Source organism: Buteo buteo, chromosome 20 (assembly GCF_964188355.1).
Source record: "Buteo buteo chromosome 20, bButBut1.hap1.1, whole genome shotgun sequence".
NCBI lineage: Eukaryota > Metazoa > Chordata > Aves > Accipitriformes > Accipitridae > Buteo > Buteo buteo.
This window is the reverse complement of record NC_134190.1, coordinates 11,056,848-11,345,205: the sequence shown is the minus strand read 5'-3', so window position 1 is coordinate 11,345,205 and position 288,358 is coordinate 11,056,848.

Below are 288,358 nucleotides of genomic sequence, written 5' to 3'. Positions count from 1 at the left end.
TATCTGATTATATAATTGCTTCATCTTTTGTACCATAGTTGCATAGGGCCAAAACCTGAGATCTCTAGTCATTTTGAGTCAGTCTTTTTTAAAACAAGCCTCAGCTGTCTTCTAGGTTTGTTAATGCAATGGCATTGAAAACAGGCAAATCTGCCTAATAAATAAGGGTGGTTTAAATGGAGAGATGTAAATGTGCTAGTTGAGCTCAGCTGGTAGATTTGTACCCAGGTAATTAAAACCAGAGGCTGACCATGACCAGAAGCAGGTTTCAGCCATTTGGCTCAACATTAAGCTTTTCCAAGGATTTCTGTGTAACCTTAGTCAAGGTATGTTGTTATTTTGTGCCAATTTTTCCACATAAATCTCTTCTTTGCTTTCCAATCTTTGCTGTAACTTTTTTTTGTGGGGGAAAAAAACCCCAAACAAAACCCAAACTGTTCTTTACTCCCATTAGGAAGTGCTCAATAGAACAGGAACATAGTCTTAGGGAATAGCATGGGATTTGACCTCTGTTCAACTGCAATAGCTTAATAGTAGCGTATGGCAAATCAGTGTTTTCAGTGTATGTATGTACGTACTGGTACTTTAGGGGAAAAAGTCCTACTGTGGCTTCTATACCTCTATTTCATTAATGGAATGTAAGTACATTGCCTTGGTAGATGAGGTTTATATGACCTTTAGATGGTATAAAACAGTTTGTTAAAGTCAAAATAGTCTCCTTGTACTAAAAGCTGAGTGTTTGACTCAGTTGCCAATTTTCTAAGACTTTCTGAAATTGTTCTTGTGGACTAGCTCCTTTCTTATTGGTTCATAAAATAACTACAGTCACCACAGATGCTATTGTGCATATTACTTGAGAAAATGTCTTTCATTCTTCATTTGTTCTGGAAAAAAGTGACAGCACTAGAGAGCCCTCATCCCTGTTTGTAATAATCACATTGTTTCACTCATTCGTAGCTGGTGACTTTTCTAAATATTTTTGATCAATAGAAAGAAATGTAAAAAATCAGTAGATTGCAGCTTGTAGCTGGAATTGATAGATAGTTTAGGTGGCAGGCTTTGAACTCCCTTGGCAATCAGTAGTTGAAAGAAATTACCTTACTTCCATAGCTAGGATCTTCTGCCAAATTTACCCTGTTCATGTCTAAATCTCTTACATATTTTAAAGGATTAAAGTTAAAGATGAGATTAAAAACTTTCCTCTTGGCTTCAAAAAGAGAACAGAATTCTCTATACAAGCATAACTGACAACCTCCCATGAGAAAAAAAAAAAAAGAAAAGCACTAAAGATGTTTCCCCATCTCCTTAACCATTTATTTTCCTTTTTTTTTCTTTTTTTCAACTAGATGTCTCACTGAGATGGCTTTTTACAATATGGTGTTGTTAGACCTTATACAAAGGTTATACTTTATGATTTGACATATAGTATTTTTCTTCCTTTGAACTCTTCTTTGAATCCTTAATTCTTAACAGTGTAGTTAATTCTACATGTTGCGGCAGAATTAATTGTATTGCCATAACGTCACTTTCCCCTAATAAATTTTCCACTGTGGGGATTTCAGCACTTCAAAGACGATACAACATACCTTTTGCTAACCAGATGATAAGGTTTCATCTATGCAATGGAGCCAATGATTATTTTTGAACCAACATATAATTATGAAGACACAGTGAGAGAACTTTCAACATGCTCACAAGTGGCAGAACTAAACGCAAGTAGAAATGTCATGTTGGGGTGGAGGTTCAAAGTTAGCATCCAGTCTTCAGCTCTGCAGCTGCTATAATTACACAACTCTGTAAATTGGAATCATTTATCCTCTGCCAACTGCAGTAATTAATTTTCTCTTCAGTCAGTGGAGGGGGGATTGATCTTTCCTTTATGAAAATCTTTCTCACGCAAATACCACTTTGCTCTTCTGTGTTTCCAGTTCTGGAAATTTGTCCTTCTATACAACAGGTATTAAAGAGCGGGGCTGCAGCTTCCTTGCATGTGTGTTCTTGTCTATGTGGCAGTAATGAAACTGAAGATCTGAACTGTGGGGTTTTGTCATGGTACTTAATTACTACCTGATTGTGGAATTAGGGTGGCTTGTCTAGTAGCAAACAGTGACTGGTGTTGCTTGCATGCCGACCTTTGGCTGGGTATATTAGTCACTAGAAGGCAGATATTTCTTCTGTCTGAAGGCCTCTTGAAAAATCTATGAAAATGATTCTTGATTTGCATCTCACTCATAGTGTGTGTCTCCATTCTCACACTGGCCTTGTTCTCTAAATAAGTGACACTTTAGGAAGAAGTCTTAGGGAAAAAAGCCATACTCTGAGAGTCAGGGACTTTATTCTTAGGGGTCAATTTTCTTTTGGACTGTAGCCTCCAGCTGCCACAGATTGCCCACCTGAGATGAAAGGTGAAAAGCCAAGGGAAAGATTTTATGCATTCCTGGTATGTAAAGTTGTATTTCATATAGGCTAGTGATCCCTCAGTTCTCTAGGACCTGATTTGATTTTGTTGTTTAGTGTGATTCTGAGTGAAGATATAGTGCAGGAAGGATCAGAGGCAAGGCATAATTCTCCATTGTATATCAGTATGAGGAGGGGTCATTTAAAAGACTTGTCTGTCTTCCTTTGCCAGTGCCTGGTTGAACCTTTTCTATAATCTTCTGCAAATGATCCAGTGCTTCTGAAAGACTGTTTCCTGGCAAGTAAGAGTAAATAAAACTATAGGAATTAGAACACTTGTAAGAAGTAAAAGAAATATCCCTTTTGCTTTCTCTCCTTCAGCCTATATATATGAGATATGTATATGTTAGTATGTTAGTAGAGCTACTGTATATACAGTAAAAATGATGGCCATTTGAGTGGAAATACAATTTTGTTTACCTTCTGATCATGGAGAAGTAGTGGGGGATTTCTTTCCAAAAAGAAACTCACTATATTCCGGTTAGAGATATTTGATAATTCTTCTTTGCATCAGTTTAACACAGTGAAAACACATCAAACATGATCAAGCTACATTTATCAGCAGAAAACAGCTCAAGTAAAATTATTAACAATCCTTTGAATTTCAAAGGTAGGAATACAGCATGCCTCTTTGGTGTTTAACTTCATATGGTGATTCAGAATGATCTGCTTCCAGGCCTTGATCTTTGCATATTTATACTTGCTTTATTGGTGTTGGAGGCTTTGTTTACATTTAATAATTATGCAGCTCAGAGTGGTTGTTGAATGCATTTCTGGAAGTTTTGTAAAAATCACTGTTGTTTTGGACAGGCAAAGCCTGCATATTGACAGTAGACATGCATTTGAAATCAATACATTACTTGTATTTGGGAAGCCTGGAGCAAAATCCTCAGGTGGGGTAAATCACCATAACTCCTTTGACTTCCATGAGATAAAGTTGATTTTCACCAGCTGGGAATCTAGACTTTGTTTTGGTTTCCTGTTTGACTAAACTGAGGCAAAAGCAAAGGAAATGTTTTATAGATACATATTTTTCCTGAAAAAGAAATTAAAACAGGGGAAAAAAAAAATTTGAGTGGGGATCGTAGTAAATGAGCATCTCTGAGTGGAACAAAGGAATAGAAGAGAGGGGCTAATTGTTTAATTAGTAAATGTCTGCTTGGTTAATGACATATTAATGAGTTTTTAAGACAGTCATATCATTTACCATAAAAGACCCATGTGCGTATCCCTGGATGTACTGTATAATTAAGTAATGTGACCCATAGGAGTTCATCATTTAAAAACCTGTCAGCTGTCTCATGTTTGGTAGCAGATGAGTAAGCTCAGGAGGGGCTCCCCAGGAGGACTTAGTTAGGCATTTAGGTCCAAAATATCTCCCTGTATAAAATCTGTTAATCTGTCAGCAGTGTCGTATCTGTGCATAAAGACAACATGGATTAGGATTTGTCCAGCGGTCCATCTAGTTCTTTGTTAACCGAAAAGTTGTTTCTGTGAGGTGGTGGATCCCACAGGCTTCTCCCTCTCAGTTCAACTCCATCATCTGTTGGAATTGAACAAGTGAGGTGCTTGTTCAAGGTGTTGGCCCTGGTCTGAGACATGAGATTTACCCAGTACTGATGGAGTTCATGCTATTCTTTAGATACTTTATCTCTGCCAGTAAGAACTTATCCCTGGTCGTAGATGTACTAATGAAGTGTACTGTCTCCTTCTAAAGAATTCTGGCTATGCCATCAATGTATATAAATTTAAAAATTTTCCTCCCTCCTTCTCCCCCACCCCACTTTAGGTCTAGGGATTTTTTTAATCACAAAATGTGTTCTTCACCCTTTTCATACTTGAATACTGCTTTGTGGAGTGTTGCAGCAAGCTCCTTGATGCTCATATGCCTTTAGCTTTTAAAAAGATTGTGTGCATTAGGAAAGGTGTGGATACTGGAAACTGCTTGCCTTCACCTTCGAAGAGGGGTGCAAATGTCAGGATCGCTCATCCTTTCTGTCTCAGTGTGTTTGTATCTATATAGAGGGATGTGTAATCTCATACATAAATACATTTCATAGCTGGGATCAAGATTTGAAGGTTATCAAAATTTGGGGTGAGCATGTCTAAAGTTTATGCTCTCTCTCAGAGCTGTCTTAAGCCATTGAAAGACCACAGACCAAGTACCTGCATGATATGCAGAGAACTCTTAATTGCACACCTAGTTGATCTGAATGTGCAGATCCAATCTGGATCAATTATGCAGCATGTGCAGTAAATCTGATGCATCTAGTGTTACACTTCTAGGTGCAGGTGATGAAGACCCTCTTAAATCTTGGATTTCAGGACTTGGCCTTTGGGGGTGCATGATATAGTGACAGAGCACTCTCATCATTTCTGCTTCCTTTCCTCAGCAGTTTTTGGAGGGATTACAGGAGCAGGTCTCAAGACTTCCAGACTTTTAACGCAGAGAATCCAAATACAGCATGCAGAGAGTTGGATAGGTCTAAATCTACTGTGCTGTTGTATTAGTTATTTGGAGTCCGGCCCTAAAGACAATGTAGGCATGCTGAGAAAGGTCTTTGGGTACCATAATATATGCTTAGAAAGTAACAAAAACATCTGTGTGGGGAAAAACATTTAGAAAGATTGAAACCATTTTTCATTTTCTTGTGTTAAATTTTCATGATTTTTTTTCAGTTCATTTTTTCCAACAATTTTGGTTCACAGGACACTTGTGGCAAAATATTGCAGATATAGTCTAAGAAAATATTCGAGTTCTAGAAGTAGGTTTTGGTCAAAAAGCTTTTTTCTAGTTTCCATAACAGTAAATACACTCACATGACAGAAAAGTAATTCCAGGAGTTATAAAATGAGAACTGTGGCTTGTCGTGAGTCTGCAGGTAATTGGGAACTGTATGTGTTTTGAGGTTCCCCTTTCTACAGGACGCCTTCTAGTCTCTTCAGGTTTGGTAATGAAATTGAAATAGATAAAAGAGCTAAGCTGTATGGATCAGATGTAAGCAGGCTAAGTAAGGGATTATGCCTTCTTCATAATACAAACCAACAACAACAAAAAAATGGTGCTAGCTTAGCAGTAGGATTGACTGACAAGACAACAGAAGCAGCTAAATGGATCATTTATCTGAGTCACTGCTGACTCAGGGTCATTCTTATATTCTAGTATTGCCTTCTGGATTGCACTTTTAGAAAAGCATTGCTTTGTCTTATTTTTTTTAATTATTTTTTTTTTTAAATCTTTTGCAAGCAGATAAGCAGGCTGTTTGAGAAAGAGTACTATTCAAAATATGGGTGGGCCCTTCCCCAAAGATGGACATTGAGCACCACATATAACTCCTGGGTTCAATCTATGCACAAGGAGAAATAGGAGAGCACTCGGTATAATACCTGTCCCAAGTACGTGGTGTAGAGGCCACAGAAAGAAATCATGTAGACCTTATAAATTTTTAATTTTTTTTTTCCAATTTGTTTTTTGGCAATGGTAAGCAAAGTACCATTGCTCCTGATAGATGAAGTTTGAGAGCAAATATTACACACTGACTAAGGGCTTAATTCTGATCTCCCCTCTGCGGGTGTGTATCATTAATGATTCATTGCATATTTTGAATAATAAGCTGTCTGCATAGTGGAGGGCAGAACATAGTCCTAAGAGACTATTGCATGTGTGATGCATTAAGAATTATATTGAGAATGTGTAACTTATTAAAGTAGCTGTCTTGGGTTAAGTCAGTGTTGGGGTGTATGTGTGTATATATATATGTTTGAAAATTAGGGGAAATTAAAAAGTGATCTTAGAGAAGGGAAAGAGACTGTAGAAATAGGAATTTAAGGGAAAGCTATTTTTTAAAAGGACATGAAGCATGACCTTGAACTCCTGAGTTAATAACATTCGAGCAAAACTGACAAAATGTATTTGCCTATTCTAGTTAGTTTAGATCCTTTTATGTGTTTAAAGTGTAATCTCCACCTTGTAAAATGAATGTGAAAATTAAGTGACTTTGGCAACAATCTGCTTTCCTGAAATGATAAGTATAATGAAAAATGAATACTATTTTATTTGCCTATAAAATGTACTCTTTTATAAGAGAGCAAGCAGAACTTTGGAAAGTTGCTACACATATGATCTGTATACAAGCATGTACGTACTCAGTATTCCATATATATATATGTATGTATAATTTGCATACACATCAGCCTGTCAAAATGTGTTTGTCCTCTTATTCTCCAGTAGGTATATTTATAGTAAAGTAAAACTAAAACAAAGTCTCCCAAACACTCTTTCCTTTGTTTTCCCCTCCCTCTTAAGCTATGTAAGTATAGGTGGCTTCTTAGTTTTGGGTTGAGTTACATCAGTCTGCCCCAGCTGAGGATCTGCCTCATTGTATGTACTGTGTAGCCTGTTAAAAGAGAATGCTAATGCAATGTTATTCTACATTCTATTTTACTTTTAAAGTCTTCCATCATACTATGATTATGCATATTATGATGATATGACTATGATACCTATTATAATTATGCAATACAAAGCTTCAGACTGAAATCCTAGCATGACTGAGGCCAATTCACGCTGTCAGGAAATTAAAAAATTACGGCTCTAACAACAGTATTAATTTCCTATATTCTACACATTCATAAAAATCTATACTTACAAGAAAATGTTATTTTTAAGAAGTATCTTCCATTTTTCAACAATTCCCATAGGAAAATCTTGTCAGCCTACTTTAGGAATGTAGCAGGATTGCCACATCCAGATTGGAAGGTGAAGTTTTTTTCTGCTTTCTCCATGCTGATGACTGAGAATGAAGGAAAACAGAGGTAGAAGTACAAAATACAATGACAGTTGGGCTTTTACCCAAAAATCCCTCCCTCCCGTTCTCTAACCTCTTTTTAAGCACTAGCAGGAATATGTTTTTTATTTATAAAACTTGGGCATATGGGAAATTGGGTTTGGTCCAACAGTGCACATGTACCTTGAAGAGTGTGGCTGGCCAGGGGTAGTGGTATTGTAGTTACATTGTACTATTCCAGTAATTGCTTGAAAAATACATGTGAGGAAGTGCTTTGGTTGAAGAAGGACATGGAGCCAGGCTTTGGCATTCTTATTGACAGGATGAAACCCTGAAAGAAGTAGTTTGTCTGTAGTAAAGCAGGGATATTTTGTCGCTCTATTGATGCACCCCTTTTCTAGTTCAGTTTCTGTATTAGTAATACTGAGAGTAAATAGTAGCTACACACTGGTATGTGTGGATGTATTATATTTACTTCTAGTGTATCTTATTGTCTGTTATATGTACAATATACATGGATAATAATAGAAGAGTAAAATGGAAATACAATTGTGTACACTGTAGTAGATGCAGTGTTTTCTGTGCTGGGAGGAAGGAAAGGAGGGTTATTTGATCTATGTTTTAAGAGAAAGTGATACTGTGAAGTTGTCTAACTTTGTAAGCTTTTCCTTTGAGGGAGATATGTGTGCAATCTGCATGCCTGGCTAGCTCTTTGATGATAAATTTGGACTCAGTTTTTAGTCAACTACAAGAAGGTGCCAAAAGCATTGGCATCTGTTTTAGAAAATTGGCAGAGTTTCCTTGGCTGCAAATTTCTTTCTCTGGTCTCATTACTTTACTCCTATCAGCTTTTACCTGCATGAAGAAAGACCAAAAGAAAAAGAAAGACCAAGAAAACCCTTTAAAACTTAAGTAGCTATTACAACAACAGAGCCTAAACCACTCAGGGTGAAGATTCTATAATTTCCCCTCTTTACACATACTAGGTGCAATCAAACAACTTGAAGCAATAACACAGGGGGAAATATGTTTTACATAACTTGACTTCCAAATAGCGATTATCCCTTCAAGGCTATTTGTTTTCCCAAGAATCCTGCTGATTATAGGCTCTATGTTAAACCTGTTTCAGATGATAACCTAGCTAAACCCTGGCTTCCGTTACATTAACCAAATTATGGGTGCTATGAATGAGCAGGAATTATGGGTTTCTTCTGCATGCAGAAATGTCTTAAACAGACCAGTGCTGTGATACCAGGTGCTAGTTCTACAAGATCACAAAAAGATGAGGTGAAACCTCAGTAGCTTAAGATCAGTAGCAGAAATCTTGTTGACTTCAGTGCAGCCAAGCTGTCACCTCTGGTATTTATAAGTGATTCTGTTAGACTGTGTGTGACCTAAGATCCTAAGAACAGCACTGGTTTTGTTTTATGGTGAACAGGTTCATGGTGGTTGTGGTTTTGTTTTTTTCCCCCAAAATTCCAATTGATTGTTTTGAAATATGAGGTACAGTCATGTTGTGTTCTGAATTACATGACAAAATAAATGGGAGATACTGTTCTTAGTCTATAATTCATCATCTAAGGAGATCTGAAACAATGTAAGCAGATCTGAAGTCATGAGATCCTAGAAAGCTGTCAAAAATCTAGCCTTTGTATTTTGTAATAATGTGTAGTCCCAAGGGAAATCACATTCACATTTCATGCTCATTGCTGCTGTCTTTGGGCTGGCAGAGACTAGATGTTTCTAGGTGAAGAAAGATCTCGGTTTTACTTGCAAACTGTTCATTGTGCTTGTAGGGCTGTCACTGCAAAGCAGCTTGGGTTCTTAGTGCAAATATCAACAACCCTTACTGAGCCTAAATCAAAGAGGTTCTTTGACTGGCTCTCCTTTTGTTGAGAGCCCAAATCCCTCTTTAACAGTGTTTCCTAAGCCTGTCTTGCATTGAATTTGTGATGTTTGAAGGAAATTGTTTGGAAAGAAACTTACAGTGCTTATTAGCTCCTGGAAGCTGCAAAACTCTCCAGCAGCTCTGTCTTAGGTATGAGGTTTTTTTCCTAGTCACTCTTCATTCTGCCTTCTCCCTCTTGCTGTTCCTACAAAGGAAACCAGTTCCACCCTCTTTCCAGCTCATACTGTCTCTGTAAAATAGATGAATCCACAGATGGATAATGTTAAATCTGTGGCAGAGATAGAGCAAGCTTGGTTTACTAGATTGCCATATATAGAAAACTTTTTTGGTGTGCATGATTCTGACCGTATTTTAACATGAAGAAATAGCCATACTTTTTTAAACTCATAGTAGATGCATGGTGAGAGTGTAAATCTTGCTTCTGTGAGGCATCTAGTTATGATGATTCTTTTTTTTTTTTTTTTTTTTTTCCTTTCTTTCTCCTTATCCCTGGTGTGATAAGATTTTATCAGCTGGCTATTCTCTTGTGTGACAAGTTATAGAAACAACATGGAGGGAGGAACAAAAAAATTACCAATCTGTTAGTATTTGAGACAGCAGAATGGTAAAGAAATGTTTTACAAATGTTGTCAGGAAAAAGGTCCAAATGAGAACCTGTTAATTGCTAGATTTCAATATTTAGGCATTGTGTGAGGATCTAAAATGGTCATGGATTTATTTTATAAATTTTGTGGGGTTTTATATGTTTATGTGATCGGAGAAGAGAAATAAATGGCATGTGAATGAACACAACACAAACAACAAATACTACAACCTTCTACTGCAGACATTTCAAGAAATATGTTATTTGAAAATTGTTTGTGCAAATTATTTGAGTATTTACAAGGGGCACAACTATATATAAAGAAAAATCATGAAAGTTTTGTAAGTATATTGTTAATATAAACAAGGGCTTTGTTTATATTAACATGCTGTGTCAGTACTAAGGTATCTCTGTAGTTTTCACTTTTGATATTGACAATTTATGCCCTTTTATTAAAATAGTTTTGTGTTTCATAATAGGGAATGCTGGAAAAATCAAAAGTTTTTTAAAGAGTCATGTTACTTGTTTTCTTCCTCATGCTTTAAAACGCAAAAGGTGTTTCTTGCAATCATTTAAGAATCACTGCTAGATTCACTTCCCACTGCAAATGCTGTAGAACATCCATCTTGTGGTAGTGTCCTAGATATAACTCATTAGAGCAGCACTGCAGTAAAGAAGAAACCTTAAGGAGTCAAAGAATCATAATTCATGCCTTCTGCAGTACAAATGGCCTTCCAGGTGATTTAAGTACTTGGAACTGTATAGTTCAACTCGGTCAGGGTAATAAGGTAAAACCCACAGTTCTGCACATTTGCTGTCACTAACTTCCTAAGTGGTATTGGATATGCTTAATATTTTGTGACAACTTGTGTATACACCTTTGTTGCACCGAAATATCATTGGCTTCCCCAACAGTTTGGCTTGATAAAGGATTGAATAAATCGGTCTCCTATGCCACTTTGCCTGTTAGTAAATCTGATAATGTATTTGTCTCCTTCACGGTGACTTTATGAATGTGTAAGTCAAGCGCTTAATCATTTTGAAATACACATGTGGGAAATACTAGTGCCTAAATGTAAGCGCTAGTCACTTTAGTGACTTTACCTCTCATCCAGCTTCTATGAGAGGTAGAGCCAAAGGACTAGAATGAGAAGTAAAAGCTGTTTGTGGCCAGATATATGTATAGTGGTTAAAAGGTCCATTCTACTTTATTGAATTTTATTTCTTGGTTGAAACTTTTTTATGCTTGGATTGTGTAATAATTAGTAATAGCTTGATGCTAGGTAGTTATTGGGACTGTACTCATGAAATGGATAAAATCAAGAAGAGGGTGTTTCCTGTTGTGCATACAGACATCCACTTGTGAGTGGAGTGTTGAGATGGATGCCCCTTAGATGGGCATAAGAATCCTTGACTTGCATATTTTTATAAGTATCTAGAATAGTGGGGAGGAAAATATTCTGATACCCCAGTTTGTGGGCCATTGCCAGTATGTCAATCTATTTTATATTTTTTTGGTTTCTTACTCTGTTTTCTGCAAATATAATATGTATTTCCATATCCCTTTGAACTATTACTGTAAGTTTCTCAATGTGTTGAATGATCTGCAGAGGTGTTCAGAGAGATTTTTATACAACCTTTTTAAAGCCACAAAAACATGCACAACTCTGGATTGTAGAATGAAGTCATAATAGTTTTTAGTTGTTTGGGGTTTGGGTTTTTTTTGTGTGTGTGTGTTTTTTGGTTTTTGTTTTGTGTTGTTTTTTTAAGGGAAGTATACCTAAGTAGATTGAGTACTGCCTTTCTAGACAGTATTGGCATGCAGCATCCAAGTATCAGCTGCTTAAGAATGTGGTGGGTCTTCATCTTTGTTCATTCCAGCTACAATGCAGACTTGAGGAAAGAGGTGGAAACTTTACACTCTTTCCCCAGATTCCATAAAGTGATATTTGATGCTAGTGCACAATTCCCTCCCCCCTCTTTTTTTTTTTTTCTTGATCTCTTTCATCTGTCTGTTTCTTAAGACAGAATTACTAATAAGAGAGTTTTGTGTCAGGAAGGTCAAGGTATTGAACTTTAAGGCGTATCAGTTGCAACTGGATGGCAGCCCAGTAGGAGGATCTCTTAATGGGGTGGAATAAGAAACTTACGTTTTAGTCTGCTTAAAGGTAATACTTTAAAATGTGTGCTCTAAGGAATCAGTCTTTGATTTAGAATATTTTGTCTCTTGCTTTTCTGAACATGCAAGCCTTAGATCTTTCTATGATTAAACTATTTTTAGCAGATGAGAATTCCTCTGAATTTGATTACAATTTCTTTTGCATTTAACCCTACCTCAGCTGAAGAGGGGTACAACTGGGGATTTTTCTTCTAATAACTTTTTGGTGTGTTTGCTGGATCTGTGTCACTTTCTCCTTTGTTCATCTTTATTTCATACTTATTGATAGCTAGAAATTATCTCTGAAAGTCAGAACCATGGAAATGGTCCTCATTCACTTGGTTAGCCAGGCTGGGTAGCTGTTGAAGCAGGAACTCCTCAGTCAAAGCAGAACTGACCGACAAAACAAAAAGTGGAACAGTTGATCTCTTGAAAGGAAAAAAGCAAGTTTTCTTATGAAAACTTTCTCCATTGTTTTCTTCTCATAGATGTTCATGGTCCATATTTTAGTTGCATCTTTGTTCTATGATTGTATGGAGACTCACTGAAAGGAATTGAATTCATAGAATTTCAGGTGTGGATAAAAATTACTCAGAAACAACTAAAATTATCTGAAGGCTAATATTATCTTATCGAAGTTCATCTGTTGTTGCCCCTAAAAACCACCAAAGCTCCCAAATAAAAAGAAGCTTAGATGAAGTGAAGCTATGAAATTTTAAAGGAATAAAGTCAATATAAAATGCAACATCTTTAGACAAGGACGGATTTGTATTTTGTATATAACCAAGTAGGTTAATTGAAACTGGCAACCCACCATCACAAGGAAAGATGGACACCTCAGTAGTGGATGTGTCTTCTGCTCCTCAGCTCTAGAATTTACTGTACAGTCACCCTTTTAAGCCTAAAGCACTGGGGGGAGATATCATTGCTGTCTTTTTATGTCAGGAAATAAAAACCAGGAAGAAAAAAAGAGCAACATTGGCATAAGAATAAATGGGTATAAACCAGCCATAAATTCATTAGGATGGAAACTAGAAGGAAGTTTCTGTTCTGTTTGAGAAATGAGGTTCTGGAATGTCTCTCTAATGGGAAGAGTGGGAGTCAAAAAAACCCCCCAAAACACCCCCCTTTAACTCCTTTAATGATTGAGCATCAAAAATTTATGATAGCATTAATGTAATGCCCATGCCTGGGCTTCAGTTGTCTGGCTTAGCAGCTAGGGTTGGCCTTGGTGGCCTAGAAGATGCTATCCAGTCCAGTGGTCCTACAACTCACTCCAGTGAAATCACTGAAAATATTGGCATTCACTGGATCTCCATGTTGTTGGTGAGAGGTAAGCAATGTACAGCATCTAGAAGGTGCTCTATTTAAAATAATTATATAGCTTGAATGATAAAAATAAATGAAAGAAATTTTCCAGTTTCAAGCCTTACAAATCACAGGGTGTTTTTTCGCTTTTCTCTCCAGAACTTAGAATATTATGGGGGGGAGGGAAGGGGGGGAACCCAAACCCTGAAGCTGTGACCTGCATATGTGTGTGAGTGTTAATACAATACTAAGATATCAGACATGAAATGGTGATTATCTTCTTAACATCTATTCATTTAAAGGAATACAAAATGCTGTAATTTGAATGGCAGCTCTTATCCATGAAGCATTATTCTCTCTCTCAAGCTTTGATTAGATACATCATATGCCATTAGATTCCACTACATTACATTTAATTTCTCTTCCACAAAGTAATAATGCCATACATTAAAGTTAAACCTTTAAAAACATTAAAGAGAAGATACTTTAACCTGCATTAAGAGTGTATTTAGCTAGCCATAAAGCTTTTCTCTCCCCTTAAGATAAATACTCAGACACTTAAACAGGCACAATAGTTATACTAAAACAAATAGATTCCTATAATGAACTACATCTTCCTTTTTTTTGATTGAATGCCAGGCTTGATACGATTATACTGTAAAGAAAGTCTCTTGCTATAGGAAAACAGAGAAAATTTAAGCACATCCCTGTTATCTGCCAATCCCCAGGAACCCCTCTGCTGCTCTTAAATCTTTTTCTCTTTGGCCAACTGCCAAAATCTACCTTAATCTGAAATAGTTTACAGACTTAGGGTTTGATCCTAAGTCCATTGAAGTCAGTGGAGATTTTCAGTGCCTTCAATGGGTTGAACAGGCTGTTGAAACAAGCTGAAGGCTGACATCTCATTTACTTTGGGGATACTGTTATTTATGTAGGTTAAGAGTAATTATAGGTAACATAGAGGGACAAACCCTGCAATACTTAGATAATTCTTGTTTAGACTGAACTCCTGTTCAAGTCATGGATAAAGATGGAAATATTCTACTTTGTACTTTAATTAGCAATGATAACCAAAGGCATAGATCTTTAATTTCTCATTAGCTATTGGCATGCTAGGCCAGGTAAGAATCAGATATGGGGGAAATGTGTTTTGGTTTTAAATGTTTGTCCCCAAGAAGCGGTGTTCAGAGGATTATAGCATTCATTTCCTTGCCTAATAAGGTTTTATGCCACACCCTTAAGCACATTTCTGAAGTATCTTTAGGAACAGTTCATAACAACAACAACAACAGCCAATAACCTAATTTTCCTTTCTTCCCCCCCGAGGAAGTTGGTACTCTTTGGTTTTTTATAATATTTGTTTTCTTGCTTGCCCAGTTTTCTCTTCTGCCAGTGGGTTAGCACACTGAAGCTGGTGTTGAGCCTGTTGTTGCCCTCACTGCACTTTTGACAGCAGAGAAGGTAAAAGGATGCCCAGTGGTCCTGGGCCAGGATAGACAGGAAGGGCTGCCCTTTATTTCCACTCCAGTGCCCTGTTCCCAAGTCACTCCAGTGCTCCACCCCTTTTGGTCACTGACTGGAAAATTCACAGAATTCTTTATTAAAAAAAAAGAAAGAAAGAAAAAAAAAAAAGGTCTGTAAAGGAAATGTTCTGAAAACCTTTTCTTCCCTTCAAACAAGCTTGTGTTTTGACAATTTTCCTTTCTGCAGAGGTTAAAAAAACCAAACCAAAACCCACAACAATTTTGTACTGGAAAACTTCTGATCAGATTCTAATTGAAATCCTAATCTCTCCTAAATCATTCTTTTACCTGCTCTACTCATGACAGCGTCCACCTTAACAGCTTTGGATTGATAGTCCGACTAAACTACGCTATCTGCTGTAGCTTGTCAGCAAGTGAAATCAGGTTTATGTGATTTTGTTATTTTTTTTTAGAAATACATATTTGAACCTGTCCTACCAGCAGCTCTGTACCTTTCCAAAACCCCTCAGAGACTTGTCTACTACTGACTGATTGTATTGCTCCATTTAGAAACATCATCCTTTAGTTGTGCAGAAGTATCTGAAATGAGAATTGCTCAATTTGATGCTGACTTTCTGACTGTGGCATACAAGAAAGAGTCTTCAACAGTTTCTCATAATTTAAAATATAACCTTTTAGTCTTTCATGTTTATTCATTCTCTGCTGTAGATGGTAACAGCAATACCACTGTTCTTGTCACTAAAATCTATATCAAAGACATAAATTGTGAGGTTACAACTAAAGGCAGCTTTCCTGGGGGAATCCTAATTGTCTTTGCTTCTAAAACCGAGATGTAACGATGTTGATATATGGATATGTACAATAAGAAAAAAAATATGAAAAGACTGATATTTTTGAAACTGTAGCTTTTCATATTCAGTGGCCGTGGTTATAAAATGACATTTTCTGATACTTATCAGCCAGGGTTATTTACAGCATAGCCAGGCTAAAAAGAGCAAAAAAAAGGACAATCATTACTGTCATGAGCACAACTATTTTTCAAATAAGGCCCTCAGAAAAAAGGGTACGGGTTCTTGATGGATAAAAGTATTTAATGTTTTGTGAATTACTTTGGTATTGTGTCTTCCGGTAGCTTTGTGGTATTTTTAGGCAAGTGTTAACTCTTTTATTGTTGCCACTGTTGTAGTAATGTCCATAGGAAAGAATGACTTTAACAAAGCTGGTGTCAGTAGCAGCTGGAAAAATGTTACTTAGATAATGCATTGTATCACCTCTGCTGCATCATGACTGCTCACAGTACTGTACAATGTAGTGCTAGGGGTGGTTTGTGACTTGATGACTTCAGTGTGGATGATTGCCATAGCTGTAACTGTGGAAAGATACTCTGACCAAAAAACGGTATCTATCTTCCTCAGCAGGAGTCGTCCCCAAGAATTAGCCACCCTTAATACTGGCTTTGTGGACATTCCAGATCAAATATGGAGTCTTGATCCTAATTTTTGAGGGCTACAAAATTCCCTGAGAAAAAGCCTCCACAGAACGTCGTTCTATATAGTTCCACAGGCAGCTGTACTCTGAAGAGAATTATTGGCTAAAAGTTAAAGCTTACCAAGGTGTTTTAGAAGTTACTCTTTAAGTTCATATGGATTAACCAAACTCTTAACACTGGTGTGATGAAGGAACTCAACATATCTGTATTATTTATTAGTTTACTGTAAGTTTTAACCACATTAAGCATGTGTTCAGTGATATGCATTGTTGGTGGCTCTATAGAAATACTTTACCAGTTGTAGAAATGCTGGTCTCTGAATGTACCCACTGCCTTTTATGGATAATATTTCAGTGGAAAAAAAGATGTAGGATTTTGGCCAATTGTAGACCTTTCCCTGAGCAACATAAACCAAGCCATAAAAGGTGATATTTATTGTGCTCAGAGTAAGTGTGTTAGACCAATATGGTGAGAAACCTATATATTTATTTTGTTTTAAATTCATGCTTTGGCTTTTTATGTGGAGGAGGTATCAGGAGCAAGTACAGCCAAGATTTACCAGAGTAGACTTGTCAGTATCAGCCAGTTGATGCAGCATTGAATTGGAGTGGTGAATGGAGAAATTGTGTTTTCCCTGTCTTCTAGCATACTAAAGGAATACTATTTGGTGATGTTTGTTCAGCATATGTTCCCGAAGAGGATGTATGTCTTCAGAGAGCTTATTAGGGTACTTTATTATAGTATGTGTAACAAAACTAAAAACTTTAAAGAAAAAAAAACCACCACCCAAAACAAACAGAAAAAACTTAAAGAATTATTGACGCTAGTTTATTTCTACAGTGTCCATCAATGTGTGGCTGCTACAGTTTTAGGAAATTTTCCTTTATTGAACAATTAGCAAGATGACTCCTCTTATTTTTCAGAGTGGAAGTATAGTGAGGAAGCTGCCATTATGTAGTCTAACCTTACTCATAGAAGTTTCTATGATACTGGGGTAAAACTTGAGAGTACATGCTGCTCACACAACTGTGCTGGTGGATACCGGAATGAGGAGCATTTTATCCAAAACAGCAAACTCCACAGAACACTTTTTAGAGTAGGAAGACTTGATTCTGGCGGAGACAAAAATGAAAAAAAAAAAACAAAACCAAACAAAAAAACCCAAAACAAACAAACAAAAAAACCAAACCCAAACTACCCTACTCTAATATAAACTCTTTCCTTTGGCTGGTACCATTTTATCTTGAAGAATGACAAAGACAATTGTAAACTGAACCACAAAGTATACAGAGATTACTTCACATATCATTGAGCTATATCCTGTCTCTGGGGCAAAAACTAGCAGTGGTTTAAGAGCATACAGTGAAGCTGTACAGGAATTTCTTTTTGATACAATTCCAGCTTCTAGATGTAATTTCCCACTATCAAGCTCAGTGATGATGATGAAGCTATGTTGCTGTTTTTATTTTAAATGTACCAGAAGGCTCTTTGATAATCCAAAATATTCTGGGGATCTTGACTATATCTTAAATTGTAGGAATCTCTCTTCAATAAGAGTAATTTCTGTAGAGTTCAGTAAGGCTAGGTGGATATAGATAAACCATATTGGCCTATGACATCTGTGCCAGTATTGTAGGAGATTACTTTGCCTCTCTGTAGCTGCCCAGATAATTCAAATCAATAAGTGCTTAATTGGTGGTTTTTTCTTTGCAGCAAGATGGTGTTCCTAAGGTGGCTAAGTACTGATTCACTTCAGTTGTGAGAGAAAAAAATTAGCACAAAGTAATATAGCTGTGGTTTTGGTGGGATTATAGAAGTTGAACTGGGGAAGGTTGTGGTGTTTGATGGGTTGTGGGTTAGAATGAGGGGTTAGAGTTCTCCAGGACCAGCCTGCACTTGGTGTACAGTGATATGTGTAGTAAAAGACAAAAAGCTGTAAAAGAGAAAATAAAAAAACCTGTCATGACCTGTAATAAAAAATGAATCCCACAAGAATTTTGGAGTATTCACTTAATACATTCCATGTGTTGTAACTATGGCAAAACTTTTTGAGCCATGAGCTAGCATTCCTAAATAATTCCCCAAATTGGACTAACTGGCAGGGATAATTTTTTTAAGTCAACATAACTGTATTTATAATGTTTGACAAACTAACTGTAGTTTACTTCAGGCTGTTGTATCTGGTTTCTTATGGTATGTTTCACTAGTTCACTTGATAGCTCTGTTGCGCAGAACTAGCCAAATCTAATTTACATACTGGAGGCTCTGTGGTCAACTGGAATTATGTCTTTGCCTTGTAATTCTGCGAACCTGGATTCACGTGTGATGGGAGTTCAATAGAATAATGTGTTTGGTGGTCTCAATTACCAGCATGTCACCAGAAGAAATTTGTCCGTGTTAGACAAACTACCCAGATTTGATGGAGGCCAGGCCAATTCACATCCTCTGATCCAGAGAAGTCAAGTAGTGGAAGAAAATGGCACGAGTTCAAACTAGATTAGCTCTGCTCCAGGTATCCAATGTTCACAATTCGTACTCTTATAGTAGACACTGCAAGCTTCAGTGACCTTGACAATACTGTGAGGGTAATATTTTCATAAAGACGGACAGTTGTTAAAACGGTTTAATATGCACATCACATAGATTCTTTCTCCATCTTCTAGATTTACTGAATGTCGATCTCTGCTTTGATTGTGTTTTCTAAGGTATTTACAGAGCAATATCCTGTCCAAGGCCAATGTAGATTTCTCATAGTTCTGCATCAAGACATAATTGTTGTAGAATTAATTTACAGTAGAAATAATTTACTTTCTTTAAGGTCAGTCATTTGGTCTTTTTGGCTGATTTTCTTTAGTTTTCTCAGTAACAATAGAACTTGTACTCTGTACCAGTGACAATACCTAGTGACCTTTGTACCAGTGACTGTAGAGCCTGTAACCATGTACCCCTACTATCACCCTTCCTCTGAGACTGTATAGACATGGAATAGAAGAATCATAGAAAAAATCAGATTGGAGGGAATCTCTGGAGGTTATCTAGTGTTGCTTCCTGCTCAAGATTGCTCAGCTTGCCCTGTTCAAAGTTGGATAAGGATGCTCAGGCACTTACACAAGGATCTGGAAATCCCCAAAGGCATAAAGTTGTCTGCCTCTCTGGGCAACTGTTCCAGTGCTTACCCATGCTTACTGTGAGGAAATTTTTTCTTATGCCCAGTTGGAATTTCCCTTGTTGCTATTTGTAACTCTCGCTTTTTGTCCTTCCATTGTGCTTTCATTGAAGGAGTTTGCTTCTGTCCATCAGCACACTTCTGGAAAGTCACAACTAGATAGTCTCTGCTCCTTGTCTTTATCTCCTTACTCCTCCTATTTTTGTGTGAACCAGTGCTACAAGGATGCTTAGCAAGTCTTTTAGTTTAGCCTGAGAGTTTGCTACTGTCAAATTTTCTTCTGGAGGTGAAAAAATAGCAGACTCAAAATTGTCTTGGTTTTTTTTCACTCTTTTCAGGGGATTTATTTAGATAAAGGATGCCATATTCTGTATCTTGTGCCTGTCCCTCATCAAAATTATTCAAGAGATGAAGGAGTACACTACACAAGTGCTTTTAGGAAGTCTTCAAAGGCAAGTGAAACTGTGAACCAAATCCCATCTGCTGGACAGCTCAAGGTAAGGGAGGCAGTTGCACTTTGTTGGGGTGACAGGGAATGTGGAGCCAATATCTCTTTGGTACCAGTGCAAATCTTATGCTAAATTTTGTGAAAGTCTTCCACTTAATTTCTAAGTAACACAGAGACTGCTTGGATGTTCTTTTATATATTCGGGGTAAATCTTGATTTGTCATGCAATTAAAATACTTTTGTATGTAAGTGTAATCATAAAAAATTATAGAAAGTTATGTTTTTGCATACTCCTCTGTAAGCTGAAAGAGAATCTTTTCATCTATGTGATTGTTAATATACTCAGACACAGAATCATATTATGAGATCAACAGCAGATTATCATGTGCAGAGATTCCGTTAAACGCCCTGGAAGGAGTGCTCTCTTCTGCCAAAGTGTCATGGTTTAAGACCAAATGACAGTGTAGAGGCTAAGTGGATTTGGATACTAAGACACTTTGATCACAGATGCATGCAATTTTACAATTTACAGAATTTCCCTGGCTTTTTGCGGGAGAGATGCTGTAATCCAGGAGAGAAACTGGGTGTGTCAGCGTAGAGGCTCTTTACAGAACCTCCCTGTCCTGAGGGAGAGAGGCCATGGCCTGGGGCAAGGTTGGGCAGTTTGGTGTAGTGGTTCCAGCCATGCTATTTGTAGTCCTCCTGCAGGGCTGTGGGGACTCCTGGGTTCTCCCCCCTTCCCAGAGGCTGGCAGGATGGTCCTGGCGCAAGGCTGTAGGGTACCCTCCCCAGAGGCATTCTGGGGAGTACTGCGGAGCTCTGGGTTACAGCGGTACTGCTAGGTGTCCTTAATTAGAGGATTGCATAGAGAATACCTCACTGCTGAGTAGTCTGTGTAAACTGTGCTCTCATTTTCTGAGTTACTGTCACCATTGGTGGCACTTGCAGTCTGCTTGTTCCAGGCGCTTCTGGATGCTTTTGCACTTCTTGTTGATCAACAGGCTGTTTGCATAGTTTGGCTATCTATTTCCTTGAGCACACCAAAACTGTTCAGCTGTTTGGGACAGGTGGGTGGTCATATTTCATCTACTTCTTTTACAGCAAAAAGTAGGTTAAAATTCACAGACTTATGCTAAGAGCCATGCTAGCTGTGCCTAATTCATGCTAGCTACTACATCAAGTCGCCGCGTTCATTAGCTGACATGGTCCCTGTGCAGTCTCAGAACTCTGACATGGCTATCCTTTTCTATAGAATGATGAGGGTACTTGTGCTAGTAATAATTCTCATATTAGTATTTCTACATGCAATAGAGTTGGCAAATGTTTCTGACTTGTGTTGGACAAAACCAATTCCTGTTTTTGATGAAAATGAGTGGGCATCACCTGTTCACAAAATGCATATTATCTGGACCAGCTCTCATCTTAAGAATATAACAAGAGGGCAAAGAATGCAAGTAATAACTGAAGTTATAGTTAAAAGGAAGCAAAGCAAAACAAAAAAACACAGAAAACAAAAAACAAACCCCGCAAACCCACAACCAGCAAACACCCTGAAAAACAAACCCACTCCCAGGCAGAACTGGGAACACTGAAAATTACAGAAGAGTCCCCAAACAGAGACTGGAGCCCTGCAGTAGTGGCCTCACTATGGTAAACTAAATCATCTGTACAAGCTGGTTCCAATAAACCATTCAATGTGATAAAGGGGTGCTATTATATTACAAAGCCCAGAAGGCTCTGGTACTTCCACTATCATGAACTGAATAGGTTAAAAGTATTTTAATGCAACTGGCGTAACTTTCTACAGTGAAAACAGAGCTACAGGCAGAAAAAAATATCCCTTTATTAATGTATACAGTAGGTCACCAGGACAAATTAGAAGGTAGTAATCTGGTTTGTTCTGATCATTCAATAGTGTGGAAACAGTTTAAGAAACTATGTAAAAGCAGCTGGAAAGCAAATAAGTTTTATAAGAAGTCTTGTAATAAAAAGATTCTCTTGAAAAATGAATTACATGTTGTAGTTGAAGGGGGCCTCTCAAGATGCAGTCCTGTTTTCTACTGGCGGGAAAGTTAGCGCAGAATCAGCCTCTGAAGGGAAGACTCCTTGCCACCTTGCAGTTATTGTTTTATTCTTTCCTTCCTGGCTTCAGTATTAGTAGTGTGACAGAAGACAGAGACAGTTGCCTGCGAACAATAAATCGCATTTTGAAACATCCGCTGTTCTTGGAGTTCTGTATTGCCTCTGTGGTCATCTGACATTCAGTAAAATAGGATAAAGACAAAACAAAGTCTGTGAGCCAAATGCCAGAATCCTTGCTCAAGCTCCATTCCCTGCTTGTTGATGAGAAACGTGCAGGAATGGGCTGCAAGGGAGAGGAAATCACTGTGAATTTCAATTCCTCACAGTTTTCTCTTGAATTCTATGGTCAGAATGTTTTTAAATCCCAGGAACCTCAGGCTTTAAAATTTGAAATGCATATTTTAGGGGATCTGAAGGCATCAAACAATCAAATATGCATTATGTAGTATTTCATGATAGCTCTGTGGCAGCATAGTTCTACTGAATTTGCCCAATAGTGTTTGTGTATGCTGTACACACAGGGAGACTGCTGGGCTGGGCAAGTTTTGTGGGAGTGTGGCTCCAGTGGATGAGGTGACATTGGTACTTTGAATAAGGATCAGCAGGGCATGATTTGTCCCCCACTCTACATGGGCAAAAATCCCAGTGGGCCAAAACCCTTGAACCCTTTATTGTTTTCTATTGACAGTTATTTGTGCAAACCAGATGGACTGGGAGAAGGAAGGAGTTGCATAGACAGGGTGTCTTAGTCATATCAGGTGACCTGGGGGGTCAAGCTCCCCTTGCCAGTAAAGCCTTCTGAATTTTTGATGTGTTGGCTGTTGAAGTCACAGGATGCTTGGAAGGAAAGACTGAAGACAACAGAGGGAAACACTCTGCAGAGTCAATACTTTCAGTGCAAAGGGGAGCCCTGAGTTTCTGCAGCTCTGCTGTCAGTGCAGCCTTTCTTGCGTGGTGGTCTAGATCCTCAGCAGGTGTAAACAGGCACAACTCCTCCAAAAGCCCACTCAGCCTTGCCTGGCTACCTTGGTTGAGGATCTAGCCTTTAAACACCACGAGACTTCGTGGGGTACCTGTGGTTTCCATCAGGTCTTGAGGAGACTAAAATCAGTATAGCTCAGCACATCTCTAGGGAGTTGCTCTGACAGACATAGGCTGCATATTTAGCTCTCAGATTTTACTCTGATTCACAGTATCAGAGCCACAAATAGAGCCCTAAGTGCATCATTGTGTCAGTTATATATGCCTACATTCAGACATCACCAGCCTCCACCACAAATGTCCCAATGCAATCATGGCAATTAGTTATTTCATGATTAACATGAGAAAATATGACATACTGAGAGCTATCTCCCCCACCCCTCCTTCCCACAAACCCTTGATCCTGCAGTATTTGAGAAAGAAAAACGAATTCAAATATTAAGCAAAACTTCTTGTCACAACAAATATGGAATAAAAAAATGATTTGAAATACTCAGTATCATTTATGATGTAATCTCCTGGCAATAGAAAGCTGGCAATGTGCTACAGTCATGCTTTCAATTACATTACTAAGTAATCACACATTAAAGTCTAATGGCAAATGATTCTTTATTCCCAGGGTGCCCTGTCCAATTGTTTTCTAAATTGGTTTCAGGAATAAGGATGCAAGCATGACTGCAGAAATATTATTTATGGTTTGGAAGTCATCTTTTGTATCCTTTTTTTCCCTGTGTGCTTTCTGGCAGATATTTCAGAATGTAGTTTATTATTTCTAGGTTCATGTTTTAGTTTGACAGTTAAGAAATGCTTAAACCTCATGATAAACTTGGTTGAACTGATAGATAGAGTTGTCAGATTTCCACTGCCACCAAATATGTTGCTTGTCCCATAGGAAATTAATATTCTCTGAGGAAAGACTTGTGCTGGAATTCAGTATTTTTGCCTTTCTCATGCACTTGCATCTCCCCTTCTCTGTGCCTGCAGCAACTGGTATACAGTAAAAAGAATGTACAGGCTTTGTGTCTTGACAATACTAGAGTCTTCAAATATGACAAAATGTAGGACTTATGGTCCTTCTCTTTATAAAACAAAAAAAGAATATAAAGAAATTAAATGAACTCCCTGAAGAACAGAGAACCTTGAAGTGCAAGATAATTCCTGAAGCTTTAGGAAGGTAAGAATTCAAATTGTGGGGGAAATTCATGATAAATGTTAGAAGGTTGCCTTTATATTGCACTTCGCATGTTGGAAAAGTACATTTATACAGCTGGCAATTTCCTTTTTCCAGTATCGTTGTGTTTAAACACCTTGGATGTCTTTCATCTCATGTTAGTGTTTAATGAACAGGGTTTATACATTCAACTGCATTTTTGCATAGTACAGAAAAATAAAACACTTCATAAAGTCTAATTAATTAAACCATCACACATTAAGTTCATCAAAAGCATACTGTACCTCTGGTGGTTACTTGAATACTACTTGGGTGCCACTCAGGTACAAAGAAGGAAGAAATGCAAAGCAGGCTTGTGTGAAGAGTATGTGCTATGAAAAGATAATGAAAAAAGAGAGAGAGTATAGTTGCATAGGTCTGCCCCAGACCCAGCTGAAGCAGCCAACACCATGAGCAGCAGCTGTCTGTCAATTGGAGCATTCTATGCTCTGTTCTTGAGCACAGAGCTTAGGTTCTGAAAAATCTACATACTTTGGATGGCCCAAATCTAAGTCTCTCTGTTTCCCTATTGACACCACTCCTAATTATGGGAAACTTTTCCATTGTCTGTGGTACTTTTAGAGAAACAAAGCTTTATGCTGCTATTAATATTATTATTAATATTAATGTGTGTGTATATAGAGAGAAAGAAAAATACGTTCAGAACTTACTTGAATTACACAGAAAGGTATTTAACAAAGACACAACTATTGTTGGGCTAGAATTTATGGAGCAAACTTACAAGGGCAATGTATGTTTCTGTTGGCTCCTGCTGCTCCCAGGATTTCTGCATCCTGCCCTTCTTGTTACCCCCCTGTGCTGTGTGGTTTGTTGCATGATGCAGAGATATTGTGAAATTGATTTTTTTAGTTTCATTCTTCCCTTGCTTTCACACCAAGTGTGTCATCTGGTGGAATAACACTGCTACCGGATACATAGACCCAGCAGGAGCCCAATGTGAGCACCGCCAAGCTGCCCCAGAGCCCAGTATGAGCCCTGCAAGGTTTGATGAATTCTAAATGTTAATTAAGTCAGATGGCTAGTTTTAGTTAAGACCATAAGTGGGTCTGATCCCTGTGAGATTTTGCTATAGTGAAAACGCAAGTACTAGAAATTACATTGCCGTAATGACTTTTACAGGGTCTATATGCTGAGACTGGTAACTGAGCTAGTGAAAGACGCTGCTTGCTGGGTAGGAGGTGTATTGTGAAGACAGCACTAGACCATAGCAAAGATAATGTTTAACATAGAAGCGGAATTCAAATTAGTGGTGTTGTGGTAGATGGATCTGGTTGTTTGATTTGACAGCCTCGATCTCTGCTTTGTACTGCAGCATTTGATGTTGTTGTGGTTGTCAATGCAGGCCACATTCGAGTTTTATGAAGGAAGACACCACAACTGATACTGGGAGAAGGGTTTGACTTGGTGGTGTTTTTCTTAATGATATTGCCTGAAGATTAGATCAGGTCATTTTTCAGAAGGGGCCTGGCACTGTACCTTAGCTCTCAAATCTGCAAATAGTATGGGTCATTTGAAAAAACTGTCATGTTTGGGACCCACACCAGGACATCACTGCCCTTATTCCCTGCGGCGCTGTGCAAAGAGATGTCTTGCCTCCATGTTGTGAGCTGTATAGTGTCAACTTTGAATAAGACTCTTACCTAGACCTTTGACCTAAGACCTGAATTAAACTTCACAGACCTAAGTAGGATTGTGACTCAGCATGAGTAGATATTCTAGAGTAGTCCTGCATTATTGATTTGTTTGGTTTGCTTTCAGTGTAAAATTGTATAGGTACCATGGATTTTTTTCATGTGGTAAAGTGCTCATTTTAAGGGTAATGCTGTAAATACTAAAGTAAACAAGTATATGAATAATTTCTTTAAGTGTTCCTCTCTCCCTATCTCATAAGTGCTCTTGAGAGACTTCAGCATTAAAGTGCCTTCTATTCAACTTTTCTTAGGAAGGAAGTCTAGAGTATCTGCTTTTGCATTTATTGCGTCACTTCTTGACCTGAAACAAGATCAGCTGAGGACAAACCCTAAGCATGAAACAATAAGGTTTATAAAAATATCAATTGCTGCAACTGTTCTTTAAAGAAATATTTTTGTTGTGAGATTTTAACTGTGTCTGCCTCTTCTAGTAAAAGAAGAGGGAGCAGAGAAGAGAATGAGGTTGGAAGTGTTCCAAATACTCTAAGCATGATTTGCTGATGTTTGGTTTGTGTTACGAATGTTCAGAAATTAATTGGAAAACTGTCCAAATTCCCTGAGAGTACACAGACATGTTGTCTTTACCAAAGGTTGTTGCTAACAGTAAGAAATGGTTCTGGTATGGAGTGTACGCAGTGTGTGCCAAGTACTCACTGCTATATCACTTTATTTAAAGGTCTCCAGGCCTTATGATAATCTAGCCTTTTTTGTGCTAGGTGATGTACAAATAAGGTGGGGGACAAGGGAATAAGGAAGGGCCCTTGCTCTGAAATGTGGGCAATCCAAAGAGGAAAAAGTGTATACAGGATGCCTTTATTCCCATTTTATGCTGTAGGACTGGAGACAGAGTAAGTTCTGCCCTGACTGAGCAAGGTGCTTTAAGCACCTGCCTAACAAAGCATCTAATTCATCTCTTGCGAATATATACGTTAGTATATAATTGAACTAAGGTTTTAGTGGCTCATCTAAAATCACATTTCATGTCTACGACACAGGCAGCAATGAAACCCAAATCTCCTGAATCCTAATCCTATGGTTGAGCAGCAGTGTCAGCCTAACTTTAAATATGAATCCACTACCATTTATTGAAGTTTATAAAGCATCTGTATCTCCCTCCCTCTCTCCCTTCCTTGTCTCTCCTCTTCCCTCCCTCTCTTCCTCCCCACCCCTACTTTCTCTGCTTATTCCTCCTCTCGGTATTTATTGGAAGCATCAAGATTTCATTTTGGATTGCATTCAGAGATGTTAAGAGTTTGATTAGGCTTCATTATATGTGTTTTTTCTTCTATTGATTTTATGCTATTATGACTTCTAAAATCATGTAAAGAACTATCAATACAACACATTAAGATGGAATATGTTTGAGATTTTAAATTATTTTTGCTGTTATTATGGAATAGATTTTTTTTTTTTCTTTCCAACAATGAATTTTGAGAGGAAAGTCATAGCAAATGAATGAACTTGTGATTTTGGAACAATATAACTTTATGATGGGTCTTGACCTCAGTAGACCATGGACTAGCCTCTATATGCATCTTGTATTTTGGATTATAGGATTCTTCTTGTGATTATTGTGTACTGTACTTGAAGTGAGTGAGATACTCTATGTTCAGTAATTTTGGATTTCAGCTCCATAAAGATTAACATCTATGACATTGAGAAATGGTAAAACCCTCCAGGGATATTTCAGATATAAGAAAGTGCAGTGAGCCTGTCTATATAACTAATCACACCTTGACTTAGAAGCTTATTCTGAAATCAATGCCACACAACTACACACACAACATCAGGGGAAGTCTTCAGGTGAGAATATAAAGTATAAGCAATGCTCAAAATCATAAATGCATGATCCTTTCTTCAACTGAAAACCCAGTTATGGAATAATAAATTTTTTTGTCTCTTTTAATTTAAGGAACATGACCAAAGATAACTAGAAATTGATTCAGTTTAATTGTTTCTAAGGAATCAAATAACTTATTTCCATGGACTTGCAATTTAAGCCTGTGGATAGGGGAGCTAGCTGGTGAACACACACTTTCACATGAAGCATAAGCTGTTATTAGACTTGAGGGGTTTGTTGATTCAAAATTCTCATTAACATTTCTAAATTCAGATCAATGTATCTTCTTTTGTATTCCCATTCTCCAGATTGTAAATTGAAGCATAAAAAAAAAAAAAAGTTAAGAAAAAAGACAGACTATTTCATTCTGGTTTAGATAGAGGAAATTCTGAAGCCTTGAAAGGAGACTGATGTTTATAGATGTCTACTCCAGTTTTGGAGCTCAGACAGTGAGGATATGCATTCAGACTTCTGAGCTGAACTGAATGTTCTTGAAGTTTACCTTTTACAGCTGCAGACAACAATAAGTTTCTTCATATAATGTGCATAAATATATATATATATACATGTACAAACATTCTGATGAAGCCATAACCAAGAATTGTGTACTGGAAATTCAAAGCATGGCAAGGAATAGAAACACATGAAATGGTTCATCAGAGGGTCTAAAAGTGCTTTCCTAGTAGTAGTTAAGTTAATTATTCCTTAAAATGCCCTTTATAATAAAGCTTTTCATTAAAAAAGTATTAAAAGCTAAAAAGTGTTTGTGACCATTTTAACTTATTCCTAAATTCAGCAGAATTTGCTACTTTTTCCGAAATGCATTCAAGCTAATGGTTAGTTGTAAACATGTGCTAAAGTTATATGGGCATGAATACATAATTAATTTTTAAGGGCCCTTGCTGAATAGGTTTGCTTTTCTGATGCAGGCTCTGACTGTGGAAAGCCATGATGCATTTTTATTCCACAATGAATATCAAAGTCTCTTAAGTTCACCTGAAACCATTGCCTTTTTTTCATTAATGTGGACTAGCTCTTTCATTTAGGTTCTGATTCTACTGTCTGCTTAGGTATTGCTGTAAATCTGGAGTAACTTGAGTGAGTAACAACATTAGATCATTCATAAAACTATAAAAAAGGATTATGTTGACTTCATCACATATACTGTGTCTTTTCCTTGATGTATGTGAGCTACATTAATTGATTAATTACTGTATGTTTATACCTAGGGATTGAAGTAGTTACCATGCTTTTGTAGTAACCAGTTCCTCTTTTTGATGATTCTCTTTCTCTATGCAATAAAAAAAATTCAAAGTAAAAGCCAATGATTGTATATCCTGTGCATTAAGGTTGCCATTTGGAGCTCTAATTAAAAAATTCTGCCAATTAGTTACATACTTTCAACCAAAGTTTGTATGGAGACCACTAAAAAGGCATTGTCCTAAAGCCTGAAGGCAGAGATCGTGTTCAGAAACAATCCCTTTTGTCCATGAATGAGTATATTGTTCATTCTTTGGAAAGCTGACAAAGATACTTGTTGCTGACGTTTACATTTCTATCAAGCAGTATGAAAATATTCAGCATAATTGCATGCCACAGGCAGACCTCTCAGCATCCTGGAGTCTCAGTGTGTGCAATGGCCTGTCTTGGATCACATGAAGGAGGAAAGGGGTGCAGGTAACTGATCACACAGCACAGACATGCATGATGGTGTGACGAAGGGAGACCCTCCCCTTGGATGTACCCAAGTGATATGACAGAGGAGGAGCTGTGCTGGTGCTGGTTGGGAATCTTTGGATGCAGGAGTGTTCTCGAGGGCAAGTCTCTGCTATAAGGCACGGACGACCTAGCTGCTGTGTGGCACCTCTATGTCTCTTGCAGACGGGACTCTGGGCAGCTAGTGAAGGTGACTGGCAGATGGCCGATCATCAATGTCTGGTGCATGGTATCTGGGGAGAGGCACAGATGCTGTTCTACCAACATGTAAAATCCTGTTGTTGTGGTGAGGCCAAATGAATAAGGGTAGTACTTGAAATGTGATGCTCCGTGTACCTGGTTTTTAAGCCTGGGAGCATCCTTCATTCAAGTGTTTCTTCAAAAGCATGACAATTCTGTCCTTCTGCAAAAAAGTAGCCTAGGACCCATTTATACTGTGTCAAGGCCCTTAGTGCACTAGTAGGTCTTAATGGCCCTGACCGACCTCGTCTCGGGTTTCAAGCCATACCTTCTACCCATGGGCTCTGGAGGTCTACTTAAACTCAGCCCTGGATCTTCAGTTTCTGCCTGAGCCATGTTGTAGGTATGCCTGTTCCTAGCTTAGCTACAGCTGTGCCTGTGCCTGGCCAAGGGCCCCACTGGTCTGGACTGTGACCCATGGACTGACTTCTTGGCTTGAGCTTGGGCCTGCCTTGTCACCATGGACCTTCCCAGTGACTGCTGGGCTGTGTCTAGCCTTGGCTACTGCCACTGGACCTGATTCTGACCTGTGGATTGACTTCCTGGCTTGACCTTGGACCTGTCTCATCACCTCAAACTTGCCTGATCATCTCTTCATTGAACCTGGTCACCAACCCTGGACCTGCCCTGCTTGCCTTGCTTGAGGACAATGGGACATGTCACCTGTCTGGGGAAGCCCTGCCCTGCTGGCTGTGTTATCACCTTCAGCTACCCGCCCTTCGTGCCTCAGGGCCAGGAGCTTGCAGCTTCCTGACACGGTTTGCTTCTGCTCTTCATCAAGTCTCCCTTGTGTGGATGCAACGATCTGGAAAAGTGCTATGTAACACCAAGCTGAAGTTTACTTGCCTTCTTGCAATGTTTTTGTCAGGTTGTGGGATTTGAACTGAGAAAAGTAGGAAAAGACATGCTACCAGGGTGGGGAAGAAACAGGCAAATCCTTACTGTGCATTCATACCTCTTCTTGAAGTACAATTGTGTCTTTTATTGAATGCAACATATGCATCTATTACTCATTTCTACCACAGCAACAGCTTCTGCCGTTTTATTTTTATACTAGTCTCTAAATTGGCATGTGGAGGTGCATGAGTCCCTTCAGTGACCTTTGAGAAAGTGGAGGTGCCTCAGCTAAGTGCTCCAAGTTAGACAAGATGAGTCTGGGCTTGAGCACTTTGTGTCATCACCCATGACATGTTTGAAACGTCACATGAAACGGACAGGCAGATTTTAAAAATCCATTTTTTTAATCACTTCAGTTCTGTCCACACGTTTTTGTGCACAAGACGCCCCAGCTGTATTTAAGAGTTGGCTGAAAACCTGGCATAAATGGGTTGGCTTACAGTGACTGCTGCTCCCGTTTTGTATTTTAAGATAATGTTTGCAACACAGGAAAATCAGGCTACGGATGTCTGAGTTCCTGTGAGTCCTCCTGACGGAGGAAACTGGATGTTTAAAGTGTTTCCAGTGGACTAAAAAGTCACTGCAAGATGTAGACACAACAGAGTTTTTAAACCACTCGTTAAAAGCCTTGCCTAGAGTTGTCCATAGTTGTGAAATAGTGACAAATTGCTATTAATAGCTTTTCATCTGTGCATCCTGTAAAATACTGTAATGCCACTTTACATAATTGAACTGGAAGGTTATCTAGAATTCATCTTCACACTGTTCTTACTAAACAATATAGATATAAATTTTGTATCCTCACAGTGTTTAGATTGCATAGGGCATGTTTGGAATTTCTCTCTTAAATCATATTTTTTTTCTGTTTATACTGTAACTTATCTGCACATTTCTTTCAAAATAAAGTCTTCTTCCAAAATAGCATATCAAAATCATAGCTTTAGGTGTTCAGTCCATGGCGAAACTCTGTGTTAGAACCTGAAAGCACTGTATAAGAAGTAACCGTACTCATGATAGTGGCTTTTTCATTAGAAGTCTACAGAAGTAGAACAATGTATTGGACATTGGACATTGTACAATTTAACAGAGTTAATTAGTGTACAATGGTTGTTTAATATGTTAATCAAGTTTTAATAGTGATAAAATAGACTAATCTTGCCATTAATCTGCCATTATAAAAGTGTAATTGAAATAGATTGGAAAAAAATACAGTACATTCTTGTCAGTGTCTTAAAAACTCTGAGCTCAGAAGCACTGCAGTGCTCAGATGCACATTTCAAAATAAGTTGTATTTTATCAAAGTATATTTAATTCAGTTGGTGTTTTATGTTAAAACCAAGAGCCACCCACTTGACAGAAACAAGTTCAAGACATAGTTCTGCAAACATGTTATTTCTTTTAGCTTGTTTTTCCTAGGGAAGAGCCTAATGCAGTCACGGTGTCTGTCTCTGACCATGTTTATCTGTCTTTCTGGACATCCTCATGAAGTCCAAACTCTTGGAAAACTTCAGCCAAATTTCTCAGAGGAGTAGCAGTTCTGAAGGAATGAAGGGTTCATAGGCTTCAGAAAAGAATGGAAGAGGACAAAGTTGGTACTAGTAGCTATGCTGACAAAGTGCCTCCAAGCAGAGCTCGCACATTAGACTTTTGGGAATCTGTGCAAGAGAGAGGCATCATGAATGCACGACAGAGGTCTTTAAGATTTCATTAAACGTTAGAGAATCCAACCACAAGTACAAGTTCATAGGAATCCAGGCCCCATTAGTTTTACTCAGTTCCTTACAGAAAAAGTTGTCTAAACTCTGCAGCAGAGACAGGTGGTAGTGTGGCTTTAGTCTTGGTATCTTGATTATGCAGACCAGCAGATTTACCACAGCTAGCAATGATCTGTCTTCAGCTACAGCTTGAGTTATCTTCTAAAGGAAATCTATGCAGGGATGTCTCACGCTTGAGGTCCAGTTAGAGTACACCACGGAGGCATACCTGGGAACCAGGCATGGGGAAGAAAGGGAGACGATCTGCAGTTTAGGCACGGCCACAGGGCATCGTATTATATTAGGGAGGGAAAGGATGCCTTCTCACTTAGGTGTGTGGTAGCTCAATTGTACCAGCAGCCACAGTCCACAAGTAACAGTAACAATTTTAAATTTGTGATTGAAATCAATTATTTTAATTTCCCTCTAACTTTTTGGGGCAGTCTTCAGAGTTCATGGTTTTGGTTTATCCTCTGCAACCAAGGGGTTATCAATATTTTAACTATCTTTTAAAATAATTAAATCTGATGCATTCAGGACTTCAGGGTTGAATCTCTAAGAAATCTGTAAAAAAAGTTCCTGGTCTTGTGATGCTCCAGATAACATTGTAAGATTTGCAAGCACAGATAACTGTATTGATTTCAGATATTTCACTAGTGTAAATGAGCAAATCAGATTGGTTACAACCACTTGGAGGCCTGACTTTGTTTTTTGTGCGTAAGCTAAAATCTTGTTGAGTATGATGTAGGGAAGTTTACAGTGCTGTATCTCTTAGCAAAGGGATATCAGGTTCAGTGAGGCAGTATACACTGTCTGCCCGTTTCCTGACTGATCACTTTTGATACGACTTGTGGTTTGGATTATTTTCTATATTCAATTTTGTTAATAATCAGTTAAACAGAATCATTCATAGTGATGAGATTAAAATAATTGCTGCTAACTTTTACAATGCCCTTTTCATAGGAGAATCAACAAAGAGCAATCAAAGTTTTCTGATGTGGGGTCCAATTTGACCTAATAGTGACCAAAACAAATGACGTGAACACCTTTCTTTTAGTAGTCAGGAGCCTTTCCTTCGAACGCGTAGCCCTAACACTGGAGAGCCCCATACTCTTGTTTCCTTCATCTCTGCAGTTCTGGCAGCTGGGGGAGGTAAGCTGAAAGAACAGAAATCTCAGGATGACCTCCCTTCCCCTGCAGTGGTGCTGAGCAGCCGGAGCAGGGGCTCTGCCCCAAACAGCCTGCATCACCCACCCGTCAGGCGTGTATTGCAGCGATGTTGTCTGGGTAAGTTACGGCAAGTTTTGGCCTTGAAAAGTAACTGACATGCAATGTTCTCTTTATCCCAATCATTTTAGGCCTGTTGTCTACAGGTATTAAGGGTTACTTCTGAAGACCCCTCTTTCCCATGCAAGAATGGGCGCTGCCGATGTAATGCTTTAGTATTCTGCAACTTGAAAATATTCGTTTGCTGATTTCTGCAGTGCAAAGTATTTGGTGAAATTCTAAGTGAACAGTGTAGGAATGTATATTGCCCAAATGTTTTCTGGAACCTTAAGTACAAAGTTTTTGTTCAATGAACTGAAATATGGGGTCATTTCGGATGATCAGGGAAAGTAACTGGATATAAGGGTATCTAGTTAAATGTTGGCAAAATAGTACTCAAATTTTCTGATTCATAATTTTTCCTCTAAGCTGTCAGAAGAAAAAAAACTAATTGGTAAATTTAGTTGATAAACTCATTTTTCCCCCTTTTTTTGATAAAGTAATTTTTGCTCTCCACGTTTCAAAAATGACCTGTATTAATTTTTATTTAAAATGTTCACTTTTAATTTTTACTTAAAATTTAATTAAGTAGGGATGTAGATCAGTTGCTAAATAGTCCATTTTCCGAAACATTACAGTCTTGGAAGGGGCAGTATAGCTCTGGTAAATTTAAAATGTTGCTAACATTTTCTTCCCCTAAAACATATAGCATGGAAGTGAAATTTTTGGTTTCAAATACTCTAGACAGTTTTGTAGAAAAGAAAAAAAATTGTAATGCTAGAAACAGTTTGTGAAAATCTCATATGGAAAAAAAAAATCCATGGAGTTTTATTGTTGTTAAGCTAGCTCAAGAAAGGAGTAATTTGTAATATTGTGTAACCAAAATGGATTTGACATTCAGAGCATGCACATGACTGAGAGCAAAGTATTTGTCTACCATTTATTAGGGACTTTCTTATACAGTGCTCTTCAAAAGACCTCTGTATTTATTACACTCTGTTTGCACACCCACTCACTTTCAAGATGGTGAACTCCCAGAGTGTTGTTGTTATAAATATAAGAGATTACTTATGTTCTCTACCCTAGTTATTTCTTTTCCTATCAGTGGTTCAAAATCACAGGTGATAGCCCCTGAAATTGAAGAGTAGCACGTTAAAAGCTAGTAAGGAATATTGATTACCCCCTAGGGATTTAACCAATGGAACTCTTGGTGATAATTTTTGAAGTGGGAATTTAGGTTCGGACACTTATGGTGGTGGTGATAACTTTGAGTTGTATTTTAGCATTTTTTTAGTGACTTTGAAGGGACATAAGTTTACATGATCACAGTGAGGAGATACTTTGTCTGGTCTGCTTGCTTGGCTCTAGAGGATGTGCAATGGCTGTGAGGGCTGTAAATGCTACCTTAATAGCTGTGTTCCCTCTAGTCTGCATGTGACCAGTTGTAGGAGCTGCCGTGGCTGGGGCTGCTGCTTTGATGTGACCATACAGGAGTTCCAAAACTTGTGAGCATGCAGAGAGGACCACTGCGGATAAATACGTCACCACTCAATAAGCAGGACAAGTGAAAAACTACTGAGTTCTTTTATACCTTGTTGAGCTGCTGGGCTGACCTCACTCAGAAACAGGATAGAACCAGGCTAAGTGTACCACAGTAGTGAGTCTAATAGAATAACAGGGATTTCCAGACTGGGTTGGAGCTGAAATTCCTCTGGCTTAATATCCTCGGAGTACAGTTCTGGAGGTGCTGAGTTCAGGGGACAGCATATAGAAATCTGGAGTTGATCAGGACAGAGCAGTGTGTCACTGTGCATGGGTAGTTCCAGTGTCCCTCTGACTAGGATGGTAGGCTGATGTCAGTGAGTGTTTTACCAATGGAGGTGTTTTGGCTTAATAGAAATTAGTTGAAGAACTACTAGCATTGCTTTCTGTCATAGGAACAGCCACAGAGATCATAGTTAAGGCTGGTTGAAGAATGTTTTCCCTGCAATTTTTTTTTTCTTCTTTTTTTCTGCTGCTTAAAGTCTACATAGGACACATTTTAGCCTATGAATCATCGTGTGATTCTTCCCTGTTGTTATTCTATTAAATGCTAAGATACACAGACTGCATGATTGGTCACCTAAATTACAGGGTATTGGTGCTATTTTTGTATCTGACAGCTTAAATTTCATGAGTTATATATTCCGTGAGCCTTGAAGTTCTACTGGACCTGTCAGAGTAATCTGATGTGTAGGGTTTTTGGGGCGTTTGGTTTGTTGTGTTTTTTTTGGTTTTTTGTTTGTTTGTTTTTTACCAGAAACATAGTATTAATCTATGGTATTCACCCCAAAAGGAAGGCAAAATATTAAAACTTCCTTTTCCCTACAAAACTCTAATTCACTGTGGAATACATTTCTATTTTGTGATCAGCCAGATAGAGTAGTGGGCCCCAAATTTATTTTCTGTAGACACTTGCATGAGGGAAACTTTCCTCACACAAATGCTCACAAAAAGCAAGGTCAGTTAACATGTCTAAAACCAAATTTTATTCAAAAGTCATAGCTATTTCTTCAGTGCTAATTTGAATGATCTGTTTAAATTATGGTTCTTCAATTCTGTGCAAAAGTCTCAAATATGACTGCAGCAATGATGCAGTGAAAGACATTCTGATTTTTCTGTTATGCCTTATGGCTTGATTTGTGTACTACTGTTCTGAGATCAGGAGCTAAGGTACATTTACCTCTGAACTTCTGGTGTCTGAGAACGCACCGCTGACTTTAGAAGAGCGCTAGGATCAAGCAGGTTTTGCAGAGGTATTAGTAAGTCATAGTGAGGGATGGGCAATGCGGCAGCAGACGAGTTGAGGTAACTCGTGGGACTGGCAATTGCCCAAATGATCTAATTCCATTAAACTGGGAACTTGTGACACTGCTCTTAGGGGCATAGGGGATAAATGCAATGGATGGCCACTGTGCAACAGCAGATCAATAATTGTCTTTAAAAAGTAAATACGGTCTCCAACCATGTTTGACAATAACTGGAAATGATTCTTTGGCAACCATCTATTTACTAAACCCAATGTGAACTGTCAGAGCTTATTAGGGCTAGATAGAAGGCAGGGTGCTCTGCTCTCTCCAGTGGATACAGCGAGCGAGTTCTTGCTGTAGGTTCCACGATTAACACCATCCCACAAAACCTCCTGGCCAGCCGTGCGGAGCGAGTTGTCCCTTTGCTGCGTACAGCTACGAGACCTTCCTCCTTTCCCCGCCTTTGCGTTTTCCCTTTTATTTCTCACGGGAGGTCAAACGCCAGGGTTGCGTTCTTTAGGAACGGCGTGCCAGGTGGCGGAGAAAGCGAGCGTATTCCGCTTGGGCCGAAGCCCTCGGTTCTCACGAAGGAGGAGAGGCGCGGCGTGGGGTTCCCGTGGCCGTGGCCGTGGCCGTGGCGCTCCGTTCCCCGCCCCGCCGGGGCCGGTAGGTGGCAGTGCCGGCGCGTAGATTCAGCCCTCGGCCCCGCCGCGCCGGGAAGGAGCCGGGTAAAAATGGCTTTTTCGAGTTGGGAAGGGGGATGAAGGGAGCCCTCGGCCGTGGGACCGCCGGGTTTCTCCAAAGCCGCAGGTGCGCTGCTCCGCAAGGGCGTGCTGCGAAACGGGACCGAAACCCTCTCGGAGGAGAGGGGGGGAAAAAAGGAAAAGAGAGCATATGTGCGCTATGCATTTATTCGGAGCCACGCAGCCTGCCAATCATCCTCCACATCAGTCGGTGCCTGGGGAGACGCTGCTCAGAAACAATCTTTGTTACTCGAGAGAACCGGGCTTGTGCTTTTGTGCCACTTGGAGAAAGCATGAAATGGTTTTTCCCTTACGAACCTCAGCGTGCGTAAATCAATTAGGAGAAGAACTGAAACCTCTGACCCTTGCAGATTCAGACCAATCCAGGCTAAACCCTCCCCTTACTTCCACTCAGAAATAAATTAAAATAAGATAAAATCGAGAGGAGGGAAAGGAAAGAAGTCTGAAATGACAGCCCAGGCACTGGAGAAGGGTTGTTTGTCTCAGCTGTATAGTTATACTGTCTGGCAGTAGAGATGCTGCATTGGTAACATGCCTTGAACAAAATCAGAACAGGAGATACACTTTTGGGTTTGGTTTGGGTTTTTTTTGTTTGTTTGTTTGTTTTCCTAACTAACAAAAGCTTGGCTTTAACAGAAATCACACTGTCAGCAGTAACAACAGACAGGGATGCAAGATCTTCCTTCCCACTCTCCCAGAAGAGACTAAGAGCCCTGTGTCGTGGGACACCAGTGGGCATTTGGATTTGTAGCAAGATCCACACCTTGGGAGGACAGTGTACGGAATGCCTCTTCGGCATAGTGAATCAAGAACACCAGTCAATTCAGATTTCTTCTTAGTGGGGGGGCTGGGTGAAGGTTGTTAAAGGATGATATAGAGACCCATACAAAGGAAGCAATTTAGAACGCCACTGGAAGAAGGAGATGTATTGATCCTACAAAATCCAAGAGCTATGCTACATATTTTTGATTATCATATATTGACATCTTGTATGTTAGTTTACTTAAAAAATGCCATTGCTTATAACTAGGGTGGGGTATATTTTCATCCAATTACTCAAGTAATTAGATTCATAGCTACTCTTATGTTATACCTTTCATGCTTCAGCAATCTTTATTCTCCAGTTCAATACATATTGAGCTGGGACAGCTGCCTTTCAACTTGGTTTGCCTAAAAGCCACACTAGCCCTTATCTCCAGATTATCTAATCTTGGGATAAAACATAGGTCTTATTTAATTAGTTGTGATACAAGATTTTCTCCTTGTATGTTTCTGAGAGACCAAACCTTACACCTTTGCTAACAGGCATCCATATGACACTTTGCACTGCCACTAACTCCAATCTATTGCTGTCTTATCTTTCCACAGGGAAAGAGTTTGTGGAGGTATAAAAACATGAACGGACCTTCAGAGATCATCTAGACCTTTCCTCTGGCTCAGCCCAGGATCATATACCAAAATTGCTTGCAGCACAAAACTGTGTTTCTTGGGCCTCTTGACACTTCTATCAGCCCCTGCCCAGAGGAAGGAATTTTCCCCTCGAGGGAGAATTCTCTCTGCCATGTCAGTGTTGTGGCTTTGCTTTTTTGTGAAGCCTGTCAGTGAAGTTCACCTGTCAGGGAGCTCATGATGAGGTAGGGTGGCCCAGAATTTATCCTGTGGTACTTTGCAGACAGATCCATAATAAACTTTTTCTCACTTTTTAATTTTTTTAAATTTTTCTTTTTAATTGAATCTTTTATAGGTCTTCCCAGCTTATAGTTTTTGAAAAGTCAGGTTTTCATTGAGCAGCTCTCGCAGAAATCAGAATTTAAAAGTGTCTTTAGCTAGATTCAGTGTCACATGTATGATCTGGGAGTCATTGAGAGTAGCCCAGAAAGGCTAGTGGATTGTGGAAAAATAATACTAGGCTTGAGTCTTAGCATCATTCTCCACTTAAGGATTTTAGGGATGGGGAGGAGTGCTACAGGGGAAAAAAAAACCCCCAACTTTTAAATGCTGGATATCCTTAAAATCAATAGCCTTCACTATCCACGTGTACTTTAGAGAATCAGAGTCAGTTAATAAGTTTTGCATGTATGCTTCTGAAACTAACTTTTTTTTTTTTTTTTTTTTGGAGTATCTTACTTCTGCCTTTGACAGGAATAGACTGCACAGGAGGTTCTTAACCAGCAGCCAAAATATGGGCTCACATGTTTTTGTAAGGTTAGTTATACATCTGTTTTGGGTAAAATTGTTGCAGGAATGGAATTTGACCTATAGTGTTAGGCTCTTTGTGTGATTTGTTTGGGCTGCGCTTATAAATTGTTTGGTTTTGTTTATGTTCATCTGTGTAAATTCTAAAAGGAAAAGTCACCTGAATCAAACAGTGTACTTGTCTGCTTTTCTGTCTGCTGGATGAAATCTGAAAATAAGGGAGGAAAAAAAAGCTATTTGATCAAGGCCGTGAAGGAGACAAAAGCTCTCCAATTCCGGGTATGGAAAGTTTTTCTTATTCCTTGTAGTGATGGGCTAGTCTCCAAAAACCTGTGAAGTGTTCAGTTTGAATAAACAATCAAAGATCTGGATGTTTATCTGAGGCTTTTCTATTGCCCTTTGGGGTGGAAATGGGTTTGGGAGGCTTGAGAGAATGAGCTCTTTGTACTCCTTGCATTTGGTGTGGTCAGGAGTACCACAAGCATAGCCTTTCTTCCAGTCTTTTGGCATTTCAGCTTCCTGTTGTGGTCCCACATCAAGGTGTATGATACTGAAACAAAAGAAAGGGTCTTAAAGGGACACTGTGAAGAGAGAAACTAGAAATATATATTAAATTTCTGGTTCCACTCTCCTTAAATCACAAGGTCTATTCTCAAAATCAGGTCTATGAAGGGACTGTTTATGCACAAGTGGATTTTCCCTATCTTGGAATAAGTGGGTAGTCACTCTGGCACAGGGGACAAGCTAGCCAGGTCAGGACTTTAGTGGTAGATGCATGCATGATTTTAATCTCTCCTTTTTTTCTTTTTTTTTTTTCTTCCTGTTAGTGCAATGTGGTTACATTCCAACTTTTACTTGGTTCTACCTCTATTGATATCTTTAAAGATAAAGGGGGTTTTGAGTCTTTAAAAAAATATTGGGATGTCTGTTTCAAGCTGGATGGGGTATTTGGGAAGTTTCTTGTTTTACCCCAGATGGTTTGCTAACTCCTGCTTCTGTTTGCTCATGTTAAACTAAAATAAAAATTCTGTCAAAAAATCCCTTGTAAATCCCCCTGTTTCCTCCTGGGTTGGATCATCTAAGCTGCAGAACATTGTAGGGGATCTTCATACCACCTGACTTCTGGTTTGACTACTCAAAAGTTGTGCTGCTGCTCTGAATGTCCGAGCTCTAGCTCTGAGCCGAGGTGTTTGATTCAGAGAGCTTGGCTGGGCGGCTGTGAAAAGCTGGGTGATGTAAGCTGTCTTTCGCTCACAAGTGGGAAGCACCTTTCCCAGGTGTACAGGAAAGACTGTTGGCTAAAGCACTACTGAAGGATTGAGGAGCTCGCTTAAGCAGAGTGAGCACCTTACAGGGGAGGTCAGAAGTCCCTAGCTGCAGAAAGCTTTGGAAGAGTTCTGTAAACCACCCCAGTGCATAAAAGCCTCACTGAATTGCTTCTCATTAAAGCAGCCTGTGCTGGCATAGATGTTTTTCCCATGAAAGGCAGCTTGTAGGTATTAGGAGATGGTCCATAATTTAAATTTACAGCAGCAAACACCAGTCTACCAGTACAGGTCAAAGTACAGCCAGCCTGTTTCAAATCAGTTTGCAATATCAGCGAAAATCTATTTGGCACTTGTTCATTACCCTTTTTAAGCCAAAGGAGATTATTCATTGTTTCCTTTAATGTCGTATGTTTGGTTTATGAGGAATGACTCAAGGAAGTTTTTCTCTAATTCAAAACAAACAGTCTGCTTACATGCTGATTGTCTGAGCTTCAGCTGTCCTGGGGAGTCTGCACACATCAGGTGTTACAAGAGTGGAAATGATTTTCAGGGTCAAGCAGAAAAAGAAAGAGAGAGAAACATTTTCTAGGAAGTCATGGCTATTGGTAGCTCTTCATCTCTAACCTGTTGTAAAGATCTGACTGCAAATTAGACCCACTGTGCAGTATACTGAAAGTAGTACAATATTAGTTACTTACACCTGGCTTCCTCTCTAATTGGTAGAAAAAGATACATTGCCCTAGAGGACAGTTCAGAGCACCTTGGTCAGGATCCTGCTCCATGGTCCTATGGAGGGAATGATTTCTCTCTGCTGACACCTGGCCTCTCTGTCCAAAGTCAGACTGTGCGTACCCCTTTCTTGTCTCCCTGTTGTATGCAGTAAACAACAGCTTGGTTGTACTGAATTGACTCTTCATCACAAATTTCAGTTTTGGCTAGACCATATTTACAAAATGCAACATAAGAGTTTTCCAACTCTTATTGTCATGTTAAAATTACAAATAAATGCATAATTGGTAAGACAATGTGTATCTTAGGGATGGGGAGGGTAGCGACAGCCATTATAATAATGATGTTCAATAACAGTTCAAATTCAGTTTGGCTCGGTCACACCTGTAAGGTGCTGTCTTCCAGCGGGTGTTTGTTGGCCCACATGAAAAGGATTGAATATAACTGGTAAAGATTGTTTTTTAAGTGTTGATATTATAGTTGATGCTCCATCAGATACAAAATTTACCTAATCCCTGTAAAATTTACAGAAGGAGACACCATGCTCCAGGAAACCTAGGGAAAAAACCCCAAAACATTACAGAGTATTATAAATAGTTATTGACAAACCCTGGGCATTTTCAGAAGCACAGACAACCTAACTGCACTGTAATAAATTCCCATGGGACCTAGATAAAAGTTTATCAGGATACTTGTTAAAATAAGAGGTCTTTGCAACGTGGGAATAATGAGGACACATCTAGTTTGAAGTGAACATCTGTACATAATATCCTTAAGGACATTACCTCACATGGATCAATATTTAAAGCATATTTAAAAAATAAAATAGTAGACAAATGAACAACGAATACGTGCATACTTACATGCTGAATGCAGCATGGTGGATTGGAAGAATCAAGAAAATCAACATCACATCTGAGGCAAGCTTTTGTATGGACTGGACAGGTCAGGGAGACGACAGGGTTCCTGCTCTTAGGAGTATTACAAGTGGGGAGAGGGGAGTGCATAAGAGTTTCTACAGTCCTATTACAGTGTGTTTCTGCATGTCTGTATAATGCAGAGAGATACATCTATGTGTGCACTGTATAGCTCACATGTGCTTCTAAAATCTTATATCAGTGACAAGATCACGCTCCCAGTAAACTCAAACTGTTACAGATTGGAGGCTGGTTGACAGGCTTAAAACATGTAGCAACATATTTTATTGTGTGTGTTAATGTATGCTTCTGTCTATGCCCAACAAGAGGTCTGTGACACCGCTAGCATTGAAGGAGTGATTTCTCGCTCTGTGTGATGTTCTCTTGTGCATCTCCATTCAGCTTCCGAGAATCTTCTTTTTCATGTGCCTTTTCTCTGTTTCTCTGTTGTGTCATTCCTCCGCACTTTGTGAGAGGAAAATGTTACTGTGTAGTTGTGATCTTTGTTTTAACCAGAACTCCAACTAAGACTAGTGGATTAGATTCTCTTCTGTTGTAATGTTTTAACTCCTATCAGTGGAGCTATTCTAGATTTTGGCAGTTGTAACTAATCAGATCATTAAAAGATAGATATAGATATATATAGATATATATATATAGTCAAATTTATCAATGGTTCTGGAGTGATATATGTGAGATAATACCATGTCTGAAGGCACTATAAAAGGTATTTCCTGAGAAGCAGTGCCTGTCTGGCCCTCTTAATAAAAATATTTGGTCTTTGTATCATCCCTGTGGTATTAAGATACCATAAACTACCTGTTCCACAACTCACAGATTAAAGTCTTCTGCACACGAGGGTTATGTAGTATAATCAATAACATGACCACTTCTAGGCTTCTGAATTGCCTGGGTTTAGAGGCTGTTAAAAATGAATAAAAGGAAATTTGTGAAATCCAAATTGTTTTCGTTCTGCAGCATTAAAGTTTTCATAAGTTATTTGTAAATATAAAATAGAATTCTAATGATGATTTTGAAAAGCAGTTCATGGATATTTCATAGAATAATGGGAAATAAGGCTAAGAAGAAGTATTAAGAAGTAAAATCAACTTTATCTGTATTGTTCTTGACAGATATTTGTCTAATATCCCAATGAAAACCTCCAACTGGAGATTCTGCAATCTCTCTAGGCAATCTATTTTAAGGCTTAACTGTTCCTACTGTTAGAAAGTTTTCATTGTTGTGTAAATCTCACTTGCTGAAATGTAAGTATCTTACTACTTACCCTGCCAAAGTGCATGAGTAGAATAGATTATTCCTCTTCTCTTTGCAAAAGTCTTTCTTTCTTTCTTTCTTCCTTAAGAGTATAAAATACTTTTTTTAAAATAAATTCTAGGTGCTTGATGTGCATGTTCCTGTTGAATATGTTTGTTACAAGAACTGCAGTGCATTCAGTTCAGTTATGTTATCCCAAATGCTTAGTTATGTCCCCCTTATATATTTTTTTTGTGTTGCTGCTTTTTTCTCTTTATGCGCAGACCGATCCACAGTCAGTTTCTGCAGTGATTTTGTTCACAGTTCCACTCTAAACTGCCATAATACCATATTCCCAGGACATCAATAAATCTGATGTATTTTGACTATTTATCTTGCAGGCAATAAATATCTGTTTACAAAGTGCGTTTCGTGAATGCGCTCAAATTACATTTGGGCTGCTGCAATCCTGGAAAAAAGAGGTGCTAAAGGTTTGATGCAGGAGAACATTGCATTTAACTTCAGGGGAGAACTAAACTTGTGATTCTGTCATCAAAGGTGAAACAGCAAAGCCCTATTTCTTGCTAACGTTAAACCATTTATTCTTATTTAGCTGTCATTTTTATTACAGGCATTCAGTCTGATGCTCATGACAAAAAAGTTCAGACATGCTTCAAAATGAATTTGTTGCATACCTAGTGTAGAAAACTATACTTTATGGATGGTAGCTGGAGGTGGCTTGTGGTTTACCACTGATTATAAATTATTAAAAAAAAAATACATAATTGATATTCAGAGCTGATAGTGTCAATTTTTATTGGAACTTACTCTCATCTCTGTTTTATTTGTGGTTATAGGCATGTAGACAGACCCAGGCATATGGCACTTATTATCTTGGTGGGCCCAACAGCTCTTCATTTACACTTGATCTGTCAAACTGCTATTTATGCAAGTATTTTTTGAAAAACCATTAAGTTATAATTGAGAGTATACTTTTGTGAAGATGGCATAATGAAGAACAAGTTCTTACTGTCTGATAATGTAGTATTTTCTCTATGGAAAAGGGTAGTTCCTTAAACAATTAGTGTAAATGGGACTTACTCAAGTGAATGACACACGTATATGAGAAGCCAAATTTCTGAACCTTTCTGAAGTCTCAGCATAAATTCCACCCTCTTTTGCATTCATCTACAGTAGCAAAGATCATTGCTATTCACAGCTATTCCTAAACCTAACCTGCTTTCATCCTTCTGAATCTAATCCCCAAGCTTCTTTCAGCAGATACCACACTTAGCTTTTTTACTAGTCTGCCAACCACAGTCCTTCCATTTCCTCAGCTGAGCAAGTGCAGCAACTTGCAATTGTGTACCTTGCCAAAGCTGTGAATAGAAAAGACAATACTTGCAATGTGGACTTGAGCTGTGGCCCTTGTTCTCACTCCGGGAGGCCACTGCAGAAGGTCCCATCTTCCTGTTTTCCTCTGGTTTCTGCGGTCATGAGGAGAGAGTTGGGTTTTTCCACTGTACAAGTTAACATTAATGATAAATGTTAGATGTCTGGCTTCCCTTAGACTTCATGGCAATAAATGAATAAAATAAAAGTAACTAATTTTACTGCATAGCAACAAAATGAGTGTCCAGTGGGCTTTTGAACGCTGTACGCCTATGCAGCTCTACCAACCATCAGGCCTATGATGTTCAGCTACTAAGGTCAGATAATATTTAAACTAGAGACTTACACTTTGAGCACCCAGTGGCACTTTATTATTTCAAACTTTGAGTTTATAGGCAAAATCATTGGGATCAAAGTGGGAAGATATGCTTTAGCCACAGTTCAAAATGCTCAGAAATGAGAGAGGAGTTGATATTTGTAGCCTGCAAAGTTTTTATATTTAACAGCTAAAGTGAATGGTGTGTGATCAAAGACTGCATAGTGTTGAGGTTATAGAAATGTGTGTTTAATATATAAATCAACATTTGTTGTGTTTAAACGTGAAATCTGAACTTCAAGCAGAAACTAAAGCAAACCTCTGAGGAGGTGCTGAATAGTTCATGCAGTGTGGTGCATGGTCCAGCTCGTGAACTCCTCTTCTGAGGATATGGGGAATGGCTGTTTAGGCAGCACATAATATCTGAATAGGCAAATGCTTCCTTCTCTGCTTGGTGTTTAAGGTCCATGCTGCTGCCTATAGGTCTGCAAGATAAGACAACATGGGTCTGGAGGGCTTGGTCCGCTACATTTAGGGTTGCCCAGGCTGGATTTGGAAGAGAAGAGAAGATTTTGCTCTGATGATTAAGACTTGTGTGTCTGTCATAGAATAAACATATTTCTTTTTTCTTTTTTACTTTTCCTTGCATATTCCCCTTCTTTTAAATTATACATTTCCTGAAAATAATGGCTGAAAATATGGACTACAGAGTTGATAGTGGAAGATGGATGCTCAAGTGCAGAGGAGGAGAGTTGTGTGTGGGGGGAACTTTTCCCTTCTGTTTTTGGCTCACATACTGGTTTTCTCTCTGATCAGGTTTCCTGTCAGATTCACAAGAGCAGCAGCTGAGGATGCACCTCATCCAAAACCCTCTGGAGCAAGTGAGAGGTTTACCAGTGATTGCAGTGGAAGATCAGTCGTGCCCTACAGGTTATTACCAATTTGCAATGCCAGTGGTGGGCATCAGCTGAGCATGTGGCTTCTCTCTGGATGCACATGGAAAGTGGTGGATCCAGCGCACCCAGCTCGTTACCCAAGTAGGTGAGGCTGACACAGATCAAACAATGAAGCCAAGAGGTGAAATGGCACACCTCAAGTTACAAAGAAGAACTGTAGTGCTGAGAAAAGTAGGATGCCCAACTCATACTCAAGATACTGCTTAAGAGATAATATCCTTATGACTCATCACTGTTCCCCTGTTTCTGCCAGAAAACATGCATGATACTTTTTCTGGCAACCTGGTTGATTTATGTATGTAGCTAATGTACTAACAAAAAAAGTGAAACATTCAGTGTAGTGGTCCTCTTGCTTATAGTGCTGATTTTAAGTGCTTTAGGTTTTGGCACACCAGTGTGACATGCTTATAAATCACCTGGCTTTTTATAACCTGATTATCAGGGTCACTGAAAGTGATTTTAATGAGCCACTGAGTGTCACTAGACACTATGGAAATTTTGTGAACATATGCACAAAACAGGGATCTGGACAAATCATTTTGGAACAAATTACTTGTAACCTCTAAATCCACTTAAGTGTCCAAACTGAATAAGCAACTGCTAGATTGGTTGTTGCAGTTCTGGCACTGACTTTGGGCAGTTTAGCATGCAAGTACATCTAAACTATGTAGGGTATAAATTAGTCTGCTCTGTGTTTTCCAAGTTCCAGCACAATAATGGGATCCCATTACTTCAGAAGTTCTAATGTAATAGCAATAAAAGTAATCAACAGCATAAGGATATCTGCTAAATAAATAAAATGTAGAACATCTGTGAATATCCAGATAACTTTTTGGCCACATATATTCTCAAAAATTAATTAAAACTATTAGAGAAAATATCTGCCAAGAAAAAAGAAAAGAAAAAGGCGGGGGGGGAGTAGTTTACAGAAAATAGATATATGCTGAAAGTTGTTCTGAGTTCTGTAATAAGTTAGGTTCAAAACATGTCTGGTGAGCCATGGTATTTCCCAGTTAGGTATTCAGCAGTCATAGGCCACACAATGTCTTCTTGGCCATGTTTTTAGAAAAGCAAATGGACCCTTCTTAACAATTGCTTCAAGTATTCAGAAATGAGATTTTGGCACTTTTTCTCCAACATTAGACTTTCCTACTTTGTAAGGGCTAGGTGCCTTCCCACAAGATGCAGATGTAACCAGGTAGAGATTCTCACTCATAACTTAGTGGATTATAGCTTACCCAGATCGCCTGATATGTCACTGAGAATGCTGTGATATGTCGTGCCCAGATGTACACGTGCTAATAGCAGCAGTAACAGCTGATAATATGGTCACTTGCCACATATCATGATGCAGATGGAAACTTAGCAATCAGTCAATATAATGTCAATATTGCTGTGCCTCATAGTATGCTTTTATTTAAATTTTTGGAGCAACAGGAAGAAGAGTGAAAGTAATACAAAATTTGAACAGTCTCATGTTATTTGGGTGAAGGAGAAATAAGACAGTGTCTGAGGGTCTCCGAGCTGCCTCTGTTTGGGGGCCTTTCACTGAGGGCATATTCAGGAAAAACTGCCTCATAAAACTCTTAGGCAAATCATAGCTATAAATCATAGGCAGCAAAACAATTTCCCCCAAGCCAATGGCAAATCGTTGCTATATCTTGAGTGTAAATTACTAACAATCAGCAACACACCTAGGAAATGGAGCAAGTCTACAGTATATTTACGATTTATCAGAGGTGAATATACTTTTGACAGAATTTAAGAGCTCCAGAAAAACATAAAGAAATAGGTTTGTTCCTCAGGTTGTACTTACCTCGCTTTCCTGGGGACCTTACAGCTGGTGCAGAAGCTGCTCAGTGCTACTTTTTTTATTGCCCATTCCCAAGTCTGAGGTAGTTTGGGGGTTGGTTTTTTTTCTTTCATCAAGGGACATAATCTGTTAGACAAGATAATTAAATGCATATGGGCTAGATTCTGATCTTATTTACAGAGTCTGCAGTAAATCTGAACTCACTCCAGTGACTGCAAGGGAGTCATTCTAGATTTATGTTATTATAAATGGGATCAGAATTTGACTTGTATAAATGAATACTAAAGAGGGAAAAGAACTGTTCATGTTCACATTCCTAGCCCCTGGCAAAGGCTAACTTAACTCCCTTAGCCTTCTTTATTGAGCATGGAGGGGTTCAGTCACCATTGATCTTTAGGAAGGATTGAGCCTGGATTTAGAGCTTTCAGAGAACCAATCATAATTATTAATTAATAGTAGTATTAATTATAAATGCTGGATGTGTTACTGCCAAAGGAAGTCTGAAGTCATTCTGATTATATATCTGTTTGCTTCTGTATTCACCTTTGGTAAAACTGGGGATCACTTCTGTGCTTCAAACACCTTTTCTCCTTCTTAAATTATACTTTCTTTTCATGCCAATATTCTTGTGAGAGGGGCACACTACCAACCAGGTGATGCGGGTACATCTTATTATGCAAGAAGTCTGTATTTTTTAACAAGTGATGAGCCAAGTATGCTGCTCCTGGTTTCATACTACTCTGTTGCCTCGGTGTCTCCAAAAATGTCCTGACTTGACTCTTGAACATAAAGCTTCCACTGGGATTGGCCAATGGCTGGATATCCAACGTGGAAGAGTGCTGAACTGTTTCATACTTAAGGTTACATCTTCCCCATAGAGAGCTATATTTTTGTTTTCTTTCCTCTATTATGGTGGAGAGCTGGAAGAATGAGTTTAACATGCATTTTTGGTAAACATTTTTCTGAAAAGTAGTTTTCAGTGGTAAGTCAGTCTCCACAACCACTCAAGTATGACCAGCAAATGATTAATTCTGAAGACTGGGAATTGTGGTTGAAGACTTTTTTCCCCATCCTGTGATTGCAGGAACATAAATCAACAACGTTCCTTTTTTTTTTTTTCCCCTCCCAGTAAATAAAGCCTAGCTGTTAGAAAGCAGGGAAGCCAGATTTATCTCAGCTAACACTGAGTTTTGGAGAAAGATGGGTGTTTTTATAGAACTCGGATCTAAGTGGCTTCATTATTTTTGAAGACAATTCTTTTTCTCCCCTGACAAAAAAGGGATCCTGCAGTAGATACAGTCGGTACCTCATTTAAGTGTCAGTTATGTGCAATGACTCCAGAGTCAAATATTCCACCCCTTTCTAATTTGTAAATATAAAATAACAGGAGTATGTAATATTGGATTTATTTTTTTTCTTACTGTTTCCCTTTTTTTTTTTTTTTCTCAGAAGACTGCAGTATGTCTGTTTTGTGATAGTATGTGAAGATACAGATTAGGTGCCTGTCAAGTAACATCCTATTCTAAACAGTGAATTGGTACCTGGTTTGTTCAGAGGAAGACCTAAGGTCCTGCACTGGCATAGAGGATGTTCAGGCATTTGATTCTGGCATTGTCTCAGGTAGGGAAGGGTAAGGACTTACTTTTGTAAGTGGTACTCTCTCCCTTGGGTTTTCATCCTGGGACTTCCCCGCTGTGTGACTTAATGTAACCATGATCCCCTTCTAGCACCTGCCCGCCTGTGGGTTTTTTTCTTTAGCTATAGACTTCACCATTTTACTGTAGCTCTAGACTTGTATCATTTAGCTGTGAGCAGCCTAAAAATGAAACGCTTTATCTGAACTTCCACAAACTTCATTTGATCTTGCATAAAATGGACTTGTGTCAGTAGAAAGCCTGGTTAGCTTTTTTTAAAAAAAAACAAAAACAAACAAACAAGGATGATCCCCCTCTTCATTTTTCTCTCTTGAAATAGTTTGATTAGTGCATTTATAACATGGAAGTTGCTGAGCATGACACAAGCCAAACCATAAAAAAACCCTGCAGATTGACAGAATAACTTCTTTTTGTACAAAACAACTACTAGCTAATTGCAAGTGGTCACTGAATTTCCCCCCTTCCTTCCTGGTATGGTGTCCTCAGTCCATTCCCATACCAGAAGTGCAGTTACCTCATGTACATCTCCAAGATGGTTTAAAAGGCTCCTCTTCATCTGCCTCTAGGACTTTTATCAAGGATTCCAAAACAATCTGAGACATGATAAGCTGTTTAATACTTTCAATTTTGCAATTTTCTTTAAGTGTGGAGAAAAATGTCCCTCCTATGTTGGAGGTGTCTTTAGTTACAGTCAAACAAATACTTTTTCCTATTCTCGCGTTAAGAGTAAGAAAGAAGTCAATTTTTAAATTAAACCAGCAACAGGAAGACTGGCACTTTGTTGAAAGCTGTTAAGTGATTTAGGAAATAAATTCACCAATCCAAAAAACCTTTTTAGAGTTCAAATTGCAATGTTTATTCTACTTGTCACTATCCCTTAATGTATTTCCTTACAGAGGCAGGACAATCAACCTCTGATGCCAGGTAAGACAGTAATATGGCCGGTAGCCATTCTGTAGCTTTAATGTACTGTGTGAACATTGGAGGAGTTTTCCTGTATTTCTTTTTTAAACCACTTAATAATTTTCTAGACAAGTAATAAATATGGTGTATTTTACATGAGCAAATAAATTGAGTAATTGACGGGGAAAAGAATCAGCTGTCAGGTCCAATGTACTTCTGAAATGTAACTTTTAATTTAATTCTTATCTTTACTAGATTCTTCAAACTCTCTTTGGTGTCAATATGATTTTTGAGTAACTGACACTGAAGGGTCATTTTCAGTATACCAATGCACACAAAAAGATGATATTAGATATATGGCTTTAGTTCTGACTTGGTGGTTTGAGTGAATCCGGTGCTATACTTGGGTACCTCTGGGTTTGTTCATTCTTTATTGGTCTTGCTTTCAAATTGATATACAGCTTTATGGTGTTTCACATATGTGTTTTCAAGGTAGCTGGTATTTCTTTTAAAGCTCCTTTTACATAAAGGACAACTAATGCTAGTTTTCTTCAGAGAAAAACTTCATGGAGTCCTGTAAGTGTGATTCTCTGTCATCTCAGAGACCATGAAATCAGTGCATCTTTTTGTGTCAGTGATTTTAACTCTTGGATATTTCTCATACATGATGTTTACAGAAATTCTATTCACATAAATATGGAACACCAGCAAATCTAAGTAGTGATGTACTAAACGTTCACATGACAGCTTATATTTGGAGATGCCGGAAGATTTTTCAAGATAAATACTAAAATCACGTAGCACTCCTCAGAAGTCCAGTTAGTTGCAAAACCCATTACACATCTGGTTCAGTGATACTATACTTGTTAAGAAAAATATATAGTGTTAAGTTGTTTCTTGGACTTTGCTCATAGCTATCTTTGGGGTGTTAGCATATAATTTCTTCCCTTTCCCTTCCTCCTCTCAGGCAGCAAGGCTGCCATCCTTGAAGACAGCAGATCCTAGGAGAGAGACAAGAGTTGCCTGTCATAACTGCAGTTCAAGAGGCACTCTGAACAAAATAGCATCTTTGGAAGTTGCTTTCACAATACAAACCGTTTATCTGTGAAAAGTCAGACAGGTTACAAAATCAAACTGCTACACAGTGTCCCAGAAATTCCCCGGTATCTAAATCCTGAACATCTGTTGCTGAAGTGAGAGGTTGGACAATTTCCTTCAGGTGGAAGAGCAGGGGCAACAACCATTACTCTCAAAGGAAAGTTTATCTGGGGAAGATCTTGGGAAGGACGCACACTGGTGTCTAACAAAGATTTTGCTATTAGAAGTTCTTATGCGTTCTCTTGGATGATCAGATGCAGACAGAAGGAATATTATGCTGAATCAAATGATTTGTGTTATCCATCAACTCTAACATATTTACTTCAAGGCTATGTAGTTAGTTAGCACAGCCATGTACCATGGACCTTTACAAGAGTTTTTCTACCTTCTTTTATATGAGGTACTGGTAATCAAGGATGAAAGGTGATGATTCCAGATGACAGTTTGAATTGCCAACTTTTGGAAAGAAATCAAATGCAAGACAACGTTCCCCACTTGCCCCTGCCCACCCCCCAGCCCCTGCCCCCCTATTTTAATTAGCTTACTTGTTTTTTCCTTGGCTTTTTTGGATTTGTGAGGGTTTTGTGGTTGGGGTTTTTTTTGTTGTTGTTGTGAGTGTTATTTGGAGTTGCCAGTGGGGTTAATTTCTTGGCTGTTCTGTCAAATGCTAGGTTCTAGTACAGATATTTGTGTATATATGAACAACTGTTTTTTAATAACCTGCCAAGAAGCTATAATCTTCCATTGCAATCCCCCGGGATTTAATTAGAATGGTTTTCCACAGCCTGACATGTTTATGGGGCATAGGTAAAGAGACAGTTCATAAAGCTGTCAATTTTCTGAGAAATTAAAGAAAAATTGGGCTGCTTAGTGCCTTGGCAATTCCATGCTGCTGATAGTAGCATTGCAAACAATGAAATCAAAGGCAATGTAACAAGATACTGATGCATTAGAGATGGGGAGGGTTTAAAATTATATACAAAGGCATTTGTCAATTTGAATTTGAATGCATAAGAGGAGAAATATGGAAAACAAAATATGAACTCCAGTAGCTGCACATTAAACTGCTCAGGTTTAAACAGTGCAAAGCTGAACAATAGTCTCTTCATTGCTTTAACGGTAGCTGTAACTTTCTCTCCTAGGGCAAGCGGGAAGGGATGAAAACTGTGGAAGGAAATAAGGCAGGACTATGAAAGCACTTGCTACTGCTAAGGCTAGCAGGTCGAGGGAGGCGATTCCCCCCCTCTACTCCACTCTCGTGAGACCCCACCTGGAGTACTGTGTTCAGCTCTGGGGCCCCCAGCATAAGACAGACATGGATCTGCTCGAGTGGGTCCAGAGGAGGGCCACGGGGATGATCAGGGGGTTGGACCACCTCTCCTATGAAGACAAGCTGAGAGAGTTGGGGTTGTTCAGGCTGGAGAAGAGAAGGCTCTGGGGAGATCTTATAGTGGCCTTCCAGTATTTAAAGTGGGCTTACAGGAAAGATGGGGAGGCACTCTTTAATGGGGAGTGTAGCGGTAGGATAAGGAGTAATGGCTTTAAACTGAAAGAAGGAAGATTTAGATTAGATATATGGAAGAAGTTCTTCACTGTGAGGGTGATGAGACACTAGAAGAGGTTGCCCAGAGAGGTTGTGGATGTCCCATCCCTGGAAGCGTTCAAGGCCGGGTCGGATGGAGCTTTGAGCAACCTGGTCTAGTGGAAGGTGTCCTTGCGTATGGCAGTGGGTTGGGACTACATGATCTTTAAGGTCTGTTCCAACTCAAACCATTCTATGATTCTATGATTTCTGTCTTCCTTGCTTACTAGACTCTCAGGATGCTTGGTCATGTAACGAAGGGTATGGGTAATTCTTAGAAGTACAGTTCACAGTATTTCCTCATAGCTGATACAGACCAGGTCTCTTGGAGACTTTGTTACACAGCAGTGGGTGAAAACAATCCAACAATCCAAATTCTGTCCATTTTCTTTTTAGTTACTTTTCAGTGGAGCTATTTAGGTGTATCTGAGTTTGGCTACCTTCTTTAATGTAAAATAGCAGGTATTTCCCCTTCTTTATGGCTCTCATGTATGATTTTTTTAAAGAAAGGAATTAGAGTTGCCATCTTTGTCTCTCGTGCGTATTATCTGTAACTTCACAGTAGAGTTAAATTGGTATTAGGAACAGTGAGCAATGGGAATCTGGGACATGGTTTCTATAGCAGGGTCAACTGTTGTTGAGGAAGCTCTGTAGTGGGTTTGGCATTTAATCAGAATTTGATAGGAATGGTTCATGCCTGTGTTCAGTATCAAGCGTACACTTTGGTAACACATTTTACATTAATGTTACTGAATATAAAATCAGAGATCTGTATCATCTCTGTCATTCAGTTTGAGTGGCTTTTGTCCAATTCTAGGAATTACATTTTAGGAATAAATATGGACAGGCTGGAGAGCATTCAAGAAAAGGTTAACAGATAACACAAATAGAAAATGTTTGTGAAGCACAGCTCACCAAGCAAAACCTGAAAAAAAAATTGTGTTTCTCTTGTCTTCCAGAAGAAAGAAGTTTGCAGAGGCACAAAGGAGTTTTCTGATGTATCAAGGGCTCATCTCCAGATCCAGTAAACTCATGCCAGGAAGCAGTTTGCTTCATTATTAACAAAAATGGCTGACATTAGGAGGAACTTTCTAGCTATAAATGTTGATCCTTGGAAAAGTGGGTTATGGAGTCTTTGCCAGGGGAGACTTTTTAAGAAAGTTAGACAAATTCTTGCTTGTATTTTCTACCTGTTGTAGTACAAAACAGAAGACCATTCTAGTTCTGATGTTTTGCATTGTACTATTCTGAGAATTAAAGAAATAAAAGGACACATCCCAAGCAAATAAATTGTCATAGCTTCAGTTAATCAAGGGAAAACCTTATCAGGGTGTATACTGCATAGCAGTGACTGTGCTCTGCTACCACAGGTGAGGTAATTGAAAACACAAGTGTTACAGAAGCGTGGTTAGGACCTGATAAGGGAAATACATTTGCTTTATCCAGATCTCGGGCTTCACATTAAGCTGCTCGGGTGTACAGAGTGCAAAGCTGAATAGCAGTCTGTTCAGAGCGTATGGACTAGACTCCATATTTCACCTCAAAGTAAACAGAAGAGTGTGACATTTCAGGCTGATGGTGTCATGGCCTATGGACAAGTCTATCTTCTGTGTTACCTTGTGTTCTCTCTTTATCTCTATTTGTCCACATATTCATCTACTACACACTGTCAAGATAGTTGAATGTCTTCCATGTCTGGCACTTGTTCATACAATGCAATGCAGTGCATAATGCAATGAGACCCTGCACTGGGGTGCCTAGGCACTATTCCAGTAGCAATCAAAATTAATACTGTCAGCATTTATTGTGGATCCATTTCTTTATTTTCACTATGCCTTTTCTTAATCCACATCATTTCCTTTTCCTTTTGTCTTACTCTGTAGCTGTATCGTCTCCTCTTTCACTCTCATTTATTTATCTTCATTAATATTTTTATTCTTTTTTTTCTTTTGCTGCTGAAGTCTCCACTCTGCCCAGCTTTTTAAGTTATAGTCATTACTCCTATAAAATATATTGTAGAAGCTATCAGATACAGAGTTTGTGTGATGTGTCTCTTATAACCATAAAACACCTTAGGGAGAATACTTTCTCAGCCCAAAACATCATATTTTTGCTTCTTGCAGGATTATTTAACTTCCTGTCTTTTTCTCATTTCTTTTTAGGTTCCTACCACACTTACCAGGTTGGTGGGGTTTTTTTCAAGCAACTATAAAATAAAAGTCACCAAGCCATTGGATCTAGGGTTTTTTTTATATTCCTACACGTACATGATAAAAAAGGGAAAATAAAAGTTTATAAGCAGAGAGACTGAAAAAGAAAGGAGTGGAAGTCAAGGAGAGTCTGTGCTATAGGTCAGCAAAGAACACAGAGATTGAGTGCAGATCAAAGAAAGTTAAAAATTATTTGACAGCATTTGATTTAGAGCAGCCATGCTGAGAAGTCTCCTGTAATAATTTATCCTACCTTTCACTCGTAGATTGCTGAGCTGTCTTGAAAGAATTCAGAGACTGTGGAATGCAGCCACTCTTTTCATTTATGATTTGAGAAGATGGGATGCAATGTAATGTGTCAATATGTGATCAAGATGTCACTCTCTATCAGAACAGCTCTAGATGATTTTCTACAAAAGGCTGTAAACTGAATATTCATGGAAAAGTTTCAGTTTCTCCTATGCTTTATGAGGCTGATGGAAGAAAGCTTAGAGTAGAAGAACACCATGTAGAATTGTGCTTCCTCTTGAGATTGTTTCATTTTGTAGATGCTCTCTTCCATTATGAATACTTCTGCTGTGGTGGGAAGGTATAATAAAAATTAAATGCAATAGGCTGTGCTTAAGGTTAGTGTGATTCAGTTTCTAGTATATCCTGTGTCTTAGAGATTTGCTTCTTATCTCTAATGTATGTTAGAACAGTGATATTCCATTGAATGCAATCACGTTCTTCCTGAATTGGACCCCAGGATTCACTGTAGAGGCAAAGAATAGAAATCCTTAATTAATGCATAGAAGACGACGAGCTAAAATGGCACTCATCATGACTGAACTGTACTATCTCAACTACAAAAATGTTTTAGGAGAATTTTATTAGGGTCCTATAAACTCCTTACATGGACTGCTCCCGCTATTAGTGTTCAGTTCATCATCCCTGTCAGTGCTACACATTCTGAATTCACATGTCAGCCCATATCCTCTAAAACCATGAGATTGGCTTAAAAGTAAGAAAAGTTCATACAGTGCTCCAAGATTTGGGGCTCTTAGAATTATACCAAATGGTACATGACTATGTGGCAAAACAATGTAAAGGTGTGTCATCAAAAAGAATAGAATAGAATGCCCAAACATGCCCAGACTATTCATGCTCTCACCATCCTTGGTAATGGCCATCTGCTGAATGACAGTAAACATACATAGAATGCACTGGGGAGTGTATTTTGGTTGTAGTAAATACCTAACAATAATAAATGCTCTGAAGTATTCTGCGACAGCTCCGTTTTGATTTAGGCAACAGTAGAAATAGTGCTGCTCTTTTCACAGATGGAGGTGGTCTGATTGGCAGTGGAAAACCATTCAACTATAGAAGGTTTCTACTGCTTATCACAAGAAATCATATCAAATATGCCACAGCAGATCTTTAACATTTTTCATTAAACAGTATAGGAAACATTTCTATAATGTTCCTTTTTAAGGAAAATGACCTGTAGGAATTAAATTCATGAGTGTAAATTAGATGCCAACAATATGGTTTAAGGGATGTGATTTATTTTTTAGCTAGAACTCACTGAAACTTCATCTAGAAAAAAGAATATTTAAAAACAACCAACCAACCAACCAAACAAAATGGTTGTGAGTACTCATGTCCGACCAACAGATTTCATATGGGAGAAATAAGTCTGAGTAAGAAATTCTGGTCTTACATTTTATTCAGTGTAGATGGTGTTTAGCCTGTCCTGAAGAAGCTAAGTAAAGGTATGATAGCAACTTTTGAACACAGTTATTTTGTCATAACTGTATGCTGGGCACTTCTTTTCTACTGTATTGTGTAGAGAGCAGAAATTACAGTAAGAACCATGGCAAGATGTGTTTTTCTGGAATTGTGTTGCTACTTCATGGCTGGATGCCCACTGCCTATAAGAGGATCCTTGGATGATGAGCTCAGATGTACAGGTCTACATCATCCACTTATTCAGATGTATCTGATCCTTAATCTCTGGTTTGCCTTTTAAGTTTTTGAATGACTTCACCAGCAAGTCTCTTGCACTCTTCTACACTTCCATTTAGAGTCTGTACATGATTTATTAATACCACACATTGCTGCTAAATCTGCCTTGCTTTTTATTAGAGTGTTTTGTCTATTTGCCTCCGTACCACATCCTGTATCTTACTTTTGGGGCTTCCTCTGTTGCAAGTGTCCATCTGTGTGTAGTGGTTTCAATGGCCTTCCACTTTGAAGCTTTACTAAATTTTGTGAATTTTAAGTTATAAATACATCTGAGCTGCTCACTGTTTTACTATGTATATGATCCAATCCCACTTACTCTAATGAGGTATCTACTTCACAGGTGAGATTCTTCTCTACTTTAACAAGAAATCTGAAATTACCGGCTAGCCTAACCAGTCATGGTGGTTATCACTGGGGCCAGTTGATAAAGACCTTATCAGGGTAACCAATACCAAGTGTCTAAAACACGTGGTCTTAGTCATTCTTTGGAGGGAGTAGAAATCTTTAATGATGTTAGGCCATGAAAACTGAGATACCTGTCAGAAAAATGTAAAATCTAAAACTTAGGTTTTTAATCTAAGTGCTCCAGATTTCAATGGAACTTGTCAAAGTATGTTAATTTAAGCAGAGATGGAAGCTTTTTTGTAGGCTTGTATAAGCCTGTCTGACCAATCCTCACTTTTGCTGCTTTGAATTAAGACTACTTTGATTAAAAAGTTCATATTAAATTCAGGAACCCCATTGAATTTTTCCGAGCTTTGTGGAAAAGTATTTTGTGGCTTTTAATATCAGATGTTCCTACTATTTCTAATTGAAATCAGAGTATATGCAAAGCATGTATTTCCAAGATTATTAGAGTAAATGCTGTAACACTACAGCACTAGATCAAAGGATTCACCAGTTACAATGCAGATTTTACCATCCTTACTTTAAATGTGACTTCAAATGCAATATCCGTTGGTAATATTTTTGTTTTCCGATTTCTAAATTGCAATCTTGAAAGATCTACTTAACATCCTACTTACTAATTATTTGCATAAAGGTTTGTAACACAGAAAGAAGGCCTACCTTTTGGCCTTGCTTTAGCCTGTTAATGCAGAGTTCGTTTCAATTCATTGACTTCTGTATACCTGGTGTTAGATGATGTTCCTTTGACCACCTTTTGTTGTACAGTGAAAAATGTGGATGCATCTTTCCATTCTTCAGAGCAACATTTGAGCAGCACTTCAGGGAAGTTGTTCAAGTTGCTTATTGATATGTGTGAGCCAGACTAGTGATTAAGTATTTTGGTATGGGTTCAGGCCATGCACTAAAGACAGAGTCCCATGGTTCCATGTATTTAGTGCAATTTTCCAAACACTCTATTTTGGTGTGTCACTTATGATTCCTGGTTTATGTATTTTTTTTTTGTTGACATAGATCACTATCTATTTCACAGGCAGTTAGTGAAGTGGGAATTCCAGTTTCCCAGATAAGCAGAAATCTTATTAGGATATGTCTGTATCTGTCTTTATAGCCATATTTAGACACCTATGTCTAAAGTCAGAATAAAGTTATCCTCTTGAATGATACATATAATGGACCCTACTCCTTATAATCTATATTCCTCAGCCTTCTAGAGTTGCTGCAACTATAAGTGGCTCTCCATGTATTAGTCATCTAGTTTATCTGAGCTGGGAACTGCTGTGCTTTTTAGAGGTTTTTTTTTCCTAACTGAAGGATTTTGATTTAGTGGTGGCATTATTTATTATTGTTGGTTTTATTTTTCCAAACCATGGTTACCCTGACTTTCATAGGCAGTATTTCTCTATAATGTTGCCTTCCACGAAACTCTGGTGATAATCTAACTAAAGCGATCTGCAAGTGTGTTTTCTTGTGTCAGGCACTACATGTAAAGTCCTGTAGACATGAAATTCGGAAGTCTACTACAGTCATGGGCACTGTGATGTACTGCCTTGCACAGAATGTTTGCTTGTTGATCTGCTCCCATAAATCCCAGTAAGAAGGAGAACCTGAAGGACAAGCCGCAGTCACAGTGACGGCTATGTACAATGAGCGAGCCATAGGAAGCCAGCCCTGGCTGTCACCCTTCTCTTCCTTTGCCATCTTTTTTCAGCTGGGGGCTTATACTATGACTTTCCACAGCACAGGTGCTCACCTTTGCTGTGTGCTTTCTAATTCCACCGTTGTATGTTTGAATCATTTTAGTCATAAACTCTTTCTAATGATGTAATTGCTTCAAGTAAGCTACAAATCACCTGAAGATCGTAGGTCATGTTTTGGCTTGCATTGTCACTGTGGAGCCTCTGGACTCTCAGGTTCTGACCCTATATGTCCTCCTAAAGTCATCTTTTAGTACCTTTAGGTGAATCCATCTGGCAGTCTCGAATGCACAAATATTTCTGTATCACTTTTTTCCCCATGGTCCCCTGCACAACACCTTGCTTACACATTCAGCACTTGAGGGAAAAGTTGGTGGCTAAGCAAACCCAGAAACGAGAGTTGCTGTTTTGCTAAAAACTGGATCATATTCCCTGTCTTCTGTGCAGGAGGATGTGCAGGCAGTGTTCAGTGTAAGCAGTCACCCTGTCTTTGATTAAGGCTTAGATGTTGAGATAATTGTGTGACTTTTAAATGTACTGTTCTGCTAAATGCAGCAGGGAAGTGTGTTATTTCATCTGCTGTACATAAATGTAGCTATCGCTGGCTTAAATGAATGAGATCAATTTTATGCTCGACACTTGACTGTGGCTGGAATGGTGGTGGCATGTCAACAACTACAACAGGTCACGTGACTCTCAGATGAGGAAAGGATTTTAAGATCTAAAGCTGAAGGTTAGGTGTATTTGTGAAGGGGAATGCAATAAAAGAATACATTTTTTCAGTGCATCAGAGGAAGGGGCTCTAAACACCCTCTCCTGAGGAATTCAGCTGCATATCAGTGAAGGTAAAGTGGATATAAGAAAAATGCCATGTGTATGGAGAGCATTAGGAAAGGTCATATATTTCAAGAAAGAATATTGTTTACAAGGAGTGTTAATAGGTTTCAAGGGAAATGTTAATTTTTTTTTTTCCTGGCTGAAATAGCTACTGTAAGTTTTTAATGGTTAATCATTCATTCTTGAATTTTTATATTAAGCATTTCATATTACTTTATTGACTTAACTTTTATGCTCTTCTTCATTTTGACAGTAAAGAATGACCAGGCAATACTCTTTGAAAATTGGAGACCATTTGCAGCTGCTCTCTGCTGAGGAAAGTGAATAATAGGGTGCCCTCAAGGAATTTCAAAGGTATCACTCAACAGAAACTTTTGTGTCTGAAGAAAACTAGATCATTTTATCATGGTAGGCATACTGATATGTTTGCTTTAATAAAATGCCATATTTCTGCCTTTAATCTCTTGTCAACCAGCTATTAAAACCCCAAAGTGTATGCGTGCAGCACATGTAAACACTTGTGGTTTCAAGTTTGCCACACAACATACAAACAAAGCATGTAATTTTTGTTTTGTGAACAATCTGTAATAAACTTACTCAGTAATGGCAATAAGGTTCTTTTTCTCCCCCCCCCCCCCTGCCCAAGCCAACAACTCAATTTCATTTAATTCAATAATCCATGCAATTTTTTAAAAGTAGTATCTAAATCCTACAGAGTTCTCTGAAGTGGCCAGATGAGGAAATAATGACAACTGTTTTCCATGTAAATAGTGATGAGCACCTGAAATAATAGCAGTGTTGGAAGATGATTACTTACGAGAATTGACATTATGTGCCTCAAGCCCCCAGAATTTTGCACCTGCACTGAACAGTTCCTCTTGTCTTTCAGCGTGGCAATTCTGTGCTGTTAACTCACTCATCATTTCTTGCCTGTTAAGGCAAGGCTTGAATCGGTGCCCGCAGTAATAGAAGCTTGCTTTGAAAGCAAAAGACATTTCTTGTGACCCAGCTCTTGTGGTCCTTGCATCATATTGATTCAGAAATTCCTCAATCTTTGGGTGGATAAGGATACCTTAATGACTTTGGAATTGTTTCAAATAATAATACAAGACTAAAAGATAATAATATATTCTGAACAACAGTCAATAAGTATGTCCTGAATAACAGTTATGCCGTTTATGAAATAGATAATAAAATAATGACATTAACAGATAAAATCTGTACTCTTTCTATCAAACCCCATGTGCTCAGGTATTTTACAAGATGGTATAAATGAAAGAAGCCTGTTTGCTCATAAACCACTGCTCCAGAACTGCAATGTTAAAGAGCCAAAACTATACGTTTGTCAGCAGTCACACAGCACATCAGTGAACCACAAGTGTTTGGAAGTATGGGTGGTTAAGAGGGAAGAACAAAGCTTCACACACTACGGCCTGCTGCAGGATAGACACAACCACTTCTGGGACATGAACAAGTTGGGAGCGAAGATTGCATTTCCCCCGAGTCCAGTGAAAAGGGAGCCATAGCTACACTGAGCCAATCGCTATACTGTCAATTGCCTGTCTTTTGTCATTCTTTTCCCTATTATATTAACTCTTTGTCTCTCAATGGAATAGTGTTAAACTTTCTCATTTCTACTTTCGGGGAAGTTTTTCAGTACCACTACTAATTTCTGTGCTCTTTCTATATCTGCTATGTTTTCTTTGAGATGGAGTTTATCCATCTAATGAAGTTAGTGTTAGAAGTAAAGAAACATAATAAATTTAAATAATTACTATTTAATTGTTGATATTCCATAAATGGAACGTGTTTGCAGTTTTCATGTATGCAGGTGCTCAATAATAAGGTATCTGCATACAGCTGTCCAAATTGTTTTCCTTATATTGTTACAGCGCTCTAGGTTTTCTTTTATTTTTCACTGAATTGGAGTAGCTACTTACATGTGTGGCACTAACTTTGTCTGAAAGAAAAAAAAAAATTAATGTTCCTTTTCTGTGCTGAATTCCAAATATATGGTGCCCTATGTTTGCTGTGTCCTTTTGAATCTCCTATTAATCTTCTTTAGTTTTGGTTAGCTTACATAATTTAGCACGTTTTTACACCCCACTGTCACCTTACTTTCCTCTATCATATATTTTCTTTAATTAGTTTGTTGGACCCACATTCTGTTTCTTCCTAAACTGAAAACTGGTAACTAATTTCTAAATAGTGGGAAGACATTCCTGTAATCTCTTACTTTGTTTGCCTCTTGAGTTTTATTAGAACTTTTTCTTTAGATATGTTGTTTATCCAAATGTCCTTTTTTCCTTTTTTCTTTTTTCTCTTTTTCTTTTCTTTTCTCTTTTCTCTATGAATTTTGACCCTGCTGAGCAATCCTAATGCATTGAAAACTCATAAGTTTACATCATAGAATTTACGTTCAACTGCCTGTTTTATAGATCTTCCTTGGATTTTTGTGTCAGCCTGTTAGCTGAGTTATTCTCATATCCAGGATTGCCACTAGCACTTTATTTCACATTTCATATAAAAATTATATTGATAAAATGATTAGTATAAGTTAGCCATTGCCCAGTAAGGACTAATAAATTATTGACTAGGTCGATACTCTTCTATATACCACGTATAATCATAGCTTGTTACCATGTGAGTACACTCAACTGATTTCCTACTTATTGTCTATGAACAGGCTGCTTATTTTTACTATGCTATCTACTAAGTATTTGTTAATCTTTTACAAGGTATTGGTATCATCTGCCACATTTTTAGTAATAACTTGGGCAGTTGTGGTACTTTTTTCAAGAACTTTTAAGTCACTTAAGAGCCTTTGGTTTGATTTAGAGCTGGCTGTGTGGACACCTTGGGTCCTTCTAAACCTTCAGTTGAAGCATGTATCTAAACTTTTGCTTAAATGTTGGCTGCTTCTGAGTTCTGATTTAAATGGTTTCTTTTTTTTCAGTGTTTCCTGTTGCGACACAATCTTTGACAACTTTTCCATACTGCTAAATTGTGGATCGCCCGCTGTTACTGTCCTTTGATACAGGACATGGCTCTGGAAGCCTAGCAGACCTCTTAAGTCCCTGACTTCTGTGGTCTCCAACATTAAACGTTCTTGCCGGAGGCTGCAGGCCTTGCGTGGGCAGAACTCTGATGGGAACTTTCCCCAGACTGCGGCTGTAAGGTTTGCGGTGTTCTGCAGGTCCCGCATGGAAGTTAAGGGATTTTTTTTCTTCCCACTAACATGATTGCTGGAAAAGGCTTGTTTATAGTAAAAGAAGGTTGCTCTTGCATTTTTAAAATGGAAGAACACTTCTAATCAAATATTGGAGCAGGATGGGTTGGTGGCTTCTTGTTTTCCTGTGTTATCTTATGCTTAGTCTTCATGGCTATCTCCCAACCAGTAGACCTGGAGGTGTTTCTGGGTCCTGAGACAAGATGTGTATCTCAGACAATGTTCTCACCCCATATCTTTCCAGACTCTGGCACATGACAGCTTCCTTCTTGCACCCCTGGTCAGCCTGCTGACTTCCATGATAAGGAAACTGAGGGATGCAGGCCAAAAGGAGTTCCTATTGAGCGGTCCTGCCAGATCTTCTGGTATGTTCTGGATGATTGAAGTATGCCCGCTGCTAGAGAGGGCTTTTGTTCATGCTCATTCACATTAAGTATTATTCAGTATGTAGTATTAGGTTTCTTTCACTGATGTACAATGTGTGTGGATAGGGTTACTGCTTAATATTGAAACGTAAAAAAGGAAATATGTGGTATACAATTATGAATTAATTAGAAAATTATTATTCTATTATAACATTTTACCACCACAACTGTAATCTATTACAACCATTAGGTGTCTCTATTGAATTTATTGCTAACAATTTGCTTTGTGTAGTCTGGATTTAATACTTACAAAATGTGATTGCAGGAAGAAACTCCATTTCTTTTCTGCATCTTGTAATGGGATTTTTTGTCAATTCATTTCAATGTGACAGGAGGTCTGACAGACAGCTGATGAAGCATAGCAGTTCTCAGAAAAGAGTGCAGGATTCTGCCTTTAAAAACTGACTTTGATACACATGAACATAATTTTTCAACATTCTCAAAACATGCATCAAATATGTCTTGAATTACATATTCTTTGCTCCATAGAGTCAGACAACAAGAAGGCAGACAATGATTAGGATGGAGCTACAACAAAAACTGACCCAGGAGACAATCTTGTTTCATGGCTATTCTTAGGGTTAGACATTCTTTTTCGTTACTGGTAATGTAAAGTAAACTGTTTAAAGCCGCCTTAAGTGCATATGTCTGGTTTAGAGTAGCTCAGGCCAGATCAGGCGAAACAGAAAACTGAAACGTGACTTTGTGAGGACTTTTGGCCATGATAACAGTGTGCGTTTTGCAAAGTATTTTGAGCAGCTCCACTCACCTCATGCATTTCACTCGTGGTGTTCCACACCCGCTGCAGCTCTGTGCAGAGGGGCTGACTCCCCCAGTGCTGCTCAGCCTGTCGCTGACTGCTGGCTGCTGCTCCTGAAGTAGCTTCATTAGCAGAAGTTTGGGTCTTGATCTTCACCATGGTCCTCCACAGTATGTAGGGATACACAATTTCATCTTCCTGACATGTGAGTTTTCTTTGGGATACAGAACTAAGACAGGTATCATGCACATTTGCTTCCTGGGACATGTGAAAGGCCAGTCTCTTGTTTCCGCACAAGAGAGCTCTTGCTAAAGAGGAGATTCTGACACAAATGCAGGGGAGTATCTGTAGTACAAGAGTTGTGTGGGAGGCTTTTCATTTGTGTTTGGTTTTTGTTGGGGTTTTTTTATGGTAATCTTTGGCAGTGCAAATGTTGGTATTTTCTCAAGAGATGCTTTTCCACTGAAAAGAGTGCATTTTGTAGCATTTACTCATTTTGAGTCACTTCAACAGGGCAGGCAAAATATTTATGCAAATAAAAATGAACTAAATATTCTGTGCTAATCTGTATGGCATGCTGGCAGAATAGGATCAGCTCCTCAGTCTGCCATCATCTTTTCATGCTTATTTAGGCAAATTGCATGTCTGCTTCCTCTGCAGTATGTAAACACTTTAGAACAGAGGCTATCTCTACCAATCTTTATCTGCAAGACAAAGGGCGGTGAAGCCCAGATTTTAGCTTTGTCCTCTGGAAACTATTTTCAAAATGTCTTTGTGGTATCTCTATAGACCTGCATTTCAGTGCCAAAAGTCAAAGATAAAAATGAATGTTGTGGTCTCATTTTAGTCCTGTTTCTGTCCAGGCTTTGCTAACACACGCCTGTAGTTGGAAAGCAGGGGGTTCTGTGGTCGGGATAGAACTGGAATGTTTCTGGGAAGTATGTACAGAATTACAAAAGCTGAACTTATTATTTTCCTCTTGCTCAAACTAAGAACTTAAAAATAAAGGACTCAAACTATTTGTGAGGCATCATGGGCATGCTTTTTTGCTGGAGAATAAAAGTTGTCCTCTTTCTTTTTGATGAGGTAAGATAGTCTTCGTTCCTCCTTACTGAAATTGTAGTGGAACGCAGGAGTCCAGGAAGGGACTAAAATCTTGGGGTGGTAGATGGTGCACAAATGTGGAATTAAGATGGGGTTTGTGCATCTCGTGTGCCTACGTTCCTAGTGCACAAGGGGTAACAACAAAGCTGTGCTGTTTAGCAGCAAAAGCAGCAACTGTGGCAAATCAGCTGTATAAGCATTGTTTTACCCAATAGTGTGGTTTCCATTTTTCCGTAGATAGAGGATGAAATAGTTCAAAGGCCTCCTTCTGTGAATATCCTTCTGGTATTCCTGCAGGGCAGAGACTTAACATGCAGGGTGAACGAGAGCAGAGAGACAGAGCTGTGTGTCACCAATCCACTGAAACTCCTCTCTCTGTGCATGTGTAATCATCCCAAGGAGTTCTTCATCAATACCCTGGTCTTCCTGCTCTGCTGAGAAATGTTTTTACAGGATCCGTTGGCAGCTGCCATAGAAAAGTAGAGTCATTTTCTTTCATATTGGGGGTTTGCATGTCAAGTAAACAAGTGTAAAATCTCGTGTAGGTGGAAGCATTTATTTTAGGCAGAATACGGCTTTGGAAATCTCAGAAGGAAAAATCATAGCCTGGGTAAAAAGGAGGCTTTCATCTGACGTGAAGTATTGCTGAATGTTCTTATATTAGGTCTATGCTCAATGCTTTCATAGATATAAGAAATTAACAGCAACAAAACATCCCCATTCTCAGAATGAAAAATTGTAAACGTGTTGCATGCAAGATGGCTCTGATAGGATCTACCTCCAATTCTTGTTTCATTTGGGCTTTTTCTTTTTGTTTGCAGATACTGGCAGGATGAGATGACAGCTTTTTCTGAGGGCCCTGTTAATAGTTTTCACTAACAAGGAAAGGGGAAGGGAATAACTCTCTGCAATAATATTGACTTCTTATGTGATCTTTGGTAAATCACTGCGCTATTGTGTTCTCAGCTTCCTCAAGAAGAGAACAATACTATTTCTGTGCCTTGCACAGGTGTTATGACTGTTGGTGTGAATAAAGGGTATTTTGTTTTTCATGGGTTGAACAAGCACAGAAAGTTTTTAGTTTTCTGTTGTTGGGGTTTTTTTTAAAAAAGAGAAGAATGTTTCCAATCAATCAGTGTGCTTTGACCAGCATATATTGAGTTGTCTCATTATGCTTTTCAGGTTATCTTTTAAAAAAAAAAAAAAAAAAAAGAAAAAAAAATCTTTTCTTTTTGGAAATTTTATATCAATTTTTAAATGAAAGCTGCCCTTCTGGGAAGAACAGTTTTCTTTAGAAAATGTTGAAACAAAATGTTTTTTTACATTTCAGACAGTGAAACTCATAGCATTTCTGAAATACCTCTGTCAGAAAAAAACCCAACTACTGTTTGACATGTTCAATTACCTCCTGCTCCACCCCCCATATTTTTTTTCAGCTGAGCCTCTGTGCGTGAGTTTATTATAACAGTAAAATTCTTTGAAAGATGTAGTGTCCAACTTACAGACCAAGGTGCATAAAAGAAAGCTAAGGTGACTTTAAAGTACCTTTGCAGCCTTTGGACTCCAGTCTGATTTATAGATTTTTGTATTTATGTGTCTCCTCTCCTGGGGCTTCCCAAGGAGTCACAGGAGTGACCAAATTTCTTCTGTGTTAAGTGCCAGTGCTGAAGCTTTTCTAGAGTCCTGGCCTAGGTGCGTATTATTATCCCAATGTGTATATAGGGCACCTCGGAAAGCAACTGTTGAGCCTTTACTGTAATGTTTGGCTGTGGCCTTGCAGAGACTGCCTGTGCTGTCCCTTAGCGCCAACCACTGCCTGCCACAGCCCCGTCCCCTCTTTTCTAAAAGCCTGTGAATGCCTTGATTCAGAGTTATGGTTAGGCTGCAGTCAGCTATTTGGACAAAAATACCTATCTTCTTGATCAAGGCATGAATGCTAATAAAGGCTGGTGGTTTGCCTGATAAGAATTACTTAGTGCTTGCATGATTTTTTGAATGCCTTGAAAACAGCTTTTCCAAATTCCAGATGCAAATTTTTATGGAGTAATAAGTGCACTTAGTTCACCAGGTCTTTAAGAAAGCCAAACCCAAAACCTCATTCGAGATTCATCACTTGTCTACCCTCTTTCTTTCTGAAAAGGGACTGAAGAAATATTTTTTTATGTTAATTAGCTACCTGCTGAAACTTGTTATAACAGGACCAAAAGCAAACTTCTCTTATGGTGAGCAATTTTGTGATTGCACATTTAATGCTGAACTCCAGTTTATAAATACGTAAAAAAAAAAAACCCAACAAACCCAGACTGCTTAAAACATAATTATTAATGTAACAAAGCAAGGCAAGAACAGCATCCAAAGAATTCATGTTTGAAGTAACAGATAATCCTGTAATTGCTACTTCTTGGTAAAATTCTGAGTATGTGAGAAGGAGCCTTTATTTTAAAATGGCACATACACATCAAAGATGCTTTCCTTGTCTTTTGTACAGTAGCTTTCTTTCAAGTAAAGAAACACCCACACAGAAAGGGAAAAAACGGTTCTATTGTGCTCTAAAGTCAGTTCCTTTCTGCTCAAAAGTAAATGCTGGTTTTTGGCAGCCCACAGATGGAAATGTGTTTAACACTGTGAAGGTGAATTGCCGCTACAGCAAGGACTGGAAGTGGATGTCAGCACGAGGGAATTATTGTCTGGTTTTTGTGAGTGGTTCTTTGCTGAAGGATTTTAGACTAGCCATTGCCAAAGCTTAGAGCAACATTTGTTTCCTTCAGTTGCTGATCTTCATAAAAGCATCACACAAAGAAAATTTGCCTTAGTGCGGATGTGAGCATGTTGCAGGTTTCAGCATTCAGACTGGAATCCTGACTCCCACGTGCACAGAGGCTGTTAGCAGAGCAGTCCGATTAGCTTTCCTGAGGGTAGGGACTTCACTATCTTGAGCTAATCAGAGAGGTAGAAGATGTCAAGAAGAAGAAGAAGCTGCTGTGAGGACTTTTCTCCCCCTGTGATTAGCCAGAACTTGAACATCACTTGTACTGCAAATAATGTCTTAGAAATTAAGCAACCATGTTTTAATAGAAATCAATCTGCCATCACATGCTATATAATAGAAGATAGCCTATCTATATAATTTTGAATTCTCCTATATAATTCCACTGCAGGGTATGCAACTGCCTTTTCATCTCTTCAAAATTTTACAAAACGTATATAAGTGTTCTGTGTACCTGAATTTCCCTAGGACTTTTCTTTAAGTGATTGGCAGGAGCTGGTGAAGATTTGGTGTACCCCGATTCAGAACCGTGCTTGCTTTTAACCTAAGTTTCATTGCTGTGTCTGCTAAAGAGCCTTTTCTGAATTCCTGAGAAAGGTCTGGCAGAACTGTGGCAGTGATCTCCCTTCTTGCGGTTGATGTTGAATACATATCTCTTGTATAGCAACGTTTGTTTCTTCTACTGCCTGCCTTCTTTTGTCTTGCAAATTTAAGATTGTCATGGCATGGATTGCCTCTTGTTTAACGTGTATCACCACACGACTAGGTTGATGTGCCTGCCTGCTACTACAGTACAGATGGCAGTAAATGACATGTTTAAATCCCAAAGATAGGGCCTATTTCGCTTTAAAAGGCAGCTGGTTTGCTTGTGCTGTGCGTGGGTCCCAGCACTTCAAGGCCTTGAAGGAGTTACCCTCTTGCTTTCCAACAGGTGCTAAAACCGATGGAGCTGGTATGGAGCACTGGGGTACGACTAAAGTGTTTGGTCAGTTGTCTCCCTGACTGGCTAAAACATATTTCCAGACTATCTTTTTCATCAGTCGTTTCCTGAAAAGAGGGGGAACACCAAGCTCTCTCCCCATGGCCAGTCCGGGAGGGACCCCTTCGGCTTCTCCCGCAGCACCACCGAGTGCTTGGCAGCAGGAGCTGCTCAGAGGTGATGGAGGCACCGGAGTGGAGCACGAGGCTCTTCTAGCAAATCACAGGCCACAGTAAGCTGCAAAACCTTCAAGGAAAGTAAGTAACTGAATAAACCCAATTGATTGTGTATATCTGATCTGGATATAAGGACACTCCAGGAGGGGGTTTAAAAGCAAGCGGTGTAACTGGCATAACTCATCCTGTTAAAATCAAGAGGAGTTTTATCATCGGTTTGTAATGGCAGTGGAGCTCAGCCAGAGCTGGGGGCTATAGAACAGGATCCTACTAATCAGTGAATCATAAGACCAGTATTTCTTAGTGATGGTTTTCTTGTGGTTATAAACCTTGTTACCAACAAGTGAGGCTCTTTCCAAACTGGAGTTTGTTCTTGGAACCAGATTTCTGCAACTTTTTCTTCCCAAGCTGTTCACGCTGTCGTGTGCCATCAGAGTGCACTGCTGGGTAGATAGCAAGAACTTTTTTCAGGGAAAGGTGTGTACTTGTGAAAATTTGAGTGTGACCCTGTGCTTCAAACACACAGTCCTGTTATCATAGATATCAGAATGAGGGAAACACAGGGATTTACAAAGGCAATAGAGAGAAATATTTATTTTGCTGTAAAAATTGACCTTGGAAATGTGCATATCAATTAACCAGCATCTGCCAAGAAGTTATTCTACAAACACAAGACTAAAGAGCTTGCAGAAAAGTGCTTTTTTCTTTCTGAAAGGGATGGCTGGTTGCCCACACGAATACTATATCTCCACCAAAAATGTGTATTTTTTTAAATCTCCTATCAGATATATCAAGATGAAATTAGTCTTGAGTAAAAACGCTGTTGAGAGCCAAGGAGAATTGGGAATAAGAAACTCCACAGTTGCAAATGTTAGTTTAGTTCATTTCATGTGAGCCTGCTGAGAAAGAGCAGAACCCTTGTCCCTCTGAAATGTTTTCATAACCCTTCCAATATCCAGCTCTGAGTGAGAGGGGGCTGTGGACATCCACTGCGTGTCAAGTGCAAGAGGGACGCAGAAGGTCTGAAGCATCAGAGCTCATCCTGGAGCAACTAACCTAGAGCTTTGGGTGATAATAGCACTGCCACTAGACAGAATGAACCTATATGCACTGAATAATTAGGTGTGCTTATCTTCAGTGGTTTGGTTCTGTATGTCTTTTTGTTGCAGCTTAGTTGAGCTTTCTGAGAGAAATAAATCTCAGGAATTTGGTACACTAGAGGAAAAAAAAAAGGGGGTGGGGGTGGGAAAGGGGACAGTGCTGAGAGTGATGGCTGCCCCCAGGAAGCGGAAAAAAGAGGGAGAGACATTAAAGTGAGTCATGGCGTTTCAGTTGGCTTATGTGATTTTTGGTCTATCCATTTTAAGCAAAGCCAGGGATACCTAAAGGCCAAACTATACTGTTACTTACACAACCAAAAGGACTTAGTTTATCTACATAGCTTACTCTTTTCCCTTCAAACATTATACATGGTCCTTAATCTGTTTCTCGGGAAAGGGAGGAGGAAATCTTCAGCATTTACTAAAATGCTAAATGAGATAACATTGTCTCCATTCTGAGGGATGCTAACTACTTATCCTTGTTTGCTGAGCAAGGGTTGATGGCTTGTGACCACAGGACACAATTTACTAGATTGAACTGTGTCAGTCACCACGGTAACTAGGCCAAGCACAACTTTCACCTTATTTTCACACACAGAGTTTTGCCTTAATTTCTTTTTGTGTGAAGGAACCACAAAAACTGGAAAACATGTCGGACTCTGTTGATTTTACTTATATTTCTCTTCTAGCCTCAATATCCTACAAAATGGCTGTATGTCACCAACTTCAGTCCATTCACATTTTTAACCCTGAAGCATCCTTTGCCAAACAGAATTGCTCATAACCTGGTTTGTGCTTGTAGTTGGTAACTGATTTTGTAACTTTCTCCTAATATTTGCCCAATCAAGTTAAAGATTTGACAAAAAAAAAAAATTGTCTGATCAATTTAAAGGGAAAAAACCCAAATAGCACTCTTAAATAAATCAAAGTATTGCCTGAATCCTCAGCTATAAACCCCATGTATTATTAGGTAGGTGCAATATGCAGTATGTACCTATTTATGCATTTGGGGGCTTAGTGTAAGTTAGATTGAGCTGGAAATGTGAAGGTTAAACCAGCTGTGGAAATTGCAGCAGGAAAGTGGTAGAAAGTAAGAACTTATCATAGGCAGAAAGTAAGAACTTATCATAGGCATGACATTTTACATGGGCTATTTTCATTATTTCAAATCAAACTGCACATCATATTGCAATTGTTAATGTCTTCTGTTTACGTAGCCCCTCAGTTAGACTTAAAAAATTGTTATCTGTACTGTGCTGGCAAAGGCACTGAGACATAGGGAGATGTAGGAAAATTGTCCACAGTCTTGCAGGAGGTATTCGGCAAGAACTTCGCGGGGTATGATGCTGCCCCTTCTTTTTTCCCTGTGAAGAGGGAAACCATGAGGGCTTGGGTCCATACTCCTCGATGCAGAGCTGTTTCACTTCTAAGGTGAATGATTACCTTGGGATCAGAGTGTAACACTGGTAACCTTATTTATGCTGGTTAGTACCTAATTTCATATGCCATCACACTGAATATAGAGGGATAGCCTACAAACCATGGGGTGTCCAACAGATGGTGAGATTCTGGTCTGTACCCTTTCCCAGCCTGTAGTCCTCATATAAGGAAGTGTATGCTTGTACTTGAGACCTGAATGTGAACACAGAAAGCAAGTTATGGACTGCTTACATACAGATTTTGCTTTTGGTCCATCCAAAATTGCTAACAGGGTGATCTTAGAGTCCTGATTACTGATATGGTGGATGCCAGTTTGATTCACTCTGAGCATACGCTACTAAGAGCCACAGATAATTCCCAGGTTCCATGTAATGCAGTTTGCATTTGCAAACTGTGGTCTCTTTTGCTATGGCCTGTGGGAGTCTTTGCTGGTGTGAGGAGCTCTCTGTTGGAGCTGACAGAAATATGGTAGCATTATAAACCAATGATCAGCAAAGAAAACCTTTATTTGCCTCATTCCCCAAAAGGGAAAACCACAGTGAAAGGCTAAAAACCTGCAGTTACTTTATGACGCCAACATCTGCATCATTTTACAAAGAACTTACTACAGATGGAACAAATTTATCTTTGCCATAAAAGAGGAGTGGAATGAGATGAAGATTTCCTCGAAGACTTGTGGGCCATGAAAGTTAGAGCCATTCTATTGGAATGGCTCACGCACAGTGCAAGTGCTGTTCTGCTGCAGAGATTAATGCCAGTTGGCTTCATCTGCCAAGTTCAGCAACTTCCTGGCCTGCAAATTACACCTATTGAATTGCTGCGGGTTTTTTTCTCCTTGCTTAATTTTTCAAGTGGATCTCTGAGTTTGCAAACAAACAAACAAACACTCCTTTGCTTTTTTGCTCTTTTTTTCATGCTGGACAGCTTTCTGTCTGGTGTCCTAGCTGGGTGATAAGAAAGGCAGTAAGAATACTACGTATTTAACTGCATACTAGCCGGGCATGAGAAAGCATGTAGGAAGAGTGATTTTTGTATATGGTACACAGTTAAATATGGATATTACCTTCTCAAAAACAAAGAAAACAACCAGACGAAAATATTTCTGGCCTTGACTCCTAGTCATTAGCATAAAACACAAGAATTTGGCTGTGAAAACTAAGATGAACTTCATGTACACTTTTGATGGAAGTCAATAGTCTTTGTAAGGAGTGGGAAGGCTCTTTGTGACCTTGTAATTCTTTCCTAACTCACATGCCTTGTTAGGATTAGGGAGTTCATTTGAATTCAAGTTAGTTGTGGAATGGTTAATGGTGTTCTAAGATATGGAGTAAACTTGACTTGAGATCCTAAATCCATTGTAAAGCTGGTAGCATGAAATACTTTTCTAACCTTGTGCTCTCATTTTTAAACAAATTCTGTCTGTTCAATTAATTTATTTAGAGATATGTAATAAAACTAGGAAGATGCTTGGATCTTGGTCCTGTAAACAGAACTTGGTTTGTGCCTGCACAACTGCTTCATTTATTTCAAAATCCATGTTCTTACAGGCTTCACTTCCTCATTAATCAGTTTAGAATTGGATGGAAATGTCTGCATATGTAACACTGTGGAGTGTGTTTGCCGGAAAACTTGATGGATAAATTCTTGGCCATTTTGTCTGTTCATCTTCCAAGACAGAGTGAATTCTTACCACAGAACGCTGCTGTGTCATCTTGTGTTTTAGAAAATGACCTATACGATAACACAAATATATGTGCTCAAACATATATAGCTCATATATATATAAGCTCAATACACATAGCTCAACCAACTGGTTGCAGTACTAGTAAAAATTTGATTACACCAACATAGACTACATGTTCTGAGCAATGCATGTTTACCACTTCCCTGGGATATTTTTCCACTGGCACTGCCATACCACGATCCCTCCATGGACATTTAGGTATGTTTCCCTCATGGTGCTGCAGTCAAACCAGTAACCACAATTTAGATCTGTGCTTGAATCTGTCTCTATCTCTTATCTGTCTCCCTATTTCCATTTCTGCATGTTTTTATATGTGAGGTTAAAATAAAAATCTTTGTAGAATAGATGGCAAATAATTGGCTTCAGCTTCTTTCCTCTTTCCTTTCCCCACTCAACCCACCTGGGCCTATGTTTATTGAACTCCATACATTGTCAAGACACTATTTGTAAATGGAATTTAACTGTAGGTGAGCAGTACAAATGTAATAATATTACACAACTCTTGTTTAATTTTGAAGGCTCCATCCTCAGCAACACTGCTTATAATGGACGGTTCAAGCTGAATTATCCATTATTGCTCCCAAAGTTTACAATTAAACTATCGATCAAAGCTGGCAGAAAATTCTCAAGCAGGCTGGGTGTGCACCAGGCTTGTTTTAGATGCAGGCTGAGGGAGAGAAACCCAGAAGCAGCCTTCAGCTAATCCTCTTAGTGCTAACTGTCCTGGATGCAGCAGTGATTATGTATCGTGCTTATACAGTTTTAATAGTGCAGGTCCTATGCAATTTGCGACCTCTATTTCTGCCCAGAAAGATTGGAGCTTAACAGGTTTGGATCCACAGGGAACCAGCTTCGGCTTTTAGGCTTCTTCAGACACTGCAGAATGCATCTTTTCTGGGGAATTCCACAATAAAATGACTGTTATTTATCATTACAAACCTCTTTATCATTTAGTCAATAAAAGGCCTCTCTCTCTCACTTTTTTTTTTTCCATGGTGTGCTCAGAGTCAGAAATCTGTATTAGTCTCCCCTGGCCTGAAGGCAAGAGATGTCAAATGCTAAATCATGATCTGCCCTGGCTTTCTGGCTAAATTGTGTATGAAGGCCTGAGGCAAAAAGGTGCACATGCTCATTATTTGAAACAGAATGATTTTTTCCCCTTTCTTTCCTTTTTTTTAAAATACATATTGGGACATATATGGTAACACACATACAGTAAGCTTCTGAAAAGTATCAAACCTGAAACAAACCAGCCAGAGCTAAATATGTCAAATATATATGCTTGCAGATTGGGAAATAGAAAAGGCATTGTCAAGAAAAATCAGATGATCTTCCCCTTTTGAACTTTTTGTTAGCAGTGGGGAAAAAAGTGTTAGGAGTTGACAGCAAGGTGACAGATGTGGTAAATAATGCATCTGGTGAATTCACCCCAGGTTTTTTTTGGAGGGGGAGGAGATGTTTGAAATGAATCTTAGTTTGAAATTGGTCAGGAAACCTGCATGGAAACATATTTTAAAGCCTGTGATTGTTTTGCAAACTGTTTTGAGTGTGTCTTCATCTACTTATTTGTTTGCAGTTTGTGATAGATCACCTTCCTCACAGGGCATTGTTACTACCCCAGGTTGGCTAAGAGACTTTTGCAAAGAGGTTTTGGGACAGTCATCCCTTGGGCAAATTTTTGTGTGAACGTATTTGCATATATATGTCAAAGTCTTTCAGTTTTGTAAGTATTCATGTGAGGGAGGTATGCATACCAAAATATTGGTGGGAAACTTATTTAAAGGGTCATGCTTGCCTTTGAAGCAAATTTACATTTATTTTTTATTTATTTTGACACTAGGGAAATATTCAAGAATGTTGTTTTACGGTATTTGTTCAGCAAAAGGTGACAAGGAGCTTCTATAAAAGCATATTAAACTTCACTATTTCCACACTGAGGACTAGAGTTTCAAAAGCTGCAGTGAAACCTGGGGAGCTACTCTGGAGAATCTAAGCAATGTATGTATTATTTTTAGTGGCCAATATTTTCTTTGTTTAACAACAAAACATTCTACATATTTATGCTGACTGTCTGCTATCTTAATGTAAGCAAGAAAGGGACCACAGCTTGGAGAAGAAAAAGGACTCGTGTAACGGGCATTACGTTCAGTCAGCCAAATTTTTGACATTGCAATTTTGATGTCGACTCTATAAAACTGGATGTATTCAAATGCTTCGTTGCTGGCTACAAATGTTGGGAATGTGCTGAGGCTGCTTGAATTCTGATATTCTATTTCTGAAGCTTTCAGGGAAATGATCTGATTGGATCAAAGTTCTCAGAGAAGACCCCTCAATGGAATGACAGGTCACTGGCTAATACCTTCGCCTAAAAAGCAAACTCCATGAGCTCAACATCTTTTGAGCAGTTACATTTCCAGTTCTTAATGGAGGGCTTTATTTTTAGATATATGTTAAATACAGATTTGTTTGGTTTAAAATGTCACTGATTTATTAGACCTGTGCTAATATGTAATTTTCAGCTATGACTGAAATAGTCTGCATTGTCAGTGTGATTCTTCCAAATTTAAAATAATGCACTTTGAGAATCCTTATATCCTCATCTTTGTAGTCAGATAAAAAATGAGGCTGCTCTGTACACATCACTGGTTCTGTATTTCTCTCACAGAAAATGATGTCCTGTTGAAATTACTTGAGCTCTTTCCCCAGCTGTCACAAATATGAGAGTGAAATTAAGAGAAGGACTACGATTTTCAAAACCTAACGTGGTCCCTGCTAGTTTGTAAAGTTCAACTAAAACCATCTTTTTTTTTTTACTATAACATGCAAAAATAGTGCGTGAGATTGATTGGACCAATAGTGAGTGAAATAAGTTGATGTTTTCATGTTTGTCATATAAAAAAACCCCAACAGACTAAGATAAAACAGAAATGCCACATGTGAACTTTTCTGCAATTTCAATTTTCCCTTCACATTATGGTAGAGCTTAATAGAAAAGCAAAGTCTTTGTCTTCCTACTGCTTATGGTTAAATTAAATTCTCCTCAGCAAAGAAGCCGACTTTCCAGGGATGCAGCTTGATCTATTGCAGTGCTATGGTTTCTCCATAAATGCAGAGGCCGGTGCGATGTCCTGTCTCATTCATCTGTGGATTTTGTCCTGAGTTCGAGTCCGTGTGAATGTCCAGCCATTCCCAAATAAACGTATAGATGGACTGGTGAGCCTTGCTGTGCTCTGTTTCTGTGTGGTCTCCTCTGATGCGTGGAAGCAAAACCTCTAGCATGGCTGAGGGTAATGGTAGCCGTATTCTGTGAAGCTTCAAGGTACAATATTCCTGCATTTCCCTTGACAGCCTGACATCATTTAGGGCTGGAGAGTATGTGGCTCGTGGAAGAGAGAAGGATCACATGTACCATGTGTTGAGCACCTCACTGATTTGGTCAGGTTTTTGGCATCCCATTGTTGGCAATGAATTTGGAGAACTGAAGTCCCAAGGCGGAGATCCTTCCCTCAGCTGAGTTCAGCAGTCACATGCACTCTCAGCAGCGGTGGTGTAAATCTTGAGCTGTTCCTCTGAAAACAAAGGAGTTGCACAAGGGTAACTTGAAGCGAGTAAAGCTTTGCTTGTGTTAGGACTTGTACACGGGACTCCTTGCCTTGAAAAGCAATAGTCCTACTGAGCCAAAGCAATAGAAAATAATAAGCCTAATAAGCCCCTGTAGTAACATGCATTCTTCTGAGGTCTGTGCAATACTGGTGCTTGGTGTAACAAAAGAGTGCCAACATTAAGACAGTTGCAATTTAAAAGCAGTTTGATGTCACTGTTACTACTCCTGCTAAGGGAAAGGAGTCCCATGAAACCTGTTCTTAGTAAGCACAAAATTTCGGATGCGTTAAGTGGAATCATATAACCTTTAACAGAAGCTGCTTGCTTCTACTCTTTAAGCATGAGCTGTTTCTATGTTCGTTCTTTCATTCTGTATACAGTCTTCCGTATTATTTTGCGAAGTTTGACTTCTCTGCTGCCTTTGTGCTTCTAAGATAGCACATGCCCTTTTTCTGTGTACACTCTGAGTTCAGCAGAGTTCTTCCTGAATGTCAAGGAAATGCAGAATTTCAGATCAATATTTGTTTGCTAAATGTTATTGAAGAACTCTCTTGGCTGTTCGTTTTGTTTCTTTTTTTTTTTGTTTCTTTTTTTTTCTTTTCTTTTTTTTTCTTTTGTGTTATTTTTCTTGAAAACTGAATCCAGTGGGACTGTATATTGTGTATTAAGTTTATTTAGTGCAATACGTCCTGATTCTCCTTTCACTGTGGTTGTAACTCAACTCCACTGAACCATTGCAGTTTCACTAACATAAAACTGAGAATCAGACCCATAAATTCTTTATTCGTTACACAAGAGCAGAAAGCACTTGGGACTGATAGACTTTTAATTGTTGCCTCCCTTCCACTTAATCATGGCCTAACTTGTTTAAAAGCATTTTAAAATTTAAAAACAGAGGAAAAAAAATCTAGTAGTGTACTTCCAAGATGAGACCTTATATTGACAGCCTTTGTCATACTGTGAAATTTTTGCCTAGTTAGAAAACATAAAAATAAGATTTGTAATGGAAAAGCTAACCAACATATAAGTGTAGCTGTAAGAAGTGAGTCACATTCATATAGTCTGACCTCCCTACCTGATTCTGAAATCATATATTTCATTAGAAAATGCAACTATAGCTGTTTTCTCTTTTTTTTTTTTTTTTTTTTTGGTTTGTTTGTTTGTTTGTTTGAGCTTAGCAAAGTACAGGAAGCTAATATTACTGTCTGTGTCCTCCAAACCGAAGCTGCCTTCAAGAAAAGTGGTACTTCAATGGAATAGACTGTTTTCATACTTTTAATGATGTGTTTGTTTTAATTTAGTTGTAAGTTCATGCTTCTTTAGGATTCATCTGAATCTTATCCCCCAGCTATATGTGTAATTCAGGCTTCCTGTTTTAAGGTCATTCTTAACTTAGAAAATTGTCATCATATTGCATATAAATATAAAGAGGGATTTTAAAATGTTCATGAGCTTAGTATAGTTCTTATTTAAAAAAACAGCTTCTGTGTACTTCCCATGTGGGAAGTCTGAATAAAATTTGTGTTAATATCGTTATACAACTCATAGCAATAGCTTGAGTGAAGCACAATATACCAACCATTCCTTGGGTTTGCTCATGAATTTTCTTTGTTCATCTGAATAATATATTTATTTTAACTTCTTAATTTATAGTTCCTATAGCATGTGCACATTAAAGTACAATCTATGAAACTGATAACTAACTTTTAGCTCAGCAAAACTCCATCAGTTGTAAATAGAAGCAGTTTGGGGTGGGAATATTTTGAGATTTTATTGTTTAACTGTAATCTCCACAGCATTTGAAACCACCCACTCAATTCCATAGGTGGGCTCCTCAGGACCCGAACCGGGTGCCAAATGTCCTTCACTGCTGTCGTGCAAGATGTTGGTTGCATTTACATGGCTAATCACACTCCAGTCACATCTACCATTTGCATTCTTGACCTGTAGGAGCATGCTGGGGTCTAGATTTAAGCTGAGCTTTAAAGCAGTGAGGATGGGAAATGGGACAGGCCAGCCACAAAGCTTGTGGTGCTTAGAGTCACTTTTAAACCTGCTTTTCACTTTGCAGGATAGACATGGCCTGGGTATTCAGCATGCTGTATAACATGCACAGATGACAGCCTGAGGACTGCGTGCATCACCTGGCATAAAGTCAATAGTCAGTCTGTGGTAAGTTACTAAGTCATAACTATAATTTAAGGCCACATGCTCTGGTGGACTTGTGGTTGTCTTCACTTGTGCCATCTACTCTAAAGCTGTAATCAAGATGACAAAGGCTCAGCTTGTTGTAAGGACAGCAGCTGGCTTTGAGGGTGGGCACCCATCTCAGTTCTCCTTGCAAAGGGCTGTGGAAACTTCTTGGTCTCGGCCTGAGAAGAGGGCAGGCAGGTGGGAAGAAAGGGGAGGGCAAAGCTGGTTTGGGTACGAGGACAGGAGGCAGCAGGGAGGCATTTTTTAAAAGCTGATCCATTGGCACTGTTGAAACCATCTCTGGCATGTTTTATTTGCAGTGGAGGAGCACTTTGTACTCTTAACTCTTCACCTGCTGTCTTTTCCTTCCATAATCCTAGATTATGTGTTGTCTGAGATTGGGACTCTCTTTCCTTTCTTTGTAAAGCACACAGCTGATGTGGCTATTCTGCCTGTTGTAGCCTGCCAGGTACTGCTGGATTACAAATAGTGAGCAGCAGAAAGAAGAACGGACAGTTATCGACATGATGCTTATAGGGCCACTGGCAGATTTGCTTCCTGCCATTTGAGTAACGGAATTGCAATTTTGAAATCAAGTATTATTTTCTGTAAGGAAGCATTGCTTTTCAAAATCCCCAGCACACCATTACCCGAATTCTGGCAAAACTCCAACAGACATCAAAGTTACTTTTTCCTTGATTCAGGTCTGCAGGATTGTGCTTTTAAGTATAAACATGTCATATTTACGTGGCCTAATTCCCAGAAGTGCTGAGCAGACCCATACTACATTGCCAACAAAGGGAGTGGAGAGAACTAGACAGCTTGAAATACAGTAGTTAATGAAATTATTCATGTTGCTTTTATAATTACATTTATAACTGCATCATCGTGATGTGATGTGTTGATTAGTATCCAGAGCAGTTCATATAATTAAACAGAGCATAGGGATTTAGCAGATTTACAGCAATACCATGCTACTGTTTCTGGCACATTTCTGTTCGCATCTGTTTGATGAATTGGGAGGTGACCACAGTGCGAGAACTGATGAAGAGGCAATGGCTTCCTTCCTTTGCAAGCTGGTGTGATCCTGTGTCTGCAAAGTGAATTTGCCACTGGAGCATAAGTGCGGTGGGTGGCTGGGTCTGGCACTTACTACTGAGCATTACCAAAAGGGTGCCTGTCGTCTTGGTGTAAATGCATCCGTGCATCTGTTTCTTTTTGCCGTAGATGTCTGCAAAGTTTGTAATGAGTCACTGCCACGCATTTGTATTCAGCAGCAGACTGCATCTGGAATGCACTGTAACACTTGGTCTGTCAAAGTATTAGATACGAGCAAATGCTCCGCATCGCTCAAAAGGGGGAACTTGTGCCTTGTCTCTGGTCCAGACTTCAGCTGTCCAATCATGAGCAAATGGCTTACCTTCTCTTTTGCCACATGCCAAATTACAATTGTATTGGGAAATATTGGCAGGACTATGTAGCATATGTAAAGTGCTTTGAATGTAGAGCTTAAATATTACAGTCATTAGAGAGTATTGACAAATGTTGTCTTTGGGCAACATGCATTTTCAATGAAGTTCTATGACAAAGACAGACAACAGCCACAGAAGTCTCTGCTAGTTCAGCCTAAATCCAGTTTCTGCTAGGGAAAAGGAGTGGCAACATCTTTTTAGGCTGAAGATTAGAAGAAGAGATCTGGTTTTCGAGATGGTCTGGCATATACAAACAAGACAATCTCATGAGCAGGTCAGACCTTAAGACCATCAACTTGGTAGCCTGTCTTTATTAATGGCTAGTACTAGATGATTCAGAGGTGTAAGAACAGATCTAATGGCGAGTAGTTTAGCAAACAAAAAAAAAAAATTACATGATCCAAAGGTGTAGTTTTACCTTTGTAATACTTTCCCTCCTGCTGTATTACTTATAATCTCCTTTCAGCTGTGTCATAAGGTGTATGCCTTTGTTAGGGATTCACGACTGACCAAATCCCACAGGTGTTGCCTGCTGGCAGGATGGAGAAGGGGGGAATGTACTGCCACAGCCATCTACAAGATGTTCTTAGGGTTTTGGAGAGAGTTCAAAGAATTGTGGCAAACTAATCAAGTGTCTAATCTGCATTTTATGTGAGCTCTTAAAAAAATTGTTCACAAATATAACTGTCTTGTAATAAACCTTACAGGTTTTGATAAAAACATATGCTTTAAGGCACTTCATATATGCATGTTACATGTTTTCGGACTGTATTCTTCTGAACCACATAGAAATATAAATTTTTGACACCTCCTTGATTTAGGTTCTACTTTTTACACTCACGGGTATTTGAACTCATGGATGTTTCAATTTTCTGATGTTTTCCTTCATGGTAAATTTGCATTCCTTTTCTGGAATATTCCTTCACATTCCCACTCATGAAATGTCTGCTATGTAATATTTATAACACAAGCACAGACACTTGTGCTAGTCTGCCAGCTTTATTGAGATGACTTGACCCTCTCATTGCTAGGTGTCAGTGTAAAAGTACACTTATTATTACACTTTATTGCACCAACAAAGACAAAGGTAATAAATTAATATTTTAGACTGAATTGTCTCTCTTTATAGGAAGATCTACTCTACAGTCTGTATACTTCACCTCAATATATATATATATTAATCTGTGGTAATGGTACAGAATAAAATTTATTCTGTGATTTTGAGAAATTATGGTTTAATTAAATTGATCTACTGAATGCTTTGAAGGTAGCTTGTATGAAATTTAAATATAGAATACGCTGTAGGATTCAGTTATTAAAAGAATATTATTGCATAGGATAAACATGATCCACCAATTTCTTTGATTTCTTCTAGCGTTATTATTATTTCAAAAAAAATTAAATCTGTTATTTTGAGGGAATCTTTCCTACTGTTTAGCAGATTAATGATCTTTATCATTTATGACATTATCAGTTCTGCATGCAATAGATAACATTTGCATAGATTCCTATACTAATATTGTACATCACTGCTGACTGACAGTACACCTCTTGCACATAATTTTTTGCAGCCTGACTCACAGATATCTTACCTGACAGCTTTCTAATTTCTAAGTGCTCATTTTTCATCTAAAGTCCTTTTTTCCCATACTGTTCTTTGCAAAAGAATACCAACAGCGCAATCCCTGTCTCTTACAGCATATAAGCTCTGGTATTTTTCCCAGTTTTTTTCCTGTACTACATGTGACAGAGGCAGTTTTTCACATTTAGCTGAGATAGTTTCACAGAGGATAGTATACAGCTAAGAAAAAACACTATGCTAATCTGAACTTCAGCAACAAGCCCAAGTGAAGGTTCTTTTTGTTTGTCTGTTCTTTGGGGTGGTTTTGGGGTGGTTTTGGGGTGTGTGTGTGTGTGAAGCTGGGTCAGAAGTTTCTTAAAAAGTTTAAAAATAAGGTTATGATGTAAAGACTCGCTAGGCGAGTTCACTATAGCTTTTTTTTTAAAGGAATGAAGTTTAGTATTACATAAAGCACACAGTGGTCTGTATGCAAGTGTAGTTATATCACCTTAAACTGTTGTTAGGAAATTAAATAGTTGAACTTGTATGAGAGACCTCCAGAGTGAAAACAAGTCTTGCAGAGAATGCTCCCACTGGCTGAAGACCTCTCACGTTTCCTTCTGGTGGGTAAAATAGTAGGTCTGTAGTGGCCCTGCTCATTGAAGTAAATGGGAAGTTCATTTAAAAGCCTCCCTGGCCTTCAGAAGATTCTCAGTGTTTCATTAGGCCAGTTTTTGCTGAGAGTGAAGACAGCAACTCTCATCTAGGACCATGGTCCAACAGGGTGGGCTGTGCCTGTCTCCCCAGTCATACTGGCAATAAAACTGTTGTAAAAACTGTGTGTTCGGATGGAGGTCAAACAGGCTGCATTCCAAGTAACTGGTTATTAGAAAACATTAAGAAGATTCTGAGGGCTGAATCAATTAAATTGTTTTTTTGGCTTTTTTCTTCAACGTGGAATCATAAAAAAACATTTTCAAATGGTTTGTTTTATGGTGTGTCTGATTCTCTGTGGTACTGTCTCTGGATATTCAGATTTTCTCTAACCATACTTTATTTATTTTGTTTCTAACATCCACTCATCATGCACTTCATTAACATGTTGAATCTCTGCCTGTTTTTAAAGTCCTTTTACTTCCTTTCTTAATTTGTCTATTTGTTCCTGTGCCTTCTGGAGTTATTTCCCTCCTCCTAGATCAGTCCCTTTTTTATGATGCTGTTGCCTCAAGTCTTGATTCTGCTTTGTTACAGTCTTCCAGCTTCAGTTTAGCTTCCATTTTTTCCTTCACTATGTTATTGTTTTGCATGTGTAAAAGTTGGCACATATTCCAGATTTCATTGCTAGTAAATTCTTAGATATCTTTCTCTTCTCTGATTTAAGTCGTAAGATCAATCAGCTTTCTACTGTTTGTCTTGTTTTCCTGCATGACTGTTGCTCATGAGTGGTTCTAACTGAGGTTTTCCTCATGTCTTGCCTGCAAATCTGTTTTGTCCATGGGAATGACCTCTCTTTCCTGATTCTAGGCTACTTTAGATAAACGTTGTACTTTATAGTAACAAATGAAGAAAGAAAAAGGGAAAAAAGATAGTCTTTATACTCTTCATATCACCAGAGATAAATAGAGCCCAATTTTAAATCTTAAGGCTTGTCCTGTTCAGCCTGGTTTTGTGCATACTCTTAGCATGCACACACTTTCTACATTTTTTCCATGCCTAGGAAACTCTTAAACGTGCAATTTCTGTAATTTGCCCGGTGTCCAATATACCTGAGAGCTATATTGAAAAGCTTTCTTTGTGACTACTACTGCAGAATTTAAATTTGGATCCTATAACTGTAGGGGTAATTTGTGGCTTTGCCATTAGCTTTTCCTTTTTATAGACAGTGAATCCTAAATGCCATGTGCCTCCCTAACTTTGTGATGCAATGAAGTGTGATTTGCCATTGTAGTTCTAGGCTTAAACCCATTCAGCTTCTGAGTCTTTGTGAACAACTTCATGGAGGTAAATATTGGGATTATGAGTCATAAAAATGCCATTTTATTTTCTGCATATATTGTGGTCAAGGAAGAATCAAAGTAATGTTTATAAAAGAACACCCTGGGAAAAGTTATACTGATTTTATCTAGCCTTTTTCATTTTTAATCTTAGTACTTTCTCTGCTAGACATAGATTTTTTTCCTCTTTTACTGTTTTCAGTAGCTTAAATTTACTCACCTTTGGTCACATCAAAGGTGGTTGCCATAACTGCTCTCTTAGGTTCCTGAACCTCCATGAAGATACTTGCTGTCATTCCTATAAAGGGGAAGAATAGAGAAATCAATTTTACCTTGATGGAAAATGGAAAAAAATACATTTTTCTCCTTCATCCTACTTTCAGGATGTTTTATTCAGCTTGCTTTTTTAGAGGTAGCGCTGTCTGACTTCTGAGTTTTGTGATTCTCTTTAGAACTTACTTCATGCTTGCAGTGCTCTTAATTTCTTTTCCTTAAGGTTTTGTTCATGTTTTCTCAGAAAAGAACTAAAAGCAATGATGAGTGTGTGCCATGGCAGTAAATGTTTGCTGAGGTATGGATATCAATCATATTTATTTCAACGGCTTCATTACAAATTTCACTTCAACTTCTGCATGATTAACCAGTACGCTTGATCATGATGATCCTGGATTTTCATGGTTTCATGTTTTAAGATAGTTTAAGACTGAAGTGTGAAATGGAGTTAACCCATTCCCAACATTCAAGAGCCACCTCTTGTTTTCCTCTCCCGGTGTGTTGACAGAATGGATAAAGCATATGTAGTCCATCAGTTTCCCCAGTGAGGGGCTGTGCTGCTGTTACCAGTGAGGCTTCAAGAGGGCTTCTGTAGCTGGGATAACAGAATCTCATTCTTCTTTTTTCCCCTATAACCTCCTTTCTTTACCTATGCGCAATGTGTGAATGAAAGAAAGAGGAAGGGAGAAGAAAGATTTTTCTAAATGTCAGCTATTAGGAAAGGAAATGGAACATAAGTCATCTATGTGATTTTGGGAAAAGGAATCTTTCAGTATATAATGTATATATATATTTATAGAATTATATAAATAAAGCTAGGTGTTAGCAATAATCAATGTCCACATACAAGTTCTTTTTTTTTTTAACATGGATCAGTCATGATTGAAACTATCCTGTTGCTTTTTCTACAAACATAAAAATCTGGAATATGGAAAAGATGACCTTTTTAGAATACACTGGCTGTATTCAAAGTTATTTTGATTTCTGACCACAATTTTTCTAAATCCTTTTTTATAGTTTTCAGGGCTGCATGTGTGTCTAAGGAAAGCATAAGCTGCTTCTAAGTTTTTAATCTGAGTCTGAAACGCATTTTTTGCACTAACATGTAGATGGGTATTTTTCAATTACCTTTCTCATGCAAAGTGAGTGCTACTCTAATGCACTGGGATTCCCCCTGTAGCAACTCTCCACTTTCAAGTTCCAGCTAGGGCGTCCTCCAAAAATGTACATGTGGCAATGTGTGTATGAGAAAATGCCAGGGTGTTATGGTTATAGCTGAACATACTGTATAAAATCACTACGTTACCCCACTATTCAGACAGGTTCTGGTCCACTAGCAGCTTGGGAATATTTAGGCGTAGGGTTGAAGGTTAGGTCTCTAAACAGTAGAAAGAGGCTTTTGCATGAGATATTTTGTAACTTAAATGCTGGCTCTCAACCTTTTTTGGCTGTTGCAAGATTCCAGCCCATCAGTGTTGTGTGGTGTTACCCTGGAACATAAAACAAAAGCTGGAGCTAACTAGCACAGCTCCTCAATCTATTGATGTTGTTTTGCTGTTTACACAGAACACCAGGTCTCTGGATAATGAGGATGATGGAGAGATGATAGCTTGATTATCCCGCTGCTGTGCTTTTGCTAGGAACTGATGAATCCTTCACACTTTTTACTATCTCAGGCCAGTGTTGCTGGGGAGGATGAGAAAAAGTCGTAAAGATGACATGTTTGCTGTCCTGTTCCCTGATGGGGCTCCAATGTATTACCTGGATCTAATTATCTCATCTCCAGTTGACAGAGAGGCTTCCATGGCATGCTTTCCATCACTGGGAGCCTCCGCCAAGCTTCCAGTGGGCTGTCTAATAGCTTGATATATTTTTGGACCTCCTGCTCATTGGATGAACAAGCTGAAGTAAATCATGTGTTGACCTCAAAGCATTTATAAACTGTAGAACATTATATTCTCATCAGAGCCATAGGGGCAGTAAACTACAGTTTCTCTGCTGTGAAACATGGTTTTGGTTATGCACTGTGTTACTAGGGTTGTACTTAAACAATAATATATCATTTGTGGCACATGTCGCCTTCTTTATTGAAAGGCAAAACAAAGAGTTGAGGACAAAAATCATTACTACTTTAGCAATTTTTCACAAAATGCTTTTGTTTTGTGCTTGACACACAGATGGGACATTGTACTGCAGTGCAAATGATGTATAGCAGCATGACAAATCTCATTTCCTTTATAAAACAAGAATCAGAATAGTGGATGAATTTGGGGAAATGGCGTTAACTTTTTTTTTTTTGTTAGTGTTAAAATTAAAATAAATAGGGGAATAAATACAAAATAAAATAAAAAAAGAGAGATCAACTCTGAGGGAAAAATTCCTCTCGGAAACTGTTTGAGCCCTTTAATTGTCTTGGCAGATATTGATTAAAGTGCTTAAATGAAAATATTGAAAACAATAAACTCACTTGTGTTAGAGCTTTTGTATCACCTTGATAGTGATAATCCATGACTGAGGAAGAAATTAACACAAGGCGTTACACAGAAACTGGACTGAGGAAACAGTAGAAGACCATTTCTGAGGAAAGCAAACTGTATTCTTAGCACTGCTTTTAATCACAGACTCTTTGGTGCTTCAACTGTGTTAAAGAATTATAAATGCTACTTCTCAGCCGTCTTGTTTCAGTTTAAGTCTGTATCACTGTGGTATATTACTGTCTGTTATGTCACACTGTGAAAGATGTCCAGTTCTTGGAGAAGTATTTTGGACTTGGTTTTGTTAGTGTGGCATAGCTTTGTCTTTTTCTTTTACTGTGGATTTGAAGGAAACATGCCCAAAATCTTTACTCTGCATCCAACCACTGAATTTTACATAATGTTTCCCTGTTTTTTCTTACTAAAGATTAATAAGAATTGAACGGCTGTAACATGAGAGAATCCAGCCCATGCACAAGGACCCCATATTGTGAAGTGTTGTACATACATGAAACAGAGCATAAATGAATGAGAAAATTTTCACTGTTTTCCCAAAACTTTGTATGAAAAGGTTTCACCTTAGTCTTCTTTCAGGTGCAGCTGAAATTTAGTCCTGTGGTCCTACAATACGTTAAAATTATTTTTGTTTAAGCAGGCACCGAGTTTTGCCATTTTCACAGTAGCAAAAGCTAAGGAACTGTTTAACTATTTGGCTTTGTTAATACAGAAATCCTCAGTCTGGACTGCTGTATCTAGATTTTAAACAATTAAAAGTTTGAGGTTGTTCACACCTCCCAGTCTGCGGATGGTGCATTAGAAAGATAAGGTCTGTCTGCAAAGTATGAGTCTGAACTTGAGCTGGGCTTTGAAGTCCTCTTTCCTCTCTGCTACCAAAATTTTGAAATATTACAAATTTCTGTGAAGCAGGTGAGGAAAAGATATCCATGCTAGATAAGAGGACAAAACCTAGGAAATTGTTCTATGAGCAATGAACTTGTGAAATCTGTTGTTAGCTCCTGTGTGGACTCTAGTATCTAACAGTGCAGTTGCTAACACTGCTGTCTTTGCCTTAGTCAAGGCACTTATTTGGTCTCTTTCCTCTATCCATTTACCCGTTTCCATGAAGTTTATTTGAATTCATTATATGTGGTTCTCTAATACATTCAAGTCTCTATTCTTTCTGGCAAATTCGGTTGGAATTAGCCTGCAGTACCTAAAGTTTTACAGACTCAGACATACACACACAAAAGAAGAATTGTATATGTGTGATTTCCCCAATCTAAAAGAATGCACTGTGTTTAGACAAGTAGAACCACGGGCTGCAGAGAGACGTGTTGTAATAACTTAGGAGCAATTTGTGAAGAAATATTAATTACATAAACCTTAGGTTCCATCAGTGTCTTGCTCCATCTTTTCCCCAATGTTGCTGTATTATAAACTGTGGGCACAAAGCTGGAGTAAAATGCTGGTGCCTGCTTTCCCTGCAAATTCGCATCACAAATCAAATAGTATGATGCTATTTAATTTGGCTACAAGCTTAGATATGAACTGTAATGATTTGCAGTATTTTTATTGTTTTGTGGTTAAGGGTATTTCCTTCTTTTATCTCCTCCTGTCTGTCTCTACTTATGTCACACAGAACTTGAATTTTCTTTTCAGCTGGTCTAAGTTGACAGACACAGCTTGGCTGACATCAACAGAGCTACAGTCACTTACATAAACTAAGGATATGGCCATGGATATGGAATCAGGGTGAGCCTAGGAAATGACAGCCTACTTGCAAGGAAATATCCAGGCCAGAGGACTTGTCTTGAAGTTAATAATTTCTGCTTGGCTCTGTAGCCCTGATAATATAATTTTTTTTGCTCCAAATGGTCTCCTTGTGAGCACGTTGGATAAAGCTGCTGAATTCATATTTACCAAGGTCTATTGAGTTCTTTTACTCAATATTTTACTCTCTCCAGGTTCTCCCAGGGTAGCAAGGTGCACACTACCCCTGCAGCCTGGCCTTGTACTGTATTTGGTCCCTGAAAGTCTCGAGATGTGAGATATATGAAAGAGGAACGCAGGGGTCATCACACATCTGGGACTTAGGCACACTCTGGACAGACTGTATTCACAACCCAGATCTTACCTGGATCTGATATTTAAATAGCCCTTGTGTAGGATACACAGTTAGAAATCTTTCTTTATGTACTAGGCAATAATAGCTTGAATATAAAAGATTTACTCCCCTGGATTGTAGGAAATATGCTTTTTCAGCATTTGTCTAACTGAATACTGCTTAACCTTTTCTTTGTCAAAACCAGCTTCCTGGATGTCTTCTGTGCCTATCTGTGGCACCTTCCCCTCCAGCAAGATGGAAGGCGTCTGACAAAAAGAAATCCCAGATGGAGAAACTCTGGTCCCTCTGCTGTTGCAGGTAGAAGCTATGAAAATGTTGTGCCATTAGGACATCCTACAAATCTAGAAAGACTCCTGGGATATTGCTGCTTCTGTCTTCTGCTAGCTTTCTGTGGGTAGTGGCTTTTGTTCTCCTTATGTAAACATCTAAACTAAATGAGATCAGCCTTCTCATGGACTGGGCTGCAGGATTTGTCCCCAAAACTGTTATTATCACCTTGGTTATAAAATTTTACTTCCTTAGATACTTGATTTTTTTTGTTTGTTTATTTGTTTTTTTTTTTTTTTGTATTTTAGTATTCAAAACTCTGACTATTACATTGAAGTATCTTGTTAAGGTGCTGTGTGGTTTTGGTTTTTGGTGGTGCTAATCCGTTCCTGTCAGGGAACTTCAGATAACGGAAACCTCAGACAAAGAAAAATTAGATTACCTATAATTGTATATTTGACAGCAGTTGGAGTGGTTGTAATCACATACATTAGCTGCTAAAATGCCTATCGGGGGTTTCAATTAGAAGGAGAATTCTGACAATAGTGTTGAGAAGGTGAGATCCCTAGGAGCCCAAAGCACAGAGAAGAAGCCAGTAGTAATTATATTTTGGACCCAGAGAAAGAGAAGGTGTCAGGCAAACAAATATGCTCCACAGAAGCTGTATCTGCTTTCTGTAGGAGGATGGAACAAGTTGAGACCAAGCCCTGTGATAACCATAAACTGCCAGCTGTGGCAAAAACTATACGAATTACAACTTGCTATGGCTCGTTGTACGTTGATGCATGGATAATAATTTCATGAGAACCAGTCTTCATTTGTTTTCCTTTTGATATACAGCTGCAAGTCTAAGCCAGGCTTGACTGCATAGGACATGCTAATATCCAACTATGCTCTAGGAATGGCTACAGAGCACTGAACCCCGAGCTGGCCCAGCTTCAAAATGAGCAGTATGTCAAGAGTGAGGTATATCTTTCTTTTCAATGACATGAAAACATGACTGGAAATTTCATTCTCTGGGCATCTGTGCCATGCCCTCCCCCTCTCCCTCATCGATCAGTCACAATGCATGTTTATTTGTGCGACAGCAAAGCAATCTGAAAGCAGACAACTAGGAAACGTGCTTAACGCATCAAATCTGAGAGTCTTTCAGAGCTGCTTCACCCATCTGTATTGATTCCTGTGTAATACTTGGATTCACTGTGTGAAGGACATGTAAAACGCTACAGGAAGGAGGTTTCTGAAAGCTGTTAAGATTTTATGTGTGCTGGCTACCTTGAGCCAGATGCCGAGTGAGTTGTCCGTAGCAGGGAATCCTTAGCGTAGCACTGTCATTGTTTTCACAGAACCTAAGGTGCGGGTGATACAGACATTGCCGAGTTTACGTGCCATCTCTTTCAAATGTCTGTCTGTCTGTCTGCCCTGCAGTACTATGGCTGCAGTTCCCCTAGGGAAGGTCCTTGAGGAAGATGAGCAGCACCTACAGTTACTGTGCTGGAGAGGCTGGAAGGCTGGCACTCTGCGGGAATAAGTTGAGGAGGGAGGATCCTGAGGGACGGCGGAAAGACAGCTTATCTGAGTCTTCAAGGCCGTCTCCTTTCTGGACAAGGGATGCTGGTGTCAGGCCCTGGGCCCCACTGTTGCGTGTGTGCTGTCTGCTTGAGTTTTACCTTAAAGAGAAAGGAACGCAAGGGGAAATTGCAAATGTCCTCGCACAAGCGCGCAAGGGAGGCCTTATGAGCCTGATTCTAGCACCTTTTGTCCCTCCACTCCACAACAGACCGGGTGGTTAGATCTTTATGTGAGCTTCTACTACCTGGCCCGCTTAACCTTCCAGCCCTTGTGGGCATTTTGTGTAATGTATGGCCCCTTCAGCCTCCTTCTGAATTGCTTTCTCTATCCCAATACTTGTTTCACATAATTTTCCTGCTGCTGCTTGAGGTTTTCCTTTGGAAATGAGTTGGTGTGTTATAGAGGGCAGGGTGAAAGGGAGATGAAAAATTAGTATCTTGGCATTTTTATTTTTTTTTTTTTAAGTCAAGTAACAATTACTTTCCACTAATAAGCTCTGCCAGACAGTGAATTCTCAAACCAATTACCTAATATGATAGCCCGATACTAATTTGTAGCCAACAGTTATTTATTGTATGCTCATTGTTGACAGTATCTTGCATACTCATTCACCAAAATGCTTCCATCCCCCCATGTCTCTGACATCCTGATCTGAAGTGCAATGACGAAAATCAGGTATGAGTTACTACCATTGTGCAATGAAAAGATGGTTTAACTAGAGAAATAATTTGAAGGTCAGGTGAAGTGAGATTTGGATTTTACAGTTCAAAAGGATTTTGAATGTCTTTTTATTATTCTGTGTGCAGTATTGCAAATGCTCTTAACTGGAGATGCAAATAATATGTAAAGTTTGGCTTGTGCTTCCTGGTTTTCCAACAAAAGCAATGGGTACACACAGAAATTCAGTAATTTAGCCTCTGGATTACTTCATCTGTGTTTGCTCATTACTTTATGAATGCAGATGTTAGAGATACGGTGCTAAGAAAAGAGCCCTTTGTCACCACCTGCTGTACACAGTACAATTTAAATGACATAGCGGGAAAAGCATATCAGGTTTCACTATAGAAAGGTGGGACAGTGCCACTCCTTTTCATGTGGAAGAATCAGATCATGGTCATCTTAAAGTCAGTAGCAGTTTTACTGAGTTAAGTCGTTCCAGGATTGGGCCTGAAGTGACCTGTTCCTCTAGCTCCTTTGAAGTTTGTAACAACGAACAGTCTGCCCAACATTGTGCTATTATGGGAGCTTATTCCAAAAAATTAACGCATAATGAAACGTACCCTTATATCTTCCACCTGCACCTCAGGTAAAACTAATTTGGATTTCAAGCCAAAGTAAACAGACATGTTTCACAATGTCATAAAAATCATCATGCATTAACATCTTTTTTTTACTGCTATTAAGTTTTATCTCACATGCAAGTTCTCTCCCTGCTCCTTGACTTTCATTCGCAATGTCTGTTTAGGCTACCAGCATTTGGGGCAATTTATGTCTTCTGTATATATAAAAGGCATAACATGATCTACAGGCACATGGTACCTACAACAGTATCTATTAGGGTTCTTTTACGTTAAACTAAGTATAGCCAGCCTCTGCCCTATGGAGCTAGTATTAAATGAAGGCTTTTGCTGAAGCCAGGAGGGAGGGAAGGGGAGGCGATTCAGGGAACAAGGGAGCAGTAACAGGGAGAGTGTCAGCACGTGCCAGGAAGCGAAGCAGTCGCTCTGGTCCAGCCACACGGATGCATGGGAGTGAATGGCCATGTGTGCCCACACCTTATATTTCAACCCTCAGGGTAGACAGCAGGAGTATTCTGGTCAATCTTAACTGCCTAGTCACAGTCCATCAAGTTAGCTGTAAAAACTTCTGTTTCAATTAAATATAAGCTCATTGTATTTTCACACAACAGTTAATAAAATAAAACTCATTAGGAATATAGCATTTAGACTAGAGCAAGTGATATTTTTTTAAATGTCACACTGAAAACCACATTTCCTTTAATCAGCATCTGCTCTGTGTTAGACTGCCTATAAAATCCGGTGCACTGTTGACAATAGGGGAAGATGAAAACAAACAAACAGGAAAACTACAAAAGACATGGTATTAACATCAAAGTGCAATAATCCTTCTCTTTCCTTGGCATTTGAAAAATGTTTTTATTTTTGACCCTAAACAATTTAACTTTCTTTCCGTCAATTTTGAATTTGGACAACAAGAGTGGAGGGATGATGGAAAGGAAGTAAAGCATTGCATGCGAATTGAAACACAAGATTAGGAGACAAAAAAAGGAGAGGATAATAAACCAGTTTGAATAAATTAAAGATTTTTTTGAAAGCAAATCATCTCTATCCTTTTGGAACACTAATTGTACAGAAAAGCTTGCAGGGACGGAAGTAGTGACATCTCCATGTAGTTTGTACTTTTACAAATAACATCAGTGTTTCTGTAGGAACTTAAAGATAAGTATTTAATATCAAGAAATGTATGAGAAAATTGTGAGAGTACACTGTGAAAAAAGGAAAGAATAGGCTCTGTGTGGCTTTTTTTCTTATCTAAGTATATAACTGTAGTTTATTGTTTGGTAAATATTAAATGTTGAGATAAAACTTGTATAGGTGACTGAGCATTACAATGGGCTAAATGCAAATGTTCATGAGTCTATTGTATTTAAGCAGTAAACTGCTAAATACCTGGGGTGAAAGAAGGGAGGGGACTTCCTTAAACATTAAACTAGTCCTTGAATATGGAGGATAATCACATCATCTCTAATCCCATTCATAAACACATCATGGTCCAGAGTTATAATCATTGTGGTTTTGTTCCCCCCTATTCCTATTAGCAAATATTTCACTGCTCTGATGGTCAGAAATCCTCTTGTAATTTCCAGCGTAATTGTGGCTGGTTTATACCTATTTGTTTTGTGTCAGTGCTGTCCTTCAACGTGAATAGCTTTCTTCCTCCCTGCTGCTTACCCCCCATACATTTATAGACAGCAATCATGGCGCCTCGTACCCTTTGTTCTGCTCCGTTAAACATGCAATGCTCCGTTGGTCTCCTCTAATAAAATAGGTGCTCCTTTCCTTCAATTGTTTCTGTTCAGTACCTACTCTTTAAACTAATCGATCTTAAACATGTTTGACCAAATGGGGCTTTGTGGCCCGTACGAGTCCCCCTGCACAAATGCTTAAACAAGGGCTGGGTTTTTTTTTTTCTACTTCTGGAAATACTGAACTTGATGCACCCTGGGATAATACTTACTGCTTTCAAGGACTCAGTGGTGACTAGGAGTCATCCCGAAATTGGGTGCTGCAACAGTTTCTTTCTCCTCCTTCATCTCCTCCGCCTGATGATCCCATAGTTTATGGGAAGAATCATCATCAGTATTTCCCAAAGGAGAGCAAACACATTTCTTCTGTTCAGAAGGTCAGCATCTAAGCAGCAGGCTGCCTGGTGTCCAGGCCCCTATTTCAGGATGGGATGACTTGTCCTCTGGAGATGCCCGTTGCATTGCTTTCTCTGTTGGCTGAGGTACTAAACTTTTAGATGTCCATCAGTAAGGTGGGACGAATGCTGCCAAGGTGCACACCACTGCCGTTTGAGCTGGCATCACATTTGTGTTGGTCATCAGTATCAAACAGTCTTCTTTTGTGTGACCACCTCTTCTGTGACAGCCGCTGCCTCCTGACTGTGTTATCAGCAGATTCATTAACATTTTCCTAATTACCGATCACTAGAGTTATTTCAACTGCTGAAGGCCCTGCATGAAATACAGGTCCTATATAATAAGATGTACAATTTCAACCCTGAGCTAAAGCCTATGGAATTGAGAAAAAGCTCCCACTGGCAAAAGATGCCAGTTTTGGTTTTGCAGGCAGCACTGCAAAATAGCAGACTTAACTGAAAAGAGGCTTTCTATTGTTAGTTTTTGATTTTGATGATGTGCCTGTTAGTGTTTTAACAAGAAATTCCCACAAAAAACTCATATGTACTATGGGTGAAAAGCCTTTCTCAGAGCAGGAATTAAGGACTAGTGCAGCTATGTATTTGTTTTCTATTTTAAACCCAAATGGACTATATTGGACTTTTCAGATTATGCCTATGGGAATAGCAGAAGCCACATGACTTGGCAAACAAATCTATATATATTAAATACATTTGTTGGGAATGTTTATGCTAGTTTTCTCTAAATGTTGTCTATTGATATTAGGATGTTCAAACTGTATAATGTGAAGTAGGAGATAAGAACAAACCCTTTCTAGCAGGCCATAGGAGGAAAAAAATCTTTAATTACCCATTATTTGATTCTACTGTATTCGTTACAAACTGTTAAAATGCTGTTCTAAGGGAGAAGTCATTGCTAGCTAGTACATATTCAAAATGGATACAAATCAGGTAGCCGAGCATGTCGCTGCTTTTCTGACAACCACTTGTGGCAGCGGGTACCAGAGGATTGTGTCTGTGTTAGTACCTTGCTAACGCCTGCTACAATCGCTGTTCAGGTGGTAACGCTTTGATCGGACATGTTATTTTATTTACTGTAAGAAATATAGAAGGATGCATGAGAGCTCTTAGGATCGGTCTCAGAAGTGGTTGCAAATGCTGTATGAACGCTCACCTGCGTAGTTCACACATCTTTGTGTGTATGAGTATGAATGCTTGCAGACCTACACACACCACTTGGTATGCCTGGTGGCATGCTGAACTGGACACACGAATACCAGAGAGTGAGGACTTGTCCCCCCATCACATCTCGGGCCCTACTTGCATGTTCTCTGTCCAAACAGCAAATCTGACCTGAAAAAGGGTGTTGCTTTGAGTAGGGTTTGGGCCAGATGCCCTCCAAAAGTCCCTTCCAACCTGAATTATAGTTCTATACGTCTATTTATTGCTGGATTTCTTTTACCTTTCTCTGAAGCACCTTGATGCTGTTTACTAAGGCAGAATATTGGACTAAATAGGTTTGAAATATCATCCATCCTGGCAAGTCCTGTATTTCCATGTGCAAACAGGATTTATTAGAAACTCAATACATATTGAATGTAGGTCTTTAGGGATCTCTTATTTACTTTGGGCAGGTAAATATTGAATTGTCATGAAAGGTATTTGACTCTATTTTGGAACATAAAACAGAGGAGGTTAATAGAACAAAGAGAAGAAATCAACACCAATGGTAAATGGTAACACACGTTACTGTATATCCCGTTCTGACTTCGCAAGCGGTGCATGTTTTGCATAGTTATACAAAGCAAACTTTGTAGTATCACAAGCCTCAAAGGGGTGAACAGGAGTTGGGAGGGTGCTTTTGTAATCTTGTCAAACTTGTGATTTCTTTTCCCTGCCAGTTATTTCAGTTATTTTTCTTTTCCTTTTGGAAAAATCTGCTAGTTTGGCCTCCTTTTTTCTCAGTCACACTCCAGATGAAATCCTGACTGTTGCAACTTTCATTGCTGATGTAAAATAACATTGGGAAGCTGATGCACTCTGCAGGGTTTCCCACAAGCTACTCCTATATAAGTAACAAGAGGAATGAGACTGGAAGGGGTGTCATAGTGTACAGCTGTCCCACACCACAGCTGGAGCCAATGGAACCAAGGTTTCATCCTGGTGCTGCAGTGAGTCATCTTTTTCACCCACTGGAGACACGTTAATGACATGCTCGTGGGAATATCAATGATTGTATATGTGAATGGTTGGCTGAAGTAGCATCTGTAAGATAGCTGTTGCCAAAATTGGATGATTTCTTGGTGATAGTTTTTCTTAAAACCTTATCCATGAGTTTTGGGGCTTTTTTGAGGAAGAAGAAAAGGTGACATTTCACTCTCTCACACAAGTTTTAATAAGTATCCTAGTGTCCTATGTCATATAAATATCTTTCTGAGAACACCTATCCTTGCTGGTAATATCATTAGAAGGACTAGAACAGCCTCTCACAAACTTTTTTGCAATGGATACTTCCATTCTATTTCAAGATAATGCATGCTGCAATTGCTGAAGATTTTAAATTTTTATTACATCTAAAGTAGATAAAGAGAATATGGAAAGTTTTGGATACAGTAAGAAATGTTATTTCTACAAGTCTGCAAGTCAGCAGAAATTGGTGTAGGAAGAATTCCATTGCACACTTTTCTTTCAGACCTTGAGATGTGCAAGCAAGTTTATACAATTATTACTGTCTCATGCAATATGTAATGTTACTTTTTAAGGTAGAAACTAATGGTGCTATTGTTGACAATATAACACTCCATATGAAACTGCACATATCTGTTGACCTGTGGTCTTTGTTTTTTATCTAAACTTTTCTTTTTTTTTTTTTTTTCAGTGAACTCTGCTCATTTAAAAATGTGCACAGGAAGGAAATGCTTGTTTTTACTGATTAAAATGTGTAGACTGTCTAAAAAGAAAAAACCTCCCTGACAGTGCCATTCTTTGCTCTCTCATCACAGCACAAAGAAACACTGTTATTTACCCTGGGAAACAGGTGACTGAACTTATAAAAATCACTACAGGACAAGATGTATTGAGGCCTGGCACAGAATGACAAATTCTGGCGGGGTTTGCCAAGAAGAGACATATTGATTTTTAAATGATTAATAAGGAGAATATAATTGTATTTCATTAAGATGGATGGGATTTCATTTAGTCTGTCTTCTCCTTTTCCACTTCAGATGCGAAAGGAAATCAAGTCATCATCAATGGCACCTTGTGTTAGCCTGCCATGGAAACGAGGTCATTGATTGAGTAAAAGAAGTTTCTGAGAGGCTTGCCTAGTCTTTAATGGAGTTACTAACATAGATATCATGGCAAAGATAACAGCACTAACTTTCTCTCATTATTTTAAGAACAACCAGGACTACGAAGACATTGATAACATCTTTGTTCTGGACTTCGATGCTTTTCAAGTTGCATATTATCCCAAATAAATTGAGTCGGGCATACAAATACGCAGGATTTCTCATTTGTTTTTATAAAGTCACTTGAAGCCATTCCACTGTCTAAGCCTGAGGGACCGATAGGCTGAAAAAGGGAGGAGTTCAAAATCCTATAATCGGGATGTGTTCTTGGAATCCTTATCAAGAAAATGAATGTATTCTCAATCATAAGTATGTAATTAACTTTTCTGTGGATTTCTATGGGTTTTAGGATTGTGGTTAAATTAAACCTATGCTTCCACCACCACCTGAAATTGAGGGCTTTGTGAAGGAAGATGTTCCATTTTAGACCATCTTTTCAAGCAATAACTTAACAAATAGAAGATGAGGGACTTTTTATCTCTTGTTTTCCAGTGTGTACCCAGGATGCTAACTCACATTATTCTGACTGGCTGTTGCCTTTACTTTTCCTGTATACATCCAGCTTCTTTCCAGAAGTTTTTACTCTAGTTGTAGGGATTATTCAACTGCTCACGTCAGTGGCTAAACTGCCTGAGTATGGCATGTTAAGTAAACTGATTTTCATTACATTGCCAGTTTCTGTTTCCCAGCATTTTATAAGCTCTTGTGTCATCAATTGCATTGTTCCTGCAGTTGAGGAGTTTTCAGTCAGAGCCTCCAGATAAAATATCGAAGAGATTTTAGCAATGGGTAAGCCTAAATGAGAGATATTGGGTATTAATTAGCAAAAGGTGAAAGAATATATTTTTTAAGGAATTAATAGGGAATGGAAGGAAGATAGAATGAAAGATTAAGAACACTTAAAGATGATAATCACATTCATACAAGGAATACATGTTCCTACTAAATTAACAAACATATTACAGTGCAGTGCTGAATTTTCGTATTATTTTGGATTCAGTTAAAGACAGGAAGGACATCACTCTATTTCCGCAGACAGAGGAAGTTGGGTTTTTCAGTTCAACCACCATGATGGTGGATGGAGATGGAGGGGTACAGCCATGGATGATTAATTAAAAACTGATAAAACAAAAAATCAGTTTTGGATTGAACAGGTGGAGAACAGATTTTCAAGTATCATAGATGAGTTAATTATATTATCTCAGAGCATGCATTCAGGCACTGTAAACTGCAGTTTAAAACTACAGTTGAAAACATGCAGCATGTTATCAAGACCATTCTTCTGGGAAGAAAACTGAGACAATGAAGTGGAGTGAATTATGTTCTGAGGCAGGTCAGGAAGGATCCGTGAGTTTGTTCCTTGAGCTAGACATTCATTTACTGTCAGACTTTGAACAAATCACTTAGGAGTCATACTAGAATGGAGATGTTGGTATTTAAGTGTTTCCTGTGAGAATTCAACAAGTTTTTTTGTATAGTTTCCTGTAAGAGTCAGTTACTCTATCCATCCTGGAAAGTGGAGACACAAAAGTATGCACATGTGCGTTAGCTGATAACGGAGAATGGGGGGAACTTCTGTTTTGCATATGCTAGGCTTTTTGCTTCTACAGAGGCTGAGGAGAACAAGATGCTCTCAGGATGTGCAAATAAGGGGGAGCTGGAGGAATATGGGGTGTGAAATGCAGTCCACAAGCTTTTTCTTTATCTATGGAGATACTGGTTTTGAAAGAAAGTGAGAAAACTGTTTTAATGAAGCTCTCAGCCTCTGCTGGTGGAGATTGCATAGTGATCTCATCCTCCCAGTTGAAATATTTACTGTCCCTGAAACTGCAGTTTCAAAGGTAGGCAAAGTTACTTTATCTCTCCCAGCTTGTGACGAGCTCAGCTTCTTCCAGATTGCTAACTAGAGCTGACAGCCCAGGCCTGTAGAACTGAAACAATCTTCAATGTGCGCAGCTGTAAAATGACTTCTATTGCATTTTGTAACACAAGCAGTTTCAGCCTCGCATCCCTGCACTGCTATGTCCATCTGCTTGTGTTAAGTACCCAGGAGATGACTCTGCTGGTATAGAATGTGGTACGATTCTCTGATGGGGGCATTTGTTAACTGATGTTCTGCTGGATAAAAGGAGATATATGCATTTCAAATGTTATTACGGAATATGCTGATTCACTAAGACATGACTTATCCTGACAGGTTTCTAATGAAACATCAGAAAAGGAACAAATCATGGCAACTAGAGAAAGGAATGGTAATGTGGTTTTGATCCTGGAGTTGACTACAGCAGATAAGAAATTTTCTAACAAAAATGTCTTTCAAAAGAAAAATGTGGGCTAACAAACCCCCTAAATTTGGGGTAATAAATACACTGTTTTCTTTGGAAGTGTCTCATTTTAAGCAGAAATTCTACTAACAGAGAGACACATTCATTCTAAAATAATGCATACATTGTCTGTTAAATGCAGTCTAGGATGCGATGAGGTTTTGTATCTGTCTACTGAATCAAGCAGGAAAGGTCCTGGAATCTGGGTCTCCTGTCTCCCAAGTTAGTGGCTGTTCTGGGGCAGTGAAGGTAGTTTCTCACTTGTCTTGCATGAAAGGATGGAATAATTTTTAAGACTCAAAAAACTTTTGTGGTATGGGAAAAACATCTAAGACCTCACTTTGCTAAAGATATAATCTCTGGTTTTGCCTCAAATTCTTTGTGATGGTCAGCAAGTCATCTCTCACTGTATTAATTCTTTTTCTAAGAAAGATCCGGTACTGTTCTCTTACTTCATCTTATCTGTATGGACACTATTCCTATAAAAATTTATGACAGTATGTTGAATCCAGACCAGTGGTAAAGATAATCATCACCTAATTTTTTTTTGTTCTGTTAAATCCTTTATTCTTGCTTTTCCCCCTTTTCCTTTCTTTCCTTATGAAGTCTATGAATATGCATTCCGGTCTTCTCTGTTTTGTTTAGAGATGCCTTGGCAATGTCTGAGATGATTTCTCATGGGTTCTAACATCAAAACTGAAGGGATGAAGAAATTAGATATTTAACAAAGTCTTCATTTGTTCTGTAAAGTTAATTAGTCACTCTTGACCGTCAGACTAGATTAAAATTAAATATGGGTCAATTAACACTTGTAACTTTTGTTAGCTTCATTTCTGATCAATCACGCTGAAATTATCACTGAAAGTCACAGGTTTATTTCAGTGGAAACTAAGATGCAGAATTAGCCTTCTCATTTTTACTAAAATCACTTTTTTTTTTCAGAGTTTAAATCTGTTAATCCTTTTTTACTTTGGTAGGGTAACATAGGGGGCAGAAATGTAGTAATTATCACAGAAGAATCATACCTTTTTATCTTATAGTATGTATTAATAGCTTTGTTTTCTAAGCATTTCTTAAACTTAGCGGTTAATACACTACCCTGCCCAAACTTTATTGTCTGCACAAATCACATACATTAGCATTTAGTATTGTACTGCTACAGTTATCAAATTTTGGAATTAAATCTTGCACTTGGTTCTTAACATTGAGTAATGGGCTGTACTTTAACAAAAAAGATCATATCCTTGTGCTTTGCTTGTAACCAACAAGTTTGATCCTTACCTTCTTTCTGGGTGACCAGATGCCTTCTATTTATTGGTTCACTCAGAGTACAGTGCCTTTACACCAAGCAAACTTCTCAGGTCTAACGTTTTCCTTCCTCCTATTTATGCCAAGCTGAAAGTCAGGATGAGGTCTCATTTCACTTTATTAGGAAAACACAGTGCAACATCTGACATTCGCCAACTCATCACTTTCTGTTTTCACCTTCAGAGCTTGTGGGATGTTACCGTTATTGCACTGGTTATCATGGAGCCCGCTAATTAAGGAAAGCTTTCAAGTTGTGAATGTAATGTAAAACCAAACAAACAGACAGAAGACAAACCAAACCAACCCACTGTTTCAGGTTAGAAATTATTTTCAATGTTTATATTACATATTACATTTTTTCTTTGAATGCTGCTCTGGTTTCCCCACCATTTTTTCCATCCTCCCTTTCAGTCCATAATTTATTTTTATTGGTTACAGTAAGACTGCAGGCTTTTCTACAGCTGAGCACAGCTGCTAATGTTTTGCTATTGATTCCACATGTTAGCTCAAAAGTGTATAATAATCTGTTTTAATCGTTGCCTTTGGCTTTTCCTCTTCCCACTCTGAGAAGTGCCCTCTGCCTCTGGCCTGGCACGGCCATAACCAGAAACTGATCCTAATTACATCAAACCACTCTCTGCCAAAATGCCCAAATATCCGTAACGTGTTTGAATAACAACTGTTGGGAGACATAACTCCATCCAGCTCCCTGGAAAATGCTTCAAATTATCAACTGTAGATGTGCTGACAGGAAGAAAATCTTGTGGGCATGGTAGGAGGCTAAGCTACCTCTGGCCCGAAAGGGAATACCTCAGCACTACAAATGTAATGCTATTTAAGTCCCCCCCTTCAAATCCCTGCAGCTCTGAGGAAGCTCCAAATTATAACAGGACTCCTAAGGGAACAGCACATAATCAGCCCTGCTGAAAACATGTTGAATAGCGCTAAATAAATCCCAGGTCTAATTATGTTACTGAGACTGCATGGGGACTGCACATCTGGAAGTCCCCCCAAAAAAGTCCTATGGTAGTCGCAGCGAAGCGCAGTCAGCTACACCGGCGTCCGTGGTAGCTCAGCAGCCATCTCCAGGAAGGAGCTGTGAGAGTCCCCTCACAGCGCAGGAGTAGCCCACATTAAATCACTGCTTATTTAATCTGTCAGACTCCTCTCCTTCGGTCTAGGGGCCATCTGCCCAGGCTGGCGTGAGGACCAGAGCCGTGGCATCGGTTGGGAATGACTCCCGCCCTGCTGCTGGGGCGCAGAGCCTTCAGCCGCTCCCCCAAACAAAGCCAATCCTTGCCCAAGCATTCCGTATATAGGAGTGATAGAAGCAACTTGGGGTTTTGTTGAAGTAAATGAGAGCTTTGCCACTGGCTTCTCCGGGGCTGTGTTTTGACCACAGTGCCTCATGACACCAGCAAGCATTGGGAGAATTTGCACAAAATCCTCAGGAACCTCCAAAATCCTTTCTAGGGAAAATGACAGCTTTTTTCCTCAGGAGGTATAGTTCCTTATCCTGACGTGAGCGGCACCTTTCTGAGAAGCCCTTGCTGCTACTGTTGTGATTTTCAGGTGCAAACATGTACTACCTGGTACAGACCTCGCTACTGGGAGCTGACTTAGACTATATGGCAGGTCTGAAAATAAAGCCTCTGGTTTAGGCTCCCGAATTTTCTTACGCTTCTTTGGTTTTCATCAATGATCCTGAAGAAAAATACCAGTGGACACGTATCACCCATAACTAGAAAAAGCTATTTAAAGCTATTTGCATTCCTCTCTATTTTTGTTATGTTCTGCTTCTGTTATTTGATTAGTTGGCTGTCAGAGAAGAAGATGACATACTAATTACTTTTGTAATTGTTATACCGGTATAGTGCTGATAGTCAATATTACTGTGGTCTGCAGTCAGATTTCTGTATTGTTACATATTACTATGCATCAGTGATTCTTGATGATATATGAAGTGAATATTACTGGTTTTTTTTTTAACTTCCTAAGGAGTCCTGGAAGCACCCTGAGAATGTGAGTGCTAATTATGCAGACCACGGAGACAAGTTCTTTCCTCTTTGCTGAAATATATCCATTAGAAAACAGTAGAAACTAGAAAATTTTGGATGGTCAATAGTAGCTCTGTTTAGTGTTTAGAAGAGCTTGTGGAGAGTATTAAGTATTGCTAAAACTTATGGGAGAAAAGACATTTAAATTCCTCTGTTCTGTGGGATACATATAGCTATTCTTTGATAAAATGCCCCTTTAATGTTGTGCATAAGAAATCAAGTCTTTCCTTTGAAGTCAGAAGGAAAAAGTAAGGACTTAAATTTTCTCTTCTCTGATTGCCCCCAAATTTAGATTAGAACTTAGAACTTTATTAAAAAGAGGATTTTAGTTTCTCAGGTTTTCTTTTTCCATGTGCATGTGTTTGTGGCTCATTGAATCTAAATATATTTCTGTTCCCTTTCTTTAATCTGTAATTCTACGCCCAGTATTAAGACTAATTTAACTTTTGTTTCAAAACATCGGATTTTAGCAAGACTGTACAAGTAAATTTCTATGAAAAAATGACCTGGATGTCTTCCCTACTTCTGTCACCACTTTCAGTGATGTTATATTGGTATGCATTTGATAACAAAGAGATGTAAATTCTATTTGTTAAGTTGTGCTCAGTAAACACTCTAATGATCGACACCATTCTTCATTAATTCTGTCTAATTGCATGTTCCATAGCATTAGTACAAACCACAGGTCTCACAGAACACTAAAAGCTTCTTGATTTGTATTCTGTACTCTCCAAAAAAATTGCGCTACACAAAATGCATCTCTTCTTTCACCTGTGGAGTGCTGATACCATGTCATGCTCTTCTCCTTGAAGCAGTTCTTGGGCAACAAGTGAAAAAAGCAAGCTGGACCTTTTGAGTCTCCTTTCTCCTGAAAGTCCAGTGATGCCTGCAATGCCTTTGCTGTTGATATTTTCTCCATTTCTGTCTGCATTGTGTGTCTGACTGAGCAACGAAACCGCTGAGTCCTTCTCAGAAATGAAATTTCCAAGTGGAAACCTCTGAGGCCTTCACAATTTCTCTCATGGCTAGTTTTACTGATGAAAGCCATGGATATAACTGTGGTGCAGCAGCGCACTAAGGCCCCCAAGAAATTCAGAGTTGCTCAGTGATAGTCACTGCTCAAATACCCAGTGAGAAGGAGAGTGGCTCGGGTGAAACTAGATGTGCACAGTAATGTCCAAATCTTTCACAGCGCTGCTGACCAGCAAGAGTTACAGTACAAGCAGGTATTGCAATGCTCTTAAACCTTTTAAGCAAGGGACGGGGTAGTGTTTGGGGCTGTAACTGTGGGTATGTCTTTCCTTCTCCTTGCTGATGCTCTGTATCACAGCCAAACTGGACCAAGGGAAAGCCACAGCACTGCCCTTGCAGGTTGTCTCCTCGGAGACCTGGACAGAGGCACGGAAACTCTCCTCCTCCTTCAGCGTGATGGGGCACAGGCTCCTCATCCCCCTGGGCTTCTGCAGAACTGGTGTTTTTGGCGTCATGTGCCGTTTCTCTCCTGGCATCTAAAACGAGTTAGGGGATGGTGACAAGGGTACAGAGCTGCTTCTGCCCGAGGAACTCCGAGGTAAGCCAGGGCACTTCAATCCAGGTTGGAGAGGCGAGTGGGGAGAGACATGGGTGAATACAGATCTGCCTAACTCGTGGAAAATTTAGGAGGTATTAGATGAAGCCAGAGTGGCTGGTTCAGAAAAAAACAAAAATCAGTGTTTCTTCACAAAAGGCACAGCAATGCACTGAAACTGCCTGTTGCAGGGTGCTGCGAATGCTAATGTTAGCATGTGTTCAGGAACGGAGCAAGTTTGTAGATGAAAAGCATGATGATTGCGGCAGACACAGAAACCTGTTGAACTGCAGATTGATAAAAGCTGGGAGAGCATTTGGGGAAAGTACCTTTATATACAGCTTTTCCTATTACAGTCTTCCCTCAGCATCCACTTTTGGCCATTGTCAGGTACAGGATGCTGGGCTAAACAGACCTGTGGTCTGACCCAGTCCGGCTGCTCTTAGGCTCTTGTGTTACCATGCTTTCATACAAATATCTTAAATCACAGAAGGTCCACAGGATATCTGTGGACTTGCTCAGAGAAGAAACCAACAGTGTTTCTTTTCAAAACTGATCTGCTCACCAGTGTGGCTTGTGCCACAAACCAGTTGCTTTCCCAGGCTGACAACTTCTCACCATTTCCAACGCTCTTGCCAGGGTCCAGGCTATCAGAAAGGGCCTCATGCTGCTATCCACTTTGTTAAAGAGAAGTTGGTTTTATATTTAGTGGTGCATGCAGTATACAGATGAAACAAATCACTCCTATAAACTCAGCAAGATGAATAGATCCTGTTGAAAACTAGCAAAGGCGGCTGAATGCAAGATTAATATGCAGTCCCAAGTTATGCTTCCCACAACTTTTATTGATCATTTGGAAAGTAAAAAACCCCTCATGATTCCTTATATAAGTCAGCCTGAAAATCTTGTGCTAGCGTTCTTAAAAGAAGAAAATAATTTGTCTGAGAGGAGAGCTCTTTGACTTGTTTCTGTTTGAGGGGCGAGAGGTTTGAAAGCTTCCTGTCATCACTTTAGTGTTGTTTACCAATGAATTCTCAAAATAAGTAAAGAATTCACAAATAAAAGAGGTGTGCTGTTTAGAGGCTTCTCCATGCTAGAAGGTCAGCCTGGGCAATAGGAAAGGACCTGCGATCTTTTGGTTTCTCCTACTTTTGGCTGCGAGGCTGACTTGTAACTACAAACAGGTGACTCTCGCTGTGCCTATTGTAAAGGTGGGACAGTAAATGTCTCTGTTCTGACGATTTGATAGGGAATTGACATCAAGAAGTGCTTCAGAGTTCAGGGGCTGGGTGAGGGATAGACTGTAAGCATGCGGTATGTTATGTGATGCTCAGTCCCTCTGTTTCCCCTCTTTTGTACTTAGAGGAAAAGTGACCATCTAATCCTACATCATTTCCCCAGCTGCTTTGTAGATGACCTTGTTGAAGAGATGTGCTTTCTGGGTTAGGGGGGGCTTCTTATCTGTCAGAAATCTTACAACAGGATGTAAATTTTCTAATTTACCCAGAACAGAGAACCACAATGTCTTCTCTCCTTTCTCAACCAATAGGTGCAGTTATCATTAATTTGCTAGTCTTAATTATGTTTTTTTCTTTTATTATTATGAATGCCTTCAAAATCATTACTGCCTGGCTGCAAAGGGAAAGTTCTGACCAAAATATGAATCTATAGCACGTCATCTAAAGGATGTGAAAAATTATATCCTATAAGGTCCAATGCTTTGTATTGATCTTACAGAAGAGACAAATCTCATGGGTCAAAGTTGAAGTGGTATGGACAAGCAAAATCAATAATAATTTTAAAAATAGGCATTTTTTTCCTTTTCTTTTACTAATTCATGAAAAAAATACAAGAGCACCATAAGACTTGCACATTATTGATGTTTTACAGATTGCTACAGGTTTTTTTTTAATTAATTATGTTTTGGAAAATATTTTTTGCCAACATCCAGGTGGCAAAAAGGTATTTTCAGAGCTGAAATCAAGCATTTCTATCAGAATAGAGCTATCAGAACAGATGTGGCATAGCTAGTACAAGGTTTTTTGATACCTCGAACACATAAAATATTATAGCCTGCCTTCTTTCTTCAGTAACAGTCAGAATTGCCTGTGACAGGATAGAAGGACCTCTGACACCCTGTGGTGAACGTCACTGGGTAGTTTCTGACTTCAGTTGTTCCTGTCTCCCCGTGCCCTTCCCTGTGTCCTCCAAAGGCAAAAGCAGAAGGTAACAAGTATCTGTGCCCTAGCTGACCCGTTTTCAATCTGGTATAGTAATACAGTCCCATCTTCATCACCATGTTAAGTAAAATTAGCTGAACGAATATATTCTTTTGTGCTCATGCTCCTGGGACAGTAAGTCCTAGTGGGGAAGGAGTCTTCCTAGCCAGGTAGGCTGCTGGAGGTGGTAACCTTTTAAGCAGTAACTGCCAGAAGTTTTCGGAGATGATGTCTATGAAAAATGATTTTGGCTGCCACAGACCTGCCCATATTTTCTGGCTACCTGCACTGACTCTTATTTACTGAACCTTAGTCTTTTTAGACATGGAAAGATCTAGATTTTTCTTTGTTTTATGCAAATAAAAACAGATCCTCTGAGCTGGAATTTTTTGAAAGCTTTCCCTCACTGAATTAATGGTAGCAGATTTAGAGTAAAGCTGATTGCTTGGGAAATCTTGCAATCACTGAGGCTCTTGATCAGGTGTTTGGCCACTGGGTATGGGATAGGAGGCATGCTGTCCTATCTGCCCTTAAACAGAGTCAAAATCTAGGAGAAATCTCCTTGGTTGAAATTATTCCAGAGCTTCACTGACTCTTGGAGGCTGGTTTCCATTTGATCTAGCATTATTTCAGGTTTCAGCAGGAAAATTTCATGCAGCTTTACCCTGTTACCCCCTCTTTGCCAGCACACAGAAATTTAGTTTAGAGCTGCTTAGCTTTTTTGTTTTTTCTCTTAGGAAAATCAGGCTGTTGTGGATTTCTGCCATGTACAAATAAACCTTCTCTACAAATTAAAGAGGCCCCTCAGTAGTGATTTCCATGACACCCACTCATCAGTGTCCACCTTCTTTAATACCTATGTGCTGGCATGATCATATTAGTGTCTTTGTTGATGACTAAAACGGAGGCTATCATTCTACTACATATGCCAGAAATAAATTTCTGTTGGCGGGCACCCTGGAGACTGAGATCATTCATTTAAAAAAAATAAAATACAATTATAAACCAGATTTGAATTATTTTGTTAAAGAGCTCAGGAAAATGCTTCTTTTTAATCTTCCTTCTTTCCGTAAGTACTTCTAGTATTTTGCTTCTTCCTGTGTCTTGTGTTGTGGCCTCTTGCTTGAAGAGAATAAAAATGGACGTAGACCAAGATGGCTTTTTCATTGGCAAAATTTCAGCATTCTGTTAAATATTGTTATTATTTAAAGGCCTCAAAATGTGCTCTGTACGGAATAGACCAGTGGGGAAAATGTCACCCCTAACTGTTTTTGGCTGCTGCTAAGAACCTATTGCAAAGAGCATGCCTTGTGTGCCTTTGTATAGGATAACTTGCTAACCAGAGACCACGTGCGTGGGGCTGGGGACAGGGGAGGAGAATCCCACACGCCTAATTATAGCCTTTAGTATTACACAGCATTTAGCAACCATTAAACAAACAATTGTTTAATTTCAAAGCTCTTCTAATTGAACATTAGTCACACACTCTCCCTTGCCCTCTATTTGCTGTGTTAAAAATCACAACCCTAAAAGAGCTTACTTGAAAGATTCCATAATTAAGCAGCCACTTAGTCCAGGAACATCAACATCCTTCTTTCCCAGGGACAGCAGACGTGCCTTTGGGTGAAGGGTTACACCAATGCAGCTAGTGGCAGAATCCAACAGAAAGTATATACAAAACTCCATCTACAAGCATTTAAAAAGTGCGGTGGGAAGTGGATGGAAGGAGTGTAAGAGAGCAGATTGAAGTGGAGAAAGAAAAACAATAGGTACAAATTTCTACCAGTTTCCTCAGGCATCCATAGCAGCTGCTTAATGATACATGTATCATTATATCTTGGAGTAGTTGGAGGGCAGAAGCAGACTTGATTACACTACAGACAATTGTTTCACAATAATTCTGGGCCATTTTTCATTAGCTGTCTTCCCTCACAGCAAAACAAGGGATAATTTTTAAAAAAAAAAAATCTTATACCTCTAGAAGGTTGTCCAACAGTTAAAGATTTTTAATAATTCATCATGCGAAACATCTTGAGCTAAATACTATATTTCCCAGCAATAACAACAAAAGATAAATGAAAGGAGCTGAGGTTAACTTGCTCTGATAGAAACAAAAGGGTAAATAAAAAGAATGATGCTATCACTTTTCCATGATTTATCAGTACATTTTTATTACACCCTCCGCTTTGACATGTTTTGTCACTCAGTCTGTTGAGCCAAACCAGTTCATTCCAAGCAAGCTGATTAAGTAACTGATTAAAACAAAGCAGCAGATTTGTCTGCCTATAATCATTTACCATCACACAAGCAATAGGTGGCAGGCCTTATTGGTGAGTGCAGCTGCTGACATTACCTTTTAGGAAAGATAAGGACTTTTGGTTTTGATGACCTGGCCTAGCTCATCAGGTCACAAGGTGATATGACCGTAGTGGTGCAAGCAATGACTTTTATGGCCGTTGCTATCTTTTCTTGCTTTTGAAACAACTTTAACAAGAGATGACTCATTCATAGTAACATTTAAATGTGGGGCTCCTGACTTCGTTAGGTGGACTTAATGTGTTCAGCTATGAGCAAGGAGCAATTTATAGGAGGAGAAGCCTTGTTACTTATTTTAGGTCTGCTTCCCAAGACACACAGTGATTGCTCCTCAGGGCGAGTAAAGGTGACTAAGGCCTAAGTCCAGGCTCTGAAGGTCCTGAAAATTATATGGCCTAAAATTGTGAGTGCTGTTCAATGGCAGCTTGTTTAGAGGACTTCTTCAGGTAGAAATGAGGAGGTCATGGGAGCTGAAGTGCAAGGAGCCATTTCAACTGGTAACAACAGTTGCTTGCTACCCTAAGGATGGGCAGCACCTTCTACAGGAGTCAGAGCTGGGGTACAAAGTTGAAGTGAAAGACCTGCTGCTACAGACTTGCTGTTCATGCTGCCGAGAGGAAGGCAAAGTTGTTAGTGACTGCAGGTTCCCTGCAGAAATAGCTTCTGTCTTCTGACCTCTCTCTCAGGCGTGAGAGCCAGCTTGGCTTTCCAGCACCCGGTGATGGTCTGCGTCATTTGGCATTTGTTCCTAAAGCCTGTTTTGCGTGCCTGAGGATGCAGCTGGATCCCTAGGATTTACCAAAGCGTATTACAGAAGTGAAATGAATGGGAGAGTAAAGAGATTTAAACCAACATCTATGGTTTTGAATACACTATGAGGGGTCTATCTGCCTGCCTGCCGTGGCATGGGCTTAGCCACAACAGGCTCTTCCTGCAAGATGTTTTGAATACAGCTGTGATGACTTAATGCACTAGCTCTCTGCCTTTTTGAAATGCCTAGACTTGGGAAGTTAAAACAAGAGGCCACTGCTGTTCAGCATCCCAGTGTGGGACATCCTTATAGGCAATAATGTGTCCCAGGAGCTCTGTTTCCAAGACCTGGTTTTGTGAGCAAAATAACATGAAGCAGCTGCCTCAAATGGCATAAATACTAAATTCTGATTCTTCATCTGCAGGTAGAAAGTACGTTTTTTGTTTCTTAAGAGCACCACAAATTTTCTAATTACACAAAAAAATCTTGTAATGCTTAGGTATTGAGTCCTTAATATTGAAATGAGATGTTATACAATAAATGCACCCACATTCCCTACTTCAACTTGTTTATTGATAAAATTAAAAGCACTTCCAAATATAAGGCCACTGGAAGTTAGACACGCTTCTGAAAATTGCTGGTTTAGCAAGTGATTCTGCAACCAAATGTGTTTTGAAATGCTGGGTCCTGCACTGGTCATTGCATTGCAACCCAGACACTTCTTTAATCTTACTCCACTCATCATTGTCTTGTTTGAAGATTGTATTTTCAGTAGGTTTTCAGAGAAAAGGAAGATAGCAGCTAACTACAGAACACAGCAAACTGTAAAACATCTTGCCATGTTCACTTTTCCATTGCCCTAGCAATTGATGCTGTTGCTTCTCTTGCCCTGTGAGTTATAGCTTTAGTAAAGCATTGCCAGATTCAAGTCAGCAGTCCTCTGCTGGCACTGCGGAATGACAATTCTTATCTGTTTTCTATAGCCTGACATTTTCAGTAAGGCCTGGAAGGTTTGGTTAATAGGGTTTGTCAAAAGGGAGCTACAATATAAAACGTTGAAATATGGAATGAGAGCAGAGAACCCATGTCACGTTAAATGTTACCAAAGCAATTTCTAGGAGACTAATTATTCACAATAGATAACTAAATTGTAAATCTCTATTACAAGTGGGGGATTGAATGTGAGTTTCCTTGGAAAGCAGTTCTGAAGTCTGCTACTTTAATAGCTAATACATAAGGAAAATGGTAGATGTGCCAGAGGCTTTGGAAGATGAGAGGTCAAAGGATGAAGGAACAATAACTCCTGGATTCATTCACTCTGCAAGTCCTGAAAAGACATATTTGCATTATGAAATGCCTGATAGACTTTTTTTTTTTGTAGTCTGATATTGAAAGCATTTTGATATAATAATTCCTTATGTCTATTGCTAACCAGAGAAAGGATGAAGGGGCAGATATCAGAAGAGGGACATCTAGACGTGCTTCAGGGTGCTTAGCTGGATTTTCCAAGAACAGTGATAAGCAGGTACTTCCTAAAATTCCATAGCTTGCCTTTTGGGTGCAAAGTCTGTTCTAGGATGGTAATTGTGCTTGCTAAGTGCCCCTGTGAAATCCTGCATCCTAATACCTGAAATAGCACATAGTGGGTAATCTGTGCCCTGAGGAGATATTTGTCCCTGTCCTTTCTATTCTGAGGCATTTTGTGAGAAGAGGAAAGGTAGCGGACAGTGCCTATGAGAAGGCTCTCTGAAATATCCTTTTGGGATAGCTCATGCAATGTTTCTTGCTTCTGTTCTAGATTGCTGCTTAGCCTTATGGATGCCTTTGGACGTTCTTATTTATTACTATGTAGTTTTTAATAAGTAGACAATGCATTATGGCACAAACTGTATGTCTGACTATAGTTTTCCTGTTATTACCTCTGCTCTCCTTCTTTGTTATTGCTTCTGTTAGCATTTGCTGTGTAAATATATGGAGACTTACCAACCCAAGACAAAGTGCTACGCAACTGGAAGCGTATTCCTAAGAAACAGGGATGTAACTATACTCCAGGGTGGCTGAACTCTTCTGTCTGGACTGAAGGGTATCATCCAGCTCATTAGCAAAACCTCCTTAAAGAAGCTCTTGCTTCTTTATTAAAGTACTAAAGGGAAAAACTGTTTAGAGTATACCAGGAAGGTATCATAATTTCCTTCCTGGTGTCTGTCTGTGCAGCTGTGAGAGCAAATAAATGCAGTAAAGTTATCTCTGGTAAAGCGTATACTTATAAATGAGGCTCCAACTCTTGGAGTTATTGGGGATTAATGAGGAATGTTTATGTCCAGAGTAATTGCATTAGACATGACATAAATGTAGGTAGGGTGGAGGAGAGATGGATTTTTTTTCTTCTGCTTCCAAAGGAATATGTGAACTTTCAAGAGTTCACCGTATTGGAGCAAACTATTCTTTGCCATAAACATTAAAATGTTCTTTTTGCTTTTTCTATCAGTAGCCAACAGTGATCTGTAAAACTGCCAAAGAACAAAACCCATACCTTTGGCTAGGTAGTGGCCATGATGACTCTCTAGCACTTCTGTATTGTGATGGTGGAGGGAGGGTCTTGTTACCTGCATTTGTGTAGTTGATGAATTGCATGGGCTTTAAGCAATAGACCACAATTTCCTGTTGTCTGGATTTGGGATTAAACTGAGCCTAGGATGGAGAAGCTGAATTGGTCTGGTTGAAGCTGATGGTCTCAGCAGAATTTCAGAAATTTGTAGGTTTGATGAATTTTCAAGTAGTCTGCTCTAACAAGCAGGATGATTATGTCTGTGCTACTCTTTATGTGAGTATCTTGGATATGACTGTAGCAGGTTAGTTATAGCTAATGTGCATGAACTCTCTGCAGAACAACCTTGTACAATAAGTCTTAGAAAGCACAGGGCTAACTGCGTGCATCACACAGGCACTGTGCCTTGCACAGCAGAGTTGATGTTTCTGGAGCTGACTTGTTAAGTATGCACCTCTCGTTAAGACTGATGAACCCTAACATATCAAATTTATTTTGCTTCACTGTGCATCTAAACCAGAACTATTTATGTCCACGAAGTCATGAACAGCAATACAGCAACTCTTGTCCAGAGGAAATATTTCTTGTCTGTCTTATATCTGTATCTAGGGCACAACCAGTGGATTGTTACATCAAGGAATGAACTATCAAGAAACTACAGGAAGGAAATGTGGACTGTTTTAGTAGTGAAGTTATTCTGTACACAGAAATGTTGCTAATTATTAAGCTGTTGGCACTATCATACTGTAGATGATTGTTGAGATTATTCTAGGAAATCACTGTTTTGGGGAGTCTGTGGATCAGCAAGGTGAATATGGTGATTCTCTCACCTCACAATTTCAGTATATATTTTCAGAGAGCTTGCTTAGACTTTATCTGCAGTAAAGCTACTATTGATATCTGTCATATATGAGCAGTAATTACTGGTCACCATGCATTTAATTCTTTCTGTGCACTTAATTTGTATTCATTTTCATTTTAAAAAAGTGGCAATAAAATAGTAAAGGACATTATGGTACCAAAGAGTACAGTAAAATAAGTACAAAAGCAGAAACAACATTTCCTGAATTTGAGTATGACGTGATTTGCCATACAATGTAGCAGTTCTTCCATTTCATAGTCCATCGGAGTTGCAGGACAAAGCAGTGTTTCATAGCCTACAATATGCGATTGCTACAGAAATAAAATACAAAGAGAGGCATGTAATAGGGAAAAGAAGAGTCTAGAGTCTGGGAGATGGGCAATGAAAAGGGAGATTAAAGTTCTGAACTTCTCAGAATAGCCTCCAGCGTTTTCATCTAAGTAAGGTGTAGAGGTTCTCTTCCATCCTGGTGTAGCAGGTATTTCTGAAGTTTCCAGTAACCCTGGGACTTCTGTCAGTCCAAGGCTAGTGGCACAAGATGGCATTTTGTAAAGGTTTCAGTTGTAAGAACTGTCTTTCCTGTAGAGGACACAGAGAAGAGACAAGGACCTCACCCCTGACCAGCTGGGAAATCTGTCTGATGCTCTTATTCAACCACTTGTTCATATCGTGATCTGTGTTAGTTCTCAGATCTGGGTTGCTCTATTTGGGAGTCAAATTCAATTTCATAATTAAAGGATTCATATATATTATTATACAGTGAGGAACTAGTGCTTGATGGGGAGGATGAAAGTGGGGGTTCTTAGCTAACCCCTTTGCTAATATTTTATAGCTATTGGGGCCAGACAAAAATCATGGTTTGGATGCCCTAATATACACTGGGGTTTAGCCCATAGAGGTGAATGCAGTAAGAATTCTGGACACAATTGAGGACTATGATACCTGAAAATCATAAAAAAATTTTGTAAATGTGAAAGCTTAACTTTTCCTGGACTATATGGGAGTAGGGGCTTTTTTTGTTGGCTTTATTTTTATCACACCTTTGAATTTATAGTCGAGTTTAAGCAGTGCTCTTGCACAGGTGGTTTTCAAATGAAAACGGTTTTGCTTGAGATCTTTGTACTGGCTCAACTTTTAAACTTTGATAAAGAGCTGGTTTCTTTTTACTCACTTACCTAACTGGATTCTTTAAGAACTGCTGCAGTTTGATTATCATGTCTTTTCTCAAACTCTTCTCCAACTTCAAGAAAACAGTGCATCTTCTGTTTAACGAAGTGTATTTTTTGGAAGATTTTGCAAAAGCAAAGGTGCCTGGTGGTGCCACATTTATATTTTTTATTTCTATTTGTGGCAATCTTTGTATTGACTAATGCTTGTATGAAACCCATCTGTGCTATCTTTCTTTCTGGTGAGGAGCCCTTAGTCAAACACAAAGTCCTAGCAGTGAGAAGGTATAAAATGGGCTGTGGATGAAAAAAAAAAAACATTTCCAGTGGTTTTTCTTCCCTTCCTTCTAGGCACTCATTCAAGAGCCTGTTAGTAATTTGTTCAACAGTCCACACATATGTGAGGATAGAAAAATGAAATCTTAGAGCCCTTTGCATTAACAATTATTTACTTCCCTGTAAAAAGTGTCACAGAGCAGTGAAATAAACTTTCTGAGAAAGGTGTCCTCTAGTCATACAGTTGTGGTGGAGCCAACTCACTCCAGAAATGTGATGGAACGTGCACCAGGGAGGTGGAGCCACTGGGGTGCTGCTGAGTGACTTCCTTCTGGTATTAAATACTGAAATTAATATGAGATTTTCCTAAATAGGGGCTGCCAGAACAGGTTGTAAGTGATGCTGATGTCTTTTGAGACCAGCACATAATAACGTGTTCTGGTCATGTCCTTATATTATATGGAGTTGATAAAATCTAGGATTATAAATTGTTCTGCTAGCTGTTATTATCCATACTAAATGATTTCTTGATACTTCAAAAAAGAAAATTAATGCACAATTAAGAAAATGCCATTGCTATCTCTTGCGCAAACCACCTTGTAATATCATCAGCTACAGCAAATAAGTCTATTTTACTACAGAATTACATATTTTAATGGATGGTTAAAGTTCATTCATTTTAATATATTTATTATATAAGCATACAGAATGGCTGAAGTAGAGGGAATAGCATTCTGGGTTGCATGTTCTTTTTCTTTATTTATGTTCATATTCTATTTTTTTAATATATTTAGTTGCAGAAACAGTAACATACTTTTTAAATAAACTTTGCCTGGCACTAGGAGAAAAGGGAAGAAGGTTTTGAAGAGGTATTTACATTTTTTCCAAGAAATGACTCAGCAATTTGCATTTGCAAGGAAGCAATCAGGTTTTTTCTAAATAAGCCATCGCATTCAAAGTTGATTTGTTCCAAGGAAAGGAGCTGAAATTAGTTACTGACATGCAATAATTCATTTCTTATTTTACCAACAGTAATTAAATTGCCCGGAACTGTTGTCATTTAACAGTCTATTAATTGACTAATGTGCATTACTTGCATGCAGGCTATAGGTAAAATCCCAGGATTAAGAAAGGAAGAAAGAAGGAGAAGCAAAACCTCACTGATTTTCATGACCATCATAGATGAATGATTAATTTATTTCATAATGGAATGTAGTTTTTGCAAACAGGAATAGGTTAGATTTTAAATATGCAATTTAATCAGCAGTAGCCTTAAAGAAGGAAATGATAGTCAACTATTAATTCCTTGGAGAGGAGCAAAATGGCTAATTGGTTGTGCTTTCTTTCAGCCATATGAAGATTATATAGCTCTTCCTTCCTTAAAAATCAATGATTTCTGCTTGGATCAGTATTTTCATTATAAAACTCCTTCCTCTAATCATATCTTTGGCCAAACATTCTGATATTTTCCTCCGTTTGTTCCACCAACATCAAAACAAACTTTGTCATGTGCATCAGATAGTCTCAGCCTAATAGCAACTATGCACAAAAGTGGATATAGGCAAGTTCAGCAGCTTTGATTTTCTCCAGTCAAATATGATACATTCCAGTGCTGTATTAGTAGCCTATGTGGGAAAAAAAATCAATGAGGTCAACATCTAGGTCCCAGCTGAGAATAATCCACTTCATAAAAATAAACCAAAAAGTTCTCCATCATCACAGTAAACTCTAATTTATAGTGTTATGGGCTCCTAACGGAGTCTACGACTATATGAATAGATAGGGAAACAAAGGTCAAGTTTTAGAGGGAGAGATGTGAGATGGGATTTTCTAAATTGCCTAACCATCGAGAGACTAATAACAAGAATGTCTTTCTATGAAATTGGGAATCATCGGTTAGAAGACGTGAGGGAGGGAAATGAATTGGCCGTATTAGCTGCCTAAATCTGAGACAAGCATGGAAATCCAGTCAATGAAGTAGCAGTTAAGACTGATGAAAAAAAAAAGAAAATATTAAAGTCATTATATGGGACTTCTAGGAGGATCAAGGGGAATGGAATAGCTCCAGGACACAAGACTGAAGAGACCATTCATATTACTCCATTTATACACCATGACTGGGAGTTGTTTGGCCAAACGCAGGAGTCAACAGTGCCCATGTCTCCACCTACTTGGCTTTCTTTGCAAGTTTGTGATGAAAAACAGGCACTTCTTCGTACTGTTTTTCCTCATTTAAGACACAGCAGGTGAATTGTGCTCTGCAAGTACTTATTTTTCTCCATTGACTAGAAGGGCAGCCTGCATCAATAGATGGGATATAGACACCTCCCCTGAAGATCTGTGAAATTAGAAAAGATGAATCCCATCACTGAAAGGGTTACCTATCATATCTGGGAACTTGACGAAGTACTCATTTCTTAAACGTCACTGAACCTGCACCAGGCCCTAAATATGGCTGTGTTTTTGGGTCACCATCATTCCTGTTGTTCAAAAGCAGACCACAGGTTTTTCGGACTCCTGTGGTCATGGTGCCTAGTGAAGGAGGAACACTGAGTGTGCAGGCAGACTCCCTGGCATTCGCTAGGCTGTCTTTTGAAGCGCAACTTCATGTAAGCCCATAAGATGCTTGTTTTTATTTCAATAAAACAGTAATTTAGACAATAACTAAGTATGTCTGGAAGAATATATGGGAAGGCTATGAAACTATTAATAACATTTGGACACCTTCTGCACTGTTTTAATGCATCACAAGTTAGCACAGTATTGATTCAGTATCAAAGTTCTGAGAAACAAGCCTCTTACCAATATCTAGGATCCGATGTTGTAATTGAACTAGAAAATGTTAGATTTCCAGCATTACTGCTGAGAATTCTTCTCAATAAATGTGTGTTTTCCACTGGGACTGAAATCACTGCAAGTGCTAGTTTTAATTTTTTTCCTTTTTATATTTTTCCTATCATACAGGTTCCTTTTCTCCCCTCTGTGTGTAAAATAAACATAATGGGGCCAACTCTTGCATTTTACTATCTTGGCTTGTGGGAGGATCATTTGAGTTACTTGGTTTAGATAATTAAATCTTTTGTGGAAGGATTAAACTTTGGAGGAAAGAAAATGGGTGGACTTGGAAAATATTGTGTAGAAAAACAGAGCCAGTAGGAATCATGGGCAATAGAAGCCTTTGTTAGTGTGCGAGGAAAAAGAAAGAATGGAACAGAAAAGGGAGCCACAGTTATAACACTGAAGCACAAGGAAGAAAAAAGAGTTGATGCTTAAAGGAGAAATTAAATGGTGTGAAGGAAGGAAGTAACAAGAAGAATGGCTGTGTATTTGGCCTCTTAATTTTGAGTGGGTGCTGGCATACCCCAAACCAGATGGCACAGCAGTTTCCATTATATGTGCCTCCTCGTTTCAGGATCTTTCTCAGATTTCCATATTCCTTTTATCCACCATCTTCCATCTACAGCTATTAGGCTCCACAGTTTGTCAGTAAACACTGAAGAAATGCAGAATATGCCTTTTTTTTTTTTTCCCAGAGCTCATTTTGATTTTCCTTCTTAGGTCTAGGATCACGTAAGCCTAGTTTCTTTCAGAAAACTTGATCATAAAGGGAAGCCAAAAGGTTTGGGTTTTTTTTTTAATATCTTTGACTTTGTTAAATGCTAGTGGTTGTTACTTTATGCAGTGCACCTGCCTTTTCTCCCAATAATATCATTCTTTCTCATAGCAACAGATCCTGATAAGTGGCCTCAGCTACAACATCCTGCAAGGTAAAAGCATGCTGTCATTAGACAGCAGAAGATACAGCTATGTAGAAGGGACAACAGGAGTGAACTAGAGAGTTTGGAATGTCACTGCCATTGTAGTAGCACCTTTTGTAAAGTTACATTGGAAGATTTATGCAAAGATTGTCAAAATTGCATCTTTTCAGCTGGTTCTAGTCTGTGCAGTTACAGTTGCTCCCATGCTAGACATGGAATGGATGCATATGCCTCCCTACTGGCTTTCCAAAGCGCCTGGATTTTCTTTATCCGAAGCAATGCTGCTGTTTCGGTTAGAGTGTGTTCTATGTGAGAAGCTACACGGAGTGCAGAAAAGCTTGTTTCTGGTAGGAAGCCAGCAGTTCTTCCTTATCTATAAATGGTTCATCACATACGTAGTTAATGCCAAGTAGCTGAATAGCCACAACTATAAATAACTTGCTAGTTACATGTATTTTGTTCTTTGATTGTTTTTCCATAGCTAATTACATATAACAAATATAACATGTCAAATGTAGATAACCTAGAAGTTATTTATTCTCTTTCTTATTCATCCTAGATGGCTTTTAACCAAGAACATACATTCACAAAATATGCCTGGAAACCACAAGTGGCAAAATCTGAACCTGTAAGTACACGTGATCTACTTTAGAATAGGCATTTAGCAAGTAACAAGGAAGAAATGACACTGACTTTTCATAGCTCTGTTGCACAATTATCAAAACGTCAAAATCTGAAGAACTTCAGAGCCTCTCATAATTTCTAAACGAGTACAATCCAAAATACATTTTAATCTTTCTGATTGATTGGGCCGCAGAAGAAAAAGGAATTTCAGTGGTTGAAGTCCAGTAACGTTTTGTCCTGGACCAAATGTAGCAAGAAGATACAGAAATTATTAATTTTCTGGATCAGAAGTGGTTCCAAAAACCATCTGACATACCATCAGGCTCTGTGGTTCTTCATAAAGCTGTAGAGTTAATCTACTGTCTCACTAGGCTAGCTAAGTCTGACTAACCTCATCGAAAGGTACTACAGATCTATATGCCTCTTAGATGTAGAAGCACAATGGCAAGTACACACAAATCTTCCAGGAAGATACCTTAGAAAGGATGCCAAACTCATGAAAAAATTATTAAAATAAGATTTATGTTTTGGTGGCTATGGCTACTGTCACAGAAATTTAAGTTTTAAAACTACCTTCTCATATTGGTGTATGCACTTTTGCACTGTTGCACTTTTGCACCAGGGGGCATTCCCATTCCAGATTGAAACAGAAGGTTTTAGATAAATTGGGAAACATGACCTGAAATTTTCTATTGATGGATCGGAATGTTTTGCTCTTTAAATTGTAGAAAATCTATTCTAAAATAATTTTGGAAGTTTACATTACATTTGGCCAAATAGTAATTAATCAACACTCCCAGTGTTTACATCTAGTTTCTCCTCTACAAGACGTAATACCAATACAGTTGTTTTCTGGTGGAAGTACCTCTGCATGAGAATTTATGCTTGTAGCTGTTTTTCCTGTGGGGAAATTTTTCCTCGAGCCCGTAACACCATCATCCTGGCCCATACCAGACATGAGTTTACACGTGCTGTTGGTGCTCGGACAGGATTCCTGTCATTGCGGGCACGGTCCGAGGTGTTGCTGTTTCCCTCCAAACTGGGTGTGTGCGTGCATTATTTAGCGCAGAAGTTTCTAGTTGCCAGTGTCTGAAACTCACATGGTCATAAACCAACAAAGGGAAAAAAGAGAACACATAACATGGGATTCAGAAATAATTCATGATGATTTAGTTTAATTTGAGTTACTATAACCCTAAAGCTCCATTAAAACCTAAAATGAATGCTATTTCCTCCTGAGAGCAGAGAACAATCTGCTAACTTTTGCCAAGATGAGAGCTATTATGGTGTACAACATGAATGCATATAAATTACAAGGTTTATATTTGCTGTTTTCCCTAATGTTAACTTTGACTGGCATGTCAAATTAAAAGCAAGAGGGGAAAAAAAAGAAAAACCTGCATCAGATTAAGAAACATGTAAGAAAGTGTATTTTCTAACTACAAAACACAAGACCTTCACACTTCAAACAATCCAAACAGGTTTTCTTTTAATGATTAGGTTTCACTTTTTTCCCCTTTATGCTGGAGGTGCATAGAGAACTACAGTAGTGTTTGGAAATAATTCAGTAAGCCGGGTATCTCCTTTTTTCACAACTCTAGCAACACTGGGGATGTTTCAGCTTTCCTACTGTTAATGTTTGGTGCAAGGGATACAGGAAAATTAAAGTAGGTTGAAAATTCCTGATGGAAACCAATGTAGAAAATCAAAGGAAATTTTATATCTCAGGACTTGACACTGAAATTGGCCGGAGCACTCTTGTAATGGCACTTGCAGCCTTTTGCAGGTAAACAAATAGGAAGTTGCTTTCCATTAAGGAAGACAGATGCTGCAGAGAGCCTGGGTCTCCCCAGAGCAGCTGCTCTATCTAAGATCCAAATAGGTCATTTAAGCCCTGATCCCGCAATGGAACTATTGGGTCAGAATGTGCCTATCCAGGGATTAAGTCATGACCTGATAAAAGTGAAAAACTGGGATTTTTATATATACTTAAAGCGTGTTTTCAGAACATGAATATTTCAGAGGGAATTTTTTTTCCTGCCTCACTCTTTATATTTGATACAAAGAGCTCCAAGTTTTGCTTATTTCAATTCAGCTGATTTTTGCTCCCATTCTTCAGCTCTTTTTTCATTCAGATAGTTTAATTTACCTACTCTTTTATACACACAGCTACTGTGTTTATGGATAGTGAAATGTTTTTCTATATGTCAAATGAGCTTTTTAAAAGTATTATACTCTGCAGGCACGCAGGGGATGATGTTTAAACATAGATTTCTCCTGCCTAGGCTTCCAGTCGATTGCATTTTGAATCTCCTATGAGGTAAAAAAATTGATTATAGAACATTTTGGATAGGGATTGGAACATAACTGTATAGCTATCTATTGATGTGCATTACCAGAAGCATCATAAAGCAACTGGGTCCGGGATGTCCTTTTAAGGTTATTATTGAGTAGGGAATGGCTTAACGTTTCTAGCTTCCAGTTGAATATTTTGAGCAGGGAAGAATATTGCTGTAGAAGTCTACGTTACTGGAATATGATCTTTTCCCTCTCACAGAAGCTGAAAAAGTCATCAAACGTGTACTTGGGAAGGCAATGACTGCTCAACAGCAAAGGAGCAGTCGGGGACGGATGGGCAGAGACGGACTCCAGGCTCACTGTCTCAGCAGCGAGCTGGGGCAGCTGATGCTGGTGGGGAGGAAGGTGGGGAGCCTGCTTTTCCCACTGCTCTGCATTGCCTCACCCCACACGCCTTCTCTGTCAGTGGCAGAAGCAGCTGGCTTAGCGTCTCAATCCTCTTGTAGAGTTTATAGGGTCACCGCTGTGTTTTGTTATCCCATCCCTGGCTGCTTGCTGCTCTAGGAAGGACAGGGGTAGAAACGGCAGTTCCCTTCACTATAGCTTTTGGCAACAGTGGCCGATCCACAGTTAATGGCAACTCAGATGCCAACAGGAGTGAAAAAATACTTTATCCATATGGTGAGCTTTATAAGATGGCTCAGAGTTGTGCAGTGTTGGAGTTAATAAAAGGCTGGATCAAAGGTTTTTTACCTGTTTTCCTTCTCCTGCACTGTCACTTATACTTTAGCCCTTTTCCTGCTGAAGAAAATGTGAATTTATATTCCTTGCAGCTTTGATCCTTCCCTATTCATACTCGGAATAAGAACCAACTTTTAATGTTCTCAGCGAGTCTAAAACATTTTCCAAGTCTGTTAATTTCATAACTGTATTATTTCCAATTGCAAAGTCATCAGTCTCAATTCTATGACTGCTTTTGGCTCGCTCTCTCTTTTTTTTTTTTCCTTTGTAGCTTCAAGTTCACTCTTTTATTGCTGAAAAATCCTAGTATTTTTATTCCTGTTCTAAATCTGGCTGCTTCCAAATCCCTGGGGTTCCAAGTCAATATGCTTGGTAATGACTTCATACAAAGGAAAAGGAAAAGAAGCCAATTTGTGTTTTCCATTGTTGTGATAAATGCATATCTGAACTTTCAGCTGGTCTTGGCTTAAAAAAATGAAGTAACCAGCTTTGCTGGGTGACACTATGGTCTGAGGAGCAAACCATATCATGAGGAATACTGTGATACCCCATTTTTTTGTTTATTTTTCAGTGCTCAAGTGACTTATCCTCCACATCTGAAAGCAAAAGTAAGAGATGCAGGCATAAAACTGAAACAGGGGATTGCTTTAAACCTGAAATTAGGTAAGGCCCAGGCATTTGAACAAAGATTAATGTCATCTTATAAAAGACACTGCATAAAATCCCACAAAGAAAGGCCATGCCCCTAAAGAAAGCACAGAGGTACAGATGATTAAAAAGCATTTGAAATTAACCACCGGAAATTCAGGTTTTAAGGAAATCAACATTTTCTGTGAAAGGCACCAAATTTTACCAGGATTTTCTGTCAAAAGACATTTTCTTCACACGCAGTGTGTGGTAAACCCTCAGTCAGAGCTACCAGTACCCATGAATCTTGGTGTGATGCTCTTTTTTTACGTTGTTTCTTGATGTGACTGTATTGTCCTTAAGGGAGGTGATTGGAAAGCCTTTCTCATCCTCCCCTTTCTCTTTATCTTACCTTGTAGTTTAAAAAATGGGATCAGGTTTTTCTTTCTTAAGAATTCTTGTAGATTTATACCTGTGCAAATGAGAACTGAACAGAACACATATGCAGCCATAATATTGAAAAAAAAACCCCAACAAAAACCCAAGCAAAACTCCTAAACTTCAGCACCAGCACCACCTTTCCTGCCGGTGACTTGAGTTTTCTGTACTGGGAGCCTCCCAGTCCGTTGTGTGTAAAACTGCGTATCTGGACCCACTGGTTTGGGGCCAAAGCTCCCAGTGACTCCTTTAAACTCAGATCAAATTTTGTATTCAGTGCTTGCGGCCGTAGCCCGATCAGCAGTAGTTTGACCTGAGGTGGCCGGCGTACAGCAAGCTCGTGTATCTCTGCGTTGTGATGCAGTCACACAAAAGTGACATTAATGTAGATGTACTTAAGTAATAATATAATTCTGAGTAGTGTCCTCAGAGGATGAATTGTACTGAGAACCAGTATACTGATGCTAAATTGAGCACTAAATTGAAGGCTTAAAAATGAGGAAGCTAGTAAAAAAGATGTTAAGGTGAAAAGTGAGGAAATTAAAGTGTTGCAGCTCAGCATGGGGGCTACTTAAACATCCCATAAAATGAGTAATAAATGACTACCCCTAGGAAAAAAAAGAGCAACTCAAAGAGCAGGATTGCAAATTAATAGGTATAGGTAAAGGCAAAATTCTGGAAAAGCTGAACATGTCTTTGTACAGGAAGGGAAGAACTCGGCTTATGAAGAGGATTATAATTAATGGCAGGTAAATATGAGGCAGAAAAGTGGGGACAGTAAAAGGCATTTTGTAAAGCAAACAGCCAAAAGCATATAAACAAATAACAAAGAATTGTTTAAATCTACAAAGAGCAGGAAGCCTGCTAAAGCAGACAGAGCCAGAGTCAGCTAAAGGACAAAGCACTATGAGAGAAGGCAGGATCGGAAACAGCTGTGTGGTAGCTCTCCTGGCTGCTTCTCCTGGCCATGCTCTTTCCTGGCCTGGTGTCCCCTGCTCTGAATATTTCTCTTTCTTGCCACAGGCCTTCTCATGTGATTTGGGTTTTTTTTTGTTTTCCTATTTTTCTTTAGTCTGTGGACTTTCCTCCATCGCTGGGCACAGTGTATGGCTTGTGTTTCCAACTGTCCCCTGGAGAAAGGGATATTTCCCCAGGATTATTTAAGTCTAGCAGCATTTTGAAAATGGAATGCCTGTAAAATCCCAGACCCAAAAGATCCTTAGGGAATTTAATCTCTATAAATGTTTTGTCAACATTTTCTTTTACCTCTTTTGTGGCTTATATTGCAATGATTGAAATGTGGGAGCATATGGTATAACATAAGATATTAAAATGATAAAGAATACACAAAGCATCCTTGCAACAGCTTTGTGCATCTGCTTCAGCATCTTGGCTAAATTCCAATATGGGTTATTAGATTCCTAAATTCCCTACTCTTTAATTGTCTCTGTGATAGGGTCGAATTGCATCTATTCTAGTGTCCTGTGCATCTGTGCCTCAGTTTCCCAGCTGTACCGTCCTCTGATTAAAGAGCTGATTTAAGATTAACCCTTGAGCCCAACTGCTAAATCTTGCTGTACCAAAACAGTCCTTGAGAACAAATGAGCCTTTTCAGCCCTGCTTCTGGGTTGCTGGTACTGGTGTCTTTGGAGGGCAAAAGTGGGTATTTCTCTCACCTTTTTGAAGTGTCCTGAACCCTAGACAGTGGTATCCCTGCAAAGCTAGAGCCTAGACACTTGAAGAGTAAGACACTCTGACACAGTCTGCCATCTTAAACAATGTGTTGCTAGCAGCTCATTCCTCTGTAAGCACCATTTTATATGGTGGATGTTCACCAAATTTTAGTATTGCAAAATAATTTGTGAAATTTGGAGGGGAAAAAATTGTAAAAGAATGTAAGTTTATGGTATGTAGCCTAATATTTTTCTAGTTTGTTCTCTGAATACTTTGGGAGTGTTTGGTATTTAATAAGTAAAATGCTGCCTTTAAGTACTTTCTTTTGCCTTAAGCCCTTAAGATATTATTCAGGCACTGAAAGTAGTGGAAAATCACTAGTTAACAGAGAAAACTGATTTTTAGATGAGGTAACCACTCTATTGTATAGGGTTTTATTCTATATTACACTATATTTAACAACAGGGGTAGATTTGGGGATGAATGAAGGGAAGTAGGTGCTTAGAAAAAATGATGATAGATCTCCTTGTGTAGTTGTGAAAATGACATATAGAATCTTTTCTCTTGTACAGGAGGAAAAATAAGCTGTGGTTTTGAAATGTAGCTTAAGGGAATGGCTGGTAAAAAAACTGCTGAAAAAAGTTAAGGATGTGTGCCAACGGTAACTGCCTGTGTTTGTTTTGCTTTTGGTTAAAAGTAATTTTAAATTGGAAAAGTAAAAATTTACGTAACTGGGGATTTTGATAGTATATGAAGCTAAACCTTTAGAATTTCCACAGGACTTGAGAAAAGTGTAGGTTTTTTTATTATAAAGCATGTGGTTTAATGGTTTGAAATAATAACTCTAATAATGTATATGTGTGTATATATATGCGCGTGTGTGTATAAGCAATATCCAGGGAAAGGGAGGGTAGGAGGAAGAGAACTTCCAATAACTTGGCAGTCATGTAAAAACAAACAATAATCAGAGTAAGTTAAAATTTCACAACAGGAAATGTAGGGAGCCAAATCATATTCCCTGTGCACCACTCGAGTAACCACACTGTGCTCCGGGGAGTCCTGGGGGCAAAGGATCTTCCCACCCAGATGTTCCACAGCTGCAGCAGGCTAGGCAGAATGGGCTGCTTCATTGAGGAAAGCACGGTCATGTGGGGAAAGTGTTCGGCTGAGATTTGTAAAGCCACAGAAGGGAAACGCTCAGGTCCATTAACTGGCATTCAAACCAAGGTGACCCGTAAAGTCCCAGGCTTATCTGCTATTTTTTAGCTCTTTCACGGGGAAAAGAAATCGGTGCTGTAATGTGGCCAAGTGTGGTCAGGAGGTAATGTGCCTAGCCTGTCTTTCAGCCCATTCCTTTACCAGACTTGGTAATATTATCCCAAACATTGTTTTTTCCTAAACAAATGCAGCTTACCATAAAACTAGAGGCCCGATATCACATTTTTATTTGCATCTGACCTTCCCCTGAATCAGGAATGTTTGAAAATAGGTCACTGTTCCTTCTTCAGTCATACCAGAGAAAATATTTTGTTGTGCATGTGGCATGTACTTTTAATGGAAATGTTTACCTAATTCATATGGTGCTATAGGACAGTTATGCCTTTCCTCTTCCTCCTCTTATCTCCTGTGTTACCACTAATGTAGACCAGACAACACTGAACACCCATGATGGAAATGTATCTTTTTAGTTTATACAAACCACGTTAGTGTGACAAAGCTTAAAATAACTGCTGTTAAAAGAAAGAAGCATTTATGGGAAGCACTTTATTTCCTTGGCTCCTGTTTCTCATGCATTGATGATTATAGCTGTTAACAAATCACCGCAGTATTTCTTCTGTGTATCAAATTTATGGCCTTGAAATTTCTCATAGGGCTGATCAGTTCTGAGCTCTAGCAAATCTTGATGGAGGGGAGAAAAAAATTATGGTGAAAATAAGGGTCACAAAGGAAATAGGTAGCAGAAGAGTATCCTAGGGAAGAAAGCACAGCATCAAGAGGCAGGCCATGGGAATTATCTTTCTAGCTTGGGCATGGAGCTCATGTTTCATCTCTTGTGCTGCTTCTTGGCATGTCTGTCTTGTTCACATAGATGCAAATTTGTTGTCTCCTACTCTGTGTGGACCATGTGCTTACTCTGATGGGAGCAGCTCAGCCAGCAATACTTGGTTCTACTCCAACAGAAGTTGTCAAGTCACGCCTGTGCGTTCGCAGCCTGAAGACTGCCTACGCTCCGGGTGCTGGGAAAACACTGATAGTTCTAGGGCTTGTCCCAGGCAGCCTACAAGTTTCTGGTGAATCAGTGCTTGCTTTTCACACTAAACTTGCAACAGAGCAGTTCAGAGACTTTTTAAACCCAAATGTGTAAGGTGAGGCTCCAGATGCCTTCAGGCATCTAAATTCGGGTTGGACTGTCTAAGATGCAAAGCACCTGCAGGTCGTCTTCCCGTGGCTGCCTTTCGTCCTCACTCCTCCCAGGCCACAAGTGCTCGGTATCTCAGAAATTCACACTACTTCTACTCAAGTAAAAATCACCGGCTGCAAAGCAAATGAAACACTTCTAAGCGTTTTGCATGCTTCGTGTTACCTGCTCACTCTGTTCACTAGCTCTTTCACATCATGGGAGCCGATGAACTTTTCCATCTTGAGATTTTCCTCCCCCTTTCCTGCCCTCTTCCCCCACTTCACTTTCCATGAGATACTACGGCTAGGAGCAGCCAGAGCTTTGTGAGGAAGAAGAACCTGGATCAAACCTTGCAGAACGAGATCCAGGAGACTGCACACAATGTGAGAAACAGTATTGGCTTTTGATGCTTTCTGGCATACTAGGTGATCCATCTGGAACCCACGGAAAATTGAATGTTGGTGAGATTTGGCTGCTGCCTGCCTTCCTGCTGTTTCCTAGGTCACATGCTATGGGCACTGTAGCTATGAACATGAGGATACTTGTGGGATCCCAGAGTCATATGGTCAAATGTTCAGGAATAATCATGTTTTTATCAATGTTGCTAATGCTTTTCTGTAGATTTCAAAACCATTTTTCAGTCTTATACTGGAAAAAATTTCAGATAATTTATGTTACCCAGATGTTTTAAAATTCAACAGCTTTCACTACCCATAAATTTAATAGCATTAAACACCTGCTGGCTCAGAGTAGCAGTTCTTGCCAAAAAGAAAAGCAGGAGCAGAGAGATACACTACTAATGTACTCTATTCCTTACCATCAGAGCTAAGACTCTGAGCTGAAGCCCAGCACAGCATTACCCCATGCAGAGCAAATTGTTCTGCCTCTGTGCTTCAGAGTAGAGGACTCACAACAATTCTAGCCTGCCAAATACTAAAAAATGAGGAAAAATTTTTTTTTTTTGAAAAGTTAAGATGACTTTTCTTAGGCCCTTACTGAAACTCAAAAAAGTCTGACTATTGAAAACTGAAGAATTCTATAATAAAACATCAAAGCTTGGGGCTCTTGGCAGGAGTGAAGGAGCACAGGTCTGTGACATTCAGTGCCACTCTGAGAGCTGGACCTGGGATGTCAGAGGAGCGTGAAGGATCTGACTGCAACAAACAGGTATCATGGCGGTGATGATCTTCCAACGGACAGGCTTTAAAATCTGTGGAGAAACTTATGAAGGGAAGGCTGAAGGGAAAAAAGAAATGCTTAAACAATCAAATGAGATTAGAAGTCATTTAAGAGTACAGTTTTGGAAGCAATACCAATGCACAAAAAAGAGAGAAAATAATGAGCGAAGAGTTTTAACAGGTTTGGCTGAATGGAGCACATAAAAGTTTTCAGTAACGTCCTTGCAAACGAAATCTTCGGCATGGTGTCACCAGGTTTACAAGCCCTTTATTTTCTTATTAGTGAGAATTTGAATGGATTTTTATTTATAACATAGTTGCTGGAAAGGAAAAGCATAAACAGTGATTCCGAGAGAGGTGAGTGTCGCCAGCTTGCTGTGGGTGAGTTGCTGATGAAGAAATGGAAGAGGAGGACTCCGATGCTGTGTGAGGGAAGGGCAGCAGCTGCTGCCTTCTCCCTGACGGACTTTGGGGGCTGGCAGCAGGGAAATGAAGCATGTTTTTGGAACAATTTTTGTAGGTGTTGCAGTCGTATTTTGGAGGAATGGCCTAGCAGTCGGGCTGTGTTCGCAAGATGGCATTAATAAATAAAAGGAATAGAAGTATTTAAAGTTGGAGCTCTGACAGAACAAGCAGTCATCTCTCTGACTGCCATGAGGCTGTAACGGTCAAAAAACGATGTGGTTCAGCCACTGCGAGCAGCTTGGAGCGTGGCTTGTGATCACTACCTTCTCCCAGCAGGGAGTAGTTACAGAGCCAGGGGGCTGCTCTCATACCTCAGTCCCTGCAAAAGGACTGAACTGAAGCAGAACTGCTTTTAGGAGCAGCTGATTGACAAATCAGTGGGAACCGCACATCCCAAACCAAGCAATTTAGTGAATGATTTTTTTCAACGTAGCTGGCGGTGGTCCTGTGCCTGTACGTGGTATCTTGGTTTGATTTGTGTACAGGAATAGTCTTGAGGATTTTGTTTCAAGAAACATCTCCAGGTAGAAGCTATAATAATAATGTTTCACAAATAGGAGGCAGTTTATGTTCTGCTTTTGGAACAAACCAATAATGTACCTCAGACTCCAAAGGGAAATGTATTGTTAATGGAAAAATTGTCTTCATCCTCTCTTTCTATTTAAGGCAGACTTTGCTGCCAGTTGATCATGAGCACATAAAGGTCTAATGCAATACGGATTAGATGGTATAAAAGTAAGAGAGCAGCAAGAACTCCAGATGTTCATTAGTGGAGTGGCTATTGTAAAAGGCCACTGAGGAACTTCATCTGTTCTGTTCCCTCAAAGATTTCCAGTCATTAAATAATTTTCAAGGGACTCGTATCAGCAGATTCTATTGTGTTTTATAAAATCTTTCCTTTTGAACACTGCAGGCTGAGTTCGTCACTGGCATTGGATAAACAGTTTTGCTGCAGTTGCATCCATTTATGTTGGTGCTGAATTTAGCCCTCTGCCATTGTGCATACATACTGCGAAGACCACTCAGGTGCAATGACAGATGGGGCCTTAAAACTTTATTACTCTGTATCTAGAAACATAAGTAATAGTCAATTTTGCATTGCTCTAACATTTTTAAAAGTAAATTGGGGTTTTGGATTGTATTTAATTCTCACATTTTTAATAAAGAGTAACAGGCACCAGCCTTAAAGACACATTTACAGGATTAGATTTTCCACTTATATAAAGGCTTTTTTCTTTTCTCCAAACAAGATGCATTTATGCCTGCAATTGCAGTGAGCTGTATCCTGCCACCTATTGTTGTGCCCTATGCTGTAGAGCAACACCTTATCTACTGAGAGAGAAATCCAACGTTGATCTTGTTCAGAATGTTGGAATAGCTTTAGTCATAGATAAATAAGAAGCTAAACACTTATTTGTTTTGTTTCCATTTTGCCTTGCTCATTTGCTTGTGTATGCATGAGAACATGACTCATGGGTGAGATATTTAGAGTGGTTTTATTCCACCTCAAGTAGAGGAATGATCCTCTGGGTCACCCAAAGATACCTACCTGTTCCCTTTTTCAAGTCTGCTTCACTTTTTCTCCTCCTGCCCCAACCATCTGTTCTTTGCTTCAAAGTACTAATCTTGGCCTTATTTTTTGCATAATTTCTTCACTTTGTAGTTGTACAAAGAAAAGGACTTATTTTCTGTGTGAAATTTAGGGACAGTTTCTTACAGGGAACCAAGATGTGCTTTGTAGTCTTGATCATCAAAGCAGTTAACTATAAGGATATGAATAATAACATTGCCCTCAGTAGTAAGCACACAAAGGAAGACTAGCTACTGTGAAAGTTTAGTCACTTTAATTGTCATTTCCTTTCCATTTTCAAAATTGCCATTTTCTGCTCAAAGTCAGTGAAGCTGTTGACTTGTAAAGCCATGGAGACAAAAAAAGTTTGTCTTGTTAGTTGGGTGTACAGTCCTCAAATACAGACTCTTCCAGAATTGGGAAGAGTTTGGATATTCTTGTTTCTTAAAAGCAACAGGTTCTGAAAGCAACTTTAGAGATATATATATGCCTATATATACAGAAAGAGACACATATCCCTAGAACAAAAATACAGCATTTTCATAATGTTGTAAGTCCAAATGATACAATGTTAAATATTGCTAGAGCTGTTCTTAAATAGTTTTTTTCTGAAGCAAATAATCAGTCAGGTAGTGACAGGACAGAATGCTATTTTTGACTTCTGTGCCTTCATGAAGCTCCTGCCTCTTATTGGCTTAAAATTGAACAAAATACCACAAAAATGCCAAGCCTCTCCTTTTTAATTAAAAGACACACAGTTTCTTATGGAATCAGTTTTTAAGAGCTATACACCAGGCTTTCTTATTTTTGCTTTGGGAAGGTTTCTAACGCAGTCTAAGATGAGATCTTCTGTTACAAACCCCCAACTGCTACTTTTTTGTTCATTGTGTTGAAATATGCAGTACAGAAGGCACAACCTTTCCTCAGTCTTTGTTGTCACAGGTGATGACACCACTCTTTGAGGCCATATTCAGTGCTTGATTACAATGACAGACAGGAATATATGCCTTTGAGGGAAAAAGTGTTTTGGATCTCTCAAAACTTTTTTATTAGGCTTCTCTTTCATTGTGTGTATGTATTAAAAAAAAAAACAAGACTGTTCAACTAAGAGAGGAAGCCAGACGAAATACACTGAGCCATATCCTTATACAATTTCACTCAAAACAGTTGTACTGAAGCATGTTTGTGTTGGTAGAAGACCTCAGCCATACAAGTGCTGTTCCTACTGAGTTCCTAGCTCCGTCAGGGCAGACCAATTCCACACTTCTCACAGTGTAGTGAAATTACAGTCCTGACAAGAAAGTGTATACTTCTGAACGTACAGACATGAAGCTTAATCAATAACTGCATTATTGTAAATTATTTCCTAATTAGGTATATATGTTTATGCTGATAAATAGAATGGGGCTTCATGGAACTGGTCCCTAGTGTCAAGACTTGTGGCACCATAACATAATTTAATGCTAAGTAGAATTCTCAAATTAGTTGTCACTTTGAGACTTTCACTTCCCTTATTTTGAAACCCGAAAGACATTGATTATTTGCACCTAACCCAATGCCAAGCCCATTTAGTGCTAGGTCCAGTGTCAAACTTTTGGGCAGCGGCTGCTCCAAGTGGAGTCCAAATTCCCAGGTTAACTACCTGTTATCTCTATATAGTTCCTAAAAGAGAGGTTCCTCTAAAGGGCAGTAGAAAAGAAAAAGGAGGGAGAACTGCAGCTAACCAGGCCAAAATTCTTAATGAAGGATTGGTTTTAACTCCCATCACTTCACAGAGCTAAGTTGTCAGTATCACCTCTACAGGACCCACCAACTGGCACCCTATCCTTAGGGCAGGGGCCTAAAAGACTTTCTTTCAAAGGTCTGAGCTGGGATAACTCTTGGAAAGCATAGCCAACAGGTAAAATGAACCTTTTGTAAATTAGCCTTGTGATTAATGTACTCATCCAGATGCAAAGGCTCTGTAACCCACTCCTCCCAAAAGAGGTGCGTAAGCATGTCTCCTATGTGAATGCCTTAAATCCCAGGCTGTGAGCGAAAAACCTCAACCTTTCAGGTGGAGTAGTGGCATTGGGCAGCAAACAGGAACTGGGCAAAACTCAGGGGTCTGGCTCATAGATAGCATGCCATGAGATTGTGCTTATTTATCTTGTATGCTTTGTTTATTTAGCTGTAGGTGGGTGTCCTGTTCTTGGTCTCTGCTCTCAGAGCTGTTCACATGCATTACATGAAACTATAACAAACTAAAAAGCAAAAATAATTTTGAGAGCAACACAAACTTTGTTTCAATGTTCCCCCTAGGAGAAAAACTAGCAGGTCTTTTCAGAGCTTCAGGACACTGATAATCCTGACTGACTTCAGAGGAAACCGTGGGCACATTGCGCTTTCACAAACAGAAAATCATCTGTTTCATGTTGCATATGACACAGTAAAGGTACAACACTGGCATATTTGTAAAAAACTTGGACTAAGGAGCTGATGGTACTTAGCCCTTCCCAGTAGACTGGCAGTGTCTCCCAGTAAAAGGATTTAGAATTAACAAGAGAAAGTCAGAGTATTTCCAGGGCTCGCAGGCTTGATATCCCTAAATAAGGGTCTTTGCCTTCTGAGCTAAAGCCAATACTTTAACGGCAGAAGCCTGGAGAGATCATAGACACTTTTGTGTAGTGCATAGGATTTGTGAAGCTAAGTGAACATTTAGAAAGGATTATTTTTCCTTTTTTTTTTTATCATCTTGTTTGTCTGGTTGATTTATCCTCCTGTCCTCCTTATACTGTCTACACTTTAATCTGTTTCTGGTTTATGGGAACTATAAAAAGTCTTTTACACTGAGAGATTTACTTTATTTGAATGCAAATTAAAACTATTATCTTTCAGTTACAGGCCAAAGATTGCAAAATAATGCTTGTTTATAACTTGAAAAACTAATCTTTCCCCCCTGTAATGCCATGTAAATTGTTCAGTTAAAGTAGAAATGTACAGTTAATTTTTGCCAATCATTTATGTGTTTTATATGTTAATTTGCGGAAGTAGATAACAAGACAAAGAGGGAGTTAGATTAGAATGATATGAAACTACAATATACTTTGCTGCTGCTGACTCTATATAAACACAGTCTTGGACTCAACCTCCTTCTGGTGGTTCCACTGAAATCAAAGAAGCCATAGCCGTCTATGTCTGGCTCATATTTTTAAAGTTAGTGCTTAAGAGAAGATGAAATGGAATTCATGGAAAGTCTACAAAGAGAGGGAGAAGAAAAACATGATAACACAGATGATATTTTGAAGGGAGACAAAGAAACAAAATGCGTTTCCCAGACATTGGCCCTGCTCTTTCAGTCTAAGAAACTACTGGTACCATGATCAAACCCTTTTGTGGGACAGAGAATCTAATGACCCTGTAGCTGGGTATGTAGTGTGCTTGTGTACAGGTATTGAGACACATGCACTGATTTACTCTGTGCCACTTAATATCTGCACCAGAACAAAATAATTCTGTTTTGTTTTTGTAAACACCAACAGGTTTTGCTTTCCTTTCCACTCTTGTACTCCTAGTGGGAGGACTCAGATATAGGAAGAAAGAAACTTGCTGCATGAAATGACAAAAGGTAAGCAATAACATTACCTTACTTTGTCATTTGTAGCTTGTCTTTTACAAGTATGAAAACCTTCCTGTGTAGCTTCTAGAAAACATGCCAAGATCTACAGAACAAGGCACAATATAACACATCAGAGTTTTTGCAAGGACAGGAGGGATAGGGTAGAAGCAGGGACAGAGACCTCTGGCTATCTTTGTTTCAATCTAGGCACGCTGGTCCAGTATAAAAATCCAGCAGCTCCCTAAAACCAGAGCTTGTTGTAAGATACGGCAGTCACTCTCTGATGCTGAAGTTCACCAGCTTGTCCTGCAGCTTCTATAGGGTATGTGAGCAGCTCTCAGCACACTGCCCAGGGTGCGTCTGTCCCTGGGCAGCTCCATCCCTCTGTGCCCAGGTAAAGAAGCCTCCGTTCTTGCAACAGGATGGTGTACTCCACCAAGGTGGGGCTTGGCCTAAGTAAGGAGCCCTAAACCATGTTTCTTTGTCACATTTACCTTTGTTGCTCAGGACAATGATGATTCTGCTCATGGCCCAAAATCCCAAACGTTCATCATGCCCATGTTTATGAACCTGGGCCCAAAGTGACTTCATGAATGTCATGCAGCACGTGAGTGCCCGAGTCAGGAGTAAAAATCCAGCTTCTGCTTGTCATGTCCTATCTTACTCCTGAAAGGGTTTATTCCTGTCTTACTCATTATTCCTTAGTTACTTACAGGACTTATTTCTGCTTCTTCTTCTTCTTGTGCCTTTTCGAAAAAATACACATTTCTTTAAAGTAATTTTTCTCTAATGCATGCAGCAAGTTACTTGGTAGACTGCGAAGACCTTAGTTTCTATGGGTAGAATCACATGCCTGCTAGAGAGAAAACTAGTTCTGTGTTTCAGTCAGGCTGTGTGGACTCTTCTCTGTGAGTACAGTGCTTTTGTGTCTTGTCTTTCCCTTACAATGTATAACTGGAATGACACCCATAGAGAAAGGGGTACTTCCCTTTCCCCCCAGCTTCTCTAAATTGGATTAATTTCTACCTCTGGCAGACAGAGCTGAGGAAGAAGTGAAGCAAGGACTGAAGTATCCATAAATTCCCAGACTGTTTTGGGAATAAACCACAAAATTATCTGTGCATCTCTGGATATGCACATCAGAAGAGAGGAACGGAGAAGAAAACCTGAATATCTTAATTTCCTCTGGAAAAGACGTTTAGTCCAGTCACACCTTGCTCAGATGTAATGACACGGAATAAAAGGCCCTAGGATTTCATGTTGCCCAAATAGGGAAGTTGTAAGGGGAGTGTTTGTTCATTTGCACATTGAGAAATTAATGGACACTCAAGGCCATACTGTTAACTCTGGCTTGATTTAATTTTTTAGGGCTGACCAGACCAATCAGTGACAGAGGAAAAGACATTCACAAAGGTGAGACACCTCCTTTTTCTATATTACCAGTATTGCAATTAGCTGACATGGAACTTTTTTTGAGCTGTGAGAGCAACTCTCTTTAAGCAGTGAAAACTACTTTTGATTGCCAGCATTCTGGTAGTAGGTTTGGTATTGTCTGCTCACCAAGCGAGCAGTTAGGTTGGCTGAGGAAGAAAGGATTGTCACACTGATAACATAGCCAATAACCACTGCCTTATGTCTAAGAGGTTTTGCTTCAGCTGAAACTGTTTTTTTCTCTCTTAAGGAATTAAAGTGTGAAATTTTATAATCCTGAATTCCTTCCAGAACTTGGAGAAAAAACACTGTATTGGTTTCTTTTCAAAGTTCTTAGTGGGTTTTCACAACGCGAAGCCAGACCCTCAGTTAGCATAGATCATGCCAGTTTCTGCAACATGGAAACTCAGTTCATGGGTTTGACTGCATTTGGTAAATTCATTCATGGGACATTAAGGTCATTGCTGAAGAACACCAATCAAAACCTTCAGAAAGAATAGTGAAATTAGAGTCTCTATTTTCCTTTTGTACTGGTCCCAAACTGTTTTCCTTAAGTCACTCAAAAATAATATTTGAACTGAAAGTATGTGGGGTTTTCCTTTGCAGAAAAATGCAATGAAAGCATAATGCCACTGCACTTTCTCACTGCCTCTTGCAAGACAAGGACTTCTTTTTCAGGAAATTGTTTTTTCTTGTTGGAAGTTTTTTTGCTAAAAAAAAAGATTGCGTAACCAAAAATTCACAAGAAAAGAAAGGTCAATGTCACTGACAGAGTCAGGGAATTCTAGCAAGAAATTCAGAAGCAAAGACCTTGATTCACACTTTGACTTGGAAATAAGTTTGTGTAAATATAAAGTGTCTTTTAACTACATTATTTGAACTTTAAAATACCCGAATTTTTATTCAGTGGAAATGTTGATCCAGTTTCAATTTGGAGGGAATCTTCTGTGTGTAAGCTGACTTATTCTCTGAAAAAAATCTAAGAAGTATCCTCTTTAAAAAACTACAGTTTGCAGATTATTTCTGCTGGAGTTTTTCTTGATCACTGCTTTATATAAACTGACTTGATTCCTAAATAACTTGAATAGACAGGAAGGGGACTGGGGAATACAGATACAATCTTAAAATATTGTTTCTGCTAGTGCTATAAGAAGTAGCTTGGTTCATTTTGACCGATATACTTTTATGCTCTGTTTTGAAATACTTTAATTTGAAGCTTGAACTGTGAAATAACAGGGCCAGAGGAATTTCCCTTCTGGTTTTTACTGCTTCACAAATTAAGTCATATGGGTAAAGATCTTAAAATCCGGCGCCAGTGTGTGGCTTTACTAATAGTATCTATGTGATCATGTCATTCCCGAGAAAGGCATGTTTCAAATAAAAAGGAAATGTCAACCTTGAGTATTTTTTATTAAATCCCTTTTCTTCTCTTCAAGTTCGGCTTTAGCTGACCACTTCCTTTGTCTCGTTTATTTTTATTAGAAATGAGTGGATTCATTAACCGTGCAACTCGGTGGTCAGGCAGTGACTGGATATGTCCAATAACGGGTAATAGTTGTATTTTTCATTGGGAGACCAATGTTTGCTTTGGAGATGGCCTGGGGAACAGAGGTAATCTGAGACGGCTCTATGTTTACCTCTTGTTTCACTGATATGCTGAGCATGTTTGAAACCAGTGAGAAAGAAAAACAAACATTTCAGAAGGGAGTACCTGTAAGCACTCACTGTTTCCCCAGGCTGCGTCCCTGGGCTCCAGCCAGAAACTCCACAAACAGGGCTGCGCACACACATGCACACGAATGTGCACACGCACACATAACACACATGCACATATACACATATGTTTCATGATACAGTCATGCCCTCAGCCTGCCTGGTTACAAGAATGCTTTCCAACTGATCCTAGGATCCACTTTTTTGCTGTGACGGTGACTGTAGTGTCTCCATGCTTGGAGGTACTCAAAAGACATCTTGACATGGTCCTGGGAAATCAGCTGCTTGGGCAGGTGGGTTGGACTAGATGACCTCCAGAGGACCCTTCCAACTTCAACCGGCCTGTGATTCTGTGATTCTATGTGTATGTAAGCCATTTGATGAACTGCTTGTCAACTGATGCAAGTCAGCATCAAGGCTACTGATCAATGTCTGCTCATTGGAAAGCTTTTTTGGTGTACAGTTTCATGCAGTGGGATTAATATTGGTTTTTTTCGCTCCTGTCTGTGCTTTATTTCTCCTCTTTCCAGCAGTTGTCACTTTCTACATAGATATTTATTGGTAGTCAAGGTCATTTGAAGTACTTGCCACATAGGTGACTCAGATGTAATAAAACAATCTGAGGAACATGAACAGAAGTATTCCAATACTATACACAATGTTGAAATAATAAGATTCTTGTCTCCTCGTGTTTCTTTCAGCGTTATTTTCCCTGTCAAAATGACTAAAGTTCAGATTGCAGTTTGCATGCAGACAATATGAAGCACTAATATTTGGTAAAGAAGAGGAAGTGGGTGGGGAACTGACGGCAATTCATATTGCCTGTTTCCCAAAGCTGTCTCATTACTTTTTAATTGTTTCCTTTGCCAAGCACTCTTACCATGGCAGCAGAATAAAACATTCATCCAAGCTTTGCACAGTTGCCAGCATACGTACACTAGTTCAGTCTTAATTGGCAGAAATTTCTATGGACTTACACTCTGGGAGGCATTGCCCACTTCTATGGGCTACTGTATGGCCCCCAATGAATATTCAGCGGTCAGTGTGTTTCATTCTTGTGGTTCTAGCAGGCACTGGTCTTACTTAATATGTCATGTATGCAGAGGGAAGTAGTGAGTCGTCACTCGGGCTGTTCAAAGTCTACAGGGTTAGTTTGTGTAATGGCTTGTGAAATGAAACTATCAAATATGCTTGCAGTCATTGGTAACAAGCCACATTTTGCAGGGGGTAAACTCTTCACAACAGTATCAGTTTCTACTTCTGCAAGGTAGGGTGGGAGGAAAGGAGAAAGGCCAGATCTAAGGACAGAGTGAATCATCCTCAGTTACAGCCAGATAAAGAAAACCCTGTGAAAGACCACCCTGTCACTGATCCCTCCATGGCACCTTGGACAAGTTTTCAGAATGTCCCTAGGAACGGAGATCCCCAACTGGGCAGGAGTTAGCTAAGGGTTTTCCTGAGGAAACAGAAACTGTCGGTGAATAAACACCCTGTCATGGTAGTTAGCAGACTTTGGGTCTCCTCTGCAATAAAACTAGTACATTCTGGTGGCAAGCAGATCACAAACCTGAACTTTGAATCTACCGTTTAGTTCAAGGGAGATCTGGGTTTGCTACAGGAACTTCACTCTACTGGATGGTGGAGCAGCTGCCTTGTGGCAAAACCACTGCCACTGAGGAGCTGGACACACCTGTATTATTTTACAGTGACAAAAACCTTCCTTCCTTGCCATTTTGTTATGTCTAAAAAAGCTGAAATTGGGTGAAAAGGGGATACTGTGAGGCAAGCTACTTCTTAGGACTCTTTTCAGGGCCGATGCTTTTAGATTGGCCACTGTCCCTGAAACAGCATGAGGATTCAGACTGGGCCACCAGATGGAGGAGAGAGACAGGGGAGGAAAGATGGTTCTATAATGGGGACATTATTCTTCTCACTATAAGAAACAAAATAAAGATATGATCTAGTTATAAACACAACACATTTGTAGAGGGCTGTTCCTACCCTCTCTTCCTAGAGCAGGAAAAACAGTTCTCTGCTCAAAAGCCAGGAAGCACAGTTACTCCTGTCAGGTTCAGTGGCAGAATCAATGTCAAGTGCCGTAGTTCTCACTAGCTGGGTCGACACTACTGTGTTACAGCCTCCAGGGCAGTGCTCAGTAGGTAGGAATGGTGCTTAGTAGTCCATTTTCTAGCTAGTAATATCGTGTTGATGTCTATAATGGCTAGGTGTTTTGGCTGGAAGCTAGGAGCTGGCGGGTAGGGCTTCCACCTGAATTCGGAGAATCTGCCTCCCCAGCTGGTGACTCCACTCTCTCCTGCAGTTTTCTCAACAGAGAGAGGCTCTGGACTGGCAATGAAGAGGGAAAGCTGTTTAAAAGAGGAAAGGGAGGTATTCAAAAGAGGCAAGGGCCTGGCAGAGGCATGGGTGTTACCCGTCATGTTGCTTTGAGGAAGAGGGCGAGGAAGACTTTGCCCATATTGGTATAGCTAGCTTTACTTATGGAATCTGTCATGCCAAGTAGTGACATTTACCAGTGCCTCACCAAGATGACAGTGTTTAAAAAGGTCCTCCAAGGAACTGTTAGTCATCCACATTTGGTCTCATCAGTAGGTTGTGAGTGGTATGTGACAGGTATGAGCTCAAGGTTGATGCTTTCCAGTAACTCAGATACGTTTGGGTACCTTAGAGAGGAGCGCCTTTTCTGGGCCCAAGTCACGTCAGCTTGAGGTGAAGAGTACACAGCACTGTTATATTGGTTGTTGTCCTTCCCTTTTTTCACTCTTCTGGAACCTTACATGTCCCAGACTCACAGTGTGTTGACAGAGAGATCGCTACAAGCGATGGAAGGAGAAGCACTCTTTTGGGTATGATGTAAGAGCTTCTGTGATGAGCTCATTGTTAAAGGTGACTTTCTGGAGATGCTGCAGGTGTTTGTTATATTGGAACCAAGCTCAAGGTGGTGTGTGCTGAGCGCGCAAGCTAAGCACTGTAGAAGTATTTAATGCATGGTGTTCCAGCCTGGAGTGTCTTCATTAGCTTTAAAAGTGAATCAACAGAGTAAATATTATCATGGCAGATGACGTGGAAGTGTGGAGGACTTTGGGAGTGTGTCTGCTAGACTACCAGCAAACAAGTAGCTCCTAGACAGTATGATATATTACACATATGCTTCTCTTTTTATCCTATTCTATTGCTGTTGGAATTATTTGAGAAAAGTTTTGCAGGAAAGATGTCATGGATTACTCTCATGTGTTACAGTAGGTACTTTTCCACATATTCAGTCTGTGTGACTGCTGCTCTGTTGTATGTTAAAATAACAGAGTACAAATTTTGCAAAATCACAGTCCTTCCAGTGGACAAAAATTTACTTTGGGAGCAAGCAGACTGTTGAATAAGCAACTCCTCTTCCCATTTCCTTAAAGCGAAAAATGAACATTAAAGGCAATGTTCAGATAAAGGTTTTATTCTGAAGCCACCTGAATATTTGATTCCCTCTGTCAACTCTGTTGCACTTGGGATTTCATGTGGAGCACAGTGTAACCTCTTGAGGCTTGCTGGTATCTAGATGCTGTTTGATAATTTTATGGTCTGTCTTTCTTTTCTAAGGAGAATTTCTAGACAAAGAATGTTGAATTGCCTCATATGGTTGAATATGAAATCATTGTCACATTTAGGTTTGGAAAAAACAGATGAAACAATTTCAGCAAAAAAAGACTAGGGTGAAACAGAGTCCAGGTGATGATTATAATAATTATGATAATTAAATAAATGCATAGTACACCACAGTATTACATAGCAGATGTGCTGCTTTACAGCTAAATTTTTGTCAGTTTCAAATTAAAACCAAGGTCAGATTTCTGGACTGACTTAACATCCCATGCGATTTCATTAAATGCAGAATGGTTCTGTGGCATGTAACTTGGCACTGAAGTTAGTTTTCAGTACATGGTTTTATGGTTCAGGTGCAAAATACCGTTCTGGCTTGCGTGTATCTAAAGGTTGTTATACCTTGGACTGTACTTCTTTTCTTTGTTTCAAAATTTAGCAGATCAGCTAAACTGTTAGTTTTCTCAATTCCCCTCTGCTCCTTTCCCTTAATTCTTCCTTTATTGAAAACAGGTTCATTAAAAAAAAAAACCCAAACTGATTGTTAGCCCAGAACGAGGACTAAGGTCAGTTGGCAATTTTAGAATATTAAATCAGACAAATGAATCATATTTGCAAATTGGCTACTTGAGTGTACATGGTTATTTAACCATCTTTTTTTTTTTATTGTGCAGATCAGTAATAAGAATGTAATAGCTACCATTCATGCAATGACAGTAAGAAGGCAGGAGAAAGGAAATTCTTTTATTTTTTTTTTCCCTATTCAAAACACAGTGACAAAAATACTTTAAGTAAAACTGATAAATGTTCTGGCTCTGCAGGTATCCTATAATTAGGAACTGTTTCTTCCCAATAAATTTCTTGGGTGCCTAACAATACACATCTAGTATTAAATTCTTACACATGAGAATGTTTTGTCCAGAAGTATCATCACTGCACTTCATACAGTCTAGTGATACCAGACCTGCGAAGTATCTCAACGTCACAGGTTATTCTATGTGATTGTATTATTCATTATTAATTAAGAGTGTTCTTGCCTCTATTGCTTGAAGTCAGGAGAACCTTCAAAGGCTCTGACTGTGCTAACACTGATTCTGTATTTGTTCCCCTCTTGTATTTCTCTACAAGGTTGCTGATACGTTACTAATAAAGATGTACACCTTGTACATCACTTGTGGTACAGGAATGCTTAGCAGTCAGTTTTGAGATGCACACGTAAATAATAAAGTAGTTGCCTATTTTAATTTAGTTTTTAAATATCAGGTGACCTCAACCAGCATTCTGGTCCAACAATCCACCAAATATAATTTTAAACTTACCTAAACACTTTTCTGAAGAAATTTTTATAGGAGCTGTATGCAGTATTGGCACCTAATGGGTTTTAAAATTCTGTCAGAGGGAAAAAGCTGAACAAGTGAACACAGCAGGGCAGATTGCAACCCTACTGTTGTGTTGGAGTCCTCAAAAGCAGTACAGCAATACAGAAGAAATACCTACAAAAAACAGTTAACCACTTGGCCATGTAATTATTGCAACCCTTCTTTCCAGGACTTGGTCCCTCTCCAGTTGAAGTCTTTGGGAGTGTTGTTTTGTTTTTACTGGGAGAAGAGCTGGATGATGGAGTGGAGCTTCTGGTTAAGTGGCTTTCTTTGGCCTCTTGAGTGTCCACTAAGCACTGGACTCATAAGTTGATATGGAGAAGGAAAGAAAGTCTGAAGGCCCAAGAAGGTCCTTAAGTCATTGAGACCACCTCGAGTTGTCTAAGCTGCAAATACTGGAAAATCCCCTTTCTCATGGGATTTCCAGTGCTTTGGGCTTCTAGTTAAAATGAAAATGTTGAGTGCTCGCCCACTCTGTGCCTGCCCTTCTCTTTTCCATCTGCATCTAAGGAAGAGATGGGGCGTTTAAAAGGAAGCAAGAAAACAGTGTGAGTAGTACATATGAGGCCTAGTTTTCAGTGCCTTCATGTTTGGTATTTGGTTTATGCTGGCTTTACTAAGGTATAACTTTTGTTTGAAGCTTTTCCTACAGCTGGGCTGTTCATGACACCATCTTTCCTCTGTTTGGATCACCTTAAGCCTTCAGACCTTTAAGCCTTCTGCTAAATATGGATGAAATGGGCCAGCACCTGAGAATAAACACAGACAATGTGGTCCCATTAGCTTCATTTCCTTAAGAATCCAGGATTAACTTGTATAACTTTTTAATAACGATAATTAATATACATATATATGTTATTTTAGCTGAATTAGTTCATTTATATGCTGTCACAAGAGACTGAATTAAGTGAGGCTGACCCTGTTTTGAGCAGGAGGTTGGGTTCGGTCCCCTCTGACCTGAACTGACCTATGATCCTATGGTCTAACAGCTCATTTCTATCTCTGGTTCCTGCTGCTCTAATATTCTTCCTTTGCAGAGGGATGTGAGCTGGTGAAACAACAGAATATTTGACAGCATGAGCTGAAATGCCTCTCTGAGATGTGAAAATGTCTCTTTATCTCATGTCTTTGGAAGTTATTCTCACCGTAATAGTATTGCTTCCTTGTCACTTAATTGTATCTGTCTTTCCACCAGAACTAGCTGCTGTGGATGACACCTATCACCTAGCTGCCATCAGCTCATTGTTTATATGACTCCTATTAAGAAAATTGCATTTCTGATTATGTTAATGACAACAAACCTGGACTTTGAGACATGATGGGTAATACAGCAAGGGAACAGCTAAGCAGAAAAGGTAGGAAATTCTGTCACTCGCAAGATTTTTTTTTCTTTTTCATTTGGCTGAGTTCATACTGAAGTCCATGTGTTTGTATTAGCCCTGTTGGGACATAGTTCAGCACATTATTTATACAAAGTTACTTCAGTGGCTGATTGTTATTAATTACCATCCTGAGTTCTTTGCAAGTCAACCTGGACTCCAAATGAAATTTGGTTTCCAAAGTAATTAGGAGTTAATGTTGTAATGTGTGTTGCCTGTTGTATTCTTGCAATAACATTGCAAAAAAAATTTGTTAAATTGCTTGAAAACCCCTAAACCTTTATCTAAAATGTGGAAAATATTTAAAAACTTATTAGAAAAGGAAGGCCTTCCTCAACTCTATGCATGCTTGACTAGATGAAAAGATTAATACCAAAGAATCAAAATGGCATTCGTGTTATTCTGCTACTTTATTGGTTTAAGAGCCCTTACCAGCAGTAGAATGTAAGTTTGAACAGAACTTACACTGTATTAGGTAATTTAGACCATAGAGAAACCATCTACACACCCACAGCAGAGATTTCTTTCAGACTGTCTTAAAGAGATGTTCTTTGGTTCACCACTGATTTGAAAAATTGGTTTCAGGTTCTCAAAACATGACTGTTTAATTTCTTTTTTTAGCCAGCATCTTTCAATACTGTTTCTGTGTGTAAGGAAAAGTGATGAATTGATAAAAAGTTGATGCTTTTTTAGCTATCTAAATAATTAGAAAGGGAGTAACTGCCTAATAACAGATTTTCATGTTTTATAGACTTCTGAAATCTTATGTTTTCTCCAGAGTTCACTTTTTTTTTTTCCTTTTAAACAGCTTAAGAACTGAAGCCCTGGTTGTAGACTGTATGCTAGGGTAAAGAGTTTTCATGGGAAGAACGATAATCATGATGTAGAGTGTGTTTTAATCAAGATACCAGGTTTTCCAAAATTATTCTGTTGTTACATTACTGCATGCACTCAGACACAAGGTCGTCATATATTTTCGGTGCGCATTTACAGCTTAACTGAACACTTTTCGTCCCACTAGAAGGTACAGGAATTTCTGCCCTACTCTTGGTGTGTTTTTATAAATGCTGCCAGAAATGGTAACTGGCAATGAAATTTCAATGTTCGTAACTTATGCTTCCTGCTGGTATTGCTTTTTTACATGCCTGGCTATGACTTTGCAATTGAGTGCTGGGTCAAAGGTTGAAGAAAAAATGCAGTGACCTTCTGGCCTTTCCTTACCTATTTCCTGTAAGAGAGCAACCTTTCAGCCAGCTGCGAGTCTCTTCAGAAATTTTGTTGTGATACGATGTCTGAAATTCAAATATCACGGTCTTTAGATAAGAAAATTTTGAGGTGGCACATCTGCTTAGACTCTTTCAGAAGAGATCACAAGATTAAGATCTTACTTCCTCTAAAGGGGTACTGCTCATCAACTATCACAGTTCTTAGTTTCCCAAGGTGTAAGGCAACTTGCACGCATTGCTTAGAAAATATAATGCCTCCTTTAAGGGCAGAAAGCATAGACCTTCGCAGGAACACAAGCTATCACATGGTAATCCATTATGGTAAAAACATACTCATAGTGACTGTAAGGACTTCTCACACACACTTTAATATCGTTGGCTTCACAGGACGCAGCAGTTGAGAAAGGTGCTGCCAAATCTTCAGGAAATAGAACCTGATTTTTTTGTTGGTTTTTATTTCTCTCTCAGATCTTTTTGCAGCTACCTGAACCCAACTGCTCTCTGCAGGTCCTGTTCCAGACTGGCTTCCCTGTACCCATCGCTAATGACGTGGTGGCTCTTGAGGTTAGGCCGACTGGCGATACAGGCAACGCAATGAGGGCCCTGACAGCCATTTAACATGTAATCTATTCCTTACACTATAGGGCTCTGAGCTATGCACACCAGGAGAGCTTATTCGTGGTGTCCCTGTTGTGTTATTTACCTCTGCTCTGAGCAGTTAAGTCCACCACAGCCATTTAGTAAATTATCAGTTTTCTTATTGGCCCTAAATTGCGCCTAATTAAAAATCTGACCTCCACAAAATAGTCCTCTTCCTAAAGAGACAGAACATAAACAGGAAAAATCAGCTAATTGCTGCAAAAACTGCTTTTGTGGCACTGTAATTGGACCTCAGTGAAATGAATGAACCCACTGGGGATTCCCTAATGAATGTTTAACTGCAAACAGTAGTCGGGCACTTAAGCAGCTAGGCTGATGGTCCCTAATGAAATCAAATAAAATCAAATAAAAGAATCTGGCACTTTACTAACCAGATTTCTTGGCATTGAGACATAAAAATAATATAATTCTGGGTAAATAAAATGTAAAGAAAAGTTATTAATAAGGCAGTGAAAACTTAGCCACTCTTGCTCTGATTCTTTCTTTTTCTACTTAAAAAAAACCCTCAGAAAACTCTACATACTGTGTTGAATCTTTCTAAAGAGAGCTTTTATTTTTCTCGTTTCTGTTAATCACATTCTCTGACTTTATTTTGCAATATGTTTTTCAGAGGCTAGCTGTGGAACTGCATGTTGTAGGCAATTGATTAAGATCCTTTTCATTTTTCCAAACTTTAACAAGGAGCCAAATTCTGATGACCTCAGTAATTTGAGCTGTGCTTTGCCTCCAAATATCTATTCAATGCAATGGGTAAAATTCTGCCCCTACTGTGTAACTTGACTTTGAAAAGCAAGTCATTAAACCTGAATGGTGTAGGACATCAAAATTGTATTAATGCATAAAGCAAGCCTAAAAAATCAGGGACATGGCACCATTACATAACTTTGCTAATGATTATTATTATATTTTAATGCTCAGTTGCACAATAATAGGACCTTGTAAATGATTTAGAGTGTGGGTTATGTAGGTTACCAACTTTCAAAAAAGGTCTTAAGTGGTTTTGTTTAAATTACTATTAAAAATACTTCATGATATTCTACTATTGAGTTGTAGCATTGATGACAAGAAAACCCAGGAAGCTGCATTTCATTAGTATCTCACACCTTTTAAGTCTTTGCTGAAACTTTGTGAGGTTATGTGGTATTTTGCAAGTATTGCAATTTAACCAAGTGAAAGTTGGAGAAAATTCAATTTAATCATGCACTGCCAATTTTGTTTAGAGAAAGTTGCTACTTATCATTGTGTCTAGCATTTAAATACATATAGTTTGTTTACATATTATAAATAAAAAGTCCATTGCAATATATTTTCAGAATTATGAGTTAGAATATGTGCTGGCTGTTTCTTGTTGTGTGTGACAAATGGACATTCAAACTTCTTATTAACCACAGGTAGCATTACAATTACTTACCATTGCCAGTGAAAATATTTTTCATGAGTAATTAATACAAATGAAGTGAAGTTTGCAGTCAGATTTAGTTTCTAAACTGCACAGTTAGAGCATACTATACCTCCATTCTTATGTATTAAGTGTAACTTATAATGCTGAAAAACTGTGAAATATAACATCATGAATATATATTTTTATATATATATGGCTGTCTTGGTTTTGTCTGGGATAGAGTTAATTTTCTTTCTAGTAGCTGGTATAGTGTTGTGTTTTGGATTTAGTATGAGAAGAATGTTGATAACACACTGGTATTTTCAGTTGTTGCTAAGTAGTGTTTAGACTAAGTCAAGGATTTTTCAGCTTCTCATGCCCAGCCAGCAAGAAGGCTGGAGGGGCAAAACAATTCGGGAGGGGACACAGCCAGGGCAGCTGACCCAAACTGGCCAAAGGGGTATTCCATACCATGTGACGTTATGCCCAGTATATAAACTGGGGGGAGTTGGCCTGGGGGGGGATAGCTGCTTGGGAACTGACTGGGCATTGGTCAGCAAGTGGTGAGCAATTGCATTGTGTATCACTTGTATATTATTATTATTATTGTTTCTTTTCAGTTCTATTAAACTGTCTTTATCTCAACCCATGACTTTTACTTTTTTTCGATTCTCTCCCTCACCCCACTGGGTGGGGAGGAGCGAGCGAGCGGCTGCGTGGTGCTTAGTTGTCGGCAGGGGTTAAACCAAGACAATGGCAGATGGAGAGGTTTGAATAACAGCTTTGCATACTGAATGATGAGTCATGGTATAGAAGTGAACCAATGGTTAATGTAATGATGGTAGCTGTTGCTAAGTAGCTATTGCTAAGATCTGAACAGTTAATCTGACCTGATTACATTTTTCTAGGAGTAATCGTTGAAACTGAAGAGTAAGAATAAAGCAGATTTCAGCTAGAAGGATCTAGACTTCTTTGCTGGAACAAAAAATAGTGCTATGGATGGACAAAGTAGTTCAGAATATTAAAAAAGGAAATGTTATTAATATTCTTGTTAAGATTCCTCCATGCAGGCATGGTGTATGAGAGTGCAGAAGTGGCTACAGACACAATCAAGTAAGGTTTGGTGGTGAGGTAGTCAAGAATTGTTTCAGATGCTGGTAAGGAGGAAAAAAGGGGTTCAGTATTGGTAGCATCATTCATTACCAATCGTCTTCTGGTTGTTACCCACTCTGGTTAGCACAGTTAGCAAATTGCACACCCCCATCTTAATTTGCCCTGCAGATCCATTCCACTGGCAATGGTGAACCTGGAGACAAAAAAATCTGTCCCTTGATGATCTCTGAATGAAGTAATAGTTGCCAACCCCAGCTGTAAAAGCATCAAGTACTCACACTTTCAGAAAGTAGTCAAGAAGATGTTTTAAAATAAATCAAAGATCACCAGCTGTTATCCATTTAAGATTTATTGAAATATAAAAATGAGTGGTTAATGCAGCCTAAAGTAGGAGTATTCTTAAGAAATTAAGACAGGAAACCATAGGGATATATATTTCATGATGGGCTAAATCACGGCAATGAAACAAATCTCTCATTCTTCACAGAGAAGGTCTCTTTTGAAGACTGTAAAAGCTGAGAAGTGCTATGTTGGAGCCTTCATTGAAGAAAATTCATAGTTCTTGTACATGAAATGCACCCACAGCGTCTGCTAATTTGCAAGGAAAATACTTTTGAGTGTTTGGAAGGGATGGTGGGGAAAAAGAATATGTCTGTGTCTACATCTGAGATGTTTGTTCAGCACACTGGTGCTGAGCTCACAGGACACAATACTTGGGCTTCACACATTGACACAACTCTTTGGTCCATTATAGTCATACGCAGATTAACTGTATTGGAACTGAGTATAGAAGAACAGAATAACATTCAACATTGATAATCTCCTCTCAAATAGCAGCTTTTTGCAACCATTGCAAGAACAAATGGCATTGTCTTTCTATATCTAGTTTTCAGTTGCCAGATCACACTTCTTATAAGATGCACAGTTTATTAGTATTATTGTTACCAGCATCATACAGCATTGCATAATACCACATTTCACCAGATAGCTTCTTGCACATTTGTGTCTTAAGTGAAGGGACTTTAAAATGTTTTTTGATACTTTGTGAAAGATATTGGGGAACACTTGCTAACTTTACAATTTTCTTCCAATATGTGTATCATGTGTACACAGATACTAGAGAAATATATAACCCATTGCTTTTAGTTAAGCTTTGAGACCTCATGATAGTTGGGTGCTTTTTCAATGAAAATGAAACATTTTCAGCTCCTTTTTCTTGAGCATAGCTTTCTTGAAGTAAAGTAATGTTGTTGTTAGAGAAAAGTTGGGGGATATTAGCTGACAAAACTTATTTCCTTTCCTTTGAGGCTAGACAGCAAAGTTGAATAGGTGGTAACAAAATTAGTGGTATTATGTGATGAGAGGCTACTTCAGGTCACTTACTATAGTAATCAATCAATGGTATAGAATAATGACGGTTTAAATACTCACATTCAAATGTTCTTACTGTATCAATGCCCAGTTCAGGATGGAGGTCCACCAGGTAATTGTGCAGAGTCGCCTCAACATCCCCGGCAGGGCTGTGTTTAGTCCACATGCCGTCACAGAATCTGACTTAATCTATGAATCAGGAACTTCAATGGTAAAAGCTGAATGTTTTCGATATCCAAAGATAAAAATGTAAAAAATAAATATTGAAAACTCTTTAAGACCATTTTTTAAAAAGATACAAATTTAAGTGATTACTGAAGGTGTCTTAGACAGATTAAGCTCTTTATTTAATGAGTGTCATGAAGATATGCAAGTTCATATGGATAATACAAAATTAATTATTTGGTTCAGGGTTCAAGACGAAAACTTTGAGTGTATCTCCTTAGTGTACTACACTGCTTCCAGATACCTCACTATTTCCCAAACCTTTTCCCATACATTGCCATTTGCCCAAATTTCTAGTTCAATTCTTTCAATAAATAACAAGTCATTCTTCATACACAAATCATTATATTTTCTTATTTTGAAGTGGAAATTATAGTAATACTTTGATGTATCTCCAATTGTAATTTTACTCATCTAATCCTGTGTCAAAAGATTAACCTGCCCACATTTGCTACCCAACAGCCTGCTGAGGGCATCAGAGTGGGTCTCACGCAGAGCTGCCACCCACCCGGCCACGGCCGAGGCCCTTGGCTCTCGCAAGGCTGTGGCAGCTGTGCAGGACTCGGTCTCCTCAAGAATATTATATCGGTTACAAACAAAGCGGAAGGCATTTTCTCTCTGCAAAGTAAGTTTAGTTTAATTGAGACTGGCAGCTGCTATTTTTGTAGCTATTTATAATTGATACAGGGTGAAATTTCCTAATTTTCTACAAACACAGGCAGTGACAAAAGGTGAAATTTATTCTTGTGTGTAAATTAATGAATCAGATATGAATGTGCACGTAACCAAAAATCACCTTTTTTGTGCATACAAATGCCCATGCTATGTACCTAGCAAAAATTACTACGAAAAAATTACTCCTTCAGTTCATAATCCTTTTTTTCCTTCTCCTCTCCTCCTTCTCCGTTTTTTCAAATAATGACATTTTTTCAAGCCTTTTGCCAATTTGATGACTGGTAAGCATTTTTTCCATGTATTTTTTAAAAGAAAAGGATTTGCATTAGTCACTTGCAAACAGGCAAAGAACTGGGTAGGAAATTCAAGAGTGCTGGTGAAGCACATTCAGGCACAGAAGTTTTCCTGTCAGAATTCATGGCTCTTAATTTGTCTTTGATTTCTGAAACAGTTTAGTTACGTGCTATTTCATGCCAAACACTGTTTGTGCATCACCATAGCCGCTTTGTGTGCTCCATTTCTTCACTCTGTTTGTCAGGAAAAAAGATTTTTTTTTTGAAGATCAGCTGGTAAAGGTTCGTGTTACCTCTCCGGAATTACATCTGCATAAGAAAATACCTTTTTATAAAACATGATATGTTACTACTCTGGCCCTGTGTGTGCCCCTAAGAAAGTCTGCAACAAAGCTGCTGCTTATGCCAGTGGAAGCAGTATCAGTCTTTATATGGAAAGTATTTTACATAAGCAAAAATAGGAAAGGGAATTGGTTTCCTACTATTGGAAACTAAGAGAAACATACTGTAACAGTAGTCTGTCTCCTTTCAGCATGTACAACAGCAGTCCTCATTTTTTAACCTCAAATTTTTCTGCCTTTGTAACAGAGCCAAAAAATTTCATCATCTCCAGCTTCAGTTAAGGAAAAAGGACTGATATTTTTTCTTTAAAGGTCCTTAATGTGTGTGAAGATAAATGTTAGAAATAAAATTTTTACAAACCTTCTCAGACCAGTAGGAGTAATTTAGCCTTCTTATGTTCAGCATTTTATATATAAATACATGTGGATATATATAGATATAGTTGTCTGGACTGTGAACCAGCTGTTGGCCTGACAGCTGGTATGTGGGTACCTTTTGTCTGGGCTGTGACCCTCTGGGCTGGACGGTGCTTGGGGTACCTGTGTGTGACCTCTTTACTAGGAAAGCTGGGCATTAGGCTCCTGTGCACGGATGATATGAAAGGTCTTTGGGAAAATATGGGTTTAGAGGGAAGGGAATCTCAAACCCATATGTTTTCAGGGGCCTGGAAGGAGGAATGCATGTGGGGGGTAATGCCAAGACCAGTGTGTTTCATATGGGCTCTGGGGTAAGTTGTGAACTGAGCCCTGCTGTTCAGGCACCTTGCAGTATTTGTCAGCACCTTCTCCCACCTTTGGGGCTGGTGGCATTCAAGCTTGGAGGCTTAAGCATGGCTCTGCTGCTTGCCGTTTGCTCTTGCCAACCCTGATCATAATAAGCAGAAGGGAAAAGTCATTTCCACCAACGATATGTTACGTGTTTCATTGACTGAATTGATGCATTTCTGAGGCAGTCCTTTATTATAATTCCAGCTGTGAATCACTGCTCTAGATTTCCCTTAGCACAACTGAGATCAGAGTCCCTTCCACCCAATGTGTCACTATCAGAATGCTGAAAATCAATCAATGATTACAATTTGTGATTATTTGCGTATCTACAGGAGTAGCATGTATTGATTCCCAATCTCTACATTGTCCTTTATGCTGGCAGCCATATAAACAAGAAAAACAGTAAGAAGAAAAAAAAAAAAAAAGGAGTTAAAATAAAACAACTCCTGTATTGTCTATGTTGTTCTGAGTTAAAGCAGTGGTGAGTGTGTTGAAGCCCAGCTTTACCAATTTTATATTCATTTTGTTTATTATCAGGAAACAGAGATATATACCAATTGTAAAATGTAAAATAATTATACATTAATACATCATCTGGAAATTAAAAAAAAACAAGTTTCTTGGTCTGATGCCATAGTAAGTGCAGTGTGAGCGACCTATTCAATGAAGAAGGAAAGCTACCTACAATCTGGGGAGACTACACAAGGGAGCTGAATAGTATATGCACACAAAAAACAAAGGAAGAAAATATATTTCTTCTTCTTCTTCTTCTTCATTTTAGGTTTCTGGGATTAATAAGCAAAGGGGAACTTGAGTGCTAAATTTTTTTATGTTAAAAGGCTCATTTGCAAAAAGACAAAGTAAATGGAAGAAAAATAATTTATGCAGTGAACTGCTAATCCAGCTGTTTTGCTTCTGGGCTTAATTGGATTTACCTAGAATTGATATTTGGTGTCAGCATGTGTTATATCATCAGCACAAGCAATAGTTACCAAACATAAAGAATCCTGTCTAAGGCAAAATATTAATTTATTTGACTCATACTTATTGTAATCACTTTTTATTCACGTATGTTACTACTTAGTATTTCCACTTGATGCCATCTCATATGTATGATCTAGTCTTAGTTATTCTATCTTAATATCTGAAGCAGTTCAGCAATGTAGAATACTCACAGCTGAATAAAATGGGCTAGGAAATGGTTATTCATCTCTTGTTCTGCCTTCCAGGCAGCTGCGCTGGCTATAAAAAGGTGTGCAGTGTACCTAATGGCAGGTGGGTGACATCTGAATTCTCGAGTAAGACATATACTGTAGCGTACAGTACCTTCAGCAATGAGAACTTTACAGGTTCAGTCTGGAAATGTGGAGTTATCCTCAGCGACTGAGCGAGATTTGTCAGCTAAGAAACCCCGTTTACATATAAATGCAAACCTGAATCAGTCCAGCAAAGCAGGGAAACGGTGCTCTTTCTGCAGTACAGGGGAAATAGGGTGTGGGAAGGTTGTAGTTCATTACAGGCATGCGTCGCAGATTCATCAGAATGGCCAAATAATGTTCCGACTGCATTAGCTGATAAATATGGTATTTTTCTCCTTGGTGAGATAATAGTGATCCATGATTCATTATATACAACTATTCAACAGGTGTTTCGATGCTCTCTCCCGACCTGCAAAATTTTGGTGACCTGTTGGCTTTGCCTCGTATGTGGTGATTGGTTTCCTCAGTAACAGTTTGTCCTGGCTGTCTGCTCTGGTGACAGAAAATCTTGAAAAAGCCAAATAATTAATACAGCAAGTGATGAATAGTGCGACATAAATAGTGCGTGTTCTTGTTCAAGAACGGATATCCCTATTTGCCAGTGAATGCAATGGGACCTGTTCCCCCACCCCCAATATTATTTAAACACATTATCACAGGTGATGCTGCATTTCAGGGTGGTGGGTGAGGACATGGCCTCTGCACCTTCATGACAATAAATGGTCCACACCCCTCAGCACAGGGGCTGGATAACAGCGGAGAGTAACAAAGGAGGTGATTGTGGCTGAGTGCTCACAAGCAGAGCCTCGGCCGCGTTCGACCAGCTGTGCTTATGAACCCAGCCATAAATCTGAAACGATGCTACATCTCATCAGAGGAGACGGCTGCCTCACTCCCCATCCTCTTCTAGCGCTTGCCACCCGTGCCGCCTGCCTGTTTGCTGTCGTTTCTGCGTGCGGTAGATGGGAGAGCGGTTGGAGGCTCTCTGGCTTGGCGTGGCTTTCAGTCCCAAGGGCCACAAAGCCCCAGGGCTGGTGGCCCGTCCCCAGAGGACGCGCAGAGACTGGCAGCTCTGCCCTCCACCCTCGCATGCCGGCGTTGCCCCCGCGCTGGGATGCAGCGAGAAAGCCGTTCCTTTAGCGACGTGCCGCAAACTGGGCCTCTTCCAAGCCTCCCGACGAAACACTTACTGCAACGCGGGCAGCGTTGCCTGAGCCGACGTTGTTTAGATGAGTTTGAATTAAATGCGAACAAGATATCATTCCAAAAGCAGTAAGAGGGTTATTGTCACGCGATTATGTTGCGAGCTGGCAAATAGGAAAACCCAGAAGGGCCATCTTTTAGAATTTCTATCACCAAAAGCCAAATGAGTAGAGCTGCCACTCCTTATTAAGCACTATAGGTATATCTGGCTGCCTCACCAGCTGTGCGATGAAGGAAGCATTTAGACGCTTGCTGCGGCTGCTGCTAATAGACCTTTGGCCACTGTCCTCCCCCCCAAAGAAAAGGGGCAGAGTATGTTTTTTGGGAGTTGGAAGTCAAACAGGGGAGGATGAATTTCTTAAAACAACCCTTGCCTTTGGGCATTCTCCAGAAGTGTCTCATCTTTGACCTCTGCAGAGGTTTCTCTAGGAGGTAAATTTTAACTTCATTTCGAGTCTTATTTTGCTTATAATGTAATTCATTGTTAATGCAGCTCCACCGATTTCAACATCTTCCTGGTGAATGACCTGCAGAGGGGATCGGTGTTTAGTAACTTGGTCCGTTGATGCTTGTGCTCAAGGGGTGATTATTCTGTCACGGCTTGCTAGGCAAGTGCCACCCTCCGAAGTCAATATGGTATATAAAGATGAGAAGCACTTGCAAAAGTAAGTGACTGGAGGGAGTCAAAGTGGGAAACGCAATAGTTTTCCTGCAGGAAATTGTTAGGATAATAAAGATTTACTGGCGCTGAGCTCTTTGGGTAGAATAAGAGAATGTGAAAGTGAGTATTTTGCTAGGTACATTGCTGCTGTTTCTCAGAGAGTATAGGGCTGATTTTTTTTTTTTTTTCATTCCACTGTCATACTTCTCTTTGATACGGCTGATCCCTATGGGTGGGAGCTGAACTGGCCCCATCTTTCAGAGCAGGCGTGAACGAGTGTTATTCCTACTGTGCCTTTCCTGCCATGGGAAGTACCTCTCCTGGTGACATTTCACTATTGGGAGCTGGTGGCAAGGGAAGGCTTGGTAAGGAAGGGACAATTTTGGAAAACAGATCTGAGCAGCAGTGTCTAAAAGAGGCATCTTTCAGAAATCCTACATACTATTTTTCTCCTGTCTTTACATCCCAGCCTCTACATACAAGATAGCTTTGGGGATCCAGATTTTTGTTAGCCCTAGATTTACTGCTGTTTATCCTTATGCCTACCTTAATGATTAAATATGTCACTTCATCACGGTTTAAGAAAGCAAAATGCCCCCTGCTTTTCATTTGTATTTAGTCCTCTGGTGAGCATGATAAAGACATTTCTGGATCTTTGCGGTCCTGAACTGGGTCCATTTCTTCCTGAAGATCTGAACAGCTTCCAAACTGGGATTTTTTGAAGTGGTTATTATTTGTTATAGGTGACATAATTTTAATACTTCTATCTCTCCAAAGTTATCATCTTTCTGTCTGCTTGTATTACCCACAGGTGCAGCTCCTGCCTTATCATTAGCAGAAATGCTAAGGAAGGAGGAGTGATTTTTAGAGCTTCAAATGGCTTAATTTTTATGGATAATGGATCGTAATTAACTGCTTATTTATTTGGCCATTTTGAGAATGCCGGCAGTAGTATGCTTGGGGATATGTACACGGGGTATGACACAAAGAATTTGTGCTTGTGCGCCCTGAAATTTAGGAAACCACTGCAAATGAAAACAGGGCAACACAACCCATCAAAATGAATACATCCCCCCAACAAAACACAAGAAAGCCTTGATCAAATGTTGCAGTAGGTAACTACCAATGCTGCTTATACATCCAAGAAATAGTTGTGGTAGAAGCTAATGCCAACTTAATGTTATAGTCAAAGCTATAATTTATATTCTTGTTTATTGCCGAAAAAACCTGCTTCATTTACTGAACCAACCACGCTGTGAGGTAATCAGCCCTGTGGTTTTCCTTGACATCGCTGTAGAAAGCAATATCGACTGAAACTCCATAGATGGCAGCATTTCACAAAGAACTCGAACAACTCCTCCTTTCCTTCCTTTCTTTTTTCTTTTTCTTTTTTCTTTTTCTTCTTTTTTCTCTTTTTTGTTTTTCTTTTTCTTTTTCTTTTCGTTTTTCTTTTTCCCTTCTTTCTATTTTCCTTTTATCTGTTTTCTTTGTTTTCTTTCTTCCTCTCCTCTTCTTTCTTCTTTTTTCTTCTTTACCCTTTCCTCTTTCTCCTTTCTTCTTTCTTCTTCCTTCCTTTCTTTTCTTTCTTATTTCCCTTCCCTTCCCAAACCAGTTCCCTAATCTGTTGACAGGATTAAGAATTCCTGTTGTTTTACAGGAACTAAATAAATACTTTTGGTATTTTGGAAACCTCTGGAGTATATCAGAGTGGTTAGAAAATGTTTATACTGTAGAAAAGGTAACACATGGATATTTATAGCATTTAAAACATTACCTCAGATTGGTGTGGAATGGACTCTGAGAGCAGACTGTTTGCATTATGCACTTTCAAAGTATTTTGTCAGATGCTAGTGTGATGGGGCTAGACTTCAAGAGAACAATTTTGTATGTTTGTATGTTGGGTTTTTTTCTGAAGATATAACAAGTGCCAGGGTAGACAGTAACTCAAAATAGAGTAGAAAAATATTAAAAGGACAAAGTCTCCACTAAATCAATCCAATCATATTATTCCAAGGTCTGTAATATTTCTACTTTATTAATATATTATAAAAGTCTTGCGTTGCTCCATGACAAAAAATCTTAAAATTCTGGTTACATACGAGAATGCCCTTTCATTCTGCAAAGATTTGTTCTGAGGGTTTTGTAAGTTTTCCCCCAAATTAATTTTTAGGCTGAAGTGTATCTTCTTATTCTCAGTGGTTTTTGCATTTCTTTGAACCTGAAAAGAGAACAATGAACCTATTTTTGAGTTACACATGCATGAAGAAGATGATATTCAAGAAGTAAAAATATTGTTGAGTCATAATTCAATATTGGAATTATAAACTGAACCATTTTATCACATAATTAGTTCTCCAAGAGGACAGCATGTTTTGATCAGATGGGAAAAGTTGCTGAGAAACAAAATGTAGAAATGTAGAAAATAGAATACATGCAGCTGGTATAAAATATGTAATTCCTCGGTGACATAAGCATTTGACAAATGCAACTATTCAGTTGTTTTTACAGAGGATTTCAGCTTATGTGAACAAACGTTTCAGTATCTGGCTATTTGCCCACAATCCAGTTGGGTCTGGAGTCTGGATGGTTGTATTTATACTAATCCCTGTGGATTCTACTGAATTCTTCAAACCATAGGAATTCAATCTAAGCATGTCAGACAAATGTGGCCATCTTTGCACTCGGTCTTGGTTTCTCAGTGTAATATTTGGCATCCTTGGTTGGCAAAAACCATGAGAAATTTGGGTGGAGTATTAAATATGTGTGAAGTGGTTCCTTCTGAAGTAGCTGGATATTTCTGAGATTGTTTCATCTGAAAAGGCACCATTTAACTGGGAAGGCTTTTTTGATCAGCAAGAACTTAGACATGTTCCATGCAATTCTCCCCTAAAAATTTGTTAACACTGTATTTTTGAGTGTTGACATAGCTGTCTCTCTCTTGCCATCTTGATAAACAGTAAATTATTCAAACTATATTGCAGAATCCTCAGAAGATCCCTGAGAATACCTGTGGTTAGGATACTCATTGGGAAAGTGGCAGACCACAGGTAAAGTCTCTTATTGCCTATTTTAGACATTTAAACTAGATCTTTCACATACTCAGGTATGTGGGAGATTGGTGACTAATCACCAGTTTATTAGAGTTTTTGATGTGTGTGTGTGTGTCTCTTGTCTAATAGCCTATTGTGGACATGCAAAACCTTTGTAATAAAAGCACTAGGTTTGACTAAATAATTCGTTACCAGCTGCATGCAGAACGCGTGGGTTCAAATCCTAGTTCTGCCACAGATTTCTCATGTAACCTCAGGCAAGACAATTTATCTGCCTAAAAATTAGGCGTCTAATCTCAGCTAGTCATCTAGGCTCCCTCTATAGTCAATGGTGAGAGATAGGCACCTCCAGAAGGCAGCTCATACTCCTATTTTAGACCCCTATCTTTGAAGAAGATGAATCACCCCCTGCAGGTGCCTGTCTCTGCAGCCATTGATACTGAGGGAGCCTGGATGTCTAGTCTAAACTAGTCGCTTCACTATTAAGCAGCTAAATAAAGGTAAAAAGCATTTCACTGTGGGTATTTTTGTGCCTCATTTGCCTGTGTGCACCGAGAAAAATTCTCCCCATGTGTGAGGGATGATAATACAGGCTCGTATGGGCAAGATGGATGCGGGTGGTTTGCAAAACTCAGTTTGTCAACATCACAAGCTTTTCAGTCTCAATGTGGAGGAACCAACTGGATAATTTGGTCTTCCAATATCAAAGTATATCCCATGTTCGCAAGGGAAGGCACTCTCGCTTTCTGTTAGCCCTACAGTTAAAGATATAGAGGAGAATGAAACATAGATGTGTATTTAATCTAAAATGTTCTTGTTGGCTGTGAATGTGTTTAAAGAACTCAGCGATCTACACAGATTCCATAGAAATCAGTGATCTACACAGATTCTGTATCTTTGCACTAGATGTTAAATGACACTAAATGTGAGCACTGACATTTATGTTCAACTCTTTTCTGCAAACAAACCAATCCTGAGTCATTTTAATTATGCCTTTGCAAGAAGGATAGGAGTGTAAAAAAGAAAAAGGAAGGTCTATGTTGGTCTACGAAGTTTTTACTTCATCCTGCAGTTTTATATTTGTTATCAGCCATCTCGGGAAGGTTTATTCCTCTTCTCTCTATTAGTCAGTACTTTAAGACTCTTGTATGTCAGCCAATGAGTACAATGGTATAGCTGCCCAACAGCAGCTATAATCTGATTATAAACCCGATGTTTTCTGTTTAATTCCTTAACCTTCATTAAGGGAAAAAAAAGACATCTATTTGGCAGTGCGGTGAATACGTGAAGACCGACATGATACTTTTAATTTGATCTGATCTCACAAACGAGTACCTGACTAGACTCACGATGTCCTGAATCTCAGTTTGGAGTGTTCTGCACTGTAAAACTGGTGTGTGGAGCAACCATAAGAGACCAACCGCTAACGGCTCTGAGGGAGTTACATTCAGTGGGAAGGGATATGTTTGTCAGTGCAAGAGAGACAACAAGCTGTATAGTCTCGTGCTACAGTCTAGTACTGTAATCTGAGGCTACCCTATATAATGGTCAGAAAGGCAACATTACTCTTAGGTTCAAAGGTGATTGCAGGGAGAGGCACAAACATTTATTCCTCTCTTGTCCGTATGCATGAGATGGGTACAATGCCTTGGATGGGGGATCTGGGAGCAAAATGGAACAACGGAGGGAACGCTTTTCTCTTTTCATATTTCCTTGGGACTGCTGTGTCTCCGTGCCACTGCAGCTATATCTCTCTTACTGAGTGTGAAGGATTGGGGAAGTGGGTACTTTCATGTGTGTTTGAAAATACATGCAGTATGGACAGACAAGAACATATAAATATATCAAACTGGGTTTACATATGTTTGAAAATGTTCTTTTTCATAAATGTGATATCACTTTTATCTGCAGTATAATTTTAGAATAAAAGATACAGAAGCATGGAGAAATTTTCCATATTCATTCATTTCATTAATCTCTGAAATGGACAGTTAAAAAGGGCATGAAGCAGAAGCACTGGCTTAGATGCTGAAATATATATTTATTTTCAAAAAGAAAGATGTAGCTGAATCACTTATATTTTGAAATCAGGCCTAAGGTGTCTAATAAAAATACTTGGTTTCTCAACTTTTAGACAGGAAACTTTGATCACATGCTTGACAATGAAGATTGTTCTGTGGAGGTAAAGAACAATTTGCTGATTTAAGCATATTCATTTTTCTCATACCATTAAATGAAAGCTTCTGATCATGAAGAATCAATTTCTAGGTGTCTTTTGTCTGTCTCTGCCTTTCTTTTTCATCTGCAGTAAAACAATATAAAAAAAGAAGAAAAGAATAAGAAAAGGTAGCATACGGACTTAGCTAAAGGAAACCAATTTCTTTATTTCCTTAGAAAACAAGGCTGCTGTTTCAGATGACATTTTTGGTTTTGACAAAATTGTCAAAAGAGATTTAACTCCTCTGCTTCCAGATCATAAGATTTCTGTAAAAGCAAGAGCGCCCAGCAAAGGAATTCCTCTGACTGTTATTAAAGACAGATCAGATTTAGCAAACTCTGTGTTATTTTGAGATAAGAAAATTGCACAGAAATAAACAACTTGACATTTTACTTCCTCTTTACACTCTGCCTAAGATGGAAACCACATGAGTGTAGGCATATTGGTTTGGAAGTATGAAACATGACAAATCTTTGTTTTGCTTTGTTTTAAAACTTGAAACCAAAGAAATTGTATGCTTCCCAGTGAATTACACAGTCAGGTTTCCCTGGGTAACCTATGATTCTTCAGAACCTATTTTAGTGTTTTAGAAAACTGTTAAGCCAGGCTAGTAATTGTTTATTAGTCCTCAGTGTACAGTTCAAGCCAAATAATTACAAACATACCCATTCTTATATCATCTTAAAACTACTGATCCTGAAGGGAATCTGTTTCCTCTTAGAGCAAAAGGCATATTTCTTATTGAATGGGACAGTGACTCATAGAAAGGGTGGCCCCGTTGCAGTCAGTGGAAGGTTTGCCCTTGACTTAGTGGGACAGATTCCACCCACCTGGCTGTTAAATCCCTTTCTGTACGGTGCCAGTGCACTGCAGTGCTTCTGGAAGCAGGACATCAGGGCTATGCACCCTGAGTGTCCTAGTCCCAAAGCATGCCCAGTTTTCTCTTTGGAAGTCAGATTTTGAAGGATGAGAAGAAGGAAATTGTGACGGAAAGATTAAAAACAACCCCTACTGTTGAGGTGCACTTGTTTTTATGAGTTAGCAATCTAGCCTAAACCTTTACTCTCCATCAGGTGATTTTTGCACAATTAAATCAAGCTACTTGCTATTCCATTGGCAGGACTTTCTATCAGGGTAAAACATTTTTGGAAACTAATCAGTAAATTAGGTATTACTTCATTATGTGCTGTTTATCTGGAAAAATATGTGTGAATTCTATTTGGGGAAAGTTCCTAACCTTTCTTTAATTTGTTATTGCTTGGTATGCTGCTCAGTGGTTGTAAGAAGTTATGAAGGATTTTCTATGCTTGTGTTACCAAGGACTCTACTTATTTCCAGGAGGAGCTAAATAGTTTCTGAAGAACTAGGAGAAGAGAGTGAATGAGCTAGACGTCAGACCTGAAAATGCAGCACATAGCTCAGGCTTGGGTTGTACTACCACTATGGGTAAAACGCAGGGACTTACTAAAGATCATCCCTGAGCCTGGGCTTTGGAATCACTTTAAAGTTGACATAACCCATATGCTTTACTGAATTCTTTACACCAAGCCCGTATGAATTTCATCTAGTGTTCCCCATTTCTGATATTAGTCCTTTTGTAATTTTTTTCTACATATGAAAAACTGAGATAAGTTAATTGCCAGCCAGAGGATGGATTAATTAATATTCAGCTGGCATTTTGTAAATATTAAATATAATACCATGGAAAACTATGGATAAATGTAATTTAAGGTTCTGAAAAACATCTCTGTGAAACGGAGAACTACCTTACCAGTCCTCTTTAAAAACAGGCGTGTTGATACTATGGAGGCACACTGATGGAAGCTGTATTAACAAGACATACAGGAACAAAACCCACCTAAAACTACTATATTTTGTATAATGTAGAATTTAGCTTTCTGAATAAGTTAAGACGATAGTTCTAAGGTGAGAATAATTAGTGTCTTGGATGAAGTGGGAAGGACTAGTGTTTGTAAAGGCTGTCACCAGCCATGATAATATTGGCAGAAAGAATGTGGCATGTGAAATCACAGAGATATCGATGGAAAAAAGTTTTCAGGTAATCCACAGGGTCATTTTGAGAAATGTGAAAATGCAATTATTTTAGCTTTTTGAATTTTTAAAATCTATTTATTGTTTTTATCATCTTTATTACCAATATTACCATGAATGTTCACCTTCTGTAGTAGCCAATCATTATGTTTTAAAGGGAAGAGGAAAGAACATACCTCATATTAGAAACCTGCCTGGAAATGCTGAACAATATGCTTTTCTGATGGATGATCCACTGTATTGCAAACTTGAAATTTCATTTAGGAAACTTTCAGGAAATTTTTTTTTTGCCAGAATATTTTTCACCAAGCATCATCATTTTAAATGTAACATTTGACCTAACTGAAGCATTACGCTACAATCTTGTTAGGAATTGTAACATAGGTCTGCAGTCTGTTCTGTAGATTTGTTCTTGGAAATTGCCCTACTCTTCCTTTAGTTCAGTGATGATTCTTTTTGACATAGTTCAGTCATATGTCATGAGTGTCATAACTTTCTGAATGCCATAAGGAACATAGAGCCTGGCCAGGAAGCCAAGGTCTATAGGAGAGAATGGATATGTTGTACATTTGACTCTGACTGCCATGAGGTAATCCACCAGAATGCTATATGCATTTTAGTAACAGAGTTGACCACTAATGAAGCACTTTGGATTGATTCCTTAAAGTACATGAAACATTTGGGTAGAAGAAATGCTGAAATGATTGCTTTAAGTTAAAAAGAAGTATTGAAATGAATGGTACAGCTCTTTCCAAATCTTTTTTTTCTTATTTATATTCTGTGGTTTGTAATTCTTGATTTCTGAAAGGTTGCCACTTCCACCTAAAACGAGAAGAAAGATGCAGAAATGGCAGAGTTTCTTCATGCTGGAAATCCTGTATTTTCATACTTGTCCCAATAAAATATATGTAGTCTTCTGCATATTGCTTTACTTAATGTAAACAGTCCTTACTGATTCCTGTGACGATTGACTGGGTGATAAATACTCTGTCCACAATCCAGCCAGGCCTCCAGATCAGTGAGTGATAATGTTCAACTTTGACATCTACATGAATTGCTAAAAGTGGGCTGGAGGCTTAGCTGCATATAATTGGGGAAGGTGGTCTCTTCAACCCTGGTTGTCTGCACACTTTGCTATTTTATATTAGATTGTCACTAGAGAAGGGACTGGACTGCAGCTCTCAGCTATCCAACGCCTTCCTCACTAAAGTATACTTTGTAGATCTAGCCCAATGGCCTCCATTTGTTTTTTCATCTGCTACACAGGATAATAATGCTTTCCTTTTCATAGCATTGCTCCAAAGATACGTTTAGTGTCTTAGTGTTCAATACCTTATGATTGCAATCCAAAGTGTGAAACAATTTAGCAATCCATTTTCTGTAATCAAGACATCTCATGTAAGTGTTGTAATCCAGTGTGTTAAGCAAATGCTGTGTTACCAGACCCAGATATCTGAGCATGCATGAACTATCTGCTACAATATACACAGCAGACATAGGACCCAATCCTATTTTCCCAGTAAAAAAAAAGAATTTTGCCATTGACTGTTATGGGAACAGGGTCTTTCTTCCCGCTGCTGTGCGAAGGGTGGAAAAAGTCTTTTAGTAGTCATGGACCAAGACACAATGAATTAATTATGGTAAGAAATCACTGCTGGGCCTAGTTAGTATCTCCTGCATCCTAACCATGTGCTCTCAAGAGAAGAAGAGAGACAAACTCGCATGTTAATCATTTATTGTGTCTGATGGCAAAAGCAAAGTGGAAAGTAATGGCAATACTGTATTTCGTTTCTTCCAGATTTACATTTTATTTCCTTTGCTGTAAAGTTTCTATGTATGCTGATCGGCCACGTTTTTCTCATCTTCTGCCATATTTACTAAGTCAGGAGACAAAATCTACTCTTTTAACCACTGCGTGAAGCTGACCAATCTTTTTAAAAAATAGTGCAACTTATCATACTATTCTGGAAGCCTGGCTTTTCCCATGCATTCCAATGGTGATCTCCATTTCCTCTGCTCTAATCAACACCATCAGCACAGGAAAAAAAAAATCTGCTTCCTATTTGATTTTAAAGTCTCCTACATTTTTATATATCTAAGACACTTTGAAAAGGTTTTTTAATGACTAGCCATTGAACAAACCCTTCATTCTGTGGATGATCCGTTTCACAGAAATAGTTCTGTTGCCTTCAGTTTTGCTCTGAGATGGGAGTAAGTGCAATGGGGGGAAAAATGTTCCATAAGCAAGAGTGAGATTGGACCCAAGAGTAAAGGTTGCTTATCAGGTGCAGTGTGTCAGATTAAAGCATCCTTGTGTGTTTCAGTCAGGTTTTAGAGGATCTTTCCAGTTTTTCCTAATAAGCAGCCTTCTCAGCATTCATTTTCTTGAGGCTTGATCTCTGGACTCTGGTATCCTGGATCTGAGTCCTTTTTATCTGGGGAGGTGATCCTGTGAAATGCCCAACCCTTGGTACCTGGTTAAAGGATGACTGGCAATTCTTATGGGCTGTGGCTTTTTACAGGCTCAGTTCCATACGCCTAAATTAGAGGGATATTCCACTAGAAATACATGCATAAATAGAGATTAGTTCTGTGAGTAGCGTGAACTGGCCCTTCCTTATTTTTTTGTCATGAAGTACACTTGATCTTATTCAATTGCCTAGTGTACTGTGGTAGAATTGAAATAGAATAGAGTGTCATATTGCAGAACCGTAGCGAGTTATTATGGTCACGGTCTCTCCTCTGACTATTTGCAAATTAGCATTTTACTAACAGGGGAAGCATATGCTAGATTAAAACAGGGAGGGTTTTTTTTCTTTTTTTTCTTTTTTTTTAAAGAAAGACAGAAATGGCAAAAATTATGCTCTTCAATTTCCTTGTGAAATATCTCTCCTTTTCAGGGAAATATGTTTTCTGGATGGATTGCCACCTGCAGAGTATATTATACATCTTTGTTAAATTATTTTCTGTCTCTGCAGAAATAGCAGTTTAGTTTTGTAGTATTTTTTAAACAAAATGACTGAGCATTTAGCACAATTATGTTCAGCACTATAATCTTTTTTTTCTTCTTTTGTCGAGCCATCCTTTAACAGGGAATAAAAAATGAGACACACTGTAAGCTATTTTGCATAAATGAATAATTATGATTGCCACATATTGCCAATTGTAATTAGAGATAATAATGCTAGGTTTTGGAGCTTTTACTCATGCATTGCTTTTCCAAGCAAAACAGAACTTTTGTAACGTTCATCCAGTTAAGTGAACAGATTGGGTTTTCTCCTCTCACCAAGGACACACACATGTGCGCCTTTTTCCTGCATTTTTTTTTAAATGATAGCTTTAATTAGTTGAAGGTAAATAAGTAAATAAATGACACACTATAAATAGTAGGCTCTTAGCAAAATTAGAGGCACATTAAAGATAACACACTTTTGGGACTTGCAGATCAGTTAGCAAGTCGTCTGAGCATTAGAGGGAAATTGGCAGCTGCTTACAGTTAGCAACCAAAAATGCTGTAGGTAGTGTATGCATGTGCAGATCATTTAAGGGCTCAGTTTACCTTATTTACATTCCAGCACCTTGGGGATTTGAGGAAGCACTGGTTTTTTGTGGGGAGAGGATGTTGATTCCTGAAAACTGCTGAACTAAAAAACCATGTTAGGCATACCTTCTCACAGAGCAAGTTGCTCACTGCTGCAGTGGTAAAACCTGCAGTTTATACAGTTCTCGGATACTGTGCATCCACATTGACATGAGAACTTGGCATGGCGCTAGACTAAAAAACAATGCTGTTTAATCAGGTGTGGAGTGCTGGCTTATTACTTTTGCCAGCAGCTTTGTTTTACTTGGACTGCGTAGCCTTGTAAGAATTCAAAGCCATTGCAATATTGCTGAAGAAGCTTTCTGAGATGTGTAACTAACCATAATGCTGTATCTCCAGGGTACTGAATGAATGCAGCAAACAAACTGTACTTTGCAACTGTCTCATTTTCCTAGGAAAAATGGACCAACTTCTGGAATTGTTGTTCAGCTCCCAGTCTCAGTGGGAGTTCTGTCTGAGCACAGACAGGCTAAAGCCTAAACAATGAGCATTAAATTTGGCCCCTTCATCTCAGGATCTCACAATTCTTTTGGAAATGTTAACAAATTAAGGTTCACAACCCCCACCCTGTAAAATAATACTGCTCCTCTTTTACAGATGGGCAAAGAGGACCATGAATCAGGGACAACACCAGGAGCTACACATCAGAAATCTGACTCTAGAGCAGGCTGCTCCATTGTCTTTATTGATTATTTTTCACAGCTCTGTTAGATCCCCAGTCTCTCATTATGCTTCTCAAGAGTTCTCATAACGGGAGTTGAGGGTATTCGGGCATGATTTTCCACATAGATTATTCGATGTATTTTCCTCATTCTGCATATCCCGACTTGACTTTGTCACTTAAACCCTAATTGGAAGGGTGCTGCAGCCATTACAGGTTACAAATCCTGCTGGTTTGCCTACCGTGGAATGATTTAAATGTGAACATAATCTCTGTTCCTTGCCCTGCAGAAGCTTTCGTGTGGCGGCACATCTCACAATTAGGCCACACCTAGCTGAAATCTCCCAAAGGAGTGCTGTAGAAACTATTATCCTCTTTAGGGATTGGTAACCTGGCATAGATAAAAGTAGGGGAAAAAAGAGACCCAATACTCTCTTAAAACATGCACTGAATTTCTTTATGGGATTTGAAAATGATTGGAGTGTTGTTGCTGCTGTCTTTCCTAGAGAAGGGATGTATCAAAATGCTCTCAGGTAGTTTGTCCTTATAAATCACATAGCTTAATTTTCTTCTCTTACAGTGGAATCTCTATGATACCTTCATATACTAGACAGCATTTTAACACAGTTTCATAGGCATAAGTGTTACCACCTTCTCACCATTCAAGATCTCTCAGCAAGGTTGTGGTAACAGCAGCCACAGCTTTTGAAGAAAGTAGTATTAGAAAAATACTTTATGTATTTGACTTGCTTTAATGCAGAGTGTTTACCATCTGCATGAATTCCTAGTTGCCCTTCTATTTCCCTCCTATCTGCTGTTCTCCATTCCCTACTCCCTCATCATCCTCTTCTCCATCCCTGGGGCGCACACTTCCTGAAACCTCATTCCCTTCTTCTTTTAGTTGAATATTCTGTATCATTCCTTTCTTTTGCTTACTTCTTTGTAAGCAGATTCACAGCATGGTCATCTTCTTTCACTTGATTCTCTCTCTCCAGGGACCTTCTTGAGGTTGTAAGTTTGCTGATTTTCTCAGTGTAACAACTCAAAATCATGTGCTTATTCTCTATTTGCAAAGCTGTTAAATGTTGTCTGGGGTCTCAAGATTCAACAGCTTTTTATCTTTTTTTTTTTTTTCTGGACAAATACACTTCTGTGCTGCTACATCCTTTCAGATGATGCTGCAAATACCAACTTTCTATCCCTTTAATTAAACCATGGCACCCCTTCTATTTGCATTGCTTGAACAGGTATGTTCACTTTCAAGATTTCTTAGCACATGTTCCACTGCTTTTATGTTCATTTTCAAACTATTCCTATGGTGTCTTTTATTCTGCCCTTCATTCGTAGGAGGAGTTCAACAGAAACATTCAGGGCCACTCCATTGCCTACCTTTCAAAGACTCCTTTAAAATTCTCCTTGCCTTTCTAAATTTCACCAAATTTCACAAACTTAAGTCTATTGTCCACTGCTTATCCTTCTCATCAATATTTTCTCCTTGTTTCTTTTCTTTCCTGGATATCTATTTGTTAACCATTAATAACTTCCTTTATATTGCACTTGTAATCTCTTGCAGCTCTAATCATCACATTAATCTTTGTATCATGGTGATTGTCATGGAGATGTCAGTGTAGGACTGGCTCTCTTAAGCATTGTGGTAACACAAGTAAAAAGTTAATGCCACTTCATTCTGTTGTCCTGTGCGCGCCACTTCTCACAATCTGGTATCAACCATCTGCATATCCATCTATCCTGAAACCTCATTATAGGGTTTGCTCAGCCACTCTTTACTCCTCACATGCAGTGTGACAAAACCATGCAAAGTTGTCTGAATAAACTCCAGTCTTAATTAGTCTAACTAACACTTTATTTTTCTTATAACATTACGTGCAAAGATCCCTGGCAAATGATTCCTAATGAGCCTGAGGACTGTATGGTGTGAGGAACAGGGCGAAGGGAACAGGGTGCTGCAGCACTCATCGGTTCCTTTCATTCGTTTTAGGCCACTCTGCTCCCAAGTTCACGTATACTGAAGCTGAGCCTACAAGCTCAGTTAAATCAATTACTTTCGGCATATATTCAAGGATGAAGAAATGGAAGTACAGCCAGACAAGAGGAGAATGGGTCAAATAGGGGGTTCACTAGTGCCAGTTATTTTAGGGAATCTTTCAAAAGGAAAACTGAACCAGGAATGACACCAGATTACAACGATGCGGAGAATAGGGCAGTTTGATTTTTCAGTTTGTTGGATGAATGGAGTAGAGAGAGAAAAATAAGTTGGGCCAACCCAAAGGAAAAAATGTTTCACTTTCCTCACCCAAACAAAAGAGAACTCATTTTAGTTTAATGAAATCTTTCAAATGACGAATCACAGAATGACAGCCTGGTTGAGGTTGGAAGGGACCTCTGAAGGTCATCTGGTTCAGCCCCTCTGTTAAGCAGGGTCCTCTAGAAGAAGCTGCCCAGTACTGTGTCCAGATGGCTTTTGAGTATCTCCAAGGATGGAGACTCCAAAACCTCTCTGGGCAACCTGTGCCAGGGCTCGGTCACTCGCAGTGTGAAAAAGTGTTTCCTGATGTTCGGAGGGAACCTCCTGTGTTTCAGTTTGTGCCCATTGCCTCTGCTCTTGTCACTGGGCACCGCTGGAAAGAGCCTGGCTCCACCTTCTTTTCGCTCTCCCTTCAGGTATTTATATAAATTAGCAAGATCCCCCTGAGCCTTCTGCTCTCTAGGCAGAACAGTCCTGGCTGTCTCAGCCCTTCCTCATAGGAGAGATGATCCAGTCCCTTCATCATCTTAGCGGCACTTTGCTGGAGTCTCTCCAGTGGCTCCATATCTCTGTTGTCCTGGAATTGTTGTGAAACTCTTAGCCCATCCCCTTTTAAAAATATATATTTTCAGATGAAACCATCTGACTGCTTCATCACAACTCAAATAATTTTCCAAAGGACAAAATATTGACCTTTTTTTTAGCTCAAATTACATCAATGGATTTTTTGGTTGTTTTTTTTACAGACTGCAGATTTCACAGGTCAGCCTTTCCCTGCTATATTGGTACAATCCCTAGATAACTTCAATAAATTAATACGATCACTCCCGGTTTACAAAGGTGCAACTCTACTGAGATTTTAAAATTGATTATAAAATCATGTAAATAGAATGGGTTTCTCCTTATCTGGAATTGAATTTAAACTTTCATACTAATTTATTTTTCTTGGTGTTATTCATGAATTTGAGGCTCCTAGTATTTATAACAGTAACAATTATTATGCTTTATTATCATTGTTAGGGGAAAAGGTATGATTTTGCAAAGCATGGAAAATGCAAGTAAACACAGTAGTGAGAGAAAAAACTTTTGCCTGCTAATGTTAGTGCATCATTTAATTAAAATATATACTCCATCCTCAGTTTCTGGCTGCCTCGATAAACATATGAGTAAGAGATAGTGTTTGATGGGAAGCTCATGTTTGCCTTTATTCTTGTCTTCCTAAATTAAATTTAAAAATATCTCCAAAAAATATGAATTCAGTATCCTCCTTTTTCTTATTTTCTGGTTAGCTATATTTTTTTGCCTGCAATAACAAAGCCATGAAAAAAGACAGCAATCCCCTTGCTCATGTGATATAATTCCACACTGAGTGTGAATACTGGCAGATCAGCAGAATGAGCCATCTGCAAGCTATAAGCTGTGTCTTTGCATGAGTAGATTTAGGATAAAAAAAAATTGTCTGACCTGGAAGCCAAACGTTACTTGGCATCTTTACTAGAGATCCCTGCGAGGCCAGCCACCGCTTGTGCTGAATTTGTGTCCTTTCTAAAATATATGTCCCTCCCTCTTGCCATCATATTTTGTAGTACATGTACGTAAGCACACACACAGAAATGCACACACACAGGGCTGCACCACGGGCCACCTCAGAGATGCTGTACTGCAGTTTAATGAATATCAGACTTCATAGTTAGTCTCCATTGGATTGCTGTGCTGGTGAATAATGAATATCATACTGCAGGGTTAATCCCATGTGGCTAGTTTTCTGGTTTTAACAGGCTGGGTGTTAGTCCTGAAATGCTTGTAAATGTCTACAGTTCATGCGTTGTACTGTGTAGGAACATGCACCTCTAAATCCTCACCTTACTCAGGCCAGTAACTCCCACTGAAGTCAATGGAGATAGTCAAGGATGTAGCACAAGATGGATTTGTTCCTACAGTCTTTACCCCCTCCTGGTTATTATCTCCCAAACTGCTGAAGTTCTGCCTCAAATAGAAGAGTTATGCACACTAGTTTTTCCTTTTCATGAGTTGCTGTCTCCCTTCTAAGCTTGATCTGCTGGCTCTGACATCCTAGTCCTCTGAATTATAGCTTGCACCTTCAACTAATGAAGTCGTTGGCAAAATTCCCATTGACTTCATTCAAAGAATGATCCAGCTGAACAGTGCTGACTCCTGAGAGCTCCTTAGCCCTTGTGGAATAAACGTGAGTTGCAGAGCCACAGGATTTGTAAAGATTTGGCCCTAGATAATAGAACTTTTGGGGCAGGTGGAGTCTATCTTTTCAAATGGTTTGTGAAGTGCCATTTGCACCTAAAGTACTCTAGAAATGATGAAGTGACAGTAACGCTTGTCAGATGACACAAAAACTCAAACTTGTGGTGGGAGCAGGGAAGATAGAGTAGACATTTGCTTTCACTGCACTTGTGAAGATATATGTAGGAAGGAATTAAAGCAACACCTTTAAAAATAAATCCTTTTCCCCCTTCTTGTTTATCTTTTTGTCTCCCTTCTCTATTTATCCCCATTGGGAGAATTAGAATCTGAACAGACCTTCCCAGTCGTTCTAGCTAAAAGCTAATGTCTGCATAGGCTACATTTTCCATGCTCTTATGCCTGCTTTAAAAAAGACCTGCTTTGAATTGCATTAAATTTTTCCCTCTCATTAACTTCAATGGCAGCAAAACCAGATTAAAACAAAAACAAATGAAAAAACTTCTCCAGCATTAAAAGACAAAGAGGTTTATTTTATATGAAATACTTTCTTGCATGATCCTTCTCCTGCAATTACAGTAAGCATTACTGCTGTGCCATTGCTCTTTTAATATAAGCTAAAACAAGCTAAAGAGATTCTCAGGTGTCGGGACTGGAGGTGATGATATCTTTCTTGCATAACAGAAAGAAAAAGCTAGTGGCTGGCCATGCTATTAAGGTGTGTTATAGGCATAATAGGTACTGAGAGGGAAATATTCGGTATCTAAATGTATGAACATATTGGCTGTGGAGAAAAGACCTACAAAAGGAGATTTCATCAGGCCAAGGTAGGAGATAACTGTGAATCTGCGATGGGTAAAGGGCAGCTCTTTGAAGGCTGATAGTGGTGGCCTTGGCACCCGCTTTTGTGCTTCTGGGAAATACCTGCAGTGTTGGGAGGGCAAAATTTCCCTTCTTCATCCTTTTCCCCTCCACACTTTCTAGTGACTTAGAGCACTTCCCTTTGAACTGTGTGCACTTTGAACTGTGGCCATCTATAGAATGGGGCCTTTGCTCTGCCCACACTGGTATTTATGCGACATCCATCTTCGTGCTTCATGACATTTCAATGACGGAGTGCTCGACTGTGGCTCACTGAAATAACATGGTCTCTGTGCTACCTGCCCTCTAGAGTTTGGGGCCATGTTTTGAGCAAACTTGCCAATTATTCTATTTAGGGAGTGTTAGCAGAAATGCTACAACAGAGGCAGCGACATTACAAAGCATGTGTTGGTCCCAATACAGCTCTAGGTGCCTAATGCTAAGCAAGCTGACAGCCCCATATGGGCACCTTCCTTCCACTCTGCGTAGTGCCTCACTCACTTTTTCCCTTCCACAAGGAGTTAAGGATGCAGATGTTTAATGCCAGCAATAACCACGTCCTGCATTTCAGCAGAGGGCGTTCAAAACAGCAGGCACGTTTTCAAAAACAGAAGCTAGAAATCGGATATCCAAGTAGGTACTTAACTACATGTCTACTGTGCTAATTTCCTAAAGAGTTTAATGCTAGTCCTGAAGTTTGAGGTCAGGCACGACAGCAGGAGAAGCAGCTACGTTAAGGGTCAAGGGCCCCAGGAGGCAGGAACTGCTGCCCATTCCCTGACTCATTTGGGTCAGACGGTGCTTACCAAGAGTTGAGAAAGCTCATTAAGAAGGGGAACTACAGGAGAGATGTTGGCTTTAGAGCAAAGAGAGCTGCAGCACAAGAAAAAGGCCCCAGCAGCCCATGTTTTGTGAGAGATGGTTTCCTCCTTTTCCTTTCTCTTTTCTTTTCTTTTCTTTTCTTTTCTTTTCTTTTCTTTTCTTTTCTTTTCTTTTCTTTTCTTTTCTTTTCTTTTCTTTTCTTTTCTTTTCTCTTTTCTTTTCTTTTCTTTTCTTTTCTCTCCTCTTCTCTTCTTCTCTTCTCTTCTCTTCTCTTCTCTTCTCTTTTCTCTTCTCTTCTCTTCTCTTCTCTTCTCTTCTCTTCTCTTCTCTTCTCTTCTCTTCTCTTCTCTTCTCTTCTCTTTTCTTCTCTTTTCTCCTTTCCCTTCCCTTTCCCCTTGCCCTTTCCCTTCCCTTTTCCCTTTCCCTTTCCTTTTCCTTTTCCTTTTCCTTTTCCTTTTCCTTTTCCCTTCCCCTTCCCCTTCCCCTTTCCCTTCCCCTTTCCTTTCTCACCTGAATTAATAAAGGGAGCCTGAGGGAAGAACCTGAAAAAGATTTTGGCATGATGTTAGTCCTTCCTGGGTTAGGGAAACAAGCCAATAGCCTTACAGGCAGCTGACTCTTTAATCACATATTTAGTATCTTGGAGAAAAATATTCTGAGGTGGCTAAGTGACCTCTAGAACCAAAATTGATTTCAAATGTTACTCAGCGATTTAGGAACCAGGGCACCCTATGAAGCCCATCATCTTAAAGGTGTTTCAGTCCCTAAACATTTTTTTTTTTTTTTTTTTTAATTTCTGGTCCTATGCCATTTTGTAACTCAGACTTTGGCTTCTGCATGACATTGTCATGTTTGAAAATATTAACCTTGATTTTCTATGCCCAAAGCTCCAGCTGGACTCAGTTGGTTTCACAGGTATTCAGACCCTTTAAAGACCTTTCGAAGTATATAACTATGGATTTAAGTAGTTGAATGTAGACTTTTCTCTCCAAGCTTAGGTCAAAGTATGAATGTAATCAATGAAAATGAAATACGCTATTTCCCTGTTCAGTGAACTCTCTTAAAGCACAAATCCAGACTGGGTCCACAGAAAATACTATGTTCCATTCTGCAGCTTATTCCACCTTTAATGAGAAAGTCAGTCTCAGATTGACAGGGACTGCTCAGTGGTCCACACACCTCTGAAAACACTTTAAAGGACTTCAGGAACACAGGCTATGTGATCACCAGAAACACAGGAAAAGCTGGGAAACAAACTGAGAGTGTGAATACAGGTAACTGTGTGCTGTAGTTCCTAACCTGATACCCCTACTATCTGTAATCACTTTTCCTTTACAAATCATGCTCTCACAAGGAAATGAGAAATTTCCAAATGCAGTTAACTAACTTACCCCAGAGTGAAGTTTGATCCCGCAAGAGAAAGTTGGCTGAGACTACATCTAGGAAGTTTGTTCTTGCTCTAGCTCTGGGAGCAGGGGTTGTTTCGAGGCTGTAGGGTGGTGGCAGCAGTCTATTGTTTGTTTAATTTGATGAAAAAATGGCCACATTTTGACTTTTCTCTTTGTTCAGCTGAATTTAAAGGTCTGAAAAAATGCAAAAATGTAATAGCTTACATATATGTAGATGGGACTCAAAATAGTGATACTAATACATCCATGTGTGCTTTTCAAAATACATAAAGGGCTCTGTGTGCAAAAGCCAGCTAAGTTATAGAAAACTTACAAGGAAAGCCTTTGTAGTCTTTTTAAATCTGGAGTTCAGCAGTTTAAGTTCTAACCTCAAGGAGAAACACAAATCAGTCATACATTGCTTTTGGTTCCTAATTTAAAAATTTTCCTAATTACCAGAAAGTGCTGGAAATTAAATCGCCTTTTTTTTATTAATAAAAACACTGGGAAAAGTGGAAAATTATGTGAAATCTCTAGGAAGAGACCTTGTTGGAGGGTTTCTTTTCAGCAAAAGTAATAAAGTAATCTGCTAGAGGAATTCTCTGATGAGACAAAAGGAAACTGAAATGACAAAGCATGTAGTGCCACCACAGAAATTTGGAGCATGTTTTTTAAAAAGGGAATTTCTCTGGACTTCTTTTATGACTTCAAAGCCAGGGATCCATTTAATCACAGGAGCAGAAAATCTAATGCACTGGTAGCTGTCTGTTTTTTAGATTTATTTATTTTGCATTTACATTTGAAATTGTTTGAAAGCATGAAACAGAAAATCGCATTGCAAAAACCATGCCTTCAGTGACTAGTACCCATAAGAAAATTAGACGAGTTCGGACCACAGCTCCAAACTGCTAACGTGTGTGGCAGAGGAGAGGGGAGAAGGAAGCAGACAGGCAGCTACTGATTCAGACAGAGCGCAAAATTCCAGCACAATTAAGAAAGAACGGGAGTGGTGGCAGAGAAGAAAGCTAACTGTGCTGGGTGCGTTGAGATGGGGCAATATCAGGTTATCATATTGTAGGTAAGCCAGGAGCAGCTGCTGCCAGCAAAACCAAACCTAGCTTGCTCTTTGGCTGAAAACTTAAATATCAACACCCTTTAATTATGCATAAAAAGATATACAAAGCTAGCAGCTTTAAAGTACTGTTATTAATTGCACCAAATGTTAGTGAAAGATTGAATTATTCATAGTTATAGTTCTCAGGGGTTTCTTGATTAAGGAATATAAGGAGAATTTGATGTGAATATCTTGTTTCACATAGCTTTCTCAGTTTGCCTAATCCAAGAAACGGGGATATATTTTACATGTCAGATCTGCAGAAAATGCATGTATCTGCTAGTTCCTTAGCAACCTTCTGGGATATGCCTGCCTCTACTCACATAAACCCTGCATATCCAAAATCATCTCCAGTGGGTTTCCAGAGGTCAGTGGATTTTGCCACACTAATAATACCATTCATGTGGAGTTAGAGTGAATAATTTTATTTACTTACAGGATCATTGATGTGTTTGGGGGTTTTTTGAAACGTGTTGCTAGGAAAAGAATATGTAAACACATTTCATTGAGAGCCCCCTATGTGAATGAAGAGGGCTGTGAGCTGTAGTCACGATATATTTTTTTTTTAATAACTGAAAACAAATAATGCTCATTCAGAAGTGCAGTTGTACTCATCATAGCCCTGGTGCTCTTTCCTCTCTGCATTTTAGCTAGAGGTAGTAGCTAAAATTAGCACAGACTTCTGGAAGGGAAGATTTTAAAAGAACAATATATAGTTTGTGCATTTCCCTCTTCAAAAAGAGACGTCTTCACATTTCAGTTATCCTTACAGCACGTGGGCCTTAGATTTATCACTGTGATATAATTTATGAGCAATCTGAACCTTATCAAACAACCCTGTACTTTGCTAAATTGCCTATGGTAACAAACAGTAGCCAAGGGGCAGCTCAGGTGAGTAATTTTTACTCATGTGGTCAGTGGATACTAGCTGGAGCAGAGAGGAAGGGTCCCTTGTCTGAGACAGAGTTTTCAGGAGTCAAACAGGGCTCAAAATTTTCACTGCGATCAGGAGTATGTGGGTCTGATCCAGTAGCTCACATAGTGCACGTGAAAATCTTCAGTGGATCCAGCTGAAGGGCTTCTGTTCAGCTGCTCCTGCATCTGCACTTTATGGGTGGTGTTTTGACACTGAATGCATTCTGATATTGTTATTTAGTGTATGCAATACACTTTCAGGAATAGGGGCTTCATGACTGTGGACCTGCTTACTTCGGGTAAAGTCGATGGAGTTAAGCCTATCTGTGGCAAGTGAAAATGTCGTCTATTAATGTTAATAAACAGCTGGAAAAATCCAGGTTTTTAAATTCACTGAAGGCTTTATTGTTGCCTTCACAGAGACAAATTCACACCAAATATTTTTGTTTATTAAAGATGAGAAGAAAACCATATTTATGTTCAACCTTGTCTTACAAGCAAATGGGACGTCATAGTACTTTAAGTTACATTTGAGTATGTTAAGACCTAGAAAGACAGAGCAAAAATCAGATAGGTCAGATATATAAATACCTGTGTAAATAAATATAGACACTGTCTATAGAGGTAGATATAATGTATATGTTAGGACATATACATTAAATATATATAAAGCACCTATAGAGACATAGATATGTGTATCCATTTATATAGTTATACAAAACATCTACATAGAAATATATAACATCTAATTTTTGATGTGATGAATGCTCTAGCTGTCCTTTCACACATTTGTGTGTGTAATTGCATTCTCACTTTCCATATTGCAAATTAACAGCATGTTTAATAGCATGTAAATATGATCTGTAAGTGTAAGAAGCTTTTAAATATGATACAAATTATAGTTTAACTTTCATGTGTTAGTTCCTATACAAAATAAAGAAAGATTTAGTCCAGGGTTGCCTACTTTCTTGACCCAATAGATGGTATTTCTGTAGCTAGGATCACAAGACATGTGCCTGAGAGGAGAGAAATCTCCTGATGTGGTTTATGAGCAAGAGATGACAGAAATTTCCAGCAGAGTTACCATTTCCTTGTATGATGATGCTGGGCTGGGCATGAAGCTGGGTCCCCAGGCAACCTAGTCGTTGCAGCTCCTGATAGCTCACTTCAACCAGATCTGCAACCCTATGGCTCCCATTCCCCACCTGAGCAGTTGCTTGATCACCTTTAGTCTAGCAACTGCTTCAGACGATGAAGCTTCTTAAAATAAATGCGGTTCACAAATCACTGATAGCGATAGGCTTGGGCAGCAAAGGAAAATTATGAGGCATGCAAGAGTTTTCATGAGCTTTGATATGTGGTTTGATTGTGCTCGTGGTGGGGGCCACTGTCCCCCGTGGCATCCCTTTCCCTTGCACTGCTGCTGAGGGCTTCTCAGCCAGGTAAGGGTGTCTTTCCGTCCAGCTCTGTGCCAACTGGCCCCACATTGACTTCTGGCCCCACATTGACTTCTTTCACATTGTTGTGCGTTTCACGCACAACACGCGTTGTGCAGTGATGTAGGGCAGAGGTGTCGGGATTAAACCTGCCCTGAGCTGTTATGTCCACACTGTGCATTGCAGTGTCACGCAGAGATACTGGCTTGAGTCCCACCCACAGTATATCGCAGTAGTGTTATTCCATGACCGAGCTGTCCACGGTTCTCCACCAGCTGTGAGATCTCTTCCCTACATTTGCTGTGATAGATTTGGTCTTTGTTATCCACACGTGTCCAATTTGTGATCATTTCGGCACATAACTCCATTTTAGTTGTGACACAATTAGGCCTTGATGGGACACGCTAAATGCCTCAAAAATTTTAGTCCCAATTGGGAACAAAGTAAGAAGCACCTTTGAAATACACTTTGGTACTTGTGCCACATGCATAAAATGAGAGCAAGAACATATTTTCTTGCTCATAGACTACTGAACATGGCTGATTCCTGGCCCATGACTGTCTTCAGTCCTACTGTAGAACAAACAGCAACAATAAAACCAACAGCTTATTACTATGTGTGGATTTACTGATGTTCTGAAATATAATGGGATCAATATACAATTTATTTTCCCAAAGACAAATTCAGGCCAGCTGTTATTCTACTGCCAATGTCAAAGTACCAAATAAAGGAAATAGTGACTGAGACCATTGCTAGCAAAACCTGACCTCCACACCAGTACTCAGAAAAGCACAAGAGTTAGCCAGAAGTGTGGCTGGCAATCCTAATACTGTTAAGTAGACTGTTTGAATTAGAGTTTCTCCTGACTGCTTTTTTGCATTTTTTGCAATGTTGCATTCAGGCCAGAAAAGAATCTTATTATGGAATTACTGTTTCTAGCGAGTCACTGGAGCTCATTGCCTCCAAGGATCATGCGGTGTCAGAATAGATACCTTCAGAAGTGGGTTTCAGCTAAGTGGAGACATCCCGTGTGCTCTCTTAGAAGTCAACCATAGTCTTGTGCTGCTGCGTCAGGGGAATTGATATAGGATTGATTGACCAGCTTTGCCCTGAATAGGGATAATCATTTGCTTCTTTAACTTCCATCCAGTGCTTTGGCAAGCAGAAAGCCTGCACTAGTGCCAAATCTGTAATTACTTTACTAACAGCGATGACATGTATGCCTGTTCTGCATGATCCTATTTTGTTGCTTCTGTTGTTGGCTACGAACAGCTCAGTACTTCAGATAATAGGAACCTCATCCCTGCATCTGTCTCTCAGCAGGGTGAGCTTTAACCTAGGCTTTGAACAGGTTTTAAAGAGGAAGGGGAAAAATACATCAAGGCAACCAAAAGTAAAAATACATGAACAGGTACTGACTTGGGAGGTGCTGCAGAAAAGACACCATCGTATGCTGTCTCAAGGATAACGAAGACCACGCTGCTGTAGTGGGCTCTGCATATGCATGGGGACCAATGCAAGATGGAGGCCATCTTTGCTGCGAAAAGCTGCCACAGCGTCTCAGTACACTCAATACATATGGATTGTGCCACATGGCATAGTAATCATCAGTCCATAAGGGTCTGACTTCTGCCATCACGTTCCCTATTCTATTCTATTCTATTCTATTCTATTCTACTCTTCACCATTGGAACATTTAATAAATAGCTAAAATAACTAAAACTTAACAACAGGTTATTCTTTTTTGCTGTCTCATAGGGAGAGAATAGTGTATGCAATATGTAATTTTCTTTTAAGAAGCTTTCATTTATTTCTTTTGTGTCCTTATTTTATAAATATGCATGGAATTAATTAATCATTTCCAGACAGAGGATCCTCAAATAAAGACTCTTACCTTTTTTGTATGTTTGATTACAATGTTATTGCAATCAGCAGAACTCCTTCATAATCCAATTCAACTCGCTGCTTTATTCTAATTTCTTGACCGGTTAGCTTCACTGTGTATATACATCTATACAGACACATGCATGTATACATAATGGATCAAGTTAGCAAAAATATTCATTCTTGTGTAGAAAAAGGGTCAGTGACCTATCAGTGCCATGTGTAAGTTATTTTAAATTCACTCTGTGTTTATCTTGAATATTTTCTCACCTGCTTCATTCAGCAGAATACACATTTTTAAATGACCAAGCAGGGAATATATGTCCTTTTTTCCAAAACTTTTTTTCCCTTCTGTGCAGCAGCAGCTGCCTGCCATGTTATTGTTTTTTGTCGCTAGCAGGCTTTTTGGGTGTGCGCCAATGATTTCGCGTGGGGAGCGGGACGATTTGCATCTGAATGGTGAATGGCAAGGCTGGGCGTGGGTACACTCAGCCACACCAGGTGAGGTAGAACAGCCGCTTCCAGCTCACCTGGAGTAATTAATTCAATAAAAAGTTAATTACATTGAAAGGGAAAAACAAACTTCCATATAACAGATGGCAAATTTTTAGTGTGATGGAAACTAAAAGGATTTTTTTTTCAAAACACCATTATGGTGTGCCCTAAATGGTATACAAAATTCTCTCCTCTTGGTATATACTTAAGCAATTGCATATGTTGTTTCTGTATACTGCCTCTGCTGTGCTTTTTGATGCATATTTCCTCCAGTTTCAGATATTTGTGAGTTTTTAATCATAAAACTTTTCATCAACATATAGTTTTCCTGGCAGATTATGTTTGTGGCTTGGTTCCTAGAGGAATTGCAAGTCCTCTGTGTCCATCAGTCACTCCTCTTCTAGAAACTTTTGAACCTGGGAGTCAGGATGTCAGCCAAACTGCAGAGAGGAGCAGATGCCTTATGAAAACAGAGGCTGTGTAGCAAAGAAAAACCCTGTCAGCTCCTCTACCCAGAAAAAGCCGTGGCAAGTTTAGCCCTTTCCCAAGGCATTTGACTGGCCCAGCAGCTGAGAAGCAGAGACTGGCTGGCCAGCCAGCGTGCACGTAGGTAGCTGGGCAGTTTCCACAGAGGACAGTCCACATGCATTCTCTGCTTAGCTGATAAAGTTGAGTGAAGATACGGAAAAGACGAAGAAAAATATGCTGAAGATGGGCATGAAACTCTATTCCTTAATAGAGTTAGGCATGCAGGGTGATGGTAGGGGTCATACAAGGTAAGGGACAGAGCTGGGCTTTTAGCAGCCAGGCAAGTATTGGAGATAGCCTTGAGAAACTGGGTTTCATTAATTTCAATGCTTGTAGAATAAACTCTTTCTTCATAAACAGAAATTTTGAGTACAGAATAGAATTTAATGGTACTAGGATAATGTTTAAAAGATTGAACTCAAGTTTCTTTGCTATTGTGCAAGCTAGCAACATGTTTTTAATAATTAGCTGTTCAAACTTTCAGAAATGAGAAATGCATATGAATGCACATCTTGGCGGGATCCTGATTTTTAAAAAATACTGAGTCTCTATGTGAGAAAGCTGAGGTATTGACCTCGGTTCCTTCTAAAATAGTGCTTCAGTGCTCAGTGTCAACTGTTACAACTGATCCATGATTTAAAGTATTTAAAAATAGGAATATTGTGCGGGCTAAAATTTTTTTCCAAAACTTACCTAGTCATTCCTAACACATTTTTGCATTACTCTCCTTTCACTGACTCAAGTAGGAGGTTAAGTTCTTTTCAAAAAGCCTGATGGTATCAGTCTAAACAAAAATATGTTGTTGAGCAGGCAGAAGAAGAAAACCATTGCTGCTCTCAGTGTTGGGTTGGATCCTACATCAGTTTAATGCTTTCCATTGAGCCAATACATACAGAACATTTGATCAAAAGGTTTCCAGATGGAAGAACTCTATTCAAAACACTACCAAAATATTGTATCGTTTTCAGGACTGGACCCCTGATAGTAGGCTTAGGAAATCCTGGTCCTATTGTAGGGAGACTTGGTGTCCTCTATTGCATAGGGGAAAAAAGGGAAGGGAGGGGATGATTTATTCTACAAGATAGCAACTTCCCCACACACTCCCACCCCATCTGCAGGTAATTAAAAGTTGCTAGTGTAGTTTATCACATTGATAGTGAAGACAGACACCCACCACAGACCTGGGTGGCAGTACTGGCAGCAGGTGGCACAGCCCAGGGTTATTTAGCACCCTTTTCCTCGGGGGTCCTTCTTGCCCCTGCCTCGCTGCGGCTCCAGGCACCTCTGACAGCGTGGAGACCCTGTGCCAGCTATCAGGTGAAATGCTCTGCTGCCTAAGAAATAGCAAACGTAGAGACATATTACAGCAAAAACACGTTGTGGCTTCGCTGCAAGCTACATGCTAAATGGTTTTGATGTGAATGTTTTACTGCTGCATACAATGAGAAAACTGGTGACGTTCTGTGTCTGCTCTCTCCGATGCAGATCTTCTGTTCTCCACAGAAGATGGCCATCAAGAAAAACCTCACGCAGTGAGGTTTTATGTGCTCCATAGCAGGCTTTCTGTTTACTACTATCCTCCACTAAACTCAGCGAACAGTTTGGTTTTTCTGCTGGAGCAAATAAATCTGTCAGTATTTTAACTTCAGCTTGTTTTATGTGCCACAGTTAACATTCCTTAAGCCTCTGTGTTTGATATTATATATGGAAGTTCACTTCATAATTATAGGTGGGGCTGTAGGCCTCATTATTTAGGCTGCTCAGTGCATGGGATGGGCTTATTCTGGGCCTGAATCAAGATTGTGTAATGAAGGAGACAGTTGTCTGAGGGACCCTTTGCTTGATTGTTTGTCTGAGAGATCTGAAAGATGTGGGTGCACAGGGCAAGGGATTGCATGTGGAAAAGATTACTTTCACAGTAAAGGCACTTAAATATTGCTGGGATCAGTAGCACTCCTTCTCTGCCCTTACCATCAGGCAAGTTGTTTTCAGGGATGATTTCTGATTGTGGTATCTTGCTTTTGTCTACCCAAGATGAGAGGTTAGAATAAGGTCAGAAGAAATAAATGCTTAGAGATGTAAATGGTAGCACTCTGCACTTGAAAAGATCTTTAAAAACCAGTGGCATCTCACACTGGACACACAGAATGAGGTTGCATTTTAGATCCTAATCTTTCTGTGTCCCACTTCCTCTTTTGTAAAACAGAGATAATCAATTGCTATCTCATGAGAATACTGTGTGTGTGTGGGGAAAGCATTGATACCCATAAAGCACTGGGGTACAATAATCATGAAGGCACAGGAAAGATTGTGAAAAAATTATTTGAAGATCTAGATAAGGTGCAAACTGTAGAACTGGGGACCACCCACTGAGTAATAAGGAGAAAGAGTATTGCAAAGTCACTCAGTAAATGCACACCATCCAGTCTGCTCTGGATAAGGTGAAGTTCACTTGATAATAATAGCCTTTAATTACTCACATGCTGTTGTAACACATACAAACAGTGTGGCTGAATTAGATCTGCAGAGAAAATCTGAACTTCCTAATTTTGGAAAGCTTGATTTTGCAACCCAAGTAATACTATTCTGGCATAGGGAGAGGGGGGGAGAGAGGGTTGTTTGTAATAAAATGCAGATTCTTATGGTAATATGGATGGTTTCTAGTCTCTATTTGTTCCCTCTGCAATACTCATAAGATTATAAGTGGATTAAACAAGGAGAAAATAGTTTCTTTCTTTGTCATCTAAAATACTGTAAAAGGGAATAAAATTATACCCAGATATTACATTTTTAATATGATAAGAACAAATTTTAGAAACACCCCCAGGATCCCTTGAACAGTATCATTAGACATTTGATGTGAGCCGTTATATTTATTTTATTGTGATTAATCATTTGGGTTACAGAACTACCTTGAGGCACCGACCAAAAACCCATCTCTATTCAACAGGGCATTATGCAGGTATACGGCAGAGGACAATCCTTGCTCCAAAGGACCTTTGAACTAAAGAATACCCATTCTAGGTTGGTAGGAAAGCAGTTGCTCAAATGCCTGTCACAGCCCTGTGCTGTATGGACAATGAGATGATTAATTCAGTGCATATACCTACGTGGCACAGGACAGTACAGTGATGTGTAGCCCTGTAGGTTAACCTGAACTCCAAAACAACCACGCTATCAAGATACTTAGCCAGAGTTAGCATCTTCAGCTTCCTAGATCCAGCTCAGCTGTGTAGGCAAAACCGAGCAGGAGTCATCAGGAGGCAAGAAGGACAGGAAAGGGAAAGTAGCAGAGCCAGGACGGACAAGCCTAGTGAATCAGGCTTGCTGCTTCTCTATCAGCCTATGGGATGTGGGATAGGTTGGGAAGAGCAAAGAAAACGACAGTTGCTACTGGGATGGTGGTCTTGGTGTCCTGGAAAGCCCGTGCATCCTGACTCCGCCCTCACTGGGAGCAGCAGTCTGGGTTTCCAGGGACTGGGAAAACAGGCTAAATAGGCAGCTACTGTGCTGACTGCAGCAGCCTGCTGCCTTAGAGAGCTACGTGCTTTGCTGTTGCAGGGCCAGGAGGAAGCAGTCTAAGCAGAGAGCTGGTCTTTCATACCTAATCTGGGTTCTTCAGCACTTGTTCTCCAAGTAACTCTGCAGAGCAGCGTATCATGCCACAGCTGAGATACCAGTTGTACCAAAGCACCCCTAACCCAACTCCTCTCACCTGTGTAGCTCAAAGATCTGCTCAGTAAAACCCGTCTTGTGCCCCTTTTCATTCAAAAGGGACAGTTCTTGGTTAAGTTTTCCCTACAGTGAGGATCTTGCAAGTTGAAGCTGCCTCCCACAGCCTTAACTGAGGTATATACTCCTTTGTTTTTGTTTTGGTTTTATTAAGCTGCTTTACCCAGCAATCTTATCAGTGTTCATGAAACTTTAACTGTAATGCATTTGTTTCTGCTTAAATGCTTTTTTGCAAAATGCTATTTTGTTTCTGCTGCTTGAAATTATATTTAACAGTATCCAAGCTAAATTTATGCATACACATTTAAAGAAGGAGCCCTAGATATAATGCATTTTTAACCATGTGAAATATATTAGTAATGGTACTTACAGAAAGAAAAGAAATATGATTTTGGCTTGCATTAGTTCCGTCTTTGCAGTATGCAGATAAGTACCATACCTTTGACAGTGTAACTACATTAGGTTTGCCTCAAAGCTAACAGCCAGCACGCCTAGTGCACAACAGCCATAACAGGTGTCTTGGGTAAGAGATGCTCTTCTAGCAGGAGCTCCACACGCTTTTCAGCGTATTGTCTCCCATGGCTCATAACGGTCCATGTGAAAGTAGGAGAGACAGAGCACGATGAGCTGTACGCACTGACTGTAACGCTCGAGAAGTGGCGTATTGTTACTGTTAACAAAAGTAATGAGGGGAATATTAAAACAGGGACTTGGCCTTGCCCTGTCCCCCTCTCCAGGATTGTCCAAGGGAAGGAGAGTGTGCTCATTTGTTTCCACACCCCCCACCCCCCCGATATGTGTTTTCTGTGTTAGAACGGAAGCAGCTAAAGGCAGAATGCATCTAAAGGTGGCTGAGAAAAATGTTAAGGAATCAAAGACTTCTTAGAGTGTCATAACAGTAACGGTAATGAGAAAGGATGTGGTAACCTCTCAAACAGAAGACTATTATTAAATGTAAACCAACCAGCAATCAGGTGTGGGGCTGGCAGACTTCTTTACTTAGCTAAAAATAGGCAAGCTTTTGTTTTTCGTTCTTCCTCCTGGATTCAAACAATTTGGTAGCACGGATAGAAAAACCAAGCATTGTGCTGGCAAAACGGATGATGCTCTGCATGGCAATTGTGTGCTGGCAGTCGGGATGCCTGGCTGCCAGGCTGGTTGTCTGCCCGTGGACGGCCCAGCCAAGCAAAATACCTTCCCAGCTGCTGTGGGGAGCATGCACAGCCCTGTATCCCACTAGCACGTGCAGCCCCTCCCGCGCTTAGCTGGGTCTTGCTGTTCAGGAGAGACTGGGGAAGGCTGGAGTGACAGCAGAGGGGCTTGGGGGTTGTGGGTGACCTGGGGGCCTCAGGTACATTGCTTTAGACCTGACCAAAGTCCGCGCTAAGCTCCACGGGTTCTTTATCCTAACTTTCTCCATCACGCTTTGCTTGTTGCTAGAAATGCCTCAGTCTTCCTGGCAAGCCCGTGCCTAACCGCACTGGGAAGTCAGGAATTATACATTTTGCTAGTGAAGTACCCCCAGGGGCCAGCCCAGTAGCTGTCTATGGAAGAGGTCCAGGATGTGGTCCTGTGAGCAGGGTCAGCAGCTGAGAACTGCCCTTCCCCAGCCAGTGCCCTGGGACGTTGTCTTTGGCCCAAGGGTCCTCGAGCGCATTTCTGTGGAGCAAGATGTGCTTGACAGGAGGGAGATGAGTCCCCTCGCTCTCATGCCTGCCAGCATCGCCATCAGGCTGCTGGCTTGGGCTCCCAGGAGCAGGGTGCGAGAGCTCCCGTCTCCTCCTGCGGTGGGAGGAAACAAAGCAAGGTCTCCCGCATTCTGGATGAATGGTTTGACGACTCCGCGAACATGTAAAGCCTCCGTGATGACAACTGTGTGTCATAAAGCTTGAACCCTGCTCTGTTTCTGAGTGAGGAGTGAGCTGTGCGTGCTCAGCAGAAAGAGCCATGTGTTGGGGATGGAAGCCAGAGGAGAGGGGATGCTTCCATGAAGAGGCAGAGGAGGAGGAGAGATTTAACTCCCACCTCTGTCCCCAGCACTTCTTGCTGGGCTGAGTCTTCTGAGTGCAGACATCTCCCCTTCCACGTGCTCTTGTTTTCAGTGCCGTTCTGGGGCACCTGAAATACGGGAAAAGGTGGAAGGACAGTTTACACTGTCTAAGTGCAGGCATCTCACTTAGCTCTGAATTGTGCCCCGGTGAGATACCTGTTAGACATCTGAACCTGCCTAAGGAAACTCTCCCGAGTGCTACCAAGCACTACACAGGGAGCGCAGGTGACTCACGAGGACTGGACTAGTCACTGGGTCCAGGCTTCCACACGTGAGCTGCTGCTGGACCACACCTTTGGGCATCTTGGTTCTTTTTTTGGATTGAATGCTTATTTAACCTATTTCAGTTCACGGTTTTTGCAACGTGGGTAACTGTCCCTGTCCCAGAGGTGTCTTAGTAGAGTAAGAACAATTAGGGCTGTGAGGCACGTGGGTCCTGTGGAGAGAGGAGGCAGAGCACAGAGATACCACAGACAGAGCCACGCGGTTCTGGCCTTTTCTCTCAGAAAATACTACTTACGCTTAACATCGCACAATATAGTTCACCAAGCAGATACTTTTCCCCCTGAGAAAATGTGAAGCTATAAAAATAGCTGTCAAAAATATAAGGTCCAGATTGAGGCAAAGCACTTCCTAGTGACAGACAGGAGCAACTTCGCATGCCTGAGTAGAACAAGTTGGGATCCAGACCTTACTTTGAAAGATTTCTTGTATGGGAGAGAGTTTTTTAAAATCCACTGAGTCCAATTTGTCTGTGTTTCAAAGAGAAGAAACTGGATTCCAGCACATTTTATCAATAAAAGATCATATGTAGTCAGCACTATGATTTTTTTTTTTTTTTTTTTATTGCTTTACATCATCTCTGGGGAAAGTATTTACCTCAAGAACCATTTTGCCAGATGATGAGTAGTACTTATACTTATTTTAGTTGTGTCCAAGCCATAACTTTGCCTCATTTGCATCTACCGACTAAATGGTTTAATTAATTTTGCATTGTGCTTACCGACTAGTTTTAATTAGCAGTTAAATCAGTTCAGTTAACAAAAAAATGTAGGTGTTTACATGAATGCAAATCATGATGGGTTCTCAGGGCTTGATTCGAAAAACAGTTCCACACCATTGGTGCTGAATTTCTGCAGGCTTTATTCAGGAATTGCGCGCTTCTCCTTCCCCAACAACAAAGTGTAGGGCTTTATGATTCATTAACTGGCCCAGGCTTTCTTTTTCTCTTTCCTTCCTCGCTGATGTGCAGAGTGAGGAATGGAGGCAGATCAAGTGGGGCTTCAATGCTTCGTTCTTAGGGCATGCACTCAATACTCATGCAAGAAGGGACAACAAAGAGTGTCTTTGGATTAGTGTGTGCAACTGTGTCTCCCTCCAGTGTCCAATTCCAGCCATTATTACAGCTTACACTATTTTTAGCCACATATTTTTCTGTTGGCTGGGTGTTTGCTTACATCTGGCCAGGGTGGAAGTCATGAAAAAAGGATTTTATGAGAAGCAACTTCTGCATTCCACTGTCAGCCAGACTCTGGTAATATAGGTACAATACTATGAATATGACATACGTTCTTATTTCCGTTGCCATTAGTCTTGTGTATGTGGAATGGAATTTATCTTGGAGTAGCCTTCCTTCTGGTGACTTTGGGACAGACATCAATGGCTACTTTATTGACTTCTTTTGAATGAGAGATGCAGAACAAATCAAGAGCAGTATGACCTTACCTCTACACAAAATTCACTCACAAATGGAAAGAAAATCTCCTGATCATTGGTATATAAAAGCTGTCATCTGCCTGTACTTAAACATCTATGTTTGCCCGGTCTCCTGTGTGTCATTATGTTGAGCTCTTCCCCATAGGGAGTAATGAAGTCTCTGTGCTGCATCCAGTCTTAAAGGCAAGTTACAATAGACGAGGATAAATTTGTCCTGAGACTAGTTACCTTGCTCAGCTTTCCCAATAACCTTACCCAAAAGGGAAGATCAGAGACAAGAAGATAATTGGTGAGATCATCAAGAAATGACTTCATAAGGCCAGGCCTTTCATTTGAAGGAAGCTGGCAACCTGCCCTCCTAGAAGAAGGTGTTATTCCACTAGTAACTACAGATCAAAGTCAACAGGGTAATTATTTGAGGAGTTAAGTAGGTAATCAGTTTGGGAAACAAAAAAGAAAACCAAAAAAAAAAAAACAACCCCTCAGTCCTTGGAGCCTGAAGAAAAATTAGCTGGAATGAGTGCTGTCTGTAGTTTTGTTCTAAAATTAAATTTAATTCCATAAATGTAATTTCATAAACTATTCATCAGATGTCTCATTGAGGGACTCTGTGCCAAGCTCATGTGACACAATTCTCTTCCCAAGCCTCGGATGGGGAATGACTCTTACATGTTGTTCCCTGTGCTTTACCTATCTCATGGAAATGGAGCCCAGTCCCATCCTCATTCATGGGCACTCTGCCTGCAAATCCCAAAACAAAAAGATTAAACTTTTTTTGTTAATGATTCCACTCTCCAGTGCCACCCATCTGACACTGTTTTGTACTGCTTGCGCCTACCCAAGCCATGAAGAGAAAATGAGGTCGTATAAAGGAAACATGTTTTCTCAAAATTGCAGAGAAACATATCTTGCTCATCCCATAAACCCAACAATGTAGCTGTATTTGGGATGCAGGTGAGTGCTTGACCAGCCAGTGGGTCCCCCTTCTGATATGTCCTCCCAATGCTACCTGCTTCTTCCTCTAATGCCATCCCGTTACGTGTTCCCCTATATCAGGCATTTACGTTAATCAACAGGTCTCATAAGGCAGCAACACCGACCCATGGCAAAGCCCGCTGCTCTCATAGCCCACTTCACACTGATCTTGAAACATCAGGAGTGTCAAGTCATTAAAAAGGCAAATTCATCTTTCAGCCAAAAAATAAAGCCAGTAGTTAGGGGGCCTAATTCTGGTCTCAGTTCTTCTCAGTGGTCTCGGAGAAGAAATGTCATCCATTGACTCTTAGTTTTTTACAGATTTTCTATTTGTTTATTTAATTTTTGATTCAAGTGTCTTGGGGATGTACGAGGGAAGTGTTGTTCCTTTATCTCTCCAGAATATAAAAAGATGCTTTTTGGAGCTGTTGCTTTTTAAATTCATGATTTCACACAAAGATTTGTAAAGAGCCTTGTACTGCATAGTTGCATCTCTGAGCAAAAATGTATCACCTGGTACTTGGGCATTTTTGGTGTTACAATGCAAGCTTGTTGTCTAGACTATATCACATGAGGGCACTGCATAGCATCATTTACAACGATGCAGGAAGTTGAAAAGAAAGGCTCAATCAACTTCCAAAGCTAGCAGAGCTTTAATAGGCCAGCCTTTCATTAAGTGAATTCCTAAATGTTGACCAAATTCTTTCAGATGTAGGCAGCTAATGGGTCAGGATGCATGTGATGCACTTGTCATTACACAGACGTTGATAAAAATTCTTGAAGTTGCTTTTTTCCCAGAAAGTTCACATGAGTAGAGGGGAGGGGAAAAAAAGAGACTTCTCTTCAGTGGTTTCTTTCATGTCACAAGAAGGAGGGTCATGTGTTTTAGTTTAACTGATACATTCCAATAAAATGATTTTCAAAGGGACAGGACAAATAATGGGCATTTTACATATGGTGGCTGGTGGACATCAGATGGAGCTAATTTTCTCATACACAACATATTTGTTATTTTGCAAGCTGGTTATAATTCATTTAAAGTCTCTTTTTATTTAATTTTACCTAATAAACTAATATAACGGTCCAGTGAAGCCTTTGTGGCTGGTAAAATTTTGATGACTTATTTTAGTCACCATTTTCATTAGGATATCAAAAAATACATGTCATTCTCCCACACAATTCCTATTCAATTGGGGGGGGGGGGGGGGTGGAGATGTCTCAAAACCAAGTCCTCCAGTCTAGGCCACATTATATTTCTGTAAATTTAGACATCAAGATAGCAGCTAGAAGAGACTAGTATCTCACTTATTTTACGCATGACATTTAAACTTGCTTACATAGTTACTTGCAAATAATTCTCTATAATGCATATACTGTTCGTGACAGAAAAATATGCTGCCACATTAAACTGGTGTACTTTAATCTTGACATTTGCATAGGTTGATAAAGTTGTCTTTCCTTTACAGAGTCTCTTAAAATGAGGTCCTCCTTGCTGTCTAGTCACTAGAGATTTTCAGTAGTGTTCTGATGCTTTGTCTCTCAAGTTAGTGCATTTATCACATTCCTTGTCTTCAGAAAGGTGATATGACATCTTTGCCTCTCAACAGTGTGACAAAATGACAAACGAAGCATCCAGCTGGCCTTTGTATATCAGGGGATTGGGGAGGAGGAGGGAAGAAGGATGCAAAAAAAAAAAAACCAACCCTAAACCAATAGCAGCAAAAAAAGTGTGGCATTCTGCTGCTTAATTATCAGCCAGAGCAGGGAAGCTTAATAGTCCAGCAATGGGTGGAAGGAGCTTCTCAGCATCACAGGAAACAGTATGCAATTAGTCAGGGTCAGGATGCCCAAGATCAGATTTGCTTAAGGCTAAAGAGAGACAGAGCAAGGCTATGGCAGTGTCACAATCTGCAGCCCCGTTGTCTCCCTGCAGCAGGATGCCTTTTGCTTCAGTTTCTAATTAAACCACCAGGCAACCAAGCGTGTCCACTTCTGGCTTACTTGTGTATAACTTGTTTTGCATTCAAAGACCTGGAGTGCTTGGGAGGGTATTTACTAAAGCAGAGGATTAAACTACAAATATAATTATTAAAAGTGGTGGATACAAAAAATAGTTGTCGTTACAATGAGACATCCTGAGTTGATCTCCTTAAAAAAAATTAAAAAAATAAAAAATCCAGCTTTTTAGCTTCACCGTCTTAGAATTATTATAAGTTCCTCGGAGGCATATTAATGCAGCCCAGACTTTCCTCTCTGGTGCAATATAAGCACAAGTGTCTCTGACTGTGGTCAGTAACAGGAGCCTGGGGAGCGAGGGTGACGGCGGGGTGAGCACAGGGTGACGCTGCTTCTGGCGTAGCCTTCCAGGCCTGAAAACCTGCCCTTCCTGAGCAGGGTGTTGTATTGCTGTCTTTGTGTTTAAGATGTCCCAACGGACCTTTCCTTCATGAGTACGTCTACGGATGTTTTGAATTCATTTATACTTTTGACATCCCAAGCATCCCATTGACAAAACTGTGTCTCTTGAGAACAACCACTTTTTTTCATTTGTTCTAAACCTGCTGTCTGTTGCTTTCAGTTGTGGTCCCTACTTTTTAGGTTATGGAAAATAATATGCATGCACATATTACACATATAACTTAACATAAGAGGAAAATAATCTGTATTCATTTTCTTCATGACATTCATGATTTTATGAACTTCAATCACATTCTAGCATTTTAGAGGTCTCTTTCACAGTGAAAGTGTCCCAGATTATTTAGTCTCTCCACATAAGGAAGCAATTTCACACTTCTGATCACCTCCACTGCTCTGCTCTCTACCGTTCCAGCTCTCCTACATCCCTTCTGAGATGTCAGGTATCTAGAAGCAGATGCAGTATTGGATGAGGCACAGTTATATACAGTGACATATGGTTTTCCCATATGCATTATTTTGGACTTATCACCAAGGTATTCCATCTGCTGTATTTTTACCCAGTCACTCAATACCATGATATCCTTCTGCAGCTGTTCACAGTCAGTTTGATGACCACAGATCATTTTGTATCAACACCAAACTTAGTCACCTCATTGTTGACCCTGTCTTCCAAATCATTCATGACTAGGTTGAACAACAGATGTTCCAGAATAGGTTCAGTGGGATCCTGATGTGTCCCACTCCTGCTTGTCCCACATAATGTGTTCATACTACTAAAATCCAAAGCATTTTCTCTACAGATAAAACAAAATTAAATAATTCACTATAGAATATGTCACCTGCTCATCATTGTCATAATGGTCTAATTTGCAAGTTGCTAGCCTTTGAATTATTCCACTAAGTATTTGATATTTATTCATCCTGTGTTGTGTCTAAGCTCATCCCTTTCCACAGTCCACACCTTTCGACTGCTGGTGTCAGCTCTCCTCGTAGTATGTTTGATGACTACTATCCATGTGGTTCTTCCAGAGCAACTGCCCTCAGTTCCAAGAGGGACTGGATGGTGCAATACCACTCAGTATATTTTCCTAATCTGTTAATAGCAGGCAATATTAGTGGTGGCCAGTTTCTTCAATGCCAAGCCCCAATGTGCATCTACCATGTGTTCATTCTCTGCTATTTCATTCTCACAGAAAAATTCAGAATCGGAAGACTTTGGATTTCAGACTAAAGCAAGACAAATTCCACCCACATTTGGCACTATGCAAAACTCAATGAAGATTAGTTGTTTTGGGGCAGAATGCAATGGAGATGTTGGGAGGGAAACTCACCGAAAGACCTTCCCATTTGTTATTAAAGTAAATAACAGCATTCTGGAATATCCTATGGCTCCAGAAGAAAAAAAAAAATTATGTCATCTGGCTATTTCCTGGAGACCAGTTTGTGGCACAGATGGTTGAGGGTACTGCCTTTCCATCAGACCTATGGATCTCAGAATAGGTGGAAATGCAAACCTGCATTTCTTGACCACGAGCAGAGGAGGCAAAAGCTTTTTAGGCCATAGCTGCTACTGTGTCTCGGCCTTAGGGCTGGTTTGTGCTTCTGTTCACTCCTGATACTTTGCACTGGTCTTTAGTATGTATTTGGTTATCTGGTAATATTTTCCTCTGTACAAGAACAGTGATGATCATCCTAATGGGGAGCATCATAATTTGAAGCATATTCATATTTGTGCTAAAAGACTACAGTCTCAAAGGGTATTCCAAAAGATGGTTATGTGATAGATTATCCCTGACAGGATTTAGGAAAATGTCACGTATCAGACATACAGGCCAACAATATGTAATAGGACTGCTGCCTCTGGGAGCTTAATTCTAGCAAATTTCTAATCACATGTATTTCAGGATGAGAAGAGGCTTCCACAAATTCTTTTATAGCTTTCGAGGGCTCCTCCAGACCAGAATGAAAGGCACAGCTGGTTGTATTCCATATTTGAAGAACTTTTTGTACTAGCCATCCTAAAATTTGCTGTGCTAGCCATTTTATTCTTCAGAGATTACCAGGCAAATATAACAGAATTGTTTCTGATGTAAGGTTTTCACAGATTTAACAGATTGGGTGCCACTCTATCCTTGCCCTCCTTTTTTCCCTTCCTATTAACACACTATTTTGTGACCACACTTTTGCAACCAGCACATTTATGCTCCTTGTGTTTATTCTTCTTGCCTTCATAACTTATTGGCAGAAAATATGGTTCTTGGGATCCACTGGAGCTTTGATTGCCTTTCCTCCAAGGTATGGCTAGGAAAAACAAACATATGAGAAAAGCTTCCCCACTTAAACCCGATGTTTAACGCTGCTGTTTCTTCTCATTTTCTTTGTTCTGTCTCTTGATGTCACATACCACACAGCAGAAGGAAGGGAGAGGATGAAAGAAAGAGGAGAAATCCCTTTCTATATGGAAGGTCTGTACATTAGACTCACCTTCCAAAGAGAATGGTACAACTCAGCAGCTCCTTGCTATGCCAGCATTACAAATGCTTCCAAAACCTTGCCAGAAGAGTGCTAACGTAGCTTTCTTCTTTCTTTTTGTTCTTTTCTTTTTTTTTAAATACAGCTTTCCAGACAAGCTCAAGGGTTGCAGAATTGTTTGTAAGATCTTAGGGCTTGGCCTGTGAGCAACCTCTTTGCCCAGACTTGCTAGTGTGCTGAACAGCTTAACTCAGCTCTCAAAGAAAGAGATACAAGCCCTTGTAGGAGCCCATAGCATGATTATTTATTGGAAAACCTTTAGCCTGGATTCCTTCCATTTTGTGGCTTTCCAATGTGCTGTAGATGGGCTTGGTCCCATCCTTGTGGAAAACAGAGGCCAAACTCTTCCACTGTGCTTGCTGGCATATGTTGCTTGCATTAATGAAAGCAATTTGCTTAGTCCGAGGCTCAGAACACAGGATCCACCAGCTCAAGCTACTGGTCGACCATGGTCATTATCACATTTCTGACAGTAACTGCTAGCAGATGCTTCAGAAACAGGAAAGGCAAACAACATAATGCATCTGGACAAACGGGAAGTAGCACCCAATAGGAAGGAAAATTATCTTCTGACATTTGTTTTGATCAATGAGTGCCTTGAAACAAACAATGCAATTGTCTTGTGTTTAAGAATAGTTACATCTATGGTTTTCACAGAGGAGCTTGATATATTTTCCTGGAAGATAAAAATCATCAGATAATCAGAAAGAGAAACATTTCAGAAATGGAGCATGAGATATGGTGAGTTCTTTAAAATTCACTTCAATGACTGATGAGAATTCAGTAGGGAAAAAAAGATGTGGTTTGAATTTAAAAAATAATGTTGACTTTATTTTTTTTTAAATGGGAAAACTTCGGACATTTTTCATTTTGCCACTGTAGTTTGTGATCAGGGGTTGAGTTTCATCATATGTTGCCATGTGATGTTTCACGAACATAGCCATAAGTACGAGGCAAGCATGTGATTACTTCTATTGACCTGCATGTCATAGTGCATGAATGGCTGCTCTGTTTGCAGTGGGCTTTCAGATCAGGCTTGGACGCATTACCTAATTGACTGTCTGCTTGTGCCCTGTCTCTCTGGGCCTGCTGTACTTCTTGTACTCTCTTTCCCTCCCAGCCCATACCCCTTCCTCAGATCTCTGTTTAGGAGGCAATGAATACGAAGCTGCTCTTTGTCTCATTAACCAAACTGTCTGGGTTTCTTGGCTGGCTTCTTGTTATATGGCAGTTTTGATTAGACCATATGCATTTGGGGACTACAAATACACTAGGTCCTCTGTGGGTCAAATAGGCAACATTTTTGGCTGCAGTTTAATTGGTGGGTCTGAGGAATTGGGACTGGCATTTTGCTTTATTGAGCTGACTTTGAAAATATGTGACCCTTGTTCTAGTCCCAGAGTAGTTTTCACATACTCAAAAGTCCAGGCTTCAATATCTTCATCACTCGTGTACCCCAGTCTCAGTAGAGCAGGACCACTTGGAAAGGTACAGGATATAATTAATCCTTCATGTTCAGTCCTCTTTTGCTGAATCTGCTTCCTTGGTATTTTTCTTAGGGTGTTACAGCCTGTCTACCTGTTACAGTTTGTCCACCTTGTCCTTTATGCAGGCCTGTAAAGAGCAGGCAAGCTGTAACAACTTTCAGCCCCATTATACACCTGCGTTTGGAGAGAATGACCTGGGGCAGAGAGGTTCTTTAGCTTTTCATTGTGCATAAAGTCATCATCTCAGTGGCCAAACATGTCTTTAAGGACAGAAAAATAATAGAGAACGTGAAGGCATTTTTAGATGGAAGAAGGTCTTCATGTTCCCTTCACTGCTAAAATTAAATGCCCTTTTACTCATGGTTTTATGCATAAATAAAAGTTTCTGTAGAAGGGTAATACATTTCATTTCATCATTATCTTCTAAAATATTGGACTTGCTTATGTTGTTCTGAATAGAAATTATATATGAACTATATAAACTTGATGTTACTCATGTTCTTAGTCTTTACAGGTACAATAGTATTGCTACCCATATGTACAACACCAGGATACATCTGATAAATCAAAGGCAGTAGCCTGGTACAACTGAAATAACAGAGTTGGCTCTGTTGGTAAAGAGGAGGCTTCAGCAGATCTTTAGGGAGCTTTGCACTGGGTAGGAATCCCCATCTACACAACGAGCGTAGGCACCCGCTATGCCAATATCCCTTAGAGTCCCCCCACCTGAGAGCACAGGGAAGATGTTCTTCCCTGGGAAGAAAGGCACTAAACCATAAGAGTTATTTTGTAATTCAAGCTGTTTGTAGGCAGAATTGAGAAACTGGTAATGGATAATGCAGCCCAATTTTGGCATTTTTTTCTTAAACGAATTATATATCTGCAATTGTTGTCAGCACTCTGCCAGCTCTGTGTAGAGGGGATGCTGTATCAACACAAAGAACACCACATACTGTTACGATAAGACTCAGCAGGCAGAAACATGTTTTAGTGAGCCCAATTCACTCACACAGTCAAGATGCCTCCCTTCTCTAAAAAAAAGAGGAGGGAGGAAAAAAAAAAAGAACTACTTTTTAAAAAAAAAAGGAAAAGAAAGGAAGATATATTAGGCAGAAAGTTTTATTTGTTTGTTTTTCTTTTGCCTCACGAACTTAAAAATAAGGGAATTCTTCCAGGATACTGGAAATTTGAAACGGACCAGTTTCTCCTCTCACTCTTTTCACACTGGTCTGACTGGGAAGCTATACATACATCCTCTTTGAGAGATTATTGCATCTTTTTTGCCACTATAGTATTGTAAGCATTATACAATGAAAACAATTAGAGATCAAGGCTTACTCATGGTAAACTCCTGGATCCTATGAAATCAGGGGCAAAACTTCCACCAACGCTGAATGCCTCAGGATTTTGCTCTGACTCTTTACTCAAGCAGAATTGTCATTGAAACTCAAGATTTGCCAGAGGAAAGACTTAGCGTGATTCAGAGGTTGTTCCTGGACTAGGAAGGTTGCTACCCCAAGTGTGTAGTTTTCTGCAGCTCTCCTGTGACTATTTTGCACATATGGATGAAATATAACTCTTAAAATACACGTCTGTGCATTTCTTACTTACCTGTGAACCCTGTGGGTCAAGCGCTAAGCGCCATACAAACTATAGCTATAAATAGAGAGGAAAGTGTCCTTAAGAGAAACACTTTTTTCCCTCCCTTATTCCCAGCTGAGTGATTCTAAGATTTGTGGTTTGGTTTTTTGTTGTTTGGGTTTTTGTTTGGTGTTTTTTTTCCCCCTGAATAGCTGATAGTTTTCTTGATTGGAGTGGAAGGGAACAGCCATTTTGCTCCCTCGACCTTGTTCTCTGCTGATTTCCAGTCGGTGTGCTCACACTGATTTCACTGAAATGGTATGGACAGTTCAGCACCCAGCCTCCATTTAGAGGGAGACTTCTCTGTGGATCGACCCCAATGTAACATGATGTTGGTAGGACAGAGAGTTCAGATCATAAGCACACATCTGTTTTCCTGTGATATGCCCTGCCCCCACCCCTCAGCTTGCTCTGTTCGTAAAACCATGGTTTATGAATTTCCCTGTTAAAAATATGGTCTGCTTTTCCAATGCACTGGTTTTACTTTCTGATTCATATAGAAAATATGTTGTGACAGTGCAATATGTACTCAAGGTTATTCTTACTGGTAGTAAAAAGCAGATTATCTCTGAAAACATATGGAGTCCTGCACACACGCATATCTCCTGCCGAACTGGAGGAGGCAAGTGGAAACAAATGCAAGCAGCACTTCGGGAAAAGAGTAGCTACAAGTTGTTTCTAAACCACGCACAGCAAGAAAGAATACTGTTAGGCCAAAGCAGAGAGAAGTTGGAAGGAAAGGCAAGATAAAAAATACCTTAGCACAATGTATGTTGTCTCATATGTGGTATCCTGTTTCAGTTACAACTCCATTATACGCTGAAAGATTCAAGAACGTGTGGCATGGAGGAGCCTACGTCACACCCAATAATAAAATGATGAATGAGGAAAATGGGAAAAGAGTCAAAGTGTCGAGCTTAGTTCAGGGAATACATGTATAAGCTAAAACTTCAGCCTAGCAAACAGAATAAGGTAGGCAAACAACCATAGATATATATAGATAGGGGTTTTTTGTTTGTTTGTTTTTCCCTACCATGCAACATATCCCTGGTTTCACCAGATGCCAAGGTGGGGGAAGATGCCTTGTGTGGAATGGCATTGCACAGACCCCCCCATGGCTCTTTCCAGTAATTTTTCTGGAATGAATGTAATTTGGGGTCCTTTCTGGTTTATAGAGAGAAGATGAGATGACAAACCATCTCAGGGCAGTAGAGAAGGGTGATCAGTTACCCTGAAAATGTAGTTGTTTTGAGAATCATGAGAGAGAAGATGAAAATGGTGGTGCTAGGAGTCTGGGGGACCCTGCACAAAAAGAAACAGGAATTTGGTGAGTGATCTCTTTCCTTCCAACAAAGGTATTAAAGATCCCTTTTTAGAAGCACTCTGTAGAAGGAACATGATCATCCTGCAGCTGAGATGCTACCAAAGGAACATTAAGAAACACATGTGCTGTACAAGAGAGGTACTGCATGAAGTGAGACTCTGGGAATCTCTCCTGATGCTTTTAACGCTTTTAGAAATTGCAGATGAGTGTGAAGCCAGCAATGTTTTTATTTCCTTTGTTATCCTTACCGCTTTAAGTGAGAACAAGCAAGTCTGTGTGTACCCAGAGTTATTTGCAAGGCTGAGGCAGAGTTTATCTAATGGCTGCAGGACAGGTCATTTCCATCACTGCAACAGATGGGAGTTAGGGTACCAATATCTGTATCTGGTATTCCTACAAATTTTTCAGGTGACTCTGTCAGGACTACTTCATGCCTGAGCCAAAATCCATAGAAGCAAATTGCTGTGTTCTTTTCAATGGGCTCTGAGTCAGGATAGGTCCTTCTGGGTCTGAACACCCTCTGCAAGAGCACATGAGGTGCCAGAAAAGCCACGGTGAGTGCCGGGGCTGTAACTTCCATGTCTGTGGAGGTTTTGTAATGGAACTTGAGGAAACCCTTGCTAAACTCTCAAGACAGTGACCCCAAGGCAAGCTGCCCTACTGAGTCTTTATTTGAAACACAGCCAGCGTTACTCTGGTATCCGCTGGGACATGGGGACACATCCATTAAAGTGTGTGTGGTGCTCTGCTTCTGAGACATGGGGAACAACAGAGAAGTTAATAAATAAACACAATTAAAAAACAAATCAGGTCTCTCATGAATGCATTGTCTTCTCTCTTTACTCAAATTCTTTACATTCCAAAATCATATTGGAAAATGGGAGGCAAATGCACAATAAATGCTGTGAGCTGCTTTTTGGGCCATGCTGTTTCCATTTCTATGGCTATTTGAAAAGTGCATGAATGCAAAGCACTTTTAAACACTCTAAAATCAATACAGAAGAAACAATAGAAGCACATTTATTCTTGTTTTATTCAATGTCAGTATTGCTGAGTTTTGCCTGACCAGATGTTGCAGAGTTTCAAATCTGTTCAACCATAGCTGTTAACAAAACCGTCCTCCTTTCACCAAAATTAAAAAAATATACACATTTATTTTAGAAGATGTCTTTGGGGTTTTTTTTAATAAATGAAATAAAGATGCGATTTACCCATTGCTAGTGCTAATACTCATTGTAATCTCCGAGAGTAATGGTCACAAGGCTTTGCGCGCGTGCTGTTTGCACAGTATTTGCACAATTATTTACAATTCTGAATGCCCAGTTTTAACTCAGCGATACTGCTCCTGCAATTTCAGGGGTTTGGTTTTGGTTTTGTTTTTTTTTTTTTGAAAGAACACATGTTCAAGATAAGTAACGATTTTTCAGATAGAGGCTGGAAAAGCTTAAGTCTTTCCTCTCTGTGTGGTAGTTTCCCTACTCTTTCTTTTCCCGGACAGAACTGACAAGCAGGCATTGTCCCTCCAGTGAGCTCTGCAGTATTACTTTGACCCTAACCCATCAATCTGCCTCAATTGGATAATGATCTGTAATCACTTTCTTTCAGGGGAGTCTATAAATTTGCCAAGGCCCCATTCTTCTCTGAAGGCCTCCTTATGTTCACTCCCATTTGTGCAAATGCTCTCTCTTTTACAGCACTAAATAGCCATGCACATGGCCCTTTCTGTTCAGAGGCACCAGGCTGTTCACTGTTGATTTTCCATGGCTCTGCTCTCTAAAAGGAGGCAAAGCTCTACATGCCAGGACTCGGTGGGGTGCAGGACGAAGCCACGCCACTTCAAGAGCAGCCGCTTTTCTCATTAAGACTGACCCATCATTAGGCTGCTTTGTGCTGGCCCTTGTAATCGATGAGAGGACTGTGTAGTGTGAAAAAGCTAATAAAGATGAGCATGAGGTGGTAGAGTAGGAGGCGGGGGGAGCAAAGACACTAACCCCAGTTAACAGAGGAGCCCTCCTTCCCCAAAGCTTAGCCACATGAGTGAGGGGCAAAGCTCAGGATAGCTGGCAGGGTGCAGACCCCTCTCAGTAATTTCTTTGATTATCTTGCACTTAATTCCCCAAGCGTCCTTGTGCTGTCCTCTTTAATGGACCTAAGAACTAGAACAAGCATGAAAGAAAGCTCATATCCTCCTTCCTCAGCTGTCTTCCGATTAAAGAAGATCAAAGGCTGAAGAGCATCTAACTGAACTTGTGTACAGCACAAGAGAAAGTCCACACATCTGTGTGAAGCACCGGAGGGATTTTTTTCATATCCTCATGAGAGTTTCTAAGGTGCTGAGAGCATCACAGAAAAGGTCGGAGAAGGTGAAAGGTATTAAAGTCGCTAACGTGTCTGGGGAAGCACCAAGTGTATACCTGCTCTGTGTCACGTTGGATGCACTCTGCAAGCACTGTAGGGAATAGAGGGAACAAACAAGAAAACAAGAAAGCTCTAACAAATGTGCAGTGCTGAGGGAGCGTTGGCCATGGGAGGGGGAAAAGATGGCATTCTCTCTGTCTGCACCGCAGAGACAGCCACACGTCTCTAGAAGTGCTGCACATATGGAAATCGCACCAGAAATAAGCAGGAAGAATCTGCGGATATGACAATGTGCCTTAGTGAACTGAAAGGACCCTCTTGCTTGAGGGAGGGGGAACGGTGCCTGTAACATTGTGTAGAGTGGTGAGAAAACGTATGTAGGGTGAGGTTGCAAAGGGATAGTGTCAGATGTTGTACAAATGTGGGGGACCTCAGTAAAGGACAGTTTCTCCCTTCCGAACAGGTGGCCTGCAGAGCCCATACCAGTCTTCTGAGCAATGCTGTCCATGCCTTCACACATCCTCTGGTTTGCTTTGTGTGCCTCCATGGACAGAAAACACAGTCAACACCTCATCTTCTCTCCGCTGTGTCCCTCCCTCCCCACTTCTCCCAAGGGCAAAGAAGCAGAGAGAGGGCAAAGGATGTTCCTCATCTCCATAGCCTGAGAGCGCATTTGTGGCTGGCTTTTGTGTGAGAAGGGTAACAAGGAGATGACTGCTTGCACTCTCCCTCATCCCTGTCGCTGAAATGAGTCTTTGGTGAACTGTTCAGAAGTTTTTAATATTAAGTTGAGCTTTTCTCCTCTTGGATACATGCAAAATGACAAGGACAAGATCTTAAGCTTGCAAATTAATGTTTGCACGTCAATAAAGCTAAGTGCTGTCCGTAGTCTTACATTACGACTGTTGTCCACAATAGTTCTGTCTCATCTTCCTTGTGACTACAGAAAGTCTCAGAAAGGCTCAAAATAGAAGGGAGTTGTTAAAGCTGCTTGTGTGCCTAATCAGCGCATTGCTGATATTAGTGAATTCCGCTGCTATTTTTTGTTTATAGGCATCATTCTTGTTTAGTGAGTTGAAGCCTCTTTCTTCCACTAAATACCTTCATCCCATCCATCATGGTCCTTTACTTCAGCTGGGTGCTACAAATATAGTCTCTGTGCCAGTACCAGAATTTTAGAATTGCTGTGAATAGACTGTGCCCAAGTGTGGAAATATCATCTGAGTTGAGAAATGTATGGGAATTTATGGGAATTGTGGTTTTTGTTTGCTGAGGCTTTTTTTTTTCTTTCATTCTTTGAAAGAAGCAAATTCTAAGAGAATTGCATAACAGAGGTACCCACTTCAAAACAAAAGCTGCTTGTTGCAGTATCTTCTGCTAGCATTCTGCATCAGCTGTGCCATTCAATGCGTTTCACACAGAATTTTGTGTTGCCATCAGAGAAGCTGCACAGATTTATGTGTTTTAAAACAGGGATGCCTGGCAAGTCGTTACGGGCACTCTGGATCAATATGTGTTGGCATTTGCCTTATTTTCATTCTACTCAAGATTCCAAATGACAACTATCTCAAAGGTAATTTGTTTCCATTGTGTTAAAAATTCCATTGGAAAGTTGCTTTTTATTGTAACTTGTTAAATGCTTAATTGATATCATGTAATAAAAAGAATCAAAAACCCCTCTGGTCCCTCTCAGGAGCTCAAGTTGGCTCCGGTGGAGCCAGCTCCATTGCCATTTCCAAGTTCTTCTGTAGTGATCTAGCAATTCATCAGTGTCAACGACACATGGGAACTCTCATGTTTGTAAAAGCCTGCAAGGGATCTATGTCCTACATTTCAACAAAAATCACAAAATCACATTTCAAGGTGGTCAAAGTTAGGGAAACATCAGGCAAATAATTGCTAGCCCTTTTCTGAAGCGGATGCTAGAACATGGAGGAACACGCAGAAGCCAGAGGTTAGCAGCTGCAACAGAAAGGTGAATGCGCCTTTGAAGTACCTAGAAAATTGGAAATGAAGCATATTGTCAGGATGCCAGAAGCGTTTGGCTATTTCAGGAGGAGGAGTGGTATGAGAACCTAAACAGGCAAATATGTTGATACATACATGTCACAGAAATCACAGCAGAGCACTCGTGGAGGGACTGATGAAGATCTGTGATTCATTGTTTTATCTTCACTGGCCTACATCATGGCGGAGATTTTTCTCCACCCTCTCTCTACATGTTCTGACCTGATTGTTTATGTTCTTGTCAGAAGTTGCAACAAGGCCACGAGGATGTAAGCTTGAGTCTGCCTCATGCCTTACCATCAATGTGTAAGAACAGACATAATCTAGCCTGTAAAGAATAGCATCGTAACGTATGAGATTCCTTGCTGCCGCGTATTATGTTTTGTGGGTAATTGCCTCGGTCTCCCACCAGTCAAGATAGGGCAGTGTGAGAGCAAACACACGTGTTCAGTGTACTCTGTTCTCATTTACAGCTACCTAGACTTTGGAATACTACAGTAGGGGATCTGATATTTATGTATGTCAAAGTTGTAGCCTCTAAGATGGTTCCTACAACTTTTCTTGCTCCTTACTTTGCAGGAGATAGTCTACGTTGTCTCAGGCTCATCAGGCAGTTTTAGGTAAAAAGTTCAGACTCACATTGTGATGTTTTCTCTAACTTACTGGTAAAATTGGTTCTCCAGAGGATGATAATTAAAGGGTGTGAAGTGCTTACAGTTTAGAGAAGATTGGGGACAGCATCTGTACACACAAAGTTACTTTACTTATTGCTGTGTCCTTAATACTTAGAAACATGGCAGAAAAAAATAATCTTTTTTTTATAACTTACTGATCAAAAATGCGATTTGGTAGCACAGCTATACATGCTGACTTCTTTCAGGACACAAAATATAGAGTGTACATGACATCCATTCGTATTCAAAATAAGGACAGTAATGAGGAAGTTCTTCCCTCTGATCCATCAGTGTGATCTATGAACTGAGATTGTATCGATTCCTTGACTGAAATTTTTAGTTGGCAATTTGCTGACGATCTCACTGGGACACTGAATCTTTCTGATTTATCTATTGCTTCCTTCATGCTGCAAAAGTAAAAACGCTGCAAATACACTAAGCACTTGAGTGCTAAGATATATTTTAAACACCCAGCAATTGATTAAGTTGAATAATTGCTACTGCATTCTGACTAGATCAATGCCATAGAGTTAAAATAGCAAGCAGTTGTTTGCATTGTGAAAAACAATGTTCAGATTAACTTCATAAGGAACTGCTTGTGTGATCTTTGGTGTCCACTGATATTAATTGCTATCTTTCTGATTTTCTTAATTCCTAATACTATATTGCAAACCTGATTTCTGTTTGTAGCAGTTTGTGTTTCTGCTTTTAGCCTGTTCTTGAAGTGGGTGCATGTGTAATGTACTCTTTTTACTCGGGATTTTTACTCATGCTGGTTGTTGTGGACAACTCTCTCCCTGAAGATGTCAGGCCTTATACGTATGTTTGAAGAAATGTATATGCCTCTTCACACTATATAAATGTCATCTGCTGGTCTTTTTTTTTTAAATATTCATTGTTATGTTAATACAGTCCTAGTACTAATACAAATTCTCATGTTTATGCTAACACATCTATTAATAGCAAAATCTTAGCAACTCATGAGTGGTAAATTTACTTGAACCTGGCATCATTGGTTACAAAGGGGTCAAAGATGTCCAAAGCCTAGGGATGCTGTCTTATGTCTCAGAATAAATTACTGAGGGTGACTTTTTTTCCTCCCGAAGTTGTCTTCTCCTGGTCTTATAATGTCAGTTAATAAAATGCTGTGTTCTGAAATCTACCTAATTCCCACCAGGAGTTGCATGATGCTGTTTTCTTTTTAGCTGACTAATTATTATTATTGTAGACATTTTATTTACTCCAAAGTGGTTTGGGGATAATTGATTAGGTTGCACCATGTCATGAAAGAACAGATGGCAGGCTAGTCTGTCAGCTCATCCGCAGCATATGAGAATGCTAAGAAAATTAAAAGGGAGGGGAAAAAAAAAAAAGAAGAAAAGAAAAAAGAAGGTGAATAGGAGGGGGAGAGGAATGAGCTAAGCTGTGCTTGCAACACAAAAAACTTCTTGTAGTGGGTGGTCCTTTGGGAAGGTAATCGGAGATCTGCAATATGTCCACTACAATCAACAAAAGGGTACAATACTTCTCTGCAGGGAATTGGGTAGGGAAGAACTTGTTTAAATAAAATTGCAGGGTTGTCAGAATGTTAAACTAATTCTCTAATGTTCTGTGCATTGTCTGGGGAATTTTGGCTTTGCATCATTTGCTGTACTGAAGTACTGAAAAAATATTTTAATAGAAGTGTTTTGGAATGTGTTAACATGTATTTTAGCTTTGGAAACCCTGACTGTGTTTAATGACAACTAAAAATGCTATTAGAAAAGCTGCACTCTCCTGTGCTGCTCCCTGCATCCCCTCCCAGATCTTACATTCCTCTTCACTTAGTAGAATTGTTTATCTCAATGCAAAGGGAGTTTAGTTTGCTGTTGTTCTGATTGGTTGGCACCTGCATTTTTGTGTGCATATGTGTGTGTGTGTTAATTATTTATCAGTGATGAATTACCATGGATAAAACTATGTGGGTTACTTGCATATAGAGGAATGTAAAGTCTTGCACTGATCTCCCTTTAGCATTCGTATTTATGTGTGTGAAAGGGGGGGAACAGTAAGAAAATGGCAAGAAGAGAAACATGCATTGTGCATCCCAGAGCTCACCAAAAATATTAATCATTACACCTCCAGAATCCCAAGATCCCAAAAGGAGAGATCCAGAAGAAAGTAAGTGATTTCTATGCAAATGTTAATCTTTCTAGACCTGATTCTCCCTTACACGTAAGAAGGTATTTATGCCCTTGCAAAGTAGCATTAAGCATCAGCAAATGAAAAAGGCAAGACTTCAGCACCACCCTTCCTGTGAGGTGCAAATCAGGGAGCATCCAACTCCCCATCAACAGTCACCCTGACGAGGTGCCTGCATCAGCTGGAGGGCTGAGGCTAGCAGGACTCTCCTCTTCCCCAGTTTAGCCCATTTTCTTCCCCTCAGCATCCCATCAGTCACCAAAGGAGCTGCTACGGAGCTCCTGCAGACCAGCAGGGAGGAAGACTCCTCTCACTGTCCTCTTTCTCATGTCTCTAAGTAATCATGTGCAAGGACAGGAGAAAATAGCACTACTACAGGAGTTTCTTGTTAGGCAGCACTACAAGCTTGGATTTATGAGAAACCCTCTCCTGTACCATGACCACAGTGTTTTAGGTGCTGGACAAATAAGTTTCTTGCTCCTAAAATCTTACAATCCTGGAGGGAAAGGAGGTCACAGGGATTTGTCATTAAATGCAGAAAGGGACATGATTAAACCTTTGCAATCTATGAGTTTCGCTTGTCTCTCAGTCCAATGACCTTCCCTCCCTCAAGTGTATAACTGTGCTTTCATTTAAGTAATTCCAGTAGAAACTACTGGTTATATTTTACTTCCGTGAGGTAATCTTCTCCCGCTAATAATTGTGAACTGGCAAAGTCCTGCTTCTGATTTTTCTGGGTGTGTTGGGCTTTCCACACATCTGGAACAGCCGTTATTCCAGTGAATGTCTTTTCTGCTGTCTGCACGCCTTCCCCAGCGCTCAGCAGCTCCAAAAAGATCTGCCCTCGTCACCTTCACAAATCTTTTCTCTTCAAAGGAAGAAAAAGACCAGAATTTGATTGTTGTGTAAGTATTTGAAGCTTCCTCTTTTTAAAAAATTGTCAGTGCAGATTAGTTCTTACTGGATTGCGAGTGAAGGATTAATTACACTGACCACAGATGGGCATGGTGCAAAGAATGTCGGTAAACTCCCCACACAGCTCTCTAAAAGTACTTTAATTATGGCCTTCATAAATTTCTATTCCAGTTTTCGGACTCCCTTAAGCAGAGACTACCAACTGTCCTAAATTGCTTGGTGGTTTGTTGAGGTGGAAATGTATCCTCTATGGACTAAACTCATTACTGGGAGGTTTATTAGTGAGAAGGTAGTGTAAGTCCATTAATAAATGAGGAGTGAGGCAAAATCAATTATGATTTTAATATGACTGAACCACTAAGCTGCTTTTTTTGAATCTATCATTTAAAGGGAAATAAAAGAATATGGGCAATTAAGAAGCAATGAAGATCATAGATGGTATGGTTATTGACAAATGCAGGTAAGTAAATACCTGAGAAAATTAAATGCACAAATCAGCAGAACACAGTGATGTGAGTTCCCCCATCGTAAGGAAATTTATGAACATACTGAATCACTAAGAGGTACTTTTGAAAGCTAAACCACTGGCCTCTGGAATAAAACAGAGTATGTAAAGCACAGAGCGTAAAGTGCAGGGGAAGTGAGCAGGAGGAAAAAGAAATCTGGTCCTTTAGCATCTAGTAAATGTAATCTGCCTGTCCAGTACAATGATGGAGCTATTAGGAGAGAAAACCAGTAGCAAAGAAGGGTACTACAGAAGCAGCAAGTACCTATTCCAAACTGTGCCACCTCAGCTCGTGTACTGCCGCTGTTCTCAGCTGAATGACAGAAAGGGCAGATGAAAGGAAGAGCACAGAGGTGATACTTCTGGTTGTTAAGAAAACATTAGGTCGTGTGCTAGACAAAATTGCCTTTGGAAAATAATGCCATTTGGCAGGGATGGGAATGCTGTTACGTTGGCTGAAAATGGCTAAATGTTTCTAAGGGGAAAGTTGGGACAAATGATAACAGGTTTCTGATGTGGTGAGTTTGAAACTGAGTTTTTGCAGGAATTGGCGTATGGCCTAGTTTTCTACAGCATCTTTTCTAACAACCTGGAAGATGGAATAGATAATATGTGAATACAATTTGGAAAAGATAGGTGGAGAAGACCCAATAATAACAATATTTCAACTATAGAGTATGACGATGGTCTAGAGATATTAACAGTGCAAAGAGAGAGTGAGTATTGTAAGGACCACTGAGGTACTGGAATAAAGGGAGCTACGGCACTGAAACATGCGACTTGCCGCTTGGCAGCACTTATACGGCACAGCACACTACGTCTTCTGGAGCAAAACCCAAACCAAAATGAAACAAAATTCAGATGGGAACTAACAGCTGAAGGTGGGAGTGCAGTGTGGCTACAAGTCACTGCCTGAGCACTGAGGGCACATGATGGGGCTATCCAGCTGTGCAGGCTGAAGCCTTGGCTAGAGATCCGCTCTGCTCAGACGTTTAAGAAAAAACCCCAAGCCCTGTGGGTGAGATAGAGGTGGGGAGTGGATGAAAGGGATTTAAACACCACCAAAAAACCCAACTGCCCTGTTTCAGCCAGGTCCTGCTCCATTACTATACGCATCCAGTGATTTCTTCCTGCTGGGAGTCTTTGTAAGTCTGCATTTGTCATTCCCAGTTGTTGCTGAGTGAAGTTTCACTCCAGTATTTTTGTACCTTCCAAATGTGATAGTTTAATATGAGATGTCAGATTTCTTTTTTTCTTTATTGCTTCAAGGCCTCTGTGGTTTTATAGAGTGAAGAACTTTTTTTTTTTTTAATGGACTTTGAATATTTTCTGTTCATTCTTTTTCAAACTATTTTTCACTCACACACTCCCCAGTAGTTTAAGACTGCCAGTATGTATTAATGGAAGAATATATTCCCAGTATCAAGCAGATAGCTATAATTTAATTTATTCCATCTATGCCATGGTTGAATTCCTGGGCTCATTTAGAGAAAAGACTTGATTAAGTGAGGATTTGATCCAGTACTCACATATACCAGGGAGAAGGCTTCCATTATTTTCAGTCAATAGGGGTCAGGCTTGGAAAATTCTGCTTGACTTGAAGAATAGTCATCTAGGGAAATTTTTTGCTGCTTTCAGGAAGATCATTGTAAGTAATTCTGTAAAAGGCAATGTGTCTTTGATTTTCATCAGTTCTTTTTGCTTTATTAGAAGGTCTTCTTGAACTTCAGGGTAAGATTTTGCCTTTTAGATCTATACTTTGAAATGATGAAATGTGCATAGCTGACATTCTTGATGGCTTTATAAGGAAATGTGAACAGCTGTAATTAATAGGATGATGAGCTATATTAATTTTCTCTACCTTAAATATTAGAAGTACATTTTCTTTGTCCTGGTTGAATGATTTAGTTACACTGGCTGAAATGTTTATGTTCTTACTGTAATGTTTTGATAAATATTTAGTTTAAAAGATTACTTCCTGGAACAATTTCTACTAAAAAAAAGGTAGCATGACAATTTGATAAAAGTATGTGTAACATTTATGGCTAAACAGAATCTGTTAAAAAAAGTTCTGTTACTGGTTTAACAATAAAAAGGGGCAAATTCTTCTGGCTTGAGTTTTGTAATCTCAGTCTTTTCATATGACAGCGCTTGTTACAGCAATCAGCTGATTGCCCTTCATGTCCGTAAACTTATTCTCTATGGAGAGATCAAAATGTCTGGGAGTTTTATACTGAATTTTGCCCTCAACCAACTGGACTCTGAAAAACATAAAACTGAATTAATTTCTACGGTAAGGGGCTAGCTTCTCTGCATACCAAGTCAAAGCCAGTGGGGATCTGTCCCTAAAAGTGTGGAAATAAACAATAAATTAAAAGTCATGCAAAGCAAAACTGGGAAATTTCACTGAGCTTTTAAAAAAATATGTTGGTGTCAACAGTCTTGGAGATGATGACTGAAAAGAGACATATTAATTAAGCAGGTCTGAATAGGCCAAACCTCTTGGAAGACTGTGAGTTTGAAATACGGCTTAGAGTGATGCACATCTTTTTGAGATTTCAATACAAGCATCCATTCCAGCAAAAGATCATCAACCACAGTTACACTGAGTGGTTGTCACCCAAAGAAAATAGCCAAACACAGTGAAGTCACATCTCATTCTCGGCCAAAACCTCACAAATAAGGTGCCTCAACACAGCACCCAGAGTTGTCTGGAGTAGGGAGCACTGTGCTGTACCCAGCCAGCACGGTATTAACATCTACAATGAGCCACATGTTGTTTGGCCTGTCGTTAAAGACTCTAGCAGACTCTGCTGACCTCCAGTTCACCTACTGGTGGTACCAATGCCTGCTTCACAACCAGATGCTAAATGCTCTTGGCCCATTTCCTACATGCAGTTCTGTGAGCAGAAGGGATTGAGCAGTCTGTCCGCTCCCACTTTTGTCTCTGATGTGAATATGGAAAGACTTCTGGGTTTGTTTCTATCTTTTTAATGATGGTTGCCATTTTTAGATAGGCTTTTTTCACAAGTGTACAGTTATCTTTAATGTAATCTCCCCTCAGCTGGTGAATCTTCCACTTATTTCTGTTTGAGATATTTTTAATCACCTTTAGAGATGACACATGAAACCTTACAAGCTTGACCACTCCCATGGCTGTTCACTATCAGCATGATGCAAACATACAAACACATCAAGGTTTCAGTTGCCAAATAAGTTGCTTCAACTGATGATATACGTGTACTTGGATGGTCAAGCCGTGACACAGCAGGAGGCACGGAGAGAAGCTTAAGCTAAATAATTGTGCCTCTATGGGCTACACGAATGCATGTGGCCAGCAAAATCACTGCCCAGCTGCATTTCCCGCTCGGGAATTAGCTTCTTATCAGGCTTCTGCCCTTTATCAGTCACAACTCTGCCTGGTTGTACAGAGAAGGGAGGTTGTGGTGTGATAAACGTGTAGGTACTTACTCTGTTGGGAACCTGAACACACAAGATACCCTTCATGTGATGATTATCTCTGGGCTGGCAGCTGACCTATTAATTTGGAGACGTTTTCAGCCTGACGGACCAGCCTGCTCTCCAGTGAAATGCAAGGTAAAGGATGAAACTGAGGAAAGCCCTGAAATATCTGTTTAATTTTAAGCAACTGCTTGAGTGAGCTCTGTGCAACTTAATCATGGGCTAGAATGAAACACGTGTAATACTGTCAGAAACAGGGATGCTGTCCTCCTGGCAGTGGCATTCCCAGGCCTCAGCATCAGTTCCCGGCCTAATATTTCCACACAAGCCCACCACTATGCGTGAGTTCAAAGTGATCGCTGTGAGCTGGTCCATGGCCTGCTGTTTCTTATGTTCTTCCAAGATGTTTCCATGTTGTTTCCACAGAGATGTGACATTGCAGCAGGGAAGAGAGTTGGGAGCGGGAATCTTGTTAAGGTAGGACTCAACAAACTTCACAGCCAAAGATGCTCTTGTTTCTTTTTCAAAAGGTGTGTAGAACTAAGTGTGGCTAATCCATATCATTAAACAAACAAAACTGAAAACCTTTAAACCAATTAAGCAAAAGAACAGAAGCCTGGAGGACTAAACCACTCACCTTCTCCCCTAAAAGCACTCTGCAGAATCCAAGTGATATATGGACAGTCTGGGAAACTGCAAACCCCACTTCCACCTGAAAACTTAGTACTTCCTTTTTATTTTTGCTGAATTGAAGTACATTTGAGAGCTTGTTTGTGCTCTCAGTGTATTTATCTGTTGACTGTCAACTACAGTGTCTGTCTCATGGGCAACTGATGATGCCACCTCTTACAAGGTATTGCAGGAGCTGCTGGTGATGACAGAAGTTGAAGCAGAAAGCTAGAAGGGACAAGGAAAGGTGTTATGAGGTCAAGCCTGAATGACTGTCCTGCTGTCTCCTCAGGAATCCCATGTACATTAGCAGGTGAGCAGAGAGACTTTTCCACCTTATTCACAAGTCGAGAGCAATCTGAGCACACTGTGTAGGCTTTCTGCATAGAGTGTAATGAGGAGGGACTTGTGATCAGAAAAATTTATTTATTTATTTATTTATTTAAAGAAAATTTTCCATTTAAAGAAATGAGTGTTGTATCTTTAGCAGCATATATAGAAAGCTTGAAAGTATGAAGTGAAGCTATTTATTTTTTTCATTCTGATTACCATGAGGACTTATTATCAGTGTTGCTCATGCATTCTGTAACAATTTGCCCCGAAAAGGGATGTAGTCCAGGGCAATTTGCTAAAGGGAGAGCAGACGCTGTGATCCCATGGGATGGAATATGTTACAGCTTCCTGGTCTACAGGTAAAGTGTTTACCTCTTTACCCTTTGGTCATCCCTCTTAGCCCTTCATTTAAGTTTTACCTCTTTCAGTAGATCAGAGTTTTGTGCTGTTTTAAAAAATATGCCGCAAAAAGTATGCAGCCTGATAGTTCCCATGCTTCCTGGGTGTCCCAAAGTCACTGTGTTTTGCTGGTACAGATGCTTATAATAAGTGAACATTAAGCTGTGTATTTGTACTTAGATGGGGGGTGAAATTCCAGTTGTGTTGATGTTAGGAATTTTCCTGTGTCCATATTCTGGAGATGGGATTTCACTCACTGAATTTCAAGGGAGAAAATCCAGCAGAAAATCCATGTGTGTCCATTGAGCTCACTCTTTCTCACTGCTGTATAGCCTCCCCTGAAATCAGCTGCAGCCGGTATCAAGGCCATCAGGGTCCTCATTAGGACCCCCATGCAGACATCGCTGAAATCCATGGAAAAGATCCCAGTGACTTCACAGGTTTTGGCTCAACGCCTGTTTCTGAAGAGGTTGAAAGACTCTGGGCTTCGATCTCCTCCTGTCATAAATTAGACGAAGCACTGTTGTCATCAATGAACTTGCGCCGGTGTAAATGGAAGGTGGATTAGGTCATAGACTTTTTTTTATTCTTAGGATGTGACACAGGGAAAAACCATTATGTTAAACTGATAGAAAAGCCAGTTTTACAGAATACAAGAAAACAATGTTTTGGGGGACTAGCAACCTGGAAGCCACAAAAAGAAGACAGACAGTATGTTTGTCTGAAGATGCAACATCAGGAAGACCATAATACACTAAGACTTTAGTTACACAGGCCATGTGGACTATGTTTATTGCCTGACTATTTTACTGTAGCAGAAATTTTGCCTGCTTTTCAGGCCATGAAATATCATGGACAGTAAAAGAAAAAGTAAATTTATTTTCCTGATGACATCATTATCTGGTGGCTTCAGAATTTTACAAAGCAAATCTTTTCTAGGTTTGGACCAACACATGGATCAGAGGGAAAAACTGCCTAAAATGAAATTAATGAATTTTCAAGAAATGAGCAGTAGCTTGAACAGATCAAAACAACCAAAGGATTGAATTTGATTCGTAGTGCAAAACAGGACCCATGTCTATCCTTCTTTCAGTTTGTTTGCGAACACCTGACAGCTGAAAAAAATAACCTGAAATGTGCTTGTGTGTGAAAGAGAATACAGTGATGGAGATTTCTCTGAGTGGGACACATTTTGTTGGCCTCCATCACCTGGATAAGCTATTGGAGCTGAGACTAGAGGGGGTGAGGTAGTCCAAAGAGCAAAACTATTCCTGCAATCCATCGGAGATCATTTTTATTCAGACTCCAAAATGCTTTAAAGTAATCCTAAACAATTGCACTGTGTATAGGAATCAGTGTGATCATCAAGCAAGAAAATACTTCACGAGAAAAAAGCACAACTGCTATTGAATGGAGCATGACCTTTCAAAAATTACTGAAATCTCTCTTACATTTACTCAGACAACAGTCACTAAATTAACCTCTCTGGTAACTAAGATGAGGTCAATGGAGTTGTTATCTGAAGGATAAATTTCTGTAATAATTTTTCCAGGTGTTGACCAAGCATTAGATATTTTTAAAAGAGGAGACAACAAATTAATTAGCAACAATTTGAGTGTACTAGAAAAGAAAGAAAAATAGAAAGAAAAGAATTGTTGAGTATGTATTCTTTTACTGTCCATAAATTCCTCATATATATAGTATATAATGTGCATATATCCATACATACATATATATGCATATATACATATGTGAGACAACTCTGTATTTTTTATGAAAGATCAAACCCTATGTTTGATAACAACAAATGCTGGTCCTAAGACATGGTAATACTAGGAGCCACAGAAAGTCTTAATCTTAAATTGGATGAAAAAGAAGCAGCAACATGTCCACTGTTTTAGCCAATTGCCTTTGCAAAGGTATATGCCCAGCTCAGGCTTGTAATGAGTACGTCAGAAACTTGATCTGTGCATTTATTTTGCAAATACTTGCATGTGCAGTCACTTCAATGTTCAGCTTTCTATTTTGCCTGTGCGAATCAGATGACAGAGATTTTACATCTTGTGCTGTCCAGGCATCTTCTGAAATTTAGCCTTAAATTTGGTAAATTTCTTTCCAGAATTTAGGGTCTTTGATAACCTGTTGACGTCTGTGTTTATTTTGATAGAGTGATTGTCTCTTTTCTTGTTTGCTTCCCTCCCAAGAATTGTTCAAGGAAATGTATTCTAGAAACTTTGCTGAGATAAAATATAGATTACTGTTAGTCAGGCTCATTGTAATTATTTACATTTTAGCCAGTATTGTCTTCTAATGCAAGCTGCGCAGATCCCACCTGGAATGCCAGAATATCCTCTGCAATCACAAACTTGATGATACCTGATCTCTATGTCTTTTAGAGACACTTTGTAACACAGGGCAGGACTGCAGGTTTAAGTTTAAAAGGAGCATTGTTAATCTCAGGATAACTCTTTATTTATATCTTTTTTTACAGAGGTTTTTCTGCTGGGTGATTAAAGCATCAGAACCTGCTCTGAGGCTAGCTCCCTTTCAGGGCTCTAAAGAAACTCACCAGTGAATGAAAATCATTTCAGGAACAATTAGAGAAAAGGTCAGCATAAATTCTTCCTGTATCCACGGCATTAGCATCACCCAAGTGTCTCTTGCTTACAGTACGTTGTGACAAAGTAAAAGCTATTTCAGCTGTTATATTGTGATGGCTGTTATTTATGGAACATAAAAGGATACTGAAATACAAAAGGGTTTGAAAAGACCAGGGTAAGATCAGATAAAAAAAAAATGAGAGAGAAACAGGCATCTTGGGATGGTAACTACCCTGCCATGTACTGACAGGGAGGTTGTATATTTTTAGAATATACTGAAAGGAATGGTGCTTTTACTTAGGTTTTTATGGTTTACCATGAGATGCAATTTTCTGGCCTTATATGCAGTTGTAACAAAAGTCAGAGAGATTTTATGATAGCTGCCAGAGTTCATAAATGATGGCATACACTAAAATATTTATAGAACTGTAAAATCTTGATTTCTCTCTGGTTTAGCAGATGGGGTCCTAAAACTGGTTCCCAGATTGTCACATTTCTTTACCCTTTGATGACAAAGAAGCCTGTTATCACTTTTTTTTTTTTTTTTTCCTCTGGAAAGCAAGTTCACTAGTGTAATCAAGTTCATACTTCTATCCAATTATACACACCAGGATGTCATGAATTAAGACGTGTCAGCCATATAAGATTTGTAATTATTCAAGGCAAAGGGCCTATCGTTAAACATCAGGATCTGAGCAGCCTTGCCATCTCTCTGACCAATGACCATTGACTCATGTCAGTATAATTCCTCGCCTATATACTGGTGAAGATCTGCCTCCTGATCATTATACTGCATCCACGCAGCCCAGATAAATACTACTGATACACCAGAAGTGATGAACTTAGGTGCCTGCTTAGTACAAAGCAGCAATACAGCACAGCTATTTGTTTCTCTTCAGGATGTTTTGTTGTCCTCAGATAAAATGAATCCCTGTAGCACTGTTAAACTCAGCTGTACTTCAGAATTAACATTGATGGTTGGAGGTAGCAGAAGCAGAATAAATAATAGTGAAGCAGCATTTTTCAATTGCTAACAAGGATTTACTCCACATTAAAAGACTTTTTATTAAAATTGAAGGTGCTGAAGAAGAGAAAGCATCAAGTCATGTAACTGTCCCTTACTGTATTTTCATAAGAAAGTTTCTAGATTTTAGCAGATAATCATTGAATGAACGTGCAGTACCTAACCACCTCTACTATATTTCCAACGTTCATCAAGCTGTATCATATACCCACGTTTTGTTACAATAATTGTCTAAGTATTTATAAGTTAGAAAAGCAAAACAGGGCTTGGGGTCCCATTTTTCTGGCGACTGCCCAGACAAACTAGAAATGCTTCCACTGCTGAGACTTAATGCATCAGGCAAGATATAAATTAGCAAAACAAGGAATCAAGAAGAGAGGGTCAATAGAAGAAAAAGGGTTCTGCAAAATAATTTTTAAAAGCCCAAAGTGGTCTCAATTTATTGTCATTTCTCTGTATTTAAAATAAATACAAAAATCTGAACACCATAAAAATTATGAATCTAAATGCATTTTGATTTTGGTAGAGTGCTTTTGTTTACTGTTAACTAGTAGTATCTACTGGCATTATGCCTATAGAGGTGGAAGATGTAACAACCAGGCACACCTCACAGTGCCATGGCGAATTGCAGCAAATCTGAATATCAAACTTCAGAGTTAGGTCTTCTACTGAGAGATCCCAGCACAAACCACAGCTTCACCAAAAAAGGCAAATCTGTTTGTAACAGCTGAGAATGTGGTCAAGGTAACAGGTGCGCTTGTTGTGGGATTTCCTTAGAATGTATTTTTTTAGACACAGAAAAAGCATTATTTCTTAGCTTCCAATTCCTAGCTGCCTGACTGTCCACCTGTTTTGTTTTTTTCTTTTCCCTTTCTTTTTTTCTATCAGGAGAACAGAAGAACAAATAAATGATAAATAAAAAGAAAGAGCAGGGGAAACACAGAAGTTAGAGAAGTATCTCTTATTCAGACTCCGTAGGCAGAGCTTTTATGCAAACTGCAGTGATTAGTATTTTACTTTAGATAGGAAATCTTTATTTCTTCAATAAAGTGACTCTAATTTCCAAAAACGCGGTATTTTCTTTCTCTCTCTGTCTCTCCTCCTCTCTTTTTATGTGTCCCCTAGCACCTTTTTGTCTGAGTGTATTCCAATATTTTTTAAATAGATAGATAACAATAAATAGCAATCTCTCATTTTTTTAATAGAGTTTGGAAGAAGTATCTTAATGAGTATTTATAGGGTTTGGTTTATTTGTGTGGATATGAGAATTGCTTTAACCAGCTGGCCTCCATCTAGGCATTGTTTTGCTTTGGTTTTAAGTGAATGCTGGGAGATGATGTTATTTGCATCCGAAACAAAGACAGTGTATTGCTAGAACTTCTGCATATGTTACCTTACCAGCTCATTTCATGATTCCAAGTCAGACATGAAATAGTAATAGGGTACTGAGGAAAGACTCAGCTGGAGATTTGTTGATGGCTGCCTTGGCAATGGAGACCTATCTGACTTCGGTATGGTGGTGAGTTTGTTTTGGTAGGAAAAACTGTTAAGTTCATTTTTCTTTGCCTCTGTTTTCTTTTGGAGGTAGAAGAAAAATATTAGATGATAGGCAGCATTAAATGTATTGCACAGAGTGTGTAGAGCTGTGTCTTTCTTATGAAAAAGCCATATGACCACGTGAGAACCCGAAATCCCTGACCATTGGCCCCAAATCTGCTTGCCAGAGCTTTCGGACGTCTGCCAAATGGCACTTTTGGTTTTGTTTTCTTATTTTTACTTCATATGAGAAAACAGTTTGAAGTCTGGATTATGGCTGTGGAGCTGTTAGTACTGAATACCTTTTTATCCAGTGGCAGATAGGTGAATATACCCGTTATCATCAGTAGAAGCACTTCGGAAAAGCTAGGAAATGCATTTTCCTTTGGGAAAAGGTGGTTTGAGATTGGTGCTAGTCAGTCAGGTTTCTGTGATGTGGTAAGAGTGAAGACCCATACATCTAGCTTCCATTTTTCTGACTGTGCTTATTTCATTCTTGGGCAGAGGCTCTGACGTCATGGACACAGGTACCTGGCAGACATTTTTAAAAAATTATGTTTAATTTGGGAATATGAATCTGCAACCCCCCAAGCTGTGCAGAGTTTGTCACTGTTGAGTAGGCTTTCTGAAAACAGCTTTTTTCATGCTTGGCTGGGTCTCCAGTGAACACCAAGGTACCTTCTGTAGAACTCTTTGCTTACGTCCCCAGACGCATTCTGCCTGCATCCTAGCTGGTTGTCTGAAGGACACTTGGTTGTACTAATTTCTAGCCTAAACAAGTTGCTCAGTTGTCCTGAAGAGAAAACTGGCACTGCCAGATGATGACTCGTCCCATCCTGAAATGCATCTTGTGTAACTTGCTTAGATTAGTTGATGGGCATTCAAGTAACTTATGTTAAGTAAGAAGAATATTTTTAGGTCAGAGATGTGTTGGAAAGCCTAAAGTTTAACTTCTTGAAATATCAGGTGATCTTTTTATCATTCTGGATACCCTGACTGATGTGCAATTTACTGTGTGGTATTGTTCACTTGAGGCATTAAAAATAAGGATGCTACACATTAGAGATACTTTGGCATTTTTTTCATTGTAAAAATAGATTCTGATGTTTGGCTTTGTCTGCTTTTTACCTTGCTTTGTTTGGGCTTTAGTGATCTTCACAGTAAGGTACTGGTTGATCATTAAATAGTATATAATAATTATATATAATAATTAAATATATAATAAAGTAGTATAATAATGATGTATAATGTAGAAGAATGAAGTATATAACAATGAAGTAGTATATAATATACACTATTCTGTGTATACAATTCTGGAAATTTTGTTACCAAACATAATACCTGCTATCACAGGTTTTGTTTGACATAGGTTTCACAAAAATCTTATGATTTTTGTATCATTTGGAATTTTGATCTGGAACACTACTACCTTCTGCCATGCACGCACTCAAAAATTATGAAATGTCTCGGTCTTTCACAATAAAAGAGTTATATAAATGGAAAAAAATACTGGGACCTAAGAGAAGGCCACAGAAATATCTGGCATACACATATAGGTAAAACCAGTAAAAATACTTTTAAAGTATTCAGACTAATGCTACAGTATTGCTTTGAAATACAGCATGCTATTTCACAGGTGGTACTTACACATACTTTTTTTAAACTGCAGTCTAGATGCCCTAGAACAAAACTTTTGTATAGCATGATTTTTTGTACAGTTCTGCTTGTGCTTTGGAGTGTACGGACTGTGAATTCAGCCCCCGGTGTACAGCGTGACTCACAAAAGGTTTTCAGCTTCAGCAGTACAACTGGAACAGATAATATGATGAAACGTACCAGACTGTGTGTGTTTGAGTGATTGTGTGTTCATAAAGTATGGGTGCAGCATACAGACAGAAAATTTTGAGAGAATAGTAGTATTATGAAATATCAGCGTATGTCTTGATAGTAATTATTAACATTATGTAACTGTCATATAAGAAAAGCAGTCTGGCAATCTCCCACAAAATCATGAAACATCTGTAAAATTGCTTTACATATTTTATTGTGGTCAATATGGTGTGGAAAATCAAAGTGTTCTTGCTGGGTGATAATGAGAAAGTATGAAATGACTAGTGTGCGTTTCATTCCACTGGTGTGGCTTTAGGTTGATGGTCTTATTGTGTGCTAGAATAATGGCATTCTTTTTCGTAACAAATTTGTAGGTGGTGAGGGATTAAACATGATAGTGAGCTTGTTTTAAATAAAAATTTGAGAGAAAAAAAATGCACTAAACCCTGCAAAGTGGGTCATAGGCTTCACAGATGTAGTCACAAAGTGACATTAGATTTGATGGGTGAAACCTTCGTCCCAGTGAGAGTTTTATCATTGACCTCAATTGAGCTAAGTTTTCCTATTTGGGTCTTAAGGCAAGGAAAGTAAGTAAGCCGTAATTTATTCAATTTGGTGAATACCTTATTTGGGGCAATGCTTTTGAAATGTTGGACTATTCACGTATTTTGTTCAGTATCTCAGAATGCCTCAGTTCTGCCTGGTAATGCCTGCAGCCAGTGACTTCAGAGGGATCCACAACCCCACACAGGAGGAAAAAATTGCACTTATGTGCTCACCAAGTAACTGATTCAATAACGTCCCTGTACACTTTTATTTTGGACATGACCAGAGGTGAAGTAATTACATTTCAACCTGCAATGAGGTGAAGCCCTCACGCTCAGTCTAACAGGAAACAAATTTCGTAGACAGAAGCACCTCTGATTATTCCAACCCCTTTTGTGTAGTTCAGCAAATCTGTTCTTTTGCTGGAAGTAGAGACCTTTCTTTGCCAATACTTCCCATCCGTCCCCGGGAACAGCACATGGCTGGTAAATCAACACAATTATTATTCTATTCCAGAGGACATACAGTGATTTACATTTATATGCCAACATTTTCTTCCTTGTTGCCCCAGCAAGAGCTGGGAAATGATTTATAAGGATGCAGAAGTGCTGGCACAGATGTTATGCAGCCTCAGCATGTTTGCATTGCACAGCGTGGCAGACTATTCTGGAAGTGTCGGTGCACAGGTAGGGCGGGAGGCAGCGCGTGTGCCAGCGGTGCCCTTCCAGCTCCAGCGCGGGGCAAACCCTGGCCCTGCTGCTGGCAAACATATTTGGCATCCATCTTTCTAACAGGTCATTTCTGCATGCTGCACTTTGGGGAGGATGATTGTTTGGTTCTTGTAATTAGTTGCTTCTGTTGAATTCCTAACGGACTTGTGGATCGTAAAAACCTTTCCGCTGTGGAACAGTTGGCAGCTTCAACTTACGTATTTACTTATTTTTCTTCCCCTCTCCCCTGCCCACCAACCCCACAGAGGAGGCTTGGAGGCTGAATGGATACACCGAATAAAAATGTACTTTGCGATGGGAACTGTCTTTCTCCTTCTTCAGAGAGGCTGGCGTTACTGGGAAGTTTGCCTTTTGTTTTTAAGTATTATCAAAGCAACTGAAAACCTCCAAATCATTTAAATCCACATTTCAAATGTTAGCATTCGGGAAGAATAAGCCATTGGAAGGTCAGATTGTGAGCACTGTATTCCCTCTAAGAGATTCGACTTGAGTAGCTTAAAGATATTTTGTGTTTCATGATGTAGTGAAGGGTGGGAGTCCACCTGGTCTAACTGGTGCAGTAGTGATCCAAGTGCCTCCTTTTTCTAAGCATTGTCATTTCATAAACCTTAACATCTGAGGCTGAAAAGGACTAGGTGTTGGGGACAGGTACGAATCCTGCTACTTTTCCTCATTTCACCTGTGTGTATAAGAAAGTCTGACGTGAGTCACTATTTGGTATTCCTTTCAAGCGTTTCCCAGGGCTGTGAAACCTAATCAGAGCTCTGGTTTGCGGTTCAGCTTCAACATGTGCGAAATCATTCTGGTCTCTGCCTCTCTGGGAGGCTTCCTCCATGGGAGACGAGCTTTGATTTTACAGGGGCAGGTCCCTAGGAGACAGTTCACATCTGTGTTGTCTCCTAACCTGCCTGGTCTGGCTGCCTGTGGAGCTGGCCTTGCCCTTATGGGAGGCTGAACTCCACAGCTCCAGGCTATGTGGCAGAAAGGGGTTTGAGAGTGGTGAGTAGCACCCTATTTTGGCCAAAATCACCAGCAAGAGGAAAGAGAGAGAAAGCTCACATCTTAGCTGCACCAGCGGAAACGTGCGTAGTTAAAAAGATGAACCTGCTCCTTGGATGTGCCAAAGGATGCAATGGGCAAGATGTTTAAAAAAAAAGTTCTTCACGGGATATAAATCAAGGCAAAATGTTGTGTTCCTCACATTAAGAGAATAAATTCATAAATAAAACTAAAGCACAAAAGCAAAGTCCTGTAACCTCCTGATTTGAGGAACACTGGTATAAACTTGAGGAGATTTGTCCTCTGCGGGTTGCAAAAAGCAAGGGCCTAGATTTTGGGGGCACATATTTTTGGAGAAATTGCTGCTTTAATGCCCCGGGTCCATCCTAGGCTTGGCAGAGTAGATTACAGGAGTGCACATGCATGGCTTGGGACTTAAGTAATTTGGTAGAGGAGCAGTGATGATGAGGAGGAAAACAGAGGAAAGGGAATTATACTTTTGTCATGGAAATTATGCTCTACTCTGCCCAGAGTCAAACTTCTGCAATGTCAGTTTTTGTGGCTTTAACTTAGGGAAGAACTTGGGCCCATGTGTAGATGAAATTAAATAATGCAACAAAGACTAGCTCATATTTGGGGCAAATCCCTTCCCGTTCGACTACGCACAATCCCATTGCAGGTGGTAGATTGCGCTTACTTATATCAGGACTAATGTTTTCTTTCTGATGGCTGGGTATACTTAGCAAAACAGGCTTTAGTGACTCCCTATAGTAGTAAACAACCTCCCTGTGGGTCCTCTAAAATACCCCAACTCCTTCATTCAGCACTGAGAGATCTCCAAACACTTAGTTCATAAACAACCCAAGCATTTTAACACACTTTCCTCCTTCTCCCAGGGGGTGTTCTTGGCTTGTGTTCTCTCCCTTTATTACAGCTTTAATCTTACGATGTGAACTGGGACTTGTTTACATTTTTATTTTTAAAGGCTTTTTTTGTGTATGTGTGTGTGTGAGTGCACACACTAAAGATCTAAATTGACAGATGCCTTTTTGTAGGACTGAAATGACATATCTAAGTTTTACTGCTCTCTTCCCTGTATTTGCATTTTTAATTACTTGCATCATATTTTATTAGTGTGTTACCTGATGAAGAATTCCAACTAATTAATTTCACCTGGAATTATATGCTGGTATATGAAAAATTATACTTGGCCATTTGTGGAGACCAGCTGTGTATTAGGAATATCTGATCCCCATCTGAAAGATTTAAAAAAAAAAGCAAGCAAGAGAAAACAGCTGATTGTAAAAGCTAGTCCCTTTTTTTTCTCAAGCCCTAAAGATATTATTATTGGCAGATATCCTTTATTACTCACCCTATATACTACGCATTAACTCAGAATGAGTAAACTCAGTTTGTTCTAACTGAACATCATTCAGTCAGATGACTTTTTCTTCAACCATTTCAGCTTCAATTTGTAGTAAAGCTAATGTTGTTGAGTTCCACCCATATGCAAAGACTCATTTGTTTCCATTCCAGCATGACTCTCAGAGATACAACTTCACTTTGACCACAATTTTTATTTTTTTCCAACGTAAGTTTATTTTCTAGGTGCAATTAAGAGAGGGGAAATATTGATTAGGAATGTAGGCATATTATGAAAAGCTACCTGTAAAGGAAGAGGAAGGAAGAAAACAGAATATGAAATGTGACCTGATCCTGCAACACAGCTGAACATACACACACACGTGCGCGCGCACACACACGCTCTCTCTCTCTCCATGGATATTCTGGTTTGATTCTTTGTCTGCACTGACAACAGATGGTGTTTTAATAAAGTCCAGTAGGAATATTACTGTGAGTAAACAATCCAACGCATGCCAATTTCATAATTGCTGGGTACTGATACAGCCTCTTACCTGATGAATCCAAATTGGGTGGAAACCAACTGTGCACACACCTACTGGCAGCAGCCAAATTCGCAGCTGTGGTATGCTCCAGCATTGAGCTTCACCGCGGAAGGTAAATTGCAGCTCCAATCATCTTTCTTGGCACCGGGCTTGGGGAACAGCTGCCATCTGGCTTGTCATCAAAGTATGGTCACCGAGTTTCTGGGAGATGAAATAGCTTGCTTTTTTACCTTGACATGCATGAAGATTGCAATCTTCATCTTTACAGGTATCTCTTAAAATAACATTCTTGGCTTCCTGAGCCAGAGATTTACCAAGTGGGATTTTCTTCTTTAAGTGATTCCCACGCCTATAGGGACTTGAAGTCTAAACCTGTTATATGCTAATTAAAGATTCACACCCACATGACTTGTCAAAGAGATAAATCTTACTCATTTGTTTTCATCATTAACAGGGAAAAAATTGTAAGGAATACCATGCCTTACATTAGCAGATTTATGTGGAAACGTTTGTTTTTAATAGAAGTGGAGATGCAGTTAGAAGCGTTATTCCCACCACTGTTGATACAACCCAGTATGGAAATTACAGCTTGGCAGAGAAGAAGGGGGTGAAAGGCAAAAGAGGGAATTCAAATACTCAGGACCGGCGTCCCAGCTAGAAGTGACTGTATAGGCTGCACCCAGCAAGTGACTGCCTATTCAGTGCATTACATGATCATTATTTAAATATTCAGTCCTTTAAAGACACCTTTAAAGAAAACGGCAGATTAAAGCACAGGAGAAGCAGGTGAGTTCCACCCTCTAAAGAGACTAGTCTACGGCAGTATTTAGGTGCTTCATTTCTGTTGGTTTCCAGCAGGCCCCAGTGCTGCACAGCTACACATAGGAATAACTATTTCCATCAGAAATTCTTAGTGTTGAGAATTTAGTCTGCAAACTCCATGCAAGAGTCTAAACTTCTGAAATTTTCTTTCAGCTCAGACTGGGACACTGATTGAAATCCCAGATAAATCTCAAATAAATTAAAATCCCAGTTTGAAATTTCCAATAAATGTCATTTTGGGAATTTATTTGACTTTATCAAATTGCTTTAGGTTGATGAGAGCTAAGTATACTTTTTTGCATTACTGCCTTGATATTATATTGTTGTCTTTCAAGATATTTTTACATCACTGAATCTATGTTTTCAGATGGGAAACTAATAACCCTGGCAAATTTTCAGCCGTGGTACTCTTCACAGGCCTTTGAGGGATCAAGATTTTTCTTTAGTGAAGATTATCAGGCTCTTAGCCCGAGAGCAGAGCTACTTTGCTCTGGATTTAGAAATTCTATTGAATTCAGAACTCGCGATTGCTGTTCACTTTGCCCACAGTAATTGTTTTGTGCAAGGAATTAAGTAAGAGAGGCAGAGAAGGCTGCTCCTCCTACTTAAAGGCATGCTTTGGAGTGGCAAAGCGTAGCTTGAAAAGGTTCTGCTGCTGCCTGAGAGTTTACAGGAACGGTTGCCCTGTCTAACCAGAGGGAGGTTTTGAGGGGGGTCAGTGGATTTGAATGTACAAATAGGGAGTCTTGCTGCTCCACCCAGGGTTTTTCTTACCAGGCCACAGAAGTTCAGCATGGACATAACCTCTGTGGTACACAGGGTTAAAAAAGTGAGCCTAGATGTTTTATTGACCCATCTACTGAAAGACTTGCATGCTCAATACCTTTACGATGATTAGTCCAGCTGTCAGTGCTGGGCTGGATTAGTTTTGCATATGCTTTCAGTATCATGCTGTTCTATCCACAGATATACAACTCTTTTAGTCTTTTTAATTCACAGCTGACAATATATTTCTAAAAAAAAAAGGGAATTTCTGAATAGGTGTGGATAAATGCTAGAGGAATAGCCATTTTATACATTGCTAAATAACTGTACAAGAAAATGTTTTGGCAAGAGCTAGTGTGTTGTTCAGTACCTCCAGCAGAACTGAACAATCTCTCTATGGGAAAAAGCCTTGGTGGAGCTCCAAGATGCGTTCGTGGTAGCTACCTGACATAGCAGTCTGACTGCACAGTGCCACTGATGGACAGAAAACGAAGCTGTACGGAAATGCTTAACTTTCTGTTGGAAAAATCTGCTCCCAAGAGAAGGTAATGCAGAAGATGAAAAATCGTTCCCTGTAGGTTTCTCTAGCTCTGAGATTGGCAGGCCTGGAAATGTTGGAAGATGCTGACCTCTTGGTCACAGCCTGGTCATACCCACAGCTGGGCGGCATTTCAGCACAGCAGCTGCCTGCTGGCTCAGAGTCTTGGCACTCCATGAAATTTCAGGTTTGCTGTAGAAGGAAAACACTGCAACACTTTCCAGAAATTAGGGGGGCCGTGAGATGTGGTGGCTTCAGCTGTGGAGCACAATAGGATACCTGTGATAGAACTGCTCTTCTCCTCCCTTTCTCTACCTTTCTGTTCCCACAGTTGGGATCAGGGGAATTAGGAATTAAGAATCAGGTCATATCAGCTCCAGAAAATACTCCGGTCAGGATTATATGTTGCAGTGATCCGCTGTTTGAAAACCACGAGAACAGGGGTTGGACATGTGAAGGCAGTACGTGCTATCCACTGACAAATACTGAATTCACAAAATTAGTATTTTCTTTTAATTGAGAGCAGAGGTTGTGAAATCTCTTGCTACTCCAGGACCTGGGGCTCTAAACATTGACTTATAGTAGAACAACTTAATTTGGCCCTGAGCCAAAGCAAAAACAATGAGAGAATCTGAAAATGGATGGGAGAAGCAGTCATAAATCTAGCACTTAACTAAGGATTGATCTAGCATAGTGATGAGAGTTGTTTATCTCATCCATCAGCTAACCTTGAGATTGCCTGACCTGAAATCCATTCAGTCTTGTACACTAGCAGTTGTCCGTGGCTTTACAATATCTAATAACTGTTTTAGGCTTCTGTATAGGATGTAATATTCAAAGCAAGTTTTGCTGTGATTTTCTGAAAGTACTGCTTATCGTGTAGGCAGTTATGTGTCCCTATCTACCCCCACCTTCATGGCAACTTGTAGCAGATTCTTGGCATCAGTAGCTCCTGGAAAAGGGTTAACATTTTTAACACCAGCAAGTCAGCCTTAGTTTTCCATAAATCAATGCAATGCTGTCAGTTCTGATGACTTTTTTTGTTGGAATGCCATTTACAAGTATGACTAAATTATTCTCCGAAGCTGAACTGATAGCTAAAGTAGATATATATTCCTCTAAAAGAAACAGAAGATATACTACCTTACCCTTCAATGCTCTAACCAACACTTGGGCTTCAGAGGGGATGGAGGCTGCCCATTTTTAGTGTTCATTAGAACAACTCTCTGAAAAGACTTCACAGCCTGAATAATAATTTTTTCAGATACAAGTATCGTGTTTCTTTTGGTGTAGGTCCATTTCAGGTGGGGAGAGAGAGGGAGGACAGTGTAGTAATGTGACAAGGGAAAACACACAGACAAATATTGGACATTAGTTTCTCTTATCAGAAATGATGTGCAGACCAAGGGTCCGTCCATTCCTGCGACTTTGGTGGAGATATGGAAGGGGAATGCCTGCTTTGAAAAGTGTGCATCCAGGAACAGATCCAACCCTGACCATTCCCACAATCTGGAGGCATTTGGATTTCCTACGGTAGTGTCCCATGACAGAGATCCATAGCTGGGTTGACACAGAAACCTTCCTGAAGCCCTGAATTGGGGCCATCACTGATACTAACTGTCCTCCACAGGTTAAACAAAAAGAAAATCTGCAACTCACATCACAATATATTCTATTCCAACTATTTTATGATTGTTTTCAGAATATGTTAAAGGATTAGGTAAAAGAAGTGAGGTGTACATCCTCTAGCGCTCCTCATTATCTATAATGAAGTTCTCCTATGGGTAAAATTTTCTGTGTTGAGAAGACCAAATCATCAGGATACACGTTTACCACATATGGTTAGCAAAAGGATTGCATTCATCTCCCCAACTTTAAAAGGGGTTTCCTCTATATTATACAGTACTCTAATACCCTCTCATCCCAATGTCCTTTGAAGCAGTGCTGTGCTACAGCTGTGTATATTGCTTCCTCCGATTGTGAAAAATACTGTACTTTTCAGACAAGTGGTAATAGTCAGAGCCACATAGCTGTTCCAAGGAGGTGTGGGGCAAAATGCAGAAACTTTATTTTGGGATGAAACAATTTGGAGGCCTTCTCTAAGCCTCAAAATACAGGCTATAAGGTATGCAGCATAGCTTGCCACTGAACTCTAATCTCAGGTAACACTGAGTCTTGTTCACAAAACCAATGACCTGCCTGGAGCTCCTGTCCAACCCCACCCCCATGAAATGCTCCTTAAAAGTTTGGAAAATAACAAGCTCAGGAAATCTGAATTTCCGTTGCTGGCCCTCTTGACTCCTGTTGTCCAGGTCCAGAAGAAATATTGTCAATACTCTATCTAAAATAACTTTCTTATGTTATTTGTGGCTCAACTGCAATATTTGGAAGTTCTCAGGAGAGCTTATGGTGAGGCCACTGTCAGAGTTACACAGCCACAGTCATTGAGATAAGCTTTGCTTCACTGTGACTGGCCACCATTCAATCACACCTTCTTCATGCGTGTGGCCTGTTGGTAAAGACAGTATACGTTTCACAGCTAAACGGGGTGGGATTTCAAATGGTAAGTTCACTCTTCAGCCCAGCAAAGCACATTCTTAATTTTAAGCGCATCAATATTGCTTAAAGGCAACTGGACTATTTGGATGGTAAAACTGAAATATGTGCTTAGAAGTGAAAAGTTCCACAAAACCAATAAACAACTTAATGACATGCAAGATCAGTTTTCTTTTAAAACCAACAGAAAAAAACACTAAACAAAACCAAACCAAAAAACCCCCCCAAACAAAAAACAATTCCCCCACCAAAACAGCCTCAGACCCAGACATTTTTTTTTCCAAGCCAGCTCAACACCCAGCATGGGGGCTAGATTTTTCCAAAGAGCTCAGCTCCCATTTATGCTCTTAAATACAGGCCAGATTTTTGTAAATGCTCACAATCTAATGTTTAGAGCTCTTTGGACATCTGGCCACTTATTTCTATGCCAGAGCTAAAGCCTTCTAGAAATCTGGTCCCAATTGTGGATGCTTGGCTCTTTTGAAAATTTCACCCCGTGGAAACTACTTTTATAACGGCAATTTTTTTTCCCAAAAGGAAAAGCCATGAAATGTAATTATTTTATGTACAATGTCCACACTTCAAATATAATTGCTGACACTTTTTCTTTTGCCTGTTAAAAGTCCCAGACAAAATATTTTCCCCTCCTCCTCAAAGCATTTGGGGCCTATATGCACACAGAAAGACGAAAGAAAGTTTTATTCTATTATTACATGATATTGCTTCAAGATTGAAACTAATGGAGGAGTTGCATATAAGAAGAGACGAGGAAAAGCTATTCAGAATGAATGGATATCATAGCAAGACCTGAAGCTGTTCTTTCATTTGTAACAAAGAATCAAGTGTCTTAGAAATAATAGCAGAAAGAAAAAAATTTATCTGAGAAGGTCTTGCAACTAATCAAGCTACAGAATCTTCTTTTCCCTTGCAAAAATGTAACTGACCCCTTATTTTTAATATTTGCCCCTCAATGCTATGGTTATAATTGCTATCCTGCTGTGAACAAAGACCAGTCAAGCTACCCCGAGAGAAGCATCTTTACTGCTCCCTGCAGTACTGCCTATCACATCAGGGCTACTGATCTCTCCACATAAACAGAATGCAAGTGCCTAACTGCTAGATATAAACATAATAGCACCATTTAACCGCCACTCGCACAAAGTGTGAGGAAGCATGCTTAAGTGTCTAAACAACATCATTTTTACTGAACAACCCACAATGGATGTTCTAGCGGGGAGCTTGCATGGGGACAGTTAAAAGGCCTCGTTTTCCAGCTGAAGAGACATGTAATGAAAATTAAGTAGCATCCTAATCCATCAACTGCTGTCTCCTCCTCTACCTCACTCCTTACGAATAATCAGGGAGTCATAAATACTGGAGGTGGAAGACACCTATTAAATCATGCAATTCATCTCCTTGCCAAGGCACGGCCGTTCCCTCCAGTGACCCTCCTCCTAGACATCTCCCAAAACTATTTCAGCCATCTCAGATGGCGGTGATTTCATTGCGTCCACAGCAGAAAATTATCCTTGTCTTCTGGAGTCAGCCTGCCGATGCTCTGACAGCATCCTTCCTACAGGATTGCCGTCTTCCCTTCCAGTGCCGGAGCACCAGAGCAAGCGGCTGCGGCGCCGGCACGTACCGGCCCCAGTCCCAGCGGAGCTGTGCTGGCAACGACAGCCCTTTCCTGCAAATCCCTGCCTGCGAGCTGGGCTCTTTCCAGCAACGGGTGTAGAAATGCAGGTGGGACGCAGCTCTTCTGGTGCATTGCGATTGCCCCACATCACAGGTGCTGGAGCATGGCCACCGCATGCATCTGTGCATAGTGATGGGGAAGGAGGAAACTGGTAGTTGTCGGCAGCCGCCTTAACCTCCTTCCCACCACCTGTCTCCACTCGTGCCGTCAATGAGAGGATTTCACCTGTACCTTGTAAATCCTGAATTGTAAATTATGGGCCACTGCCAGCTGTTGTCCAGCAATGAGGAACTCACCTTTTCCTGCATTTCAAGGCTCACTTTCATGCTTGAGTACTTAGCCAGGATCCAAAGTAGCAGTCTGGTAATTAAAATGCACCCTAGGGAATTAAATCAAAGAGAATGATTAAAAAATAAATAACAATTACCTTGCCTAACTATTAAGGGTAGGAGAGGCTATCCAAGAACCTATATTTACACCACAAAGCTTATTTATAGCCTTAAAGTGATGTTACCACATGTGTGCAGAGTTGCTCTTATCTTAGTTGGATGGAACTTCATGGAGCCTAAGCCCTCTAGGGCTTCGCAGCCTCACCACGCCAACATCTGAACCTCGTGATGGGCCCAGGGAGGTAGGTGTGCACCCAGCAGCACTGCCATTACCCCAGTGCACAGTCACTGTCCTTCAGAGACGCGGTGCGAAGGCCTGAGGGGAAAGATATGTTGTGGAGTCAGAGAGGAAAGTCTGCCTTTTGGAAAATAGGATTTGATTAGTAGGTTGGCGTTCTTGCACATGACTGGGAAACCTGCTCCTTGCCCCCAGTTTGAAAGTGTTTGAACTTCCTTCCCAGGAGGAATGCCATTCCCGCCAGCTCATCTTCCCATCAGGAGGAATGAGACAGTCATCTACATTTAAAAGACCAATTTATGGCCTTAAGTACAAGAAACTGCTTCTTGGCTCCAAGTTAAGTGTTTTAAAAAGCTGCTTGACTCGAGGCTGCAGGTTGGCAGCTACATATGGCAGTGAGGGAAGGTTTCATGCATACGCTCTATGCAGCGTTTGTTATTAGCTCGTTTTTGATAACCCCTCTGCCACTCAGCTCAATGTTGGGACTGTGGTGACTGGCTTTCCTCGACACACAGCTTCTCTTCTTGTTGTAGGTGGAACTTGACTTGGCTTTGTGAATTTTGCTCATGGAAATGGATACCTTCCAAGCCCCTTTTAAGCTCCAGTTCTTAGGTTTTCTCTCTGTCTCCCTCTCCCTCCTCCTCCACTCAGCTTGCTTTCTGTCTTCTACCAAGACAACATGTTTTGCACTAGCAACAAACAACCCTGATGCTGCTTTCTTTAAAAGGAAGCTTTTTGGGGTTACTGTTGTCTTCCGATGTGCTCGGTCCACCTTGCTCTAAGCCGGTAGTTTCCAGAGTAAAATAAACCCAAAGTTTTTATAGTGGCGGAACATACAGTACTTGTGAGATTCTTAACTGTGAGTGGGAGCATAAATTGATTGTTTAGCTACATAAAAATTGATGTTGTTTTTTTTTTTTTTTTTAAAAATGAGCCTTTGTATAATAGCCGCAAGCCTGACATGTTCCTGAGGAATGTGCCAGAAGACATATACCATCTTTCTGTGGGCTCTGAGACAAGATGTTTCACCCATATTTATATATAACCCAAAGGGCTTTCCTTTTTCCTGCAACATTGCTGCATGCTATTTACTGGAGCACTCCATAATGAAAATAATCAACAGTGGTGCATTTCTACCGTAACCAATATGTACAGAAACTGAGGGGTTTTGGAGTGAAAAGCTAATTAGCAATTTCACTATGATTTAGGTGACCCATGTAAACAAAGCCATTTTTAAAGTTGTCATAAAATTGGCTTTATCTTGAATTGAAATAGCTGCTTAGTGCCAGAGCAATTCTTTAAGATCGCTACTGTGAAACTAGTGATAATGCAGTGTTGGGATGGTCAACATTTCACAGAGTGGAGCACTTAGCCAAAAGATATAAATAATACTCGCTTGAGCTCTCACCTGGAGCTGGCTTGAGAAAGAGATAATTTACTCTCATTACCCATCCAGTTTCACTGGGAGCTGTAGTACTGGCAGATTATGAGGACAGGACTGACTTGCTTTCTTCTTTGGGCTTCACCAGCTGATGTGGCTACCTCATGTGGGAGGACTGCTAGTGGGAACAAGGTACGGAGATCTGAGGGCTGGCACTGCCAACAGAGTAGAGAAAGCCATAGCATTAAAAGCCAACATTTCTGCTAAATGTGATGGCTTAATGGGTGATTATTAGGTTTATTTCCTTGGAAGTCTTCTGAAAACATTTTTAAGATCTGAGTAAACTTTATGGTGCTTTTCCATAGACTAGTTTGCATTCTGAAAGGAACTACCACTAGGACAAGCTACCTTTAGATGTTTTGTTGCTGAGGTTTGGGAGCATAGGGGAGGCTTGGTGTGAAAAGCTGCTAGCAAAAGCAATGGCTGTTGGCTCTGAACATGGAGGGACTGCAGGAGGAGACCTTCAAATTTGCACTGTGGCATCCACCAGGGAGTAGTGCATGGGCCTTCCAGAAACAGCATTTGTCCCAGGGAGAGCAGCACTCCAAGAGGCAGCGTTCCAGTCCTGCTCTCAGATAGACCCTAGGCAGGGTTTAAAAGGATGGGCAGACAACTTGTGTGAAATACGTGACTGGATATCATCAAAGTGCCATTGCAAACAAATACAGAAGCAAAATAAACCCAATATGCTACTTGTACATGCATATGCAGGGAACACCTGACAGCATTTTCATTTACAAAATCATTTAGCCTTATTTGCCATGGGAAGCTTGGCTTCCTTCACTGCATTTCTTCTTAGAGAAACCAGCCTCTGAATACCACAGTGACACAGTACGCATTCGGCAGGGCATTGGTCCCATCACATTAGGCTCCGTCACATCAAATCAGTTGATGTGACTGACAGAACCCGACGTCTCATGTCACAGCAGGGCACGTCGCCCAGCACTGCGAGTTACAAAGACACACTTTCTAGCAAAGTAAAATAAAGATGAATTGAAATGATGTTGGGTGGGGGAATGCTTTTAAGGTCTTCCTGGTCAGAGCAATCTAACGGCGAGCTGTATTCTGGTTCATAAATTTAGAGTAAGATGGGTGAGACTTATTAATACGCTCTAGGTAACTAGCTACTTCAGAAAGGCTAGTTTTATTAAAATGCAAAAGGAGATGAAGAGACAATAGTTCCCTCAATAAATACTTTGCATATACGTGTGTATTCAAGCTTGGCAGGCGTTAAGCTAGCTGTATGTGTTTGTGTGTTGTATGTGGTTATATCCCCACACACAGGTAGACAACTGGATAAAATGCCTGTGGACACAAGGAAAACAGCTACAACCCCACATTGCGTTTTACATTTTGGGGCCTCCGGACAATTCACACTCCTGTATGTGAAAAAGCTGCTAGTACCATACTCAGGTGTACTGGGGGGTGAAATGACTGCCCTGTCCCCAGGCTGGGCAGCTTTTTTAAGCTACAGGTGTCTTCTACTTTTTACTGTTAGCCTGCGAGGTCCTCAGCAGGGCCTCAGGACAGCCTTTAATTTCCATTTGGCTTAGCAACAGACATACTTTCTTAACCCCACTGTTGCTCCTTTTTTTTGTTGTTCTGACAGTTAAAGGGAGCACAGAGGTTTCTTTTCTGCTTGTTCAGTGGGCAATGGGTGAAGAGTGGATCAGCTCTACTGCTCTAACACCCTGCACTGCTGAAACCCTGAAAATCATGAAATATAACTATATATAAGCAAGTAGTTATGTATTAAGTAGTGTATATGTATTACCTACTAATATAGCAGTGATAAGTATATTTTACAAGAATGCCTACATCTATCTGTACATATTAGCAATTAATATATATTAGCACCTCACGATCATCAGAGGCTTCGAAGTGCAACTATTCTTAGAAGCTTAGCTGTGCAACTATTTTTTAGTCTACAGATTGCATCCCCCCACTCTGCCTGGACACCTCACACTCTCTTTTACCCTACACTTACCCGCATGCTGTCTATTTTCTGACAGCCTTCCCCCATGCCTCATGTTCGTGCACCCTTTTCTCACAGTCCCTTCAGACCCATCCCTTCAACCACTCTCAAAGTACTTTCCCCTTGGCACTCCGGAATGTCTTCTGCTTCCCCCATTCTTTTATTGCTTACTACTGCAGTCGCTGTCTATGGAAATCAGGAGAGGGCCCCCTACCCTGAGTCAAGCTGAATTTCCTCACCGCAAGCAGTGCAAGTGGCAGCTATCATCATTAGGGTGGTCAGCCTACCCTTCACTGGGGAAGCCCTCTAGAGAGGAGAGCCAGCCCCGCTGAGATGCGCTTGGCACCCACCCCAGAGGAAAAAAACGGGCAACGACTGCTCTTCTGGAAACAAGGGAACAATCTCAACTTTGAAACTGATTATTTGAGCTCAGCCTTTTAAAACAACAGTCACGCCAAGCTCATGAGATGCCTGGTAAAGGAAGTTTCGGGAGTGTGAAAAGGTCACATGAAGGCACTTTTCCCACCCCTGTTTGCAGGTGCTTACAGCAGCTCAGCCTGTTGGCCTTGATAACTGGAGACTAGTTGAAATCACTACGCATCTTACTTTTTGTCTCATTAGAAACAGGGTTTTGTGAGTTTCCTTCCTTTATTTTCTCTTTTGATGGCATTCAGGACTTTGTGTCACCCTTCCATCACTAAATGCTAATTTGCACTGCATTAGCTGAGTAAACATTCATATAAAAATAACCCCAAACTTGGCCATATGTGACAGTTTTTAATTAAACACCCATTTATTCTGAGGCCAAACTGCGATGTTTAGTTAGAGTTTTGCCACGGAAACACTGGCCTGCCTAAAGTGTGAGTAAAATATATAGTGTCCGGAAAAAATGGCCGAGGTGGTCTGAGTGTCTATTACCATTAGGGAGTGAAACACAGCTTTTCATCTTACCTGAATACTCTCTCTCTGGTTTTGCTTTCCCGTGGCTGCTGAAGAAAAGCTATGTCTAATACTTCTTTAATAATAGAAAATAAAGGTGGTTTCTGCAGCCAGATTCATACTGTTGAACTAAATATTCCTTAGCACTGGACCTTGATCCTCTGTGCTATTGAATTGTTAGCATGGGCTCTTCCATGACTTTGGATTTGCTACCACCAGCCAATATCACCCCCAGCAATTCCCAGCCCATTTCCAGTGGCCTGTCTGCATGCAGCTGTCCTGTTGAAGGTAAGAGAGCTTAGGTATCATTTCAGGTAATATGGGGCATTTTGTGCTAGTTGGTGCCATCACCAGAGCATGGTCCCCCGTCCGCCCCAATTGCCTGTGCAGAGGTGCCCCTGTTGGTATCGGAGCTGACTCCAGCGCTGCGCTGACGATTCGGCTGCCGTCACTGGCAGCAGTGGGAGCTGCCAGGTGCTGAGGGCTGTTGCCATCAGGCCAGACGTGCACGACTGTACTTAAGAAGCTGAGATTTGTAAAATGTTGATTTATGTGTATCTGGTTCCATAAGGATATATACAGACGAATACAGAAGGCAGTTTTGAAATTCCACAGTAGAAAACAGTTACGGAGCAGTGATTTGTGAAACACTACAGAGCTGCACACCGAGGAGAGGAAATTACCACCCTAGCTCAGTCGCCCTGGTGTGTTAATCTAACAACTTTGGTAGTCAGCACTGACTGCAGTAGGTATCTGTTCGTAGCGCAATAGATAAAACAGCAGTTGTTTTAATTTGTATTGTCATGTACACCGGGATTTTCCACAATAATCTATAAGGGAATACGTAACCCAATTCAATAAGATGTGGTGATTTTATCTCCCTTATGGTTCTTCAAAATCCACTTTTTGAATATTATTTGCTTTAGTATATAAATGCTCCATAAAAAAATTTATGCTTAAAGGCTGCCTGATTTCTTTTTAAAGCTACCCTACTAACATTTCAGGACAAAACATTATGAAGTTGAAAATGCACTGTACCTTCATGCATATGCATGATTATTCAGTCATCCATGATGTGCACCTACTATATTTCAAATGACAGTTACTTTTTTCCTAAATAGACATGAGTATGTGAAATTGTGTAACAGTTAACTTTTTTCCTGATATATTCACCCTATTTTCATGACGATATCATGATTATAAGTGCCATCATGTTTTCTTTCTTCTTCTTTTTTTTTTTAATTCAGCATTTTAATGAAAGCCTTTTTGTTTCTAAAAATATATATTCTAAGACTTAGGTGAAAATTAGAGTCAAATTTTCTGCATTTACTTTTGTATGAACATAACTTTATTTAATCTGCCATAACTTCTTCAGGTCCATTTTTAGACATTTACATTACATTTTAGACATGCCTTTTTAGACATATTACAGCATAAAAGACAATTGCAATTTAACGTACTTCCAGAGAAATTGTTATAGGAAACATTGCAAAGACTTGTATTGTATTGCAAAGACTAAGGTTATATTTTCTGAATATTTTATTTTTTGAAAAAATTATTAATTTATGCACAATTGCTTAAAAATAGATATTTAAACAATATGTAAACTTTTTTTAATAGAAAGTAGCCTTTTTTCCTTGAATGATTTCAGTGGCAGAAAATTATATATTAAACAGTAAATGTAATTAGGAATCTGATTCCTTGAATTCATCACATTCACCTGAATCTGATGTTCTCTGCTATATGTCAGGGTATTTTAAAAATTTCTTGGCATTTTCATCATTAGTTATTAGAACTGAATTTTCCTCTTTTCTTACCTACTGGTAGATCATTTTTTGTACCATGGAATTTATTCAGAAACAACATTCTTTCAAAATTGCTTCCACCCTCTGATCATTAGAAAAATGCTTTTTATAAAATTCAAATTGGCTAACATTAAGTCAACTGATCCCAGAGAAGATGAAGAAAACCCGACATACTTCTTGTTTGGTTGTTGCTGTAGATTTTTTTCTTAAGGTATTGTGAACATCAGCATCACATTAGCTGACTTTAGATATCTATTTTTTAAGCCAAAATTCACCAGTGCAAATTTAGTATTCCTGATGTTCCTAAAATGTAAAACAATAACAAAACATTCCAAGATTTGACTTTTCTGAGAAAGATCCAACTGGAAAAGGTCTTTAAGTGACAGAGGAAAGATTCAAAGGTAGTAAGGGATAGCCTTTTAAATGTGAACTCCTAAAATGGGAGTTATGCACAGGAATTTTTAAAGCCCTACAAAGCTCTCTTGCTCTTTCTCTCAGAAACAAATAAGGTTAATCTATCTATCTGAAACAAATGTCATTAAACAGCTGTTCCTAAATCATTTTGTGCTAGTGGAAGACAAAGAAATACATGGCAGAAAGCAAATATTTAAACCCATTTATTGATTTGCATCCAAGAAAGAGTGAGATTAAGTTTGTTCTTGCTGTTCTAGCAGGACACTCTCTTCCCCATTACAATTAATTTGGCTAATAATCACGCTAAACTAATTTTCTTACCCACAGTTACAGGTGAAACACAAAAGGATGCTACAGTCTTGCAGGATGGAGAGAGGCTAGTGTTTCTTCATTATACTTTATAAACGCACATCACCTAAATAAAAATGAATGATGTGATAAATGATTTTTTCAGTATGTGTTTGGGCTGAATGTATTACTCATGAACGAATAATGCAGCTCATTCCAAATACGTGCTGACAATATCTCTGCACGACAAGAGCACTGATATTGCCAATGTCAGGCTTTCAAAAATCTAAAGTCAGGTCACAAAATACTAAAAGTTGATTAAAATCCAAGAAGTTTACAAAAAAAAAAAAAAAAAGATGCTTAAAGTTTTATTTGCTTGTCTTTTTGATGGTGGACCCTGAAGAGCCACATTCTTAAATTTTTCTCTACAGCTGAATGGTCAAGAAATGCACCATATTTAGATGAAAGCAGATATTATCTTTTAACCACTTGACTGTAAGAATTTGTTTTTAGGAAAAAATACCCAAACACCCTGATCTTTATAAGACTGGTAATAAAAATGTAAGAGCTGGAAATGCTACAGCGTAAATGCTAGGGATTTCCAAGTGAATATGCTGCACCTTGTAGGTTTCAACTATTTTATTAAGGTAATTTATTTTCTTTCTCCACTTGTAAAGCCTTAATTAGTGAGCCCTGTTTCATGAATTCAGGTAAATTCAGTGGGGTCCAAGAGTATCTCTAGAAGTGGTACAAACAAACCTAACCATGTCACAATATTAAAATACCTAGCCCGGATTTATCACCCTGCTGGTGATGATGAAACAGATTTTTGCATCGGTGGCACCTGTGTGTGTACTCGCTCGGTGAGGGTCTATGGGAGAATTGTCGACGGACAGCAATCACCACCACCTCCTGCATGTCAAGCGGGCTGCTTTAGCTGGGAAGGAAATCACTGCTGATGGAGAAAAATTTCTCTGGAAGGTTCAAATTCAGCACGCCCAGGGACCAAGAAGCTGGGACCGTGTGGTGTGATTGCTGCGTGGCTGGTGGTGTTTCACCCGTGCCCGATCACTCCTGGTTCGGAAGGTGCCTAGCACATCCAACGGCAGGTCGAAGGGAAGGCAAAGCCAGCACACGCCAGCTCTCCGAGGTCTGACCTGCGGCGTGATCTCATACCGAGCGGCACCTCACGCACATATTCTCGCCCGTACTCTGGAGTTCCCATACAAAGGGCAGCCTGAGCACGCTTTCTCGGATCACATCTCTATACAATACCTTCCTGCTCCCATGCAGCTCCATGTCGTTCTGCACACTCCATGCTGGTACCGAGGGCGTTTCTCACCGCCTACCTGACCACACGAAACAGAACATCCCCCATTAAGGAAAGATATGCATTTTACAAGAGGCAGCTTTGCTTTAAAAAAGACCAAATCTCTTCCCCTGGATGTTATGAACCAGGATGGGGAACTGATGTCTGCGGAGGTGACACAGCAGGGTAAGACACTCACGAATTATGAGGGCAGATGTCAGTTCCAAGTGACATGTTTTCCATAACCTACTGCCTCTCTTTGTTTATCCATCAAATACAATCTATAAAGCAACTGCTCATCTATTTAGTCTTGGGCATAGAAATGCAAGTCAGACCTCAAATTTAGTTTGTCATTTGCCTTCTCAAAAGGAGATGTGATTTATGTTTATAATAAAGTATTTGAAATGTCATTTAATAGGAAAACAAATGGCAGTTGGATTCCCATGAGCAAGGAGAGGGGATTGTGAAACTTTGAATTAAACGGTTTTATCTTATCACACTTTAAGTTACATATTTTTATTCTAATTGTAAAAATTATCTTCCTTGACATATCTTTTCCATTATTTTTGTTAAAGGGTATTCATCAGCGGTGTTAATGATGACACAAAATTTTAATATATGCATTAAACATTTAAGTTTTAATATGTTAACATGACACAGGATGTGAATAATAACAATGTTTTATATATGAAGTGAAAACATATTTTATGTTGGAAATAGTTAGAATGCCTGGCAAGTGACTTATATCCATAACAATTTCATTTAAATATTGCTTTTGCACCCCATCTATCTTAGATGCAATTTTATAGTCCTTTTTAAAAATTCATTTCAGCATGACCTCTTTGAGGCTGCAACTTAGTGCCTCTAGCCTACATATTCAATTGCACTTGTACTTGTTACTATTCAATTACCTTTCAAGGTGCAGAAACCAGCAAGTGCCCAGACCTGAACTGCATTTACCATTCTGGGACTCTTCAGGAATTACAAATTCTGTGTGGTTATGCAGAAATAAGGGTAAAAGGCAAGAGGAAATCCATCAAATTGCTAAATTATGATTGTCTACCAGATTTGATTTAGATCTTCATAATTTGGGACCTTTTGGAACGGCTAGGTAGTTCCTAATATAAGATTACAACCCCTTGAATATCAGAAGATTACGATGCATATATACAATAGCTTTCCTTTTATTTCCTCACATCATACCTTCTGTCTTGTGGCTTAACAACGAGTGTCCCAATAGCATTAGGGAAAGGCGTATCTTTGAAAGGATACATCTTAAAAGGAATAGAAATGTTTAGGTGTTTTAATGTGCCTAAATGGGAAAGTAATTTACAAAAATCTCTGCAAAATTTCCATCCTGTACTGGCTTATTATCATGAGATCAAGTTGCACTGACAGAAAGAAAACGCTTCTCTCTTACGTTATATACAGCATAAACTCAAGCATAGTTTTCGTTCATGACAGGGTATATGCTTAAACAGACCTTGCTGTACCCCAAAGGTTCACACTTTTAATCTGCTAAGGCTGCAATGTACATAACAAAACAAAACAAAACAAAAAAATCAGAAAACAAGCATCGTATTGATACCAAGCATCTTTTGGAGCTGCAAACAGGCTCCCCTGTATGCTGCCCATTCTCATTAGCTGGCTGAGAATTTATGGCTCATCACCAACCAAGCACATTTCTCAGAGACAGTAGCAGACAGTGCTGGCCAGCAGTAGGCTGGCTCACCCCACCACCTCCAGCAGATCCAAGAAGTCAGGGAAACGGGTCAGGAACAACACCAGGGAAGGGCAGCAGATACCTGCACACCCCACCTGGAAAAATTCTTCCTGCAACAAGGCTGAGATTTTTTTTTCTCTCCATTGAATTCCAGTTGAATGTGGTGGTGGGATACAACAAGCAATGGGGAGATACTAGAAAAATCATCCTTTCAGAAACAGATCTTAAGAGCTAGTACTGAATATGCAAATATTAACATGCAGATGGGATATATTTTTATCTTTAGAAATACAAGCTATAATTTGCTTCCATGTTTATTTGTGTCTGGTATGTAATGTCAAGCATTTAAAATATTTATGGTCATGTTGGTTCTAGTCCAGCCCTTTGATCTTTCCTATTTGTATTTTTTAAATGAAATTCCTTGTTAATGAGCTATAGTAAAAGTCTTTTAAAAGATGGGCTTTCTTCTGCATGTTAAAGATGTATACATTTTTTTTTAAAGCAGAAATGGATGGGTCAACATTTATTTTAAAGAAAAGGTTTATTCTGCTTATTATTTTTTGTTGTTGGTATCTTGCTTTGGAAAAGGGTGCGAGTAAGTTTACAAGGGTCAGAAGGATTGTTCTGCCTCTGCAGACAATTCACCTACAGAGGCTCAGTCACTGATGGAAAATTGTGAAATGGAACTTCTTTTTTTCCTGTGGTGAATAATTTATGCTTGGGAATGGTTTCATCACCGAGCACTCTTCAAGTCATTAAACTGAACTGAAGAAAATGGGGTGAAGTCATCATCAGAGAAGGTCAATTTATGGAAATACTGTTATCTCTTTCACAGTATTATTAATACCTACTGACACCTCCATGTTCGGCAGGGCAAAGCCAATCATTAGCCTATAAGGTATAAGTAAGGTCTCAAACACGTGCTCACAATGAGAACATTGTTATTGTAAAAACGATCTGAATGCAGCAGCTATGAGAAGACGACAGGGAGAAAGGAGGGAGAGGCAGCTCTTGATCTGAAAAAGCCATAGACATAAACCCTAAATTTTTAGTAGGCTGCTGTGTTTCTTGCCATGGAACTGCATGGTGCTATTGTTACCCATTTGTAACTGCCTATCGGTATCTACAGGGCAGATCATTTCGATGTCTGAAGAACAGCCAGAAGATTTGTCTTTAATTTTAGCAAGAATTAACTTGGCTGAGTGTTAAAAGGAAAGGCTATTTGACTCCTTTTGAAATGTGTGTAATTGTAATATTTCCATGTTACCCACTAATGTCTATTTAAAACACATTGTCACCTGGGAAAAGTTTTCTTCTTCGAGTCCTACTATCAAACTGAATGGCTTGCATATAGATTACAGACATGTTAATCTTTGCAAAGCATCTGTCATGAATGAAGGTTCAGATAAAGCTACTTTCTTAGCAGGATTTTTGGCATCGGCAATCACAAACAGTGCAAGTTAAAGAATTTGCTTAGCTGAAAATGCTATTCCACTGCATGAGTTTAAGAAGATACAATGCTTCAGTGACAAGGTTACATATAGTCCCTTTAAAAATATCTCTGAAAATTCTACACGCAAACGAATTAATTTGACATTATCCCACCTACGTATCATAATATTTAAAATGAACATATAAATGGTGGACACACAATGGTGTATGTATTTAATAGGTATTTCCTGAGCCAGTCCCACTAACTTTTGACTTGCAATTTTTACAAATCTGATGACAATCCAGTCACTTCTCTGTGATGAAACACAACAAATCTCGATCCTGAACAACACAGAATCGCCTCTTGTAATCAATACTAATCATGCCTTTTATTTCAAAGGGAGATGAACTCTCCCTTCATTTTCTGAGAGAAGTAAAAAGAGTTTATCCAGGTTTGTGGTTTTTTTTTAGTTTTGGGGTTTTTTTGAATGGAGCCTTCCAAACTGGAAGGCAAATCTCAAATGAGCTCTCTGACATTGACATGATCAGTAAGACCTGCTGAATGCATTGAATCTTTTTTTTTTTTTTTTTAAAGTGAGTTAGTTATAAAAATAACTATGGATTTAGGATAATATGAGAATATTATTTTCTAAGTGATTTACCAATTGCATCAGAGAAATGTAGGACTGAAAGGCATCTTTAAAAGTCATCTAGTCAATCTCCCTGCTTTGAGAGAAGGTCAAATATACTCAGACATCTATCTGATCTTTGTCTAATCTGTTCATAGAAGCCTTCAATTATGAGGTTAAAGGAGCTCCCTAGGCAGCCTCTTCCAGTCCTTAACAACCTTTGCAGGTGGAAAGTTTTTCTTTAATGTCTAATTTAATCTAATCTTATTTAATCTCATCTAACCTCTTTCTCCCTTTTGAAAAATTAAACTAGTGATTTCTTTCCTATACTGGATGAATATGGAGAGTAACTGATGACCGTTCTTTTTAACATCTTTTTATATATTAGAAGATGGTTACTGAATTGCTCCTCAATCTCCTCTTTTCCAAACTAAACAAACCCATTTCTTTCAACCTTTTGTCACATTTTTACACCTCTTAGCAGTGTTTTTGCTCTTGCCTGCACCCTAGTTTGTCTGCATCTTTTCTTAAAGTGCCATGTTCAAAGCCAGGCTGTGTATTTTAGCTGAAGCCCTATTACTGCTGCACAGGACAGAATAAAGACCTCCGTCTATTACTTATGGCACATCACTTAACACACTCTAGAATGATACTGGCCTTTTTACTCAGCATAGTGTTCAAATATATTAGATTTTTTAGTTCACCATTACTGTCAGATTGTTTTCTGCTTAGCCATCTTACATTTTTAGTTGGTTTTCTTCCTTCCCAAGCATAGCTCTCCTTAGAATTTCATATTGTTAGTTTTGGATTATTTCAGTTACATTTTAGGAACGCTGTGAGTGCTAATCTTGTCCTCCCAAGTGCTTGGAATCCCTCCTAGAAAGATGCCATCTGCCAGTTTTATGTGTACTCCTTAATCCATTGTCCAAGTCAGTAATGTGACTATTCAGTAGACTGGACCCCGCACAAATTTGTTGTGTGAGTTTTATAGCAAGCTACTAAAAATGACAAAGTTTAGGGTTTATTTTGATTGGAATCCTTCACTCACTCCATTCATTCATAATTGCCAACCTAGCTCAACATATGAAGGCTTACATCCTTATGATGTAATTCTTGTGATTAAAGCCCTTTACAAACGTCCACATTCATATGTAGCTGTGTCAAAACCAACATGCCTATCACAAATTGCGTATAGAAACAATAGTGCCATTGCTTTCTCTTTTTACTTTTTCTTCAGTCCCTTCCAGGAGAGAAATGCTAACTAGGTAAGTCCTTTGTCATATTCTCTTTGCCCTGATTTATGACACACCTTTGCAGAGAGGCTTGGAAATAACTTTTGGTTTTACCACTGAAATTATAGCTCATGATCCATAATTTCCTATAGCATTTCAGTAAGACCAGGTAAAACTGTCACTAGTAGAGTTTCTATATACTGTACAAAATGTTCTTTCCTTCTATATAGCATACAGTAATTTTACAAAATAGGAGTGTGGATGTATGCATAAGTGTGACACTTGCTTTGCTTTGGGGATTTGTATTCAGAGAAACACATAGGATTGCTGAATCATAAAGTAGATAAGTTTGGAGAGCCACCGCTTACTAATTTCACTCACTAATTTACCCACATTGCCATCAGTAAAATTGTACAGGAATAATGCACCTAATTCGCTTAGGTGTTTTTGTAAATATTACTGACTGACTGTCTCTCTGGGTGCTCAAATGCCTTTTCATATCTGGCCCCTAATAAATAATGAAATGTAGATGTTGCCCTCAGCTTACCAGCTTTGCTTTAGCATTGCCTGCATCCTGCCTGTCAAGTGGATTTAGCATATTTGCATAATTATGTTTCATTCATTCACTACTAGATTTTTTTTTAAACAAGAAAGGGAAAACCAAACCAAACAAGGAAGCAGGGAACAGCCTATCTGCATGAAGCATTTAAATGCATCCTGCTAGGCATGTTTGAGCAGATCCTATTTATGCATTTAGTTTGAAAAAAAGTAAAACATTTAAGGTAATTAAAATAATTCTGAATTCAATTTTAAATCCTGCTGGCATTATTTAGTATTCTATGAGAACTGTCGTGCAAAGAGAAAAAAAAAAAGGAGGGTAAATAATCTTTTCCCAGTACAATGAAATAGTCCTACTGCTACTGAAATGTATAACCAAACTTCTGGGGTCTTTTGGAAGAGCAGCAGATAACTTCAAGTTTTTGCATATGCCTGATTTTTAAAAGAATCCACAGCAGTTCAGTAAGAGGGAATCTTCTTTAACTGCCAAGGTGAAGGTGGCCGAGGCTGCACATAATAAATAATTGCTTCCACTAATTTGGGGATAGGAAGCTCAGAACAAATCCTGACATCTTCTGCAGGACCAGAATTGCTTCTGTCATTGCAAACTGGGTAATTCCAATGCACAATCAAGCATTTATCAATCAAGCATCAAGGGTTTAGTATAACTTTGCAGGGACACACTCTGGAAACACACAAGAAAAAAGAGTCTAGCTTTGATTATGGAGGGTTAATCTAGCAGTGAGACAAAGAGCATTCCCTTTTCAAGGCATCCAAAAGGAAAGAACAGAGGAGAGAAGAAAAATTTAAAAGCTAAGGGGAAAAAAATATGAAAAAAGTATGATTTTTTTTTTTTTCTTCCAAAATCTTTAGGTCTAAAGCTGGTTAATTTACTCCCAGGCCATAAAAACAATGCCTATAAAAAAAGCATAGAACATAGGCTGCATCTCAGGATCCTGTATTTCAGAAGAACACTTGGTCTGTCTTTCCACCTTTCTGATGGGAACTATACCTACATTAAGGCATCCTCCCAATGTGTTCTTAAAAATCTCCACTGACGGGCGAAATTCAACAGCTTCTCTTGGCAACGTATCCCAGTGTTTCATTACTTTTATCACAAGAATTTTTTTTCCCTGAACTCTAAACCTAAGTCTTTCTTACTTGAAATTCTTCTTCCTTTATCATCAGTGGACATGAAAAGGTGTTTTTCACTCCTTTGTTAATAGCCAGACTGTCATGTTCCCCCCTAGTTTTCCTTAGCTGTTGCTTTTGACCACCACCAGACTTTCAGTCTTTCCTTACAGCCCATGTTCTCTGGGTTTCTTGTCATCCTCGTTGCTCTCTCCTGGCCTCTGTCCAGCTGATCTGAATCTTTCCCTACCTGTGAGGCTTGAGTAGGTTCCCACACCCTGTGGCACCTAGATGGAAAAGGAAAGATACAGCCTTTCGCACATCTTCTATTTAAACCCGAAAAACCTGAGCGATTTCTTTAAAGGTGATAAGTACTGTCCTCACAGGGAGGTGATGTTATGTACTGTCTCATGGACATAAGGCGTGCTTTTCTTCAACTGCTTGTTTGCTATATATCTGTCATTGTTTAACGAAGGATTTCAATGACTATTGAAGAAGTGGCCCTGTCATCTTCAGCAGTGACAAATTGGTTCAAATCCAGCTGCTCACCACTCTCCATATTAAGCACAGCAATGAATTAATACTTTTATATGCACCAAATAAACCAGTGAGAAATAATGCTGAATATGAAACTGAGATAAAATCCCTTCAGAGAAATTCAGATTTGGTGCTTTAGGATTTCTAGGACTCACGTCTGATTTTGAGCTGTTTCTAACACTAAGTATTAAAGCAAACTTATTTTCTGAAACATGATTGGGGGAAAAATGGGTTTGTGGGATTTCATGGGCATTGTGTCTTTGTTAATCAACATGAAATACACTGCATTTACCAGTAAGAAATTAGATATTAATTAATGCATATTTCTTTTTTTAATTGCCATTTTTGGAAACTCAGTATGTTTATGAAAGTCAAGAGCAGTTCTTTCTGGCTCGCACACATCACTACCCATTACCCAGAGCAAGCTTAGGCATGGAATAGGTGGAAAATAGGTTCAAATGAGGTTCATCACACATACTGGAGGTAAAGATTCTCCTACTATAAATTAGCTAATAATGTATTTGACAATACAGAGAGCTAAATGAATGTCTCATGTCTAACAAACAGCTGTATTTGCACTCCTATAGATAATCGGTGAGCACTCAACCACAATGAATATATTGAATGAGGCTGATGATAGTTCTTTACCGTAAGACTAAGTCAGAGTGTATTAATGTAACATACGGTCATACATGTGCCCCAAAAATGTGGGACACGTGCCAACCATCCAGCCATGCTGATCTTTGGTACTCTGTCACCTTGCTCACGGTGGATTGCTGCTGACAAGTTGTAAGTCCAGCTTGGCTGGATTCAGCTACGGGATCTGATCCTTTGTGATGCTGAATACCGCTCTAAGTGATACAGACTGCGACTGCAAGTCAGCACTTCATGGAAAATGCTCAGGAAATTGCAGAAATAAGTCCAGGGGCTGCCAGTCCCTGAGAGGAGACACGGAAAGCAAGAAGTGACTCAGAATGGTCCCCAACTCTGTTTTCTGATTTCCTCCAGTTGCTCCTGTCATCAAAAAATACACCAAAAGGATGCAAAAATCGTAATTAATGGCCAAACTATGTGTGGGCCTCCTCCTGCGGTTCTAGGCATGAGGTTGTTGTGTCAAATTTAAGAAGAGGGCCTTTTTTGGAGTTGTTTTTTGTTTTTTGTTTTCTCTTTGTACAAACTGGACCCAGTCTCTGCAGGCTCCAGGGTTCTATTGTTCAGTTTATTAGCCTTTCCCAAGAAATGTAGTTTTAACCATTAAGGAGAAAGAGGCAAATAGTTCCATTTCTCTAGAGAAACCAACTACACTATGATTATGAAAAAAATGTGAGGACTGAAATGCTTTACTTATTTGACTCTTCCTTTTTACTGGCTAGCTCTGCAGCTCTCAAGCTCACATTCTGTAGGCAGGCATGCACCCATGCTACACAGCTGACTGTACACTAAACTCTTGTGCACAGTTGGCAGAATAGTTTATTTCCATCAGCTTGGCTTCTGGGACTCACTTTTCCATGCATGCAGAACAGTTAAGAGTCTCCAGTGCAAGACCAGAGTCCCAGTTGCTTTTTATGTGGATGTGGGAAGAGAGAATGCCAGGCTCCTGGGCTTGAGCCCAGTTGTCCCGGAAGACCAAAGTTTAAGCTCAGGAATTCAAATATGAAGCAACCAGAATCTTTCACATGTGGATCCAGAGTGTGTGAAGATTTTTGGGAAGTTCAAGAGCAGGCTAAATTGTCCATTTAGATAGCAGATACATTTTTTCAGTATAAAAGTAAAAAGTAGCTATCTTTTCTCTCCCAACCTACTGACAAACCAGTCTTTCTTTTGGTCTTTCACTTTTGCTGCATTTTGTCAACTGGAGGCAATTTCCATGGCTTTTTTCATGTCCAGGTAAAGTAAGCAAACGGCCCTTTAAGATGTAAAAATCTAGGAATGAATGAGCAGGCAGCAGTAGCAATTGTAGCTAAGCTTACTTTATTTACTTGTGAATCAATCAGACACGTTACGAGATGGGAGTGGATGAAGAAAAGGGAAAAGAACTTATTTGCCACGATTGGCCGAGTTCATAAAAAGAAGACATATTTTCTAAGGGATACCAATGGGGGAGGGATAGCAAAAATATTATGTGGTTTAGATCAAGGGAATTTGGCCATGGCAAGTATTGCCACAGGTCACTTGGCCAGCTCATCTGAAAAGAATTTTTTTCGCAAACGCATGCCTCAGCTGTAGCACGGACCAGGTCAGAAAGCCCATCTCTGATGCGTTTGTAGACTGTGTGTTGCTTGACCTGACATGGCAGGCTATTTCCTATATAACTGGCTTGCCTGGCATCCTTTACTGAAGCAAGGTATTGGATGACTCCAAGGCCTTTTGTGGTTAAGTAGACTCTGTGCTTCCTTGGATGGAGAATTCTTTGGTTACCTTTGTTCCCTGCTCACAGAAGGCGCAGGAGGAGAAGGAGCAGGAGAGAGGTGTTCCCGGTGCAACGATACAGCCTTGTGCAGCAAAACTGAGTCTGTGGACAAGCTGACTCTTCATGTCAGCAGAAATGAATACTACAGGTACTAAACTGGGCTTTCTGAAACTCACTAGGCTTCATTTATTGCCTTTAATAATGACTATATGATACACAAAACATACCCAGGCAATGGCTAGAAAAGCAATGATCAGTATTGCCATTTTTGCATTACCTGTGCATAAAAAGCAGCCAGGGTGAATTAGAGATGGACTGGACATGATATGGGAAATAATGGAATGTCATTACATAAGTCACTAGCAATGCCAGATCTCAGTTGCTGTATATGGCCATATACTTCAAAAGGATATTGCAGGATTAAAGAATATTTAAAGAAAGAGGATCATGATGACAGGTCTCAGGTAACTCAAACATCTAAAGAGGAATAAACTTTGCCCTTTAAAATTAGACTAGGGAACATAGTGTACATTCATAAGACTAGAGGAAGGTTGGGAGGAGTCAGGTGGAGTGTCCCATAGTGCAAGGAGAAGGGACCTCCTGGTTGAACTGCAAGATAACAAGTGCACCTCGGATTGAAATGTGCCTAAGCAATGAGGCCCAGAAGACATGGAATTTGAAGAGGAAATTTCTCTGAATAGTAATAAGAATATGCAAAACTATTCCACTTTTATTCTGAAAGAAAGATTAAACCACACAAAGCTGGGTGTGAACATTTAATTCTTCTAACTTAGAGACCAAGATGAGAACTACTTTCATGCCAGAGTGCCAGAGAGCAGGTGCTACAGTAGTTGAGCCGCGGGTCTGATGTTGTCTGGCACTTCATCTCTTTCCAAAAAACAGTGTCACTGAGGAGAGAGATTTAGTCTTCCATCAGAATGTGGTTGCCAGCACCAAGGAACGGAAGGGAAACTGGCTGGCAGCAGTGTCAGAGACTGATGAGCCCACTGAACAGTCAGCAGTGGCACTGGCTCAGGATGTGGAATCACAACCATCAGGAATCTCCAGAAAATCAGCCAGGTTTTGTTTTCTGCAAAATCTGGAGAGTCTAGTGGCCTTTCAAGCTGAGGCTCTCATTCTGGAAAGAACTGTACAATGTGACTGCCTGTGATGGCAGGAAAATAATGATTTCCAGACTCCTGGATGCAGCCATTTCCATTTGTTCCTGCATTCACATGCCCACACATAATAGTTTGTTCCTGACTGCTACAGCTCCGAACAAAGCTCAATTTAAGATTAAAGCATAATGTTGAAGCTGCCCAACTCCTCTGAAGAGGCAACCATTGAAAGGCTGCTGTTATTTCAATGCTAATGGAGCAAAAGGATTGAAGTACAAACCATTGTTTTGGGTATGGTTACTTACAAATATATAGTAAGATGTCATGTCTTAAGACTCAAAGCTTTTGTTTAAATAGAACAGACGAAGTAGGGTAGGAGGGAAAACTGATGCAGAGACCACAATTACATACTGGAGTGGTGGCTGAGCCAAAAATACACCTGTCTCAACATTCAGTCCAATCCTCCTGCACTGGGCTGTATACCAACTATTCATAGCAAGTCCAATTTTTGCCAGAAAAAGGCTGCAAAAGGACTCTCTTCTGTATGAGTGTTAGTGGAATATTACTACAAACAACATTTACAAAAATGAAACAAAAAACACGTTTCAAGCTACTGTGATTGATTTTTTTCAGGGTCTGAAAAAAACTCCCTGTGCTGATTGCTAAAAAGGAGGGCATATACCCCCTAATACCTTTAAATCTTATTTCTTGTGAAAAGGAGCTCTTACTATTTTTGTTTCTAATCTAGGCCAAGTTCTGAAATCCTTGTAAAAACCAAGGGCTTAATAATGAAACAAAAAATAACTGGTAGCTTTATTTTTATATCAAAAGGAGATAAGGATTAAAAATACTAATGTGGCCAACTGACTATATTCCAGTTTGCTTCCCCATGGAAAAAGAGCATTTGTGAAGATTAGGAACCAGACTGTATTGCTTGGCACAGGAAGACCTATGACCTTGACCATGGTCACAACATTCTGGCTGAGCTCCAGCTGTCCTCAGAGGGTGCCTGGCTTCAGCAGAACATGCCAAATAGGACTGGTCATTGACACAATTTAACCAGTCACTTCTTATTAGCAATTGTCTTTCATTAGAACCATATAAAAAAATGCAGAGATGCTTTCATCAGTATGTCCTGAATTTACATGCTATCTATATATGTGGGTTTTTTTCCCCAGGTTATTTTTCCCATTGCTACCACTTTTACACTAAAGGAAAAGCTCCAACTATGCCCCAAATTTTGTAGGCTTTGTCTTTTTTTTTTCCCTCTTCTTTTCTTTTTTTTTTCAGAAGTGGGATTTCAGTTCTGCATGAAACCTCGCTAAGATACCAAGTACTTGGCAGACAAGAGTTTTTGCATTTTGAAAATTATTGGTCATTCCCATTGAGATGTATAATTCCTCCAGGACTCCACATGACATGGGCACTTCTGGTTGCTCATGCTTTTTGGGAAAGCAGAAATTCACTCACGTATCTCATAGTTCATTATTAGCCCACAGCCTGCAGGACCCCAGCATCCATATCAGCAATGACTATCCCTCCCTGGCTTTCCTTATACCCTGGAATTAAAGTGTTCCCCTTCCCTAACCTGGTTGCTGAATCTTGTACGAGCAGACACAATTTCCTTTTAAATGCATACCTCTGTGCAACCACATATCACACCAGCTGATATTAATGTGTGGCAAGCTAAAGAACTTTCAACCTTACAGTAAATCTATGCAGTCCTCAGACTGCATGCTTGGCTCAAGCTGTTGACCACAGAAAGTCCATACTTCCATAACCATACCTCCATCTCCAAGCTGACAAAAGCTGGCTTTTGGGAGGGAAGAGGAAAGATGGAGGATGAAGAGAAGACAGGAAGGGGATGGGAAGAATCCTAGGGTTCATCCATCCAGCTCCTCTGAATCATGAATGACAAGCAAGTTTGGGTGATGCTAGCTGCCAAAGATCATTTAAGAGGTACCTTTATTTGCTCTGACAAAACCACGTTGCATTCAAAATCCTTCCAGATCTCTATAAATAAATTCCAGAAGCTATTAAATTAAAAACCATTCAAGGCAGGTCTTTGTTATACTCTGATTTTTCTGTAAAATACACAAATTAAATTATCCTATTAGAAAATTGTAAAGAAAACATACTTACTGGCAAAATTGCTTCTAATGCATTAAAAAAAAAAAAAAGGTTAGAACCTATATCTGTGGTGATAATTTGGCATTTTGGGGCTTGATACCATACCGAATTATTTCAGCATCTTGGAAACCCCACTCAGTATGTCCTTCTTGAAGGAATATTTATAGATACCTCATGCAAATACACAGAGGGAGAGAGAGAGACACACACACACACACACACTTACACACATGCCTCATTGCTACATTTAATTCATAAAAATAAAGGTGGCAGTTTAATAAAAAGTATTAACAATATGTTAGCCTTCACTGCATTCTTTATATTTATTCCCCATCATTAAAAGGTGTGAGATGGTAAAACAGATTTGCAAATCTGTTATTTCTCCTCAATATTGTAAATTCAGTCCCTATTATCAGCTTCAGAAGCAGAGCTAGGCTGAAGAAAAGAAAGGTATTTTCTAATGGTCAAGGGTCAATGGCCCATTTGACAGAAAACCTCAAAGACCAGACATCCTTTCCAGCACATAACATTCCCTATAGTCTTTCTACCTTTTCTAGAATTGAACCAAGCTTAACCACTACTGTTTGCATATTTAGTTTGCTATAGCTTCCCTGCTGTTACTTGCATCCCTAATGTTGATATAACTATTTCTGAGTACCTTTCTTCTGCTCATCTATTTTCTAAGAGAAGATGCCACATATATCAGCTATTAATGATATACTGGCTAGTCTCTTGCCTGCATATCTCTCTTATCTTCTGTGCTCATGCATCAGTCCTACTGGGTATCAACAGAATTGGCCAGAGATTAATACTTCCATGCACATCACCCATTTCTTACTGCTGGCGTTTTATTACCCTCCACAGAGCCACTGCAGAGCCTGCATTGTTGTTGCATTTTCATGCCTTGATAACATTGTGGTACAGAGCATATGCTAAGGAAAATGCAAAACAACTATCAAAACAGCTTACTTCCAGTGGGGCCTGGAAGAGCCTCTCATTAGAGCTGGGCTGCCTGCAGTGAAGTGATGACAAGCCTTCCGCCCTACCAGGTACACTTGCACCAGAAAACTGTTATGATCCTCAGTGGGGAATAAAGTGAGGGTCTGATCCAGTCCAGAAGGAAAGTTTTAATACCACAGGGTCTCCAGGAGTGATTGGAATTACTGGTTACGCACATGACCAGCTCCAGGAAGAAAGTTTGTTCCCTTTTGACTTTTGCTAGCACTTTTACATTTACGTGCGAGAGACCATCTGGGCCCAAAAGCTTTAACCCAGCACCAGAAGAGACTATTGATGCAATGCACTTCAGATTTCAGATACGCTCCCATTTGGACTTCAGTGAGTATCATCTTTACATTTGCCACATTGATCTGTTGTCTCATCTAGCCATCCTGGCATGATGTGTTTCTTGGTTCTGACCTTCTGTACCAGGAAGAATGATATTTAGCAGACAGATATTTTTCCTCTAACAGGTAAGAAAAAAGATCAAAATGTTATGTGCAATTGGCCTCTGCTGTCATCAGACTGTAGCAGTGGAGCCCAAAAGCAGCTTCTCTTACATCAGCCATTTGTTCACATGCAGTAGACCCAGCTCTGCTGAGAAGCACAAGGATTTTTCTCCTGCTGCCATCGGGACATTCAGTCTGGCCTTCTGCAACCTTCTCAAGTGTGCTTGGAACAGAGGGATGCTCAAAACTGTCTTCTACTGGTGGCTTGAGGGGAGAGTTTGTGGATACTAGGACAGCGGAAGGTGGAGCTGGCAAATCTCCGAAGAACAGGGTTCCAAGCTGTGCTGATCTGAAAGGTGTTTTCACTAGCATATCCTCTAACACTGAGTCCTAAGAAATGTTCCTGACAAGGCCCTAATTCCAAATAGTTTTGCATACCCTCCTGCATTCATTCAGATGATGGAAAGGAAAAGACAAGAGCCGTGTTAGTCTCGTTTCTTAAAATGGCCTTTAGATATGCTTGAAAGCTGCAGAGCAGCAGAGCAAATGGAGGCTTTCTGTGATAGTGCATTAATTTTGGTGGATTAAGATTTCCAGTAGAAACAGAAAAAATCTGGCCATCTGTATTCACTCTGGTTTCCCTGATCAATGGCTTATTTTAATTAAGTTTTATTGAGTTTTACATAGAATGTTATACAATGCAGATATTTATGATGCAATAAACTACAAGATGGGAGACACAAAAAAGTTAATGAAATCGGTCTTCAATGCTTAAAGATTCCTCCCATATCCAGATACAGTGCATTAGGATGATAACGTTGAAAGAATCAGAACTACATATGTTTCTGGATTTAAAATTCGATAACAAAGTTTGGTGATAGTCAGCTTTTAAGTTGCTAGCTTTGTAGATTGGGTGGGAAGGTTAGTTTGAGCCTGGCCTAGGATCTAGTGTCAGACAAAAGTCAGGTATGGCTCAGATTCATCCAAAGCATTTACAACTTCAAGTTTTGGTCCATTAATTGGTCCATCCTAACATTTATTTCTGAAGTGGTATTAGGAAAACGTTCTACTATTCAGTGGAAAACATTTAGATCTAAACATCAGAATGAAATTGGGAAAAGTATGATATAACTTTAAACAGATGATACACTTTCTTGTGATTTACCATCTCAGTGTTCACTAGCAGTATTTTCTCAAATCTGCAGTGCATTTGCTGTGTATATATATAACATAAATACATATTAAGGTGAGTAAAAAACCCTATGCAATAACATGTCATTTATTTGCTTTATTGACTTGTTTGTATACCTACTTAATGAGACTAGCTAGTTAGCTGCTTTAAAAAACAACACACAAAACAACTACTTGTTCAAGAGACAGCAATATATATTAGGAAACCCTGTATTCTGTGTTATACTAAGGGTGACTCTTCTTGTTTCCTGCCTCCCCAGACAAAGGGTGACTTTGTCTCCTAGTAAAAGCAATGGCAAACCCCCCACTAGGATGACTACGATTTACATTAAGTCCTAAATGCCGAGTGAGGCTCTTTGATCCCTTTTTGCAAATTTTGGCCAGTGCTGCCAGGTGCTGGCCTACCTGGCTGTGGGATTCTGATATGGTTTTGATGTTCATACTCTCTGCATTTTGCTTTGATTTATGGAAACTTAACTAGACCAGTCACAGTTTGCTAAGAACTGCAAGTTTCTGGTTAAAATATGTATCTCACGATATGTGAATGCTTTCCCCTGAAAATGCTTTGATTTGTTTGCATTTACTTTAAAGTGTCATCAACAGATCTGCAAACTTGATGAAAGTTCAGGGAACGTAACAAAAACTTCATCATAGCACCGTCATGCAAGCTGAGGCAGCATTTGGGTCAAATAAGCAAAGGATCCTTAATCTGACCTCCATCTCTCCTGCTCATGCACATACATTGTAATGCTTCATGCTAGCGTGGGAAAGCCAAAGAGGCATTATTCTTGGAATAGGAAAGAGTTTACCTGAAAAATCTCCTCCTAGTTAACAGGCTTTGTACTTCAATGTGCTATCATCAACTGCGGCTGTAGAGAGAGGGACTTGAACACGACTGTTGCCATGGTCAGACCTTAGCAGGGGTCCTTGAAGGGAAATTAGTTGTTTGTGGCAGGTCTGCAGCCCAAAGCTGACCAGCTAAACCAGCCAGGTGGGCTCCCTGGGCTCCCTCTGCAGTCAGTGGGTCAGTGGCTGAGGATCAGAAGGCAAATTTTGGCATTAGCAGCGCATCCTCTTTTTTGCCTCTCCACTGACTACAGAGGGTGCCAGGGGCAACTTGACCCTCAAGCTGCGTGACATGGCCACGTTTGGGGTGTAGGAATAACCAAGTATTTTGCCGGTATGTGTGAAAAACTGTGTCCTGGCAACTGGATGGCCCCTTTCAAAACATGTCCTCTTTCACAGCTAGGTCCGTGGCAAGTTTTTTTATTTAAAGAGTAGTTTTGAAGATACCCACAGCTACACTTTGCTTATGGAGGTTTAATGATTGCGTTGAACGACTGCGTGCCTGGCATTTCTACGGATTCCAAGGCCAGGCAGGTTGGGTCACAGCTTCCTAAAGACACTGAGTCTTAAAAGCATCTTTCCAGTGGAAGTAACCGGCTCACGGCCACGGCAGACGTGCCACGTACGAACCGCCGGGTGCTGGGTTGCGCTCACTTTTCAGGACAATAGAGCTGTTTTCTTTCTTTTCATGCTGCAAACCAGATTCAGCCTGGTTGCATTAAATTCTTATGTTAATGTTCCATTAATTAGCTTTCCTTTCTTTATATTTGGTCTTCATTGTTCTGCTTTTACTTTGTTTCACTCCCCGTACAATTAAAATGTTTAACATTGTTCCTTCCTGTGGTCAGGACACATTCGCTTACGTCCCTGTCGCTCCCAACCCAGGCAGAGGCCAAATGGAAGCAATTAAAACCAGGAACCATGTTGTGTGTGTGTCCCCCGCTCCGCCGCCCAGCCCCTAACGTGGCGGCGACGGCTTTTTGTTTTTTGTTTTTTTTTTTTTTTTTTGTGTAAAATCCTCCGACCTTTGCCGTTTCTTAGGCCGGTGCCCGCTCCCGGCCTGGCCCCACTGACAGGCCCAGCGCAGGCCGCCAGCTCCGCACCCTCCCGAGGCTCTCCCGCTCGTCGCAGGAGGGCTCGGGGTCTTTCTGCTGAAAGAAAGGCTTTATTTTTTATTTTAAATTCGTGTATATGCATATAGACGTGCGTGTAGGGGCACATATATGTAGTCATACACCTCCCCCCCCCCCCCGCGCCGCCACACACACTCCCGCCCGCCCTCGGCAGGGCCGCTGCCGCCGTCTCCCGGTAGGTGGCGCCTCAACACCGTCCACCTGCGCCGGGCCGCAGCGCAGGCGGCGAGGCCCGGCCCGGCCCGACCCGGCCCGGCCCGGCCCGGCCCGGCCCAGCGAGGCCCGCGGCGGCGGGCAGGGCCGGCGTGAAGCCCCGTTAGCCGCGGCCCGGAGCCCCGCGCCTTCGTTTTGTCTGGCGCTGCGGCTTCGTTCGTTCGCTTCGCGCTTGTATCCCGCTGGCGGGGGAGGGGAGGGGAGGCCGCCGGCCGGGTCCCACAAAAGCCCTGTCGGCACGGTTGGGTCGTGTGGTGCTCGGCTTCCGCGGGGTCTCTGCAACGGGTGTGCTTGGGGAAAAAAAAAAATAAAATAAAAGGGATGAGCAAAGCTGCTGGCTGCTTCCTCAGGGTGATCGGTTTTGAGCAGCGGGACGGCCTGCGAAAGGCAGCTGCGGGCTGACCAGCTGCCAGCACCCAGTCGCCAGCACCGCGGTCCGGCCTGCCCTGCTGTCCGCCCTGATGGGTTTCTGGTTTACAGAAAAGCTTTAAAAACCATGAATTAAAAATACTTTACTATTCGGTCAGCGGGGCCTGACAGAGTCGGCCCGGCTGCAGGCACCGGTCGCAGCTGCAGTGGGTGCGTGGGCATTAGAGGTGCCCTTGGGACGAGGGTGTGCTTTGGCATCCACTGGGTTCACACGGCGGGTGCAGTTGGGCTACACTGGCATAAAACTGGTTTAATGGAAAGGTGAATCATTCCCTTTTGGGAATGAAAAGCTGCAGTGTCGGGAGAGGTTGCTGGGCTGTGGATCCCCCCCTGAAGTGGGGAGGAGTTAGGTGCGAGGTTTCGTTAATGTGAGGCTAGCTCCCATCTCAGTTTCCCCGCTGCCTTGTCCCATGCCCCACAGTACCTGACTTTCACACACACTATATCCACCCCTGTGCGTGTAAGTCGAGGCTGTAGTTTCCACTCCAGAAGCCAGGACCTCATCTCTCTAGTACTGTTTTGTTCCCTAGTTATAAAAGGGAGCTACTGATATTTTGCCTTCCCCAAAGGCAAACCCATTAAGCAGTGTGGGACAGCCTTCTACTATGGTGATGGGAAAAGTAAGGGAGGGAAATGATAGATGTAAAAAAGCTCATTTTCTACTTTGGGTGTGTTTGTTTTTTATTAAACAGGAGTTCATTAAAACATGCTGATAAAATCAAGAGATTTTTTTTTTTTAGGGGGTTCTTTGTTAGCCCATATCAGTTTCTAAAGTACCTGCACAGTGAGGTATTCTACTGCAAAAAGTGTGAGGGATTTGAATACTGAGTGTCCGTGTTTGGGAAGCAGGCAAGAAGGCAGCGGAAACAGTCAAGGTGCTCTGCTGCCTTTGTTGTTTCTTCATGTTTTGTTTTTTGTTTGGGGCTTTTTTTAGTCACGTTGGACAGAGTCACTATGGACTTTAAAGAACTCACAGCTCAGTGTCAAAAAATACTGGTTTGGTTCACCTCTCCTTGAAAATCCTCTCCTTGAAAATCCTCTCCTGCAAGCAATACAAACAGTGGTCCTGAAATGGTAGGATATTTCTGGAAAGAGAAAAATGTTTCTGTTCTGACACGTATGCTTCCACTTTTGTATTTTTTTAACATAAATAGCTAGGGTGTTGGGAGGGGCTGCTGGTGGTATCACATCTTTGTTATTAGAATATTGACATCTCTTGCTTCATTGATTTTTTATTACAGTCCTGAGGTTAGAAATAATGACTGCCAGTGACAGCTTCTTTGCTGCTTGCTTTAGCTTCAAGTGATAATTTCAGGCGTATTTTATTTTACTTTATTTTTCCCCATCCATACAGACTGCCCGCCTTTCTGTCTTAGGTTTAATAGGAATAAGCGGTTTGTAAAAAGCCGCCTCTGAAAAGTTTAGGGCTGCGACATGCCAGCATAAAAGATAGCACCAAGCCAAGCTGCCTTTGTCACTGCTACCGCTGCTGTCTTGGCATCTGTCGACGAAGAGCCGCTCCAATCTGGGGATCCCTGCCGGGGTGAGATATGGCCACATCTCCAGCAACGGACCAGGCGACACCAGTGCCAGAACACTCTGACCATCTGATGCAAGTCGCTCCTAATGAAAGTCCAGCATGGGGCTAAATGAGTTTCCTCCACTGCTGGGTGAGGGGCTAATGATAAAAGCACTCCCTGGGCTCGCCGCTGCTGTCGGTAGCTTTGTCAGGGCATATGGCAGTTGGCTAACTGCAGCTCTTCTGAGGTTTCCTCTCGCCGCGTTACCTCTGGAGTTGGCTGGCAGGCTCGGCCGAGAGTCCTCTGCCCGCTGCCCGAGGGGCATGCGGGTGCGCGGGTGCTTGCTGGGGAGTGCGGCGAAAGGGCGGGGAGTCGCAGGGCGGCATTATTTTGGCACCTGGCGACTGTTGTTATTGCTGCTGGAGAAGCACAGCTCACATAAAATCCGTACTGGTTTGCGGTAGAAAAGGCTGAAGATGTGCCAGTTAGCGAGGTTAGCTGCGCTCCCTCACATGCAGGCACGCTTTGCTGCCCCGAGTGTGTGGGCTGAGGCATTCTGCATTTCCAGTCACAGCATTCACAGTTTTATTAATGTAAAATAATAATAATAATAATAATAATAATAATAATAATAATAATAATAATGAATAGGACAGTTGTGGCCAGGAAGTCCCTAGGCAGCTCACAAAATATAATTTAAAATAATGAAAGAAGGTAGATTCTATCTTTCAGTAGTAGACCTTTCATTAGAGAAACCAGTGAGAAATAGGGTGGAGGGAGGTAGATTAAAAAAACCAAAAGGCAAATGCACACATACATGCAAACACACACACACAGACACAGAGATCCTGCATGGAAAGTGTGCTGAGAAAAAAAAACACCAACAAACCACTGTACGGATAGGTGCTTGTTCGATTGCTTTTATTCTTACAGCACTTTCTTCCACCTCAACTTTTTGTAGTTGACATTAAATGTGAGACCTGTAATTTTTTTTTTTTTTTCAAACATAGCAGCAGCATCAGCATGTTCTCTGCACCTGTTGGTTTTATGATTTGCTTCTCACAACAATTCCTTTGCTGTTGAGACATGATCTGAATGACAGGCACTGCTGAATCAGCTTGTAAATAGAAATGGAGGTGGGTTCAGTGCATTTTCCAAAATAACCTCCCTCTTCATGCCTTGTGTGACTTGCCTCTTCCAAGGCATGTTTTATCCCTCTTCATCTCTTGCCATTCAATTTCTCTGTTCTGTTTTAATACTCTTTTTATCTCTCTCGCCATTATTTCCACATTCTTGTCGTGTTCTCTTCTCACTTCATTCCCCTGGGTTCCCTCTTCAACATGATATCAACAACTTAGATAACAGCAGAGGCATTCATAAGTGAAATGTTTAGTTAAAGCATAGTAACCCTGCCCTTGAGATGCATTCATGGCAGGTCAAAACCATATAAGGTTTTTCTTAGAGACCTTCAATTACAGGACAACTCAGAGACTGCTTTAAAGCTTGGGCAGCACAGTTACTGCTCTTGACTGACCACACTAACTCCACGGTGCTCTGGGAATAATAATTCCCCGATACTGAGTTAGGCTGGCTTTTTGCCTATAAGGACACAAAGCAGCTCAATGGAAGGCCATCATCTGTAACATTATAAGAAAAAAAAAAAAAACCAACAAAACACAGCCTTACTATTGCAATCACTGTCCATTTTGTATAAGTTATAAGCTTCTTAGTAGAGTCCTGAGTCAGGATTTTAGCATGCTTTTGGCATCTGTTAAGGAAAGATGTAGTTTATACTTGTATGACACACTCTGTGGATCTCAAAGCACTTTAAGCCTGTTTATCATTTAGACTCTTAACATCCCTGGCAGGGTAGGTTATGTCAAAGATTGGGCAACTTAGGCATTGAGGCCATGGTCTTTAGAAAATTTATTACTCTAAGATCCCTTCCAAGATCTGTGCCTAAATGCTTGAGGCACTATTGAAAAAGGGGTTTACATGCCTTAGCAGATTTGCCCTGATTCATAAGCTTCTCCCTGGCATTACTGTCAATCTTGAAAGCTAGCGGGAGTTCTGGATAGGTCAGGGTGGTCACACGGAGGTCCACTTAATAGTATCAGATCGAAGCAAAGTGCAGATGGAAGCCTGGTGCATTTTTCTGGCACATGTTGCAAGTTGTTCCAATTACCTTTTAAAACTAACCTAAATCTTTAGATGAAACCAACACATGCATTAGCAAGTGCTTCATGTGAGCTTCAGGTAATTCTTCTGTTGGTTGGTATAATCTAAATGAATCAGGTTTTTAAAGGAATTTGCTATTATTTAAAATACATTGTTGTGAATCACATGGCAGGAAAGCTCCATCAAGTACCAAAAGCATTATAGCCCATTTGTCTTATTGCTGTGATAATGTATTAAAGAATACACTTTTCAAATAAACTGAAATAAAAAGGAATTTTCTGTGAAAACATTTTTCCTGGTAAATATTTTTAATTTGCTATTGATAGGTCTACATATATCCAGTACAAACCAAAGAAATGTTGTGAGCGGCATTCAGTACCTCTTAGAAGCTATGGGAGAAGCAACTGAGGGGCTATGAACCCTATGAGATATCCTCACAGAAGTCAGGCCCCAACAAGTCCCTGCCTACGTGAGGGCAACCCTGACCGCTACTGCAATGTGTGCAAGCTCAGCTGAGGTTCTGGGGATTGCCAGGATGTCTGTTACAACCTCCTCCCAGTACAGTCCTGCGTTTGCTGTGCTTTATCGCATAGCGCTTACTCACAGAATGGTTCAACTGTCTTGGTGCAGGCTGCATCCAGTTAAGAGGTTACGGTCTGTCTCCAGCTCCTGCTCAGAAAAGAGTGCTTATAGGCAGCCTTCACCATCTAACAAAGCACACTGCTTACACAAACTGTGTAGGTTGAAGATGCTTGCAGAAAGGGGAGGGAAATTTTTCAAGTAAGCTTGGCCTGTTAGAGCAAGTTTATATAAAGACTATAGGACAATTAACTTCTTGACAACTGCTTTTTCTTGAAGTGCCCTACATAAAAAACCTAAGCTACCTGAATGCAGAAAAATTAAAGTGATCATTAGTGAACATAATAAAAGTGCCCCAAAAGGTGAAGTTTCTCCCATTCACATAAAATCTCAGGTTTCTCTATGGAAAAGGCTGCCCAAAATATCCTTCACCTTCTCCCATTCAAAAAAGTTTCAAGGGGAATTTTCAATACAGAAAAAAAAAAAAACCAAGACAAAAAAAGAGATACATTTCAAATGTGCTTGGAAGAAAAAATGTTGTTCTAAGTCACTTTAACTCAAAACATTCTTTAATTTATTAAGTGTCAGCTTTTTGTCTTCTCTTCACCTTTGTAATTTTTTCACTGTTTTCTGTGTTTCAGGATATGTAGTAGCATATTCACACTGTTTCACTTTTCCTTTCTGCCTTTCAAAGTCAAGGAAGGTTTGAAAATTGAATGGAGGAACACATAAAAGGAAGAGGGGAGGGAGACAGGTGAAGATAAGAGTAACAGAAATAAACCCAGGGCTTATCCCTTTTAATGCTATCCTGGCAAAGATAAGAGGAAGAAGGGGGGGGGGGGGATCTGATTAAATATATTAATATTGTTCTTTTAAATCCATAAGTAAACATTTCAGTCAGAAAACAGAAAATTAATCTGATTTCTAAATTTCCAGTCTAAAAAATTTGGAAAAAAAATTCAGAAAAAATTCTCAAACTAATTTTGTTTCAGAAACTGTTTTCAATGGAATGACATTTTACATTTGAAAAAAGCCATTTGGTTTGACTTACAGCTTGGTCTACATTATTCCAAAGGCTCCAGGGGAGGTGTGGAGCCATCGTTTGTGGTCTAGGTTAGCGTGGTTCTTGGACACTTCAGCAGTGGCCACATTTTCAGTATCCACTGGCACTTCATATTCCTGAGAGGAAGACTAGCTTGTCTATAAGGTAGTGTAGCCTTTAAATGAGAGAGTAAGAAATCAGTTTGTTTGAAGCAAAAAGATGAAATCCTAGTACTTTATATGGAATATTGCTTCACTGAAAATGTTTTTTATCTGGGTGGAAAGGGGAAGGAGTAAAAAGCTAGACTATGGATGAAGAGTGTGAAATTTTACAACTTTGTCCTGTACCCCAGTATGTTACCAGCCGCAGGAGTGGGTTGGAAGAACTCCTTACTCCACTGCTTATGCTGTTACCTGTGGCCTCAGTAAATCATTTAACCTTTGTCCCTAAGCTTCCTTATCCAACAAATGGGAATTTTAATACTTAATTTTCTGCCTCAGAGGAGTGTTGTGAAATTTAACTAGTTAATGTCTGTAAAATGCTTTGAAGTGTCACAAAATCACCAGTTGAGTTTTTTTCAAAGGAGGAATATGACAAATCCAGGGTGGAAATATATAAATAATATAAATATATAAACCAGTCTTTTTTTTTTTTTTCCCCCTGAAACAAGAGCGAACAAGTTGAATGTGAAGGCAGTGCTGCTGTAGAGTATAAAGAACCAATGACTGAATAAATCTGCTTTGGAACACACCCTGGTAATTCACAATTCTATCAAACAATCTTCCATCTCCCCATTTTGAATTACTGGCATTTATGACGACTCCACCATGCGTTTTTCCTTCCGATTTTAACTCCCCTTTTAAAAACACAAGTTTGTGTCTGCCCAGACAAGTAGGAACATTCTCAGCATGGGATATGCAATGAATTAATTGTTTGGTGGGGTTTTTTCTCCATGACAGGTTTTGCCATCCCAGTAATATCTTCTATAGTTTTCTTCCAGTGTGTTGTCAGCCCTACACTTATCACTTGTCATTTCTTTTTATTCAATAATTATGCCATTTTCAGCAGTGCTGGATGAATGCTTCAGAAAGCTGTCTACAAATACTCATTCCAGCTCTTAAATAAACTAATTTCGGCTCTGTTCATACATATTTCATGTACACTTTATCTGATCACTCTCATGAATGATTTATTGGCAGGAATGTTTGCCCAAATGAAAGATTTTAAGGTTCAGGTAATTTGCAAAAAAAGTGAAACCTGCATTTCTAATAATAAAAATCTGTACTATAAACCATAACTAAACTCAGGATCAACCTGTTACTGTACAGAAACATGAAATACGAGCCAAAGTCCAACAAAATCCATTCTAATTTAGTTCATTTGCAATGAACTATTCTTGAGCAAATGGCAGACTAAGAATGATTTTTAAAACATCAGAATATTTCCAACAGGTAGTATATGAAAGAAAAACAACATTTCAGTACTTGACAATTCACACGCAGAGTTGCAATTCATAGAATAGTTCACCTGCAAGTTTTTTGGCCAGTTATTGTATTTATATTTGGATACTGAATTTGGTACAAAAAAATTCATGCTGTTTATCTCAGCAAGACAGCAGAACAACCTATTGACAATGCACTGTTGTCAATAAGGTCTCATTTGGAGAAAAGTTGATTTACCTGCTGGATAGAACATGATTATAAAAACTAGAGTTACCCATAACATATTCCAGCTGAGTAACTTCTATTTTTCTCCACATTTAGTTTCAATGTGGTCATACCCAACTGATGCATGACTTATTTGTTTAGCTGAATTATTATTGATTAGAATGGGCAAAGAGATATGATACCTGTACTGATGGGTGTGATTGCAGGGTGACATTTAAACTGTCAGCAGTGCTGAGAATCAACAAAATACTTCTATACTTCCTTCTAAGAAGTGTTCATATGTGCAGAATAGTTTGGAGAAGGCACAAGTGCTCTAAGGAGAAGCAGTCTAATATTTACAAAACCCAGATAAGAGTATTTTGTGACATTATTTGTAATTTTCAAATTTCAGAGTAAAATGAATAATCTCCAAGTCAAACAACCAGATTTCTCCCCTTAAAGAACAAAGTGTGACCTCACTGAACAAGCAAGCCAAAGAGCACAACTTTCTGTAATAGTTTGTATTTCCTCCTATCAGTTTACATTCAGACTCCTACAAAGTGGTGCATTTGCAAAGGTCCAAGAAACATTACCATTTATAATCTATCTTCTTTGATAGGAAATTAATCTGTCATTATCATTCCTTTCTCTCCCATTCGCTCTCTCCTTTTGCACTTTAGAAAGTAAGTCTTGGCTCTACACTATGTGACAGCTCTATCATAGGGGGATTTGGCCAAGCCAAGAAGCCCGTATCTGCAAAGACAATACAAGTAGTTGAACAGTTCTGTTGCCGTTGGTGGGATTACTCATTCCGAAAGTGACATCATCGCTTTGCAACAAGGAGGGCAAGGGACAATCAACAAGAAATGTTCAGAGGTGACCTGTGTGTTGAGGGAGGAAAAGAGACATTTAATTATTTAACTGAGAGTTAGACACCTAATGCTGCACCATGAGGAGCTTCATAGCCTTAAATGCTTTCCAGCATTTATGGTTTTAGTTAGTCCTGTATTACAAGACAGTGGAGGAAAGGTGAAAATCCCATGTTACTAAAGAACATGATTACTGTAGTCCTTAAGGATGGGTTGATGCAGTAAATCACTCCATGGAGGTTGAAGTTATTTCAGTCAGAGGTGTAGAAGGAGTAATGTCCTACAGCTAATGGGAAGAATTAATCAACTCTTCCCCTTCCCCCTCTTACTTCCCCCCTCCTTCTATGTCAATACGTTGTGGAGGGCTGGGTAAGTGTACTCATACACTGCAGGCAAGACCCAAGATAATTGCCTGGTTTGTGGATCACAAGATGACTTCAGTATGAGGAAATGACATACCAGAGACCAGCTGCCTGAACAGCCAGGGATCTCTGTTAGACAAGCAGGATATTTCAGCCTTTTACAGGCTTGCAAGCTTGACCAGGAGATGCTTTTGTTCCTAAATTTGGGCCTTGGTGGCTGTTGCTTTTAGTTCCTACCCGATTTTATTATTTGTCCTTTTTAAAAGTTAGGAGTGGTTTTATTCATAAACTGGAAGGTTTATGTGAGGTTCATCAGGATTAATTTCTGCAGCAGTTGAAGATGAAGAAGGAGTGATAGTCACCAGTGATAACCTAGTGGGGGACATGCCAGAAGTGGAGAGACACAGGATGCCTGAGGATGTGAATCACAGCAGGCAGATAAAACTCCTGTTCTGAATCGACCTCTTTAAGCTGTGTTTTCCCACTGACTTGGGGGATGCTGGAGGTGATTGGTTATGCTGAGGCTTAAGTTAATCTTTCTGTATACCCCTCTTCAGTAGTCTCATGGAGAACTGGCCCTTTGGGATGTGGCATCCTAGCAAATGCATGGTAAAAGTGCTGTGTTTATGAAGTCAGACTGTCTTAAATTCTGAAATGTTTGGTTATTTCATTTCCTCCCAGAAACAAACAACATTTACTTCTTTTCTAGACCATCATTGCTGATTCTACTTAGCTCCTTCACAATTACTTGCAGCTGGGTCCATTAAAAAAAATATAACACCCTCTCCCTTTTAGATCATACACAAGATGAGGGCAGACAAATTACTCTGACTACAGTGGGCTGCAGGTACATTAATTGCATCCAATGCTATCTTCATTTCTTTCCTTTCCCACTTCATTATGTAATGTGAAAATTGGCCTGTTTTGGTATGATGATGATGATTTTGAGCTTTTCATTCTTCTCTCACGTAGTATTGGCTGCCTATGATGACTTCAGAAACAATCTTGTTACATAAACCAAAAAAAGAGTTAGCAGAAGGAAATGTTCCCTTGAAGTGGCAACCTTTTGGAGAAGAATACCAGCGTAGCTCTTGCTTACTGAATGCTTTCTGGGGCTATTCTGGGAATGTGGGACACTCCCACTTATTCTGATTAACTTCTGATTAATGTAAAGAATGAAAGTACTTAAAAAAAGAAAAAAAAAGATGAGTTCTATTTCCAGTGAATTGCTTTGTGTATGAGAAGCCAGAATATGGTGCAAACAGGGACAGAAAAAAAATCTCTTTGGTATTTATTTCTAAAAAAAGAATGAACGAGGCAAATTGCTATTCAGGCTGTAGCATGGGTTGTATACCCATCTATTCATAATGGTTTTGAAGTGGTAAGAGCTAAGCTGGTGGCAGAGCCAGCTCAAGGCTTCTCAGTAGAGTAGGCAGAAAATTAGTTTTATTGATCCAGAAGTGAGGGGTAGGAACAATCACTGTGTCTGTAAGAAAGGAAAACCTGGACCTGGGCGAGAGAAGCGGGCAGATGGATCAGATCACAGTGCCCCTACATAAATGTGGCTGTTGCTTCTCAGTGGGCAGCTGCAGCCATCCTGGCTTTCCACAGAGGCACAGGTGAAAATAGGCAGTGGGGCCTGTGTCATTTCCCCATGCATGAAACTGCCTTTTTTGCCTCTGTCTAGAACATCTCTTCCTTCTTGACTGAACAGATTTTTGTAGCCCAATTAAGTGCTATATTTGTGGTATTTACTGCATCAGGCCAATATCTGGGTTGCTATAAGATTGCCTGCGATATGGGAGGGTTGAGCTCAAATGATGGTTCTGCCAAGCAGAGACTGCACTGACCAACCTTACACCCAAAACCAACCTTACACTTTGCATTCTGTGGAGCCTGAAATCTCAATGCACATTATTCTACACCAAAATTGTAACCTTGAATATCTTTCCCACTTCAATGAAAATACTTTAAAAAAGGAAATTGCTTTTGTTCACCTACAGTATCACAGCCAAGTTTCCATCCATGTGTACGACCATGTTATCCTAAAGGACACACAGGGAAAGTATATATGAGGCAGCGAGGCTGTGGAAGAGCAAATACACAGTGAAACTCCAAAAGAAAACAAGCAGTAAGCAGTTCTTTCTTCCAGTGTGGCCTGTGTTGAGTCTCCCATCACTATTATGAAAGATAATACATGTTTGTATTATGGCAACATGCAGGACTGTCAGTGAAATGATCTCGGCACTCTGCAGAGTGCGCTTTTAATTTACCCATTCTATTCAAGTTTTCCCCCAAATCTACAAGTATACAGACAGCAGAGCCAGAACTTGAGCTAGGATTATGGGAATCTGGATCCTGCATGAAAAACTGAAGATAAAAGACATCCTGGACAGCTGTAGTTGATGAAGAGATCATTTTGTCCATGTTCTTCCATTTGGGCAGAGGATCAGGTCTACCTGAAGCTTTCCTGACATGTTTGTATAATCTGTTTCAAAGTGATATTTCCATTTTTCTGACCTATCTATTTGCATGATACTAAGCACTGAACTACTTGAATAAAGAAGTGAAATTAACTGATGAAAAGCAAATAGCATACATATTTCATGGACTGACATTCACTCACAGTGTAACATATTTGCATTACCTCAAGTCTATGTTATTCCCTCACTTTGGACTTCAGATACTCTTTCCCCTACTGCTTGTAGAAGACACTGGCAGGCACTAATAGTTTTACACACCTTTTAATTTAAAAAAAAAACCCAACAAACAACTAAATAACACTACTAAACTGTAACATACATAGGAAGTAAGGAACTGAGAATATGAAGGATGTAAAGTATCAAGTAAGTTGTTCCCTCTTGTCAGAGTCAGTAGTCTGGACATTATATTGGCAAATAACACTTATGATGAATTGCACAGCTCAATCTGCAGCTCATACATGTATATTGGAAAACCGAAGAGAATTAATGTGAGCGATTTTTTAATATTAAATTGAAAATGAGATATCTTTTTTTGCCAACAGAATATTACGTCAAATTGTTTTCTTTATTGCATTTTTCTTCTGAATATGATTACTATTTTCCATTTTCTTTAAGAATGCACAATCCTATTGTTTCTCCATACTAACTATTTGGGCTTTCCTTTGATCTAGAGCAATTTCATTTAATTTAACAGAACGGGAGTTGAGTTCTCAAGCATTTTATCATTTCCTTTGTGATGAAATCTGATCCAAAGCCCATGACTTCTGTAGAAAAATGCGCTGTTATTGATATGAATGTGCATTGTGTCAGGCCTTCACTTTTCAGACATCTTTTATATGTTCTGACAATAGTTCTTGAACTGTGTAGACAGTACTGATGGATTATCCATTCTTCAGCATTTCCAAATGGAAACAAAAAAGTTGGTCAGAGAAAAAATCTTGGTCCCATTGTAGTCAAGGGATGTTCATTACAAATATTTCCAAATGCTTTTGTTTTGAACTATAATTCAAATATATAGACTTACTAGACTTTAGTATAACATAAAAATTAATTCCTTTGTGACTGGAACTACCAGTGTTGTCTAAGGATCAGTGAACCCAATTTGTTTACATTGAATGTAGGGTAGCCTCAGTCCAAAGCATAGTTATATTATATAAGTTGAAATGAGATTATTAGGTAGGATCATTCCACATTTTGGTACCACAGGAACTCAGCTAGGAGGGTGCACAAGAGTTCCTTCAGTGGTCACATACAAAAGAAAGGGTTCTGAAGACCAAAGATAAATAGAATTACAAACATCTAACAAACACGTACTGGTCAGACCTAGAAGGGGCACAAGAGATCAAGAGATGTGAGACTAGTGCAAATTGTATGTTTTCTTAGCTGATTTTGAAGCACTTGATTAGGAGGAAAACAAGTTTTGACTTGAAGATGGGATGTCTACCATGTCTACTTGACACATTACATCCTTACTTGACATGTTACTGTGGAAAAAAAAAAGTGACTTGTACTTCAGAAAGGGATAAGGTAGCAGGTTTGCTCTTGCTTTATCTCTAGTATACTAACACAGATGACCATGAAGACATCCTAGAAAGTGAACTCAAAACAGACATTAGGTTTATTAATAATTTAAGGAGAAGTACTGATTGCCCCATTCACAGAGGAATTACAAGCTTGGGGCGGGGGACTGTATCTCTGACAGGGGCAGAACAACACAAAGGGTTCTAGCAGGAAAGCAAGCTTCAATAAGTGAAGAGCTCATTTATTCGTATTGTCCTAGTCAAGGTAATTCACATGAATGGGATTTTCAGAAAAAATCAGACACAATGAAGTCATATCTGGGAAATTCGTTATTAATCAAGGCTCCTTATGAACTGAAGGCTCAGCTTGAAAGCGAATAAGGAAAAAACAAAATCACTTTTCTGAAGGAAATTTTGTGAAGACTAGCCATTTACAAAGGTAAGAGTAGGATCTGGGAGAGAACCAACAGACCTTCAAAGTTCCCTCTTCACAGCAGTAAGCAAGAGCCACAATGGTCCTCAGTTCTGTTAATTCCTCTGTGTCCCTTGCCCAGGTTCTACACATTCACTCTTTTTTCTTTCATAGAGCCTCAATGACTGTCTTCTGTGGGATTGTCACTTTAACTACATGCTCCATATTTTAGGGTCTCTTGTCATACCAATTTTTCCAATATTCAGTCAATCAAGTAACAAGATTAGTAAGAGACAACTGGAAGAGATTTGGTTTATCGTGCCACTAACTCTCACATTGACAATGATTGATGATAATGATGTATATATGTGCACAAATACACTGTGATTTAAAGGAGAAAAAAGCTGGTAAAATCTTAAACAAAATCTAGAAAGAAATATATGAATGAAAATTTGGAATTCTCTGAAAAAAATCTGTGGCCAGAAATTGTGGTTTGATGCAAGAGAAGGAGGAAAACCTGTACTAAGTTTGTCATTACAAATAAGGCAAACATATGTTAGAATAAAGGACAACTAGATATTGGATGATCTAAAATAGGAGTCACACAAAATGAAACTTGATGGCTAAAAACATCAGAAAGAAAAGCATGTCTGGCGATGTTGAGAAGGTCTTTCCCATCAAGCTGGCAACAAAACACAGTAGATGGGAGGTGGCAGTATTATTCAGGATGCAAAAAGGACAGAAATGTTCAATAAATGTTTCTGTCCCTGCATTTGGAAATAAGGGGAATGATATCCTTCTGTTTGATGAAGATGATGTGGTATATTAACAGCCTCCTTCATTGCTAATGGAATAGCAAAACCAGCTCCTAGAAAATAAGCATCTTTTAAATTTGGGGGAAAAATAATGATTTCACTTCTCAGTTTTGAGGTTTGATTGACAGGATGTTCTGTAAATGTAATGGACTTTTGCAAGACCTTTGAATCAGTGGTGCATAATATTCAGATTACAGAGTCAATGCTGCGCAACATCAATAAAGAACATGTTAAATGGATTAAAAATTGGCCAAATGACAGCTCTCAAAATTGCAGTCATCAGTGGTCAATGGTCAATGCTGAGTTGCTGTTGAGTAGTTGTGTCCTAGTGGCAGGAGGTTACCATAAGGATCAATGCTGGGCCAGTATTGTTCAGCATTTTCAGTGCTGGGAATCAGTGATTGAGAAATAATGAATTGCAGCTGTGGAACATTCTAGGTGACTGAGACATCGCAGAGGCAGGCACACAAAGTGATCTGGATCAGTTGTAGCTAAGCTTATTCAAATGAACTGTTTTGAATACAGCTAATTAGTCTTATCTAAGAGGAAAAATAAAGCTCATGACAAAACAAGGGTGAGAGTAGGAGAAGCCCATAGCCTGGAAACAATAGAACTGAAATAGCACGAGACAAATAGCTCTCAGTAACTTCTAGAACAACTGAAAGGCTGAAGGAATTCTTGCCATCCTTGTGTAAGTAAAGGGATCAGTGAACGTGCATGGGAAAGTGGTCTCACATTTACGTATGGCCTAGGCAAGTGGGTGCAGATACACCTAGAGTTCTCATGGCCATGTTTGTTTATTAAAAAAAAAAGTACGCTGAAATACCAGAAGAATTGCAGAAAGAACCACAAAAATTATCTGAGAGCAAAAATGAGTTATTTAGTGAGAACAATCTCTTTAGCTGATCACAATGATGGGATGTGATTTGATCACAGGTGTTGGAGAAATGTTTGATACTTAAGGACTACTTAAGATGGAAAAAAAGCATAACCATGGCCAAAGGCTGAAACTAGACCCATTCAGATAGAGAATATGGTGCACGTCTTTAACAGTAGTGGTGGGGAGGGATAAATTGCCACAACAAAGCACCATCTTGGGGGGATCTTCAAATCAAGACCTTACATCTTTTTTTGTAGCTCAAACACAAGTAATTGACCTGGAGACAGGATAATGCATGTGGATTGCAAGGTCCTAGGATGAGTAAGAAATGAGGCCCAGATTTCTAGTGGCCTGTCTGACTTTGCACTCAATAAATATATGACTTGAGGTCTCCAAAATTTCAGCTCTTGTGAACTTCCTATGAATCTGTGTTCTGATTTGGTTCCATTCTTACTTTATTCAAAGCAGTCAGCTCACACCTTTAAAAAAACCTGGCCATGATTGGTAAGAGCCTCTTAAAAACATAAGCTGAGAAGGGAAATGACTGCATCATTAGCCACTGGTTACCCCTCGCTATTAAGACACTCCACCTCTCCCTATCCCATGTGCCACACAAAAGCCAAGACAGACAACTATCTTAAAACTCAAGTCAGGGGAGTTTCTGGCAGAAATCCTGGACCTACCAAAGCCAGGGTTTGGTGAAATCCTGCCTTCTGAAGTGACGAGCAGTACGACTATGTACTTAATTCTCCTTTTTTTTTTTTTTTTTTGGCCTAATTTCATGTTGCCTTTTCTATCTTTTGCTCCCACTTTTTTTATCCCTCCTGGTCCCTTTTTTTATATTTGATGTGTCAAGTTCTCCATGCAAAACATTTTTTTCTTGGCATAACTAGATCCCATTGTAACAAAGAAGAGTTTCCTAATACTTGTAATATTACCTAGCCTCCTAACAGAACTGAAGCATGGAAAATTTCAGATGTGTTTGTAGCATGTAGCTGATTTGGTGATACTATCTACTGTGCTATTATTACTGTAGCCTACAGACTATGACTGCCTGTCTCTACATGCAGATAGTGATGAAGCAGCGAACAAAAGCTTTCTAAATGAGGGAGGAGACATGGTACAATCTGAAATTGTTAAACATACAATATAACAAAGAGTTCCAAGTTTGAAAACAGCATATAAGGTTACAATTTGAAAGGAAGATAACAAAGTGTGGAATTGTCTACAATAGAATTTTTTTTTTTTAAGAGTTTGCCTGATTTAACCCCATAATCCCATATCTGAGCATATCATTGCATAGTATCCTTTCTAAAAAAGCAGTTAGAGCTGAAGACAGATAAACTGTGGAAGAGTTGACATGAAGAAAGCCCCTCTTTATTCACATGTAAAAGTGTAGAATTGAGTCAGATTTTGGGATGAAATTGTGTCTGTCAGAAAGTGGAGTTTTGGCAGCGCTGTCACTATTTGCACTATTACTGGATACAGGTCAAATTTAGGAAAGGGATTTTACTGAAAAAATAATTACCTCAGTTCTAAATAGAAGACCTTTTTGTCTTTAAAGTTGAGTTCCAGCATTACTGTCTCATAGTGGTGAAAGGAAGAGTCCTTATTCCTAGAGATTAGTGCTCTCTATTATGGAATCACCTACTGCTACTGTGTTCTTGTATACCTTGGGCTGATGATAAAATGCCACTAAGCAAAAGAGATCCTTATGCAGCCCCTTGGTATTCCAGTTAACAGAATAGCCCAGGCTTGGTCTCCCTTTTGTATAAATAGTCCTTTGACGTGTACAACACAATGGAAGGTGAAAGAGTCCAGTGGTTCAGCAGGGTACATTTTGCATGAGCAGGAAGAGACCACAGCTGAGATGGATCACTGTAGTCTTATTTACATGGTTTACCTTGTTACTGCCTCCTTTAGGGCTGTTTTAGTCACATTTTGAGCCAACAGTAGGCGGGGAGCTGTGTGCTGCAGGAACCACTGTGCTGATAGACCTTGAGCTGCTCTAGGGAGTTACTATCAGGACCTGGGGGAACCAGGATAAGCCCATGATGGATCTAATTCTCCCTGTTCCACACTTCCTCTTGTTTCTTTAAATTATGCTTTGATGCCATTAAGGTGTGCCTATGGATATATAATATGCTTTGCATAAGCGGGTGTGGTGTCATTTCCTCTGCCCAGCTTTGCTAATGCAAATTGACGATGTACGAAATCCTTATTCCAGTCCCTTAAGAATGCCATTAGAAAAGAAACGGGAAACATATCTCCTTGAACAGAGGGTCCATGAGGCTGATGCAAGCCCAGAATTGGAGATACTACAGTAGCATGTTCTAAGTTTCCAGAAATGACCACTCACCTGAGTAGTGCCGTCATAGGTAAGTACAGGGAAATTTGATTTAGCTGTTTCTAAGATGGGTAGAAGACTGATTAGTCCCATCTTGCCCATGTTGTTTGGAAAAACAAATGGGTGAGTTTTTCCATTTCCTTGTTTGCCACTATACCACTGAGTAGCACAGTGTCCAGCTACATAAGCTGAATGGCCAGCTAGAAATTTTATTCTTATCCAACAGACTTTGGAGGCAAAAAAATCCCACTGCAAACCCAAAGCAGTATAGATTATTTACTTGGGAAAATTATTGTGCTCAGACGTTAAAGATAAATTTAATATAGAAATCTAACGTTTTTAGAAGTTTTAACTTAAAAGCAGCTATTCAACATGGTTAGGATATGGGAAAGGGTAACCCAGAAGATGAAGGTGAGAAAAGAGTTACAAAAGCCTTTCCCTTTAGGTGAGCTCTAGAAAAGTGCTTATATTCAACAAGAAGCTGCCAACGATGTTAGTACTCAGCAACTTTCCCTCTTTTGAGAATTGCAGTAGATCCACTGATAATAGAATTTATGCTTGAGCACGCAGCACTGACTTAAGGTTAGTGCTTATGAATATATTAATGTTCCTTTCAAATTGTAAGGAGCACAAGGACTTTAAAAATAATTAAGTGTATTTAAAAGTCTAGTGCTCTTTTTATATGTTAGGTTATTTTGTTATTTGGGGATTTTCCTCTGATGGATTTACACTGTAGCACAGTTAATCAGCAGGCTGCACACAAAAAGGCTATTGCATGGAAAAACCTGTGAGTCGGGTGCCACTGAGCCCTCCTCTCAGTTGTGGTCTTCCATTACATGCCCAAAGTTTAGAAACTAAACTAAGGACTAAAATGATAAACTGAACTGAGGACTGCTGAATGAAGAAAATAATGAACTGGCCTTTTTTTTAAGTTTTACTGTAAAAAGAAAGATTGAAGCTGCTCTTTCTCCTTCATAGCATGGAAGTTGAATCATAAAGATCTGCCTTGCACGGCATGCCAACACCAATGATTTGAGCCTCAAAGTTTAGCTCTAAACCTGAAACTATTTTTGAGGTGGAGGCATAATACTAATACCTCTCATCTTCCTAGGGAAACACGTTTATTTTCTTCATCAAAAACCAAATGTGCTTTTTCAGACAGGTAACTTCATGATATTATCAAACTGTAAACAAATGAAGAAAATCTTGGAACAACTTTGGAAACTCATACTGTATATTTGATTGCTTCTAAGTGCCCTTTTAAGGCTTACTGGTCTTCTTCCAGTCTATAGAAATGGTTTTGGGGCAGAGAGACTAAGCATTTTTCTGTACATGTCTCACCAGGACAGGAGGATGGAACATAATTTGTTCACCTACACACTCCTGTGATGTAGAGAGAATTGACAACTCTGTGATTATGAAGTTGGGAGGCTAAAGCACAAAATTCTGTGCCTTCACTGATACATCAGTGGTATGAAGAGAATGATAACTGTTTTTCTTGTGCTTTGTTTTGCCTCTTTACATTACAAGGTCTCTGAGGTATGGGTTGATGCTGATTATGGACGTATACATCACAGTGTGCACTGGAGCCCAGTCACAAGCAGCACTTATAAGAGTTATTATGGAACAAATATTAAATAGTATTGATGAAGAAATATGGACTGCTAAGAAGTAAAGGAAAATACTACCTCTTTTGCTTTGAAGTCCAAATTAAAAGAGCTTATGTGCTCTTTGCTTTTCTCCCTATGGGTGTTGTGTATTCTCACAGCCTTCACTAACCATTTCAGACCAGGACAGCTGACCTTCAAAAGTAAATACGATTAAAGCTGAACAAATCAGGTAATTACAATAAAAACATGACTTGACAAGCAGCCTCTGGACAGAATTACAGTTCTATACACAGCCTTCACATTCAATTAGGATTATTTGAAATGGTAAAAATATTTATTTTACTTTTGTTTGATATTTGTGGGACACTGTTTCTAAGCTATATTAGAGTTCTTTAGAAAAGAAAAAATAGCTCAACTTAGATACTGAGTTCTTGCATCTATCACTGGAAAGGATGTTACCAAGGTGTTACCAGAGGTACTTGGACCCTCTTTTCCACCCAAGTCCCCCGTGATGCAGGGCTCCCTTCCCTAGCATGGCCCTCTTCCCTCTCCCCCTCTCTTTCTACAACCTATTGGCAGCTCATAATTCGCACAGCTGCAGAGCCATGCAAAGGGGCATGTGCCTGTCCCCAGCCTCTCCCTTCTCCTTTTCTTGTGTGGGAGAAGTACAGGTAGCAGCCTCCCAGCTCTAAGGGAACACACAGAAAGATAATGTGAGTGGTAAGAACTCACATTAAGTGGTAAGATAGCAAAACATTAAGTCCAGAAAAAGAGTAAGACACAAGACTAATGTTGTGAGTGTTGCTGTAGTATTAGCACATCATAATATTGACATCAGCACTTAGAATCAAGAAAGACACTTCACTGTCACCTGTCATTACTGCATTGCCCAAGCTGCCAGATGTTCCCGAACCGGGGACAAGGTGCAAGGTCCAGGCAAAAATGCTGAGCAGAAAAACAGGTGATCCATGATGACATATTACAGCTCTATGCATTAATATCTTGGATTACTTCAATGCTTTTAAAGATCAGGCCTGTGATATTCCCTGTTACGATAAAAGTCAGTGGCGTTCAACCTTCTGAGTATCTCTTTACTTTGAAATTCTCCCCCCACATTGACAATGTGCAACAGTTCATATCCAACTAAGTAAGAGAAGCAGAAAATATGTTGAAAGCGCTGTGGGATCTTGCACTACTGCAGTGTGTGCAATAGTGCACATGGTGATGTCCCCCAGGGACAGGTCCTGGCTCCAGCAGGAGCAGATTGGTAGGGGATGAAGCAGAGGAGGAAGTCCTTCCCCCCCACAGTGCACTGCAATCTCACTGCACAAGGGCTCAGAGCAGAGTGATACTTAATGGTGTCATAATACGTTGCTTTCTGGTGAAATGCTTAGATGGAAGCACCCTCACCGTGGAGACACTGAAATCCAGAATGTGCCACAGGAAACATGCAGGTCAAGCCTGAAATAGAAGCTCAGAGAGGGGAACCAGCACCCCCTGGATCTGCAGGACATCACTAACTTCCTATGACCACTGTAGATCTTTAAGCACCTAAAAAATGGGGCAAATTCCTATGGAAACAACATCTGAATGCCCTTCAATCTCACTGAAACCAATTTGAGCAACACCCTGTAAAGCACAGAGAGCTCAGGCCTATGATCAAGAGAGCACCATAATCTAGTTTAAAAAGGTTAGATAGGTGAGCTGGTCTAATGGAATCCCTGGCGCTGCTTCCACGCATAAGAGTTTAGCGGGATCAGGCACATGGTGGAACCAAGTCCCAAACAGGCAGGAGATCTGGGATGGTTTGGATGACTTGGCAGAAGGACTTGCTTGGGGTCCAAGTCACAGAGAAGTATCTGCAGGGCTGTGTTTATTAGCAGCGTTACTGTAGTGCCGTGGAGGTTAAGTGCCATTCTGTCCTGGACTATGAGCCATGGCACAAAGGTGCCTGAGCTAGTAGAGACCCAAGCTGGCACATCCATGTGGCACAGCTCCGTGCCATACGGCTCCGCCAACATGGATCCCAAAGCAGCATGGTGGCACTGGCATGGCACAGCACCAAGCTTGTCAGAGACACACGAGAGGCTGGCGCTTTTTCAGTGATGCAAGCACAGCACTACGCTGCTGGAGCTGGGCTGGCTCTGCTCCCAGCAGGAGCTCAGGTGCTGCTGGCCTGCGCATCTCTGCACAGTATAAAAACATCTAGTCACAAACCAGCACCCCACCGTGCAAAGTACTTGACAAACACAGCACAGAAAGATACCTTGCCCCAAGGAGTTTACTATCTAAATAAAATGGAACTAGTGTAGAGTGCACATTGCTCAGTGTATAAAGCAGTGCTTGTCACTTTTTCTGCCAGCAATGTGCCAGAAGTCAAGCTATTAAATTGCAGTTAGCAGATGGGCTAGGTACTCCCATTGCTTTTGCAGAGTACCACGCAGCTACCAGGGCTCTTCATCATACACCTGACTCCATCAAAAATCCATAGTTATATCCTAAAGAGTGGTATAATATCTCCAAGCTCGATGAGTTATATGCCCCTCATTAATATACCCTTTATTTTCAGGGAGCTCCCTTCTTTTGAAAGGGTGAGGATTACTTGAGGTTTTAATAAATGAACCACTGCAAAGGAGCATGTTGCCTTCCTCCTCCTAAAAAGACGCTATTTATATCAATAATCCCATTGCGGGTGTTACTCCAAGCCTCAGAACAGAACAGTGACAAGTTAACCAACCACTTTTGTAATAACATTTACTGCCCTTTATGAAGTTAACAAATCTATTTTTCAAATTTCAGTCATTTAAAATACAAAGGGAAAAGCCATTTTTTCATATGATAAAATGTAGCTGCTGCTGGAATCAAAGAGTCAACCACATTTTTTTCATTAATTTGATTATTCTGAAATGATTGATAAGATTAATTAAAATTGGCTTGATTCAGGGATCTTCAGAGGACCCATCTACACAACTCTTGCAATTTCCACTTGAATAAAAATGGAACAGCATCTATAGGGAGACAGATATACCCAGCATGCCTCTTTTCCTCTGTAACTGTATGATAGTTATTATGACTATTATTCTCCTTGTGAAGCTTCAGTCCATCCAGAATATTTTGAGATTTTTTTTTAGTAGGGTGTAGAAGGAGAAAAAAACCTGTGAGATAAAGAAAGAAGGAAAGAAAGAAAAGGAAGAAAAGACAGAAAGAAAAAGGAAAGAACTAGAAAAAGGAAGAAAGAAAAAGAAATTAAAAGAGAGAAAGAAAGAAAGAAAGATTGGGGGAGAGACAGAAAGAAGAAAGAAAAGGAAAAAAAGAAAATTAAGTATCATTTCAACCAATTAAAAAAGCTCAGCTAGTCTGCACTGAACCTTTTGGGGAAGAGATAATTTCACCTCCCTCAACATAATGACTTAAAGACTTCCTTTAAAGCTGTGAATAAGCATTAGTTCTTCACCCTTTTCCCCCTTCCTTTCCTGGGATGTGATCTAGAGTTAAGAGTACCTAATAAACCAATAGTATTTGCATGAATAAAATCAAGCTCGTATTACCAGATCAAGGCTAAAGTCTTCAATATTATTCACATAAAATGTCATGCTTAGGGAGGGCTTAACCCACTCTCTGGGGCCACAGATGTTCTTCTTGAGTACGTCTAAGAAAACCTGTTAGTAGGCATTTATTTTCCCATTTTGTGATGTGCCCTGTTGTTGACTACTCTTCAGTGTAACTATCCTGCTTCTACAAATAAAACAACCTGTGGAAGGGCACGGGCGACAGAGTTCCCACCACTACCCTCCTTTAGAGTTTTTTTCCGAAATGTGTACTCCCCAAGATGATTCTTTTGTAACATCTCAGTAGAATCAGACTATTCAGACAAATTTCAGTGATCATCAAGAAAATACAGTCAAAAAAAGATATTGCTATGCACTATCACTGTTATGATAGTTAAGGCCATAATCCAGCCAAATTATAGGTATGTGCCTAATTTAAAAAAAAAAAAAAAATCAGTTGACTGCTATTCAGTAAATGGGCTTCAGTGGGCTTTGATATTAAACACACATGTAGGTGTTTTACTAAATTGGGTCCCATAAATGAGCAATATATTTAATAGGTATCACAGGGGAAAAGTAACTCTTTTTAAAGAAGTAAAAAGAAACAAACTACCACTTCAGGTGGCTGAAGTAACACTATTGATTAAATAAAACAGCTCTTGGTCTATCTAACATTGGTAGTGCCCGTCATTAAACATTATAAGGCAGTGGAAACCTGTTCCTCGTCCAAAGTAAATGGGAAGTTTTGGCATTTACTTTACTAGGCCCAGAATTTTTCTCAAGACTTTTCTAAGCCATTCATGTGCTTAGAGTAATGCACATGCATAACAGATGTACTTTACACTACCACAGCATTACAGTTTAGTCAGAGTGCACATTAAATTTCTCTTTATAGTACTGGGCAAGGATTTCCATACCTGCATGAGTCTACTTTTTGTAAGTTCATGTACAATGTAGGCCAACATTTGCATGTGAAAAGTCATCAAAAATCAGAAGGAAAAGTGCCTACCTCAGTCATTTTTAAATAACTCAGGCCATTAATTGGTAACCTTTGTTTCTCCTACTTGCACAGCCATAAATTAGTTTTATGGATTAAGTATATTTGAACTTTTAAAAATGCTTTTATAGCTTAGAAAGCAAAACACTGTATTTGCAATCACACTTCAAAAACAGTGGAGGAAAGGTGTGCATGTGGGGAACTGATTAGGACTCTAATTTCTTGCATCTTAATTGCAATTTGTTACTGGAAAAATCAGTCTAGTTAGTAATTGCAGCACCAGCTCAAAGGTTCATGGAAGAAAGTATTAGAATTAGTGAAATCAGTTTTCACAATAAAAAAATGCAGTGTGTCATTTGTTTATAAAGGAAGGCTTTAAGAAACCAACAGCCATCAGCCAGCTGTATGGCACATACCAGTTAAAACAGAGAATACGAGAAACCTCTGGTGTTATGAAAAAATTGTAACTTCCTCAAGTGCCACTTATGATTTCATTACCACTTTGATGTCCTTACTTTCGGAGCCCCAACGTGATCTTTAAGCATTGGAGTAATCAGAGGTTGCCTTCCGCTTTCCTGACAGGTGTGGTGTTAAGTGATGCAAAATGCATCCACAGCACTTGGGACTTAGAACCAGAAGGTCTGGCCCATGTGAGCGCACCACGCTGGTGGGGATGGACTTGTATGCTGCATAGTGGAAGTTTTCCAGGAGCAGGCTGTGGTTTAAAAGGCCTTGACTCCTGGTTTCCAGAAGGGACCAGAAGTGAAGAGGTGGATTCTCAGGCAGTAGTTGCTCAGCATTTAAAACAGTTTTGTATGGTGCAGTTCAGTCTTGTGCCACGGGGCTCTGCTGACTTTGGAACACCTCTGAACATCCCAATCATTCACACAGTATTGGTATGAAGGAAAATGATATCACAGTAGCAAGGGAACAGCTGTAGACTTCATCAGAGTTGCTGCTAGTGCTTGCTACAGAAGTCCTCTAGAGGAAGCTCTCACTATGGCAGAGGAAAAGCACTCCTGAATTCCCTACCCCCTTACCCAAATCACACAATTGAAAACCAACCAGCCAATGAACCCTGAAGTTCCCTTCGCTTGCTTTGTGCTTTACAGCCTTCTGTTCCCCTTTCCAACTTGTCTTTTCAACCATGATAAGGAAACGTGTTAAAAGAATAAACCATGACACCATGAATGTTTTGCATAGTCGCATGACTCCAGGAGATGGAGCTTTAACAACAATTTCTGGATGCATCTTTAGTACCTTCTGCCTCTCTCACTACCCTTGGTTTGAAACAGGCAGTAGCTTTGTTCCTGGACTGTCTTCTACCAGGGGAGGCAAAAGATATGTTTTTTACAGCTGTGAACAGTTAGAGAGCTTCCCAGACTGAGCAGCACCATGTGGACAGAACTGAAGATATTTCCCCAGCCATGACTGCCTTGCAGAGCAGCTTCACAGGCATATTTTTCCCTCCCCAGCATGCATCTCCTGCCCTGAATTAGAGCTCAAGAAATTCCAGAGGACATCTAACTATCTGTTTCTGCTCCACCCTGGAGACAAATCAGATGGAGAAACTCCTTGGTGGTGTCAACATCAGGGAAACAAGAGGCCTAATAACTGCCCCTTGGCAAACACATTCAGGTCTATAGTGGTGGGTCTCAATATATTGGACAAGCATGCTCTTCTGCTTCTCTTGGCCAGAGCATGTTTCAGTACTCTTGCAATCTGAGCTCTTTTGTCCTAGTCTTTTGGCACATATAAGGTAAAGCGAGGAAGTGTGATCAGTGCTGCTTCCTCACTGTAACCCAGTTGCTTAAGCTTATAATCTTTTACCAGCTTTGTAAAGGCTCTGGTTTATAGTTCACCTCTTTATAGATGCTGTGAAGCGTGTAACACAACAGCTTCTCAAAGAACTTTTATGCCATTAGCCCATACTTCAGGAGAAAAGATAAATGGAGCCAAAGGAAATACTGAGATAAGCATATGCACTCATTTACCTGAATTTTCTCCACATTCGTGAGCATTCATCTGAATCTTTTAAGGCTTTCAGGATCTCACCTTTCCCCTTGCATATAGACTTGTATGGATTTCCCTTAGCCTCCTGGCATCCCATCTTACTCCTGCAGCCACTGAGGTAGCTGAGCACCTCTCCCTTTCAATGAATGAGATGACAGGAGACCTTTTCCTTCATCATCACCAGATTTTTGTCAGATAATCAGTTACTTAGTTACCAGCTCATGAGGGCAGGTGATTTTTCTGAATGGCAGCCAATTCCTCACCTACAAGTAATTGTGTGTGAAGACATGATAACAGAGGCTCAACAACTTTCTATTGTCATGTCTGTCTTCACTGTGTGGAATTCCAGTCCAAGAAGGAGGTAAAAAGGATAGCTATCCAACTCATTCCTAATGGATACTTTGATTAAAAAAAATACCCGTATTTCTCAAATATATATGCAAAAAATCACTGCCTCAAAGAGGAAATTATTATTTGTACAGTGAGAGATTCTCCCAATGGCTGTAGAAATCCTATTCATACACCTCTAGGTTGATTATTTTGTGCAGATGAACATTTTTACCTGATTGGACATGTTTGTATCTTGAAGCAGCATAAGGCTGATAGAGCTTTTCATCAGTCAAACTGAAATCAATCCATCAATCAAATATTGGCTCATGACTAGCAAGTGAAATCTATCCTTAGTCTATCAGTTTTTCATTCCTCCCTATCTTCAAAGTTACCCACTCCTACAGACCAATTAATCTAGAGGCTGACAGTGGTAGTCTTGCTTTGATTTCTTTGTGACAGAGTATCCAAAAGTATTTCTTGGCTTGTTCTAGCACTTACTTTCTTTTGCTTAGTGGTTCAGCAACAAACATGCACACTATTGCTAATTAATATGTTTGAAATTCTATCCTGGCCCACAGCAGTAAAAAAAAAAAAAAAACAACATCTCAGAAGTCTTTGACTGTAGTAGCTATTAATCAGCCCTAAGCCTTTGCATTTGTCCTAATTCAAAGCATTTGTTTCACAACATATTTTCTGCATACCACACCAGTGTTGATCAACGTAGGTTTCAAAATTCTTGTTTATTTTATTTTACAGCATGTCAGTCTGGGAAGTTAGACAAAAAAGCAAAAAAAGAAAAAAAAGGCTGTTTATTTGTCTCATGCTGGGGAATTTCAGACTCCAGCGGGGTTCAATGGAGTGTGTGTCACCATCACAGAGTGTGCTAAGGAGGCACACTGAGTGGGAGCTGGTGATGAGAGAGAAGGGGCAGAAGTCTGTATTTGGCAGCTGAGAAGACACAAAGGAAAACAAACAATAGTCTTTGCAGAGAAGCCTCTTTCATGCTGTACAATGGATGCATGTTATTATTGGCCTGCATTGTCCGTTCTGCTGCATAAAGGCAAGTAGCCTCTTTCCACAAAACTCAACCCTACCATGCACAGAAGGTGTCAGCTCCACAGCAGCTCTTCTCTGTGGCCTCTGAAGACCTCAGGGAAGACACTGGGATTGTCTCTAAACTGAGAGACTGCCTGGGATATGGGGAGGAGCAGTATAATATCTCGTTCTCATCCAGCTTTCTAGTACTTCCCTGAGAAAAATGAATAAAACAACCCATTATGCAGATAGGGACATCCCAGGGCTCCTGACGTGCTAAGGGTGGATCTAGGCAGCCACTTTCTAAAATTTTGCAACCAAAGTAGAGGGAAATTTGAGATGTTCTCTTTGCCTCAGATCTCTCCCACACACATTGAGTCTCTGGATAAAGGCTAAAACATTGCTATGAGCAATGACTTATCCCTGCCTTTTTCAAAATACTCCTCCATAAGAATAATTTTTGCCCCTGCAATGAACTGGATTTAATCAAATGGCAGGTATTTTTAAAGTATACAGGCATACTTGCATGTTCTGCAGGGTCTGCTAGCTCTAACCTTCATTGTACAGTAATACTATGTTGTTCCTGCCAAAAGAGAGCATATTTTTAAGGAAAAGGTACCTATCTATTTCCAGGAAAGTGCAACTGTGAGAGAAACACAATTTAGCTGCAGCTGAGGTTGCTCTGCCTGTTCTTTGAATAAGATACTTGAAGAAGACAGAAAAATAAAATCAGAACTTTATTTTAATAAAAAGTAGAAGCTTTTAAAAACAGATATGCTAAATAGATAAGAGATTTTTTTTTTATGTTTTTTTAAAAAAGGAAAAGGTTTAAATCCAACTCTGGTCTTGCCCATTTTGTCCTTGCAGTGTCTGTGTTTGGGTAGCAGTGACTCACTGTCCAGCAGCTAAACCTGCCCAATCTCCTGGGAAAGCCTTCCCGTCACCTCTGAAGCAGCCAGCTCCCATCAGCCCCGCGGCTCTCCTGCTCCCCTGAGCAGGTTCAGCAGCTCGCTCCGGAAAGGAGCCACTTTCCCACCCAGAGCCCATCTGACCTATTCTTACGAGCATATATGATAACTTAGTACAGATAAATCAAGAAGATACTCCCCTTCACAGCAACATGAAATTGTCAGCCAGCTTTCTAAACAATGCTTTCACCTCACCTTGGCTATGCAAAATTTTTATGACTTAAACAGCAGGAGATGTTACTTATTTGGCTGATTTCTCCTCCTTCCCTCCTGCGGGAGCACTCAAGGACAGAGGACTTACTGGAGACTCGGACAAAACAGTCTTATCTGTAGCACATCACTGCTTAGAGCAAATATTGTTTCTAGCTTCTGATTCCCTTTTTCCCTAAGGTAAGTTTAACTCTCATTTAGTTTAGGCATTTAGTTTCCCTTTGCTTTTTTCCTTCCCTAAAGGTGCCCAAAAGCAAAAAATATGCTGTGTCCCTGCTCCCTTTTGGTGTAGAAAGATCTCTGCATTTTTATCCAAAAAGAAGAGGAGGAATGAAAAACTGGTTGATTTTTTGTAGGATTTGTGATTTCTCTCTCTTGTGCTGGAAGACTCAAACCTTGTTTGAGAGGACAACTAGCAGGGATATCATAACAAGCAAAACCTGAACTTCCCCAGGCTCAAGATACACTTGCAATGCAACTGTGTCTTTAACCTTGCTGCCGTTTTTTCCATACAAAAACATCCATCTGGAGTTTGAACACAGCTTACACATCTACTTAAACAGCTGATTCACTGATATTTTCATCTTGAAACTTTCCATGTCCCTTGCAAGACAATGAGGAGTTTTATGCCTCTGTAGCTGTCATCGTTGTGTTACAATTCCAGTAAGCCTCACTTTGGAAAAGTCCACCAGCCAAATAGGATATTAGGCCCTCATTTCTCACATGTACAGAAAAAAACAAAACAAAACCAAAAGGTGTGGGGGGAGGCTGTGAATGGGAAAAGAAAGGGAAGGGAAAAAGGAAAATATATTTGAGCTTGTGTTTCCTGATGATAAAGATGTAAAACTTGGGGCAGGAGTTATTTTTTTAAAGAGATCATTTGTGACAAAGAAGAAGAGAGGGAAAGGGTAAGGGAGATCTATATTGTTTTTATTTTTCCGTTAATCTTCAGAATTAGTGTTACTCAATGTACGGGTGGAACGTATTTACCCACATTCAGAATTAATACATGACCTTACTAATACTCAGTACTTAACTCTTGCACAGAGTATTTTTCCCCATAGCAGTAGATCACACAACAAATTGCAAAGTATGGTAAACAAGTCTCATCCCTTAGTTATGGAAAAGGGAGGTTTTGTTGGTAAAGCAGCAAATATAATCCAGATTTCCTAATTCTCCAGATCAGCGTGTGCAACTCTAGACCATTAAACACTACAAAAATCAATGAACTACATGATGTAATATGGTAGTGGGACTGTCTTACAGCTTGTCCTTGACAGATGTTTGTATTGACAGCAAACAGCCCAAAAGACAAAGCCTGCACCATGACAATTCCACAAAATCCCTTAAAAAACAAAGAGTAACAATCCTCAGGGCTCCAAACCTTCCAAATTAAGGAATTAAAATCCCTATAAAATTTCTAACCCCGAAGGCTTTTTACTGTAGAATTATCACTGGTAAATATATAGATTATTTAATTAATCCACTTGGTTTTAAGTTGTCTGCTCTTTTATTTTCCTTCTGTGCCTCACTTTGGTGGTTTGAGCCCCCTGGCACCTTCAGAAAATGCTGAGAGGTGTCTGGTAGGAAGGATCAGAAGTTCATAGGCACAGGTGGATATGGTCTAAGGGACCTCATCCTGATGTCTCAGTCCCATCTCCACTCAACACTTATCCCTTGGATGCAGCCCTAAGTTCAAAGGTACACCCAAAGTGGCACCCCAATGGTACAGTCTTGCCAGCTTTGCTTTTAATGAGATCAGGGTTTCACTAGGCTCTGGAGTCTGTGATTCAAATGCTCTCCTCACTGTTCAGTTAATGGGATCAGAGTAGCTCCATCTGTAATGTGCGGGTTGTCTCCAGGGTAATCTGCCTCAAGGAGATGGATTGAGAAGCTTACACCTTTAAATATGATGCAGTCAAGGAGAATTATAATTATTGCATGTATTAACACTGTGTACAAGGCCCAAATTACATGGCATAGAAAATATGAAATAAAATGGAATATTGCAATAGCCAATAGTCAGGGAAAAAACCCTCATTGATAGAGCATTATATATGCTATTGGAAAACTTTGCTGTAGAGAAAAGAAACAGAAGATATATTCTCCCTGAAATTACTGGAAGTCCTCTAGGGCCGTGAGGCAGATCATCATACTTAGCTTGTATGTGGGAGTTGGAAGGAACTCCATCAGACTTATCCTGTCATTTCTTCTTCCTCAGGATCAGTCTTTTTCCTTTAAGATCAGAGAACAACTTTTGCCTCTTTTGCTGGTCAGCCTGGTTCATTCATCTAAGCACACTGTTTAGTAAAAAGGCTCATTTTCCCAGAGGAATTGTTTCCAAAAGGTGTCCACTCATTCTCTGCAGTGGTAGAGTAAGGAAGAGGTTGAGTGGATCTTGGGAAGAGCTAATATCTTTGAAGTTAATTATAGGATCTGGGTGCCCAGTTACTTTTCTGTTACTGGGAATTAGGCATATAAATCCCCAAGCTTTTGAAAATCATAGCCTAAAGGCTTGACCTATCGGTCTTAGCCTAAAGGAATGTAAGGTGTCATCAGTTACAAACACAGTTGTTGGCATTTAGCTATCAAACTACTTGATTTGCATATATAAAGATTGTTTTAACCTCCAAATATTAGATCTCATGCTGTTGCCCTAATTGAATACGGAGCACAAAACTGCACATACAAGATCAGGCTCTGATACCTTAAAGAGCCTTCGGGAAACAGAGCCTTTGCCTACATAGACAAGTTGAAGTCAAAGGCACTGGCAGCTGAAGAGAAATATATTTTAAAATATGGTTCTAAGCCCCATTTATTTGGCCCAATAAATGCTGTTATCTGACATATTAACCCTATTAGAAGTGGGCAGTGATTTTAACTGTTTCCATATTTGCTTCTTTCACCATTAGGATGTCTAAATTCAGCACCACATAAGAGACTGACTGAGTCCTCATCAAAGGGATTTTCTTCCCATTATGTGCCATTTCAGAGTCACTGTAATTTCCACAGTAACAGAAAGTCCCACTCTCCATACATTTTTCTAATTCTTTCCTCTGTATGAGTTAAAATATAGTAGCTGAAACTTGTATTTCTCTGCTTCGGAAATCTGCTCCAAAGAACAGAGACACCATGTTGTATTGCAGGTATGAGTAAGGCATTTTCACTACTTTTGTTGAGGGCTTTCTTCATTCCATATCAAACAATATTTTTTAACCTGATTCTCACCTCATACACCACAAATACCAAAGTCACAATAACAAGTACCTGAAATTACCTAAACCCTTTCCGGTTATTGTAGTTTCAAATGTTTTACTGAGGATCACAAGTACATCAGGGACCCGCTTCAGAAAAGACTCATGTTTGTAGCGAACCTGAGCATGCTGTGCAGTTTCATTAACATCAGGGGGACAAAAGTAGAATACATCAGGTGTGGATGAAAGTCTTAGCAGTAATGCATTGGTTTTTGAAAGTGACATACTCCATGTGTGTGAAAGGAGAAAACAAGGTCTCACAACTGCAGCTCCCAGATGCAGACTTGTACGAAGTTTTAAAAGCCTGCGGGAGGTTGCATGCTGAGTTAAAGAACTTGATATGGAAGTAATTAGGTAGCAAACAATAAGCGAGATAGAGAAAATAGTGGAATAAGAGCTTTTAAGAAAGTTAAATGACTGCTCAAACCTCTCCTCCCTTTACCATTCCTGACCTCCCTTAAGTTAAGGCAGGCACGATGAAAGATCTACACACTTTCTTCTTCTAATAATTTCCTCAGTAATCAAGAAGCGGAAGTTGTTAAGTGTAGTATGATCGGTTGGAAGAGATTTGCTCCA